The sequence below is a fragment of the Pristiophorus japonicus genome, chromosome 12 (assembly GCF_044704955.1).
Source record: "Pristiophorus japonicus isolate sPriJap1 chromosome 12, sPriJap1.hap1, whole genome shotgun sequence".
Taxonomy (NCBI): Eukaryota; Metazoa; Chordata; class Chondrichthyes; family Pristiophoridae; genus Pristiophorus; species Pristiophorus japonicus.
The window spans coordinates 60,627,779-60,881,896 of record NC_091988.1 but is presented as its reverse complement, the minus strand read 5'-3'; the positions used below and the strand labels follow the sequence as shown (position 1 = coordinate 60,881,896).

The window sequence follows — 254,118 nt, the reverse complement described above, 5'->3', positions numbered from 1 at the left end:
AGTAAAATGGAAGAGAAGATTGCCTCCTTTGTGGTCAAAAGAGTGAATGTAACAAAGAAGTTGGTACGCGATCTCTTGCACGCTGAGTATCCAGGGGACACTGCAGCCCAGTGGACAGAGGGTAAAACTCACAAAAAGGCAGTGGAAAAGGCAATTTGGCTAGTATGTCTGCATAAACAGGTCCAACTCTTAGATTTGACAGTAGAGAAACTAAGGGCTGAACTGAGAGAGGCAGAGGAACAGTCTGGTGGATAAACAGTCATAGGGGAAAGGTTAATGAGAGAGTTACATGAGCACAACGAGGAAAGGCTTTACACAGGGAAGAAGTTCAGGAATCGGTTGGATTATATGCAGTATCAGGTCACCGAGGCTAAGAAAAATGAATTGATACTGCAAGAAGAGAACGCTTGCTTTAATAGACAAATTAAAGAGCAGGAGGAGAGAGTCAAAGACATCCAGGCAGCCTACAGAGTAACCAGCACTAAGGGGTTTGAGTCGGGAGATCACGGCCCCTGCCAGCAGCAAATTGAAAGTTTAAACTGCGCTCTGTCCATGGCAAGAGGCATGGTGTGCCTCATAAGTCCTCATAAGCAGGAGAAAACTGTTCAGTCACCCACTGTGGCACTGGGGAACAACCCGGTTGGGCAGCAGGAGGGAGGGACAATTGCTCAGGCAGGCAGGGAATACGGACCACCACCACCTGTGGCACCAGGGTTTAACTCGGTTTGGCAGCAGGGAGAGAAGAGTGAGCCAGAACTGAAAGGGTCAGAGCCGGGACCAATGTGTCTGGTCCGGCATCAAAAGTTCAACGCGCCTGTGGGTGGAGCACCGGGGTTTCTAGAGCGCCAATTCATGGTTCCCCACAATACCCAACAGTTGAGGCTATGGTAAGCCACCTGAGTAAGTTTACACATAAGGGAGACCCCTCCGTCCACTTCATGGAAGTGGAACAGGCAGCCGAGATTAGCGGATGTGATGAGTCAGAGCAGTTAAAACTGCTCCTTTTCTCCCTGGACAGCAAGCTGTACCAGTCCCTTTCGGCGGAGTGCAGAAAGGGCAGGGGTACATATGATGATGTCTGGGATGAAGTTCTGGAGGCCATGGGTCTAAATGAGGGAAGTCCCTTCTCCCGAGTGGAGAGGACAGTGCAGCTCGTGGGAGAAACCCCTCAGGCTTTCGCTGACAGGCTGTGGCCTGTGTATCAGCGAGCCTGCAGTATGGCTCTCGACTGGGCAAACCTTACATCGGGCGAACGGGCACAATGGCTCCGGAGCATAGTGTCGAACAGCCTGCCCCGGATCAAAGCCAGAGCAGAGATTTGGTTTGACCCGAGGGACCCCCAAGCCACCGAGGAAACAGTGATCAGGCAACTGACCATGGCATATCGGAACTGCAGGGGGGAAGAGCACCCACCCAAGGGAAAAGTACATGAGTTAAAACCCAGTCAGGGAAAGAAAGAGTGGCACCAGGAAGGGGGTAACCCTTCCGAAACCAAGAGTAACTGCTTTGGGTGCGGGAAGAATGGGCATTGGAGGAAAACTATAGGAATCCCTGGAAGGACAGGGTAGGAAAGAATCCCACAGTCCCAGCCCAAAAGACCGAGCCGTCGGTCTCTCCTCAAACATTTGAGACCGTAGTGGCTGCACTCCAAACCGCACTAATGGGTCCGGGGAAGGTAGCCACGGCCACAGTGATACCATCTGCCTATCTCACCCAGATTTATGACTAAAACCAGCGCAGCCTGTCTACCTGTGTCCCCTAGTGTACGATGCCTGGAAGCGGCCGTATGTCGAGATGGAGGTGGAGAGAGTAAAGGGGACATTTTCTGGACACTGGAGCATCATGCACCATAGTCTATGCAGATGACCCCACAGCCTCACCTCTATCAAACGGGACCCCGTACATCCTAATGGGATTCATGGGCAATGAACAGGCTGGCTCATTCTCCATCCCGCTGTCCATTCAATTAGGAACACTGCACACTAAGTGGACATGTGTCCTGATGAAGTGGGAGCAGGAGGGAAAAGGAATCCTGGGAGCCGACTTTATTATAGGTCACCGGATTCTAGTGGATTTAAGAAACCATTGTCTGTGGGGGGCAGCCTGTACCGGTAAAGAAAGTGAGGTTGCAGTCATCCCAGAGAAACAGAGAAAGGGGACCCTGTGTACAATGAAGCCAAAGGAGGGTTACGACCTTGAACTACTGGTCAGTAACACTTCAGTGGAGTACCAGGCTGTTGTGCGAGCACATCTCGCCGCGTTTGCCACTCACAAACATGATTGTGGGAGAATAAATGGGGTCGAGGTCATTGTGAATGGGGACCCCATGACCCGACCACAAAAGCAGGGAAGCAGAGGCAGACATGGAAACGGCCATGAGTTCTTTCGTTAAACAGTGGGTATTGAGATCGATAGCCACCCATGTGAACTCCTCACTGTGGCCGGTTAAGAAACCGGACAATTCCTGGAGAGCCACGGTGGACTACCGGGCACTCAACCGTAACATCCCCACCTGTGCACCCACGGTGGCAGCTGTCGCCGACCTCATTGGAAGTATCCCAGCATCCGCAACCACCTTCACGGTGCTGGATATTTCCAACGGGTTTGGTCCATTCCCTTGCGAAGGGAGGACCAGTACAAGTTCGCTTTTACATTTAAAGGCCAACAGTACACTTGGAACTGCCTGCCCCAGGGTTTTCACAACAACCCCAGCATTTTTCATCAATGCATGGCTAACTGCTTGAAGGGTTTTAGCAGACCCCGGCAGCTGGTCCAGTATGTGGACGACCTGCTCCTATTCACCGATGAGGGTGAGGAGCATGGCCCACTGCTGACCGAGCTGCTGGAGCTACTTAGGAAGGTTTTAAAGTTAACCCCAAGAAGGCACAGATCGGCCAAAAGGAAGTAAAATTCTTGGGACTGACGGTGCGCGCTGGGGAAAGAGCCATTGACCAGAAGAGAGGCAGTACAGGAATTACCAGCCCCCAACACAGTAACGGGAGTGAGATCTTTTCTAGGGCTAACAGGGTACTGCAGAGACTTCATTGAGGATTATGCTGTCACAGCAGCCCCTCTGCTCCGGCTCCTACACAAGGGAATGGAGTGGGATTGGGACGAGGGTTGGAAGGCAGCATTTAAACAACTGAAGAAAAGGCTGCAGACCGCACTGGCCCTAGGAGCGATTGATCAGGGGAGAGAGTTTTTCCTGGAGGTGGTAGCCAGTGGAGACATTCTGAGCGCAGTGCTGTTGCAGGAACGGCACGGCCAGCTGAGACCGGTGGGTTACTCCTCCAGGATACTCACCGATGTGGAAAAGGGGTGAGAGGCACTTACTGGCCACTCACTGGGCTGTGAAGAGAACTTTAATCTTCACAGGAGGGTCTCCTATCACACTCCTCACCCACCATATGCCTACCCAAATGCTCCTGGCTGGGAAGATTAAGGATGGGACAGTGAGCAGTGCTCGCATTGCTCGCTGGACCCTACTCCTCTCTCAAATGGACCTAAGGGTAAAAGGCCTCTGCGAGCTAAGGCTCGCAACTAACATGATCTACCCGGGGACAGCCCACTGGTGCTCTGTAGAAGGGGTATGGGAAGTCAATGTAGGTTTTCGGGCTGGCATGCACCCCACGGGCTGCGAAATCTATGTGGACGGTTCGAGCACAGTAACTGCTGGTGAACGACTCACAGGGTGCGGAGTCTATGACCCAGAGGTGAACATTGCCCTGGCTATTAAACTCCCCAGCACCATGAGCGCCCAGCATGCCGAATTGTCCGCGGTGCTATATGAGGTCACACACCCCGAGAAATTCCCTACCCCGCACACGATTTGCTCGGACAGTATGTTTACATGCAACTCGTGTACGGAGTACCCGGCCATCTGGTCCCGTCGGGGGTATATCTCAGCCGACGGGAGACCTTTGGCAATCAAGCCCCTGCTGGAAAAGATCATGATGGCCATAGGGGAGGAAAGGGAGATTTACATTCACAAGGTGAAAGCCCACTCGACCGCTGAACCTCGAAGTCAGGGAAACCAGCAGGCAGACGTGCTGGCTAAGGAGGGTGCTCGCACAGGGAAGTTTTGGGATCCATATGCCCTAGACCCCATAGCGGAAGTTAGGGGCAGGGTAGGAACGGCAGGCAGGGCAGGGGTAGTATTAGCCCCGGACCTGAAAACAGTTCATAACCAGGATCCAGTCCTAAGAACTTTTTTAAACGCGCTAACCAAGGGAGAAAAGGTAGAAGGACCATACGGCGCAGCAGCCATGACCATTAAAGAAGGCATGCTGTTCAGGGGAGAGCAATGAGTGGTGCCACAGCAACACAGGAGGGAATTCCTCCAATTGGCCCAGGAGCAGGGCACCCCAGACCTGAGACCACCTGGCAACGGGTGGAACAGGCAGGGTGGTGGCCGAGACTCAGGGAGGATGTCCGCGAGTTCTGCGCCGATTGCCTAGTGTGTGCTGCTAACAACCCTGACCCCCAGAAAAGGAAGGTGTCTATGGGACACATCAGGAGGTTAGAGGGATCATGGCAGTCGATTCAGATTGGCTACATCGGGCCCCTACCCACCACCCAGGAAGGCTAAAAGTACTGCCTAGTCCTAGTGGATGTGTTCTCCAAATGGGTTGAAGCCTTCCCATGCTGAACAGCCACTGCTTTAGGAACGGCTAGGATCCTTGTGAAAGAGGTATTCTCTTGGTGGGGACTACCACAGTATGTAGAGTCTGACCAGGGGAGCCACTTCACAGGTCAGGTAATGCAGGCAACCCTTAATGTGCTCGGCATTCAAGGGAAATGGCATGTTGCCCACAATCCACAGTCATCAGGTATTGTGGAGCATTTAAACTGTACCATTAAAGAAAGGCTGCGGAAGGAGACGGGAGACTCACCCCAAAAATGGGTAGAGGTCTTACCTCTGGTCCTAATGGGGATCTGGGGTAGCCAGTCAAAGAGCACGGGGTATTCCCCACACGAGCTCATGACTGGTAGGGCCATGCGAACTCCCACCTATGTCCTAGCCCCGGTGCTCACGGAAGGTCAGCTCAGAGAGGTGAACCGGGATAGCTTTGTCAAGAATCTGTTTGAACACCTCAAGCAGATTCACTGGCAAGCTGCTGATAACATGGGGAACCAGCATCGGAGCAACTGACTGCTGCAAGAACCCCGCAAGCACCATGAGTGGGAGATAGGGGACCAGGTTATGGTGAGAAACTACGCTAGAGTAGGTGTCTTTGAGGCACTGTACATGGGACTGTACCATATTGTCGACAAGGCAAGCCCCATGGTGTATGCCATAAAATTGCCCTCCCGAGCAAAGTGGTTCCACATAAATCAGTGCAAACTTTTCAACCCAGGGGCAGCTAAACGTAAGGGACAGCCAAAACCTGTAAACCGCACTAAAGACAGGGACCCCCAGCCAACAGCCCCCGACTGTGGAAATCCCACAGGGGACATGGCAGACCCACAGAGTGTACCTAGAGGGGCGGTGGACAGTGTTACCAGAGGAGCTGTTCCCCCCAATCATTTGGGACTCGGATGCACCTCCAGCAGCCAGAGCCTTAAGAAGGTCTCCCCGCACACCACGGCCAAAGACACCGTGGTCACCAGCGCCCCAATTTGAATGGTTCAGCCCCGGGAGAGGGACCAGCTGCAAAAGGGCACCTAAGGTCAGAGACCAGCCCGCGAGCAGGGACACCCAGCCGGTAGCCTCGGGCAACAAGGGACCCCAGAAGAGATAGCGGTGGACCAGCCACCAAGTGAGAGTCCCCAGCCCATCGCTCTCAACCAGGCAGAACCCCCAGGGGAAGAAACGAACCAGGCAGCCACCCACAAAGGAGCGGTGTGCTCCGGAGGGGACGTTCCCCCGATAGTGTGGGACTCAAACCCACGTCCGGTCAGGGTACTTGGGGTTAGACGGTGCAGACCGACCTATCACCTAACTCGCTTGACACCCAGCGGGAGAAGAAGAAAGAGAGAAGGCAGGAATTAACCTGGCCACCTGGAGACGGGTGGCAGATGTACATATATAGCGATGTGAATTTAAGGATGTTTAACAATATGAATTAAAGTATGTTTAGTGAATAAGTTTAGAATAGTGTAAGATTTATCTGTGTAATGATAAGTATATATGTATTAGTTAACTGGGGTAAGGAAAAGTATCTACCTATACAGCTGTTAAAAGAAGCACAGGCCGGGTAATCCCTGGGAGTAAGAGGAATCTACCGGTATGACTATTAAGGAAGATAACAAGCAGAACGATTGTGAGATAAAGTTAAAAGCAATCAGTCCACAAGGAACTGAGTAAGACAGCCAGTCAATTAAAGACTATGAGCCCAACTTGGAACTCAGTCACCTTTGTCAAGCCAGAGAACTTTCTCAGGGCTAGACAATCTGTTTTATGTGCCCCTACAGGAAAGAGGACAGCATGAGAAGGATCCTGTTCCTGCTCGCCCTGATAAGGATGAGCAGCGGTGACCGAGGAGACGTGGAAGAATCCCTCATTTACGGGTGTTCAGGAGGGAGAGCACTGATTGTAACTGCCGGGGGTGGTCCCCGAGACGTGGAAGAACTCGCCGTTTATGCCCACGAGGGAAGATGGTCAGAGTGGCTGGGACCTAATTCTACCCGCTACTCCAGCCAGGAAGGTTTTACCTACGGGGAGGCCTCAGTTCCATGCCCCCGGATATGGATCATCGCTGCCCGAGTCAGTGTTACAGAGGGAAAATGTGTATGTTTGACTAGCAAAGGGAACATTCCCCTGGGAAGATGGTGGTGGCTCAGAAAATTCAGCAAGGACGCATGGGACCAAGAATCGGACTGGGAAAGACTCGGTAATGATACGTACCGCACCATCTCGGGGACACGGGAGGAGTAAAAGTGTATTGGGACAAATGGTGGGAATCTGAACAAGGAATTTATGTTTGCATGTGGGGGTCAGAGAGTATTTGTCCCGCAGGCATATCGATCACCTTCGCCAGGCAATGGCAAGATGAAGGGGAAAGAATGGGGTGGGACTCTAGCCTATGTGGAAATATATTTTTTATCTAAGCTGTATCACACTGTATTTTGTACCCTTTTTGATATAAAACAAAATGGAGTCCTGGTCCTTCCAGAAATTTTTGCAACGGACAGTCTGTTTGCATAAACAGCTAAACCAGGCATGAAACAGCTGATAACTAATCAATAGCCACCAGACAGCTTGGAGACAAGTCCTGCTGAGACAAGTACCACCCATGGTGCTCTCCTATTGTCCATACAACACCAGTTCCACTCCGCACCCCCGTTTTTTGTGATATTCAAACCACCAGCCAGTATCTCTTGTACAGACCTCATCCATTTCATGCAAAAAGATAACTGACCAGGAAACTGGACAATCCTGACACAATGCCATGCCGGTAATAGCTCATTACCACACTCTCATCGAGTAATGGCTGACTGGCCAACTAATAACCCTGACAAAGGAAACATTTGGAAACCATGTCAGGACAAGGATGTAGTAATTAACTCTTTATCTGTATTCACTGACTGCAAGACAGAGCCAATACACAGGAAGAGGCCATAACTTGGGTTTTTACTGTATAAATATCTCGTGAAATTGTACCATTTCAGAGGTCTCCACTTAGCCTTTGACTAGGTGAGATTTTTCCCTTGCTGCAAGTAAAATTAAAGAAACTTCTGCCGGAGCTGAAGGTGTCTGAGTCGTATATTGTGAGTCGAGATTTTGACAGTTACTTCTTGGAGGTTCCACTGAGATCGCTTACTCTCTACCCTGTGAGTAAAATGAATGCGGGCATAGTGCCCCTTCAGTGAAGGGCTTCACTGGCCAGAATAAGGTGAGCCTTTTGCTCAAAAGAGGTTTTTTCACTGTTGAATCGAATATGTAATCTGTTGTCCACAGGGGAGGTACTGCAATCTACGAGACTCGACATTTGAAAGCTAAAGTTATGTTTGTGATCATTTCTTTCTCAGCTGGCAGGCAGAAAGGATCTGATCCTAGAAATATCTTGAAACAGCCCAGGGAAATTTTCATTAGGGAAGGAAAGAAAAAAAAAAGAGCGCTATTAGGAAAACGGTTCTTATGTGATAAGATTAGGGGGGAAAAAAGCACTAATCGATCGACAGTTCTTATGTGATAAGAGTTAAGGTAATGGAACCATAAGTTTTATAAGTTTTATTAGGATAAGTTAAGGACTCGGTCTGTAGTGGCGTACAATGCAGACTGAGAATTGATTATTTGTTTAGATAGAAATTTAGGTTATGATTTGTATACTCGCATGAATATTGTTTGTCCTAGTTGTCCTTGTTATACTGTTGTGTTCAATACCTTTATGCGACATTGCAATTAAGGAAACGGGATGAGTCACTAGGGAAAATTGTGATTCGGGAAAACAAGAATTGATTGAGAAAAGAAACAGTAACTGATTGATCAACTACGGTTGATTCATGCCAACATCTCTCACACACCCAGACCGAACCCGAATTAAGAGCCTTTTCAGGCCACGTGACGGCCAGGAGAAGTGGGCATAGAGAACTCAGTTGGCTGAAAGGATTGTGAGATCAGAAACTTTGGAAAATCTTAATCATCCAAAATGGGTGCCGGAGCAAGTAAAACACCACCAAAGGGCATATCAGCCTATTTTATGCTCCAGAATTGTGGTCAGTCTTCAATTGACCACCCAAAGAAAAATGGGCAAAGTGGACGAAGGGTGAAATCAGGCCATTTCCACCTGATGGTTCATTTAATTTAGAGAGAACAACATGTCTAGAGGAGTGTCTTATAAACAGAGACCCAGGTAGAAGAAGGTTAAAAAAAATAATAGAAAAGGCCTGGGTTCCGATTCTTCAAGCCCACGTAAAATTAACAGAGGAAGTAAATCAATATGTAAGAAAAAAAAAAGAACCTGATAGTGACGTGTGGATCCAAATATAGAGCTGGCCAAACAATAAGCTTTGTTGAATGAAGAGAGACTTTTTGAATGTCTGTCTTTGAATGAGGGCACTTGTGTGTTTTTTTTTTGACTGCGGAATTTTTCATGTGTCTGAAAGCCTGTTTGGAAAGGTGGTGGAACTGTCTGTTTGTTTTAGCTCCACCCACTTTTTCAACCAGAGTGAAGGTTTTTTAACCCTTCGTAGTGTTGTCCTGTATGTGGGAAGTTTAAGACATTTTAAGTTAGAAACGCAGGTGTGGGTTTATTCGGATGAGAAGTTACGGAGCTAGGAAATGCACAAAGGATAGGTTTGTTGAGACATGGTCACTTACTTGTCAAAAGAAGACCCGCAATCATTGATTAAATTGGGTTGAAAGACATAAATTTAGTCTAGGAGTGAGATAAAGAACGGGGAAGGGAAGTTGTAATGCCCTTTAAAAAAAAAAGAAGCCTGCGTGAGTCTCTCGAGGCTGCAGGCTGGGGGAATATACTCCCATTGTCCTTTGTGTAAAACCTTGATGCGAAAGCTTCTAGCTCAGTAAGAAGATTTCTAAATAAAAGATTGGCAGTACAATATTTGAATTGGGATTTTGAGATATTTCAGGCGATTCTCCTTGATAAACATTTTGGGTGTATTGGAAAAATCTTGGGTTTGGAAGCCTTTTAATAAAATTATAAAACAAGTACTTTGCATTCTGTGATCTGTGAATCACTATAAGCATAAATGAGAAGTCCGTGTAACGCACCGACTTTTCCGGTTCAGAAGCCCAATAGTGACAAATGGAGGTTTGTCCAAGACCTACGAACTGTGAATGAATTTACTATATTCTCACAATGCTTAAAGAAGGATTTGGAATGAAGTATCCCAGAATGCTTTCCAGAATCTTAAGCAGTCCCTCACTTCAGCACCAACCTTGGAATTACCAGATTACACTAAAACATTCAACTTATTTGTTCATCACAAGTCGGGTTTTGCACAATCTGTTTTGAATCAGTTACATGGGGACAGGCAGCGATCGGTAGCATATTTCAGTGCCCAACTAGACCCAGTGGCACGCAGACTACCAGGATGTCTTCCTTCGTTGGCAGCAGCTTATTACGCTATACAACAGGCTCAGACAATAACTCTAAATCATCAAACCATTCTATACATCCCACACTCTGTCGAGATTTTACTTACTAAATGTGCCACCCAACACCTAACTTCTGCAAGAACCGCTAAATATGAAGTTGAACTGTTATCAAATCCGAATCTTATCATTAAAAGATGTACTACCTTAAATCCAGCCATTCTACTCCCCACGGAAGAAGACGGTGAACCCCAATGGTAACCGAATTGGTGACTAAACCACGTATTAATTTAACAGATGTACCAATGTGTGTAACCCTGGTCTAGTGTACTATGTTGACGGATCAGCCTTACGAATTGATAGGGGCCAACCTAGAGCGGCTTATGAAATTGTGACCCAGTTTAGTGTTGTTGAAACAGCCTCTCTTCCAAACTCCTTTTCAGCCCAACAAGCCGAATTGTTTGCGTTAACTCGAGCCTGTATTCTGGCTGAAGGACAAACAGTTAAGATCTACACCTACTCCAGGTATGCTTTTGGGGTATCACATGACTATGGACAAATTTGGAAACTTCGCGGGTACCTGACTTCTTCAGGAACCACTATCAAAAATGTATAACAAGTGGAAAATATCCTGCGAGCCATTCAATGCCTCTTGAAACTTGCCAATATCAAATGCCAAGCACATACAGGCCAGTTGAATGAGGTGGCACTTGGGAACGCCAGAGCTGATAATGCAGCTAAGTCAGCAGCTCTGTCAAAAGGGGGAATGCAGGTGTCATTGTTCCCACTAAGGCAGACCCGCCACCCACTATTAATGATGTGCTGGCCTTTCAGACACAGGCCAGTACGGAGGAGGTGTTGACCTGGACGAAGGATCAATGTTATAAAAATCCAGAAGGAATATGGGTTCACCATGACGGCCGCGTGGTGGTGCCCAAATCTTTACTTCCATGGATTGTCCGATGAGTTCATACATTCACACATGCGGGCAAAGGGGGGATGGCAGATTATATTTTGGCAGATTATATTTTGGCAACTTGGTATGCACCAGGTATTTTGGCAATTGCAAAACAAATCTGGGAAAATTGTGTTTTACTGTCAGACAATGAATCCGGGTAAGACGGAAAAAGTAGAATCTGCCTCCCACCCAAATCCAATGGGGCCTTTTGTACATTTACAAATGAATTTTATTGAATTACCTATGTGTATGGGATTCAAGTATGTATTAGTTATTGTAGATGTGTTCTCTAGATGGATTGAAGCCTTTCCATGTAAAAAGGCCGATGCCATTACTGTTGCTAAATGTTTGTGAAAGGAAATCGTACCGCGCTTCAGAATCCCTGCTAAGCTTTCTAGTGATAACGGGTCACATTTCACGGGAACTGTTATAAGAGAAATGTGTAAAACTTTACAGATTAACCAACATTTTCATTGCAGTTATCATCCACAATCAGCTGGACTTGTTGAAAGATATAATGGAATGCTTAAAAATAAGCTGGCAAAATTATGTAATGACACTGGACTGAAATGGATAGAACTGCTGCCCTTAGCCTTGATGGTAATGCGATCTGCAACCAACAGAATAACAGGTCTGTCACCGCATGAGATATTTATGGGACGTCCCCAATGACTACCATTTACTGCACCATTTACTGCAAAACAAATGGACATCCACAAAATATATTTCCAGCTTTCATTCGCAGGTAAAAGAAGCTCAAGTCAAGCCAACGGAAGGGAAGTGTCATAACCTGGAGCCCGGGGAATTCATTTACATCAAAATCTTCAAAAGAAAAAGCAGTCTACAACCAAGATTTGAAGGACCATACCAGGTCTTGCTGGCGACTAATACTGCAATCAAGGTAAAGGAAAGACCAACATGGATCCATGCATCTCATTGCAAAAGGGCACCCGACCAGGAGGAAGGGAAGAAGGAACCAGAGGAACAGAAAAAGGAAGACTGAATAAGGAACTGTACGGACTATGGGGACTGATGGTGCTGGGCTTGACAGGGTTTTACTTTGCATTATTGATTATACCAGGGGTACAGACACGCAAACGAAGGGAACTGCAGGTAAATGTATTTATGGCACTGAGTCATAAGTATGCTCAAGAAAGAAACTTGTCTAGTTGTTGGATTTGTTCCCATGTACCTGTCCACTCCGAAGGGAGTATTCCCCTAAGATCTGTCCCCTTTAACGAATCAGAAATGGTAGAATGGTTGATAGTGCAAAATAGGACAAACCTAACCACGATGTCAGAAACGGAGGATCTAACAGAATGGAGGTCAGCAGGGTATAAAATTACAACCTTCCAGGGATGGTACCAGCCAAATTATAATAATAACTGTCAGCCACCCTTCCTAAGTATTACTCCTGGAATAGAAAATCCTGAAGGTATATTGGGCCCAAGTTTCGAGCCGCGCCTAGAACGGCGCAGTCCCGACCTGGACGCCCGTTTTTCGCGCCACAAAGTGCGCCTAAAAAAAACTTCCAGATTCTCCACCTCCCTGCAGGTCCTCTGGCCCTTGGCGCAGCGCAGCAGGAGCTGTAGGGGGCGGAGGCAGGTCCCTGCGCCGAAAACAGTGCCGGGACCTCTGCACATGCGCGCTGCAGTGGGCACGCAAGTGCAGTAGCTCCAGGCGCCCGAAACAGTGTGGGAGGGGCCCGAAGCACGCAGCCCCTAGCCCTGGCCGAATGGCCTCACTGGGGCTGCGTGAATAAGGCTCCTCCCACGGCCAGCTCCTGCTTCCTCCCGACCCAACTCGACTCCTGCTTCCCGCCTCCGGACCGGACCCGACACCCGCTTCCCACCCCCCCCGCCCCCTGCCCCCGGACCGGACCCGACACCCGCCGCCCCCCCCCGGACCAGACCCGACACCCGCTCCCCCCACCCCCCCGCCCCCGGACCAGACCTGACACCCGCTCCCCCTCCCCCCTGCCTCCAGACTGGATCCGACCTGACCTCCCTCCCCCTGACCTGACCTCCCTCTCCCTCCCTCCCCCCGACCCGAACCGACCTCCCTCCCACCACCCCCCCGACCCGACCCAACGCCACCTACCTGTAAATCTGGTGCTGGGGACGGGCCCTGCCCGAAGTCTCGGGCCCAGCCCGTTCAGCCTCCCTCCCCCTTCTCCTTCCCCCCCACCCCCCAATCTCCTTCCCCCCCAATCTCCTTCCCCCCCAATCTCCTTCCCCCCCAATCTCCTTCTCCCCCAATCTCCTTTCCCCCCCATCTCCTTTCCCCCCATCTCCTTTCTCCCCTTCTCCCCTTTATCCCCTTCTCCTCCCCTCCCCCCTTCTCCCGCCTCCCCACTTCTCCCCCATCCCTCCCCCTTCTCCCCCTCCCCCTTCGCCACCATCCCTCCCCCTTCTCCCCCTTCCCTCCCCCTTCCCTCCCCCCCTCTCTCCCTCTACCTCCCTCCTCCCCCTCCCCTCGCTGTCAGAAACACAGACACTGACAGACAGAGAATAAGAGACACACAGACAGACAGTGAGATAGAGACACTGACAGAGACACACTGAGGGGGGGCATCCCAGCACGCTGTTGGAGGGCTCCCGGTGCTGCAGTCGTTAAGTAGAAAATGTTTTATTTATTGATTTAAAAAAAAAATTATTTCTTATTAATTTTTTTTGATTGATTTATTGGTTGATTTATTGATGTATTTATCATTTATTATTGATGATGGCTCTTTATTTGTAAAACTGAAGTGTTTAATGTTTGTAAACTTCCCTTTAAACATCCCCCCCCACCATTCCCTACGCCTGATTTGTAACCTACGCCTGATTTTCTAAAGTGTAGACAAGGTTTTTTCGAGCATACAAAAATCTTCAGTTACTCCATTCTAAGTTAGTTTGGAGTAAGTTTTCACTCACGAAACTTTGAAAACAGGCGTAAGTGGCCGGACACGCCCCCTTTTGAAAAGAAAATTCTGTTCCAAAGTGAAACTGTTCTAACTGACTAGAACTGGAGCAAACTAAATGACGAGAATTCCGATTTCTAAGATACTCCGTTCTACACCAGTTGCTCCTAAAAATCAGGAGCAAATCATGTGGAAACTTGGGGCCAATATGCCTAGTGAGTAATGAGACTAAAGGACCAGAAATGGGACGCAGCAAGTGTTCCCAAATGACTAAATGGCAAGCCACAGCAAATCCCACTGATGGGAGAAAGATAGCAACCGTTAGCTGGACAATGGTCCATAACAAAGCCTCAGGTGAGACCACTCGAGTATGGATGGCACAAAAGGACCAGGAGTTGACGTCCTATAATTGCACCTACTTTATTTGTGGCCATAAAGCCTACCCATGGTTACCAGCCAACTGGACAGGATCCTGTTACTTAGGATATGTGGTACCCTTTATTAGATCAACAAAGACCCTAAGGGATGCCTATGGAAGTCATAGAGTTAAACGGGATTTGACATGGCTAAATGGAAATGAAATGGTAGCTATTTGAACAGTGACTCTCCAAAATCGTATGGCCTTAGATTATCTCCGAGCCAAAGAAAGAGGGACATGCGCATTAATAAGTGGAGAATGCTGTACATATATCCCGATAAGTCAGAAGAAATCGGCAGTCTAGCTGAATACATTAGGAAAAAGGTAATAGCGTATAAACAGACAGTTGGCCAGGACGGTACCACCTTGTGGGATTGGGCATCGGGATGGTTGGGACCCTTAGGGAGATCTGTGGTACAGGGTTTGATCATATTCCTGCTGATAGTCTTCGCCCTATATCTTTTATTTGTCTTGGTTAAGTGTTGCTGTGCCAGGTTGGGAAAAAAAGTGTTACCGACCGAGACCACTGCTAGAGTTATGGTAGCGACAACTACTGAAGGCTCTTGTGTGGAAATGGAAATAGAGAAACTGTGCAAGATCAGAATGGATTAGATTGTCCTTGTGAAGGACAAAAGGGGGGAATGTGGAAATGTATTTTTTATCTAAGCTGTATCACACTGTATTTTGTACCCTTTTTGATATAAAACAAAATGGAGTCCTGGTCCTTCCAGAAATTTCTGCAACAGACAGTCTGTTTGCAGAAACAGCTAAACCGGGCATGAAACAGCTGATAACTAATCAATAGCCACCAGACAGCTTGGAGACAAGTCCTGCTGAGACAAGTACCACCCATGGTGCTCTCCTATTGTCCAAACAACACCAGTTCCGCTCCGCGCCCCCCCCTTTTTTGTGATACTCAAACCACCAGCCAGTATCTCTTGTACAGACCTCATCCATTTCATGCAAAAAGATAACTGACCAGGAAACTGGACAATCCTGACACAATGCAATACCGGTAATAGCTCATTACCACACTCTCATCGAGTAATGGCTGACTGGCCAACTAATAACTCTGACAAAGGGAAATATTTGGAAACCATGTCAGGACAAGGATGTAGTAATTAACTCTTTATCTGTATTCACTGACTGCAAGACAGAGTCAATACACAGGAAGAGGCCATAACAAGGGTTTTTACTGTATAAATATCTCATGAAATTGTACCATTTCGGAGGTCTCCACTTAGCCTTTGACTAGGTGAGATTTTTCCCTTGCTGCAAGTAAAATTAAAGAAACTTCTGCCGGAGCTGAAGGTGTCTGAGTCGTATATTGTGAGTCGAGATTTCGACACCTACACAGGTGCGCGGTCCCACACTCCCCACTCCCAATTAACGCCACCGAACTAATAGCACACATTAATAAATCCCTACCCACAACCCCGCCAATACGCACAGTAATAGAAAGGTGTCCTACCGCCACCAAGGGACCTGGGAACGGATTAGTTCTAGTACCGACCGAAAAGATACTCTACCAGGGGATACACTATGCAGTAGCCTCAGTTATCTTAAACCTTACCGAGTACACTTACCTGCATGGTACCCCAAAGAAACGGAACAACTATACCAGGCACTACTTAAAGAAATGTTTAGAAAATGTTACGAGTTTGACTTAGGCAATGTAGACAAAACAGAATTATACAATTTAGACACCAGAAACATTATGGATACCGGGAGACAAAAGAGGGGAACCTGGAACAATGTCTTTGAAATCTGTGGAAATATCGCAAAAACATTTCTACACTCTAGAACAAAAGACAATTAAGATCGGGAGTGAGATCTTGGTTATCATAGTTCCACTCTGGTGGGACATTTTTGAAAATATAGAAGTCCCTTCTTGGATCAGGATAGTCGTTTGGTGGTATGTCAGCTCGGGATAGTGTTGTATCTATGGTGTGCCAAGTGCAAAGGGAAAAACCGAAGGCACCAATCCCGATATTACAAACCTTAGGAACCCTATTAGCAATTTAAGTTTGTAATTTTGTGTGATGTATTTGAAATATGTATTATTTCTTGTGAAGTGAAGTGTAGCGTGCCGATATGCCTGTAAAGGGAAGTGGATGTAACTCAATGCTGTATCATGTAAAGGGGAATGTATGCTATGGGTGTTTAGTTTAGGTAATTTGCGGGAATGTTGGCTCTTGGGAGTCGGGAATTTTTGCTCACCTGTAAAGTGACACTATGGCTGGATAGTGTCATGGGGGGACTGAAGGGTTCCCAAAAATTCCTATGAGTCCCTCTCTCTGAAAATTAAAGAAAAGCTCCTCTTGGACTGTTAAAAATGAGCTTTGGATTTTTCAAGTGGTGATCTAAGTTTTAAAAGGAAAAAGGCAAAAGGGGGCCAACCTCATGGAACCCCCCCCCCCCAGTGTTTGAACTTTTTGAAAAGAGAATTCAAAATAGACCTAAATTACAGAAGCCTGAGATCCCCTAAACATCTATGGGAAGGAGCATATCAATTTTAAGATTCTACAACATTTTGGCTGCGAAAAAGAGTTACCGAATACAGGAGGTGGGGCTAATCTCTGTGAAGCAAATTCATGTATTAAGGATCCCAGACTGTCTGGGGGAACTATGCCGCACCAATTCACCCCCAAAGAGATAATCAAATTACCAGCCATTATCTAAACTACAGACCTCATCCAAAATATGCAAGAAGCCAATTACCCAATCAACCACTATGGAAATCATGGGCCCAACTAGATGGCCAGAAAACTGGACAATCCTAAGACATTGCAAAACCAGTGACAGCACATTATCACACCCTAATTGAGTTACTGCTGACTAGCCCACCAAAAACACTGACAAAGGAGACATTTGAAAATCAATGGACAGAACAGTTTAAACAAAGCCCAAGAACTGATTTGGCGCGAAGGTAAGGAAGCCTGTTTTAGTATAATTGAAGGCCTGTTCTGGCAGTTAGGGGTGCTTCTAGAGACACTATTAAGGTAGCAGTCTCGTTGCATAAGTTGAAACCAGCCTCGAAAAGTGGGACCCCGAAACATCGGCGAAAGGAATCTCTAAAACCCAGAAGGACAGCATCACGACAGCAAACAGGCTTTCAAAACGACTATCGGAAAGTTTCGGACCATTGTGACCAATCAAACAGTCAACCAGAACCAACCCGACAAAACCGAAGAAAAACCGAAGATTTTTCCACTCTACAAGCCTGTCCTACACTACCAAGGGGTAAAACATTACCTAACAGAACTTTTAAGACTACCCTGACCAAGGAAAAGTGAATACTCACCCCCACAAGTCCAATACGCACCTTACCGCATCAGCGGACTCAGCCCAACTGAAGAAGTGATGCAGGGTGAATTCCCCAATGAGATCCGGGGTACAGACTACAGAACCTGGACAACTAAGGCAAACCCCAGAGTTTGGAACAGGACCAGGACAACTAAGGCGAACCCAGGAGTTGAAACTGTCAAAAGGGAATTGGTGAGCATGGTCCCTGAAACCCCAGAGTTCTAACCTAGCTAGATAGTGGGTCTGGGAGGTTGAGTTTTTCTTACTGTTCCTACCTGTTGATGTTCTTGTGTGTTTTCCCTTTCCAGGTTTAATGCATAAGTATTTTGGGAGGTGGGAGGACTGTGTTCTTTTGATCTGTTATATGTGTTATGTGTTCTTCCCAAATATAGAGCATTTGAGTTGCCATTTCTCCTTATTTGTACCTGATTACTGTGATTATTAAAAACGTGCCCTTTCACTCTGTTTGAACACAATAAAACCAGTTTTGCATCCTACCCAACTGACTCTGTCTCAGTTTCTCACAACACCCAAATCAGTCCACAGTCTCGAATCCAGGGTGTGGGGCGCCTCGAAAATGCCAAGGAGTCAGAGAAACCTGACCAAAACACCACCCCCTACAGTCTAGCGGGATCGTGTAAGTTCGGGGCTGTGTTGGCAGACATGCTGCGGGAATTCTTTGTAATCGGCATCAACCATGAGGTGATCCTGCGTAAACTACTAGCGGTGGAGACGTTGGACTTGAACAGGGCCATCACGATCACTCAGTCATGCATGACGACGGATAGAAGTCTGAAGCAGATATCAGTGAAAAATCAAAACTCAGCAAGTACTGTAAATATGATTGATTCGGCGTTTGGCAGAGCAGCACATGGCAGGGCCTACCCGACAGCGTACGTGAAACCTATTGCTGCCCAAAGTCCGCCAGCGGGAATGCATCCGATTTCTCTGTGTTGGCGTTGTGGGGGAAATCACCGGCACCAGCAGTGCTGATTTAAGCAATATAGTTGCAAAGGCTGTCTGAGAGAGGGGCATCTCCAGCGCAAATTTCCGCAGATGAGCAAGCATGCTGCGACACACCACGTGGAGGATGATGGTCAGACTAGCGCGGATCCGGATAAGCTATCGAGATACCAGAAGAGGCAGTGTATGGACTGTACTCGTTTCTAACTAAGAGCAAACCGATAATGATCAACGTGACATTTAATGGGGTGCCGGTTTTGATGGAATGGGACACGGGGGCGAGTCAATCGATAATGAGCCAGAGGGCATTTGACAAGCTGTGGGATACTAAGGCTGTGAGGTCCAGGCTGTATCCAGTCAATGCCAAGTTGGGCACGTACACCAAAGAACTCATAACGGTGATTGGCAGTGCCACAATTAAATGTCGTATGATGGTGCGGTTAGCGAGTTACCGCTATGGATTATCCCAGGCAATGACCCAACGCTGTTCGGCAGGAACTGGCTTGAAAAAAATCAGATACGATTGGAACAACATCAAGGCGTTGTTGTCGGAGAAAGATACATGTGTCCAAGTACTGAGCAAGTTCCCTTAGCTGTTCGAACCAGGCATCGGCAGCTTTACGGAAGCCAAGGTGCAGATCCACATGGACTCGGATGCAAGACCTGTCCATCATAAATCTCGGGCAGTTCTGTATATGATGAGGGAGAAGGTCAAAATTGAACTGGACAGACTCCAGTGTGAAGGGATCATATCACCGGTTGAATTTAATGAATGGGCCAGCCCCATTGTTCCTGTGCTGAAAAGTGATGGCACAGTCAGAATTTGTGGAGACTACAAGGCTACAATCAACAGGGTTTCGAAACAGGATCAGTACCCATTACCGAAGGCTGATGACTTGTTTGCAATGCTAGCCGGGAGGGGGGAAGTTGTTCACCAAACTGGACGTGACGTCAGCCTACATGACACAGGAGCTGGTCGAGACGTCAAAGAGACTTACGTGCATTAACACGCATAAAGGACTGTTTATTTATCACAGGTGCCCTTTTGGAATTCGCTCGGCTGCAGCAATATTTCAGAGGAACATGGAGAATCTACTGAAGTCCGTTCCCAGAACCGTCATGTTCCAAGATGACATCCTGATCACAAGTCGTGACTTCGAGGAACATCTGAACAACCTGGAAGAGATTCTACATCGTCTGGACAAAGTGGGACTCAGACTGAAATGCTCGAAGTGTGTCTTCATGGCACCAGAGGTCGAATTCCTGGGGAGGAAAATTGCTACTGACGGCATCAGGCCTATGGACGTGAAAATCAAGGCCATCACGAATGCACCCAGAATGTGAAGGAGCTGCGTTCGTTCCTGGGTCTACTCAACTACTTCGGTAACTTCCTACCTAAATTAAGCACCTTATTAGAACCATTGCACATGCTGCTAAGAAAAGGCGACAACTGGGTGTGGGGTGCATCTCAAGACAGAGCTTTTGAGAAAGCCACTAATCTGCTTTGCTCTAACAAGCTGCTGGTACATTATGACCCATGTAAACGTTTAGTATTGGCCTGTGATGCTTCGTCATATGGAATTAGTTGCGTACTCCAACAAGCTGATGAGTTGGGTAAACTGTCATATATGTAAACCTGTAAATATCTTGTTTAACTACCAGAGAGGTCATCCCCTGGAGTCCCAAGGGTTCCCACATTCTCTTGGGAGCACCTGTACTTAAGGAGGCCTCACAGGCTGGCGAGGTACTCTGGAGACCTGCAATGAAAGACTAAGGTCACATTTTACTTTGAGCTTACAATATATGGTCAGACTCTTTATTCATACACTACAACTGGTGACGAGATACAGATGATGAACCCCACTGCAACGATGCAGAGAACAGTGGGCATCCTGGAGAAATTTTCGAGGGAGATGATTGGGAAACCTTCGTGTAGTGACTCGACCAATACTTTCTGGCCAATGAGCTGGAAGGCGAAGCGAACGCTGCCAAATGAAGGACGAATCTCCTCACCGTTTGCGGGGCACCAACATGTGGCCTCATGAAAAATCTGCTTGCTCCAGCGCAGCGAAACCCACAGAGAAATCGTATGATGATTTGTGCACATGGTCCGGGAGCATCTTAATCCGAAGGAAAGTGTTCTGATGGAGAGGTACCGGTTCTACACCTACAAAAGGTCTGAAGGCCAGGAAGTGGCGAGCTATGTCGCCGAGCTAAGATGCCTTGCAGGACATTGCGAATTTGAAGGACATTTGGAGCACATGCTCAGGGTCTTCTTTGTACTTGGCATTGGCCATGAAGTAATACTTCGCAAACTTTTGACTGTAGAGATCCCATGATTGAAAAAGAAGCGTTAGTGTGTGTTTATGGGGTAAAGAAAACGCATCAATATCTGTTTGGGCTCAAATTTGAATTGGAAACTGACCATAAGCCACTGATATCCCTCTTTTCTGAAAGTAAGGGAATGAATGCGAATGCATCGGCCCGCATCCAGAGATGGGTGCTCACGTTGTCCGCATACAACTACGCCATCCGCCACAGGCCAGGCACAGAAAATTGTGCCGATGCTCTCAGTAGGCTGCCATTGCCCTACTCGGGGGTGGAAATGGCACAGCCCGCAGATTTAGTTATGGTAATGGAAGCATTCGAGAGTCAGCAATCACCTGTTACCGCCCGACAGATTAGAACCTGGACGAGCCAGGACCCCTTACTGTCCTGAGTAAAAAACTGTGTGCTTCACGGGAGCTGGTCCAGTGTCCCATTAGAAATCCAGGAAGAAATAAAGCCGTACCAGCGGCGCAAAGATGAAATGCCTGTACAGGCAGACTGCCTTCTGTGGGGTAATTGGGTAGTGGTACCAAAAAAGGGCAGGGACACTTTCATCAGTGATCTCCACAGTACCCACCCAGGCATCGTAATGATGAAAGCGATAGCCAGATCCCACGTGTGGTGGCCCGGTATCGATGCGGACTTAGAGTCCTGCTTGCACAAATGTAACACATGTTCACAGTTAAGCAATACACCCAGGGAGGCGCCACTAAGTTTATGGTCTTGGCCCTCCAAACCGTGGTCTAGGGTCCATGTCGACTATGCAGGCCCGTTCTTGGGAAAAATGTTCCTAGTGGTTGTAGATGCGTACTCCAAATGGATTGAATGTGAGATAATGTCGGCAAGCACGTCCGCTGCCACCACTGAAAGCCCGCGGGCCATGTTTGCCACGCACGGCCTGCCCGATATCTTGTGAGTGACAACGGGCCGTGTTTCACCAGTGCCGAGTTCAGAGTTTATGACCCGCAATGGGATCAAACATGTCACATCTGCCCCATTCAAACCAGCATCCAATCGTCAGGCAGAGAGAGCAGTGCAAACAATCAAGCAGAGCTTGAAGAGGTTAACTGAAGGCTCACTGCAGACTCGCCTGTCCCGAGCCCTGCTTAGTTATCGCACGAGACCCCACTCGCTCACTGAGATTCCACCTGCTGAACTGCTCATGAAAAGGACACTTAAGACAAGGCTCTCAGTAGTCCACCCTGATCTACACGGGCAGACGGCTTCAACAAAGTACATAGCATGATAGCGCACATGTGTCACGTGAAATTGAGATTAATGATCCTGTATTTGAGCTGAACTATGGACAAGGTCCCACTGGCTTCCTGGCACTGTCGTGGCCAAAGAGGAGAGTAGGGTGTTTCAGGTCAAACTTTCAATTGGACTCATCTACAGGAAGCACTTGGACCAAACCAAACTCAGATTCACGGACTATCCAGAGCAACCCACATTAGACCCTACCTTTTTTGACCCCCCAACACACACACCAGTGGCAACCGACACAGCGGTTGACCACGAAGCGGAACTCATCACCCGCAGCAGCCCAGCAGGACTCACCACACCAGGCAGCCCAGCAAGGCTAACTGCACACAAGCCCAGCGAGGGCCCAACAAACGACTCACCAAAACCAGCATTTGCACCGAGACGATCAACCAGGGAAAGAAAGGCCCCAGATCGACTCACCTTGTAAATAATTACACTATTTTGACTTTGGGGGGGAGGGGCAGGGGGAAGTGTTGTTATATATGTAAACCTGTAAATAACTTGTTTAACCACCAGAAGGCTCATCCCCTGGAATCCCAAGGGGTCCCACAGTCCCTTGGGAGCACCTGTACTTAAGGAGGCCTCACAGGCTGGAGAGGCACTCTGGAGAGCTGCAATAAAAGACTAAGGTCACACTTTACTTTGAGCTCACAATATCTGGACAGACTCTTTATTCATACACTACATAAACTTCAACCAGTCGTGTCTGCTTCAATAAGCTTGTCTAAAGTGGAAAGAGCCTACAGCATGGTAGAGAAAGAAGCACTAGCCTGTGTGTATGGGGTTAAAAAGATGCATCAGTACCTGTTTGGTCTTCGGTTTGCACTGGAGACAGATCACAAGCCACTCAGTTCACTGTTCTCTGAAAACAAAAGGTATCAATACCAGTGCTTCATCCCGCATCAGAGGTGGGCGCTGACATTATCCGCCTAATGATTATGTCATTCGCCATAGACCTGGCACCGAGAATTGTGCCGATGCTTTGAGCTGTCTGCCGTTGCCCACACTGGAGGTGGAAACATCACAACCGGCAGACCTATTGTTAGTTATGGATGCTTTTGAGAGTGAAGGAACCCCTGTCACGGCTCAACAAGTTAAGACCTGGACCAGCCAGGACCCAATTTTATCGATGGTGAAGAGTTGCACCCTCAAAGATGATTGGTCTGCCATGCCCAAGCAAATGAGTGAGTAGACCAAACCTTACAAAGATGAACTGTCTATTCAGTCGGATTGTATACTGTAGGGCAATCGTGTTGTTATGCCCAAGAAAGGGAGAGAGAAATTTATACGTGAGCTACATAGCACACATCCCGACATTGTAATGATGAAAGCCATCGCCAGGTCTCATGTATGGTGGCCGGGAATTGAATCTGAGTTGGAATCATGTGTGAATCAGTGCAACACTTGCATGCAGCTCAGCAAAGCACCAGCAGAATCGATGCTGAGTCTGTGGTCGTGGCCGTCCAAATCATGGTCCAGGATCCATATAGACTTTGCAGGTCCCTTCCTGGGGAAGATGTTTTTAGTTGTGGTGGATGCATATTCGAAGTGGATAGCGTGTATAATCATGGCATCCAGCAGATCCACAGCTACCATTGAGAATCTCAGTGTCATGTTCGCAACACATGGTGTGCCTGACATCGTTGTTAGCGACAACGGATCGTGCTTCACCAGTCAGGAGTTTCAAGAGTTCATGAAACTCAATGGTATCAAACAAGTAAGGTTAGCACTATTCAAACCTGCATCCAATGGGCAAGCAGAACGTGCTGTCCAAATCATAAAGCAGAGTATGAAGCGAGTAACCCAACGGTCACTGCAGACCCACCTGTCATGCATACTGCTGAGTTACAGGACAAGACCACACACACACTTACCGGGGTCTCGTCTGCTGAACTAATGATGGAGAGGTCTTAAGACCAAGCTATCTCTTGTACACCCTGACTTGAATAATCATGTCAAATATAGAAGACAAAGTCAGCAAGGGTATCACGATCGTGCAGCAATGTCCCGCGATATTTCTGTAAATGATCCTGTATATGTTCTGAATTATGGTCAGGGTCCCAAGTGGATCGCTGGTACTGTCATGGCCAAGGAGGGCAACAGAGTATTTATTGTCAAGCTCAAAAATGGGCAAACATGTACGAAACATGTAGGAAACAAAGCTGCGTCACACAGACGAACTGGAACAGTCGGAGGAAGAGATAATCGACGACCAACCAACCTACCCCCAGTCATCAGAGGACTCAGTGGTCAACAGTGAATCGGGACTTTCAATCACTGACATGTTCAATGAAAATAGACTTTCAATGCCTGACATGGCCATTGCCACTCCCACCAGGTCAGCCACCCAGACACCAGTCACAACAAACACTCACCCAAGGCTGGAGTTGAACTGAGACGGTCAACCTAGGAGCGTAAAACACCGGACCGTCTCAATTTGTAAAAGACGGTTAATATCTCAGAGGGAGGTATTGTCATGTATGCACTTTTGGGATCACTAGCCACTAGATGGCGTCACTGTTGGTGACTATTTGACTGCATGCACATGTGTGCAGCCCAAGTATAAAAGGCCAGCCATTTCGTATATTAGTCACTTTGGGCCTTAATAAAGCAGAGCCAAGGTCATACCTCTTGGAGTTAAACAGTACTCAGTCTAACAGTTATCGCATACACAACACTAACCTTTTGTGTTTCATGCACAATTACCCCCAGGTACTGCAGCACTTTGCAATCTTTCAACATTTAAATAATAACTTGCTCTTTGATTTTGTCTGCCAAAGTGCATGACCTCACAGTTTCCAACATTATACTCCATCTGCCAAATCTTTGCCCAATATTTAGCCTGTCTATGTCCTTTTACAGATTTTGTGTGTCCTCCTCACACATTGCTTTTCCTCCCATCTTTGTATCATCGGCAAACTTGGCTACATTACACTCAGTTTCTTCCTCCAAGTCGTTAATATAGATTGTAAATAGTTGGTGTCCCAGCACTGATCCCTGCGGCACCCCACTGGTTACTGATTGCCAATCCGAGAATGAACCATTTATCCCTACTCTGTTTGCTGTTCGTTAGCCAATCCTCTATTCATGCTAATATATTACCCCCAACCCCGCGATCTCTTATCTTGTGCAGTAACCTTTTAAGTGGCACCTTGTTAAGTGCCTTCTGGAAGTCCAAATATCCACTGGTTCCCCTTTATCCACCCTGTTCGTTACATCCTCAAAGAATTCTAGCAATTTTGTCAAACATGACTTCCCCTTCATAAATCCATGCTGACACTGTCTTTTCCAAATGTCCTGCTACTGTAAGACTTTCTTTAACTCTGGCCGAAAGTTGACTAGTTGAGCTGGAGGGTGATTTTGGTGTGCAGTTAGGCATTTGTGTTGGTCCAATCAAGAACCAGATTCCTTCCATTTCGCCCTATGCTGATGTCACTAGGTGTTGGAACAGAATGAAGCAGCTAGCTCTAAATTATGGACATTCTTGCCACTGCCCATTCCCATTTCCTGTGATTGGACACCTACCTTAACTTCATCATGGGCTTTGTTCCAAAGAGAAATCAAAGGAGGCAAAATTCTGTCATTTGTGTGATCTCCTCAAATCTGCTTGAAACAAAGATATTTAAAAAAACTCCCTTTTTAAATGGATGCTACCCTCTTGGAGGTTTCCCTCCCAGCCCTGTGCCATCCTTTATTCCTTGGCTGAGAGTAGCAGCTAGTCTTCTCCCAGGACTCTTTATCAATGGCACTTTTAAGACACATTTGAGGTGGTTGTAACACTGTTGGTGGATGTTTGTTACGCTTCATATCTGTGCCCAATAGTGAATCAAAATCGCTACCGGGTTTATTCTGCACCAGTGGTCATTAGCAGAGCCGCCTGTTGTCGGTGAGTAAATAAATCAAATTCTTGCTGGGAATTTCATCGGGTCTTCTCCCGCTCTAATGCTGCATCATTGGCGAAAACCCTCTTTACTTGCGGAAACGGGATTTCTGCTGACGTTAAGGTGGCAGACCCTGAGAAGCCCCGAGTAACATAACTACACCCCATTTTTATTCAGAGTATTGTGGGATTCGTACAGGATTTTGGGGACCACATCATGTGATTCTGTCCATTTTACCCGTATAGCCACAATCCGGTGGTCTTGGCATGGCCTGTAGGAGACATAATGGAGTGAGTGCAGCAGGTTGAAAGCCTGACCCCATGTTACATTAATGCCTCTCCCCATACAGGCTGCTCTTCCTTTCACATTCATGCTCTCTCTGCAAGGCTCCTCCTCCTTTTACATTCATACCCCTCCGCGCCCCATATAGCTTCCTCCCCCTTTCACAATCATAGCCCTGCCTCTGTATGGGCTCCTCCTCCTTTTACATTCATGGCCCCACCCCTGTGCAGGCTCCACCTTCTTTTACATTCATGGCCCCTCCCCTGTACAGGCTCTACCTTCTTTCACATTCATAGATTGATCTATATAAAAATGCAAAGTATGAAAACCAGTAATGTCTTTAGCAGCACAGAAGATGATAATGAGAGCACCCTACAATATGGTGAAACAGCAGGACTTCCTTCGCTGCAGTAGATGTTTGAAAATCTTGCTGTAGCAGTTATCTTTCCCTTTCCTGTTTCTGTGGGATTCTCACCTGGTGATACATACTGAAGGCCGATAAAACACTTCACATGCGAGGATCCCAGAAGGAGGCCTGTGACCTTTTTGCAATTTTTGTTGTTAAATGCAGAGACCTTCAATTCCCTACACACTGGCTTTCAGGCCTCCGACTGATACTAATAGTGCGACTGTACCACCAAATGCAATCTCCCCAGCAGAACAGTGTTCCAGTTTTCTCTCCGGGTGTGCTGTTATTTTAGGGTTCTCAACGGTAAATGAAAAGAAAAACCAATTATTAGGATTGAGAGCAACTTTACACACAATCATAGGCAGTCCCTCGGAATCGGGGAAGACTTGCTTCCACTCTTAAAATGAGTCCTTAGGTGGCTGAACTGTCCAATATGAGAACCACAGTCTCTGTCACAGGTGGGACAGATAGTCGTTGAGGGAAAGGGAGGGTGGGACAGGTTTGCCGCATCCTCTTTCCACTGCCTGCGCTTGATTTCTGCATGCTCTCGCCGATGAGACTCGAGGTGCTCAGTGCCCTCCCGGAAGCACTTCCTCCACTTAGGGCACAAGTAGCACTCTTCAGCTCACTTACCACCTCCACTTTGTAAACGAACTTACTTCAGTCTAGATTCTTACTGTTTGCTTAATTGCAACATTGATACGGTACCTCCGGGTGTTAAGGACACATCTCTAAATTCTCACACTCAAATTTATGGGCGATTAAATGACTCAAGAGTCTTGTTACTGTAAACTGCGTCAGGTATAAACCTGATCCATCTTTATTCGCGCCCAAAGTACCCGGGTGACATAGTACCCGCACTTATTTACAGCCGTGACCGCGCACACGCACATACAGCCCGATGACCTCTGACAGTAGCCCCCTCTGTGTTTGGTGACCCCAGGCATCAATGCATAACAACATCCCCCTTTCAAGATCTTAATATCAGTCTTTTTACAAATTAAGACGGTCTGAGACTTTCTGCTCACGAGTTGATCGTCTCAGTTCAACTTTAGTTCTAGGCGAACATTCTGAGTCAGTTGTGACTGAAGGCTGAGTAACAGATCTGGTGGGAGTGGTAATGACCACATCAGAGACTGAAGGTCCAGGTTCAGGAATGACAGCAGAGTCTTCTGATGAGTTGGTTGATCACTGACTGCATCTTCCTCAAACGGTTCCAGTTCATCCGTGTGCTGCAGTTTTACCTGGTCAACATGTTTCCTGCATGTTTGCCCTTTCTTGAGCATGACAATAAACACTCTGTTACCCTCCTTGGCTGTAACAGTACCGGCGATCCACTTTGGACCTTGACCACAGTTCAGTACATAAACTGGATTATTAACAGAAATATCACGTGACACAGCAGCACGATCATGATACCATTGCTGACTTTGATGTCTGTTTTCAACACGATCAATCAAATCAGGATGAACAAGAGAAAGCTTGGTCTTGAGATTTCTCTTCATCAGTAGTTCAGCAGGGGAAACCCCAGTAAGCATATGAGGTCGTGTTCTGTAACTGAGCAATATACATGACAAACGAGTCTGCAGTGAACCCTGAGTTACACGTTTCATACTCTGTTTGATCGTTTGAACAGCACGCTCTGCTTGACCATTAGAAGCAGGTTTGAATGGAGCTGACCTCACATGTCTAATACCATTGAGCTTCATGAACTCCTGAAACTCAAGACTTGTGAAACAAGATCCGTTGTCGCTCACAACAATGACAGGTAAGCCACGAGTAGCAAACATGACACAAAGGCTCTCAATAGTGGCTGTAGATGTACTGGATGACATAATGATACACTCTATCCACCTTGAATATGCATCCACCACAACAAAAAACATTTTTCCCAGGAAACGACCCGCAAAATCAACGTAGATCTTTGGCCATGGTTTGGATGGCCACGACCAAAGACTCAGTGGAGATTCCGCTGATACTTTACTTAGCTGCATGCAAGTATTGTACTGATGCACGCATGATTCCAGATCAGAGTCAATTCCAGGCCACCATACATGAGACCTAGCAATGGCTTTCATCATGACAATATCGGTATGAGTGCTATGTAGTTCACGTACAAATTTTTCTCTACCTTTCTTTGGCATGATGACATGATTACCCCACAGTAAACAATCTGACTGAATGGACAACTCATCTTTGCAATGGTTTTAGGTTTGAGAAAGCTAAGAATCTGCTCTGTCCAAACAAGTTGCTTGTTCATTATGATCCGTGTAAGCACCTTGTATTGGCCTGTGATGCTTCATCATATGGGGTTGGCTGTGTACTCCAACAAACAAATGAGACGGGTAAACTACAACCTGTTACATCTCCATAGATATTGCAGACCAATCACCACTGAGAATTCAATGTTTCACAACCGATAAGATAGGGTCATGGCTGGTCCAGATCCTAACTTGTTCAGCAGTGACAGGAGTTACTCACTCTCAAAAGCATCCATTACTAACAGTAGATCTACAGGTTGAGGCGTCTTCATATCAGGTGTGGGCAAAGGCAGACGACTCAGTGCATCGGCACAATTTTCAGTGCCCGGTCTATGACGAATAACATAATCATAGGCAGACAATGTCAATGCCCACCTCTGAATATGGGACGATGCATTGGTTTTCAGAAAACAATGACAGGAGTGGCTTGTGATCTGTTTTGAGTTCAAAATGAAGACCAAACGGGTACTGATGCATCTTTTTCACCCCATACGCACAGGCCAAAGCTTCTTTTTCTACCACGCTGTAAGCTCTTTCCGCTTTTGATAAACTTCTAGAAGCATATGCAACAGGTTGTAGCTTACCCAACTCATTTGCTTGTTGGAGTACACAGCCAACCCCATATGCTGAAGCATCACAGACCAATACAAGATGCTTACATGGATCATAATGAACAAGCAACTTGTTTAGATAGAGCAGATTTTTAGCTTTCTCAGAGGCTCTATCTTGAGACCCAGTTGTCACCTTTTCTGAGTAGCATGTGCAGTGGCTCTAATAAAGTGCTCAATATAGGTAAGAAATTACCAAACTAGTTGAGTAGCCCAAGGAACGAATGCAGCTCTGTCACATTCTGAGGCCGAGGTGCATTTTTGATGGCCTTGGTTTTCGAATCAGTGGGCCTGATGCCATCAGCAGAAATCTTTCTCTACAGGAATTCAACTTCAGGTGCCATGAAGACACACTTCAAACTTTTCAGCCTAAGTTCCACTTTGTTCAAACGATGTAAGACTTCTAAGATTGTTCAGATGTTCAGCAGTGTCGTGACCTGTGACCAAAATGTCATCTTGAAACACGACAGTTCTAGGAACGGACTTCAGTAGACTCTCCATATCCTCTGAAATATGGCTGCAGCCGAACGAATTCCAAAAGGACACCTGTTGTAGACAAACAGTCCTTAATGGGTGTTGATGCAGGCGAGTTTCTACGAAGTGCCGACAAGCTCCTGTGTCATATAGGCCAACATCAAATCTAGTTTAGTGAATGACTTTCCACCAGCTAGCATGGCGAACAGGTCATCAGCGTTAGGTAACAGATACTGATCCGTTTCGAAAATTGGTTAATCGTAACCTTGTAGTCTCCACAAATCCTGACAGTGCTATCACTCTTCAACACAGGAACAATAGGACTGGCCCACTCGTTAAACGCGACCGTTGATATGACCCCTTCACGTTGGAGTCTGTCAAGCTCAATTTCAACCTTCTCCTTCATTATTTGAGGAAAAGACTGAACTTTATGATAGGCAGGCCTTGCATCCAAATCCAGGTGAATCTGCACCTTGGCTCCAGTAAATTTATCAATGCCCAGTTCAAACAAAGAAGGAAACTTCTTCAACACTTGAGCATACGAAAGTGTCATCCACCGAGGACAATGCTTTGACATCACTCCAGTTCAGCTTTATTTTTTTCGAGCCAATTTCTGCTGAATAGCATTGGACCATTACCAGGGATGATCCTTAATGGTAGATCTTGAATCACACCATCATATGGCACCTTGACTACTGCACTGCCAATCACCGGTATGAGTTCCTTAGTGTAAGTATGCAACTTGGCATTGACTGGACTCAACTTAGGCTTTACAGCCTCAGTGTTCCACAGCTTGTCAAATGTCCTTTGGCTCATTATCGACTGACTCGCACCTGTGTCCAGCTTCATTGGTACAGGTATGCCATTCAACCTCACATTAACAATTATCAGGTGGCTCTTTGCCAAGAACGAATACCGACCATACACTTCCTCCTTGGGTTGTATATCTGGGCCAGCACTGGACTGGTCATCATCAACAATGTGATAAGCAGCAGCACACTTGCTCAGTTGTGGGCACATTCTCTGAAGATGCCCCATTTTCGAACAGCCATTACAGGAGTATCGTTTAAATTGACACTGATGAGGCTGATGATTGCCCCCACAACACCAACAGGGTGAAATCAGGTTCATACCAGTTGGCAGACTCTGAGCAGCTACAGGTTTCACATAAACAGTCGAGTAGGTCCTGCCATAAGCAGCTCTGTCAGGAGACGTCACAATCTTGTTTACCAGACCCGACGTGGAGCTCCGACTCTTCGATGATATCTGCCTCAGTCGTCATGCATGCCTGGGCAGTCGCGATGGGCTTTTTCAAATCCAGTTTCTCTTCGGCCAATAACTTCCGAAGAATTACATTGTGGTTGATGCCTATTACGAAGAAATTTCTCAACATGTCTTCCAACGTGTTCCCGAACTTACACGGCTCAGCAAGACGAATCCTGACACATCCTGGCCCTCAGCACAAACATGCGTATAGAAGCGATAGCGTGAGATGATGATCCCCTCTTTTGGCTTAAGGTGGTCACACACCAAAACACACAAATCCTCGTACTCTTTGTCCATTGGATGTAAAGGCGAGAGAAGGTTCTTCATGAGGCCGTAAACTTTCTGACCACAAACGGTTAGGAAAACCGCCTTGCGCTGAACTGCGTCAGTCTCTTCCTCCATTTTGTTGGCCACAAAATATTGATCCTGGCTGTCAACAAAATCCGCCCAATCCTCGCCATCCACAAATTCATGAAGAATTCCAATAGTGCCCATTGTACATGCGAAGGTTCTTAATTTACCTCATTGCCAAATGTAATGACTCAAGAGTCTTGTTACTGTAAACTGCGTCAGGGGTAAACCTGATTCATCTTTATTCGCGCCCAAAGTGCCCGCGTGACATAGTACCTGTGCTTATATATACCCGTGACCGCGTACACGCACATACAGCCCAATGACCTCCGACAGTAGCGCCCTCTGGTGTCTGGTGACCCCAGGCATCAATACATAACATAAACTAAAGTCACCATTTATGAATATGGATATATTGAACAGACTTGGGCTGGATGTTTCTTTCCCACTTGCATTCTGATTTGTATTGTGGTGTCAGCAGTGGCTCAGTTGGCAGCACTCTCACCTCTGAGCCAGACGGTTGTGGGTGTAACAGATCCAATGGCACTATTGTGAAGAAGATCAGGGGAGTTTTTGCTCCATCATTGGCGACCGTGATCTTCTGCTGCCTAGACTCTGAAATTCCCTCTCTACCTCTCCTTAAATCGTCTTTGGTCACCAGTCTGCATATCTCCTTATGTGGCTTGATGACAAAGTTTGTTTGATAATGCTCCTGTTGAGCACTTTGAGATGTTTTACTGCATTAAAGTTGTTATAGGGGGAGCATCCGAAATCACTGCATTACCTGCTGAATCTTTGGAATTCTCTGCCCCAGAGGGCTGTGGATACTGAGTCGTTGAGTATATTCAAGGCTGAGATAGGCAGATGTTTGGACTCTAGAGGAATCAAGGGATATGGATATAGTGCGGGAAAGTGGAATTGATGTAGAAGTTAATTGAATGGCGGAGCAGGCTTGACAGGCCATATGTCCTACTCCTGCTCCTATTTCTTTTGCTCTTAAGTCTTCTAATTTTCCTGAAGCAGCAGGTAATGCAGTGATGGACATATCGGGGCTGAAATTCAGCTCCCAAAAAGGTCACTTACTGCCAGAAAGTGGCGGCCAGACAGCGGAGTCGAGCGGCCGCCGACTTCCAGTCCAATAGCCCCCAACAGCCTCGGGGATTTTTCTGGCGGTTCCCCGTCCCATTGCTGCCGACCGTCCTAAGTGCGTCATCAAAGGGTGCACCGCCGATCTCCAGCATCTCCATCACACCTCCTGCAAAATTTAGGTCCAAAAATCTATAAGCCCCTGACAGCTTTTTCTGTCGGTGCACCTTGCTTTCACTCTGTGAGCCACAGCCGTGTGGCAGCCCTTCAAGGGGAGGACACACTGTCGCGGCCGGCAAGTTTTTTTTGTCCCCGCACAATTATGTCCCCGGGTTCAGCCGGGCCATCACCAGGCAGCCTGTCACCACCTCTTGGGTGCCAGGCGGCTGGCCCGGCCGAAACCCTCCTTGGTGACCCAGTGGACCAAAGTTTCTGAATGCCGAAGGCTCGCCTCCTTAAGGGGAGGGCGTGGTGACGCACACGTGTCGTGACGTCATCTCCGCTCTGCTACTGACTGACAGTGACGGAGACTCCGTCCCGCCTCCACTTCCGCCCCTCTACAGTACTTACCGCCCCACCTCTGCCCCCATTATGACTGACTTCCGGTCTGCTGAAAAAAAACCCGACAAAGAGCTGAATTTACCTCAAGAGTCGACCTCAACCCACCCGGCAGAAAAAACACTTCTGGAGCGGAAGATGCGACCTGTTTCGGGCGAAGGTAAATTTCGGCCCCGAAAAATGTTACGAGGGTGGAACAGAGCCATACGGACTAGGCAGCTCCCAGATTCATTCCCTGGTCTGTTTTGAGTTAGCTAATCTTAGTCAGAATGGCATTAAAAGTGCGACTGTCAGCACCCTGAGCTAGAGAAGAATGGAAAAAAATTAGCCAGGGTTCCCACCGATGATCACTGTCCAGCAAAGTGCGAGTGCAGAGAGCAGATGAGGACAATATTGGGTTCCACTTTCATAACATCCATGGCTAAATAATCTGCTGACCCTCACTGCCTGCATCACACGTGAAGAATGGCCACTTGGGCAAGGTACAAGAGGGTAGCCAGCTCCTACGGAATTGCATCACGCCCATGAGTCAGGACCAATGTTCCTTGTAAGCTGCACTTTGTTCTGCGTGGCTTGCCTCTTTTCATTTGCGGTCCCTTTAAACTTCTGCACAAGTGTGGTCATTTACAATGTAAAAGCCGGTGAGTGGCCTGGGGTGGGGGGGAGCTGCGGAGATGGGGACCTTGCAGATTACTGTGCGGCTGTGCACACGCACCTTAGTGGGGACATTGGTCAGTACCTTCAGAAGAGGAAACAGAAACATTGAGGGGATGTAAGAAATCATGAATTGGAAGAAATAACTTGAGACCTAAAAGTCTTTTCAGACTGGTGCTGGAATTGAAGGTCATTCCATGGTACAATAGCGAAAGCAACTTGAACAGCTTGAACATTAATAACTGATAACAGATAGCTCCAAACATCTGAAGGCCATGAATGGCCTGTCTGACTCCAACCTTGGGAGGATGTGAAGGGGAGGGTTTCATCCAAGAGTTGAGACAAAAAACCCGACATATCATAGGTTAAATGGTTCTGCCAAAATCCTACACCAGGCTCACCCCTAAAAGGATAATAAAAGAAAGACCTAGAAGTCGTTTCAGCGCAGACGGTGAAGATAAAAACTGTTCGTGGCACCAGCCGTCTGTCCAATTGCGACTAATACCAGCTACTTGTCACGGATGTATGTCTACTGTGTCTATTCTGATTGTGTGTTGTGTTTGACTATATTTGAACTACCGCTCCCTTATTAAAATGCCTTATAACTCCTAAGACCCTTTGGGTATCTGTGCGTGACCTGTGATCCGAATCCTAATAGGCTGCACATAAGATTGTAAGTGGGGGACAATAGGTTACAAGAAACAATGCATAAAGTGACATTATTTCACATTTTGCGATGTTTTCTGGACATGCCATCTCCAAAGGTAGTTGTACTCTCTCGCCTATTAAACATCTGCACAGAAGCTGAAGATGATAACAGTGATTTTATTTTTGCATCTCAGGTTCTATGCAACCCTGCAGAGACGTAAAATTATTTTGTAGCAACATTTCAAAGGGAGGGGGAGGAGGGTCAAGTTAGCCTGATTGTAATTGTGAAAGTTGTTCTACCTGGGACCCAGTTTGCACTTTCCCTGGCCTCTTGTGTTCCCTGTTGAGAACGAGCATCAATCTCACACATGTCATTCTGAACAGGGCCTTTGGGCTCTGGGTACATGGAGGCAGCGAGTGCAGAAGAAAGTATGGAGGACGGAGCAGGGAAGGAGAGGGAGAGAGAAAGAAAGAATATTCTGAGATTGTGACACGGGGTCATAATCTCAGAATAAGGGGTCGGCCATTTAGGACTGAGATGAAGAGAAATTTCTTCACTCAGAGGGTTGTGAATCTTTGGAATTCTCTACCTCAGTGGGCTGAGGATACTCAGTCTCCGAGATTTTTGGGAACTAAGAAAATGAAGGAATATGGGGAAGGCGAAGTTGAGGTAGAAGATCAGCCATGATCTTGTTGAATGGCGGAGCAGGCTCAAAGGGCCAAATGGCCTACTCCAGCTCTTATTTCTTATGTTCTTAATAGATGTGTGAATATAAGAACATAAGAAATAGGAGCAAGAGTAGGACATTTGGCCCCTCAAGCCTGCTCTGCCATTCAATAAGATCATGGCTGATCTGATCCTGGCCTCAACTCAACTTCCCTGCCCGCTCCCCGTAACCCTCGACTCCCTTGAGTGAATGGAATCCAACATGTGTAGAAGGGGAATAAAAGACACACTTAAAAATTTTATTTTTTTATTTTCTTAAGCGCCAAAATACCTTTTCTTCAAACTGTAGTTGCACAAATTACAGGCCTAAAGTTCTTCAACCATCTTTTTAAATTGACTTGAATTATTTTACATGTTACAGCACAATAGATTACACCATGTTAACCCCACCGTGTTAGTCTGACAAAATATAAGCGTGAAAACTACAAGCATGCAACTACATGTACATGTTACAAGTCTCCCACATGCAACAGCCTTGCTCTGTGCGCCTCATGTTCTTCACAGCACAGAGGACTCCGCACATTTCCGCCACTGATATGTTAATCTCTTAACGAATATATTTCCAAATGCATACACTTCGTTACAAATCTAGCTTTTTTTAAAACTATTTAAATGTTTTTTTTGTTGTTGTTGGAAAGTTTCCGCAGTTTGTCAGCTGTCTATATATATATATATATATATCTATCTATATATAACTCCAAAAGCCTTCCAGTCTGCTTGTATGTGATCAATCTGTGCCAGAGCACCGACAGACCGGCAGTTTTAAAAACCCGCCCAAACAAGCTGTCTAGAAATTTTTACACAAAAGAAACGATTTGCTTCAAAATACCATTACCAGCCTATAACGTTAACACTATGAAGCACTGAATGCCCTTTCCGTGCCACCACCCCCCACCCCCCCACCCCAACGCTTTCAAAATACATACATTTTCTATCATAGAACATCTGCCAAAAAATATTTTCTGTAAAATCTGTAATGCAGGACACCTGGGACCATAGAACGCTTAACTTGCAGTATTCACTGTATTCATATAAGATTAAATTACATTTGTGTTACACTACAACCTCCATTATGAGCCATATCAAGAAAACTGACAGATAATCGAGGATCCCCAAAATTTTGGTCTTAAGCGCTTGGCACAGCAATACGTTAGGCACAAAAATGAAGTATAGTACAATTAACAAAAAAAACCTTGCAGTTTCATTCATTGGGAAAGGAGATGAATTGCAAATAAGAAAATAAACTCTGCAATGCAGCAATGCCTTGTGGAAGGCTGTGTGCTGAGAGAATTTTGCTCGATAAGCGCAATGGCAGATAGTGGTGTATATTGTAACGAGCAGTTTAATTTTCAGAGGCTCTTCAGAGTGGTGAGACTGGAGGGCGCCTGAAATTCCGCTCTCCGTTAATTGAACAGAGGCATTAAGCCGTTTGTTTTGGGTTCAGGCCCTTTTGCCGAGGGATCTTCACACGGACATACCCTACAGCGTAGCTTCCGAGCTGTAAAGGTTATAGAGGGTCGGGGTTCCGTGGTCGTGATGTTGGCCGGTGTGTGGACTGAAAAATACACCGGCAGGGCACGCCGGCGATTTCCTCGCGCGTGCGGTCGAGGGCAAGGTTCCCGGCCAGAAGCACGAGCTCAGAAACGTGGCTCTCGGATGCGAAAAGATGTCGATCTATTCCGATAAGGCCCAACCGTAGAGCGGGATTCAAGGCATTACAAAATAAAGACATGCAGCGTGTGGTTTTAAAGAGTTTTTTCCCTCACAAAACGATTGAAAAGAAATAATAGTCCATGTGTGTACTGTGTTGGCACATTGAGGGCAAACAAGATGACTGGCAGACCCACATTGTGGCCGCAGCTCTCCCTCCCAGTTGCCCAATCTAAATTCACTTTAGTAAACAGTATCCACACATGCCAATTATTGCTTCAAAATTTCAAAATTTTTTTAACACATGCCTTGCTGGATCTAACTCCGGCAATTATCATATCTGAATAACACTTCAATTTGTTTAATTTTTTGTTAATGTATATGATCAGTTTGACCATGCCTGCTATTTTTAAAAATGTTAAACTTCTGTTTATTTTGTACAATAAGTTCCCTGCGTGAGCAGTTGCCGCTCAGCCATTTTGTTCCTCCCATGCTTCGGCGGCGGGCTTGTGCGGGCTGGCCGCTTCTCCGTTACACCTGGGCGAGGGCTCGGCCGTCACGCCGACTTTGGCAGAGTTGTCCGTCTGGCTGGGCGGCGGCGGCGGAGTGCCGCTCGCCACCTTGTCGTCGGGCTCGCCCCCCGGGGCAGCGGGCGCCGCGGCCGGGGGCTGCTTGGCCGTCTCGCTCTGTTCAGGCGCCCGCAGGCGTTTCATGATCGTCGTCACTCTCACCGCTTTCTGCATGACAGAAGTGCAAAAAGGGAAACCGAGATTACTCTGTGGCTACGATAGGGATGAATTGGTGGTGGGGGGGGTCGGCGATGGATTAGGACCGTCGACTGGAGCACAAATTCACCACAAACCCGCTCCCCCCTCCTCGTCCCCTTTCACATATTTTACCCACGTGATGCCATTCTGATCGCAGTCGGTGCCATCGTTGGGTACGAATTGGACATTGAGCATTTCTTCAATGGGAGAGTCTGAAACATCTGGGGGGGGCAAAATTGCCCTTTTTTATAGCCCCGTTAGCGCCTCTAGGGAGGTGCAACGAGGTTATCACCGGGGGGGGGGGGGGAAGGGGGAGGGGGGAGGGGTCGATAGTGCCTCTGGGGAAATTGCCCCGTAGGTTTGGGAGGCGCTGTGTCATTTGCGCCATGCCCCGGGCCAGTGCACGCACACGCCAATGATGTCATCAGCGTGCGCGCTGACCTCTTTGGGAAATTGCCCCACGGGCAGCCAGGACATCCGCCGCCTGGGGAGGCCATTTGCGCCATGGGCCGCCATATTTTTCTGTCAGACGACTCTTCTGACTGCCCGACAATGGCGGTCCATGGCTTGACCGGGCCGCCATCCTGCAGCTCTGCACTCCGTTATGGGTGCCGAGCTGTTGGCCAGATCGAGGGGGTCCCTGGTTGCTCATTGGCAGGCGCCAAAGGGACTGCAGAGTGCGCAGCGGCCCTCCCCTTGGTGTTCTGCCGCATCAGCACTACACAGAGCATCTGTGCTGATGTTGCTGGCGGGGCGCTGGCCTCCGGAGCACGGCCCCGGGAACACCCCTCCACGGACGCGGAACACCTCTGATAACACTCCACCTCCGTTGAGGGGTAGAAGGGCCGAATTCGGCACCTGGGATGGAACTTCTGGGCCGGGCAATAAATGTCCTGGCCCCGGACGGGGGGCGGGCAATTTCATCCCCCTGGTCTCTTTTGAGTATTTCCTGGTGGCTAATTGTAGGGAATTATTGACAAGTGGCTGGAAGGGGAATTTCCTATTAGCCATGAAATGTAAAGAGGGGAGAAAATGTAACTATTACTAAAAGGAGAGCAGGGTAATAATTGAACAGATTGACAGGAATGGATACCTGGCTGATAGATGGTTGGTCCATTAGTTTACACATCAATCTAACTAACCTCACATTGGTCATATACATACACACCACAGAAACGCTGCAGCCCTTTCGATCTCAGACTCCCAGCTGACATGCAATAGATAGAAATGTATGTTTGAATGAACTTTTTCACTTGATGAGAAATAGAACATTTTCACTTTAGCTCAGTTGGTAACATTCTGACTTCTGAATCAGAAGATTGGGGCTCCAAATCGATGTAATCCAGGCTGATATTCCAGTGCAGTACTAGAGGAGTGTTCCATTGTTGGGATGACAGACTTTAGAATCAGATGTGATCAAATTCCAGGGCCTTATTTCAAAATGAGTAGCCATTTTTTGCTAACATCGTCCCAAAGGAGCAGGGAGATGAATGACCAGTTAATGTGGTTTTCTTGTGGTACTGGTTTGGGGAGAATGTTGGCTGGGTGGCCAGGAGAGCTCCCAGCTCTTCATGGGATTTTTAACGTCCATTGGAACCTGCCTAATAGACTAAAGAAGCCACTGTTTAATGTCTCACCCAAAGGGTGGTAAATCTTTTAATGTAGGACTTCCTCAATACTGCATTACATTATGAGATCAAACCATTATGGGGTTAGTACCCATCATATTATACACACACACACATATAAATATATAATACAGTAAACCACTTGTACTGTGGCAGTCCATTATCATTGCTCAATTCAAGTTTCTGGTATTGTTGGAGTCACTAACTTGCTTTTCTACTCCTGTCGGATCAGAAAGTGATGGACAAGTCAAGCTGATTGAATGAATAAAATGAGAAATGGCCGACTCCAAACACAGACACCTGTCACCATGATAGGATCATGTAAAAATGATTAAAGGCAGTAAAAATTGTATTTACTTCAAGTACCTTCCATTTTGCTTTGGCAAAGTTTTTCTCAATCTGAGCACAGACGCCATCCTTGATGTTCTTGTCTGAAGCAGCATTTCCTGAAATCCTGGATGGGAAAAATAAATCAGAGTTCTTGAAAGCAAATTAGGTTATTTTGAAAGGCCTTGGTTATCCAGTCTCATCTCCCGCTTACCACTCATGGTTAATGGCTTCCTGAGCTGTTATCCTTGTGTCCTGGTCAACTTCCATCAAGCGACTCACCAGATCTTTTGCTAGTAAGAAATAAAACATCATCTTTATTAAAAAGACCACACGGAGCACTGCATACAGTTCTGTTTGAGTATTATAAAAAGAATATAGAGGCACTGGACAGGGTGCAAGAACATTTACAAGGATGATACCAGAAATGCAAGGGCATACATATGAGGAAAGGATGAACAGGCTGGGTCTCTTTTTTCTTGAAAAAAGAAGGCTGAGGGTTGACCTAATAGAGGTCTTTAAAATTATGAAAGATTTTGATAGCGTGGATACAGAATGTTTCCACTTGTGAGGAAGAGCATAACTAGAGGCCATCAATATAAGACAGTCACCAAGAAATCCAATAGGGAATTCAGAAGAAAATTCTTTACCCAAAGAGTGGTGAGAATGTGTAACTCGCTACCACAGGGTTGAAGTGAATAGTATAGATGCATTTATGGGGAGGCTAGACAAGCATATGAGGGAGAAGGGAATAGAGGGTTACGCTGATAGATTTAGATGAGGAAAGATGGGAGGAGGCTCGGGTGGAGCATTGACGGCGGCATGGATTGGTTGGGCCTGTTTCTGTGTTGTATATCCTATATAATCCTCTGTAAATTATGTAAAAATCTTACATCTGTGCACACTTCCTGTCTGCAAAACCTTACTTCCTGTTGACACATTTTTGAGACATGTTTATCCCCATTGTAAATGCCATATTTATTATGAAATCTGCTGTTATGTATTTGCTTCATGGGTTCTTTGCTTAAGAATTCATAGCAACACATTGGTATTAAGAACTAGTTGGTTTATTAACAAAGGGTTAACAATCAAACTACACATTACCATTTCATCCACTGGCTCACAACTGCATACCTCATCATGGATGACGTAGACTCAACTGGCTGCGGTTTTATGGAGTCGTGTGAACATCGCATGATTGGCTAAGCTACTCACAATGCAACAGCTCGACAAACCTGTGAGCATACTCACAGGTGCGTACATTACAGGTGCCTATATAAAGCTGTCTAAGATACCCTAGATGTGTATACATATATAAGTAGGATTAGTATTTCATTTAACCTCATACGATTAAAGTTTTTGGTTTCTTTTAACTGAATGAGCTGACACTCTTGAGTTTAATTGTTTGCTGAAACACAGGATGTGTAAGATTTGCCTTGTTTTCATTGCCACCGAAGGAAACAGTTAGCCGAGGGATTTTTGAGATAAGAAATGGAACAATGGAAGACAGGATAAAAACAAATTGGCATTTCTAGGGGGTCTTGTTCACAATAACACTTGTCGTGCCATAATCAATTATCAATGACGGTGTTCCGTGAGAAACAGACTATAAGTTCTCAAGCTTTTCTGATGACTTTGCAGAGAACAACAGAATTGGAAAGAACAACAATGATGTATCTACCCGGGGAAAGAAAACATGATAGTATTGTTTATTTTTCTGTATGTCTACTGTTTAAAGATATGGACTTGGTCTCATACAATAAACGGAGAGTAATTGCAAACCATAATCTAGTGGTGGGAATTGAACTGGTTAGTTGTCACCCTTTAATTACACCCTCCCACCAGTGGTGGAACTATAGCAATTCTAAAGAGTCTCCAAACGCCTAAGCTTGTACTGCAGAGAAACTCCTGTGCTCCAACCAACTATACTTTCCTAAGTTTTCTGATTGAACTATAAATAATAATACAACACTCAAAGTAATCTATAAAAATAAGAACAGAATGTACTGTTGTAAATTGGGGACTGAATGACATCTGTGCACCCTAGTCCAATTATCCGCTAACCTTTAACCCTACTTCACTTGAAGACAACACCTTCGTCTTGTCTTCCCGTAAGTAGTGCCACTGGAGATTAGTATAAATGAAACAGCTCCTAGTTAATTCTATTAATGTGGAGTTTATTGACAATTTGATTATGTAGAATTAATGAATCTCGGATGAATAATACGAAGAATGCCAGTTGTGTTTTGAAGAAAGTTACACCCCTAAAGAAAAATGTGTCCAAGATTACCACAAGGTGGTTGGCCTTCCTCCTTTCGATGAGGAAACATGGGTCAGGAATTTCTTTGGATCTGCTCCCACTCCGGCGCTGTAGCTTTGCTGGAAGTGCGCGTTTACGCATGTAACTGGGGTTTCTGATCGATTCCATGTGAAGTTACAGCATTAAAGTGGGTGCAGTGCCAAGGAAATTCATGCTTGTGCCATGGCCTTCCATTAGAAAACGAATGGTCGAAGCATCCCTTCAGTGTTGAGAGCTTCCAATCAAGGGGGGGGGGCGCGGGTGGAAGCCAAGATTTGGTGATTGAAAGCCTTTGTCTTGTACTGTGACTTGAAATTACTCTAAAGATAGCAACCCTTATTAGGGGCCCAGAACCAAGATGCTGATTTATGAAAAAGATTATTTATTTATTTATTTAAGAAAAAGTACGATGATGTAGTTCATGGGCAAATATTAGAGGATTGAGGTGTTGTACCGCTGTATCCTGGATGATTCTTTTAATCAGATTTTAAGCCGACTCGCTCAGCAGAACCCTGGCGGCTGGGCAATTAAAATCGTCCTGGCTCTTACCTGTCCAAAAGCTGCCATTATCTGCAATTTTAACCTGCACACCCGGAGCAAGCAGCAAGTACGTCTGCCCAGAGCCAACAGGCGATTCTTCTTTACATATGCATGTTGCAGCCCAATAACATCATTGAGACCCGACTCTAATTTTAACTCAGGCCCAAGCAGGGAATCCGCCTGGAGTTACAATCGGGGCCATATGGGTTGGAAATAAGCCACATCCCCAAGTATCCACTGGTTCCTTGTGCAACTGAGTGGGTAGGTGAACTGTTCTACAATATTCACTAAGTAAGTCATTCAGCCTTCCTGCAGCCACCTCCTGCAATGGCATTCTGTGGCATTGTATGTTGACTCTCTGCTCACTGACATTCTTTTCTTTGGTGTGAAGGGATTATAAACTCAGAAAAAAAACACACATACGAGTTATGAAGGCCTTTTCAACAAGAATAAATCCTTAAATGTCACTCACCATCATAACTCATTACAGTAATTCTCAGCCAAAACAACCAAAATCAGATTAACTGAACATTTACTGGTTGTGGGACCTTGCTGTATGTGAACTGGCTTCCATATTTTTTTTATTCGTTCCTGGGATGTGGATATCGCTGGCCTTGAGAAGGTGGCGGTGAGCCGCCACCTTAAACCGCTGCAGTTGGTGTGGTGAAGGCGCTCCCACAGTACTGTTAGGGAGGGAGTTCCAAGATTTTGACCCAACAACGATGAAGGAACGGCGATATATTTCCAAGTCAGGGTGGTGTGACTTGGAGGGGAACTTGAAGGTGATGGTGTTCCCATACACCTGCTGCCCTTGTTCTTTTAGGTGGTAGAGATCGCGGGTTTGGGAGGTGCTGTCAAAGAAGCCTTGGAAAGTTGCTGCAGTGCATCCTGTACACAGTGCGCCAGTGATGGAGGGAGTGAATGTTGAAGGTGGTGGATGTGTTGCCAATCAAGTGGACTGCTTTGTCCTGGATGGTATCGAGCTTCTTGAGTGTTGTTGGAGCTACACTCATCCAGGTAAGTGGAGAGTGTTCCATCACACTCCTGACTTGTGCCTTGTAGATGGTGGAAAGGCTTTGGGGAATCAGGAGGTGAGACACTCGCCACAGAATACCCAGCCTCTGACCTGCTCTTGTAGCCACAGTATTTATATGGCTGGCCCAGTTAAGTTTCCAGTTAAGATTTACCCACATCATAGTTACTACACTTGGAGAAGGTAATTCATTGGCTGTGGACGACTTTGGTATCTTTGAGGTGTGAAAGACACTATAAAAACTGCAAGCTCTTTCTTTCTTCACAGCACTTAAAACCGCTGAATTCAGACAAATTCAACACATTTGACACTGTCATCATTGATTGAAACCTGAAAACAAGAAGCCTTTTTTTTTCGTTTGATAATTTCAATTCTGGGACCAATTTCTTAATTAAAGATTGATGGAGAGGATCTAGTTCATCTGAGAGGTTTGAAAAGCTTTGTTGCTGAGCCACCAACATTAAACACATAAAGGGTCGTCCAAATCTGAAATTCTGTCCATCAAAAGAATATGTATGCTGGGGAACAATTAGAGCTTTCAAGACTGAGATCGCTCAGATTTCTGTTAGGTAAAGGTATCAATGGATATGGAGTTGATGTACAGATCAGCCGTGATCTATTTGAATGGCAGAGCAAGCTCGAGGGGCTGAATGGCCTACTCCTGCTCCTTTGTTCTTAAGCACAGATTTAATGCTTACCGGCATCTGAAATGTCATCCCAGTATGGGGAATCAAACTCATAGTCCCCAGCCAGGATTTTTCGGAATAAATTCTTGTCATGGTTTTCATAATCTTCATCATCATTTTCATCATAGAATGGTGGGTTTCCTGATAACCTGAGGAAAAACGGAGGCGCAAAATCGAGGATTACAAGAGCAGTCTTTATTCCATAAAATGCATCAGCTGTATTCAGATAGAATTAAGTGACACAAGACAAGTCCCACTCCAGCAGTTGTGCACGTAGTCTAGGCTGACACTTCAGTGTAGTAGGATGAGACATTAAGTCCCTGTCTGCCCACTCAGGTGGACATGCGTTGTTGGAGGTGCTGTCTTTCAGACGTGATGCTAACTGACTCTGCTTGTTCAGGTTGATGTAAAAGATTCTATGGCACTCTTCAAAGAAGAGCAGGGAAGTTCTCCCAGTGTTCTGACCAACATTTATCGCTCAACCAACAACTAAAAAACGGATTAACTGGTCACTTATCTATTTGTGGGAGGTTGCTTGCATAAATTGGCTGCCGTGTTTCCCACATTACAACAGTGACTACACTTCAAAAAGTGATTAATTAGTTGTGAAGCGCTTTGGGGCGTCCCAAGGACGTGAAAGGCACTATCTAAATGCAAATTCTTTGTCACTTTGACTAGAACATTGTTACGCATCTGGAATTTGATAATCGGGAAAACTCTGACATGACAACCCCTGGGATCTGTTCTATCGAACTCCGGCAGTGTAACTGGATTCGATTTGATGAATCCATTTTGTGTATTTATTGCATTATAACTGAAACTCAGGAGTGAAACTTAAAGCAAAGAGCCCCCCTCACATCGACACACAAACCTGCCTCTCCAACCACAGCTTTTAGATTCCTTGCAGTTTTCTTTTGCGTTCATGGGTGGTAGTGGTGGTGGTGGCGGCGGGGGGTTAATGTTCATGTCAGAAAATGCTTAATTTTACCGTTTTGTCACTTTGTCAGCAGTCTTGGTTCAGGTAACATACACCGGGAAGCGGAGAATCCTTCCACTACACTACAATGAACAATGAATCCTAACTCCAACATCTCACTTGGATAGAACTTCCCTTCTGTGATAATTTTGTTCCCCACTTGAGCCAACCCTTCTGACCTGTCTTGAGTGAGATGCTCAATTTAGTCCTGCTTGTCATGTGGTGTCTTCCCCACTAGGAAACTGGGTGGGGAATGCACAGACTTTAGTTCACTTCAGACCCTCACAATTGACAGAGAGAGAGAGAAGAGAGAGGACCTTCACCTCTTCAGTCTCTGTTGCACTCAATCTAGATGTCAAACGGAATGGTCTATGTTCTAATCTGACCGCAATGCCCGTTCTAGCCCTGCTGTAAATCTTATACCCTTACAGTTTTGGCACCATATTCTCGTGAATCGAGAAGTTTGGTTACATGACATCACTGTGCTACATGCGAATTGCAGGACAGGTTGAACTATCGGGGTCTGCTGCAAACCTTACAGTCCCTCCCAGCATAACCTGGAGGTGGACGTAAAAGATCCCATGGCACTCATGAAAGATCTGAAAAGTAGCGTGTTGAATAAATGCTGCAGGAACAGCAGCTCAACTCTCGATGGCTGAGTGGAGAATAAGCATATTTGAAGGGTAAGTTCTTCACACTTCGAGCTGTTAACTGCCACCTGGGGCAGTGAACAGCAAACTCGTTGGAGTCGGCTGCCATCTCAAGCTAGCACACGGATTGCAAACTCATTTGGAACAGACTGCCACCTAACACAGTTAATGTCATCTCTGGAATAAACTGTCACCTAGTGCTGGTTGAAGCATGCAGAAATGAATTGACAAAAAAGTGTGGCTGATCTGTTAATAAGAGATTGTCTGATTTGAATTTTCTAAACAAGCTGCTTCCTTAATTGCAACAACGGTAAGCATGTTTTAATAGATGCCATTTTTCTTTCCTGCTTGAAAACTTCTCTTTGCCTGTCTCCAATTTTCTATGCTCCTCTTGTGAAGGAGTTAACTCCTTACTCGGCTACGGTTCCATGGGCGCTGACATCTTATGCATGTGGCTATTCTTGTGTGTGCCTGCACAATATCTGTGAACAACCTTTCTGACTGTAGGGCATCACATTTCCAAAATGTATTACTTCATATTTTTCTGCATTGGAACTGCATTTGCCACCTATCTGCAGTCTTTCACAATCCTCATCACAATTTGCCATCGCACCAAATTTTGTGTTCTGTGGTCTCTGAACTATGCTAGGAAATGTGGGAACCATTTGTCAAGGATGCTATTTTTTCCTGAATACCTCCTCTCTCTGCCTTTCCTGTGTGTCAGCCATAGCTCAGTGGGTAGCACTCTTGCCTCTGAGTTAAAAGGTTGTGGGTCTAAGTCCCACTTCAGAAGCCTGAGCACAAAAATCTAGGCTGACACTCCCAGTGCAGTGCTGAGGGAGTGTTGCATTGTCGGAGGTGCTGTCTTTTGGATGAGATGTTAAACCAAGGCCCCGTCTGCTCTCTTAGGGAACGTAAAAGATCCCATGGCATTATTTCGAAGAAGAGCAAGGAAGTTATCCCTGGTGTCTTGGCCAGAATTTATCCCGCAATCCATATCACTAAAAAGGATTATCCAGTCATTATCACATTTCTGTTTGTGGGAGTTTGCTGTGCGCAAATTGGCTGCGATGAGTCCTGCATTACAACAGTGACTACACTTCAAAAAGTACTTCATTGGCTGTAAAACATTTGGGACGTCCTGAGGTTATGAAAGGCGCTATATAAATCCAAGCCTTTCTTTCGAAAATAAAGTCGAAGTATGTGTCTAATGTCTTTCTATAAATAAATGTGCTGCTGTGTGTGTTCTCACAAGTACAATCTAGCAACCCCCTTGTTCTGTATGACCATTCCATCTGCACCACTCTCAATTTATCCTTTCTGGATTAACATTTTGAAAGTTTTCTTAATTAAATTGTTTTGATTCATTAAATGGTCAAACTCCGATGGATCTATTTGCTTACGGCAATTATCTAGGGCCCTGGTTAGACCGCACCTGGAGCATTGTTTATAGTTTTGGTCTCCTTACTTAAGGAAGGATATATCTTGCCATTGAGGGAGTGCAAAAAAGGCTTATCTGTCTGATTCCTGGGATGGGGGGATTGTCCTATGAGGAGAGACTGAGTAGACTAGGCTTATATTCTCTAGAGTTTAGAAGAATGAGAGGTGACCCATACACAATTCTTACAGGGCTTACAGAGTAGATACAGGGAGGATGTTTCCCTGGCTGGGGAGTCTAGAACCAGGGGTCACAGTCTCAGAATAAGGGGTCGGACATTTAGGACTAAGTTGAGGAGAAATTTCTTCATTCAGAGGGTGGTGAACCTTTGGAATTCTCTACCCCAGAAGGCTATGGAGGCTCAGTCGTTGAGTATATTCAAGACAGAAATCGTCTGTAGGAAAGTGGGGTTGAGGTAGAAGATCAGCCATGATCTCATTTAATGGCAGAACAGGCTTGAGGGGCCGAATGGCCTACTCCTGCTCCTATTTCTTGTGTTCTTATTAAGATGGAGATGATTAGGAGACAACATTAAATTGGTGAAATTGGCATTTTAAAAGTTAATTTGTGGGGTGTAATGATTTACAGGCAGTTTTTACATATCTGAATGATCTAAAAAGCATAATATTAAAAAAGGCGTCCAATCCATCCAGTAATCCCAAGCACAAATGAAGTGGTACATACAGTATGTACATGATCACTCCGATGGCCCAGCAGTCAACTGGTCGTCCATATTTCTGTCTTCCAACAACCTCTGGAGCTGGAAATAGACATGAAACAGACAATCATAAAACACAGCGAAATTTTAGGAAAGTCTCCACTCTCTAGTGCCTAAGGATCCAGGATCCTTCACTTAACAGGGACTTTACTGCATTCTTAAGGTAATGCAACCTTTAACGCAGAGCACTGTTAAAACAACTTACACATCAAAATCATGAATGGTTTTGATAAGAGTAAATAAGGAGAAACTGTTTCCAGTGGCAGAGGACACAGATTTGAGATGATTGGCAAAAGCACCAGAGGGGAGATGAGGAAATAAATTTTTACATGGTGAGTTATGGTCTGGAATGCACTGCCTGAAAGAGCGATGGAAGCAGATTCAATGGTAACATTCAAAAGGGAATTGGATAAATACTTGGAAGTGGAAACATTTACAGGGCTATGGGGAAAGAGCAGGGGAGTGGGATTAATTGGATAGCTCTACCAAAGAGATGGCACAGGCACAATGGGCCGAATGGCCTCCTTCGGTGCTATATTAATTCTATGTTTAACCTTATTCCATTTTACTGAAAGTCGATTAAGAGATTATGAGCAGAAGATAGGAATGTGCGAGGTACTGATCTCATGTGTCAGATTCCTGTTGACTGGGCAAGAGTTAGAAATCTGGCGTGTACAGAAGGTCATTCACATTACACAAAGGCCCCGATTTTTTAAGGGGAGGGAGCAGGAGGCAAGTTTGAGCAGCTGGGAAACCCAGCAATACAGGGAACACAGAGATTCTGCCAAATTTGACGGAAGGACCTCAGTTAAATTTTTGTCTCCGTTTCCTGCCCGACAGCCAGTCAGATGGAGAGGCTGGCTGGCTGTCGGGCAGGTAGGCCCGCGTTAGAAGGCCGCAGCCGGAGACACCCAAGAGGAGGGAGGGAGGGAGAGATTGTGGCGGGGAGGGGAAGAGATCACGGAGTGGGAGGGGGAGATGATGGGGGTGGAAATCACGGTGGGGGGGCGGTGGGGGGGGGGGTTGGGGGGGATAGGAGGGATCGGGGTTGGCCTGGAGATCACAGGATGGGGGTTCTGCAGAGCACGGGAGGGGCGCCGATCACGGCAGGTTAGCTCGGTGTGCCGGGACACACACACACACACACACAGACATGCCTGCTCTTCCCGACCAACAAGCAGAGCTGGAAAAGCACTTACCTGCTGGATCCGGCAGTTCCTAATAACTGCCGGATATCCCGAGCTCTGGGAAACCCGGCCCGCTGCCGTAAATTCCAAATGGTGCTAAATTCTGAGGCACGCGGCCTCCTTAACATATTTAAAATTACTGACCTGCCTGTAATGTATTTGCTTCATGGGTTCTTTGCTTAAGAATTCATAGCAACACATTGCTCGTAAGAACTTGTTGGTTTATTCACAAAGGTTTAACAATCACACTACACATTACCAGTTCATCCACTCGGCTCACAACTGCATACCTCATCGTGGATGACCTGAATCCAACTGGCTGGGGTTTTATTGAGTCTTGTGAACATGTTGTGACTGGCTAAGCCACTCACAATGCAACAGCTCTGCAATTATTTTAAATTAAACAATAAAGCCGAGTGCGCCCTTAGTAAAGGGGTACTAAAAACCCACAAATTAACAATAAAACTTTAAGCTTAGCAGATCAAATTAAAATTTGGTTGCCGGGGGTGATCCTGCACTCCAGTCCCTCCGGTGCCCACCTCAAGCGGAAGGCCGCGAGCATACCGATGGACACCACGTGCTCCATCTCCAGGGACACCCTGGTGCGAATGTAGCCGGGGAAGCGAGGCAGGCAGTCGGGTTGAATGACCCCCTTGACCGTCTGCTGCCTGGATCTATTAATTGCCACCTTGGCCAGGCCCAGGAACAGACAACAGCTCTACAAACCTGTGAGCATACTCATAGGTGCATACAGTACACTGCCTCACAAGAGCAAGTTATCCCCCTCCCCCCATAAACCCACCTTGGTTAAACCAGGAATAGGTGCGTTCGCGGCAGGTTGGGATCGGATTTCAGATGTATAAGAATTTAACCCTTCCCCTACTCCTCTCCCACATGTAATGGCAGGGGGAGGGATTAAAATTCCCTCCATATTATGCAGGCTGTGCTGATAAACAAACATATTAAATGTTTAAATGAAGGCAGAAGAGGGAAGAGAAACTAAGGTTCCTGGGACACTGGCGAATCCACTGACAGGATTATGAGTCTACAGGTATATTAAGAGGAAATAATTGTAACTCGGCTGCAAAATTAATACGCTTTTTAATCCTAATTTTCGATCCCTGCATGTCATCATGTAATTGTAGGTGACAATTAAAGTTCCACTGTAGGGTATGTAAACCCTGTGATATCTCAGTCAATGCACCAAATTGTGAATTTTGCTGTAATCTACTCTGGAAAAAAAATGGTTGTGCAACACGCTTTAATATGTCTTTTGTCCTATGTCGTACGATCCTGTTTAAAAAAAATCAATTAATAGAAACCTCACAGCAAGCAGACAGCAGCGATGTTAAAAATATGTGTTTTCAATGCAATTTACCATCTGCTACTCATAAATTATACTGTGGGTGTAACAATCCAATTCCAATGGTTTGATGGTGATTGTTCATATTTCCGCTACTCTTTAAATTCCAGGATTGGATGACTGTCATTGATATAATGGATAGGGTGATAAGAATTTGAGACGCAACTGTTAAGATTCTCCCATTTACGATAATCTCTATCATTTCAATTATGTGTTCTTCGGATACGGGCGTTGCTGGCATTTATTTCCCATCCTCAGTTGCCCTGAGGGCATTCGGACCCATAGGATCATAGATCATTACACTACAGAAGGAGGCTATTTAGCCCATTGAATCTGCGCCGGCTCTTTTCAAAGAGCAATCCAGTTAGTCTCACGCCCCCGCTCTTTCCCCATTACACTGCAATTGTTTCTCCTTCAAGTATTTATCCAATTCCCTTCTGAAGGTTACTTACATTGGATATACAGCACAGAAACAGGCCATTCAGCCCAACTAGTCCATGCCGGCGTTTATGCTCCACTCGAGCCTCCTCCAGTCTTTCCTCATCTAACTCTATCAGCATAAACCTCTATTCCCTTCTCCCTCATATGCTTATCTAGCCTCCCTTTAAATACATCTATACTATCCTATTCAACCACTCTCTGTGGTAGCGAGTTCCAATTTCTCACCACTCTCTGGGTGACATCCTCACCACTCTCTGGTACTCTTGAATCTGTTTCCACCACCCTATCAGGCAGTGCATTCCAAATCCTAACCACTCGTTGCGTAAAGAAGTGTTTCCTTATGACGCCTCTGGTTCTTTTGCCAATCACCTTAAATCTGCGGTCTCTCGTTATTGACCTTTCAGCCATTGGAAACAGTTTCCCTTTATTTACTATATCTAACAACAACACATATTGCGGCATCACATGTAGGTCAGACCAGGTGGTTGTGGCAGCTTCCCTTTCCTGAATGACATTTGTGAACAATAAGAGTTGTTAAAAACTATTCAGTAGCTTAAATGGTGTCAATCCACCAATGACTAGATTCTCGGTTTCCACGGTGAGACTTGAACTCACAACTTCCGGTTTGCCAGCACCCATTGGATAACATTTTTATCTCTCTTCGAGGCCTTCTGTCTGGATCCTTCTTGCACTGACAATTACTTTAAAAGTAAGGGAGAGACGGAGGGACAGGTGGAAAAGAAGCAAGATTCTGCACATTACAACTTGTGAGCAGCAGCCATTAGGATTTTGGAATCAGAGAGTTCCCATTTTTACAGCATGCACCTATGCTTAATGGGTGTACTGGATCCATTTGAAGTGGATTAAAATTCTGATTGGTAGTTTTGCTTAAGCTGTAGTTTTATATTGGAAAGGACTGAATACTGATTTGAAGGTCAACATAACAACATAAGAATTCGGACCAGGAGTAGGATATACGGCCCATTGAGCCTGCTCTGCCATTCAATAAGATCACGCTAATCTTTGATCTCTATTCCCCATCCGATCCCCACATCCATTGATTCCCCTGTGGTCAAAAAATCTATCTATCCCAGCCTTGAATATACTCAACGACTCAGTATCCACTGCTTTTTGGGGCAGAGAATTCCAAAGATTCACAACACTTTGAGTGAAGAAATTCCTCCTCATCTCAGTCTTAAATGGCCGACTCCTTATCCTGAGACTATGCTCCCTAGTTCTTGACTCTCCAAGCAGGGGAAACAATCTCTCAGAATCTATCGTGTCATTCCACCTCAGAATCTTATATGTTTCAATGAGATCACCTCTCATTCTTCTAAACTCCAAAGAGTATAGGCCCAATCTACTCAATCTCTCCTCATAGGACAACACTCTCATCCAACTGATCAATCTTGTGAACCTCCATTGCACTGTCTCTAGGAAAGTATATCCTTCCTTAGATAAGGAGAGCAAAACTGTGCACAGTACTCCAGGTGTGGTCTCGCCAAAACTCTGTACAACTATAGCAAGACTTCCTTACTCTTTTACTTGTTGCAATAAAGGCCAACATGCCATTTGCCTTCCTAATTGTCCGCTATACCTGCATGCTAACTCTCTGTCAATTTTAGAGCTTGACATACTGGGAGTGCCTATCCGAAACTCAGGATCAGCGGTCAGTGCACCCTGCGGGGGACTTAAATAATGGAAAATGCTGTGGGGCCTGTTGAAGGCCACATCTGCATTCCTGATATAAACTCCCAATGCACAGAGCTCTGTGCTGGGAGTGTGAATTTGGAGAAGGTTCCGATCCAACGTCATACAATGAAAAGTCAGGAGGAAAAAAAGATTTCGAGGTAATGAATTTAAACATCTGGAATACTTTTCGTGTACCCCAGAGCAGTAAAGACGAAATATGAAGAGATTCTTTATAAAATACATTGATCCCACAGAGCCACAAAAAGTCCTCACGGAGATTAAGAGAAGGGAGTAAAATTCGACTTCAGTGGCAGCGCAGAGCGTTATGAGCGTTAACTTCCACTGAAGTCAATGGAAAAGAAAATCGGGCGAGGTGCAAAACGATTCGTTATTGCCCATTTTGAAGTCAAATTTAACCCCCTGCCCCAAGATCCTTTGTAGATACAAGGCCGAACTAACAACAGCCCTTGTAAATAAAGGTAGTCTAACTAGAAAATGAAGCTACGCTCATGGAGTTAGAGATCCCTCGTAAGAAATGCAATAAGAATCAGACGGTTGCTGGAATATGCCACTGGAGATCTATTCACACCTGCATTCATAGGACCATACCTAGATACTCTGGTGTTCCACAAGGCTCCTTGATCAGCCCGTTCTCTAACTTAGCCAGGTGAAAATCGCTGATGACAATCTTGGAGTTCTTTAGACGATTGAAGTAAACTAAGTTTTCCAGCTGACAGAAGCAGTGAAAAGAAAAAAAAACACAGATTAAGAAACGACAGAGAGAAAGAACACAATTATTATTAGCATTCGCAGATTGTCAGGCACGTCAGCAGCCTCCCTTCAGCAAGAGCCGACAGCCATGGCATAATGAATGATGCCCGATTCAAAGAAAAAAAAACCTACAGAAATAAAAGAAATGGATAGAAGAATCATAGAAATTTACAGCACATAATGAGGCCATTCAGCCCATCGTGTCCGTGCCGGCCAACAAAGAACTATCCAGCCTAATCTCACTTTCCAGCTCTTGGTCTGTAGCCCTGTAGGTTATGGCACTTCAAGCGCATATCCAAGTACTTTTTAAATGAGGTGAGGCTTTCTGCCTCACCACCCTTTCAGGCAGTGAGTTCCAGACCACCACCGCCCACTGGGTGAAATTTTTTTCCCTCAAATCCCCTCTATACCTCCTACCAATTACTTTAAATCAATGCCCCCTTGTTGTTGACTCCCTCTGCTGAGGGAAATAGGTCCTTCCTATCCACCCTATCCAGGCCCCTCATAATTTTATACACCCTAATAAGCTCTCCCCTCAGCCTCCTCTGTTCCAAAGAAAACAAACCCAGCCTATCCAATCTTTCCTCATAGGTAAAACACAGGCAACACCCTCGTAAATCTCCTTTGTATCAATCACAAGTTTCCTGTAATATCTATTTGAATGAAATACCAAGGAGGCGCCAATCACAGTGGGCCAGAATTTGCTGGGAAAGTATCGTTGAGTTAAAGGCAGCCGCCTTTATTGGTGTGTAAACAACCCGGCAATTTGAGGCGAGGAGAAGATACGCAGCGAGTTGCGAGTCACCACAAACTGATGGACAATTTGTGCCATTAGCCTCATGAAAATGGCAGCTCACCGTCAACCACCCCCAAAAGTGTCAAAAAATTATTGCACCTGCGCTGTTAAAACAAATTAAAGTTTGGGCTGGTACTTAACGATGTAAGGACCCTTACGTGAATAGACTGGAGAAGCTGGGGTTGATCTCCATAGAGCAGAGAAGGTTGAGAGGAGATTTGATAGAGGTGTTGAAAATCATGAATGGTCTGGACAGAGTAGATAGAGAGAAACTGTTCCCATTGGCGGCAAGGTCGAGAACCAGAGGACACAGATTTAAGGTGATTGGCAAAAGAAGCAAAGGTGACATGAGGAAAACCATTTTTTACTCAGCGAGTGGTTAGGATCTGGAATACACTGTCTGAGAGGGTGGTGGGGGCAGACTCAATCGTGGCTTTCAAAAGGGAATTGGATAAGTACCTGAAGGAAAAAAAATTGCAGGGCTGGGGGAAAGGGCAGGGAAGTTGTTCCCTGCCGCGGAGAGTTGTTGATGCCAGTTCATTGGATGTGTTCGGGAGGGAGTTGGATGTAGTCCTTGCGGCTGGGGGGGGTTGGGGGGTGTGGAGAGGGCGTGGGGGGGAGGCGCTGGGGTGGATGATCAGCCATGATCTTGTTGAATGGCGGTGCAGGCTCGAAGGGCCGAATGGCCTACTCCTGCACCTATTTTCTATGTTTCTATGTTTCTAAGTGGGACTAGCTGAAGTGCTCCTGCAGAGAGCTGGATCGGCTTGATGGGCCGAATGGCCCGCTTCTGTGCTATAATCATTCTATGATTCTATGAGATTTATGTTCCTGCAATGTCACTCAAACTCTCTGGCCCAGAAATGGAACAATTAAAACCATGGAGTCTCACTCCAGCAGGTAGCAAATTGTTCCTTGGGGTTTTGGAAATGTAAAATATTTTATTATTTATTCTTACTTTTCTGTTCTAGTTTGTTTTCTTCTCCCTCTTAATTCAATCTTTCTGTCCCACTCATTGGGCTAGATTTTCCCCAACCCCTTTTTTCGGCACACTCAGCCGAGATGCGGCAACTTTGTGCGCTCAAAACGGCGCCAAAAAACTTACTGAGTATCCTGGTTCCTCTGCCGAGTGTCCCGGGTCCTGGCACAGCGCCCATGGTGAAATGGGGGCGGAGCTACAGCCCTGCGCTGAAAACACTGCCGGACAGCTGTCCGCATGCGCAGTGGAGTCTGCGTGCATATTCCTCGCCCTCCCAGCGTAGTCCTGCAAGCTGTCAGCAGGGCCCGATACATGTCACCCCTATCCTTGGCCGAAGGGACATCCCGATGTTCGCCTCCCCTATCCTTGGCCGAATGGTCTCCCGCACAGGCTCGTGAGCAACTTGTTTATGGCAAGTTGAGCCCCTGAAAGGAGTTGATCCCAAGTTTCTGAGGAACATGTGGTTTGCCAAGAAGCACAACAAGAAAGGAAAGGGGAAGGTTGAAGGCAAAAAATAAAAAGGACCAACCATCTTGATGAGCTAACATCCTTGAGAATGGCAGCCCTGTAATATATTGTATTCCAAATTGTTTATTTTGAATAAAACCCAAGTGGTTGGAACATTAAAAAAAAACTTGTTTCTGGCATAAAGGTAGGACTTCTATTTTTTATTTGATATTTATTGATTGCTTATTACTTTTTGTGGTTTGTTTAGTGCTTTGTAAGTCTGGGTACAGGTCCACAGCTTCCTTCTATTTTTTATTAGTTATTGAATGCTTATTTTTGTGCTTTGTTTAGTGCTTTGTAAGTCTTGTCGCTTTAAATGTACTAACCTGTGCCGATTTCTTAACTGCCCGCAAGGTTTTTCAGAGCTGGCCACACACGCTGACCTAAGTCGATTTGGAGTAAGTTTTAGCTGGCCAAAGTGGCATAAATGGTCAAAACTGGCGTAAGTGGCTGGGAAAAAAAAACTCAACTAAAAAAAATCATACCTGAGTTACTCTGGAGCAAGTTGATTGGGGAAAGTGGCGTTTTTTAAACTTACGCCAGATAAACCAACTTACTCCAAAAAAATTGGAGCAAGTCATGGCCAAAATTGAGCCCTTTATTTCTGACCCCAAATTAGATTTCTATCTAATTTGACTCTAATTCACCCAATTTCCTTCTCTGTCATTCCTCTGCTTCGTGCTCTGTCATTAAATCTCATTGATGAAGCTGATAGACCATTGCCCCCAGTTGCTCACTGAAGAAAAGAAAGACTTACATTTATATAGTGCCTTTCACGATCACCAGATGTCTCAAAGCGCTTGACAGCCAATGAAGTACTTTTGGAGTGTAGTCACTGTTGTAATGAGGGAAACACGGCAGCCAATTTGCACACAAGCAAGCTCCCACAAACGGCAATGTAATAATGACCAAATTATCTGTTTTTGTTATGTTGATTGAGGGATACATATTGGCCAGGTCACCAAGGATAACTCCCCTGCTCTTCTTCGAAATAGTGCCATGGGATTTTTTATGTCCACCTGAGAGAGCAGACGGGACCTCAGTTTAGCGTCTCATCGGAAAGACGACAGTACAGCACTCCCTCAGCACTGCACTGGAGCGTCAGCCTTGATTTTTGTGCTCAAGTCTCTGTAGCGGTACCTGAACCCATAACCTTCTGACTCAGAGGCAAGAGTGCTACCCACAGTCACAGCTGACACTAAGGTCCCAGTAGCCCATCATCACCATCATCATAGGCAGTCCCTTGGAATCGAGGAAGACTTGATTCTGATTCCACTCTTAACATGAGTTCTTAGGTGGCTGTACAGTCCAATACGAGAACCGCAGTCTCTGTCACAGGTGGGACAGATAGTCATTGAGGGAAGGGGTGGGTGGGACTGGTTTGCCGCACGCTTTTTCCGCGGCCTGCGCTTGATTTCTGCATGCTTACGGCGACGAGACTCGAGGTGCTCAGCACCCTCCCGGATGCACTTTCTCCACTTAGGGCGATCTTTGGCCAGGGACTCCCAGGTGTTAGTGGGGATGTTGCACTTTATCAGGAAGGCTTTGTGGGTGTCCTTGTAACGTTTCCACTGCCCACCTTTGGCTCGTTTGCCGTGAAGGAGTTCCGAGTAGAGCGCTTGCTTTGGGAGTCTCGTGTCTGGCATGCGAACTATGTGGCCTGCCCAGCGGAGCTGATCAAGTGCGGTCAGTGCTTCAATGCTGGCGATGTTGGCCTGGTCGAGGACGCTAACGTTGGTGCATCTGTCCTCGCAGGGGATTTTGTAGGATCTTGCCCACACCGTTATCAGCTCACACTTGCAGCAATTTGCGACGCAAGAATTTTTTGAGCTAAAGGATGAGGTTTAAAAAAAAAAATCGGACAAACGGGGCACGCCACGCGATGCCCTGCTCCACCAAATTCAGGGCCACGCTGTTTGTTGTGCAACTGCTCATTCAGCAAGGTAAGGGTTAAGGCACTAGTCACTGTCACTGTGCAAAACATATGGAGCCTCCTGTTTATGCAGCAGGGTGAGGATTAAAGAGCGAGTCATAGCACTTGTTGTGCAGCCATATGGAGCTCCGGTGTGTGGAGCAGGGTATATTTTGAATGCTTTTATTTAAATTATGAATGCTGGTGACGTGATCAGCAGATTAGTTTGGAAAAGCTATAAGCAGCAGTGGAGCTGAGGGGCTGAGGTAAAGCAGAAAAAAATGGCTGAAATGACATTTGCTAAGATTTTCTGGGTTTAACATCTTCGCTGATGTCATTAAAGCACCGCGTAACAGCAAGTTTGGTTTCGGGGTCAGTCTCTTGCTGTCATCAACGCCTACCGTTTAAATTAAAATATTTGAACAAAAATCTAAAGACAGAAAGCTGATGGTAACATTCGTCATAAAGGGGTATGCATGTCGAGACTCTCCTTAAAGAGGTACTCACTCTGAGACACTCCTTAAAGAGGTACTCATGTTGCTTCTTGTATTAGTTGTGGCTCAGTGGGTAACACTCTCGCCACTGAGTCAGAAGGTTGTGGGTTGAAGCCCTACTCCAGGGACTTGAGCACATAAATCTAGGCTGACACTCTCAATGCAGTACTGAGGGAGTTGCACCATCGGAGGTGCCGTCTTTCGGATGAGACGTTAAAGCGAGGCCCCGTTTACTCTCTCAAATGGATATAAAAGATCCCATGGCACTATTTTGAAGAAGAGCAAGGGAGTTCTCCCGGTGTCCTGACCAATATTTATCCCTCAACCAACATCACTAAAAACAGATTATCTGGTTATTATCACATGGCTGTTTGTGGGAGCTTTCTGTGCGCAAATTGGCTGCTGCGTTTCCTACATTACAACAGTGACTACACTCCAAAAGTACTTCATTGGCTGTAAAGATGCTTTGGGACCCCCGGCAGTCATGAAAGGTGCCATATAAATGCAAGTCTTTCTTTCTTGAAGGGGTACTCATGTTGAGTGTCTATGATCCTTTGCTGAAGGACACGGAACTGACTTTTTTGCCAAATTCATTCTTGTAAAGGACTGCATGAGGCAACACTTAATGTAAGCATCTGTTACCTTCAGATTTCTGTGGACGATCTTGAGGGAATGCAGATAGGCCACAGCCTCCAGTACTTGTCTGATCACATTGCTGGTGTCCCGCTCGGAATAGTAACCTTGGTCCAGGATCCAGTCAAACACCTCCCGACCTGTAGCACTAAAATAAAGAATGAGAATTAATAACGGATTTTAACCAAGAATTTGAGAATGGCATTTGCTTAAAAGGGCTGGGATATATTTTGGGGGTCTCAATTCTTTCTACAACATTCCACTCTGAAAACCCAATTGTATAGAGCCTCGGTCGCACCTCATCTGGAGGACTGTGTTCGGTTTTGGGCACTGCATATTGGCCTTGGAGGCAGTGCAGCGCAGGTTCACCAGAATGATACCAGGGCTTAGAGGGTTAAAGTATCAGGATAAAAACCTGGGTAGTATTCCCTTGAGTATAGGAGATCAGAGGGTAATCTGATCGAGGTGTTTAAAATGTTAAAAGGATTCGATTGGGTAGATACAGAGAAACTATTTCCTCTGCTGAGAGAATCAAGAACAAGCGGACATAATTTCAAACTCATGAGGAGTCTTTCAAAATCATGAGGAGTCCAGAGTAGATAGAGAGAAACTGTTCCCATTGGCGGAAGGGTCGAGAACCAGAGGACAAAGACTTAAGGTGATTGGCAGAAGAACCAAAAGCGACATGAGGAAAAACTTAATTACGCAGCGAGAGGTTAGGATCTGGAATGCACTGCCTGAAAGGGTGGTAGAGGCAGATTCAATCATGGCTTTCAAAAAGGAATTGGATAAGTACCTGAAGGAAAAAGCTTTGCAGGGCTACAGGGAAAGGGCGGGCAGAGTGGGACTAGCTGAAGTGCTCTTACAGAGAGCCGACACGGGCTCGATGGTCTGAATGGCCTCCTTCTGTGCTGTAACCATTCTATGATTCTAATTTTAAAATTAAAGCTAGGCTATTGTTAGCTTATTATTGTTAGGTAAGGGTATCAAGGGATATGAAGTAAAGGCAAGTATTACAAAATATTACAGAGTATTTACAACACAGAACCATGCTATTCGGCTCAACAGATTTATGCCAGTGTTTATGCTCCACACGAGCCTCCTCCCACCCCACTTCATCTAACCCCATCAACATATCCTTATATTCCTTTCTCCCTTATGTGTTTATCTAGCTTTCCCTTGAATGCATCTACGCTATTCGCCTCAACTACTCCCTGTTACTAGTACGGTATCCTGGGGTTATGTTACTGGACTAGTAAGCTAGAGTGCTTGCACTAATGATCCAGATAGCCAAGTTAAAATCCTACCACGGGAGCTGGGGAATTTAAATCTGGAATAAAAAGCTGGTATCAGCAATGGTGACCATGAAACTACTGGATTGTCGTAAAATTTCATCTGGTTCACTAATGTCCTTTAGGGAAGGTAATCTGCCGTTCTTACCTAAATGTGAGTCAAGACCCACAGCAATGTGGTTGAATCTTAACTGCCCTCTGAAATGGCCACTCAGTTGTACCAAACTGCTACAAAGAACAGTGGTTCAAGAAGACGGCTCACCACCACCTTCTCAAGGGCAATTCGGGATGGGCAATAAACGCTGGCCATCCCGTAAATGAATTAAAAAAAACATGATGTAATGATGTAATTGAATGGCTAAGCAGGCCCGAGGGGCTGAATGTCCTAAACCTGTTCTTATGTTCTGTTGCTAGTAGAAGCAGTCAAATTTTTCAAAAGGGATTTTTTGTGGCATTTATATTAGTCATTAAAAAAAATTAAAACGCTAAAAATATTTAATCTGTCACACCAGTTGTGACAGGTGACATGACTCACTGCCTCAGTCAACGTGTCATTCCTTCGAACGCACCATAAAGTGTCACGTAGACATTGCTGCCATAGCAACATCTGCTCTTTAAAATCCCCAGTGTCATTAATAGTAGTTCTATATCGAACAGCAGAGCGTTGTTCAAATGAAGACATGGTTGTGGGCCGCTCTCCTGATTATGCTCTCCGGTGTCGCCAATCCCAGAATCAAATCTTCCCAGTAAGAAGTAGAAATCTGACGGCAATTTATGGGTCGCACAAAATGTCACCAGACCTCTGGAGATCAGCAGCTTTATATTTGTGAGTTGTTGACGGGACATATATTAGTCCATTGTTGGCGCTATTGCTTAAATACAATGGGCCGGATTTTGTGATAGGACTAATCAGAAGTTGCTGTCAGAGATACCCTGTTCCTCCACAGGGTGCGCTGTAACAGTCCCCACCGATAGACTCGGCACTGAAATAAATGCAATGGTGTGAAGTTGAGGTACTTACCCACTAGCTCCCCACTAAATATGGCAGAAACATGTTAGGGCCGGTTCATGCAGGAGTAAGTGAATTTTTAACGCACAAGTGATAATTACTGCCAAACAACCTCTCTGGCCATGATAATTTAATTTAATTTTACAAGTGTGGAGTCTCATTCCTTTAGATTGTTGGAGATTTAAAAAAAAACAATTACAAAAAAAACTTTTGCTGCCTGTCTCTTTTATCTCCCTCTCTTAATCCTATCTTTCTTTCCCAATCTCTATTTCACTTTCTGTACATGATTGAAATCTAATTTATATTTCCTGATTTAGACTCTGAGGGTCTCAGTGAGGATTCTTCAATCTGATTGATTGAAGAGCCACGTTGTTGCTTTCTCCTGCTCACAGATGCCCTGTAGAGGGCTTCATCCTGGATCAGACACCGATGACAGCAAGTCTCCGTTCAAAAGCCCATGAAAACTCTGCGGGCAGCTGTCAGCGAGGTGAGTGGCGAGCGCTGTTCCTTTACCGCTGACCACCACCTTTGGTTTGATTTCTTATTTATGGGGTAGGTATCTAAAAGACACATCGCCCCACATGCAGCCCAAGGATAATTGCCGGTCTACCTGCGCACGATAGATAATTCTTGGGCTTTGGACATTTTTTTCCAATTTCATTTCCTGCTGAAGGAACAGGTTGAGTTCCCATCCGCTCTTTTCTTAGCTCAGTGTTTGATCACAGACCCAGAATCATTCCTATTGCTGTTTGCCAACATTCCCTATGATGATGGTCACATTCCTTTGAGGTGATATTCCGCCACGTCTAATATCATATTCATTTAAAGTTGCTGCTTTAATTTAAAAGTATTCTTACAAATATTCTTTCTATATTCAGCATCTGTTAAAAGGCTATTTACGAGCACTGCATATGCTCCACACGCCCATGGATTGTTACCAACTGTTCCAAGCACTCCTTAACCAGTCTTCTTGGCACAGACTGCACACATAATTTATAAAGAACTTAATTGTGAGATATTGACTCCAACATCTAAATAGGATCAAGGGACTATTATCTGAACAATATACATTATAGTCACAGTGCAAATGGACATTTTGAACTTAACTCTAGCCATTTATCACAATTCTATTCATCAAATGTAATCAATTTGAAAGGTCACTGTGGCACATAAATTCAATGTTCACTTAGATACAGCTGGTTGGATGTACATCCTGCTGGGACTAGTATCTGTCCAGAAGGAAACCATTTAGTTCAGTCAGCAGTTATGGAATGTATCAATAACATTGCACTGGTAGTAATAGCATGCTACGAGCTGTTGCACAAGAGTGAATGGTCCTCCATTCATCAGTGATTATTGACAGATCTTTTACTCAAAGCAACTGAACTGTGGCTCAATGGGTAGCACTCTCGCCTTGGACCTAGAAGGTTGTGGGTTCAAGTCCCACTCCATGGGACTTGAGCTCATAAATCTAGGCTGACACTCTAGTGCAGTGCTGAGGGAGGTGCTGTCTTCCGAATGAGACGTCAAACCAAGGTCCTGCCTGCTCTCTTAGGTGGATGTAAATGATCCCATGGCACTATTTTGAAGTAGAGCAGGGGAGTTATCCCTGTTGTCTTGGCCAATATTTATCCCTCAATCAACATAACAAAAACACAGATTATCTGGTCATTATCCCATTGCTGTTTGTGGAAGCTTGTGTGCATAAATCAGCTGCTGTGTTTCTCACATTACAACAGTGACTACACTCCAAAAGTACTTCATTGGATGTAAAGTGCTTTGAGGCATCTGGTGGTTGTGAAAGGCGCTGTATAAATCTAAGTCTTTCTTTCTTCTAGCATGCTGTCAGTGGTACACTCTTGGAGTTATTCAAAATGCATCTCTTCTTCAATGGGTTCATAGGTAGAAGCACTTCCCAGCTTTGTACAGACGAGGTTGATTCTCGGTTCAATCACCAGTCCCTGCTGAGTTAGCTGATCATAGCCAGGGTAGGATTAGGGGTGTACACAATTGTACGTGGAACGGGAAATATCAGTCAGGATCCCACTGCTGGTAATTTTTTGGTGCCCAATGCTGGAAAATTTGAGTGCTTGGGTTTGCAATCCCAGGTTTTGGGCTTCATTTCGGTATATCCCATGAGAAGAAATGGGAGCCTCTTTATCAGAACATAGGAATCGATAGACAAAAGAAGACCAAAGCCAATCTACTTCGCCTTCTACCATCCTGATAGTCACATGATACAATGATGATGGAGTTGATTAATCATAGCAATCAATCAATATCAATGAGTGTACAACAGACCCAGACATGGAGGAAACCCCAGTGGTGGAGTGCTTTGGGAACCATAGGTTCAAAGTCACCTATTCCTCCCAAGCACGCTATACTCACCACATGTCATGGTCTCAAATTACTCATATACTTCAGAATAAGGAACCCGGCCCAAGACTCAATAAAGATTGGGTGAAAAACACAATAAATAGCATTCTTTAAGATGCATCAAAATGCATTCATCCTCATACTCAAAATAACATTGGGCATGAAATTCCTGGACTGGGGAGGGCATAACTTATTTTTTTACTTTCCCGCTGTTGGGTTTTCGCCACCCATTTGCCCAAGGAAGGAGGGTGCCTCTTATGCCTCTCCCCTCCGAATGGCCTCCTTCTGTGCTGTAAAAATGAACATATCACTTGTGGCTCAGTGGTTAGCACACTTGTCTTTGAGTCAGAAGGTTGTGGGTTCAAGCCCCACTCCAGAGATTTGAGCACATAAATCTAGGGTGACACTCCAGTGCAATACTGAGGGAGTGCTGCACTGTCGGAGGTATCTCGGGTGATATAAAAGACCGCGTAACTCTATTCATAGAAGAGCTCCCCTGGAGTCGTACCCAACTTTTATCCCTCAAGCCACACCTAAAACAGATTACCTTGTCATTTATTTCATTATACAGAGCATTGGTGAGGCCACACCTAGAGTATTGTGCACAGTTCTGGTCTCCTCAGCTAAGGAATGGCATACTTACCTTAGAGGGAGTGCAATGAAGGTTCACTGGACTGGTTCCTGGGATGAGGGGATTGCCCTATGAAGAGAGATTGAGTAGACTAGGTCTATATTCCCTAGAGTTTAGAAGAATGAGCGGTGATCTAATTGAAACATCGAGAATTCTTAAGGGTCTTGCTTGACAGGGTTAATGCTGAGATGATGTTTCCCCTGGCTGGGGAATCGAGAACACGGGGTCACAGTCTCAGAATCAGGGGTCAGCCATTTAGGACTGAGATGAGGAGAAATTTCTTCACTCAAAGGGTTGCGCATCTTTGGAATTCTCTACCCCAGAGACCTGTGGATGCTCAGTCATTGAGTGTATTCAAGACAGAGGTCAATAAATGTTTGGGAACTAAGGATATTAAAGGAATTGGGGACAGTGCGGGAAGGTGGAGTTGACGTAGAAGATCAGCCATAATCTTACTGAATGGCAGAGCAAGCTCGAGGGGCCAAATGGCCAACTCCTGCTCCCATTTCTTATTGTTTGTGGGAGCTTGCTGTGTGCAAATTGCGTGTTCCGCTTCCTACATTACAATAGTGACTACATTAAATGGTGAGAGATTGGGACATGTTGGTGTTCAGAGGGACCTGGGTGTCTGTTATGTCTTTAGATGCTCTGATAATGATTCCATGAGGCAATGTATTGTACTTGAACTGTAATGACCTTAGTCCATTTAATGTAACCCCAGAGTGAGGATCACACATGGTGGCCTGCCTTTTATACTAGGCCTCGCCCACCTGCACAGGTAACCTACAAGTCTCCCACTGCAGTGCCCTCTGGTGGCACACCTTAGTGACCATACAGCTGGTGTACAAGTTTCCCATAATAGTGCCCTCTGGTGGCACATCATATGTAAAAGTACAGGCAGTAACATGTCGAGATACATGACATCATTCTTCCCCAAGTCCTTAGTGCAAATCGCCTTCATGCATTGACTATGCTCTGGGCTTAGCTCTGTCTGGTTGACCCTTGGGAGGGTCATTTCCATCTTGGGTGAGTAGGTGGTATTTCATTGGCAGTAGAGGTGCTGGAGGTTTCTGTTTGTGAGTCCATGACCACTCCATTCTCTCCCCCCCACATATGGATTATGCCGGTGGCTAGTTACATTCATATACATTTGTGGTACAGTTATGAGGCAAGTACATTTGACTGGTAAGGTGCATTCTTGATACATACTTGGACTCAGTGCTGGTGCCAGCACCGGTGTGAAGACAAACTAGTTCCAGAACTGCTGGGTGGTGTCCAGGTAGTCTGGTGGCGGTGCGGTGCCCAGTGCTGGCAGTGGGAACCTGGTTGGCTCAAGTTACCTGCTCTCGGGGCCTTTGCCGTTGCTCCTTGCGTCGGCCAGGTGCCTGTGACCTCCCTGTCCTTTCCTTGCTGCTCCCTGAGGGGCAGTCGTCTGGCAGTGCGCAGGGAACTGTTGACTTGCTTGCCTGGACGTTCTTTGGGTTGGGATCCTGGCTGGTCCCGGTCCCATTTGGGAGGACCGTTGCGGGTGACCCTTCGTTCCCAGGTGTAGCCTTAGGGGCGATAGGGTCTGGGGGCTGTGCCTTAGCGCGGTTTGCTCTTTCAGGCTCGTGGCGCTTGGTGCCATCGGGTGCCTGAGAGGTGGAGCCGATCAGAGGCAGGGTATCGATACCGGTGCCATTGCCCTCCTGAGATCGCTTGCTCTGCAGCTTGTCTACTTTAGCTGCTTGTGGCCACACTTCCGTGGTGCATCACTTTGGTCCCAGGGACGCAGGCTACAGCATTGGGTAGCTCGCTGGACCTGTCTGCTTCTGATGTGTGTTTGCATGATCAGAATACAGTTGAAATCCTACATCGCACAACGTTTCATAACTCATTGTAGATAAACTGTATCTCCAATCGCAATCGCACGACTTTTCTTTGCTTATTACGTATATAAAACTCTGATCATCAATTACAAGCTTTATATTTAACTCACAGTTGCTATTACATTGATTGAGGATGTGGAACTGTCCCTTTAAGTGTGGTGGGTTGCTGGCCTCCTTTAAGAGGGCCTTGCTATCTTTACCTCAATCCTCTTCTTCGCTTGGTGCCACGTGTTGCTCCATCACCGCTGCACCTCATGGTCTGGCCGCCGCCATCTTTTTCTTCAGCGCTTCACCTTGTGGTCTGGGCACCATCTTTCTCCCATCCATGATGTCGACTGCTGTGATCCTCTTCTCCCCGGGTTCTGCCACCGAAGCTGGGAAGCCGCCTCTGGATCCGATTTTCTTCCTCCGGAATCCTGCCACTGGAGCCTGGAAGGTGCGTTCGGGTCGTCCTAGCTGGATCATCTCCACACAGTCATGTTGAGTGGTCTGTACCTCGGGTGCTGTGCTGGTCTGCTCTCTGGTGCCGGATCCAACCTCAGGTGAGGGCTTGCTTTGCCTCTGAGCGCGGGGGACGTCGATCGCTGGAGGGATGAAATCTTCCCAGCTCCAATGGATCTTCATCCACCTTCTTCCGAGTAGCGTTGGTCCATCACCTGCAACAATCCACAGAGGTAATTTGTGCACCATGCCATCATGGAGTATCTTTACATCCGCACTACCAACGACTGGGATAAGTTCATTGGTGTAGGTGCGCAGCTTTGCTGAACCGGGACAAACTTGGGTCGTTCAGCTTGATTGTCCCATAGCCTCTCAAAGGCTTCTTGATTCATTACTGACTGGCTCGCCCCCGTGTCCACTTCCATGAAGACTGGAATGCCATTTTCTCGACTTCCATCCTCAACGAGGAACATTCTGTGGTGCAGGTAAACATGCCGTACACCTCATCGTGGGGCTGAACTGCCTCTCTGACTATCGCTTCATAATCCGTGCTGGATTCAGGGCCATCTGCAGACTCTTCATCAACACAGTGAGTCGTATTTCTTTTACACATTCGCTGGAGGTGGCCCTTTGTGCTGCAGCCTTTACACACGTAGTCCTTAAAATGGCACTGGTGAGCCCTGTGATTCCCTCCTCAACGCGCTCGGCGGACTCTGTGTTAAAGGACTCGGGGGGCTTATTCTCTCTCCCCTGAGGAGATTCACGTTCTATAGTCTAGCCTCTAAAAGGAGCCATTCTGTGAACAGGACTTGCCGGGTTTGAGTCCTGAGGATGAGTCATCTGCCTAGAGCCGCAGGTTGAGGTCATGAATGCCTGGCTCATGGTGATGGCCTTCTGCAGTGTGACTGTGGTATCTGCAGATAGTAGCCTGTGAAGAAGGCCCTCGTGGCTGATTCTGATGACAAAGATATCCCGCAGCGCTTGGGTGAGGTGGTCACCAAAATCACACGGTGCCACCAGCCTCCTGAGGTCTGCAACATTTTTTGCGATTTCCTGGCCTTCGGGCCATTGATGGGTTCAGGGCAACCAATTGACTGACTGTAAAGTTCATAGCACCATGAGCCCTGTGGAGGTTGGCATCTCTTTGGCATGAAACCTCAACAGTCAATTAGAATAGCTGAAATGCAGCCACTGTTACTGGGATCTGATTAATCTCTTCAGAGGTTCAGAACACCGGGCTAATTTCCCAACTTTGTGCTTCTGACGGACAGCTCTGCTATCCAGAACCACATGTCGCAAACCTGGGTGCGCGCGGTGCTTGAGCTCACATTATCTGCCTGAGTGTCTGATATGCGCTTCCAACGGGTAAGTGTCCCCATCAGCAATGTGAAGTCAAGAAATTAGCCTTTGTGTCCAATATGTGTTTCAAATCAATAATGCTCTTCTGAATGGAGATCTATGGATCTAGTATGCTTTGAAGCATAGAGGGGAGGCCCTTCTACCATACCCTACAATTTCAGACCATAACCTCTGACCTCATTTTTTCCAGATGGCAGCTGTTGCTGGTGATTCTGCTATTCCCAATTACACCTCTTCTAGACTCATCTTTTGGTTTCTTTACTTGTTCCATTTCCATCTCCTTTTGCTTTGTACAATCATACATTTTGTCATTTAATCTCTCCTGCCTTCTACCCTATCACAGACCTTCCCTTTTGTTCTTTCCTCCCCTTCCCCGCTCCTGCACTTGGTTAAAATTTGCTGTATCTCTAACTTTTTCCAGTTCTGATGAAAAGTCATTGACCTGAAACATGACCTCTGTTTCTCTCTCCACAGATGCTGTCTGAGCTGCTGGGTATATCCAACATTTTCTGTTTTCAATACAGGAATACTCTGCATCCTTGTCCACATTCCCCTCACATATCTCTGAAGCATTTGCATTCACATGAGACTTGTGAAACAGGGTGATAACTTTCACCTTTTTAGATTGAGGCTGGATATCGCCTTGTGCCAGTACACTAATCCCTGAAGTTGACACATGAATATCTCTGAGCCTTCCTCATCATCACTGGTGTCCTTCTACCCATCACATTTGCTCTAGTCGTTGTCGCATGTGGCTGTCGCATTCAGTTTTAGCTCCTTCCTTGGAGTTGGACTTATTGCGGGACCTATGAATGGGATGGGGAACAGGTCCAGGCTTCTTGTTGTTGTATAAAATATATGGCACTGCAGGTAGGATTGCAAGCAGACTTGAGTTCCTGTTTAGCATTTCTAGTTCTACACCATACTGTGACCATCAATTGTAATCCACACAGTTATTCAACCAAGAGGACCATAGTTTACATATTATTGTTGCCAATATTAACAGAAAAACAGGGATAAGGAATGTTCTTCAAATGCATTAAGTGTTTGTCTATGAATTATTATCCATAGTAATCTTTAAGCTCATATGATTTGAGCTTCACCTCTTAGAAGCTAGATATAGCTTCCCGCTTGCATTGGACCGTGAGCTCGAATCAACCCTAAACTTTTCACTCATTCCATGGACACTTTGGGGTCAAAATTCGGTTTGTAACGCCACCCGTTAGTGCCGGAGAGGGGCGGTTAATGAGTGACTAAGGACTTACCGACGCAGCGAAGTGGTTTCCTCGCCTCCCGAAAAATGTTGTTGGGCGGTGGGGGCGGCGCGAAGAGGTACCGCTGCACACTCTACCGCCACCCACATGGTGACACTATCGATCGTGCAATGCCCCCCTTGCCGCCTTTGCTGCGATATTAGGTTGGATCGGTGGCTTTACCAGCAGGCACTTTTACCGACTGGAAAAGCTGTCGTACATCGGGGATCCCCGGGGCGGTACTGTCCAGAGAGTAAGGTAGTTGTTAAGTTTAATTTTTTTCAGCATATATTTATTAATGGCACCAGTGGAGAAGTGTGGGTGTGGGTCAAAGACATTTTTGCATACTTTTTTTCCCATTTTTAGGCGCTAGGATGCCGGCAGCCTACCGCCGGAAAATTGGGTAGGCCTCCTGAGCTACCGTTCCATTGGTGCAGAGTGTGCAATGCCTATTTTAGCGCTGTACTCTCACCTTTGGGGAAAAAAACCCTAAATTTGGCAATTTGAGGTGGTGAGTACCACCTGGTGTCAACGCCTCTAAAACAGCGGTACCGAACTTCGACCCCCAACGCTGTGTATGTTGTCTGTTTCAAGTTGAAATCCATTGATCCAAACTCAGGCTGATCTAATTACCTTTCCTCCTGTGAGCTAGTATATCGCTCATCGTCAACGATCCTTCTGTCTGGCAATGATCAATCACGATTTTCTTTATACTGTTTATTAACTTCTGCTTGAAATGTCTGGTAAGGAACAGAACATTCTGAATGGCAAAACATCCCTGCTAGTCGTGTGCAGCAAGTCGTGCTCGAGGATTATTTGCATCACTGCCAAACAAATCATTTGCATATTTCATTTTGCGGTCACCGCAACAGGTGGGGACAGTGGGGTCTCCAGTCACTGATGTCAACTTAGCACAGGTGTTCTGCCTTAAGATCTGTGAGGAAAAATTCAGTAGAACTGCTGCTCGATATGTTGGCTCATTTTTACATTGCACAACGCTAGCTCTCTGTTCTTTTCTCTTATAAAGAACAGCCATATTCCTTCTGACAATGTTGACACTATTTGCACTATTTACACCTTTACTACTTCCATTAGTTCAACTTTAATCCATGCAACTCTGGATTAGCCATTGCCACAATTACTCACTGCCTGTGTATCATGGCACCTTTTTTATGAATAATGGAGAAGAGCATCAGATGGGGCACCTCGCATACCTCGTGCTGCACCACATCTTAACTACTCGCTGGAGTTTTTGGGAAACCTCAGGTGATACACTGGAAAGTTGTCTGAAATGAATGCTGTCAGCAATTAGCATTGCTGCAATTTTAGCATTTGAGAAAATCTAACTTTTCAAATTTGCATTTTGTCCTCACTAAGGTGATGGATGTCGGTTGTGAGGAGCAGAGCACATTTTCTGGTATCTTTGGCAACTCAATGCCAACATTAAACATACTTCATACAGAGTCAGGTTCCTTCTGCACTTCACTAACAAAATGTTTTAACCCCAGCATAGAATGGTTACAGCGCAGCAGGAGGCTGTATGACCTGAACCCTAACCCGTGTCGGCTCTCTGCAGGAGCACCTCAGCTAGTCCCACTTCTCCCACTCTTTCCCCGCAGCCAACTGCAACTTTTTTCCCTTCAGGTTCTTCTCCAATTCCCTTTTTAAAGCCATGATTGAATCTGCCTCCAACAGCCAGTGTATTCCAGATCATAACCACTCGCTGCGTAAAAAAGTTTTTCCTCATGTCGCTTTTGGTTCTTCTGCCAATCACCTTAAATCTGTGTCCTCTGGTTCTCGACCCTTCCACCAATGGGAACAGCTTCTCTATCTACTCTGTCTGGACCCCTCATTATTTTGAATTTCTCTATCAAATCTCCTCTCAAAGTTCTCTGCTCTAAGGAGAACAACCCCAGCTTCTCCGGTCTATCCATGTAACTGAAGTCCCTCATCTCTGGAATAATTCTCTTAAATCTTTCCTGCACCCTCTCTAAGGCCTTCACATCCTGCCTAAAATGCAATGCCCAGAATTGGACACAATACTTTAGTGTTTTACACAGGTTCATCATAACTTCATAGCATCAGAAGAACAATATGTCTGCACCATTGTACTATGTCTATCTCACATGACAACAGTCCTTATTGCCCCCGGAGTGAGACTGGCAATTTATTCTGAGCTGTGGGCAGTCTGGCATACACCTGAATCCAGTGCCAAAATGATATGGTTGACTCTTATGCCTCCTGAAGGTGGCTAAAAAACCACTCAGCCATACAAACAATCACTTCTTAAAGAAGGATGTCCACCAACACCTTCTCAGGGCCACTCGGGATGGGCAATAAATACCAGCCTGACCCATGTCACCCACATCCTGAGAACTAATTTGAACAAATCCTGGGGACTTCTCAAAGAAAATAGGCCCATCACTTCAGTATATCCTCTTTGCCTGATGTGAGATCCTATAAGATAAGGTGCTAAGCATTGCACTACAGGGCACCATGACCTTTGAGCTCAATCAAATGCCAGAAGCTCGAGTATATTGATTGGGCTGGTGTGGCTGATGCTGCAGGAGAATTAAAAAAAAATATTTTTTTTTTAATTAAAAGAGACTTTCAACAGAGCTCGGCTCTTAATGTCATGATTTCTTCTTTCGCTGTTGATTAATCTTCAGAAGACTTATTACTTGACAATATGCCAGTTCATGTTTAAACCCAAGGAGTCTCCTGCAACTGTAAATGGAGCTCCATGTTAAGGACACTGGAGAATCATCATCATCATAGGCAGTCCCTCGAAATGAGGATGACTTGCTTCCATCCCGAAAAGGGATGAGTTCACAGGTGTTTCAATGAAGGACCTAATATTCCAGATCCTGAACTACATCTTGAAGGGTGGAAGATGCCCTTGCATGGATTTTTTTTAATGTGTGGTGGCCGTTGCACACCAGCCACCACACGGGCTTGACAGAGCTAGGTCTTGGTCCAGTGGCAAGAATCAACCAAGACGACTGGAGACCAGCTCTGCTGCACGGACCTAGTGTGCACACATATCGCAGTGTGGGCTGGCCCGTGCTGCCCCTGGGCCCCGAACTCACGCCTCTCCTGGGCCCTGATAATATTCCTCTATGAACTCTTGCTGCTCCTTCGCCCTGACCTTGTCAGCTGTCGCCCTCCTGCAGCAGCACCGCGCTGCACCCTGCAGTGGTATGCCGCTGCACGCAGCTCCCTCTAATGGCCCCGGCCTGCAGAACAGCGGAGGTTACGGTCCTCCACCAGTAGGAGCACCGAGCACAAAACAACACCTTTCACCGCAGACAAATTAAAAGGAGGCCTGTGACAGAGTACAAAACCTCCCTGCCCCTTGTAAAAGTTTGACTATTTCTTCCATTCCCACTAGGGTTACCAATCCTGCAGGATTATGCTCGAGTCTCCAGGAATTGAAGATTGGTCTCCAGGGTGCTCCTGCGAGCAAACCCAGGTGAAAAATCAGCTGGAGATTTTTTTAAAAAGGGTGTGTCTTTTTTTTAAATGTTCTTTTGAACGCTTCTGCTTATTATTTCTGAAATTAAAAAATTGGAGATGGAAGTCGAGAATCATCCGGTCGGGTAATGAAGAGTCTGTTCGCTTCTCAGCTGGCTCAGGAAGGCAGTGTGTCGCGAGGATGGACATGTTGGGCGACCACTGGTGGAGGCGGGGCAGTGAGAGATGGGAGGTCGTGATGAAATCTCCAGGAATATGTCCAAACAGAATTGGTAACCCTGGCCCCCAATCCTTAACATAATCCTCGCAGAACCGATCACTTCCTACACATGAACAGATTTCTTCGACTTCAGACAACGCGGGAACTGGTGGCTGAGTTTTCAATTGGCTATCTGTTGGATAATGCCCACTTTCTTCTTCTTAGGTGCTCCCTCGAATCGAGGATGACTTGCTTCCACGCCAAAAGGGATGAGTTCAATGAGTTCACAGGTGTTTCAATGAAGGACCTAATATTCCAGGTCCCGAACTACATGTTGAAGGGTGGAAGATGCCTGTGTGTGGATTTTTTTAACGTGTGGTGGCCGTTGCACACCAGCCACCACATGAGTTTGACAGAGCTAGGTCTTGGTCCAGTGGCAAGGATTACCCAAGACGACTGGAGATCAGCTCTGCTGCACGGACCATCGCAGTGGGCTGGCCCGTGCTGTCCCTGGGCCCACTCCTCTTCTGGGCCCCGAACTCACGCCTCTCCTGGGTTCATATCACATCACTCTGCAATCTCTCGCTGCTCCTTTGCCTCAGCCTCGCTGTTCCTGCTGTACCTGCCCACGCTCCAATCACCGACCTCGGTCCAATCCAGTCGCCCACTTCACACACCAACCTTTTCCTTGAATACCTGTAGAGATACTGGGTGGATAATATATTTGAGGAGTGGTAACACCTAGATTCACCCAGGCGATACTTAAAGAAAATTGAATAACTAAACAACCTTTCACCTGAAGCAGACTCTTTCTACTGAGTAGAAATCAGGCACGGGCTTTTCCTGATCCTGGCCATCATTTTGCCTCTCCCCTACACCAGGGACACTGAGGCAAACACTATCTGCTCCACTGCTGCTCTCGTTTGCAACAATTCAGAACTTATTAGTCTTGAACGTTTGTTGTTATTAACAGAGAATATAAGCTTAAAAATGGGCACGGTAGCATAGTGGTTATGCTACTGGACGAGTAATCCGGAGGCCTGAACTAATGATCCAGAGACATGTTTAAAACCACCACGGCAACTACGGAATTTAAATTCAGTTAATTAAATAAATCTGGGATAAAAAGTTAGTATCAGTAATGGAGACCATGAAATTACCAGATTGTTGTAAAAACCCATCTGGTTCACTAATGTCCTTTTGGGAAGGAAATCTGCCATCCTTACCCGATCTGGCCGATATGTGACTCCAGATCCACAGTAAATGGTTGACTCTTAACTGCCCTCTGAAATGGCCTAGCAAGCCACACAGAAGTATCACCACATGGACTGCAGCGGTTCAAGGCAGCGGCTCACCACCACCTTCTCAAGGGCAATTAGGGATGGGCAATAAATGCCGGCCTTGCCAGCGATGCACACATCCCAGGAATGAATAAAACAAAGCTAGGAATTAAAAATAAGAAGGAATGTCAATTAAGACAAAGGGGCAGTGGGAGACAGGAGGTCATGTGATGAAAGGATAATAGACTTGGTGAATAGGTTACCAGGGAAGGCATTGAAGTGAATAGTATAACTAGATTAATGAAGTAGCTACTGTAGACGTGCTCCTGGAGAAAGGATTTAGGGATGCGCTGAGAAGGCAGGTAGGTGGGTACAGTTGACAAGGATCAGACTTATCAATTGCAGATTTTAAAATAGCAAACTAATATCCCATATTATCAAAACACTATGATGTACCTTTATTTTAGATGGAGTAAATAAAGAGTAACTCTTTCCAATAGCTGAAGGGTTGATAACCAGAGGGCACAGATTTAAGGTGATTGGCAAAAGAGCCAGAGGCAAAATGACTTCTTTTGGCAACAAGTGGTTAGGATTCGGAATGCACTGCCTGATAGGGTGGTGGATACAGAGTCAATAGTAGCCTTCAAAAGAGAATTGGATAAATACTTGAAAGAGAAAAAATTGCAGGGGTATGGGGAAAGATTGCACAGCTCTCTGGGGTAGAGGATTCCAAAGATTCACAACTCTTCTCATCTCTGTCCGAAATGGCCGACCCCTTATTCTGGGACTGGGATCCCTAGTTCTAGATTTCCCAGCCTGGGGAAACATCCTCCCAGCACCTACCCTGTCAAGCCCTGTAAGAATTTTATGTTTCTATGAGATCACCTCTCTTTCTTCTAAATTCTAGGGAACGAACTGTGGGACTAACTGGATTGCTCTTCGAAAGAGCCGCACAGACGATGGGCTGAATAGCCTCCTTCTGTGATATACTGTTCTATGATTGCATGATTCAACTCAGCCAATTATTGCACAGTGCTGCTTTAAGAGTTGCCGCCCTGCAGTGAGGAGTGCGAAGTAACATTAGTGGCAATGGTGAATCCTGCTGGGAGGCACGGGCTGCTTTATACTGAATGGTCTCCTCTCACACTCAGCTACAAGCTTGGATCTCAGCCCATGACCTTGCAATTAGCTTGTCGCAGCAGGGGAGCTCGGATCTCTGCTTCAGGACAACTCTGCCATCACAAGTAATATTGCTCCCAGTGGGCCCTCTTGCCGAGTCAGGGACTGCAAGATAAGCACCGAAATTAACTTCTGCTCGCATTGCTGCAGTTATTTTTATTCTTACAACACTTGAGTAGCAAAACACCAGTGAGGGAAATGTCAGCCTTTCCATCAGGTGGTATCACATTGTCAAAGTAATACCACAGAACAGCTGCTTAGATTAGGAGATATAGGGGTGGTGCAGCGAGCATCCCTGTGGTAGTGGGGCATAAGAACATCAGAATCAGGAGCCGAAGACCATTTGGCCCTGCGCTCCGCCATTCAATAAGATGATCTTCCACCTCAACTCCATCTTTCCGCACTGTCCCCATATCCCTTGATTCCCTTAATATGGCCGCCGCTCGCAAAATTCTCCCTGGCGGTTTTTCCGGCGGTCCCCACTTCCGCTGCTGCCGAACCCTCCTAATTGCGTCATCAAGGTGCGCACCGCCGATTTCCTGCCCCAAAGCAGAATTTACCTGGAAAAATCTTGCGGCATGTCACTCGGTGCCTACGACAGTTTTTTCTGTCGGTGCACCGTGTTTGCAGTGTCTGCAAAATGGCGGTGCGGCCGCCATTAAAGGGGAGGGCGCAGTGTCGCAGCTGCCATTTTTTTTTTGTCAGCCGACTGCCTGGTCGGCCCAACAATTAAGCCTTCGGGTTCGGCGGGGCTGCCAATGGGTGCTCTTGGGTGCCAGGCCACTGGCCCGGCTGAAACCCTCCCCAGTGGCCCAGTGGACCTCACTAAACTAATCACAGAGCTTGCAGCGGCCCTCCCCTTTAAGTGAAGGGGAGAGATGTGGTGATGCGCCAGCGTGATGATGTCATCAGCGCTCCGCTGATGAGTGACAGCGACGGACACTGCGCCCGCCGCCACTTCCACTCCCAATTTGATGGACACTCCGCCCCACCTCCACTTCTGCCCCCCTTATGACCGACTTCCACCCCGCTGGGAAAAAAAAGACAAAGAGCTGAATTTCGCGCATGGTGAAACATAGAAAATAGGTGCAGGAGTAGGCCATTCGGCCCTTCGAGCCTGCACCACCATTCCATATGATCATGGCTGATCATGCAAATTCAGTATCCCATTCCTGCTTTCTCTCCATAACCCCTTGATCCCTTTAGCTGAAAGGGCCACATCTAACTCCCTTTTGAATATATCTAACGAACTGGCCTCAACAACGTTCTGTGGTAGAGAATTCCACAGGTTCACAACTCTCCGAGTGAAGAATTTTCTCCTCATCTCAGTCCTAAATGGCTTACCCTTATCCTTAGACTATGTCCCCTGGTTCTGGACTTTCCCAACATCGTTAACATCCTTCCTGCATCTAACCTGTCCAATCCCATCAGAATTTGATATGTTTCCATGAGATCCCCTCTCATTCTTCTAAGTTTCAGTGAATATAAGCCTAGTCGATCCAGTCTTTCTTCATATGTCAGTCCTGCCATCCCGGGAATCAGTTTGGTGAACCTTCGCTGCACTCCCTCAATAGCAAGAATGTCCTTCCTCAGATTAGGAGATCAAAACTATACACAATATTCAAGGCGTGGCCTCACCAAGGCCCTATACAACTGCAGTAAGACCTCCCTGCTCCTATACTCAAATCCTCTCGCTATGAATGCCAACATGCCATTTGCCTTCTTCACCACCTGCTGTATCTGTATGCCAACTTTCAATGACTGATGTACCATGACATCCAGGTCTCGTTGCACCTCCCCTTTTCCTAATCTGTCACCATTCAGATAATATCCTGCCTTCGTGTTTTTGCCACCAAAGTGGATAACCTCACATTTATCCACATTATACTGCATCTGCCATGCATTTGCCCATCTCCTAACCTGTCCAAGTCACCCTGCAGCCTCTTAGCATCCTCCTCACAGCTCACACTGCCACCCAGCTTAGTGTCATCTGCAAACTTGGAGATATTACATTCAATTCCTTCGTCTAAATCATTAATGTATATTGTAAATAGCTGGGTCCCAGCACTGAACCTTGCGATACCCCACTAGTCACTGCCAGCCATTCTGAAAAGGACCAGTTTATTCCTACTCTTTGCTTCCTGTCTGCCAACCAGTTCTCTATCCACATCAATACATTACCCCCAATACCATGTGCTTTAATTTTGTGGGACCTTGCCAAAAGCCTTTTGAAAGTTCAAACACACCATATCCACTGGTTCTCCCTTGTCCACTGTACTAATTACATCTTCAAAAAATTCTAGATTTGGCAAGCATGATTTCCCTTTCATAAATCCATGCTGACTTGGACCGATCCTGTCACTGCTTTCCAAATGCGCTGCTATTACATGTTTAATAATTGATTCCAACATTTTCCCCACTACCGATGTCAGGCTAACTGATCGAAAATTCACTGTTTTCTCTCTCCCTCCTTTTTTAAAAAGTGGTGTTACATTAGCTACCCTCCAATCCATAGGAACTGATCCAGAGTCGATAGAATGTTGGAAAATGACTGCCAATGCATCCACTATTTCTAGGGCCACTTCCTTAAGTACTCTGGGATGCAGACTATCAGGCCCTGGGGATTTATCGGCCTTCAATCCCATCAATTTCTCTAACACCATTTCCTGACTAATTAGAATTTCCTTCAGTTCCTCCTTTTCGCTAGACCCTCGGTCCCCTAGCATTTCCGGAAGGTTATTTGTGTCTTCCTTCGTGAAGACAGAACCAAAGTATTGTTCAATTGATCTGCCATTTCTTTGTTCCTCATTATAAATTCACCTGATTCTGACTGCAAGGGACCTATGTTTGTCTTCACTAATCTTTTTCTCTTCACATATCTATAGAAGCTTTTACAGTCAGTTTTTGTGTTCCCTGCAAGCTTCCTCTCATATTCTATTTTCCTCCTCCTAATTAAACCCTTTGTCCTCTTCTGCTGAATTCTAAATTTCTCCTAGTCCTTAGGCTTGCTGCTTTTTATGGCCAATTTATATGCCTCTTCCTTGGATTTAACACTATCCCTAATTTCCCTTGTTAGCCACAGTTGAGCCACCTTCCCCGTTTTATTTTTATACCAGACAGGGGTGTACAATTGTTGAAGTTCATTCATGTGATCTTTAAATGTCTGCCATTGCCTATCCACCGTCAACCCTTTAAGTATCATTCGCCAGTCTATCCTAGCCAATTTACGTTTCATACCATCGAAGTTACCTTTCTTTAAGTTCAGGACCCTAGTCTCTGAATTAACTGTGTCACTCTCCATCTTGATGAAGAATTCTATCATACTATGGTCACTCTTCCCCAAGGGGCCTCGCACAACAAGATTGCTAATTAATCCTCTCTCATTACACAACACCCAGTCTAAGATGGCCAGCTCTCGAGTTGATTCCTCGACATATTGGTACAGAAAACCATCCCTAATACATTCTCCTCCACCGTATTGCTACCAGTTTAGTTAGCCCAATCTATATGTAGATTAAGTCACCCATGATAACTGCTGTACCTTTATTGTATGCGTCCCTAATTTCCAGTTTGATGCCAAAACAGCTGAAACACTGTAAGTGCATCCCATTTCTGGTGGGAGTGAATTTCGGCCCCATAGTCTACTCAATCGCTCCTCATATGACAATTCCCCCCCCATACCAGGAATAAGTCTGGTGAACCTTCATTGCATTCCATCTATGGGGAAAGTATATCCTTCCTTAGATAAGGAGACGAATACTGTGCACAGTACTCAGGTAGATCTCCCCTTAACCTTCTCTGTGACAGACTCTTGATGTATGATTCATTGTCGGTTCAAATTGCTTTTGATCCAACATTTTCTGTCTGTTTCCTTTCCTCTTAAAAAAGAAAACCTTGCTTTTAAGAAAACTGTGAATGTCATTTCCAAATTGGGAAATGCAATTATGTTTTCTTTCCAAATTTCATTCTATGACACCAGCAGTCACTGTAAAAATGAGTTCTGAATTTTTGCCCCCATCTCCCCCAATTCCTGCTGAGAATTTAAGCCCCAAGCTGTTCAACTGCTTGTTTCTTAACCTTAGTAACATCTCTCCACATAACTGAAGACCCTCATCCCTGGTAGCATTCTGGTAAACCTCTGCTGCATCCTCACAGCTCTCGACTGAACTGAATTGATATGGGACTGTCAGGAGCAGCTAACCACTTCGAGGTAGGTTTATGCTGCTGATTTATTTGTAGATAGCTCAGGTCTGGTCCTATTCGTAGAGAAAATGGCTACGAAATCCCAACTGAGAGAGCAGGGGCAGTGTTTTGGACCATGCAATTGCACAAGGGTCCGAGCTGGTCAGGGGGACCCGAGCGAATCCAGTGAAAGGGCACCCACGCCATGTTTACAGCTGATCCATGATCATTTTGCCAACTATTTTTATGTTACCTATTTCAAACCTGCCTTTTGTCAATCGTACCTGTAATGTATGCACTTGTGAGGATGCTCACAGGTTTGTAGAGCTGTTGAAAACCTCCCTCGGGAGCCGGCGCCTCACAACTTGAGCCACCTCTGGGAAATTCCCTCCTTCCCTTTCAGTTCTGCGTAGAGGGGATTCCTGTACGGGCTGCTCTTGCACACTCTCCACGTTGCCATCCTCGTCTGCCGTCTGAACACGCCATGGCGTACCATCTTGCCATCCGGAGGAAGCGGGGTCTCCAATCGTGTGCACTCTACACGGGAGTCCTCCCTCTATTTATTGGGGGCATGGCCTGGAGGATGGTATACGGAGCAGTCCCGTGCAATAAGTTTTTAAGGCGGCTCATGGGCTCCCAGGCCGCCTGCAATTTCGGTGGTCTGGAGGAGTCCGTGTTCCATGTTTTTGTTGAATGTGCGAGGTTGTAGCCCCTCTTCCAATATTTGAAGGGGCTGCTCCTCAAATTCTGGTTGCACTTCAGTCCCACACTCCTGATCTTTGGGCACCCTGTGTGGAGAGGAACGGGTAGGTCCGAGGGCCTCCTCGTAGGACTGCTCCTGGGCACGGCCAAGGGATCCATCAGCAGTCGAGGGAGTCGTTCAGCCCAACTGCCTGCTTCTCTTCCGCGCTTACATCTGAGCCAGGGTGTTCCTGGAGATGGAGCACGCGGTGTCCACTGGTACGCTCGTGGCCTTCTGCAAGAGGTGGGCGCCGGAGGGACTGGAGTGCATCATCACCCCCTGCAACCAAATTTTAATTTGATGTTATATGTTTTAAAGTTCTATTTGTTTTATTGCCGGGTTTTTAGTGTCCCCCGAGTCAGGGGGCACTTTTATAATTTGCCATCGGTGCCCTAATAAAAAACACAAATTAAAAAAAAACAAAAACACAAAAAAAACAAAAAAGGGCACTTGAAAAATGTTTGGAGTGCCCCCCCCTTTAATAAGGAGGCACTTGGATTAATTGTTTCTTGTTTTTTGCAACAAAAGAGTTGTAGAGCTGTTGAAAACCTCCCTTGGGAGCTGGCGCCTCACAACTTGAGCCACCTCTGAGAAATCTCCTCCGTGCCTTTCAGTTCTGCGTAGAGGGGATTCCTGTACGGGCTGCTCTTGCACACTCTCCACGTTGCCATCCTCGTCTGCCGTCTGAACACGCCATGGCGTACCATCTTGCCGTCCGGAGGAATCGGGGTCTCCAATGGAGTACACGCTACATGGGAGTCCTCCCTCTATTTATTGGGGACATGGCCTGGAGGGTGGTGCATGGAATAGTCCCGTGCAATAAGTTTTTAAGGCGCTTCACGGACTCCCAGGTATCCTGTAATTTCTGCAGTATTGGAGGAGTCCATGTTCCATGTTTTTACGGAATGTGCGAGGTTGCAGCCCCTCTTCCAATATTTGAAGGGGCTGCTCCTCAAATTCTGGTTGCATTTCAGTCCCGGACTCCTGATCTTTTGGCACCCTGTGTGGAGGGGAGCGGGTAGGTCGGAAGGGCTCCTCGTAGGACTGCTCCTGGGCATGGACAAGGGGGCCATCAGCTGGTCCAGGCAGCGGGCGGTCAAAGGGGTTGTTCAGCCCGACTGCCTGCCTCTCATCCGTGGTTACATCCAAGCTAGGGTGTCCCTGGAGATGGAGCACTCGGTGTCCACCGGTACGCTCGCGGCCTTCCGCGAAAGGTGGACGCCGGAGGTATTGGAGTGCATCATCACCCCCGGCAACCAAATTTTAATTTGAACCACTTGTCTAAAGGTTAATTTGTTTAAGTTTGTCGGTTTTAAGTGCCCCCCCCACCTTTTGGGGGGGGGCACTTGTATAATTTGTGTTTTGGTACCCTCAAAAAACCCCCCCAAAAACCCAAAAAAAACCAAGGGGGCACTTGAAAAGGTTTTGGAGTGTGAACCGGCCCCCCCCCCCGCTTTAATCAGGGAGCACTTGATTAAAGTATACAACAAAATAGTTGTAGAGCTGTTGAAAACCTCCCTTGGGTGCCGACGCCTCAGAACTTGAGCCTCCTCTGGGAAATCCCTTCCGTGCCTTTCAGTTCTGTGCAGAGGGGATTCCTGTACGGGCTCCTCTTGCACACTCTCCACGTTGCCATCCTTGTCTGCCGTAAGGACACGCCATGACGCACCATCTTGCCGTCCGGAAGAGGCGGGTTCTCCAATAGAGTGCTCTCTATGTGGGAGTCCTCCCTCTATTTATTGGGGACTTGGCCTGGAGGGTGGCGCACGGAGCAGTCCCAAGCAATAAGTTTTTAAGGTGGTTCACGGGCTCCCAGGCCACCTGCAATTTCTGCAGTCTGGAAGAGTCCGTGTTCCACATGTTTATCGAATGTGCGAGGTTGCAGCCCCTCTTCCAATATTTGAAGGGGCTGCTCCTCAAATTCTGGTTGCACTTCAGTCCCACACTCCTGATCTTTGGGCACCCTGTGCGGAGGGGAGCGGGCAGGTCAGAAGGCCTCCTCGTGGGACTGCTCCTGGGCATGGCCAAGGTGGCCATCAACCGGTCCAGGCAGCGGGCAGTCGAGGGGGTCGTTCAGCCCGACTGCCTGCCTCTCCTCCGCGGTTATATCCGAAACAGGGTGTTCCTGGAGATGGAGCACACGGTGTTCACCTGTATGCTCGCGGCCTTCCCCGAGAGGTGGACTCCGGAGGGACTGGAGGGCATCATCACCCCAGGCAACCAAATTTTGATTTGAATTAAGTTTACTGCCTAAAGATAATTTGATTAGTGTGTCGGTTTTAGTGCCCCCCCCTTTAATCAGCGGGCACTTGTATTAAAGTTTGCCATCTAATTTACTCCTTTAATAAGGGGGCATTTGATTTATAGGTGCAGCTAAAATAGTTGTAGAGCTGTTGAGTTGTGAGTGGCTTAGCCAGTCACGTGATGTTCACAAGACTCAATAGAACCCCAGCCAGTTGGGTTCGGAGGATCCATGATGAGGCAGATGGTTGTGAGCCTGGTGGATGAACCGGTGCGCTCGCAGCCTTCCGCGAGAGGTGGGCGCCAGAGGGACTGGAGTGCATCATCACCCCCGGCAACCAAATTTTAATTTGATAATTTAAGTTTAAAGTTTAATTTTTTAATTTGCCGGTTTTAGTGCCCCCCCACCCCCCACCCCCTTTTAGCCAGGGGGCACTTGTATAATTTATACTATACAAAAAAAAAGAACACTGGAAAAAAATGTATTTTGGAGTGTGACCCTCCCTTGCAGGGGGCATTTGTTTAAAGTGCACAACTAAAATAGTTGAACTGGTAGTGTGAAGTGTGATTGTTAAACCTTTGCTAATAAACCTTGATAGTTCTTGATAGCAATGTGTTGCCATGAATTCTTAAGCAAAGAATCCATGAAGCAAATACATTACAGTACTTGTGCGAATCTGACACCAATCTAAGTAGGTAGTATTTGATATCATTGTCCAATGATGCATGATATAGTCAAACCTCCAGGAATATGTCCACTCATAATTGGAAATGCTATTGCACCATTTTACAACTGTAAAACAGCTGCAATGATAACCAATTTAGCGTTGCAGAGGTCCGCGCTCGATCTGAAAGGTTGTTCGGGCCACATTGGTTGGGGGACCTTTTTTTTTATAAAGCGGAATGAGCGCAGGCATCATTCCAATATGGAAATGAAGCTCCTGTGTCCATTTCACACCCGGACTCCGACAGTCGTTTAGACTAGTCTTCAGCTGCCTTAGCAGTGATCTGCAGGGACCGCTGGAGACGGCTCCCAAAAAAAAGCCTCAAAACTTCCGAAATATTGCTTTATTTGTGGAGCCGGAAGGAGCAGGAATGAAGTGATCCTCCAGGCGCCAGAAAGCAACTGTGGGCTGCTACCAGACCATCCTTACCCCTATGTTTCCATGTCCCCTTACCCACCCCCCCTCCCCCCCGACCAAAGATTTACCGGGAGACTCGGTGCCGGTTGAAATTGGTGAGGCCCAAGCAGTGCGAGCTGTATCGGGACACCTGATTGGCACCTGTAACTCGTCTGAATTATGACGATGATTTAGATTGTTCGGCGCTGTGTGCCGCCGGACTGATGAATTTAGGTCCCAGTGTCTCATCCAAAAAGGCTGCACCTCTGACGGTGCTGCACTCCCTCAGCACTGCAATGACGTGTCAGCCAAGATCTTCTGCTCAAGTCTCTGGAGTGGGGCTCGGACCCACAACCTTCGGAAAATGGAGTGCTCAGTTGCGGGGAAATATAAGGTTGGAGAAGGCTACAGAGACCATAGAGGGATTATTTAAAGACGAGGATGAAGATTTTAAATTGAACGCATTATTGAGTGAAAGTGCCAGTGTAGGTCAACTTGGGCCGGTTTGATGGGTGAGCGGAATTTAATTTGTGACAGAATGTGTGTGGGAAAAACCTTCGAAGAAATCTTAAGCAACACTGATTCCAGCAAACCTCATGATTCTGAAATGTATTTTCGAACGCAAACATTCCTAGAAAGAATATTAATAAGGATAAGAAAAATGCATTTAAACAGATTGGGGCTTAAATTCAGCTGTGGCTCAGTGAGTAGCACTCTCGCCTCCGAGTCAGAAGGTTGTGGGGTCAATCGTACTCCAGGGACTTTAGCACAAAAAAATCTAAGCTGACACTCCAGTGCTGAGGGAGTGCTGCACTGTCAGAGGTGCCGTCTTTCGGATGAGACGTTAAACCGAGGCCCCGCCTGCTCTTTCAAGTGGACGTAAAAGATCCTATGGCACTATTTTGAAGAAGAGCAGGGGAGTTATCCCCGGTGTCCTGGCCAATATTTATCCCTCAATAACAAAAAGACAGAATATCTGGTCATTATCACATTGCTGTTTGTGGGAGCTTGCTTGTGCGCAAATTGGCTGCCGCATTTCCTACATACTGGTTATGTTACCGGACAAGTAATCCAGAGGCTGGGACTAATGATCGGGTAGACGCAAGTTCAAATCCCACCACGGCAGCTGGGGAATTTAAATTCAATTAAATATATCAGGAATTAAAAAACTAATATCAGTAATGGTGACCATGAAACTACCAGATTGTTATAAAAACTCAACAGATTCACTAATGTCCTTTAGGGAGGGAAATCTGCTGTCCTTACCCGGTCTGGTCTATATGTGACTCTAGACTTTAATGTTAATAGACAGATTTTTGAACGATAATGGAGTCAAGGGTAGGGAAGTGGAGTTGAGGCCAAGATCAGATCAGCCATGACCTTATTGAATGGTGGAGCAGGCTCGAGGGGCCAAATGGCCTGCTCCAACTCCTATTTCTTATTACATTACAACAGTGACTGCACTCCAAAAGTACTTCATTGGCTGTAAAGCGCTTTGAGACGTACGGTGGTCGTGAAAGGCACTATATAAATCCAAGTCTTTCTTTCTTTAAATTCGCAGCAGAAATTGAGGGGGGGGGGGGCAACAATTTTGAACTCATTACATTAGCTGTTGGGTTATAGAATGAAATTTGGAAAGAAAACAATATGGCCGCCCCAAATTTGGAAATGATATTCAGTTTGTCAAAAGCAAGGATTTTTTTTGTTGAAAAAAGTAAGAGGAAAGGAAACAGCAGAACAGAAGATGCTGGATCTGAAGCACTTTGAACCTGCGATGAATCAGACATCAAGAGTCTGTCACAGCGAAGCTACCTCCAGATTCCTGCAGTAAATATGCTACTTCAAAAGCCTCCCACATTCCTTTGTGGTCATTGATCCCACTGTGGGGTTGACACAGTGGGACTTCATTTTCACCAATGTGTGTCTGTGTACAGCTACACAACAAACCCAGGCTACGGGTCACAGCAGATTTCGCTCCCATCCCCAGGTAAATCTTTGAGGGAGAGGGGGGTGGGGGAACGTGCCAACTTACACTCGAGATGTTAAACTGAGGCACCGTCTGCCTCCACTGTGAATGTGAAAGATCCCACGATACTATTCGAAGAAGAGCAGAGAAATTTTCCCCGGAATCTTGGGAAATATTTAAGCCCCAAACAATAATTTTTTTAAATTGCTCTTTGTGGGAGCTTGCTTTGTGCAAATTAGCTGCAGCGTTTCCTACCTTACAACGGTGACTACATTTTAAAGCACTTTGGGATGTCCAGAGGTCATGAAAGATGCTATATAAATAGAATCATTGAATGGTTACAGCATGGGAAAAGGCCATTTGGCCTGTTGAGCCTGTGCCGGTTCCCTGCAAGAACACCTCAGCTAGTCCCACTCCCCCGCCCTTTCCCCGTAGCCCTGCAAATTTTTTTCTTTCAAGTACTTATCCAATTTCCTTTTGAAAGCCGTGACTGAGCCTGCCTCCACCACCCTTTCAGGTAATGCATTCCAGATCCTAACCGCTCGCTGCGTAAAAATGTTTTTCCTCATGTCGCCTTTTGTTTTTCTGCCAATCACCTTAAATCTGTGTCCTCTGATTCCCGACCCTTCCGCCAATGGGAACTGTTTCTCTCTATCTACTCTCTCTATCTACTCTATCCAGACTCCTCATAATTTTGAACACCTCTATCAAATCTCCTCTCAAACTTCTCTGCTCTAAGGAGAACAACCCCAGCTTCTCCATTCTCTCCACGTAACTGAAGTCCCTCATCCCTGGAACCATTCTCTTTCTTTCCTTTTTTAGAACTGAAGGGCCCAGTGTTGCTTTAAGCTTTGGATATGAGCTTATCATCTGACCTAGACCAACGGGATCAAAGTCTCCTTCAATGTGGATGCAGGAACTCTGCCATTTTGGTGCCACGTGCATACCCTCATTGAACTGAGCTGACCTCACGGCATACTGTAAAGGCAGCTCACTTAACCATTAGAACAGTGCTGTCAGTGCATTGGGCACTGGAGCACACAAGGTGCAGGGAGCAGCATATTTGGCGCTAGCAACTCTTGCTGGCTGCTCTTAAAGGTCTCAAACTATCAACCAAATTAGAAGCGAGTTGTAGAGTCGGACGGGGTCCAGCTTTAAGAAACTGTCTGTAAGTTAAACAGAGCAGTGTAGCATATTAACAGCTAAACAAGTGAAAAGAAAGAAAGAATGACTTGGATTTATATAGCACCATTCACGACCACCAGACATCTCAAAGCGCTTTACAGCCAAGGAAGTACTTTTGAAGTGTAGTCACTGTTGTAATGTAGGAAACATGGCAGCCAATTTGTGCACAGCAAACTCCCATAAACAGCAGTGTGACAATGACCAGTTAATCTGTTCAGTGATGTTGATTGAGGGATGAATATTGACCAGGATAATTCTCCTGCTCCTCTTCGAGATAGTGTCATGGGATCTTTTACATCCACTTGAGAGAGCAGATGGGGCCTCGGTTTAACATCTCATCCGAAAGATGAAAGAATGCCAAAAATAGCCGCAAGTAAACACAGCAACTACCGACAGCGACTTGCTCCCCTTAAAGCTAAAGGAGCCAACATTTGGGAAGGGGCTTCCAAGGTGGTGCCCATAACACATGATTGCTGATCGTCTGAAGCATTGTTCACTGTAAGTTGTGAGGAGGATGCAGAGAGATTTCAAGAGGATATAGACAGGCTAAGTGAGTGGGCAAAAACATGCCAAATGGAATATAATGTGGAGAAATGTGAAGTTATCCACTTTGGTAGGAAAAATAGAAAAGATGAGTATTTTTTAAATGGTGAGAGATTGAGAAATGTTGGTGTTCAGAGGGACCTGGGTGTCCTTGTACACGGAGCACTGAAAGTTAACATGCAGGTACAGCAAGCGATTAAGAAAGCAAATAATATGTTGGCCTTGATTACAAGAGGATTTGAGTATAAGAGTAAAGACGTCTTACTGCAATTATCTAGGGCCCTGGTGAGACCGCACCTGGAATATTGTGTACAGTTTTGGTCTCCTTACCTAAGGAAGGATATACTTGCCATTGAGGGAGTGCAACGAAGGTACACCAGACTGATTCCTGGGATGGTGGAGATTGCCCTATGAGGAGAGATTGAGTAGACTAGGCCTACATTCTCTGGAGTTTAGAAGAATGAGAGATGATCTCATTGAAACATACAAAATTCTTACAGGGCTTGACAGGGTAAATGCAGGGAGGATGTTTCCCCTGGATGGGGAGTCTAGAACCAGGGATCACAGTCTCAGAATAAGGGGTTGGACATTTAGGACTAAGATGAGGAGAAACTTCTTCACTCGGAGGGTGGTGAATCTTTGGAATTCTCTACCCCAGAGGGCTATGGAGGCTCAGTCTTTGAGTGTATTCAAGACGGAGATCGATAGATTTTTGGATATTAAGGGAATCAAGGGATCTGGAGATAGTGCAGGAAAGTAGAGTTGAGGTCGAAGATCAGCCATGATCTCATTGAATGGCAGAGCAGGCATGAGGGGCCGAATGGCCTGCTCCTGCTCCTAATTCTTATTTTATTATGTTCTTATGTTCAGTGGTTGTTGGCGCATGATCGGTTCCAATGTAGGTATGTTGCTGTCATATACCCTGTCAGCACCCTGCTCCGGCAAGTCAAGGCAAAGCTGCAACCAGCAAGCCAAGTCATTCAGATCCTGGCCAGTTGGGATTCTGAAGTGATCTCAGCGATTTCAACCGAGATCAAAAAACCCTGGATAATGGCCAATCCCTGCTTCAGCTAAATATTGACGGTCTATCAGCTGTTAAAGGCTCCATTCTCCAGTCCAAACAGAACATGCACCATGCCTGCTGGAGGCTCCCAGTCTTCCAGATGCCTCAACATAAAAGGCTATGGGTTATTTTCCATGAAGCAAATCCGTGCTAGCTATGTTCGAGCAGATCTTGCTGACATGGAACCACTCTCATCTAATTCGGATCTCTGCAATATTGCAGGAGTTGATCACCAGAGTGGCGAATGTGTAAAAGCCTCTTTGCCAACCCTGACCTCCACCAAATATTCTTCCGACACTCCAAAACCCTGCCCTCTACATTGGCGATTTTAACACCAGCCATCACCACCAGGGAGGGAGGGTACAGAGAGACAGATCAAAATGGAGTTGATCTTTTGGATGGGACCTGGCTCCATGACCTTCACCTCAACTACAGGTTACTTTCATTCTGCCAGGAGGGGCCCCAAGACTCCTCTCCTGACCTCGCCAGCACAAGCATCATGAACTTAAAGTTATAAGCAGTGTATTGAAAAACTTACTACATGGTCAACATTGTCCATGCTTACCAACATCGGAGTAACCGGACCTATTGTGAGCACCAATAAAAACCCTCACGAGCTTTTGGAAAGGAAATTGAGCCCAGCTTTACACAATTCGCCAACTGCTACAGCATTGTACCCAGTAACATTTGGGTCCATATTAAGTTCAAGTCCATAGTAGAAGGAAAGAACTGCTTTTATATAGCACCTTTTACAGCCTCAGGATGGCCCAAAGCACTTTACAGCCAGTGAAGTGCCTTTGAAGCATACTGTTATAGAGTTGGCAAACTGGCAGCCAATTTGCATACAGTAAGGTCTCACAAACAGGAATGAGATAAATAGCCAGATCATCTGTTTTTTTCTGAGTGATGTTGTTTACGTGATAAATATTGGCCAGGAAAACAGGAGAACTTCCCTGCTCCTCTTTGAATAAAGTCACATAATGTTTTATGTCCACCCGAGAGGGCGGACAGGATTTCACTCCATAACTGAAAGTTCGCACCTCCGACAATACAGCACTCCTTCAGTATTCCAGTGAAGTGTCAAATGGGCCACTCAACAGTTAAAGCATATATGATGTCTACCTAAGCACCTTGACACTTTGGAATTAAAATAAAAATAGTTTATCTTCCTACTTTATAGTTTGAATTTTTATTTTTTTCAATTTTGTATTGTACTACTTCCTCATTTGCAAATAATATGGAAGTGTCATGTGCTTAATTGCGTGGCACAGATCGCCATTCGACCCGAGATTGCAGCGGGCCAAGGCGTTCGGGCCTCTGGCGGCATCCAGACCTCTTCCCGGCGGCGTCCAGACCTCTCCCCTGCAGTGTCCAGGCGTTCGGGCCCCCTTTGGAGACGACTGGGCCTCTACATCCCCGCAGTGCTCCAGGTGTGGTCGAGCCAGGGCTTTGTACATCGTGGGAGTACATTCAGCACTCCAGGTCCCTTCGGCCAACCATACGGCCCAACGACACACTCTGGGTCCCTTCAGCCAGCCGGCCTGACCCAGCCTCGCACTCCAGGTCCCTTCGGCTAGAGGGCCCAGCCCAGCCTTGCACTGCGGGTCACCTCAACCAGCCGGCCCGGCCCAACGACGGGCTGTACCTGCCCTAGGTCGCTAGCGGTGAACACTAACTTTTAAACAACTTGATTTACATTTTAGACTTTCTACATCTTTGACTTTTTAACAACCTTTAGAAACTTTATAAATAAATTTCGAATTTTTATCAACTCTTAGTCAACTCTTAATCTTTTTAAACAATTTGGAAATACTTTTAAACTTCTAAAATACACCTTAGACTTTTTAACAACTCTTAGAAACTTTTGAAAACAAATTGGGAATTTTTATCAACTTTTAACTCTTAAAATAACTTTGGAAGTGACCTTCCTAATGCCTGCCCCCCAAACAAGACTCGGGCCATCTACTACCAATGGCGCTACTCAGCGCCGAGCTTGCGGCCAATACCTCGCTGTAGGCAAGTAGGCTTATACAGCAGTGCCAGGTCTCCAGTTGTCTTGGACCCCCTTGTCACTGGACCAAGACCTTGTTCAGCTAAGCCCGTGTGGTTGCCGGTGTGCAGCGGCCACCCCACGTTAAAAGAACTCACGCACAGGCATCTTCCACTTTGTCAGTATAAAGTTCGGGACCTGGAACGTCAGGACCTTCATGGGCAATTCCAATAGCAACAGGCCGGAACGCCGCACTGCCATAGTTGCCTGGGAACTCAGACGTTTTGACATTGACATCGCCGCCCTAAGCGAGACCCAGCAGGCAGGGGAAGGCCAGTTGAAGGAACATGGTGGAGGTTATACCTTTTTCTGGAAAGGAAAACCAGAGGAAGAGCACCGCCTTCATGGAGTCGGCATTGCCGTCAAGAATGAGCTGGTTGACGGCCTCAAAGACTCCCCCTGTGCGGTTAATGAATGCCTCATGACTCTTCGTCTCACCCTATCCCAGAACCAATGCGCCACAGTCCTCAGTGCGTACGCCCCTAGATTCGATGCAATGGATGAGGCTAAAGAGGGTTTTTATTCCAACCTCGAGACATCCTTGTCCCACGTCTCCACGGATGACAAATTGATCCTCCTGGGCGACTTTAATGCCAGGGTCGGCAAAGACACAGCCCTCTGGGGAGGCGTGATTGGCAGAGAGGGGGTAGGGAAAGTCAACTCCAGTGGTACCCTACTCCTGACAAAATGTCCAGAACATGAACTTACCACCAACAGCCTGTTCCGCCAGAGGGACAAATACAAGGCATCGTGGCAACACCCTCGCTCCAAACACTGGCATGTGCTTGACTATGTCATCGTCCGAGCCAGGGATTGCAAGGATGCGCATCACCTGCGCCATGACAGGAGCTTATGACCGCTGAACGGGCCACCGTCTAATCCGATCCATCATCAACATTAACATAGCCCCAAAGCAGAGGGGTCAGCAGAAGCAGTGCTGCAAAAAAGTTAATGCCGGAGCACTGAGAGACCCCGCTAAGAGAGCCCTATACAGCCAGCACCTCACAGCCAATCTGGCCTGCCTTGATGACTCTGAGATGCTGAATGCCCACAGCGCTTGGTCTGCCCTCCAGGCCTCTATATAACTAGTGCCTGTGATGAGACACTTGGTCACTCAACCAGAAAACATCAGGACTGGTTTAATGAAAATGATCAGGAGATCGAAGAACTAATAGATCGCAAGCGTAAAGTATTTCCAAGCCTCAAGCAACAACCCAACTCTGGAGCTGCAAAACAACATTAGAGACAGCTCAAGGCTTAGGCCCAACAAAAAACCCGGGACCTAAAGAACAGGTGGTGGATGGAGAAAGCATAGGAGATACAACAACTGGCCGACAGCCATGATATGCGAGGATTCTTCATCGCAGTCAAGGCCACCTACGGTCCAAACTCCCAAGGCCCCAACCCAAGAACGGGGAAACACTCATCAAGGATACAGAGGCTGTCAGGGCCCGCTGGAAGGATCACTTTGAAGATCTCCTCAATTGAGACTGTCTTTGACTCGATTGTTCTCGACTCCATCCCGCAGCATGCAACCCGCCACCAACTCAGTGAAATTCCAATGTTGCATGAGGGAGGCACAGCCATAAAACACTCAAGAACAAAAAGGAATCACTGCTGAAGCACTAAAGTATGATGGAGAGGCGCTGTTGGCAAGGATACATGACCTCATCGCTCTCATCTGGAGGGAGGAGAGCATGCCGGGAGATCTCAGCGATGCAGTGATTGTGAACATTTTTTAAAAAGGGGACAAGTCCGACTGCGGCAACTACAGGGGAATCTCCCTGTTATCAGCCACAGGGAAGGTTGTCGCTTGAGTTCTCCTTAATCGTCTTCTCCCTGTGGCCGAGGAGCTCCTCCTGGAATCACAGTGCAGATTTCGTCCCCTGCGGGGCACAACAGACATGATATTTGCAGCGCGACAGTTGCAGGAAAATTGCAGGGAGCAGCGCCAGCCCTTATACATGGCCTGCTTTTATCTTACAAAGGCCATTGACACTCAACCGTGAGGGTCTATGGAGCGTCCTCCTCCGTTTCGGATGCCCCCAAAAGTTTGTCAGCATCCTTCGCCTGCTTCACGATGACATGCAGGCCGTGATGCTTACCAACGGATCCATGACAGACCAATTCACGTCGGACTGGGGTCAAACAGGGCTGCGTCATCGCTCCAATCCTCTTCCAATCTTCCTCACCACCATGCTCCACCTCACAATCAACAAGCTCCCCGCTGGAATGGAACTAAACTACAGAACCAGTGGGAAGCTGTTTAACCTAAGCTGCCTCCAGGCCAAGTCCAAGATCACCCCAACCTCTGTCGTTGAGCTGCAGTATGCGGACGACACCTGCGTCTGCGCACATTCAGAGGCTGAACTCCAGGATATAGTCAATGTATTCACTGAGGCATTGAAAGCATAGGCCTTACGCTTAACATCCGAAAGGCAAAGTTCCTCCACCAGCCTGTCACCACCGCACAGCACTGCCCTCCAATCATCAAGATCCACGGCGCAGCCCTTGACAACGTGGACCATTTCCTGTTGTGTATCTGTAAAGCATACATTTCCATGTTCCGCCACCAGGGATCTCATCCCCTGAAGTCCCAAGGGAGCACTGTATGTAAACCGGCCCCTAAGGCCTGTTCCTCACTCTGGAGTGTTTTATTAAAGACTGAGGTCACTGTTACTTTAACCACCCTGTGTGCAGCCTCATCTGTGTTCGGAACACAATAACTGGCGACGAGAATATGAATCCAACGCAAAGATGCAGCAAACTGTGGACATCCTGGAGAAGTTCTCGGAGGGTGAGGACTGGGAAGCCTATGTCGAACGGCTAGACCAGTACTTTGTAGCCAACGAGCTGGACGGAGAAGGAAGCGCTGCAAAAAGGAGAGCAGTCCTCCTCACTGTCTGCAGGGCACTGACCTACAGCCTCATGAAGAATTTTCTGGCTCCGGTGAAACCCACAGATAAGTCGTATAAGGAGCTGTGTACACTGGTTTGGGAGCATCGTAACTCGAGGGAGAGCGTGCTGATGGCGAGGTATCGGTTCTACACGTGCCAGCGATCTAAAGGTCAGGAAGTGGCGAGCTACGTCGCCGAGCTAAGGCGACTTGCAGGACAATGTGAGTTTGATGGCTACCTGGAGCAAATGCTCAGAGACTTTTTTGCACTGGGCATTGGCCACGAGACCATCCTACGAAAACTTTTGACTGTAGAGACACCGACCCTCAGTAAGGCCATTGCGATAGCACAAGTGTTTATGTCCACCAGTGATAACACCAAACAAATCTCTCAGCATACAAGTGCTAGCAATGTTCATAAATTAACTGGAACTGTGTTTGCGAGCAGAAATGTACAGGGCAGAACCCACGAGTCTGCAACTGCCAGCAGGCCTCAGGTGACCCAGATGACTCAGAGTCCCCAACAAAGGATGAATGCAAGGCAATTCACACCTTGTTGGTGTTGTGGAGGCTTCCATTCAACCTATTCATGCCGCTTCAAAGGGTATGTTTGCAAGAGCTGTGGAACAATGGGGCACCTCCAACGAGCTGCAAGTTTTGCAAAACCTGCTAACCACCACATGGCAGGGGAAGATCGGTCCATGGTGGATCAAAGCAATTTCGAGCCTCAGAGAGAGGAGGCAGATGCCGAAGTACACGGGGTGCACACATTTTTGTCAAAATGTCCACCTATAATGCTAAGCGTAAAATTGAATGGCTTACTCATAACCATGGAACTGGACACTGGCACTAGCCAATCCATCATGAGTAAAAAGATGTTTGAGAGACTGTGGTGCAACAAGGCATTCAGACCAGCCCTGAGCCCCATCCACACGAAACTGAGAACGTACAACAAAGAGTTTATCACTGTCCTGGGCAGCACCATGGTCAAAGTCACCTACGAGGGCACGGTGCACGAACTGCCACTCTGGATTGTCCCGGGCGATGGCCCCACACAGCTTGGAAGGAGCTGGCTGAGCAAAATCCGCTGGAACTGGGATGACATCCGAGTGCTATCACATGTCGATGAGGCCTCATGTACCCAGGTTCTTAACAAATTTCCTTCCCTTTTTGAGCCAGGCATTGGAAACTTTTCCGGGGCGAAGGTACCACTTGGTCCCAGAGGCACGACCCATTCACAACAAGGCGCGAGTGGTACCTCACATGATGAGGGAGAGAGTGGAAATCGAGCTGGACAGGCTGCAACGCGAGGGCATCATCTCCCCAGTGGAATTCAGCGAGTGGGCCAGCCCGATTGTTCTTGTACACAAAAGTGATGGCACGGTCAGGATTTGCGGCGATTATAAAGTAACTATTAATCGTTTCTCGCTACAGGATCAATACCCGCTACCTAAGGCAGACGACCTATTTGCGACGCTGGCAGGAGGCAAGACGTTCATCAAGCTCGACCTGACTTCGGCCTACATGACGCAGGAGCTGGAGGAGTCTTCAAGGGGCCTCACCTGCATCAACACGCACAAGGGACTGTTCATCGACAACAGATGCCCGTTTGGAATTCGATCAGCTGCAGCGATCTTCCAGAGAAACATGGAGAGCCTACTGAAGTTGGTACCACACATGGTTGTCTTTCAGGACGACATATTGGTCACGGGTCGGGACACCGCCGAGCACCTACAAAACCCGGAGGAGGTCCTCCAGCGACTGGATCGCGTAGGGCTGCGGCTGAAGAGGTCGAAATGCGTCTTCATGGCAACAGAAGTGGAGTTTATGGGTAGAAAGATCGCGGCGGATGGCATTCGGCCCACAATCACCAAGACAGAGGCTATCAGGAACGCGCCCAGGCCACAGAACGTCACGGAGCTGCAGTCGTCCCTGGGACTCCTCAACTATTTTGGTAACTTCCTACCGGGGTTAAGCACCCTTTTAGAGCCCCTACATGTGTTATTGCATAAAGGTGAGAACTGGGTATGGGGAAAAAAACAAGTAATTGCTTTTGAGAAAGCCAGAAACATTTTATGCTGCAACAAGCTGCTTGTATTGTATAACCCATATAAAAGACTTGTGCTAACATGTGATGCATCGTCGTATGGAGTCGGGTGTGTATTACAACAAGCTAACGTTGCGGGAAAGTTGCAACCTGTCGCCTATGCTTCCAGAAGCTTGTCTAAGGCTGACAGAGCCTACGGCATGATTGAGAAAGAGACATTAGCGAGTGTGTTCGGGGTAAAGAAAATGCATCAGTACCTGTTTGGCCTCAAATTTGAGCTGGAAACCGATCACAAGCCCCTCACATCCCTGTTCGCTGAAAACAAGGGGATAAATACTAATGCCTCAGCCCGCATACAAAGGTGGGCACTCGTGCTATCAGCGTATAACTATACCATCCCCCACAGGCCAGGCACCGAGAACTGTGCGGATGCTCTCAGTTGGCTACCATTGCCCACCACGGGGGTGGAAATGGCGCAGCCTGAAAACTTGTTGATGGTGGCGCAGCCCACAGACTTGTTGATGGTCATGGAAGCGTTTGAAAATGATAAATCACCTTTCACGGCCCGCCAGTTTAAGACTTGGACCAGCCAAGATTCTCTGCTGTCCCTAGTAAAAAACTGTGTACTGCAAGGGAGCTGGGCCAGCATCCCTGTTGAAATGCAAGAGCCAATCAAGCCGTTCCAGCGGCGAAAGGACGAGCTGTCCATTCAGGCAGACTGCCTGTTGTGGGGTAACCACGTACTGCTACCAAAAAAGGGCAGAGAGACGTTCATCTCGGATCTCCACAGCACACACCCGGGTACAGTAATGATGAAAGCGATAGCCAGATCCCATGTGTGGTGGCCCGGTATCGACTCCGACTTAGAGTCCTGTGTACGGCAATGCAGCATGTGTGCTCAGTGGAGTAACACGCCCAGAGAGGCACCACTAAGTTTGTGGTCCTGGCCCTCCAGACCATGGTCGAGGATCCATGTCGACAATGCAGGCCCGTTTCTCGGTAAAATGTTCCTGGTGGTGGTGGATGCTTTTTCAAAATGGATTAAATGTGAAATAATGTCGGGAAGCACCGCCACCGCCACCATTGAAAGCCTGAGAGCCATGTTTGCTATCCATGGCCTGCCTGACATACTGGTCAGTGACAACCATGTTTCACCAGTGCCGAATTTAAAGAATTCATGACCCGCAATGGGATCAAACATGTCACTTTGGCCCTGTTTAAACCAGCCTCCAATGGGCAGGCAGAGTGGGCAGTACAAACCATCAAACAGAGCCTTAAACGAGTCACAGAAGGCTCACTCCAAACCCGCCTGTCCCGAATACTGCTCAGCTACCGCACGAGACCCCACTTGCTCACAGGAGTGCCTCCGGCTGAGCTATTCATGAAAAGGACACTTAAAACCAGACTCTCGCTGGTTCACCCCAACCTGCATGATCAGGTAGAGAGCAGGCGGCAGCAACAAAATGTAAACGATGGTCTCGCCAGTGTGTCATGGGAAATTGATCTGAATGACCCTGTTTATGTGCTAAACTATGGACATAGTCCCAAGTGGATTGCGGGCACGGTGATAGCTAAAGAAGGGAGTAGGGTGTTTGTAGTCAAACTAGACAATGGACAAATTTGCAGAAAGCACCTGGACCAAACGAGGCTGCGGTTCACAGACTGCCCTGAACAACCCACAGCAGACACCACCTTTTTCGAGCCCACAACACACACCCAAAGGATCAATGACACCACGCCGGACCAGGAAATCGAACCCATCATGCCCAACAGCCCAGCAAGGCCAGGCTCACCCAGCAGCCCTGCAGGGCCAACAACACGCCAGCCCAGCGAGGGCACAGCCAACACAGCAGAACAAACATTTGTACCGAGGCGGTCCACCAGGGAAAGAAAGGCTCCCGACCACCTCACCTTGTAAATAGTTTTCACTTTGACTTTGGGGGGGGTAGTGATGTTGTGTATCTGTAAAGCATGCACTCCCATGTTCCACCACCAGGGAGCTCATCCCCTGAAGTCCCAAGGGATCCCAGCATCCCTTGGGAGCACTGTATATAAGCCAGCCCCTATGGCCTGTTCCTCACTCTGGAGTGTCTTATTAAAGACTGAGGTCACTGTTACTTTAACCTCCCTGTGTGCAACCTCTCGGGAGCCTCTTATCAACAAAGGCAGACATCGATGTGGAGATCAACATCGCCTCCAGTGCGCTAGTACAGCCTTCGGCCATCTGAGTAAAAGAGTGTTTAAAGACCAGGCCCTCAAATCTACCACCAAACTCATGGTCTCCAGGGCTGTAGTAATACCCGCCCTTCTGTATGGATCTGAGGCATGGACGATGTATAGAAGGCACCTCAAGTCGCTGGAGATATATCACCAACGATGTCTCCGCAAGATCCTGCAAATCCCCTGTCCTTGTTCAGACTAACATCCCCAGTATTGAAGCACTGACCACACTCGATCAGCTTCGCTGGGCAGGCCACATAGTTTGCATGCCAGATATGAGACTCCCTAAGCAAATGCTTTATGCGGAGCTCCTTCATGGTAAACAAGCCAAAGGTGGGCAGCAGAAGCGTTACAAGGACACCCTCAAAGCCTCCCTGGTAAAGTACGACATCACCACTGACACCTGGGAGACCCTGGCCAAAAAACGCCCGAGGTAGGGAAAGTGCATCTGGGAGGGCGTTGAGTTCTTCGAGTCTCAACGCAAAGAGCGTGAAGAGGTCAGGCGCAGACAACGGAAGGAGCATGCGGCAAACCAGCCCCACCCACCCCTTCCCTCGACAAATGTCTGTCCCACCTGAGTCTGTGGTTCTCGTATTGGACTGTTCAGCCACCAGAGAACTCACTTTGGGAGTGGAAGCAAGTCTTCCTCGATTCCGAGGGACTGCCTATGATGATTAATTGCCTGGAGTGGCCTTGAACCCACAACCTTCTGACTCAATGGAAAGTTCTCCAGTCAGCCAAGAGTCAGAAGGTTGTGGGTTCAAATCCCACTCCAGGGACTTGAGCACATAAATCTAGGCTGACACTCCAGTGCAGTGCTGAGGGAGTGCTGCCCTGTCGGAGGTGCTGTCTTTTGGATCAGACGTTAAACCGAGGCCCCGTCTGCTCTCTCACGTGGAGATAAAAGATCCCATGGCACTATATCGAAGAAAAGCAGTGGAGTTATCCCCAGTATCCTGGCCAATATTTATTCCTCAATCAACACAACAAAACAGATGATTTGGTTATTATCACATTGCTGTTTTTGGGAGCTTGCTGTGAGCAAATTGGCCGTTTTATTTCCTACATTACAACAGTGGCTACACTTGAAAGGTACTTCATTGGTTGTAAAGCACTGTGAGATGTCCGGTGGTTGTGAAAGGTGCTATATAAATGCAAGTCTTTCTTGTTCTTTTAAGATCACAGACTAAGTATTCAGCGGCAGCTTGTTTGAGGACCAGAGTGTGCTCTCAAAAGCACAAATAATCTTTGCAGTCCAGGTTTTTGCACCGGAAATATCCAGTTATTTTGGTAAAACAGACACCAGCTTAACCCACCCCTCACCCCCCGCACCCCCTTCTCCCACCCTAGCCGTCACATTCTCATGTGTAGCATGTTAACTTACAGTTCCAGGAAGATGAAATATTCCTTGCGCGTTTCAAAGACATCCACCAGCTGTAATATGTTCGAATGCTTCACCCTGGGAGAGAACATAAAGCATTTCAGCATTGACTGCAGAAGCAAGAAGGTTATTCTCCCTAAAGACAGAAAGAGGGGGAGCAGAAATCAATAATGGCGAGAATTACAAATCGCTGAGAAACTGGCCCGGGTTTTACAAAATTTAACTGAGCTTAAATTAACCTCTTGATTTTGGAAACACATTTGTCTACCAGTGCTTTTATTTAAAGTTTACCGGCGGAAGATGGTATCGAAGGGGTGATTTGCTGAATATGTGTCCATGCCTTCGATGTTTGGATACAGGCTGGTGGCTATAATATATGCGACTATGAGTATGCTCACAGGTTTGTAGAGCTGTTGACGAGGTTGACGGGACTGGCTCCGCAAGGGCCGGGCGTGGAAGTCGTCACCTCGGCTTACGCCGATGACATGCTCCTCATGATCGAGGATCCCGTTGACCTGCGGAGGATGCGTGATTGCCAGGAGATTTACTCAGCCGCATCCTCCATCAGGATCAACTGGGAGAAATATTCCGGACCCCTGGTGGGTCAGTGGCAGATGGACTCCCTGCCGGAGGAGCTCAGGCCTTTTGCCTGGAGCACGACCCATCTCCTCTATCTGGGAGTCTACCTTAGCCCAGACGAGGAAGCCTGGCCGGCAAACTGGCAAGAGTTGGAGGCCAAGGTCGCTGCCCGCCTAGGGCGCTGGACAGGACTGCTCCGAGTGCTGTCCTACAGGGATTGAGTGCCGGTCATAAACCAGCTGGTGGCCGCTATGCTGTGGTACCGGCTGGTCACTTTGACCCCTCCCCCTGCGTTTGTCGCCAAGATACAGAAGAAGCTGGTGGACTTCTTCTGGAATAACAGGAAGCACTGGGTCTCTTCTGCAGTCTTGAGTCTCCCGCTTATGAAGGGCAGTCAGGCGTTGGTGTGCGTCAGCACCCAGCTAGCGACTTTCCGTCTTCAGACCCTGCAGAGATACCTTTACGTCGAGCCCCCCCCTAGGTGGCGTGCGCTGGCGACATATTTCTTCCGCCAACAGCAGACCCTCAATTATGACACGCAGCTCCTGTTTGTGAGCCTGGGGGGCATCAGGACCGCCGTCCAGGGGCTGCCTGTATTTTACCAGGAACTCACCAGGGTCTGGAACAGAGTCACTGCCAAGCGCAGCTCTTCACCGTCTGGAGTGGCGGCTGTCCTGCAGGAGCTGCTGCTCAGGAATCCGTACCTCCACGACCGAGGTTTTAGGTGGCAGTCGGACGAGAGGGCTGTGGCTGGCGAGGTGACCAGGGTGAGGGACCTGCTCGATGGCGGAGGAGCGGGCTGGCACGGTGCCTAAACTGGGCCAACGACCGCTGCGCGGCCAATGCCATCGAGTCGCTAAAAACAGCTCTGGGCCCTGACTCCGTTAGGTGTGTCGAGGAGGCTCAACCACGTGGGGATATCCCGTCCGAACTTACCCCCGTCCGGACGGAATTCGTCATCGGTGCGAAGCCCCGAAACTTCCCTCGGGAGCCGGCGCCTCACAACTTGAGCTACCTCGGGGAAATCCCCTCCGTGCCTTTCAGTTCTGCGCGGAGGGGTTTCCTGTACGGGCTGCTCCTGCACACTCTCAACCTTGCCATCCTCGTCTGCCATCCGGACACGCCATGGTGCACCATCTTGCCATCCGGAGAAGGCAGGGGTCCCCGATGGAGTGCACTCTACGTGGGAGTCCTCCCACTGTTTATTGGGGACTTGGCCTGGAGGGTGGCGCACAGAGCAGTCTCGTGCAATAAATTTTTAAGTCGGTTCACGGGCTCCCAGGCCGCCTGCAATTTCTGCGGTCTGGAGGAATCCGTGTTCCATGTTTTTACGGAATGTGCGAGGTTGCAGCCCCATTCCATTATTTAAAGGGGCTGCTCCTCAAATTCTGGTTGCACTTCAGTCCCACACTCCTGATCTTTGGGCACCCTGTGCGGAGGGAAGCGGGTAGGTCCGAAGGCCTCCTCGTAGGACTGCTCCTGGGCATGGCCAAGGGGGCCATCAGCCGGTCCAGGCAGCGGGCGGTCGAGGGGGTCATTCAACCCAACTGCCTGTCTCTCTTCCACGCTTACATCTGAGGCAGGGTGTCCCTGGAGATGGAGCACGCGGTGTCCACCGGTACGCTCGCGGCCTTCCGCGAGGGGTGGGCGCCGGTGGGACTGGAGTGCATCATCACCCCCCCAGCAACCAAATTTTAATTTGATTTTATATGTTTTAAAGTTTAATTTGTTTTATTGCTGGGTTTTAGTGTCCCCCCCCAGTTAGGGGGCACTTGTGTAATTTGCCTCTCAGTGCCCAAAAAAAAACCCCAAAAAAAAGGACACTTGAGAAGTGTTTGTAGTGTCCCCTTCCTTTACTCAGGGGGCACTTGAACTAACTGTTTATTTTTGTTCATAGTGAAAAGAGTTGTAGCGCTGTTGACGAGGTTGATGGGACTCGCTCTGCAAGGGCCGGGTGTGGAAGTCGTCACCTCGGCTTACGCCGATGATGTGCTCCTCATGGTCGAGGATCCCTTTGACCTGCGGAGGATGCGTGAGTGCCAGTAGATATATTCGGCCGTATCCTCCACCAGGATCAACTGGAAGAAATGTTCCGGACTCCTGGTGGGTCAGTGGTGGGTGGACTCCCTGCCGGAAGAGCTCAGGCCTTTTGCCTGGAGCACGACCCATCTCCTCTATCTGGGAGTCTACCTTAGCCCAGACGAGGAAGCCTGGCCGGCGAACTGGCAAGAGCTAGAGGCCAAGGTCACCGCTTGTCTAGGGCGCTGGACAGGACTGCTCCGAGTGCTGTCCTACAGGGATTGAGCGCTAGTCATAAACCAGCTGGTGGCCGCTATGCTGTGGTACCGGCTGGTCACTTTGACCCCTCCCCCTGCCAAGATACAGAAGAAGGTGGTGGACTTCTTCTGGAACAACAGGAAGCACTGGGTCTCTGCCACGGTCTTGAGTCTCCCGCTTAGGGAGGGCAGTCAGGCGTTGATGTGCGTCAGCTCCCAGATTGTGACTTTCCGTCTTCAGACCCGGCAGGGATACCTTTACTTCGAGCCCCATCCTAGGTGGCGTGTGCTGGCGACGTATTTCTTCCGCCAGCAGCACGGCCTCAATTACGACACTCAGCTCCTGTTTGTGAGTCTGGGGGGCGTCAGGACCGCCGTCCAGGGGCTGCCTGTCTTTTACCAGGAACTCATCGGGGTCTGGAACAGAGTCGCCACTAAGCGCAGCTCTCCACCGTCTGAAGTGGCGGCTGTCCTGCAGGAGCCGCTGCTCAGGAATCCATACCTCCACGACCGCGGTTTTAGGTGGCAGGCGGACAAGTGGGCTGTGGCTGGTGAGGTGACCAGGGTCAGGGAGCTGCTCGATGGCAGAGGAGAGGGCTGGATGGTGGCAGATGTGCTGGCACGGCGCCTAAACTGGGCCGATGTCTGACACGGGGCCAATGCCATTGAGTCGCTAAAAACAGCGCTGGGCCCTGACTCCATTAGGTGTGTCGAGGAGGCTCAAGCAAGCGGGGAGATCCCGCCCGAACTGACCGGACGGAATTCGTCATCAGCGCCAAGCCCCGAAACTTCCCTCGGGAGCCGGCGCTTCACAACTTGAGCCGCCTTGGGGAAATCCACTCCGTGCCTTTCAGTTCTGTACGGAGGCGTTTCCCGTACAGGCTGCTCCTGCACACTCTCCACCTTTCCATCCTCGTCTGCCGTCCGTACACACCATGGTGCACCATCTTGCCATCCGGAGGAGGCGGGGGTCCCCGATGGAGTGCACTCTACGCGGGAGTCCTCCCACTATTTATTGGGGACTTGGCCTGGAGGGTGGTGCATGGAGCAGTCCCGTGCAACAAATTTTTAAGTCAGTTCATGGGCTCCCAGGCCGCCTGCAATTTCTGCGGTCTGGAGGAGTCTGTGTTCCATGTTTTTACTGAGTGTGCGAGGTTGCAGCCCCTATTCCACTATTTGATGGGGCTGCTCCTCAAATTCTGGTCCCACACTCCTGATCTTTGGGCACCCTGTACGGAGAGGAGCGGGTAGGTCCGAGGGCCTCCTCGTAAGACTGCTCCTGGACCGGCTAAGGGTGCCATCAGCCGGTCCAGGCAGTGGGCGGTCGAGGGGGTCGTTCAGCCTGACTGCCTGTCTCTCTTCGCGCCTACATCCGGGCCAGGGTATCCCTGGAGATGGAGCATGTGGTGTCCACCGAATCTCTCGCGGCCTTCCGCAAGAGGTGGGCGCCGGAGAGACCTGGAATGCATCATCACCCCCGGCAACCAAATTTTAATTTGATTTTATATGTTTTAAAGTTTAATTGATTGATTGTGCCGGATTTTAGTGTCCCCTTCCTTTTAGCCAGTGGCCACTTGTATAATTTGTGGTTTTAATTCCCAAAAAACCCCACAAAAACCCCCAAAAAACAAACAAAAAAAAAAGGGCACTTGAAAACTGTTTGGAGTGTTCCCCCCCCGCTCCCTTTTAATCAGGGGGCACTTGATTAAATTGTTTATTTTGTCTTCAACAAAAAGAGTTGTAGAGCTGTTGAGTTGGGAGTGGCTTAGCCAGTCATGTGATATTCATAATACTCAATAAAACCCCAGCCAGTTGGTTTCATGGGATCCATGATGAGACAGGTGGTTGTGAGCCTGGGAGATGAACTGGTATTGTGTACTGTGATTGTTAAACCTTTTGCTAATAACCAACTAGTTCTTAATAGCAATGTGTTGCTATGAATTCTTAAGCAAAGAACCCATGAAGCAAATACATTACAGTGGCAGACAAGCTTCAACACTGCCCCCAGCAATGCTACTTGATGCTATCCGGACACGCCATGGCGCACCATCTTGCCGTCCGGAGGAGGCGGGGGTCCCCAATGAAGTGCACTCTATGCGGGAGTCCTCCCACTATTTATTGGGGACTTGGACTGGAGGGTGGTGCACGGAGCAGTCCCATGCAATAAATTTTTAAGTCGGTTCACGGGCTCCCAGGCCGCCTGCGATTTCTGCTGTCTGGAAGAGTCCGTGTTCCATGTTTTTATGGAATGTGCGAGGTTGCAGCCCCTGTTCCATTACTTGAAGGGGCTGCTCCTCAAATTCTGGTTGCACTTCAGTCCCACACTCCTGATCTTTGGGCACCCTGTGTGGAGGGGAACGGGTAGGTCCGAAGGCCTCTTCGTAGGACTGCTCCTGGGCACGGTCAAGGGTGCCATCAGCCAGTCCAGGCAGCGGTCGGTCGAGGGGGTCGTTCAGCCCGACTGCCTGCCTCTCTTCCGCGGTTACATCCGAGCCAGGGTGTCCCTGGAGATGGAGCACGCAGTGTCTAGCGGTACGCTCGCGGCCTTCCGTGAGAGGTGGGCACCGGAGGGACTGGAGTGCACCATCAACCCCGGCAACCAAATTTTAATTTGATTTTATATGTTTAAAGTTTCATTTGTTTAATTGCCGGTTTTAGTGCCCCCCACCCCCCACCACCACCTCTTTAGCCAGGGGGCACTTGTATAATTTGTGTTTATACTGCCCTAAACCCCCCATCCCCGCTAAAACAAAACAAAACAAAAGGGCACTTGAAAACTGTTTGGAGTGTCCTCCCCTTTTAATCAGGGGGCACTTGAATTCATGTTTGTTTTGTTTACAACCAAAAAGAGTTGTAGAGCTGTTGAGTTGGGAGTGGCTTAGCCAGTCACGTGATGTTCACAAGACTCAATAAAACCCCAGCCAGTTGGTTTTGGGGGATCCACGATGAGGCAGGTGGTTGTACTGATAATATGTAGTGTGATTGTTAAACCTTTTGCTAATAACCAACTAGTTCTCAATAGCAATGTGTTGCTATGAATTCTTCAGCAAAGAACCCATGAAGCAAATACATTACAGTGACAGACAAGCTTCAACACTGCCCCCAGCAATGCTACTTGAAAAATTATCCCCCTTTATATTTAAATATCCAATCCCTTAGTGGCTGTTCACATCTCGAGTCCTATGAACCCAACATAAGCTACCTCTTACCAGCTTTAGTTGATTTGTATGGAAGGGGAGAAGTGTTTGGCACAAGTTCAGTAAAAAGTGTTGATTCTGGACCTGAAAGTGTCTGTGGTCCATGACATGCATTTCAATCAATTTACAATAATCGCATTGTTGGGTAGTGGCGGGACAAGATGCGGCCATAGTAAAGTGGGTGGAAGGAAGCGGTGTCACCTGCAGATTCCTTTTGTTGTTAGTGCCAATAATCTGTATTTTTTTTAAATAAAAGGGGTGTTTCTGCCTAAATATGGAGATTTTGGGCTAAGTTTGGAAAAGTCACCTGCTGCATCACTACATTAACAACCCTGAGCCCCAGTGCCAATCTACAACGTGCTTTCAATACTTAGGTCTTTGTGTCACTGGAGCCTGCAGTGAGATCACTTGCTGCTTCCCAGAGCTACTTTGGTTATGTCAATGAATAAAGTCTGGAGTCAAACCAGCTAAGTATTTACTCATTAAATTATTTATAACATTTGTTTTTTTTTCAGTTATGGGTGTTGCTGGCAAGGCCAGCATTTATTGCCCATCCCTAATTGCCTTTGAGAAGGTGGTGGTGAGCCGTCTATTTGAACCGCTGCAATCCATGTGGTGAAGGTACTCCCACAGTGTTGTTGGGGAGGGAGTTCCAGGATTTTGACTCAGCAACAATGAAGGAACAGTGATATATTTCCAAGTCAAAATGCTGTGCGTGACTTGGAGGGGAACATGGAGGTGGTGGTGTGCCTATGCGCCTGCTGCCCTTGTCTTTCTAGGTGGTAGAGGTTGTGGGTTTGGGAGTTGCTGCCGTGCATCTTGTAGACGGTACACACTGCAGCCATGGTGTGCCGGTGCGATGGAGGGAGTGAATGTTGAAGGTGGTGGATGGGATGCCAATCAAGCAGATTACTAGATGGTGTTGAGCATCTTGAGTGTTGTTGTCGCGTTTATTCATGTTGGTCTGGTGGGACATGAATTTCTGATTCTATTTTAGATATATGGACATTCTGCTGCGCTGGTGAGCGGTGCTCAAGTGAGTTGAGGATTTTGTTACAGCCAGTGTGCTTTGAGGCCTTGTACACTAATTGCTATTAGGAGCAGCATTCGGTTTTGAGAATATGAAATATTCAGGCCTTCAAAGCACAGGAGAAAAAGAAATCAACTAACCTGGGAGAATGAAATGAAATGAGCTGAAGTGTTTCTGAAAATATTTTGCGATTTGTTTTCTTGATTTTTTGACATCAAATTCTTTGTTGAAAATCCTCAAATTCAAGAAGCTCACAATATCAAGAGACACTCAGACAACTGACCCAGACTTTATATCAGCTGCTTTTACCATGCCGTGATTTTACGGAGAGCACATGCAACAAAGTTTAGTGTCTTTGCCTGCAATGTTGACCGGATGATACTGGCCTGGATTACAGAGACTCGTTTTGTGTGCCTGCATATAGTTCTTTGACATCATTATGGGCCTCTGTTTCAATCCACACATTTTTGACGCTACTATTGTCATGATACCAGTTGCACTAAACTGGCTCTGAACTTCTAGTGGAAAGCGCGTCAGTGCTGCCAGCAGAATAGGTCGGGTCTTTTATAGTTGCAAGGCCAGCTAACAGTAGGAGGGCTGCACTTTTGTCCTTGGCTGCACTGTCGTAACATAAAAGTAGCGACAGATCTTTCCTAGAGGGCTCAGGTCCCTGTAACATTGGCGGAGAGCAAGCTAATTACTTGTGGGTCCTGTTGTTTTGTAATTGTGAAGAACTTAAAAATTGTCAGGTGTGGAGTGTTCGATCAGAGAAGTTAAGATATCATCTGGTTGGTAGCAAATTGGAGATAAAGAGAAACCACTGGTGGGAGAGTTCTTAGACAAGGGGACACTCCCTTAAAACCAGAGCTAGGCCATTCCTGCGAGAATTGGGAAACACTTCTACATGCCCAAAGGGTGGTGGTAGAAGTACGGAACTCTCTCCCACATATATGGAGGTCACAGATCAGCCATGATCTCATTGAATGGTGGAACAGGCTCGAGGAGTTGAATGTCCTACTCCTGTTCTTATGTTGCCATGTAAATTAACCGCTCTCTAGTACCATCATGTAAATAGGACCAATGGGACCAAAAGCAGATGATAAAGTGATTTGACAAAGCACAAAGACTAAGGCATTTTTCAGAAAGGACTGATCAGGTAGCAATGACTCTGGTATAAACTATGGGACAAAACTTGGAAGTATAGTGAACAGTGAGGAGGAGAGTGATAGACTTCAGGAAAACATAGACAGGCCGGTGAAATGAATGAACATATTGCAAATGAAGTTTAACGCAGAAAAGTGATGCATTTTTGTAGAAAGAATGAGGAGAGGCCATATGAACTAAATGGTACAATCCTAAAGGGAGTGCACGAACAGAGAGACCTGAGGTATGTGTGTGTCATGTATGTAACCTTTATGTAACAACACTGCAATACTGTATATACGTAGGAAATGCACACCTTGACCACAGGGGCTGAACTTGTAGGAGACACTCCTCACCTGGTCATCCAGGTATATAAAGGGAGATCCCACGCAGGGTCATCACTTCTTGGTCCTGTGAATAAAGGTTCAGGTCATGGAGTGACCTTGTCCATAGAATGTGCCTCGTGTGGATTTGTGGTATTGTGTAAGGACTTTACATTGGCGACGAGAAACGGGAATCAACGACCCACGAGAATGGCCATCGGCAGCACAGATGAACGGTACTGTGTTGGTGAGGACTGGGACGATTTCATTGAGAGGCTCCAGCAGAGTTTTGTCACGAAGGACTGGCTGGGAGATGCAGCAGCCAACAAGCGAAGGGCTCATCTGCTGACCAGCTGTGGACCTAAGACTTACGCACTCATGAAAGACCTGCTAGCACCCGAGAAGCCGGCGGACAAAACCTTTGAAGAGCTCAGCAAACTAATCGGTGGGCACCTCATACCGGCGAGCAGCGTACACATGGCCCGACACAGATTCTATACACAACGACGTCAGGAAGGACAGAGCATACCGGATTTCGTTGCAGACCTCCGGCGCTTGGCCAGCCTCTGTAAGTTCACAGACGCCTGCAGGGGGGAGATGCTAAGAGATTTCTTTATTGAGGGCATCGGTCATGCTGGGATTTTCAGAAAGCTAATTAAGACCAAGGACTTGACCTTGGAAGCGGCGGCGTTGATGTTTCAGACTTTTATGGCGGGGGAGGAGGAAACCAAGATAATGTATGCGCGCAATTCTGCCTCCAACTTGGCGATGGATCAGGGAATCAATATCATAAACGTGACACAGAGCCCTGCAGGCAGGCAAAGGCAGTTCTACACACTCTTGGGTCTATTGCTACCTGGGGTAAGTCTCCAACAGAGACAATGGCAGGCTGAACGGACATTTACGCCCCCCCAGTGGACAATGCAGCCCGGGATTGGGCCATTGACACCCACTAACAGGGTGCTCAAGAGCAGTCAAAGGGACAATCAGTGAGGAATGTCGTGTAACAGCTCTTTTGTTCACAGCAATGGGAATCTCAGTTCATGCTGGAGGTGTGGGGGCAGACATGCTGCCAGCACTTCCAGGTTTCAACAGTTCATCTGCAGAAAGTGTAACCTCAGTGGCCATTTAGCCAGAATGTGCAGAAAGCCTGTAACCAGGCTAATATACGAGGTGGATGAACCAGATGAGAGGTCTGCGAGGCAGGATGACACTTGGGGAAAATCAATGGACGCTGAAGTTCAGCGGGTTCATGTGGCAAATATTCACAGCTCATATACCAAAACGCCACCTATGATGATGAAAGTCCTATTAAACGGCATCTCTGTACGCATAAGCTGGACACGGGGGCCAGCTAGTCTCTCATGAGTGTTCAACAATTCGAAAAGCTGTGGCCACTCAAAGCCAGCAGACCCAAACTAGAACGCATTGTGATGCAATTATGGACGTACACCAAAAAATCATTCCAGTGCTAGGCAGTGCAATGTTGGCGGTCACACACAATGGATCGGTGAACTGACTGCCGCTCTGGATTGTCCCGGGCAATGGTCCTGCACTGTTGGGGAGGAGCTGGTTAGCTGAGATGAACTGCAAATGGAGGGGGGGGGGGATGTGCACGCCATGTCATCTGTGGAGCGAAGTTCATGCTCACAGGTCCTACAGCAATTTGAGTCACTATTTCAACCTGGCATCGGGACGTTCAAAGGTACCTAAGTAGTGATATGCATCACCCCGGATGCCAGACCAGTGCACCACAAAGCCAGAGCTGTGCCGTATGTGATGCGGGAGAAAATTGAGAGCGAGTTGGACCAGTTGCTGAGAGAAGGCATCATCTCGCCTGTTGAATTCAGCGACTGGGCGAGCCCCATTGTTCCCGTCCTAAAAGCGGATGCCTCGGTCAGGATCTATGGCGACTACAAGGCCACTATCAACCGAGTGTCCCTACAAGACCAATACCTGCTCCCGAGAGCAGAGGACCTTTTTGCCATGGTGGCAGGTGGCAAGCTGTTCACCAAGTTGGACCTTACTTCAGCCTACATGACCCAAGAACTGACCGATGAATCTAAACTACTGACCACCATCACCACGCACAAGGGACTGTTTGTTTACAACAGGTGTTCATTTGGCATTCGATCAGTGGTCGCGATTTTTCAAAGAAACATAGAAAGCCTGCTCAAATCCATTCCCGGAACGATCGTATTTCAGGATGACATCCTCATCACGGGTTGAGACACCGAGGAACATCTCCACAACCCAGAGGAGGTGCTACGCCGACTGGACCGGGTCTAAGTGTGTGTTTCTGGCTCCTGAGGTTGAGTTTCTGGGCAGAAGGGTTGCTGCAGACGGGATTCGGCCCACCGAATCCAAAACAGAGGCGATTTGACGAGCGCCCAGGCCCTGCAACACATCGGAGTTGTGTTCATTTCTGGGACTCTTGAACTATTTCGGGAACTTTCTGCTGCACTTAAGCACATTGTTGGAGCCGCAACATGTGCTCCTGCGTAAGGGTTCTGATTGATTTTGGGGGGATTGTCAGGAACGGGATTTCAATCGGGCGCGGAACCTACTTTGTTCAAATAAGTTGTTGACCCTGTACGACCCCCGTAAGAAATTGGTTCTGACATGTGATGCATCGTCCTATGGAGTTGGGTGCGTGTTGCAGCAGGATAACGCTGAGGGCCAACTACAACCTATGGCTTATGCTTCCAGGTTGCTCTCTCAAGCTGAACGGGGGTAATGGGATAGTTGAGAAGGAAGCACTCGCATGTGTCTATGGGGTGAAAAAGATGCATCAGTACCTTTTTGGCAGGAGGTTCAAATTAGAAACGGACCACAAGCCGTTAACATCCCTGTTGTCAGACAGCAAGGCTGTCAATGCCAATGCTTCAGCTCGCATACAGGGATGGGTTCTCACGCTTGCTGCATATGACTACACCATCCGGCACCGAAAACTGCGCTGATGCGCTCAGCATGCTTCCACTGGCCACCACTGAGGGGACAGCGGAGCAAAGCGCTGAGATGGTCATGGCTGTCGATGCCTTTGACAGCGCAGGTCCTCCATCACGGCCCGCCAGATCAAAATCTGGACCAACAGAGATCCCCTCCCTATCCTTGATTAAGAAATGTGTCCTGACTGGGGATTGGGCACCCGCACATGGAGCATGCCCTGAGGAGGTCAGACCGTTTTACAGACGGATGGATGAGCTCTCCATCCAAGCAGACTGCCTACTATGGGGCAGCCGGGTAGTCATGCCCCAGAGTGGCAGGGAAGCATTCATCAGGGAAGTCCTCAGCGAGCACCCAGGCATCGTGTTGATGAAGGCCATTACCTGGTCACGTGTGGGGTGGCCGGGAATTGATTCAGACCTGGAACACTGTGCTCGCAGGTGCACGACGTGTGCCCAGCTCGGTAATGCCCCCAGGAAGGCCCCGCTCAGCCCGTGGCCCTGGCCCACCAGGCCATGGTCACGTAGACTACGTGGGCCCATTCATGGGAAAAATGTTTCTCATTGTAGTTGATGCGTACTCGAAATGGATCGAGTGCATCATTTTGAATTCGTGCACGACATCCACCACCGTGGAGAGTCTGCGCGCGGTCTTCGCGATCCATGGCTTGCCGGACATCCTTGCTAGCGATAATGACCCATGTTTCACAAGCTACAAATTCCGGGAGTTCATATCGGGTAATGGCATTAACCATGTCAGGACAGCACCGTTCAAGCCGGCCTCCAATGGCCAGGCGGAACGTGCAGTCCAAATCATAAAACAAGGCATGCTCCAGATTCAAGGACCCTCCCTTCAATGCCGTCTATCGCGTCTCCTACTGGCCTATAGGTCCTGACCGCACTCGCTCACGGGGGTCCCGCCCGCGGGGCTACTCTTGAAACGAACACTCAAAATTCGGCTGTCCCTCATTCATCCAGTCCTGTCCGACATTGTTGAGGGCAAGCGCCAGTCCCAAAGCGAGTACCATGACCGAAATTCAAGGGGGAGATGTATAGAAATTGATGACCCCGTATTTGTTCTCAATCACGCTTTGGGGCCCAAATGGCTTGAGGGTACTGTAATAGACAAAGAGGGGAATAGGGTCATAGTGGTTAAACTTAACAATGGGCAGATATGCCACAAGCATCTGGACCAAGTAAAAAAAAGGTTCAGCATTGACTCTGAGGAACCTGAGGAAGATCATGAGATGGTATTCACACCACCGCCAGTGAACGAGCAGCAAGAACATTCAGCAGCATGCACAGTCCCTGCGGTCAGCCCGGACAGGCCGGAATCACCACAGGTGACAGACACGCATACCAAGGCTCAACAACCAGAGCCCCAACTGCAGCGCTCCACGAGAGAGCGCAGACCACCTGAGAGACTTAACCTATGATCCCAATAAGATGTTGAGGGGGAGCTGATGTCATGTATGTAAACCTTTATGTAACAACACTGCAATACTGTATATATGTAAGAAATGCACACCTTGACCACAGGGGGTGAACTTGTGGGAGATACTCCTTACCTGGTCATCCAGGTATATAAAGGGAGGTCCCACGCAGGGTCATCACTTCTTGGTCCTGTGAATAAAGGTTCAGGTCATGGAGTGACCTTGTCCATAGAATATGCCTCGTGTGGATTTGTGGTATTGTATAAGGACTTTACAGTGTGCATAAATAATTGAAGGTGGCAGGGCAGGTTGAGAAAGCAGTTAAGGTGGCTTACGGGTACGTGGGCTTCATAAATAGAGGAATAGAGTACAAAAGTGTGGGAATTATGATGAACCTGTACAAAACACTGGTTCGGCCCCAACTCGAGTATTGTGTCCAATTATGGGCACCACATTTTAGGAAGGATGTAAAGGTCTTTGAGATGGTGCAGAAAAGATTTATGAGAATGATTCCAGGAATGAGGAACTTCAGTTACATTGATAGACTGGAGAAGCTGGGGTTGTTCTCCTTGGAGCAGAGAAGATTGAGAGGAGATTTGATAGAGTTGTGCAATATCATGAGGGGTCTGGACAAGGTAGATAGAGAGAAACTGCTCCCACTGGCAGAAGGGTTGAGAACCAGGGGACACAGATTTAAGGTGATTGGCAAAAGAACCAAAGGCGACGCAAGAAAAAACTTTTTTTTTTTTACGCAGAGTGGTTAGGATCTGGAATGCACTGCCTGAGAGGGTGATGGAGGCAGACTCAATTTTATCTTTCAAAAAGAAGTTGGATAAATATTCGAAGGAAAGTAATTGCAGGGGTGTGGGGAAAGGGCAGGGGAGTGGGACTAGCTGAGAGTCGGCATGGGCTCGACGGGCCAAATGGCCGCCTGCTCTGCTGTAACCATTCTATGATTCTATTCTATGAAACCTGTAAACTATCTATACGCCAAGAGTAGAAAAACACCACCACCCAAATTACATCGACAGGCAATCTGAAAGGTCACCTCACATTGGATTTTTTTTTGAATTATTGGTTTCACAGATCAAGTAGATATTTTCCATTTAATGTGGAGACACAAGTTTTTTTGTTTAGAGAACTACGAAAGCATCACAGAATAATTATTCTGCTTTTATAGAAACATATTTATTGAAGATAAGTTCCCTCTGGGCCCTGCTTTGCAAACATGACCAATGATCTTAGAGAGAGCTGTAAACTACAGATAAGGAGAAGGCCTGGGAATTCAGAGATTATCCCACTGATTGGGATATTCAGGGGTGAGATTGCAATGCCAAGTGTGGTCTGTCTTTCAAGCTGGCCTCGAGCTCACTAAACTCTACAGAGCTGAGTAACGTGAGGCACGATTAGAACAGAGGCAGGTTGGTGCACCAAAGTACTACACCATAACTTGGATGTGGCCATGTATTTTTTTTTAGGCAGTTCCTTGGAGTTGAGGATGATTTGCTTCCACACCAATATGAGTTCTCAGGTGACTGATGAGTCCGATACGGGATCTACAGTCTCTGTCACAGGTGCGGCAGACGGTGGTTGAAGGGACAGGCAAGTGAGGTGCTTGGGTTGTCGTGCGCTCCTTCCGCTGTTTGTACTTGACTTCCGCATGCTCCCAGCAAAGAGACTCGAGATTTTCGGCACCTTCCTGGATGCTTCTCCTCCATTTTGAAGTCTTGGGCCAGGGATTCCCAGATGTCGGTGGGGATGTTGCAGTTTTTCAAGGAGGCTTTGAGGGTGTCCTTGAAATGTTTCCTCTGCCCACCTGGGACCATATATGCCTGCACAAATACACACACATGCACAAGACAATCTAATTTATCTAAAATCATTTTGTTTTTGTAGACTTAAGTTACATTGACACGGGAGTCTCCAAGGACTGCGCAGAGTTTTGGTCTCCTTATTTAAAAGGAGAGATATACTTGCTTTGGAGGCAGTTCAGAGAGGGTTCACGAGGTTAATTCCTGAGATGAAGGGGTAGTCTTCTGAAGAAAGGCTGAGCAGATTGGGCCTATACTTATTGGAGTTTAGAAGAATGAGAGGTGAGCGTATTGAAAAGTACCAAGATTCTGAGGGGGCTAACCAGAGTAGATGCAGAGAGGATGTTTCCCTTCGTGGGGGAATCTAGAACTAGGGGGCATGGTTTCAGAATAAGGCGCCACACATTTAAAACGGAGATAGAGGAGGAATTTCTTCTCTCAGCAAGTCATGAATCTTTGGAATTCTTTACCCCAGCAAGCTATGGAGCTGGGTCATTGAATATATTTAAGGTAGAGATATACAGATTTTTGAACTATAAGGCAGTCAAGGGTTATGGGGAGCGAGCAGGAAAGTGGAATTGAGGCCAAGACCAGATCAGCCATGACCTTATTGAATGGCGGAGCAGACTCGAGGGGCCAAATGGCCTACTCCTGCTCCTATGTCTTATGTTCTTATGACAATTTTCACTCAGGAATTTCATTGTATAAATTGAAATCATATTTTGGAACCAATCTGCTCTTACAAATGGCAAAGTCCAAATCCAGAGTGGCAAGCGAGGGGAGTGCAAAAGCAAAATACTGCGGATGCTGGAAATCTGAAATAAAAACAGAAAATGCTGGAAATACTCAGCGGGTCAGGCAGCATCTGTGGAGAGAGAAACAGAGTTAACATTTCAGGTCAATGATCCTTTGTCAGAGAGGGGAGTAGTTTGGCCATAATGGATTTCTGTTTATTACCAATGTTCACTGCAGCAGAAAATCCATAATTCTGGAGGAATAATGTATAAAGTACTCAAGTTACTTTTGGAACAGATACTTTTTAAACTGTTTTCAACTAAAGCAGTACAGAGTATTTGAGAAATCGCGAACACTTTTGTTACAGAAACCCTAACCTAAGATAGCTTCAAACAATTATTTGCAAACACAGACAGCTGAATTACTCTTGAAAGTAGTAAGTGAAGAACATTTCCCACATTACAACAGTAACTACACTCCAAAAGTACTTCATTGGCTTTAAAGCACTTTTAAGACATCCAGTGGCCGTGAAAGGCGCTATATAAATACAAGTCTTTCTTTTCATTACACTAATTTAACCTTATCTTCTCTCAAATAATAAATAATAGAGCAATGCACTGAACAAAATGATACAAAGCAGCGCAATTCAAACACAAATTCAGCCACAAATAGATAAGTTAAACAGTTAGTGAAGGGTTGAGATGGAACAATAGGAAGAGCTTGAGAAGCGAGGTTGGCTGAGTGAGGGCTGAGGATGCACAGCCTCTTCTATGACCAATATCGTCAACACCTGAAGATCAGAGAATGAGAACAGGCCTGGATGGAATGGTTGTACAGATATGGAGGGGGAGGCCAAGGCGAAATTTGAACACGGAGATGAGAATCGCTAATCCAAAAGGTCCGGCAGACATCGTCCACAGTGACCTGGAGCCTTAACCCTGACTCTTGGCCTTTCCACCCACGAGTTGGGTGCTGGGTGTGCACCATGCAGCAATAAGCCTGCCCGAAACGGGTGAACAGCTGCTCAACTCAATTGTTAGCACGTGTGTGCCAGTTTGGCTCAAGTTGGCACTTTTGGCTTTGAGTCCAGTGGTCATGGATTCAAGTCCCACTCCAATAACAACAATTTGTATTTAAATAGCACCTTTAACATAGTGAAACATCCAAAGGCGCTTCACAGAACTGTTATGAGCTATTGGGCTGGAACCTGCACTTTTTTTGCATGCTTAATTCCCATTTAACGCCCATTTTACCGCTGAAATGACGGAAAACACCCAGATATTGCCATTTAGCCACAAAATGGAAACTGACAGGCATTTCTCGGAAACTTATTGCTGAGCGTTACTTTCCCCATGTGTTTAATGCTGGGAACAAATACCGCCCGCCCACTTTTTTTGGGAGGAATCATTAGAATAGACGAAATCAACACCCATAATATCACCCAGATTAATTTCTGCACTAATTTAACGCCGAGATTCAATAATACCACCCGTCCACTTTCTTTTGTCGTAAAAAGCATATTTACCGAAACTAGCCGCCATGAGATTGCCCAGCGTCACTTTCACCACCTCGCACACATATCACCCACAATATCGCTCGCCCAAAAGAAACGCCCAGAAAAAGTGGAACTAATTACAGCGTTATGGATACCATGTTCTACATCACGTCACATCCTTTAAAAGGCTGCTGTGCTTCAACCTCGGGGGAGTTCGGATTACTCGGGAGGTCGTTGGAGTTGATGTGAACATCTCTACAAACATCTTGACCAGACTGTGACCGATGGAATTGAATAGGTGCCTTCGTCAGGACATTCATTGTTTGTGACCAATCGGTAGAAAACAGAGAGCTACTGCAATGGAGCCTGTCCTTTCTCACCCTGTCTTGGCAATCAATTACATGCAGCAGGTGCAAGATCGCCGAAGGTATGCTCCACAGCATTATGTGCCCAATGTAAGACATGCCAGACTGATGAGGAGGACCAGACGTTACACCCCGCCGCAAGTACAGAGAGAAGCATTCTTACCTCGACTTGCCAGACATCACCTGCCTCTGGAGACTGCGCTTTAACAAAGAGGTTATCACTGAGGTATGCCAGCTGATAAGAGGAGATCTGCAGCCTGCCAGCACCATTAGTACTGCACTGTCCGTCGAGGTCAAAGTCACCGTGGCACTATCATTCTATGCCTCGGGTTCTTTTCAGGCCACAGCTGGCGACATTTGCGGACTTTCTCAGCATGCCATACATTGCTGCATTAGACAGGTCACTGAAGCCCTGTATGCATGCAGGAGGGACTTGATCAGCTTCCCTATGACCAGGGAGGCACAGAGTGAGAGGGGTCTAGGATTCTCCAGAATTGCAAACTTTCCCAAGATGCAGGGAGCAATAGACCTTTTCAGGATGCTGAGGTTTTCAGGAACCGCAAGAGATTCCACTCCCTGAATGTCCAACTGGTCGTCGACCACCAGCAAATTATACTGGCAGTGAATGCTCAATTTCCGGGCAGCATCCATGATGCTCACATCCCGCGTGAGAGCACTGTATCTGACTTGTTTAACAATCAGCCACAAGGTCAATGCTGGATGGTTGGTGACAAAGGATATGGCCTCACCAACTGGCTGGTGACCCTCCTGCGTGACACCCACACCGAAGCCAAGAGGCGATACAACGAGAGCCACAGAGCAACTCGCAATATCGTGGAGAAAACCACTGGAGTGGTGGTGTGCTCCATGCTGCACAACTTGGCTATCAGAAGGGGACAAGAATTGCCTGATGAGTCTGACAGTCCACCTCAGCAGAGAGAGGAAGAGGAGGACGAGGAGGCAGATGCTGACATTGGCCCAGACAATAGGCTGACACTGAAGCCATGCTCCCACACCCCTGTAGACCGCATGAAAGGGCCCATGGTAGCATGATAGCTGCAAGAGCCTTACATCAGGAGCTCATCAATAATCGCTTTGTCTGAAAGAACATCGATGGTATTTACAAGGCTGACACACTGCTGGGTGTGCAGGTGATACATCAATGGTGGGCATCACCTTGGTGATAGTTAAAGTTTAAAATGATTGAAGTTAAGTGTCATTATACCCTTTGATGTTAAAGAATCACCAGCGTGTTATGGTGCAGTTATCTGAGCCAATACTCAACAAGGTTTTGTTAAATAAAAAACATTTAAACCGAACATTTGTCTGAAATCATTAGTATTTCTGTAAAAACCAACCCTCCCCCCACCCACCTCCTGCTTCTCCTCCCCACCTCTACCCCTTCCCCTTGCCCTACTGACTCCAAGCCACCTGGCCGAGGAGTTCCTCAGGCACTGCTTCATTGGGGAGGTTGGTGGGGGGTGGGGTGGATAACGGCAAGATGTTGCTGCTGGCTCTCGTGTGGTTGGCAATGGGGATGCGGCACCTTGGGATGCAGTGCCACGCTCCGGGACCACTGACAGCCCTCTGCCAGCAGTGATCCTGGCTCCCAGCTCCAGGGCCTCCACCATCCCTTCCATGTTATATCTTATTTGTTGGACAAAAACTCGGTGCCAACTATGTTCTTGGTGTTTAGTAGGCTTTTTGCTGCTGGTGAATCTCCCTGGTGCCTCCCATAACAGCATACCACAGTCACACGCGCCTTCAGTCCCTCTCAGCTCCCTCTCTCTCTCTCTCCTCTTCTGCGCATGTCATGATGACCTCCTGAATCGCAGGAATCGAGCGTTGCCATGCCGTTGCTAAGGACGGCAGCACTTTACGGCAGGAGTTCAGCGAGATTTAATGCTACTGCCCATTTCATATCACTCGCTGTAACGCCCGTTGTCAAAAATGCACACTAGATGCTTTGAGAATGGGCAAGAAGCCGGCGATCTGAAAATCCTTTTTTACTGCCCATGCCGGAAATAATGCCCATTTTTGGGCAATAAGCACAAAAGTGGAAAATCTAGCCTGTTAAATTTGACACTGAGCTGCATAAGTAGAAATTAGGGTAGGTGACCAAAAGCTTGGTCAAAGAGGTATGTTTTAAGGAACCTCTTGAAGGAGGAAAAAGAGGTAGAGAGGCGGAGAGGTTTAGGCAGGGAGTTCCAGAGCTTGGGGCCTAGGCAACAGAAGGCACGGCCAAGAATGGTTGAGCGATTATAATCAAGGATGCTCAAGAGGGCAGAATTAAAGGAGTGCAGACATCTCGGGGGGTTGTGGGGCTGGAGGAGATTATAGAGATAGGGAGGGACAAGGTCATGGAGGGATTTGAATATAAGGATGAGAATTTTGAAATCGAGGCATTGCTTAACCAGACTTGAACACACTCCAGTACCGTACTAAGGAAGGCTAAATTATCACAAGTGCTGTCCTTTCAATGGAGATATTAAACCAAGACAGCATCTAGTTGTTCATGTGGTTCAGATAGATGTTAAGGATCTCATAGCACTGTTCAAAAAAAAAAAAGAGGACTCCCCTGAAGTCGTGGTCAACATTCCTCCATCAGCCAACACCACCAAGAACAGAGATCAAGTGGTCATTCATCCAATTGCTGTTAGTCAGATCTTGCTGTGTGCAAACCTGTGCTACTCTATACGCCACTACTGTAGGTGATCTCCTGCTGATTCCCACTGCTCTGTGTGAGATTAGAATAGTGTGCTTCTAAGATGTTGTGGGAGTCCTTCTCCCATGGCTCCTTTTTTGAAGATGAAGGCAGCTGTCCCTGGAAAGCAGAACGATTAGCATAACAGCAAATGATCTTTGCGGAGAATGAATCTTCAGTCATTAGCCTTTAAAATGATGCAGCCACACTGCACTTCAATGCACTGACAGCGAGTTATTACCGAGGTCTTTTCTTGAATAATTAGTGACCCACTAAAATGGTGCTGGATGCTGAATTTGCCTCGGTGATCATTCTATGCTTATACAGAGTTGCCTTCATAACCCTTCAACCTGCAGGCTTCAAAATCCTGAGCCATCAGCATCTTCTTCATACTCCGTATTTTGAACAAAAGTAAGCATATTATTATTTTAAAGTGCATTGTAGACATTGAAAGAACTGAATACAAGTGTACAGAGGTTGACTGGCACAGTCATCACAAAAACAACTTACATTTATATAGTGCCTTAAACATAATAAAAATAGCCCAAGTTGCTTTACAGGAGTGTTATCAGACAAAATTTGACACCTAGTCACATAAAGGAGATTTTAGGACAGGTGACTGAGGTGGGTTTTAAGGATCGACTTAAAGGAGGAGAGAGAGGTGGAGAGGTTTAGGGAGGGAATTTCAGAACTTGGGGCCCAGAAGGCTGAAGGCACGGCCACTGATGGCGAGGCAGAGGAAGTTGGGGATATGCAAGAGGCCACAATTTGAGGACTGCAGATATCTCGGAGGGTTGTAAAGCTGGAGGAAGCTACAGAGATTGGGAGGGGCGAGGCCACGGGGAGATTTGAACACAAGGATGAGAATCCAGAAGTCTAGTAGATTTAATTTCTTCACTATGTTCTGTTGAAAAATAAGCTGTATTTTTGATTATTATTATGGTCAAAGTAAAGAATGCTGTGAGCGGAATCGAAAAGGGAATGGGCTTGCTGGCCTTGATAGTATTTTCTTGTTCCTAAGCTTAGTGATTCTCTTGCAGGTAGTTGCATCCTAGGGTAAGTAGTGTTGACCTTACGCAGAGATCCAGCAGACTGGGAATTGAACTGGCTGGGAAGAAATGCATCAGAACACAGCTACATTTTTGATCCTCCACACATTTAACTTCATGTCTAGACTGCGAATAAAACTTTGTTCTTTAATGTTTTCAATATTCACTCCATCAATATTAATAAGAGAAATACTTTCTTTAAATTGACAGCTGCCTACAGCAACTGCATGGAAAAGAATGAAATGGTGTCAATTCTTCTGCTAGGGTTCAGCTTTGAGTCAACAAGGGATTTAACAGACGAGGCGTATATAGTGCTCATGAGAGACACTCATTAACCTCTAACTAGATGTGGCGACAGAATTGCAGGGACTTACATGTTTAAAATCATGATTTCGTTTTTTGCTGCCTTCCGAACTTTTCTTCCATCTTTCTTTAAAAACTTCTTGCAAGTGTACATTTTCCCGGTAGATTTCTCTTTTGCTCGGAATATTTCACAGAACTCCTCCCTGTTTTTGAAAGATAGTGAGAGAAAGATTATAAGGTAGGGTGCCCATATTTTTGAAACCAAATCCGGGGACACACAGGCAATGTTCCTCCGCAATTTTATTTGCGGGTGCGCGGCCCATTCAAAGTTTCGCACATTGTTAAAGCTGGTCCCGGGTTGTGTGTGACCGGCAGACGACTGCGAGACCTAAGATACACTGAATCACGAATCTTGCGTGTGTTCTGGCAATAGTTCTGTACTCGTCCCCGAATACCCTAAATTTTAATTTCCCAATTTTGAATCCATTCCCAACAGACTGAGATTTTCCATGAAGCATCCTGTGTCTCAGAAGGTTTCAGACAAACCTTTTCCCAGTGGGAGAATTTAGAGCCAATTTTAAAAAAACCCACGATGCACCATACAGGTAAACTGGTAAAGTAAATCAAATCCACTTAACCACCAGCTCCCCCCACTCCCTTGGCTTCTCCCTCATATTTGAGGGTCCCGCCCTCTGGCCAGTCGCCATTGGATGAAACACTGATTAGCTCACTCAATCCTCCACAGTGCACTGCTATCGATAGGGCCTTTTCCCGGCCGCACTGCATTGTGGGAAGGCCGGGTCGCCATTGACGCCTCCATTCAACCCGCTCCAAGAATTCGCTCCTGAACTCAAACGGGCCGAGAATCTCCGAGAAACGGGTCTCTGTGCATGATCATTGACAAAAAAAAAATCAAAGACTCAGTATCGGAGACCAGATTTCTAAACCGGGGACTCTTCTGGGGACATTGTTTGCCTGGGGACACATTTCCAAATCCCGGGACTGTCTCCGGAAAGTGGGGAAGTCTAGTCAGCCTAAAATAAGGAAGATTCGTCAGAATATGATCATTTACTTTCAAAGCAAAATTATATCAGAGAGTGGGCTTTGTGGAAGAAATATGCCTCAATGAGATGATGTAGCCACAGTGTCACTAATAAGCTTTTCTTATTCTACATAAAATGACCTGGATTTGGGTATAAGGAGTACAATTTCAAATTTGCGGATGATACTAAACTTAGCAACATAGTAGATAGTAAGGGGGATAGTAGTAGACTTCAGGAGGACACTGGTGAAATGGGCAGACACATGGCAGATGCAAATAAATGCAGATAAGTGTGAAATGATGCACTTTGGGAGGAACAACATGGATAGACAGTATAATCTAAATGGTACAAAACAAAATACTGCAGATGTGGGAACTCTGAACTAAAAACAGAAAATGCTGGAAATACTCAGGTGGTCAGGCACTGGCAAGAGAAACAGAATTAATGTTTCTGGTTGATGACCTTTCATCAGAACTGAAAAAGTTAGAGATGTAATTTGAATTAAGCATGTGCAGGGGCAGGGAAAGGGGGAAGTGGAGGAAAGAATGAAGGGAAGGTCTATGATAAGGTGGAAGGCAGGAGAGATTACATGACAATAGGGACAATGGTGCAAGGTGAAAGGAGATGTAAAGAAACAAAAGATGGGTCTGTAGGAGAGGGAACAGCAGAATCATTATCAACAGCTGCTGTCCAAAAAAATGTTGGCAGAGCTAATGATCTGTACCATTGTTACATCTCTAATGTTTTCCAGTTCTGATGAAAAGTTATCAACCTGAAACGTTAACATTGTTTCTCTTTCCACAGATGCTACTTGACCTGCTGAGTTCTTCCAGCATTTTCTGTTTTTATTTATAATCTAAATGGTACTAATTTGAGGGGAGTGCAAGAGCAGAGGGACCTGGAAGGGTGCATATTCACAAATCCTTGAAGGTGGTAGAGCAAGTTGATAATTAAGAAAGTCTGTGGGATTCTTGCCTTTGTAAATAGGGGCATTGAATACAAAAACAAGGAAGTCATGCAAAATCTTTACAGAGGTTAGGCCTCTGCTGGAATATTGTGTACAATTCTGGACACCACACTTTAGGAAGGCTGTCATGGCCGTAGAGAGGGTGCAGAGGAGGTTTACCAGGCTGGTGCCAGGGATGAAGGGCTTCAGTTTTGTGGAGAGATTTCAGAAGCTGGGATTGTTCTCCTTAGAGCAGAGAAGGTTAAGGGGTGATCTAATGGAGGTATTCAAAATTATGAAGGTTTTTGATAGAGCAAGTAGGGAGAAACTGTTTCCTCTGGCGAGTGTGTCAGAAATCTGAGGTTACAGATTTAAAATAATTGGCAGAAGAACTAGAGGGGAAATTAGGAGATGTTTTTTCTCACAGAGGGTTGTTAAGGTCTGGAATACACCACCCAAAAGGTGATTGGAACTTTTAAAAGGTAGTTGGACGTGTAGTTGAAGAGGACTAATTTGCAGGGTTATGGGGAAAAGCTTGGGTGTGGGACTCAATTGGACAACTCATTCAAAGAGCCGGCACAGGCTTGATGGGCCACATGGCCCCCTTTCTGCACTGTAAGATTCTTTGATTCTAAGTTGGAATAAGTGATTGTGGAAAGTTATGGTGACAGGAATGAGGAGCAAGGGTGAGAACCCCAGAGAGAAATGGAGGATGTCATGAAAAGGCCAACTTTCTCACTTGGGTTCAATTCCCTTTCAATCCAAATCAATTTGGCTCTGTGGATCTGATCCTTATTTAGTCTGCTGAACCCAATTTAATGCAGGCCGTCTAGAGAATAAGAAAGTGAATGGGGTAGAAGAGCAAAGGGACCCAAGGATACAGGTGAACAAGTCATTAAAAACAGCATCACAGGTCAGGAAAGCAATTAAAAATTATAACACAGCACTGGGATTTATTTCTAGGGGTATAAAATTGAAAAGTAGTGAAGTTATGTTAGACTTGTACTGGATCCTAGTCAGACTACATTTAGAGCGCTTTGCATTTTTCTGGGGGGTGAAATTGCCCCTTTTTTATGCCCCGTTAGCGCCTCTTGGGAAATTGTTCTTCCGCAGTTTTCATCAGGGGAGGGAGAGAGGGGGACGTTACTGCCTCCTGGGAATTTGCCTCGGAGGTTTTGGGAAGCCCTGCACTAGGCCCCCCAGTTAGTGTCCTGGGCCACCACGCAACTGGTAATGACATCATCACCGTGCGCAGCAAACCCTCATCACCCTTACACCGACCCCTTAACACCCCGCGAGGCTGGCACGGGCGGATGTCAATGATGAAACTACCAGATTGTTGAAAAAAAACATCTGGTTCACTCATGTCCTTTAGGAAAGGAAATCTGCCATCCTTACCCGGTCTGGCCTATATGTGACTCCAGACTCTCAGCAATGTGGTTGATTCTTAACTTCCCTCTGCTGTATCAAACAAAACTGCTATAATGGACTGCATTGGTTGAAAAGGGCAATAAGGGATGGGCAGTTAATGTTGGCTTTTCCAGCGGTGCCCAAATCATGTGAATGAATAAAGAAAAAAAGAGGATGGATTGCTTCCTCTCCGGCCTAACTGGAAACCTCCACCCACCTATGATTTGATCTCCCCCACCCGGAGCCACAATGTCCACCCAACTCTTCTGATCTCCCCTGCCTTTCTGATCCCTCCCTCACTCCTCTCACCCTCGGACTGCATTCTGGTTCCAAAGGTCTACCTGCCGACAGCCAACCTCTTAATCTGGCTGGCTGTGGTCAGGAAACTGAGGCAAAAAATATTAATCAAGTCTTTCCGTTAAATTCAGCAGGACCTGACCCGAACGCAAAACAACCCCTCACCCCCACTACTCCTTCCCGCCTCCCCTAAATATCGGGGCAAATGATTCCACTTGTGGGAGAATCCAAGACTCGGGGCCATAAATACAAGATAGTTACTAATAAATCCAATCGGGAAATAAGGATAAATTTCTTTACTCAGAGAGTGGTTAGAATGTGGAGCTCGCTATCACAGGAAGTGGCTTAGGCAAATAGTTTAGATGTTTTCAAAAGGAAACTAGACGAATACATGAGGGAAAAAGGAATAGAAAGATATGCTAAAAGGCTGAGATAAGGTAGATGGAATGAGAGGAGCTTAATCTTGAAAACCTTAATTGGGTCACTTGGAAGCACTTTTCCATAGAAAACAAGTCTTCCTTAACGTTTCTTCATAAATTATGTTCCTAATACCTGGAATCATCCTGTTCATCTCTGTACCCTCTCCAGGGCAATAATATCCTTTCAATGGTGAGGCAACCAGAATTTTAGAAAATACTTCAGACGGGATCTATACACATTTACATCCGATGGCCTGGCCACATCGTCCACATGCCTGATACTAGACTCCCAAAACAAGTGCTCTACTCAGAGCTCTGGCACAGCAAGCGAGTCCCAAGTGGGCAGAGGAAATGCTTCAAGGACACCTTCAAAGCCTTCTTGAAAAAGTGCAACATCCCCATTGACACTTGGGAATCCCTGGCCTAAGACTGCTCAAAGTGGAGGAGAAGCATCTGGGAAGGCGCCGAACACCTCGAGTCTCTTTGTCGGAAACACGCGGAAGCCAAGTGCTAACAGTGGAAGGAACGTACAACAAATCAAGCACCCCACCCATCCGTCCCTCCAACCACTGTCTGCCCCACTTGCGACAGAAACTGAAGGTCCCGCATTGGTTTCATCAGTCACCTGAGAACTCATATTAGTGTGGAAGCAAGTCATCCTCAACTCCGAAGGACTGCCAAAGAAGAAGATATACAGTAACATTTCAACCACTTTTGAATTCAACTCTATCCTTCTCGTGTAATCCAATATCTTACTTGCCTTGTTACTGCTTGGTGAACCAAATGATGCTTTCCTATTACATGCTTTATTCTCTTAACTCCAATAACAGAAGCAGAAACTGGAATTTCCCAAACCTAGGGCCATTACAACTGGCAGAAAGTAGAGACTTTCTCTTCATCGATTGGATTCAACTGCAAGGCCCAGAACTGAAAGGACACGTTCCAAATTCACTATGTCTCTTTCAATTATCAAAGTGGCTCACCTTTAGATTTACCATTCTGCAAAATCACTTTAGTTCTCCAGTACCACGTGTTGTTCACATCCATCTATTTGCGATCTCCACAGACAAGCTTTCTAACCTACACTTCAGTTGCACTGTATTCTGTGCAGAAGTGAAAGGGAGGCCGACTACTGGCAGAAATGATAATCTCTGGAAGCTACCTCCGTAGCTTTGCTGTGTACTTACGTTTTGACTGTTTGTCCCAGATCATATTTGTCCGTTACATCGGAAGGGTTGTTATAATCCTTTTTGTCACCGAGTGTTATGCAGCCAAAAGGCATTGCTGATGTTTGCCTGTGTGGAAAGCAAAACAAAAGCAATAGGTTAGGAAGTGCATTGCATAAGGATGTTTTCTTTATTCATTCAGTTACAGAATGTGGGTGTCGCTGGCAAGGCTGGCATTTATTGCCCATCCCAAATTGCCCTCGAGAATGTGGTGGTGAGCCGCCTTCTTGAATTGCTGCAGTCCGTGTGGTGAAGGTGCTCCCACAGTGCTGACTTTGTTGCAGCGGTTTGGTACAACTGCGTGGCTAGGTCATTTCAGAGGGCAGTTAAGAGTCAACCACATTGCTGTGGGTCTGGAGTCACATATAGGCCAGATTGGGTAATGACGGCAAATTTCCTTCCCTAAAGGACATAAGTGAACTAGTTGGGTTTTTCTGACAATCCGGTAGTTTCTTGGACATCATTATGAGCTTTTTAATTCCAGATTGATTTAATTAACTGAATTTAAATTCCCAAGTTGCCATGTTGGGATTTGAACTCACATCTCTGGATTATTATTCCAGGTATCTGAATTACTAGTTCCATAACATAACCACTATGTTAGCGTATCCCATGGTTGCAGAATGGAAGCATCTTTGCAAGGTCAACGTGGATGCGGGTTGGCAGTTTGAGCCCATTTTATCTCATAGATCTAGAAAATAACCCCAAGGTCATGCCAATCTGACACTGCAGAACCGCTTTCAGTGAGATCGGCCAGTCCATGGCCAGATCATGGCATCCAGTAACATGGACAGCAGTCTCTTCAGTGGGCCTTGCTACTGCCAGAGACAATAGCACAGTTATATTACAGTGTGGCGCTACATCAGTGGTGCATGAAAAATCGTAGCACTATCCTTTCACTTCGTGCTGGAGAATACTGTTGAGCAAACATTTTAAAATATATCTGTTTATTTTTTTGGTATGAGGAGCAGTGCGTGAATGAAATATTTGTGCAACAACACCTAAGGGGACCCAAATTGGCAGTAGTTAAAAACATTGTAGAGTATTCATAGAATCCTAAAACAATACAGCACAGAAGGGGGGCCATTTGGTCCATCTTGTCTATGTACCAGCTCTTTGAAAGAGCTATCTAATTAGTACCACTCCCTTGCTCTTTTCCAATAGCTCTGCAAATTTTTCCTTTTCAAGTATATATCCAATTCCCTTGGTTAGCAGCCCTCCTGCCAGTGGAGACAAGTTCAACCTGTTTATTCTATTAAAATCCCTCATAATTCTGAACACCTCTATTAAATCACCCTTTGTAAATATGTTAAATGATTTTTTTACCCAAGCATTGTTTGAGTGGCCTGCACAGTTGGATTACCAGTCCAACAATGGAGAGATACTTCTAAAATGGGAATGTGTCTCAGTGGGTAGCACCTTCGCCTCTGAGTCAGAAGGTTGAAGAATTCAAGTTCCACTCCAGAGACATGAGCACAAAACTCTAGGTTGACACTCCAGTGCCAGTACTGAGAGAGTGCTGCACTGTTGGAGGTGCCATCTTTTGGATGAGAGGTTAAACCGAGGCCCAACCTGCCCTCTCAGATGGATGTAAAAGATCCCATGGCTCTATTTCGAAGAAGAACAGGGGAGTTATCCCCAGTGTCCTGGGCCAACATTTGTCCCTCAGTCAACATTACTAAAAAACAGATTATCTGGTCATTATCACATTGCTGTTTGTGGGAGCTTGCTGTGCGTAAATTGGCTGTGGCATTTCCTACATTACAACAGTGACTACACTTCAAAAAATACTTCATTGGCTGTAAAGTGCTTTGGGATGTCCGGTGGTTGTGAAAGGCGCTATATAAATGCAAGTCTTTCTTTCAACTAAGCTTTTAACTTGTTGAATAAAAATGTAGCTCAAATAGAAGCAGTTTGCAAAATTTCTGCGTATTCATGATCTGCTGCAGGCTATATTGTTGCACATGATTTTATTTATGATTTTAATGAAACTTAAAATAAAATTGTGACAAAAGATGTGATTGGAAATATCCTGTATGTCGAAATAAATTATTCACTTAACTGCAATTTCACTACCAACCCTTAATTGCCTTCAGCCTCTCTGCTTATGATTATGTGGGAACAATTTACCATCAACAAATCATGGTGTTCTACAGCGAGGTCACTGAACTGATCACCATGTTAGCAAACTTTGACTAACTTGCTATCTTAAATGTAGCACAAGGAAATGTGTCGAACACTTGTATCAATATCTGCGTCCTTAACCCAGTCAGTGAACTTAGTAGACAAGAAACAGTAGTTCATGAAGCACAAAAGGATAGTATGCAGATACAACAAATGATCAGGAAGGCCAATGGTATCTTCGCCTTTATTGCAAAGGAGATGGAGTATAAAAGCAGGGAAGTCTTGCTACAGCTATATAAGGTATTGGTGAGGCCACACCTGGAATACTGCGTGCAGTTTTGGTTTCCATATTTACGAAAGGATATACTTGCTTTGGAGGCAGTTCAGAGAAGGTTCACTAGGTTGATTCTGGGGATTTTGGGGTTGACTTATCGATAAGATCACCTCTACTCATTGGAATTCAGAAGAATGAGAGGTGATCTTATCGAAAAGTATAAGATTATGAGGGGGCTTGACAGGGTGGATGCAGAGAGGATGTTTCCACTGATGGGGAGACTAGAAGTCGAGGGCATGATCTTAGAATAAGGGGCCACCCATTTAAAACAGAGATGAGGAAAAATTTATTCTCTGAGGGTTGCAAATCTGTGGAATTCGCTGCCTCAGAGAGCTGTGGAAGCTGGGACATTGAATAAATTTAAGACAGAAATAGACAGTTTCTTAAACGATAAGGGGATATGGGGAGCAGGCGGGGAAATGGAGCTGAGTCCATGATCAGATCAGCCATGATCTTAATGAATGGCGGAGAGGCTCGAGGGGCCTTATGGCCTACTCCTGTTCCTATTTCTGATGTTCTTATGTTCTTATTAAAAATAGGAAGGCATATCTAGGCTTACTCGCTGTCACCAATGCCGCACCTTCATAGAATCATAGAATGGTTACAGCACAGAAGGTGGCCATTCGGCCCGTCATGCCAATGCCAGCTCTCTTCATGAGCACCTCAGTTAGTCCCACTCCCCTGCCCTTTCCGCATAGGCCTGCAAATTTTATTCCTCCAGTTCCCTTTTGAAAGCCACGATTGAATCTGCCTTTACCACCCTCTCAGGCAGTGCATTCTAGATTATAACCACTTGCTGCGTAAAATCTTTTTTCCTCATGTTGCCTTTGGTTCTTCTGCCAATCACCTTAAATCTGTGTCCTCTGGTTTTTGATCCTTCCGCCAATGGAAACATCTCTCTATCTACTCTGTCTAGACCCCTCATGATTTTAAACACCTCTATCAAATCATCTCGCAGGCTAACATCTGTGGTTGGGAAGATGTTGGAGTCCATGATTAAAAAAGCAGTAGCAGGACATTTGGAAAAGCAAAATTCGGTCAGGCAGAGTCAGCATGGATTTATGAAGGGGAAGTCATGTTTGACAAATTTGCTAGAATTCTTTGAGGATGTAACGAAAAGGTGGATAAAGGGGAACCAGTGGATGTGGTGTATTGGGATTTCCAGAAGACATTTGACAAGGTGCCACATAAATGGTTACTGCACAAGATAAAAGTTCACGAGGTTGGGGGTAATATATTAGCATGGATAGAGAATTGGCTAATGAGCAGAAAACAGAGAATCAGGATAAATGGTTCATTCTCTGGTTATCAATCAGTAACCAGTGGGGTGCCGCAGGGATCAGTGCTGCGGCCCCAACTATTTTCAATCTATATTAACGACTTGGAGGAAGGGACAGAGTTAATGTAGCCAAGTTTGCTGATAATATAAAGATGGGAGGAAAAGCAATGTGTGAGGAGGACACACAAAAAATCTGCAAAAGGACATAGACAGACTAAGTGAGTGGGCAAAAATTTGGCAGATGGAGTATAATGTTGGAAAGTGTGAGGTCATGCACTTTGTCAGAAAAAAAATCAAAGAGCAAGTTATTATTTAAATGGTGAAAGATTGCCAAATGCTGCAGGACAGCGGGACCTGGGGATCTTGTGCATGATACACTAAAGGTTAGTATGCAGGTACAGCAAGTGATCAGAAAGGCCAATGGAATCTTGGCCTTTATTGCAAAGGAGATGGAGTATAAAAGCAGGGAAGTCTTGCTACAGTTGTACAGGGTATTGGTGAGGCCACACCTGGAATACTGTGTGCAGTTTTGGTTTCCATATTTACGAAAGGATATACTTGCTTTGGAGGCAGTTCAGAGAAGGTTTACAAGGTTGATTCCAGAGATGAGAGGGTTGACTTATGAGGAAAGGTTGAGTAGGTTGGGCCTCTACTCATTGGAATTCAGAAGAATGAGAGGTGATCTTATCGAAACATATAAGATTATGAGGGGGCTTGACAAGGTGGATGTAGAGAGGATGTTTCCACTGATAGGGGAGACTCGAACTAGAGGGCATAATCTTAGAATAAGGGGCCGCCCATTTAAAACTGAGATGAGGAGAAATTTCTTCTCTCAGAGGGTTGTGGATCTGTGGAATTCGCTGCCTCAGAGCACGAACATTGAATAAATTTAAGACAGAAATAGACAGTTTCTTAAACGATAAGGGAATAAGGGATTATGAAGAGCGGGTAGGGAAGTGGACCTAAGTCCATAATCGGATCAGCCATGATTGTATTAAATGGCGGAGCAGGCTTGAGGGGCTGTATGGCCTACTCCTGCTCCTATTTCTTATATTCTTTTCTGCTCTAAGAAGAACAACCCCTACTTCTCCAGTCTATCCAGGTAACTGAAGTCCTTGATGTAATGTATGCACCTGTGATATACTTGCTTTGGAGGCAGTTCAGCGAAGATTCACTAGGTTGATTCCGGAGATGAGGGGGTTGACTCATGAGGAAAGGTTGAGTAGGTTGGGCCTCTGCTCATTGGATTTCAGAAGAATGAGAGGTGATCTTATCGAAACATATAAGATTATGAGGGGGCTTGACAAGGTGGATGTAGAGAGTATGCTCACAGGTTTGTAGAGCTGTTGCATTATGAGTGGCATGATGTTCACAAGACTCAACAAAGTCTTGGGTCTAGGTCATCCATGATGAGGCATGCGGTTGTGAGCCTAATGGATGAACTGGTAATGTGTAATGTGATTGTTAAACCTTTGATAATAAACAAACTAGTTCTTAGTAACAATTTGTTGCTATGAATGCTTAAGCAAGGAACCCATGAAACAAATACATTAAATTAATAAAGGAAATATAAATTATGTTTGTGGCAGAAAGCTGTCCATATATTTCTGGTTCCAGGACACGCCAATTTCTTTTTGATACCCTGAAACAAGTCAACTCGAGATTGACTACTTTCAAAACTGGTGCTTGAAAAGTGAGGGATGATAGGGCTGGTGAATGGACCATTTTCCAATTTCAGGCATGCATGTTCAGCATAAAGGTCTTCCAGATCAGGTATAGCATGAGTTGATAAAAGATAAAGCTCACTCTGCACTGCTCCAGTGAGTTAGGTCTGTCCCAGCCTCAGAAAAGCACACCCCTACTGCAATGTGACATTTTCCATGCCCCTATCAGCCAACCCTCTCCCCCCCGGCTTCCTTGAAGGAACTGTCTCCACTGGCAGGAGGGTCGGTAACCAAAGGACACAGATTTAAGATAATTGGCAACAATGCTGGGGCGGGGGGGGGGGGGGGGGCGGGCGGTGGGGAGGTGAGGAGACTTTTTTTAAGCAGCCAGTTGTTATGATCTGGAATGTGCTGGATGAAAAGGTGGTGGAAGCAAATTCAATATTCACTTTGAAAAGGGAATTGGCTCTCCACTTAAGGAAAAATTTACAGGACTATGAGGAAAGTGCAGAGGAGTGGGTCTGCTTGGTAGCTCTTTCAGAGAGCCGACACAGGCACGGTGGGCTGAATGGCCTCCTTCTGTGCTATATGATTCCATGATTCTTTGAGAGAGATGGTCAATTTATTGTTGTGGGTTCACAATCAGTAGGGGCTGGTTTGAGATGGTTATTTCATGTCAGATTCCTATAGCCAACAGACATTCATTCTATCACCCTTGCTGAACATACCGGTATGTCAAAGGTCAAAGGGCAGAGTGTTGATGAACTTCAGCACCCTCTTTCTTCTGCGCACTGATTGGATTAAACCAAGTCACCAAACAGACCACCACAACTGATATTGGGTGATCAATGTCTCCATGGCTCAGTTGATAGTGCCGTTGCACTCTGAGTCACGAAGGTTGTGGGTTCAAGTCCAACTCTAGGCTAGGCTAACGCTCCAGTGCAGTGCTGAGGGAGTGTTGCACTGTCAGAGGTGCTGTCTTTTGAATAAGACGTTAAACCAAAACGTCTTGGATGAGACGTCTGCCTTCTCAGGAGGATATGAAAGATCCCATGGCACTATTTCAAAGAAGAGCAGGGGAGTTGTTATCCCCGGTGACCTGGGCAATATTTATCCCTCAATCAACATCGTTAAAAACAGATCATTTGGTCATTACCACATTGCTGTTTGTGGGAGCTTGCTGTGCGCAAATTGGCTGTCACGTTTCCTACATTACAACAGTGACTACACTTCAAAAAGTACTTCATTGGCTGTAAAGTGCTTTGGAACATCGGTGGTCTTGAGAAATACAGGTCTTTTTTTCAATGTGCTTCTTTATAATTAAAAATGCACTGTAATAAATTTAATGTCAGATTTTGTGCCTAAATATTATTCTGCTACATTGTATAAACAATGTTGGGATTTTGTGTCCAAATATTAGTTTGGTACATTCTGTAACAGCACAAAGATATGCTGAATATCCAGTAGGCAAACAGAGTGGGTGTAAACTGAAAGATTACATTGCCCTTTTTTTAAACTCCTGGATAAATGACATATCCTGGCTGCTCCTCGCTGTGCATCCTCTTTGCATTTTCATGAAGAGCTCTACAACGGGAACTGTGTAACATGATAAATTATACATGATGAATCACAATGTCACAGTTTGTATTACATATTAATAAGTTAAAGCAGACGGATATCTTCATGCTACTGGGTTTTGGACCGTGGATCACGTAGGAGTTTGGCTTGCATCTCACTTTCAAAGTCTCAGTGGATCACTACATTTCCGCCCTCTGCCCCCCACCACCCCTACTCCCCATCCGCCAAGTGCAGTGGGTACTCCTGCATTACTATCATTTAAAAGTAAAATCCACCACTGCGTTACGGAAACAGTCACAAAGAGTGAAAAAATAAAGTAAGACCTTACATTTATATAGCGCCTTTCACAACCTCAGGCTACCCCAAGGCACTTTTTCAAATACTTTTTCAAGTGTACTGACTGTTGTAATGTAGGAAACGTGGCAGCCAAGTTGCGCACAGCAAGCTTCCACAAACAGCAATGAAAGAAATGACCAGCTAATCTGTTATTTCAAGGATTTTGGCCCCCTCCTAGTTCTACATGCTGCCCCTTGGCAACAAGATCTGGAAACACAGCATCGGTTTCCACATGTACGCTAATGACACCCAGCTCTACCTCACCACCATCTCTCTCGACTCCTCCACATTCTCTAAATTGTCAGACTGTTTGTCCGACATCCAGTTCTGTAAGAGCAGAAATTTTCTCCAATTAAATATTTGGAAAACCGAAGCCATTGTTTTCGGTCCCGTCACAAACTTCATTCTTTAGCCACTGACTCCATCACTATCCCCAACTTGTGTCTGGGACTGAACCAGATTGTTCGCAACCTTGGTGTCATATTTGACCCTGAAATGAGCTTTTGACCACATATCCGTTGCATAACATCACCTGTCTCTGCCCTTGCCTCAGCTCATCTGCTGCCGAAACCCTCATCCATGCCTTTGTTGCCTCTAGGCTTGACTATTCCAATACACTCCTGGCTGGCCTTCCACATTGTACCCTATGTAAACTTGAAATGATCCAAAACACGGCTTTCCATGTACTAACTCGCACCAAGTCTTGTTCACCCATCACCTCTGTGACCACTGACCTACATTGGCTCCCGGTTAAGCAACGCCTCAATTTCAAATCCCTCCATGGCCTCGCCCCTCCCTATCTCTGTAATCTCCTTCAGCCCCACAACCCCCAGACATATCTGCACTCCTCTAATCCTGCCCTCTTGAACAGCCCTGATTATAATCACTCAACCATTGATGGCTGTGCCTTCAGCTGCCTCAGCCCCAAGCTCTGGAACTCTCTCCCTCAACTTCTCTGCCTCTCTACCTCGCTTTCATCCTTCAAGACGCTCCTTAAAACTTACTTCTTTGACCAAGCTTTTGGTTACCTGCCCTAATTTCTCCTTCGGTGGCTCGGTGTCAAATTATAATACCCCTCTGAAGCGCCTTGGGACGTTTTACTACGTTAAAAGTGCAATATAGGTACAAGTTGTTGTTGTTGTTGATTGAGGGATATATATTGGCCAGGACACAGAGAGAACTCACCTACTCTTCTTTGGATAGGGCGGTGGGATCTTTTACATCTACCTGAGAAGGCAGATGGGGCATTGGTTTAACATTCGAAAGACCTGCACTTCTGGCAGACCAGCATTGTCTCAGTACTGCGCAGCAGTACCAGCCTAAAAGCACATTATAGGATACTGATGATTATTTTGTTCTAGCCAAGCAGGGGCTCACGATGGCAATCTCTTCTTTTCATGATAACTTCTTTAAAGTTGGTTCACCCAGTTCATATCTGAAGCACTGGCAGAAATCCAGACGGCCTAATTTTCTCGTCAGTCAGTATTCAGCGCAAGCACAGGAAGCACATTCCCGGCTACACTGACAGTGATTTATACCACAGGCCAGGCCATTACTTATCCTGAAGTAAAATAATGATACGGAAATGTCAGAAATTATTTTTTTTGATATTCTAAACTTTAAAAATGTGCCAGGAGAGTGGTCTGTTTCTTGCTGTTCTCCTTAGCGCAGCGAAGGTTGAGAGGAGATTTGATTGAGATGTTCAAAATCATGAGGGGTCTAGATAGAGCAGATGGAGTGAAACTGTTCCCATTGGTGGAAGGGTCGAGAACCAGAGGACACAGATTTAAGGTGATTGGCAAAAGAACCAAAGCCGACATGAGGAAAAACTTTTTTATGCAGCGAATGGTTAGGATCTGGAATGCACTGCCTGAGAGGGTGGAGGAGGCAGACTCGATCGTGGATTTTAAAAGGGAATTGGATAAGTACCCGAAGGAAAAATATTTGCAGGGCTACGGGGATAGGACGGGGGAGTGGGACTGGCTGAAGTGCTCTTGCAGAGAGCCGGCATGGGCTCGACGGGTCGAATGGCCTCCTTCTGTGCTGTAACCATTCTATGATTCACTTGCCTACCTCTACCATTAGTTTTCATACAGTCCTCTCTAAAGTATATGAAATGTCACTGAAATACATGAAATGATGTATTTTTTTAAAGTCTAAACTCCTGTCATTTCTTTCAAAGGCATTTTCTAGATAAATTTACTGGTATCTGGAGGATTGGGGCAATGTAGCAAGTTACTCCTTGCTTGGCTCAGCCGAACGCACCCTTGAACCTATCTATAATCTAGGCCAACACTTTCGTGTACTGAGGACATGCTGCATTTTTGGAGGTGCTGTCTTTCAGGTACGATGTTAAACCAAGGCCTTCATGGCCTAGAAATTTGTTGGTGCTGCATCCGTTATCGGCGCAATCATAGAAAAGAATCATAGGGTGGTTACAGCACAGCAGGAGGCCATTCAGCCCATCGATCCCGTGCCGACTCTCTGTAAGAGCACTTCAGCTAGTCCCAATTCCCTGCCCTTTCTCTGTAGCCTTCGATTTCTTTTCCTTCAGGTACTTATCTAATTCCCTTATCTATCGTACAACGGGCGCCTAAGCCTCCAATATGATGCCACGCGTGCGGAAGTGCGCTGCCTCCCATATTGGATCAGGCTCCTCCGCAGGTGCCCAGGCCACACACCAGATGCACTTTAAACATTCATTAAAATATTTAAATAAGGCACATGCTTATAAAGGTGTTTTACCCTCACTTCACTAGGAATAATGGAAACACTATCACCAAATCCAAACAAAAAACAAGTGTATCCAACAACTCAATCCATCGGTATCTAATGATAAACAGAAATAATTATAAATTATGAATGGCAATCTACGAACATGTGTCCTGCAAATGAAATCTGCAAAGTCCTCGCATGCCTGCCACATTGATATGTCACGCAAGTTTGCAAATGACACTAAGCTGGGTGGGGGGTGTGAGCTGTGAGGAGGATGTCAAGAGACAAGGCTGACTAGGACAGGTTAGGTGAATGGGCAAATGCATGGTAGATGCAGTATACTGTGGATAAATGTGAGGTTATCCATTTTGGTGGCAAAAACAGGAAGGCAAATTATTATCTGAATGGTGACAGATTAGTAAAAGGGGAGGTGCAATGAGACCTGGGTGTCATGGTACATCAGTAACTGAAGGTAGGCTTGCAGGTACAGCACGCAGTAAAGAAAGCAGATGGCATGCTGGCCTTTATAGCGAGAGGATTTGAGTATAGGAGCAGGGAGGGCTTACTGCAGTTGTACAGGGCCGTGGTGAGACCACCTTGAGCATTGTGTAAGTTTTGGTGTCCTAATCTGAGGAAGGACATTCTTGCTATTGAGGGAGTGCAGCGAAGGTTCACCAGACTAAGTCCTGGAATGGCAGGACTGACATATCAAGAAAGACTGGATCGGCTAGGCTTATACTCACTGGAATTTAGAAGAATCAGATGGGATCTCATAGAAACATATAAAATTATGATGGGACTGGACAGGTTAGATGCAGGAAGAATGTTCCCGATGTTGGGGAAGTCCAGAACCAGGGGTCACAGTCTAAGGATAAGGGGTAAGCCATTTAGGACCGAGATGAGGAGAAACATTTTCACCCAGAGAGTGGTGAACCTGTGGAATTCTTATCACAGAAAGTTGTTGAGTCCAGTTCGTTGGATATATTCAAGAGGGAGTTAGATGTGGCCCTTACGGCTAAGGGGATCAGGAGATATGGAGAGAAGGCGGGAACGTGGTACTGAAGTTGCATGATCAGCCATGATCATATTGAATGGCGGTGCATGCTTGAAGAGCCGAATGGCTTGCTCCTGCACCTATTTTCTATGTTTCTATGTTTCTATGTTCCGAGCAGATGTACGTTTAACCTGAGGGAATGCCTCTGCCTCACCAATTAGCTAGTCTATTCCCACCTGTGCTCATTCCAGTGTCTCTTTTGCTGATGGTTCAATTCCATAGTCGAAAATATGCTCTGGAATCTCACCCATTAGATGTATCATTTTGTTTCATAAGCCAACATTCGCTTCCTACCCCTCGCTTCCCACTTGCGTTCATAGTTCTCAGTCCCACACCTATTTCTTATTACAAATGCCAACCTATCAATGGTTCATCTCTCAATGCACGAGATTAGCCAGTCTAAATATTTGACTCTAGGCTCTTTAGCATCATCTTAATATTACAGACAGAAAGCAGAAATACTTTTTTTTTAATATAGCACCTTTCATAACCACTAGATGTCTCAAAGCACTTTATAGCCAATGATGTACTTATTGGAGTGTAGTCACTGTCGTAATGTAGGAAACGCAGCAGCAAATTTGCGCACAGCAATGTGATAATGAACAGAAAATCATTTTTTTTTGTTATGTTGATTGAGGGATAAATATTGGCCAGGACACCGGGAATAACTCCCGTTCTTCTTCAACACAGTAGCCGTGGGATCTTTTACGTCTCATCCGAAAGACGGCACCTCCGACAGTGCAGCACTCCCTCAGCACTGCACTGGAGTGTCAGCCTAGATTTTTTTGTGCTCAGGTTCCTAGAGTGCGACTTGCACCCACAACTTCCTGACTCAGAGGCAAGTGTGCTATCCACTGAGTCATGGCTGACAGCAAGAAGCAGGATTTCTTCAAATAAACTCAGCATTGTACTATAGCATTTTTTAAAATCTTATTTGAAATGGCTCAAATGGTAGAAATTCTGTTACACACTTAACAGGCATGTTCTCAATTGCTGGTATTTCTGCTACCTAGAGAGACATCTAAACCACTATCACACGAACAATGACGGACAAGATAAAGACCCCCTGGTCCATCCAGCCTGTCCCACACAATTGTGACACTTTGTGTATCACAGTATATACACTCCACCCCACCCAAAACCATGTGATCTCCTGGGAGAGGTGAAAAAATATAAAATCCCAGGGCAATTTGGGGAAGAAAATTCTGGGAAATTCCTCTCAAACCCATCGAGACTAGTTCTGAGATCATTCTGGTCCCGAATTCCCGGCCGTATTTACCTTCTATACGATGTGATGTCCACCCCAGCTAGAAACAGGTCCAGCTCTCGCTTGGAGGAATTCAGCGAATCAGCATCCACCGCACTAGATGGCAGCCTGTTCCAGAGGCATTAAATATATAGGTGCAGGAATAAGAGGGACTGGGTGATAACACTGCCGTTTCACTTGTGTATGAATTTAGCCCAAGCTAATGGGGGTGGGGCGGGGAGGGAGGTGGGGGGCATTGTCTTCTGTGTGGTAAACTTTTTGTTTTTTGGTTGAAATTAATGAAAGTAGAAAATAAGGACCGAATGTATGAATCACGTCTACATGCCCTGGTCCAATTATCTAGGTCTGACCATGATCAACTCACATTCCAGGGGGAGCAGCTCCACTGTACAGAACGACCATTACCTTGGCACGAGTTGATGGTCACAGCCAGAGATGGCAACATTAGAGGGAATTGTTTTGTCTTCACTGTGGGCAGAGGTGAAACTGGACCTTTGGTTGAAGTTGATCTTCCTTGCCTAACCTTCCAAGTGTTCAGACGTTCAAATCAGTGGCCTTGGAGAGTTGATCATTTAAAGACATTTAATGCCTGAACTGGTCTTGAGCGTCTGCAGTTTGACATTAGCAAATTTCAAAGGTAGCTCCAATTGTGTACAGGAAATTCTGAATAATCATTTCTCCTGACTGGATAATATCTAGAGAGAAAGGGGAGAAGGGCGGTGGATAATTGGACCAGAGCATGTAGGCATGATTCATACATTTGGTCCTTATTTTATATTTTCATTCCTAAATTTCTATGTCCATATTTATATTGGAAACTGACTATGTCAACTCGTCAGACTGAAATGAAGGCCTCCTGCCAGTGCTGGTTTAACATTATCATCATCATAGGCAGTCCCTCGAAATTGAGGAAGACTTGCTTCTGCTCTAAAAGTGAGTTCTCAGGTGACTGTACAGTCCAATACAGGAATTACACTCTCTGTCACAGGTGGGACAGATATTTGTTGAAAGGGTGGGTGGGGAGTCTGGTTTGCTGCCCGCTCTTTCCACTGTCCGCGCTTGGTTTTTACATGCTCTCAGTGACGAGACTCGAGATGCTCAGCGACCTCCTGGATGCTCTTCCTTCACTTGGCGAGGTCTTGGGCCAGGGATTCCAGGTGCTGGTGGGGATGTTGCATTTTATCAAAGATGCTTTGAGGGTGTCCTTGAAATGTTTCCTCTGCCCACCTGGGGTTGGCCTGCCGTGTAGGAGTTCCGAGTAGAGCGCTTGCTTTGGGAGTCTCGTGTCTGGCATGTGGACGATGTGGCCCGCCCAACGGAGCTGGTCGAGTGTGGTCAGTGCTTCAATGTTGGGGATGTTGGCCAGATCGAGAACAGTACCCCCACTGGGAGAGGGTGCAACTACAGTGTGAGAAGTTTACGTATACAGTGTGAGAAGTTTACGTAACCAGTGTCCATTTTAATTGTGGAGAGAGGAATTTATAATAGAAAATGTTGACAGGAATTGTGTGCAGACATAGATTTCACAGACGGACAGTAGTTAAGATTAAAATGAATGCTGTAAAAGGCTCACATTGTGTTCTATGAATTCCACGTGGAGGGAGGTCCTGTGGGAAGGAGGAAGGGGAAGGAGGACAGTAAGGGTATGTTTGAGTTTGTGTATTGGCACATGCGGCAGAGCCTGGTCTCCAGTCGTCTTGGATCTCCTTGCCACTGGACCAAGACCTTGCTCCATCAAGCCCCTGCGGTGGCTGGAGTGCAACGGCCACACCACATTAAAAGAACTCACGCACAGGCATCTTCCACCGTTTAAAATTAGTTCATCAAATGTGGAAGCAAGTCATCCTGGACCCCGAGGGACTGCCTATGATGATGAAAATGGTGCACCAGAGTTAATCCATCTACAATTGTATAGAATGATTCTTGTCAGCGCGTATAAATTACGATGAAGGCTTGCTTTGATCTGGGATGGAACTGGAGATAAGAATTGCAATGGGTCAAATACTTTGATAATTCTTTGGCAAATTACACCTCAGCACCGTATGCTTTTATTTTTGTATTCCTGCATTTTTGCGGTTGGCGGTCGACCTGCGGAGTAGGCATCTACGGAGTATGCCACTGGCATCCGACTAGTGTGCGCACTTACCTGATAGGGATCCTCATTCGTGAACTTGCTGTCTGACGCTGCGTACTGGAGGGCAGCGTAATGGCCCACAGATGCCAGGAGCGCGGCGTGTGCGGAAGTTTATCTGGGGCCACGTGGGCCGGTGCATCCAATCAGGAAACAGAAGCAACTTGTATTTGGAGAATTGATCTTTGAAGCTTTCTCAGTGAAAGAAATAAAGGAAATAAAAACAGGAAAAGAAAAAAATAAATCCAAGGAAAATAGGAGGCAGATTCCGGTGGTTTAATGGCACTCAGGAGAAACAGGGTGAAATTCAGTTAAAAAGACTTGGATTTATATAGCGCCTTTCATGACCACCAGACTTCTTTACAGCCAATGAAGTACTTTTAGAGTAGTTACTGTTGTAATGTGGAAAACGCGGCATCCAATTTATGCACAGCAAGATCCCACAAACAGCAGTGTGATAACGACCAGATAATGTTTTTTTTGTTATGTTGATTGAGGGATAAATATTGGCCAGGACACTAGGGACAAATCCCCTGCTCGTCTTCAAAATAGTACCATGGGATCTTTTACATATACCTGAGAGAGCAGATGGGGCTTTGGTTTAACATCTCATCTGAAAGACAGCACCTCTGACACTGCAGCGCTCCCACAGCACTACATTGGAGTATCAGCCTAGATTTCTGTGCTCAAGTCCCTGGAGTGGGACCTGAACCCACAACCTTCTGACTCAAAGGCAAGTGGGCTACCTACTGAGCCACAGCTGACACTATAAATGAATATCTGCTACAGTCCCATTTCTTTCAAAGAAACACAAATTTAACAACATCCACTAAGTTATTAGAGTACTCTCAGAGTATGCTGTCACACCCACTGCAAATTCTTGCCCAATGTATTTTAATTTTAAAGAAATAGTAAGAGTCAACGCTTTTGGAATATCTCAAATAGCACTGCTGTTGTGATCTCGATTGATTGACAGTCCTCTCTTTAAAAGGAAGTACGATTTGAAACCTGAAAGTTATTGTGGATAAGGACCATCATAGAAAGATTAAAAGAGAACCCCCAAAGCATTTTTTTTTAAAAAACAAGTTCGGCGCAAAACGTGTTTGGAAAAACTTTCAAATGTTTCTCCTGTAGAAAAAATGGTAGCAGACTGTGACTGTGGGTAGCACACGAACCTCTGATTCAGATGTTTGTGGGTTAAAATCCCACTCTAGGGACATGAGCACATTAGTCTAGGCTGACACTCCAGTGCAGTGCTAAGGGAGTGCTGCACTGTTGGAATTACCATCTTTTGGATGAGACGTTAAACCGAGGCCACGTCTGCTCTCTCAAGTGGACGTAACAAATCCTATGGCACTGTTTCGAAGAGCAGAGAAGTTATCCCGGATGTGCTGGTCAATATCTATCCCTCAATCAATAGAACAAAAATAGTTTATTTGGTCATTGTCACATTGCTGTGTGTGGGAGCTTGCTGTGCACAAATTGGCTGCCACCTTTCCCACATTACAACAGTGACTACACTCTAAAAGCACTTCATTGGTTGTAAAGTGCTTTGAGACGTCAGGTGGTGGTGGAAGTTGCTAAGTCTTTCTTTCTTTGTGTGAAATACTGAAATAAAATCAGCAAATGCTGGACAACACAGCAGCTCGGTTCTGAAATCTTGGATCAGTTATTCTTCATACATCGAAGTGGATTCTACCAGTATGTGAGCTGCAGAATCTTATAACATTAATGCACTGCATCAATATATTACCTACTCATTTATGGATCTGTTCTCTGTCTGTTTGAAGGGAAGTAAGTTACTGTAAAGAAAAAAGGAAGGTTTTTCTTCCCTCCCCTTTTCTGCGGGGTGCTGACACGTGGGCACCAGTTGCCTTGTCCAAAGTGGCCAAATTATTCCCTTCATTTGTAAGATGAACAGCTGGATTTGAGCGACACCAGATTCTTTTACATTATCTCAAATTCAGCAACCTCAGGACCGAGACTGTGCCGATTTTTAGATTTTTCCGGATTTCGGACAAGAACAACATGTATGTACGCTACCAAGACAGACAAAGTACTAATGGTGGCATGGGTTAGGTCGGGTCAGGCCTGGTCGAGGGTCATTCAGCAAGGCTCAGACTAATTGCATGCCATTTAAAACATAGCGCCAAAGCCGATAACTAGTCCGGCCCACCAGTTTTTGAACAATAATTCCAGATTTTATTTTACTGAATATCAAATAGAATTTTCTCAAAAATGTCCAGTTTTCGGACAATTCCAATTTTTGAACAGCTGGATTTGAGACGTTGTACCTGTACATACAAGCCAAACCCGATCTCGTTTTTCCCCCAATCATCCACATGTGCTTCCTTTCCAGCAAAGATTACTGGATAAGAATCAAGACTGGGAACCTTGTGTTCAATCACAGCAACCACTGCAGGATCGAAGATCAGCTAATTGAGCATGGATCAGGAGTTGGATTTGGGACCTTCTGGTCTGCATTGCTCAGATTAACCACTCACTTTACCAACTTAGCCGTACTGAGTGATGGGGATTTTTCATTTTTAAGTTGAAGAACAGGAATAAATTGATAAGCGTATTGAGCCAGCACCAGGAAATCACAAATCTCCGTAAAAGCAATGGGATATGTTTTCCTTCGTTCGCTTATTTTAGCAAAACAGTAAATCCAAGTAGATTGGGTCTTCATTGAAAAGTTTGGGAGATCAAAATTCAGAGTCTCATAGAGACCTGTTAATGCCCGTTTGCAGCGGCTATTCCTAAAAATCGAATGGCCACCGCTTTGGGGTCAACAGGCCAACCCGACCTAAATTTAGGTCGGGGATTTTTTGGCCGGGACCCCATCCTGCCCGAGTGGTTGCACCACCAATTTAAAATGAAATAAATACTTACCTATCCATTTTCAGGTCGATCGGTTGATCCCCCGCCACGTGGTGCTCCCTGCAGGTCTTTCTGCTGGTGCACCATCTCCACACTGAGTGCAGCCCTTAAAGGGGAGGGCCCACTGCCATGGCCACAAACGGAAACATTTTTACCGGCCGACTTGCCAATCAGTTGGCAAAATACTTCCCCTGAGTTCAGCATGGCACCCCCTCTTGGGTGCCAGGCCGTTGGCCCGGCTGAAACCTTTCTTGATGGCCCAGTGTCGAAAGTTAAAAATGATCAAATCTCTGTCCTTTAACGAAGGGGAGAGAGTGTGGTGACAGCGGTAGACGGCTCAAATGACCCATTTTCAGCCAGTCAACCTGGCTTTGAGTCTAAGGCCCACCCCATTATGATCCATTTCCTGTAGGACTTTGAAAAAAATTCGAAGTCCTAAAATTGGCTCTTCTCACCACACCAAGAGTTCCAGCAGTGAGTACCAGTTAAAAACTCATATGTGCCCCACCTTTCTGGTGCATCTGAATTTCAGCCCCATGGCCTATATTGAAAAAATTGGACCTATATTGAATAGATTGGGCCTATACTCTCTGGAGTTTAGAAGACTGAGAGGTGATCTCATTGAAACATATAAGCTTCTGAGGGGAATTGACAAGGTAGATGCTGAGAGACTGTTTCCCTGGGCTGGTGTGTCTGGAACGAGGGGGCACAGACTCAGGATAAGGGAAAGGCCATTTAAGACTGAGATGAGGCAGAATTTCTTCACTCAGAGGGTTGTGAATCTTTAGAATTCTCTATCCCAAAGGGCTGTGGAGGCTCAGTCGTTGAGTATGTTCAAGGCATAGATAGATGGAAGTTTGGACTCTCGGGGAATGAAAGGATATGGAGATCTGGCGGGAAAGTGGAGGTGAGATTGATGATCAGCCATGATCTTATTGAATGGCGAGCAGGCTCGAGGGGCCATATGGCCTCCTCCTCTTAATTTGTATGTTCTTATGATAATACTGGGGGGCTGCCTGGCAGACTAACATTCTCGGAAATGCTATTTAAAGGTATGTTGGCTGCCAGACCAGCTCCCTGCTGTAGCACAATCTGCTATCAAAAGGGAGGCCTATGCAGTAAACGGGAGGGGCTCGGTAAAATGCGCAGCCACAACAAATGTTTCTTTTTGCGCTATGACGATTTTTGAAAAATATACCAGAGCATACTGACTATTGCAGTTCAGAAATGAATACACAGCAGGGTAGCTACGCTGATTCCAACAGAGAGCCATGGCAACGCCAGGGAGGTGCTTAAAAAGAATCATTTTCCCTTGCTATTGTTAATGTGAAAACATTAATCAGGCAAAGTCAGCGCTTCCAATCGCTACACAATCGCTACCTCAATTACTACACAACAGAAGCTCCACCATTGATCAATATTAGTGAAAAGATACACTTGAATACAAAGTAATGCTCCCGGCGTTATACTCGGATCTATGTTTATGCTCAAATAAGCGAACGAAGAAATATAAATCCCATAGCTCCTAAATAGATTTGGATGGGCTTTTTTTTTGGAAGCCTGCTATCAGCCTTGGTTGTGGGACCTGCAAATTGGGAAAGCATGGGTGTGCTGTCCACGATTTTACATCCATTCACCCTAATGGGTGGAAAATCCTGTGCAATACCGCCACGAATTCCTGTGTAAGGTAGATGTAATTACCGATATATGCAGTGCGACTGTGATTTTCCGATGTGTGCAGTGGCTCATGTAATTTCCTGTTATGTGCAGCAGGTAGGCAGGGCTCAGTGCCGGGACTGCACCGGTGGAAAACTGTTGCACTAAAATCACATAAATTTCAACATAGAAGGGGACCGTGACTGCAAGGGCAAGCTGCAAAACAGTGTGGTCTACTCCAATCCTTCCCTGCTCTTTTCCAGTACCCTTTAATATTTTGCTTCTGTGTTTATCTCAATGCTGTAATGCACTTCGCTTCAACAGCCACTTACTGTAATGCATTCCACACAGTAAAGGCTCTTTGCATTAAAAAATTCTTCTAACCTCACATTTTTGCTTTTAGTACTGATCCTAAATTTATGTCACCTAGCTTCCAATTCACTGGCCATAGAAAAATGTTTTCATTGCATATCGGCTCAAACTTACTAGATACCCCTTAGCCTCTGCTTTAGTTAGTATAGGTACAACGCGGCAATCTCGGGACCGAGGCTTTCGGCCGGATTTCGGACAACAAAATCAATACGTTTGAAATCCGGCAAAATTGGGACCGAAACCGTGCCAGATTTCGGACGTCGCTGTTGGTGCTCCTGGCCGCCCGCCAATTCCCTCTGATTTTCAGGCCCCCCAGCGTAGCATTTTTTAACCGTTTTTTTTACCGGTTTCCTCGTCCCTCGTCCCTCGCCGCCCAATGTCGCCATCTTGGCTGCCTCAAAAATGTCCAATTTTCGGACAGCCGGATTTGAGATGTTGTACCTGTACAGTCCTGATTTTTCAAGTCACTCAGTTTAACTATACCCTCATGCACTCATCCAGGCGAATCTATTTCGCACCTTTTCCATGGCTTCTTTATCCTTTTTATAATGGGGTGCCCAAAACTGTGGCATAACCAATCACGTTTCGGCTTTAATATTAAATTCCACATCAGAATTGGTTAGGTCAAGTGCTAACTAATGTTATCACTGATTATGGTCTCTAGCAAGTTTCCCAATACCAAGGTGATGCTAACCGATTTATTTTGTCGGACACTTTAAAAAAAATTTATTTGTTCCTGGGATGTGGGCGTCGCCGGCAAGGCCAGCATTTATTGCCCATCCCTAATTGCCCTTGAGAAGGTAACGGTGAGCTGCCTTGTTGAACCGCTGCAGTCCATGTGGTGAAGGTACTCCCCACAGTGCTGTTAGGGAGGGAGTTCCAGGATTTTGACCCAGCGACGATATATTTCCAAGTCAGGATGGTGTGTAACTTGGAGGGGAACTTGCAGCTGATGGTGTTGCCATGCGTCTGTTGCCCTTGTCCTTCTAGGTGGTAGAGGTCGCGGGTTTGGGAAATGCTGTTGAAGAAGCTTTGGTGAGTTGCTGCAGTGCATCTGTAGATGGTACATACTGCAGACACGGTGCGCCGGTGGTGGAGGGAGTGAATGTTTAAGGTGGTGGATGGGGTGCCGATCAAGCGGGCTGCTTTGCCCTGGATGGTGTTGAGCTTCTTAAGTGTTGTTGGAGCTGCACTCATCCAGACAAGTGGAGAGTGTTCCATCACACTCCTGATTTGTGCCTTGTAGATGGTGGAAAAGCTTTGGGGAATGAGGAGGTGAGACACTCACCGCAGAATACCCAGCCTCTGACCTGCTCTTGTAACCACAGTATTTATGTGGCTGGCCCAGTTATGTTTCTAGTCAATGGTGACCCCTAGGATGTTGGTGGTGGGGAATTCGGTGATGGTAATGTCATGGGGAGATGGTTAGTCTCTCTCTTGTTGGAAATAGTCATTGCCTGGCACTTGTGTGACGCGAATGTTACTTGCCACTTATCAGCCCAAGCCTGAATGTTGCCCAGGTCTTGCTGCAGGCGGGCATGGACTGCTTCATTATCTGAGGCGTTGTGAATGACATTGAACACTGTGCAATCATCAAGGAACAACCCCACTTCTGACCTTATCATGCCACCAATGACGATATTGCATCCTGTTCCTTGTATAAAAGTGATGAACTGAGATGTGCCAGGCGCCATCAAGTAACTCTCTTTTAAAAAGAGAAGGTGCATCTAGAAACTGATCGAAAAAACCTCACACACTGAGCCCTCAGATGTAAGAGCAATAACGATGCATATCAAAGTATGTGTTGTGCTCCGGATAATAATTAAGAGTAAGAAAGCATCTTGCATTAATTCCTGCAAAATCAGAGGAGCAGAGCTACAGAAACACACATCGGCTCAAATCCATGCCTATTGAAAATGTGCTTTGAACTTATTTCGTGGGATACGAGCATATGATTGCTTAAAATGTTTCTCTGAAATTCCTGTCTCCGCTATTCTGGTAGAGCTGTTAACGCATATATTTTAAACACTGAAATAGCAACTTCAAACTGAACATGTTTAAGTACATTAGTATCTGGCTTATATAGTCTGAGGATCATGGAGAATCAGGAAAATGTTAGAGACGTCTTGTCGCAGACTATGGGGTTGATTGTCATCTGGCCGTGTTCGGGAGGCAAGCGCAGCACGCTCATTGCGCCCCTGATCAAAGTGGTCCGAGGCCCTACAAGTTTTTATTATCATTCTGTCGCGCATTTGGAGCATTTCGTCGATTGGAGGGGCCCGAAAATCTGGTGGCTCCATTGCGAAGCCCTAGCATTCCAGGTAAGTTAAGAGGCGGGGGCGATTATTGTGGTGCCACCCTGGTTCCGCAAACATAATTTACAAACCTGTTTTTTTTTAAACTGTTTTTAGAGGGGGCCTGCAATCGCTCCTTTAAGGACCGCTGGTTAGACCTCTCAACGCCAAGTACCAACGCGCACTTGCTCCGTTATTGGTAATTCAAAATTACATTGCGGTCCTATTGCCTTCATGGGACCCTGCTTTTCATGGGCTAATGAGGCTCCGGCCTGTTTACGGTGGGTGCCTTGGCCACCCATTTCAAGACCCCCGACCAAAATTGCGGCGATCTGGATACTGGCGGTAATAGATCGGTAAGTGCGGTGCTGCTATTTTAATCGCATTACTGCTCCTTTCCTGCTTGAAAAAGGGAATGAAATTTGGTTCCTCTGTCTTCATTAAAATATTTAAATCCAACTCTTCGTTAACCTCAATGTCCTGCTTATTGTTTTACTCTCCGGTTTCTGTTGGTTGACATCGTCAATGAGCATAAGCAGAGTGTAATAGAGCTCCTCCTAGTGGACTACTGTGGTAATGCAGCTCCTGATGTAAATGCAATAAAAGGATCATGTGACAGAGTAACATGATGATGGTTTCTGTGTTAAAAGCCACCTTGTAGAGTGTGTTTGTTAGTGAGGTTGTAAGGATATATCACACAGAGCAAGCCTAATCTATGTCATAACCCAGCCTGATTTGGGGTATTTCTTCAGCAGTAGTTCATCTGACACTATGGTAGAACCTGGGGTGGCCTAGGACATTGAGCTGCCGGAGGGAGCTCAGCCGTCACCTCTGGCTCCTGCGATCTGTTGATGCATCACATTGATTGAACCTCAAGGAAGCACTTTGGCTGGTGGGCTAGGCCAGGAAATGTTGTCCAACCGGATGTGCTCTTGGTGCAGAGGAATATCTCTTTTCAGGTGCACGAATCGGGGAGTTGGCAGATAAATCCTTCCGGTTGGTCAATGGCAGCAAAGTTGCAACAGCAAAGCGTCTGGGGGACACAAAATGGGCCCAATAATGGCATGAAGTAAGATGTGGCACAGAAGGATGTTTCAGCCTTGCCAATTAGAACTTTCATGAGGTTAATGTGGAGACCAGTGGCCAGCAACTTCAAGAGTGCAGCGAGAGTGAGAGAACATTTCCATAGTATTGGGGCACATTACCCAAGTATATCTGTGGCCCATGCTGTAGTTCAGAACACATTCTGCACAGGTACAAAAAGGGGACTATTATTTTTTCATTCGGATACAATCTCATTATTCTTCACTAAGGATAGAGATAAGCATCAGCCATGCTTTGTGATGACTCATCATGCTCTACTTTTATATATGTAAAGGATCTCACAAGATACTGATGTCTGGTTGAAGTATTTTTCCCCCCAATTTACTGGTGTATATAAGGATCATATTGAGTGAGTTCAGTCAGAGAATAAATCACCCGAGAAAAAAGTTTATAATCAGAATACAGAAACTTTTAAATTGTCCGATTGCCTCCTGATAGTATTGCAAAGGTACTGATGTAAAATGTATGTTGTACTAGACATGAACGATGTCGAGGAAAACAAGCTCACTTTCTCGTCATCACTTGCTAATCTTCCCCATTGCACATGCACCAAGGGCTGTATAAATAAATTTGGCCCCAGCGCTTAACAAGACAGATCGAACACAGAATGTTGAACTTCAGCCATTAGGTAGGGACAGGCTGTGCTTAGTCCTATTTAAGATCAGTCGTTTCACACCCCTTGCCCATTTTGCATCAAAGGATTATTAATTTTGCTGCCTGAAAATGTAATAATTTTCCAGGACAATTGCTCTTGAGAGAGTGTGCCTGGAAGAGTTTTCTCCGCAGATTGCAACAGCCAGGAACTCACCCCTCCATTCTGTGGGGCCGAAATTCCCTTGTTATCACTGCCCGTTAAAGACAGCGATGGGTGGCAAACGGGTGGCAAAGGCCTACCATTGGCGGTAAGTGGCGTCCACGCTTCCGTCGAAATTGAGTTGGTCTTTGGTGGAGGTGCCAAGAGGTAATGCTGCGCCCTCTAACACCACCCATGTGGTGACGTCTTCCAGCGTGCAACGCCCCCTTGGAGCCGCTGTCGCGATATTGCGTTTCTATAGTGGCCTTACTAGCAGGAGTTCATACAGCCTGCAGAAAAGTGGTGTGAACTTAGCGGATCTCGGGCGGAATCGGCCAGAGATCAAGGTAAGATTTTTTCTTTATTTACTAGTTGTACCCGTGCGGCAGTATGTGTGTGAATCGGAGAAGTTTTAGTTCTTTTTGCTTCCCGTTTTTGTAGCTCGCATACCAGCAGCCTTCCATCGGGAAATTCAGTCGGCCTCCTGAGCTCCCGAGGATGAGTGTGCAATGCCACTTTTAGCGCTGCTCTCTCATCTTTGGGCATAAAAACTGAACTTGGCAGTTTGAGCCTGTACCTAACGCCTGGCACTAAAATCAGCACTCAGGCGGTGACACCGCTTCAAAAACGGCCATAACCAATTATGACCCTGTGCGTCCGAGAAGGTACTCCGGGCTAGAAATGCATTTGGATAGCACCCCTCGCGCATGTTGGAACAGGGGCATTAAAGAGTTTGCAGCTGCGAGCGTCGGTATTCGCGCCGCTCAGCAAATTCAGTGTGCCGGTACCGCGGCGCTGAGGAGGATCACCCGGGAGTGTCGCGCGGTGTGCAACGCCCCCGATATCAGCACGGATACAACATTTGATTTGCACTGAACCCGTAGTGCCCTGTAGTGACACTGCCAGAGAAAGCTGGTGTGCTGAGCTGTGCTGGGGCACTAAGGGAAGGAGTAACTGCATGAGGTAAGTGTGAGCGGTAATTTTTTTTGCGATTTAACTTTATTTGGGGGAATATAGGGGGAATGTTTTTTGTGTTTTTTTGTTCCAATTTTTTTTTTTAAGGAGGCCTCTCTTAGGGCGCTCCGAAGCCAGCTCTTTAGCAACAGGATATTCGGTTGCTCACTCGGCCGAGCGACCCAAGAGAAGTGTGGAACGCCTCCCTTAGCGCTCCACTCCACACTCAGGGTGCAACCACTGAATTTTGTGGCTGCCGTCGCAAACCATTTCCCGGCGCTAAATTTAGTTCCCGCCCAACATCAGCACCTTAAAAAACCTTCAACCGAATTTCCAGCCCTCCATCTCTGCTCCCAGCACCCATTGAAAATCTCTGCCTTGAGGATGGTCTGTTTTTTTGTTCTGTGAGGTGGTATTAGACACACAGATAAAGCCCCCTGCTCTGTCAGCTGATTCCACAGTGCCTTTAGTCTGTTATTACAATGTCACGAGCAAGTTCCTCTTCCTAGCAAATGGAAGATAAAACTACAATACTGTGACAGACAATTCAAGCTTAGACCAAGAAATCAAACACAATCATTAAATCCTTTTTGTCTGTCTTCAATATATACATAAATAACAGTCTTGAGTCCAACGAACATCCGTCACACTTCAAGAGTGTCAAAACAATGTTTAAAAATAAAAACAGGCCTGCTGGTTTTCCGAACTCCATGAACTGGCTTATTGTCAAGTGATGGGATTAACAAGAAGCTTCTGTCAATAATTAGCCTCCTAATGGACTTCACTGGGCCTACTGAGACCACTAACTCAAAGGGAGGACCTCAGCACCGGCTTTAAAAAAGGACAGACAAGGTAAAAGATGGTTGTAATATAGCTGCTGAGCAGTGCAGCCATACCGCAGACACCACCAGCAATTCCACAGGAGATCGGTTTACTTTGTAAATTGCTGGCTTTGTGTACGTTACCAGGTGGCATACAAATTTGAGTAAACATAGAAACATAGAAAATAGGTGCAGGAGTAGGCCATTCGGCCCTTCTAGCCTGCACCGCCATTCAATGAGTTCATGGCTGAACATTCAACTTCAGTACCCCATTCCTGCTTTCTCGCCATACCCCTTGATCCCCCTTAATTGCACCAACCGCTGATGCCATCAATGGGTCCTCACAGCAAATTACTTTTAATCAACAAAATTACAACATGAAAACAGGCCTTCAGGTCAACCAGCCCGCGTTGGCGTTTATCCCCCACACCAGCACTGAGGGGCTGCAGAACATGCTGAGAGTGGAAGGTTAACAGCCAGAGGTCATGGTTCATATGGGTACCAACGCCATAGATAGAAAAAGGGATGAGGTCCTGCAGTCAGATTTTAGGGAGCTAGGAAAGAGATTAAAAAGCAGGACCTCAAAGGTAGTAATCCCTGGATTACTTCCGGTGCTATGTGTGAGTGAGTACAGAAATAGGAGGATAGAGCAGATGAATGCTTGGCTGGAGAGAGGTTGCAGGAGGGAGGGCTTCAGTTTTCTGGGACATTGGGACCAGTTCTGGGGGAGGTGGGACCTGTACAGACTGGACGGGTTGCAACTCAACAGAGCTGGAACCAATGTCCTCACAAGATGTCCCCAATTTACCCTTGCTAGTGCTGTTGGAGAGGGTTTAAACTAATTTGGCAGGGGAATGGGCACCAAGAAGTAGCATTAGAAAGGGGAAACAAAGTGCACAGTGGATGGGGAGAGACAGATAGTACTAGAGTAAGAAACAGACTAAGAGGGAATACAAGAAGGTCAAAGTGCATGTGTGTAAATGCACAAAGTGTGGTAAATGAGGTTGGTGAGCTGCAGGCCCAGATAACCACATGGGAATATGATGTTGTGGTTATAATTGAGACCTGGCTCAAAAAAGGGCAGGATTGGGTTTTAAATATTCCTGGATATAAGGTGTTCAGGAAAGATAGAAGATGGTGTGGCAGTATTGGTTGATGAGAATATTACAGTGCTGGAGAGAGATGATGTCCTGGATGGGCCAAGGAAAGAATTTATTTGGTTAGAGTTAAGAAATAATAGAGGAGCCATTGCACTACGAGACGAATTCTATAGGTCACCAACGAGTGGGAAAGGTATAGAGGAGCAAATTTGCAGGAAAATTACAGAGAGGTGCATGAACAATGAGGGGAAAAAGTCACTGATGGGTGTAGTCTATAGGCCCCCTAACAGTAGCAACTCTGTTGGTCGGAGTATAAACCAGGAAATAGTGGGGGCTTGAAAAAGGGAACAGTAATAATCATGGGTGATTTTAATCTCCATATTGATTGGACAAATCAAATGGTCAGGGTAGCCTTGTGGAGGAGTTCATAGGGACAGGTTCCTTGAACAGTATAGAAACATAGAAAATACGTGCAGGAGTAGGCCATTCAGCCCTTCGAGCCAGCAGCACCATTCAATAAGATCATGGCTGATCATTCCCTCAGTATCCCTTTCCTGCTTTCTCTCCATACCACTTGATCCCTTTAGCCGTAAAGGCCATATCTAACTCCCTCTTGAATATATCCAATGAACTGGCATCAACAACTCTCTTCTGTAGGGAATTCCACAGGTTAACAACTCTCTGAGTGAAGAAGTTTCTCCTCATCAGTCCTAAATGGCCTACCCCTTATCCTAAGACTGTGTCCCCTGGCTCTGGACTTCCACAACATCGGGAACATTCTTCCCGCATCTGACCTGTCCAGTCCCGTCAGAATCTTATATGTTTCTATAAGATCTCCTCTCATCCTTCTAAACTCATGTATGAAGGCCCAGTTGATCCAGTCTCTCCTCATATGTCAGTCCAGCCATCCCGGGAATCAGTCTGGTGAACCTTCGCTGCATTCCCTCAACAGCAAGATTAGGAGACCAAAACTGAACACAATACTCCAGGTGAGGCCTCACCAAGGCTCTGTACAACTGCAGCAAGACCTCCCCGCTCCCACACTCAAATCCCCCAGCCATGAAGGCCAACACACCACCCGCCCCCCTCACCACCTGCTGTAACTGCATGCCAACTTTCTAAGACTGATGAACCATGACATCCAGGTCTCGTTGCGCCTTCCCTTTTCCTAATCTGCCACCATTCAGATAATATTCTGCCTTCGTGTTTTTGCCCCCAAAGTGGATAACCTCACATTTATCCACACCACACTGCATCTGCCATGCATTTGCCCACTCACCTAACCCATCCAAGTCACCCTGCAGCCTCTCAGCATCCTCCTCACAGCTCACATTGCCACCCAGTTTAGTGTCATCTGCAAACTTGGAGACATTACACTCAATTCCCTCATGCAAATCATCAATGTATATTGTAACGAGCTGGGGTCCCAGCACTGAGCCCTGCAGCAACCCACCAGTCACTGCCCGCCACTCTGAAAAGGACCTGTTTATCCCACCTCTCTGCTTCCTGTCTGCCAACCAGTTCTCCATCCACGCCAGTACACTATCCCCAATACCATGTGCTTTGATTTTTCACACCAATCTCTTGTGTGGGACCTTGTCAAAAGCCTTTTGAAAGTCCAAATACATCACTTCCACTGGTTCTCCCCCGTCCACCCTACCAGGCACATCCTCAAAAAACTCCAGAAGACTTGTCAAGCATGATTTCCCCCTCATAAATCCATGCTGACTTGGACCGATCCTGTCACTGCTTTCCAAATGCGCTGCTATTCCATCCTCAATAATTGATTCCAACATTTTCCCCACTATTGACGTCAGGCCAACCGGTCCACAATTCCCCGCTTTCTCTCCCTTTTTTAAATAAAAATGGTGTTACATTAGCTACCCTCCAGTCCATAGGAACTGATCCAGAATCGATAGACTGTTGGAAAATGATCACCAATGCATCCACTATTCCTATGGACACCTCCCTAAGTACTCTGGGATGCAGACCATCAGGTCCCGGGGATTCATTGGCCTTCAATCCCATCAATTTCCCTAACACAATTTCCCGCCTAATAAGGATATCCTTCAGTTCCTCCAGGTTCACGAGGTTGATTCCTAAGATTAAGGGGTTGTCTTATAAAGAAACGTTGAGCAGATTGGGCCTAAAATTATTTAAGTTTAGAAGAATGAGAGGTGATCTTATTGAAATGTATAAGATTCTGAGGAGGCTTGACAGAGTAGATGCAGAGAGGATGCTTTCCCTCATTGGGAAATCTAGAACTAGAGGGCATAGTTTCAGTATAAGGGGGCACCCATTTAAAACAGAATTTCTTCTCAGAGGGTTGTGAATCTTTGGAATTCTCTACCCCAGGGAGCTGTGGAGGCTGGGTCATTAAATATATTTAAGATGGAGATGGACAGATTCTTGAATGTTAAGGGAGTCGAGGGTTATGGGAAGTGGTGTTGCCAAGATCAGATCAGCCACGATCTTATTGAATGACGGAGCAGGCTCGAGGGGCCAAATGGCCTACTCCTGCTTCTATTTCTTATGATCTTATGAGGAGAGATTAAATAGACTAGCCCTCTATTCCCTAGAGTTTAGAAGAATGAGGGGTAGATCTCATTGAAACATTAAAATTCTTACAGGGCAGATGGAGGGATAAAGTTTCCCCTGGGTACGGAGTCTAAAACTAGGGGTTATAGTCTCAGAATAAGGGGTCAGCCATTTAGAATGGAGATGAGGCAAAATTTCTTCACTCAAAGGATTGTGAATCGTTGGAATCAGAGGGCTGTGGATGCTCACTCATTGAGTATATTCAAGACAGAGATCGATAGATTTTTGGATATTAGGAACCAATGAAAGTGTGGGAAGGTGAAGTTGGAGTAGATCAGTCATGATGGTACTGAATGCCGGAGCAGGCTTGAATGGCCTATTCCTGCTCCTGTTTCTTATGTTCATTCTGGGGGCAGCTTGTAAAGGGGCAGTATGTAACGGAACCAACCAGGGGGCAGGCTATCTTAGATCTGGTCCTGTGTAATGAGACAGAATTAATAAACAATCTCCTAGTAAAGGATCCCCTCGGAATATGTGATCATAGCATGATTGAATTTCAAATTCAGATGGAGGGTGAGAAAGTTGGATCTCTAACCAGCGTACCAAGCTTAAATAAAGGAGACTATGAAAGTAAGAGGGCAGAGTTGGGTCAAGTGGACTAGGAAAATAGATTAAAAGGTAGGACGGTTGATGAACAGTGGTGTACATTTAAGGAGATATTTCACAACTCTCAGGAAAAATATATTCAAGTGAGGAGGAAAGGGTGTGAGAAAAGATAGCCATCCGTGGCTAACTAAAGAAATAATGGACGGTATCCAATTAAAAACAAGGGCATACAAAGTGGCCAAAACTAGTGGGAGGACAGAAAACTGGGACGCTTTTAAAAGCCAGCAAAGAATGACTAAAAAAATGATTAAGAAAGGGAAGATAGACTATGAAAGTAAACTAGCGCAAAATATAAAAACAGATAGCAAGAGTTTCTATAGGTATATAAAAAAGAAAAGGGTGGCTAAAGTAAATGTTGGTCCCATAGAGGACGAGACCGGGGAGCTAGTAATGGGGAACATGGAGATGGCAGAAACTCTGAACAAATATTTTGTATCAGTCTTTACGGTAGAGGACACTAACATTATTCTGACAGCGGATAGTCAAGGGGCTATGGGGGGGCGGGGGCGGGGGGGTGCGGAGGAACTTAACACAATCACAATCACAAAGGAGGTGTACTCAGTAAGATAATGGGACTAAAGGCAGATAAATCCCCTGGACCTGATGGCTTGCATCCTCGGGTCTTAAGAGAAGTAGCGGCAGGGATTGTGGATGCATTGGTTGTAATTTACCAAAATTTCCTGGATTCTGGGGAGGTCCCAGCAGATTGGAAAACTGAAAATGTAATGCCCCTATTTAAAAAAGGAGGCAGACAAAAAGCAGGAAACTATAGACCAGTTAGCCTAACATCTGTGGTTGGGAAAATGCTGGAGTCCATTATTAAAGAAGCAGTAGCAGGACATTTGGAAAAACAAAATTCGGTCAGGTAGAGTCAGCATGGATTTATGAAGGGGAAGTCATGTTTGACAAATTTGCTGGAGTTCTTTGAGGATGTAACGAACAGGGTGGATAAAGGGGAACCAGTGGATGTGGTGTATTTGGACTTCCAGAAGGCATTTAACAAGCTGCCACATAAAAGGTACTGCACAAGATAAAATTTCACGGGGTTGGGGGTAATATATTAGAATGGATAGAGGATTGGCTAACTAACAGAGAAAGGAGATTCTGGATAAATGGTTCATTCTCTGGTTGGCAACCAGTAACTAGTGGGGTGCCGCAGGGATCAGTTTTACTATTTACAATCTATATTAATGACTTGGAAGAAGGGACTGAGTGTAACATAGTTAAGTTTGCTGTCAATACAAAGATGGGTGGAAATGCAATGAGTGAGGTGGACACAAAAAATCTGCAAAAGGACATAGACAGGCTAAGTGAGTGGGCAAAAATTTGCCAGATGGTGTATAATGTTGTAAAGTATGAGGTCATGCACTTTGGCAGAAAAAAATAAAAGAGCAAGTTATTATTTAAATGAAGAAAGATTGCAAAGTGCTGCAGTACAGCTGGAGCTGGGGGTACTTGTGCATGAAACACAAAAGGATAGTATGCAGGTACAGCAAGTGATCAGGAAGGCCAATGGAATCTTGGCCTTTATTGCAAAGAGGATGGAGTATAAAAGCAGGGAAGTCTTACTACAGCTATATAAGGTATTGGTGAGGCCACACCTGGAATACTGTGTGCAGTTTTGGTTTCCATATTTACAAAAGGATATACTTGCTTTGGAGGCAGTTCACACGGTTGATTCCGGGGATGAGGGGGTTGACTTATGAGGAAAGGTTGAGTAGGTTGGGCCTCTACTCATTGGAATTCAGAAGAACGAGAGGTGATCTTATCGAGATGTATAAGATTATGAGGGGGCTTGACAGGATGGATGCAGAGAGGATGTTTCCACTGATGGGGAGACTCGAACTAGAGGGCACGATCTTAGAATAAGGGGCTGCCCATTTAAAACAGAGATGAGGAGAAATATCTTCTCTCAGATGGTTGTGAATCTGTGGAATTTGCTGCCTCAGAGAGCTGTGGAAGCTGGGACATTGAATAAATTTAAGACAGAAATAGACGGTTTCTTAATCGATAATGGGATAAAGGGTTATGGGGAGCGGGCAGGGAAGTGAAGCTGAGTCCATGATCAGATCAGCCATGATCTTATTGAATGACGGAGCAGGCTTGAGGGGCTGTATGGCCTATTCCTGTTCCTATTTCTTATGTTCTTATGAACTTTAGAGCAGTTATATTGGGAGACTTCAGCTATCCTAATCTCATGTGCCTGCCCTCTTCCCATATCTCTTCATTCCTTTTCTTTGAACCATCTATCCAATCTATTCTTAAATGTTGACATGGTCAATGTCAGTCAGCATCCTTTGCCATTCTGTGTGCCATTTTTAAAGAGATATTCGAAAAACCTCTATATAATAAAAAAACACCATTCCCAAATACTCAAGCAATTTGCATTGAAATTTGCCTCAAAAACATTACTGAGTCTCTCGCATGTGACATTGTGAGAGTGAAAATGATGTTCTGGTTATTTTGTCTGACGATTCTACCCCTTTAAGATTCAGTACCTGTCAGCTGTTGGTGTGCACTCACTTGGTGCAGGTCGGGGCTATAAATAGAGCTGGAGCGCCTGGCCCTGGAACATCGTGGGCAAAGATGTGGTGAATGAGGATACGGGACCCAGAAGGGTCGAGGGCCCAGAGACAGCACGGGTCAGCCCACACTGTGATATGTGTGCGTACTTGGCCCGGAGAGCAGAGCAGGTCTCCAGTCGTCCTGGTTAACCCTTGCCACTGGATAAAGGCCTTGCTCTGTCGAGCCCGTGTGGTGGCTGATGTGCAATGGTCACCACACGTTAAAACAATCCACGCATAGGTATCTTCTATCATCTCAATTGGAATTCAGGACTGGAACATCGGGTCCTTCATTGAAACATCTGTGAACTCTTGTGGAAGCAAGTCATCCTCGTTTGAGGGACCGCCTATGAAGATGACTTGGTGTTCAATTATAACCTCCTTGATGCCTCCCAATGAATGCCACCATCAAGAGATGGCGGTTGATGGTGACTGTATAAGACGTGCTTGCTGGCTGACCCATCTGATGCTTGAACCACCCATCTTGCACTCTCCATAAACTTCAGCTCATCCAAAACTCTGCTACCTGTATCCTAACTCGCATCAAGTCCCGTTCACCCATCACCCCTGTTCTCACTAACCTACATTGATACCTGGTCCAGCAACGCCTCAATTTTAAAATTCTCACCCGTGCTTCTAAATCCCTCCATGACCTCGCCGCTCCCCATCTCTGTAACCACCACCAACGCTGTGAGATCTCTGTGCTCCTCCAATTCTATTCTCTTGCACAACCTTGATTTCAATCGCTCCACCATTGGTGGCCGTGCCTTCAGCTGCCTAGGCCCTGAGCTCCGGAATTCCCCCCTCTAAACCTCTCTGCCTCGCTAACTCACTCTCCTCCTTTACAACACTCCTTAAAACCTAACTCTTTGACCAAGCTTTTGCTCACCTGTCCTAATATCTCTTTACGGGGTTGAATGTCAAATTTTGTTTGATAACGCTCCTGTGAAGCACCTTGGGATGTTTTGCTATGTTAAAGACGCTATATAAATGCAAGTTATTGTTACTGCTGCTGGGTGCTTTCTTCACTGAGGCCCAGACTGAAAGTATCAGGATTCTGAGACACTGCGAAGAAAGGATACATGATTTTCGTGTTGAATGCACATGGGGTGTGCTTTGGGCATGGCAACTGCTCCACGTGCCTACTGACGTTGGTGAGAGGCCTTGTTTGCATGCAGGCAGCTCGCCATTTGGGCGTGCGGGAAATTCATGGAATGCAGCAGCACCTTAAAGGGGAAAGGTGGTGAAACAGAGCATCATATTTCAGCATCAGTGAAATTTAATGAGTAGCAAGGAGATGATCGTAAGCCTTTCAGGCTCAAAATTCCAATAAGAATGAACAAAATATATGAGTGGCAGACCAGCGTCCATCTCTCCTTTCCTACAGCTAATAATCCCTTTACGTAGCACTGTACATGGTCACCTCCCAGCCTATACCATCCATGGCTTGTGGGCGGGTTATGGAAGTAGCGACGGCAGCGCCAATTGACAATGGAAATTGCAGTGGGGGCCCTGAAAACATGAGTTGACTCCACTTAGCAATATAGAAAGGGTTAAGCGCTGATTTGATTGAGGATTTTCAGATTTTGAAAGGAATTGATAGTGTAGATAGAGAGAAACTTTTTCCGTTGGTGGGTGTGTCTAGGACAAGGGGACATAACCTTAAAATCAGAGCCAGGCCATTCAGGAGAGAACTTCTACATGCAGTGGGTGGTAGAAGTGTAGAACTCCCTCCCGCAAAAAGCAGCAGATGATAGCTCATTTAATCAGTTTAAATCTGTGATCGATAGATTTTTGCTAGCCAAAGGTATGAAAGGATGTGGCACCAAGGTGGGTAGATGGAGTTAAGATACAGATCAGCTGTGATCTCTTTGAATGGCGGAACAGGCTCGAGAGCCCACTCCTGTTCCTATTTTTTTTGAATTAATTCTTGGGATGTGGGCGTCGCTGGCAAGCCCAGCATTTATTACCCATCCCTAATTGCCCTGGAGAAGGTGGTGGTGAGCCGCCTTCTTGAACTGCTGATTGGTCTTGAATGGTGTCGAGCTTCTTGAGTCTTGTTGGAGCTGCACTCATCCAGGCAAGTGGAGAGTATTCCATCACAGTCCTGACTTGTACCTTGTAGATGGTGGAAAGACTTTGGGGAGTCAGGAGGTGAGACACTCGCCGCAGAATACCCAGCCTCTGACCTGCTCTTGTTACCACAGTGTTTATGTGGTTAGTCCAGTTAAATTTCTGGTCAATGGTGACCCCCAGGATGTTGATGGTGGGGGATTCGGAAATGGTAATGCCGTTGAATGCTTTAATCAGGCCCTACCTATTTCTGGTGGGAGCACTGACCACCTAATTCGAGCTTTGTGGGAAAATTTAAATGGGCAGACCATCAGAAGTAAGTCGGTATTTTGTTTCCTCCCAATTTTCATCTCATTGGTGTAAATGTACGAGAGGAAAATTGTCCTCATAGCCTCGTACGTGGTAGGACTGGTTGAAAATCATTTTCTTTTCATAGAATAATAGAAATTTACAGCACGGAAGGAGGTCATTTCAGCTCATCGTGTCCATATCATCCGACAAAGAGCTATCCAGCCTAATCCCACTTTCCAGCTCTTGGTCTGTAGCCCTGTAGGTTACGGCACTTTAAGTGCAAATCCAAGTACTTTTTAAATGTGGTGAGGGTTTCTGCCTCTACCATTCTTTCAGGCAGTGAGTTCCAGACCCCACTGCCCTCCGGGTGAAAATAAATTCTCCTCAAATTCCCTTTAAACCTCCTACCAATTACTTTAAATGTATGCCCTCTAGTTGTTGACCCATCTGTAAGAGAAATACATCCTTCCTATGCATTCTATCTAGGCCCCTCATAATTCTGTACACCTCAATAAGGTCTCCCCTCAGCCACTTCAGTTCCAAAGAAAACAATCCCAGCCTATCTAATAGAAACATAGAAACATAGAAAATAGGTGCAGGAGTAGGCCATTCGGCCCTTCGAGCCTGCACCGCCATTCAATAAGTTCACGGCTGATCATTCCCTCAGTACCCCTTTCCTGCTTTCTCTCCATACCCCTTGATCCCCTTAGCCGTAAGAGCCATATCTAACTCCCTCTTGAATATATCCAATGAACCGGCATCAACAACTCTCTGCGGCAGGGAATTCCACAGGTTAACAACTCTCTCAGTGAAGAAGTTTCTCCTCATCTCAGTCCTAAATGGCCTACCCCTTATCCTAAGACTATGTCCCCTGGTTCTGGACTTCCCCAACATCGGGAACATTCTTCCCGCATCTGACCTGTCTAGTCCCATCAGAATCTTATACGTTTCTATGAGATCCCCTCTCATCTTTCTAAACTCCATTGAATAACGGCCCAGTTGATCCAATCTCTCCTCATATGACAGCCCAGCCATCCCTGGAATCTTCTTTCAATGTTTCTTACATTACCACAGTGACTATGGGCCCGAGTTTGGTTGACTTACCGCCGGCTGCTGCCGAGTTTTCTCAGCAGTCTCGATGTTTTCTGGGTGCTCTCCCCTCCGAGCGAGTTTGGTGAGGCCCTCATGCCGGCGGGGAGAGAAGACCGCACCAGCGTGCAATGCCGACAAAAGGCCTCCCACCCACTGAGTCCCCAGTTTTGTCCGGGCGGTCCTCCGCTCCAGCAGCAGAAGAGATTGCCGCGTGGAGGCAGGTCTTACCTGAATGGTAAGTACCTGCAAGAAAAGATTAGTGCACTTGTTTTCTTTATTTCTTTTGCAGGGATTTTGATAGATGGGGTATTTTGAAGGATTTGTAGTATTTTTAAAAAAATGTTTTGAGAAATGTTTTTTTCCGCGTTCCCCCTCCCTGGGCCTGACTCTTTCCTCGGCGTTACTTTGCCGAGGATCGCATTTGCCGCCCAGAATGTGACTTACCGCTTGCTGCTGCCCAGACGTGTAAGGCGGTTTTTCCCACATTTTTCCACCAAACTTCCGCCCAAAGTACCGTCAGGATCTCAGCGGTCCTTTCGAAGGTACTTGGGCGGAACTTAGGTTTCACCAAACTCGGGCCCTACACTTCAAAAATACTTCATTGGTTGTAAAGTGCGGTGGAATATATTGCAATCGTGAAAGGTGCTATATAACTGGAAGTCTTTCTTTTAGGTGTGGAGTACATTCCTGTCCCTATAGCAACATTCCCTTTTATACCAGTAATTCAGCTCCAGTGCTCAAACCGCTCACGTCATTTACAACCTTCGAACCACTTAAATAAAAACAGAAAATGCTGGAAACACTCAGCAGATCAGGCAGCATCTGTGGAGAGAGAAACAGAGTTAACGTCTCAGGTCAATGACCTCTTGTCAGAACTAGAAAAGGTTAAGAGATGTAACAGGTTTTAAGCAAGTATAGGGGCAGGGAAAGGTGGGAGGGGAGGAAAGAACAAAAGGAAAGATCTGTGATAGGGTGGAAGTCAGGAGCGATTAAATGACAAAAGGTCTGATTGCACAAAGCAAACGGAGGTGGGAATGGGACACGTAAAGAAACAAAAGAATCATCAGCAACAGCTGCCATCTGAGAAAACAGGGGCAGAGGTTGTGGTCTGAAATTGTTGAACTTGATGTTGAGTCCAGAAGGCTGTAAAGTGCCTAATCGAAAGATGAGGTGCTGTTCCTCGAGCTTACGTTGAGCTTCATTAGAACAGTGTAAAAGGCTGAGGACGGAGAGGTCAGAGTGGGAGTGGAGTGAAGAATTAAAGTGACAGGCGACTGAAAGCTTGGGGTCACACTTATGGGCTGAACGGAGTTGTTCCTCAAAGCAGTTACCCAATCTGCGTTTGGTTTCCCCAATGTAGAGGAGACCACATCGTGAGCAGCGAATACAGTATACTCAATTGAAAGACGTACAAGCAAACCGCTGTTTCACCTGGAAGGAGTGTTTGGGGCCCTGGATAGTGGGAAGGGAAGAGGTAAAATGGCAGGTGTTGCATCTCCTGCGCTTGCAAGGGAAGGTGCCGTGGGAAGGGGAGGGGGTGATTGAGGAGGGGACCAGGATGTCGCGGAGGGAGCAGTCTCTTCGCAATGCTGAAAGGGGAGGGGAGGGGGAAGATGTGTTTGGTGGTGGGATCACTCTGGAGGTGACGGAAATGGCGTAGGTTGATCCGTTGAACGTGGAGGCTGGTGGGGTGGAAGGTGGGGACAAGGGGAACCCTATCATGTTTCTGGGAGGGAGGGAAAGAAGTACGAGAGATGGACCGGACACGATTGAGAGCCATGCCAACCATAGTAGAGGGGAATTCTTGGTTGAGGAAAAAGGAAGACCTATCAGAACATTAGTATGTTAGAACCACTTGACTGAGTTACTGCCTTGTAAGTCGCTGCCAACCATAGACTAAACCAAAAGCAATCTTAAAATTATTCTAACATTTCCTGAGGCAGTTGTTACATTAGTCCGGGTTCACCAACTGCTTGTGTGGTCTGTTGCACCATTTTAAAGAAACTGTCCATTTGAGGGCAGGAACACGCGCGAGGCACGAGACTATGCGCCCAGGCGCAGAAGTCTCACCCCGGTAATAAATTTGGTTTACTGCCCCAGAAAGTGGAGCGCTAAATCTCCACATCCTTCCTGGGGCAGAAGTGGGACGCACGGCTCAGCAGCACTCCGCACTAGACCGCGCAGCGCTGCAGCGTCCGAGGGGCTCTTCCCTGAATTAAAGGGAAGGGCTCAAGCTGCATACGAGGAACCCACCTACCTGGCCCACCGGGGGAAGCAGAGGTGCCGTACGATCAGCTGAGCGATCGTGACACCGACCCCGCGACCAAAGCACCACCGAAGTGGAAAGGAAAACGACAGATTTTTTTCAGCAGCAGCCAGCCACTTCCCCATTACATTTTTACCCCGGTAGCGGCCGGCCGCCCAGTACGCACCCAATTTTTCACCCATAGAATGTTACGGCACAGAAGGCAGCCATTCGGTCCATCATGCCTGTGTAGGTTCTATGTAAGAGCTATTCAATCTTTCCCTGAAGCCCTGCAAAATTTTCCTTTTCAGGTATATGTCCAATTCACCTTTTGAAAGTTGCTATCGAATCTGCTTCCACAACCCTTTCAGGCAGTGCATTCCAGATCAAAACTCGCTACGTGAAAAAAAATTCTCATCTCCCCTCTGGTTCTTCCACTCTGGAAATGTTTGTGCCCAGTACTGAGAGTGAGTGGCAAGGTACAGGTTATATTGCACCAATTGATGTTATGAAGATGTGAATAGCGAGTTACGTGCTTAGCAACAGGCAGAATGTTATTTTCAAGTAACCTAACCTCCCATTTAAAGCTAGTAATTCTCCATGTATGAGTGCCAAATGGGGTGGGGTAATGATCATAAGTAATTTTACAATTAAATATGGTGGTAACTGTAATGTATGCACTTGTGGAGATGTTGCATTATGAGTGGTTTAGCCAGTCACGTGATGGTCACAAGACTCAATAAAACCCTAGTCAGTTGTGTCTAGGTCATCCATGATGAGGTAGGCAGTCATGAGCCTAGTGGATGAACTGGTAATGTGTAGTGTGATTGTTAAACCTTTGTTAATAAACCAACTAGTTCTGAATAGCAATGTGTTGCGATGAATTCTTAAGCAAAGAACCCAAGAAGCAAATACATTACAGTAACCATTGCTCCCTGTAATTTCTTTTTCTTCTGTGGTCCCTTTAAATTTGCGACTGCGCATCTTCCAGCGATCCACACAATCTGTCAGTGATCCACACAATCTTCCATCGATCCACACAATCTTCCAGTGATCCACACAATCTTCCAGCGATCCACACAATCTGCCAGTGATCCACACAATCTTCCACCAACACCAGCCTGTACATGGAACTCCCGATTGATGCATCTTAGAGGGAACACTGATGGTAACTGTATCTTTCAAGCCACATTATGTTAAAAGGGTGGAAGTCAGGACTTCTATAGAAACAAACCAGCTTATATTCCTCAGCAACTCTCTCCGGCTCCCACTTATTCCTCCTGGATCCCAACTGATTCTATTATTTCGGATGGCAGCTGTTGCTGATGATTCTGCTATTCTCATTTCCAGCTCCTCTTGACCCATCTTTTGTTTCTTTACTTGTCCCATTAACATCTCCTTTTGCCCTTGCACCATCATCCCTTTTGTCATTTCATCTCTCCTGCCTTCCACTGTCTCACAGACCTTCCCTTATTCTTCCCTTCTCCATTTCCCTGCCTCTGTATTTGTTTAAAACCTGTTATACCTCTAACTTTCTTCAGTTCTGATGAAAGGTCATCGACCTGAAAGGTTAACTCGGTTTCTCCCTCCACAGATGCTGCCTGACCTGCTGAGTATTTCCAGCATTTTTTGTTTGTATTATAGATTATTTTACTAGTTTGAAGTTCTCATGTGGCATGACGCTTTCCCCAGTAACTGTTTAACATTGGGTTGTCATGATTAAAATGGAAATATTGACAGATATACTGGTAACTGCCATGGCTGGAAATTGACACTGACCAAGTTTCTTCTAGATTGCAAATAATACCACTGCGAGTAACCCACTGGATTTCAAACTGGATGTTCAGTATAGACAGACCCACAAGATTAAATGAGCGTCCATCGTGGGGGTGAAATTGGGCTCCTGTGCGCCTGCCGTTCGTGCCTCCAGGGGGTGCAAACAAGATGCAAATGCGTTTTCACGTGGGCGAGGTTACCGGCTCCCGTGAAATTAGCAGAGGTACAAAACCGACAGCATCCCACTCCTGCCAGTAGTACCCCAGACAGCTGCGCCGGCGATGATTATGTCATTGTGGTGTGCAGTGCCCCACCCTGTTTTTGCCCCGCAGAAGAAATTAGGCAGCGCCCTGTGAGGCCGCCATGGGCGATACCCGTGCCAGCCTCGCAGGTCGCTAACCAGCCACACCCCACTCGCGGGGCTAAAATTAAAGGGAAGGTGTGCGGTGCCATCTTTTTCTTGCGGCCGACTTACCGTCCGGCCTTCCATTCTTCATTTTGTGGGGTCCGTGCCATGACGGTGCAGTCTGGCACGCTGCTTCTGTGCCGGGCTGCGACCATGGCACCCCACATCCCCGGCGGCCTAGTGGAGGCCCCTTGCCCCACCGCAGAGCGGGCAGCGTGCCCTCCCCTTTAATGGTAGGGGAGTGCTCTGTGCTCACGTCAGCGCTATGCGGAGAGGCCGTGAAGTGCTGCAACATTCGCAGGCTTACCATTCCAGTACTGCCCCGAAAGGAAGGGGAATGTAATGTCGCGCCCCAATTTTGCTGCCGGGGCGATGGTTATCACCTCCGTTACTGCCTCGGTTACCACCCCCAGATGGCGCGATACTGAATTTCAACCCCGGTAACTCAACACAGTTTAATAACTGGAAACACCTCACAGTCATTGTGCACTGGACAATATACCTTGAGAATAGTTAGCTAGATATAATGTTTAATAAGATGGCTGAGCATTCCAATGTATCCCGAGGAATGCAAAGAAACTTGGATAGCAGGAATTATTATTATTTGCGGTACCTGTCAAGAGAAAAAAAGGCAGGTTATGACATTTCAGTTGTCTACTTTCCTTATCTTATCTGAACTTCAGAATCTGTCTTTTCTTTCCACAGGTGCTAACTAACCTGTTGTGTATTTCCAGCATTTTCTGCTTTCATTTCGGATTTTCTTTGTTATAACAGGTAGCATAAAGGGCCATTGTAATGGAGAGTCTAGGGCAATAACAAGCTATTAATGGGGGGATACCACACATCCTCCAAATAGGATGGAAGGGGTCTTAAGAGATGGGATGCCTGTTAGACGGTGCCAGGGCACCATGAGAATTCCTTTGCTCTTCTTCGCAGAACATTGAGATCTTTTATGTCCACCTGAACAGGCAAACAGAGCCTCGGTTTAATATCTCATCTTGTAAGAAATTGTGAATTGCAAGAAATAACTTGAGACCAAAAAGTCTCTTCAGACTGGTATTAGAATTAAAAGATTCATTCCATGGTACAATAGCTAAAGCGACTTGAACAGCGTGAACATAAATAACTGATAACAGGCAGCTCCAAACATCTGAAGGCCAAGAATGGCCTGTCTGACTCCAACCTTGGGAGGATGGATTTTCAGACAGTATAAACAGGAAAGACATGTGAAGGGGAGTGTTTCACCTCAGAGTGGAGATAAAGAACTCAAAAGGCCATTGGGCATCCCGATCGGTAAGAGCCCTTATAGGTTAAATGGTCCTGTCCATCACGTTCCACCAGACCCACTCCTAAAAATGGAATAAAAGAAAGACCCAGAAGGCATTTCAGGGCAGACGGTGAAGATAAGAACAGTTCGTACCACCAGCCGTCTGTCTGATCGGGACTAGTAACAGCCACTTGCCACGGTCGTATGTCTACTGTGTCTATCCTGATTGTGTGTTGTGTTTGGACTATATTTGGACTATCGCTCCCGCAATAAAAAGCCTTATAACTCCACTTACCATTTGGGTATCTGTGTGTGACCTGTGATCCTAATCTTACAATCTGAAAGAGAGAACATCTGACAGCACTCCCTCTACTGCACTAAAGTGTCAGGCTAGATTATGTGCACAGGTCTTGGAATGGGGCTTGAATCAAAGCCTTCTCACACAGAGGCTCAAGTGTGACCACTGAGCAAAGCTGAGTATCACAATTGTAACTTATTGTAACTAGATTATTGTTTTCTCTGGCTAAAATTTTGTCTGTATCGTATGGTGAATATCAAATTTGAGCCCTTTCACATACATATATATTGCCTAAATCTTTGTTGATCCCTCACAGCTCTTATGTAACTCCCCATACAGTAGCATAGTAGTTATGTTACTGGACGAGTAATCCAGACGCCTGGAATAATGATCCAGGGACTTGAGTTCAAATCCCACCACGGTAGCTGGGGAATTTAAATTCAGTCAATTAAATAAATCTGGAATAAAAAGCTCGCATCAGTAATGGTGACCATGAAACTACTGGATTGTCGTAAAAACCCATTTGGTTCACTAATGTCCTTTGGGGAAGGAAATCTGCCGCTCTTACCTAGTCTGGCCTATATTGTGACTCCAGACCCACAGCAATGTGGTTGACTCTTAACTGCCATCTACGAAGAAGGCGGGTCATCACCACCACCTCAAGGGCGATTAGGGGTGGGCAATAAATGCCGGAGATGCCAGTGACGCCCATATCCGTGAACAAATGTAAAAAAATCAGCCTACAATTTGTCAATTAAATAGTTAAGACAGGGTTTATATTTCAATTTCAGATCCTATTCAGTTCAAAGTCTTGAAGATTAATGGAACAGACTTATTGCTTATCACAATATTACACCACCTGCTGACTTTTTATGAGACTTAATAATGACAGCTTGCTGCAATCGTTTAAAAGAAATAGATCTGTAGTCAATAGGTTCCCCTCAGAGATCTGTCACAGATCTCCAAGAATAATTCATATGCATTATTATCATTCTTGTCTGGTTCCATAGCTGACAGTAAGTCAGTTAAGTACTGATATGACGAGCAACATTACTTCAATAAGAATCTCGATCTACATCAGTGGCACTTGAAAAGGTTAGCGAGCCAATAGTTGGGCGACACTGAGGAAGTACCCAGTGCTGGAAGGTAGGGATAGATATCAGCACTCAGGAAAGAAAACATTTCCCCATATTTTTGCAAATCACAATTGTAACTAATTGTAACCAGATTAGTGTTTTCTTTGGCTAAAGTTTTGTCTGTATCGTATAGTGAATATCAAATTTGAGCCCTTTCACATACATATATATCGCCTAAATCTTTTTTGATCCCTCACAGCTCTTGTGTAAATCCCCGTACAGTAGCATAGTAGTTATGTTACTGGACTAGTAATCCAGGTATAGCATAGTTTAGATGCAAAGTAAAAGTCCATGAACACATCTAATAATGTGCCGAACCTACTACCTCAACAAAGCATCACTTTCTTTCCTTTAATTTTACCGCATCAGATAATTCTACACTTGGTCAGCCAATTTAGTCCTAAATCATAGGCCGCTTTGTGGCTCATGGAAACCAGGTCGAAACTACGTAAAATAATCTCACGTAGAGAGAAGAGAATCCCATCCTCACAATTCAACTGGATTGAAGGATAGATTCAGGACTGAAAGCACTTTATTCAACCAATTGCGTCACCTAGGTCCCTGAACGTTATTTTAAATGATGTAAAGTTGAAATGTTTTTGTGTAAAGGATATACAGATCCAACCAATATTTTCCTATGCAAAAATGATTAAGCATTTAAATGCTTCCTCTAATCAGATCATCAGAGAATGGCAAACCCAATTCGAGTGGCCTATCCCCACTATTTTGCTCCGAGATTTGATTGCAGCATTACTATTTGGACGACATCAGCCTTAGTGCTCCGAGTCTGAAGATTGTGGACTCAAGTCACACTCCATAGACTTGCACACATAATGCAGGCTGACACTCCAGTACAATACTGAGGGAGCACTGCACTGTCGGAGGTATTGTCTTTCGGATGACACGTTAAACCGAGACCCAGTCTGCTCTCTCGGGTGGATGTAAAATATCCTATTGTACTATGGGAAGATGATCAGGGGAGTTCTCTCCGATGTCATGGCCAATATTTAACCCTCAACTAACACCAAAAATGGATTATCTGGTCATTATCACATATTTGTTTGTGGGAGCTTGCTGTGCATAATTGTTTGCCATGTTTCCCTACACTACAAGAGTGACTACACTTTAAAAAGTACTTAATTGGCTGTAAAGCTTCGGGACATCCTGAGGTAGAGAAACGTGCTATAGAAATGCAAGTTTCTTACTTTCTTTATTTTATAGAATGGTTACAGCATGGAAAAGGCCATTCGGCCTGTCAAGCCCATGCTGGCTCTCTGCAAGAGCACTTCAGCTAGTCCCACTCCCACCGCCCTTTCCCCGAAGCCCTGCAATTTTGTTTTCCTTCAGGTACTTATCCAACTCCCTTTATGTGCTAGAAATTTCTCTTTTATGCCACCCAACCTTACTGGTTTCAGATGTGGTCCTGTATCGAGATGCTGTGCGAAATGTGGATACTGTGGATGTGCTTCACTTCAGCAACCCCCAACTTTTTCTGCACCTTGACAGCTGTGGTTCTTGTGCTGCAGGGCAAAAATCTTGATTCTCATCCTCGGGAGTAAAACTAGGAATGACAGAAATGGAGGCTTTGTTTTCACCTGTTTGAAGTGCTGAAGCTCCAGTCCCTCGTGGGACTCTAATAAATATAGAACAGCACTGAAAAAGGTTAAAAGGTCTAACAAGTCTGTAATGGATGATAGGGAAATGCATATCCAGTGTATGTGATCACATAGAATATACAGTATAGAAACAGGCCATTCAACCCAACGCAGTCCTCGTCCTGTAGTGTCTGTGACTAAGTGATCACATTTTTCAGTGATGACAGCACTTGGTGGAACATGTTATATGATTTACTTGTCAGAGCAGTTGTTTGAAACTCAATTATCCGGTACTATTCATCACTGACGACCTTTTCCTCTCACACAAGATAGAGGAAGAAATTCCAATTCCCTTATGGTAAGTAATTAGAAGATGATCTCCTCTGGACTATGTAGCGATGGGAGGAGGTCAGAGGATTAACATTCAGTAAGTAATGCACTGAAATTTGTCTGGTTCATATTTTACAGCAGGGGGATAGACTCTTGCTATAAGCAATGTTCACTGCATTTTTTTTTGGCACGCACAGCCCATTCAAAATATAGCGGGTGCATGGTTTTTGCCGCAAGCCAACCACCTAGTCACAGACAGTACAGGAAGAAGTGGAAAATGTCCAAATGGATCATCATATCGCCGGCATGGACTAGGTTGGGCCAAATTGCCTGTTTCTGTGCTGTATATTCTATGTAATCATATATACTGGATATGACAGCAAGCCGGCTGCCCAGGATCTCTGGAGCGCTGTGCGGTGGGCGGCTTAAGGGAACATTGGCTATAAGCCGCCTTTCAGAAAATAATGTAAGTGTAGCGAGCTTGGGAAGAAAAATATGACTTTGGACCTATGGTTCCCAAGGCTCTCTGCCACTGGGGGTCTACCTCATGGAATTTCTGGCTCTGTTCTAGACTAATTGACAGAGATTGATTGCTGTGATTAATCATCAACTCCATTGTCGTTGTATCATGCGACGACCAGGATGGTAGAACATAAGAGCATGAGCAATAGGAGCAGGAGTAGGCCATTCAGAGCCTGCTCCGCCATTCAATAAGATCATGGCTAATCGTCGACCTCAACTTCACTTTCCTGCCCGATCTCCATATCTCTTAGTTCCCCTAGACTCCAAAAATCTATCTACCTCAGCCTTGAATATACTCAGAAACTCAGCATCCACAGCCCTCTGGGGCAGAGAATTCCAAAGATTCACAAACCTCAGTGAGGAAATTCCTCCTCACCTCTATCTTAAATGGCCGACCCCTTATCCTGCGACTGTGCCCCCTAGTTCTAGACACTCCAGCCAGGGGAAACAACCTCTCAACATCTACCCTGTCAACCCCCTTCAGAATCTTATATATTTCAATAAGATCACCTCTCATTCTTCCAAACTCTCGAGAGTAGAAGGTGAACTAGATGAACTTTGGTCTAGCAATTCATATGTTCCTGGTGAAGAATAGCCCAAAGGATGCCATCATCATTTTGAGCAGCATTGCTTGTTTTCAGGTACAGTGCCCTCGGAGGCAAGACTCTAATGCTCAGGTTGTGCTGCGAGTTGAAACATTGGATTATTTCATCACACAAGCCATTCAGTTCTGCTGCAGGTAGGCTCCAATACTCTCCCCAGTCATTTATGGACCATTTTATACAGCATCAGCATTTAAGATAGAAACTGGAATGGCATCCGTGTTCAAGAGAAAGCACAATCTATTGTGTAACAGCATAAGACATAAGCAAACAGCCAACAAAACACTAAAATGGAATTGCAGTTCATCGCATTGATGGCCCAGTGAAATCAATACTTCTCTTCAAGTGTCTTCATGATACCCATTAATGTTGCAGCATCAGAATAGATCAGCATTCTCGCAGGGACTGTAGGTTAACTTTTAACACAATCTGTGCAATGAAGTTGAAGTCTTCTTTGCATTTTAGCCTTTGATCTGATTGTTAGAACATCACAGCCTATCCCATAGAGGCAGTAAGCTATAAAGAGGTGCGCAGTTTGTAAAATGTGAAGTAAAAAGTAAATGTGATTCAGACTCTCGTAATTCAGCTGGGTTTGACGTGGTACCAGGATATGTTGCTGTCCTAATGCTGTGTACCAAGGAGTGAACACAGGCAGGTTCAAGTGATAACTGGAAGTCCCACTATATGCAGAAGTATTCACTATTGCTATTAAAACGAATGACATGTTTTAAGTTCTGTTTAGGCACTGCATGTTTGACAACTGCAGTTTCACAAGCTGAATATTAGATTGTTATTTTGCTGAAATAAAGGAATAGAAGAACAAGATAACATAATTTGGATACGTTTTCTTCCTTCATAAGTGTAAAACAAGGAAAATAAGAACATAAGAATTAATGCAGGAGTAGGCCATTTGGCCTCTCGAGCCTGCTCCACCATTCAGTAAGATCACGGCTGATCTGATCTTGCCTCAACTCCACTTTCCCGCCTGATCCCTTGATTCCCCTAGAGTCCAAAAATCTATCGCTCTCATTGTATATTGAGGTCAATTTTAACAATAGAGAATGGAGGAATATATACTCTATTTTGTTTAGCACCAGTTCAGCTGTGTGTTTATTGAAAATAATGTACTAACTCTGTCCCACTTTGTAATCTCAATATATCCCAGGTATATATAAAGAAAGACTAACATTTCTACCGTGCCTTTCATGACCTCAAAACGTCCCAAAGCGCTTTACAGCCAATTAAGTACTTCTTGACGTCTAGTCACTGTTGTAATGTAGGAAATGCGGCAGCCAATTTTGTGCACAGAAAGCTCCCACAAACAGCATTGTAATAATGACCAGATAATTTTTTGTGATGTTGACTGAGGGATAAATATTGGCCAGGACATAATATGAAAACAAGATTACAATTTTTAAAGAATACTTCTGACAAAGATCCCTGATTTCACTTCATAATATTACATATGACAGATAGCTCTACAAAACCATTATTCTTGTGTGTTCTGTCCAACATTGTCTCATCAACTAACACCACCAACAGCAGATTCACTCTCACTCATCTCACTGCTGTTTTTGGACTTGTGCTGTTTGCTAAATTGCTGCTACATTATCTTAAATAACGACAATCACCATCCATAAAAGTAGCTCCTTGTATGTGAAGTGCTTTGATTCTGAGATGTGGTAAGGCACTCTGTAACAACAAGTCTTTCTTCTTTCACGAGAGATTTAATATCCACAAGAAAACACCGTTGGCTTCTCATGTAGTAAAGAAAGAAAGACTTATATTTATATGGCACCTTTCACAACCACCAGACATCTCAAAGCGCTTTACAGGCAATGAAGAAGTTTTGGAGTGTAGTCACTGCTGTAATGTGGGAAACGCGGCAGCCAACTTGCGCACAGCAAACTTCCACAAACAGCAATGTGATAATGACCAGATAATCTGTTTTTTGTTATGTTGAATAAGAGATAAATATTGGCCAGGACACTGGGGATAACTCCCCTGCTCTTCTTCGAAATAATGCCATGGGATCTTTAATGTCCACCTGAGTGGGCAGACGGGGCCTCGGTTTAACATCTCATCCGAAAGACGGCACTTCTGACAGTGCAGTACTCCCTCAGTACTGCACTGGAGTGCCAGCCTAGATTTACGTGCTCAAGTCTCTCTGGTGAGACTTGAACCTACAACCTTCTGATTCAGAGGTGAGGGTGTTCCCCTCTGAGCCACAGCTGACACTAATTGAATTTTCCTCTCCTCTTTCCCAAAGGTGCTAGCTCTCGCTGAGCTCAGTTCAAAGGCGTTTCTCCCAAGTGGTCATTCTTCAGGTGTGAACCAAGATAGCGAGTGTTGAGAGCAATGTTCCCTCCAAGCTGCAGTGTGTGCAGCCGTACAGTAATCTACAAAGTCCCACGCAGGCTGCTCACAAGATTTTCCACTGGAAATACCGCACATGCGCAGAAATTTAAAGGGACCATGCACAGTTTAGAGGGAACTTTGGTTGAGAGACTATTCTACCACAGAGGCCAACACCACTGAGCCCAACCATGTCCTCTCCCGATACTCGCAGACAAGCACATTTTCCAACTGGACAGCAATTAGGAGTGGGAAACCTGGCTCACATCCCATCTTAGCCAAAGGGTACTGAAGCCAACTTTAGCAACCATTATTGTGCCCCTTGCTAAGATCAGCTAAATAAGGCTGGACTTCTGACTGAACCTTAAACCTTCTTGGCCTGGAAAGAGTGAAAGGGTTTGACTCTCAAATCAAAGCTTCAACGTCCTCTCACTACCTGAGAAAACAGTTGAGGTTGCCATGGAGATGCCATGACTTTTAACGGGGTTTACATCAACAGCTACATTCTGGTATGCAGCGAAGGGGAGGGAGTGGAGTTCAATGTTTTCTGGATTCGATGTATTTAGAAGTGAAAGACTTAAAAAAAAATAGCAATAAAATCTCATTACATACAATGAAAAAAACTTGCATTTACATAGAAGCTTATCAAAATATTTCAATTTTCACACACAATGAATGACGTTGAAATGTAATGACTTTTGCTACGTCACTAAACATGGCAGCCATATTATGCAGGGTACAGACGCTCTCTGCTACTGGTATCGTGGGTTAAATTTTATTCAACAAACATCCCTCACACTTCTACTCCAAGCAAGAATCCCCAGATGGACAGCGTCTGAAATCCTGACAGAGCAATGGATGCATTTTATGTTCTTTAAAAAATATATTTATCAATTTTGTGCGCATCATGCAAGGGTTGTCAGTACTAGTGACTGGATCGTCAAATAAAAGCTCCCAATGCTAGTCAATGGAACACTTCTCCACCCAGCTTCCAGCACTTGGTGTATAATCTCACAGGCTAGATACAAGAAAAAACTCCCTCTAACTATGTCAAGCACATGCTTTAACACTGGCTTTTGAAGAGCACCTGTATGAAACTTCAATTTCCTGACCAATTGTCACTTGCCTCGGCAAACACAACAATTTACTATTAATCAGTGCTGAATTTTAGACCGTTTTGTGTTAGGGACTTTCATTCACTGAGAACTCCATCGAGACTGCCCATGCTGATTCACGTAGAACCTTTTAAGTGACAAAGAGAGAGGATTTTCATCCCATCAGATTGGTTGGAGTGGAATCTAAGACAGAGATGAAAAAGTAGTGTTCTAACCCATTATATCATTCAGTTAGGAATATAAGGCGCCTCTCGAAAAGTACTTGGATGTGCACTTGAAGTGTTGTAACTTACAGGGCTATGGATCAAGAGCTGGAAAGTGGGATTGGCTGGATTGCTCTTTTTCGGCCGGCGCAGACATGGTGGGCCTAATGAGCTCCTTCTGTGCCGCAAATTTCTACAATTTGATCGTGCTCTGTCATTCAGTTAGATCATGGTTCATCTGCACCTCATCTCCATTTACCCACCTTTGCTCCATATTCCTTGATACCCTTACCTAACAAAAATGTTATCGCTCTCAGTCTTGAAAGCTCCAATTGTCCTAGCATCCACAGCCTTTTGGGGAAAAGTTTTCCAGATTACTGCAACCCTTTGTGTGAAAATGTGCTTCCTGAGTTCCCCATTATAGAAACATAGAAATTATGAAGGTACTTAAATTTTTGTCGGGCTCTACATATTATATTGTATTATATTCAAGAGCAACATTCACCAAAAGGGCTCTGTTTTAAGACCCTTAACATTGGAAGGAATTATGAACAACATACTTTTTATTGCATCATTATTTGCATTTTGGCAGAAAGTTCTGTTGACTGCAACAGGGAACCGGTTAGGAAGACGCACTGAGCCTGACAACAAGAAGGAGGTGGAGTCATTCAGACTTCAGCCATCTTGTAATTTTAACTGTGCATTCATCCAACTCACTCCCATCATTGGGCTCAGTAGCTCTTCCAAGATAGCTTTTGTGATCATTTCATCTGCATCCATTTCAAAATCATGAGGGGTCTAGACAGAGATAAACTGTTCCTATTGGCGGTAGGGTCGCGAACCAGAGGACACAGATTTAAAATGTTTGGCAGAAGAACCAAAGGCGACATGAGGAAAACCTTTTTTAGGCAGCGAGTGGTCAGGATCTGGAATGCACTGCCTGAATGGGTGGTGGTGGCAGATTCAATCATGGCTTTCAAAAGGGAATTGGATTAGTACCTGAAGGGAAAATAATTGCAGCGTGACGGGGAAAGGGCGGGTGAGTGGGACTATCTGAAGTGCTCTTGCAGAGAGCCAGCACAGGCTTGATGGGCCGAATGGCCATCCTCTGATCAGTAACCATTCTATAATTCTATCCATCATTTAAACAAAAATATTTCAAAATAGTAAAACCAATGCACAATAAAATGAATCACAATTCTTTGCAATAGTTTGATTTGTGAAAAATCAGCGGGATGCAGAGAAACCCTATTTCAATTTATTGTGCTAAAAATTACAGCGGAGAATTAGAGAAACCTCCAGATCTACTAGCCCTGTTATTCATTAGCAGTGTCTGCGTGGCTCACTAGGTAGAACTTGTACTCCTGCATCAGAAGATTGTGGATCAAGTCCCACTCCAGGACCTGAGCATATTATCTAGGCTGACAATCCACATTCCTCTTTAGTGTCAACTGTGGCTCAGTGGGTAGCACATTTGCCTCTGAGTCAGAAGATTACAGGTTCAAATCCCACTCCAGGAACTTGAGCACGAAGAAAATTTAGGCTGACACTCCAGTGCACTGCATTGCTGGAGTTGCCGTCCTTCGGATGAGAGGTAAAACCTGAGGCCCCGTCTGCTCTCTCAAATGGACGTAAAAGATCCCATGGCTCTATTTCGAAGAAGAACAGGGGAGTTATCCCCGGTGTCCTGGCCAATATTTATCCCTCAATCAACTTATCAAAAACAGATTAACTGGTCATTATCACATTGCTGTTTGTGGGAGTTTGCTTGTGCACAAATTCGCTGCTATGTGTCCTACATTACAACAGTGACGACACTCCAAAAAGTATTTCATTGACTGTAAAGCACTTTGAGACGTCCAATGGTCATAAAAGGCACTGTATAAATGCAAGTCTTTCAGCAATATCACCAAAAACAGATGAACTAGTCATTCTACTCATTTCAATTTGTGGGAATATACCGCAAAATGACTGCTGTGTTTGCCTACATACGAAAGTCCGTACACTTCAAAGTAATTAATTGTGTATGAAGCATTTTTAAACTTCTGGGCGATATAATAATGTGCTATACAAGTACAAGTCTTTCCTTTTATTAATGTTCTGGTGGAATAAAAATAATACAGCCCTCCTTGAATTTTCCTTTTGATCAGTACAGTGTTGACAATAGAATAAACAGCAAGAAACGGAGTTTGCAGCTTTTCAGCTCTGCACAACATCTGGAAAAACAATTGAATGCACAATTCTAATATTATAAAAAAGTATATAAAATTGCAGGGCTCCTGCACCTATTGTAACACGGTTATTTTTGAATCACAAGAAAGCAATTTCAATTCCTCCTCCAATACATTCTACATTTTCTTTGCTCTCTTTAGTTGTGTGGGGTGGACTAGTTGGGCCGAATGCTCTTTACCTTTCCGCCATTGTTCATAGGTTTATATGTAACCTTCGTGGTTGCTGACCGAGGACTGTGTGGCTGGCGCGGACACGATGGGCCAAAATGGCCTCCTTCTGCGCTGTAGATTTCTATGTTTAGATCTTCTCCTCCATCACCCGATCTCAACTTCGGCAAGTTAACCCATTCGTAGCCCTCTGCAATGATACCGTTTCCCTGGCACTGCCTCTCTGATGTTGCTGCCCTACCGCAGTAAACAGGTCTGGCCAGCTCTTCCCAATAATCGGAAAGGAAATCAGAAATCAGTGTACAGAGCTTTGAGCACAAACTCATTGACGCTCTCGCACCTTGGCACAGGATGTTGGGTCAAAATGCATTCCATAAAATTTGGTTAATAGTTTTCTATTAAAATGTATCACAGAGACAATTATTTATGAGATGGATGTTTGTGCCTTCAGTCACCTACACAGTGAGTTCCAGATTCCAACTGGGTATGATGTTGTGAAAAGTGTTGAAAAGAGGCCAGGCACCTCCCTCAGTGTTGCCCAGTAGGGAGCAGTGGAAAAGGTAGGACTGTTGTCCCAAATCTCTCACATTAACCAAGGTCTGGCATCATTCTTACACAGTTCAATCTGCTGCATGGGGTAGAAGCATCTAAAAAATAGGACGCCCCCACCCAAAAGTCATTGGAATTATTATATTGGATTCCACTTATGGTGCTGTAAACTCCGTTCTAATTTCCAAATTAATTCACAAGCTCCTCGTTGACTTTTCCACTAATAAACCTTCATGTAATACAAAAGCAAAATACTGCGGATGCTGGAATTCGGAATAAAAACACAAAATGCTGGAATCCTCAATGGGTCAGGCAGCATCTGTGGAGAGAAAAACGTTTCGGGTCAATGACCCTTCGTCAGAACTGGAGAGTGTTCGGAAAGAACACTCTTAACAAGCACTGAAAGGGGGAGGGGAAGAAAGAACAAAAAAGAAGGTCTGTGATAGGTTGGAAGACAGGAGAGATTAGAGAGACAAAAGAGATGATGGCCCAAATTCTAATGGTAATACCAGGAGTAAGAAAAACATCACTGAAGATAAGGTGTGAATGGCGGGATAATGACCAACTGCCATTAGAGGCAAGGAGAAGAAAAGAAAGAAACAGGCTCTGGGGAGGGGGTGGGGGGTGGGGGAAGGGAGCCAAAGATTGGCAGTGGCTATGCTCTGAAATTGTTGAATGTGATGTTTAGTCTAGAAGGCTGTAAAGTGCCTAAACAAAATATGAGGTGCTGTTCCTCAAGCTTGCATTGAGCTTCACTGGAACAGTGTGGGAGACCAAGGATGGAGAGGTCAGAGTGGGAGTGGAGCAGGGAATTAAAGTGACAAGCGACCGGAATCACGGGGTCACCCTTACGGACTGAACGGAGGTGCTCCGCAAAGCAATCACCCAATCTACGCTTGGTCTCCCCAGTGTAGAGGGGACCTCATCGTGAGCAGCGAATACAGTATACTAGATTGAAAGAAGTACAAGTAAATCGCTGTTTCATCTGGAAGGAGTATTTGGGGCCCGTGGGAAGGGAGGAGGTAAAAGGGCAGGTGTTGCATCTCCTGCGCTTGCACGGGAAGGTGCCGTGGGAAGGGGAGGATGTGCTGGGAGTGACTGCGGAACGGACCAGGGTGTTCGCAGAGGGAGCTGCCCCTTCGGAATGCTGAGAGGGGAGGGGAGGGGAAGATGTGATGATGGTGGGATGATGCTGGGTATAATGTACAGCCGTAGCTTGGTTGTGGTTCTTAACATAAACACCGAATATTTATCGGCATCATTCATTATTCCTATTCTTAGTGCCACATGCATCTTTCAGCATAATCGGGACCAAGTATGACCAACTCTCTTATCAACATCACTGTCATCGAAAATGTCGTTGAAAATCTCTACACTCCTCTGCAAAGAAATGCCAGCCTTGTTTTTTTCTACACATTGTTCCTCTTAAAACATTTATTTCTCTCCTCTGAGGAAACAAAACACCATTAGATGGGCTGGAAATTCTCACTGCAATTTATTGCTTATTGTTATATTACCACTCCCTTTCTCCTCTCTAGAGCTGGCCATTTGCAGAAGACAACAGGAATGGGCTGCCTGCATACAGAACGATGTTGAATGCAATTTTCCCCAACTAAACCAATATCGTTCAAAATACATTTCTCCATCCCCTTAAAAATCACACACACTTGAGACCCACAATATTTCTTAATTGTGTCCCTGGAAGTTAGGTTAGTGAACGCTTGAAGTACTTTTGAAATACCCAGCTGTTTGTTCGTTTAGAGATACAGGTGGTTTCTCTGCTCATCTTGCTTTAGTGCTGATCCTTGCATCCCTCCCTACTTACCACTGAGTTGAATCGAGGACCTGACCCTTTTTACCCTCATTACCTCGTCCAGCCCTGGAGTTCATTATTATGCAATGCATTCTTTAAAATCAGTCAATTAAGACATGTTTATGGGCTGCAACATTGTTTCAACTGAAGGGTTTAGTGCCACGTAGTGAAGGTTAATTTTCACAAATGTGTCGAGTTGCACTTCATGCCCACAATGCGCACTTAAAGATCAAATTACTGACCTTTTACTTATTTCTGAAATTGCTAATTGTTCAGTTAAATTGGCCACCCAGTCTCAGTAGCCCTGGCTGCTATGTAGGCCATGTGAAATAATGCTCTCCTAACCTGCTACTGCGAATGGAAGCCAACTAAATACACGTAGTACATGTATTGCAGCATTTTTCAAAATTTACATTTTTAAAAATTCATTCACGGGATGTGGATGGCGCCGGCAAGACCAGCATTTATTGCTGATCCTGAATCGCCCTTGAGAAGGTGAGCTCGCTCAGCCATTTCAGAGGGCAGTTAAGAGTCAATCACATTGCTGTGGCTCTAGAGTCACATATAGGCCAGACCGGATGAGGACAACAGATTTCCTTCCCTTAAGGGCTTAGTGAACCAGGTGGGTTTTTATGACAATACGGTAGTTTTATGATCACCATTACTGATACTAGCTTTTTAATTCCAGATTCATTTAACTGGAATTAAATTCCCCAGCTGCTGTGGTGGGATTTCAACTCACGATCATTAATCCAGGTCTATGGATTACTACTCCAGTAACATAACCACAGTGCTACCGTTCCCGGTTTTGAGTGTAAAGACATTGGAGAGAAGATTTGTTGCCTATTCTAACAGTGTGCGGACCCAAACTGAGGTTCTGCTGGATTGTAGCACCTGTCAATACGCTCCTCTTAAATAGTATTGGGAGAAGTCTGGGTCTCGAAAGAGGTCACCAAGAGAAGGAAGAAAGGAACTTACAAAAACACAAATAAAAATACATATTTAAACTTGTACAGTATAGTTGAAGCCTGACAAAGTCTATGTGAGGTAACATGATGAGTAATTATATTTCAGTATGTGTTGTGGTTCACGAATCTTGCTGCCGCTGCCAAACAAGATGAAGAATGAAAGTCACTGCCTGAAGCTTTAAGAAAAATAATTGTTAAAAATAACCAGGGTCAGCTAAATTTCCCGCGATCACACAAGTAGATCACATCAAAGCTGAGGGAACCGCATAGAAGGGTGATCGAGTCCCGAGAGTGAGAGAATGAATTAACATTCACATTCAGATCCAGCACTTCTACTGCTGGTCACTCAGAATAGGACCTTGGCACCGTAGGGGATCACCAGCACCTTCCAGTCAGCACCAGGGCATCTTTCTGCACTCTATTCCATGCCTGAAGCAAAAAAGAGCTGGGCTTTTACACAACTGGCAAGTAGATAAATACTGAAGAATCTTTCGAAGCGATACTTTGCATTGGTTAAAAAAACAAATAAGATGGAAGATCCAGTTTTAAACCTCGAGGTGTGGATTCACATCAGAGTTTTACAAAGCAAGCACAACAGTTCCAGCCACCACTGTAATTAAAACATTTAAGGGCTGCCAGCAAGTGCACTGGAGAGATTTACAATGCCCAAGGGAGATTTATTCCATGATTGATCGTTTATGTGGAGGGGAAATAAAGCTACACAGAGGTCGAGGAAAACGTCCCAATCAAGACCGCGATAAACTTCTCCCCACACAGGCACGGTTCTTGAACGATCTCTGCTAGAGATTTGAGGGAGGGGAGGGGAGGGGGGGGGGAGCACCTGCTCATCCCATAATACGTCTCCTACAAATTGCTTCTCAGACCAGCATAACAGAATAGCCGCAGACAAAATATTTTGACTTCGACTCCGAGGGACTGCCTAAGAAAATAGATTTTAACTTCAGTGTATTTTCTGCACTTATGTCAATACTTATGTTCAATCACTTATGTTGATAAATATTTTTTTTTTGGGGATGGGGGGGAATCAAAACCAAATGGATTTCACGACCGGGATAGAATTTATTATATGAGATGTGAAACATATGTAAAATTAATCTTTTTTTAAAAGTTTTTTTTTAAACAGAAATTCGAAACATTCTCCAAAAACAGTCCCTGTGCGTTTAAGGGTGGATGAAGTTAAACGATTTACCTTTCATTATTTTCTGTGCTCAGTGTGACTTTAATGTGAAATAATCAGCGGTCGAGTTATGTCTCACATTTTGTAATCAATGAGAAGCTACCATCAGTGGGACGTCGAAACGGAAAGGAGATATTTTAAGTATCAAAATTTGACAGAAATCTGTGGCACAAGCGAATCGGTCGGCCGGGCATATGATGGGACAAGGGCATCTTTAATCAGGATGTAATTGTTTTTAAACTAAATACAAAGGGTAATGTGGACTGGAACGGGTCATTCTGAGTGAATGAATACTATATTAAGAGTCTTGTATCTGTAACACTGAGCGTTCATGTCAGTGACAAACTGCCAGCAAAGTCTCGCTGGACATTCAAGTTGTGCAGACGCCGCGGAACCTACACTGTAAATAGATTGCGGTTTATAAAAATGCATGCCCAACAGCAGAAACCCTTTAAGTCGTTGCAAACTCTGCAAAAATATAACAATTATTGACAATACCCTCATCCCCTTTACCCTCGGAACTAACTAAAGGGGCAATAAAAGAGGAATTCACTGTCTCTTGTGTTTTCAGGTCTGCCCAGACTTAGGGAGATGGGGGACGGTTTCTGGCCCCACATCCAGATCTCCGCAGTATTATGCAATAGTGGAAAATAATAAGTTCCGTTCTAACGCGAGCCACATATTGTTTTCTCAAATTAAATGATTGTGGGGAGGGCGGGGTGACGAGAGACCAGATTTTTAAAACAATGTGACAGTGCACTCCAGGGGGAAAAAGCAAAACTGTTTCCCAAAGCCAGCTTCACACACACACACACACAAACTGACCGAACGCTAACGCATTTACACCCCGACGAATAGACACTGTCAGTCGCTGCTTCAGGCAGACGGGGGTGCTGTACAATCAAGTTTCATATCTACATGTGTGGCTGGACCCGTGAAAAGTACAGATTTAAAGCCGAACACGGCTTTCAACAGCACTGTTTCAAAAAAACTGGATTGCCATTAGTATAACCTTCTTCACGTGTCGTGTTATTGTAAAAAGAAAAATCGAATTGACATTTTTTGCCTTATTTCTCAATCCATAAAAAATCCCATAGACAAGCAATAATTTAATCTTGCGATCAGGTCTTCAAGAAACCAAGATTTTTCCGGCCAAGCTTCCTCTGACTCACACACCTTTTCAGAAAAGAATGGCAGTTGCAAATCTTTTTTTTGTTGTAAATCGCAACTTTGCTTTTAACAAAAACAGTCCAAATGAGAATCCAGAATCGAGATTTCCCTAATCCCATACACACCAGAAAAAAGCAGAACCGGAGCACTGGGCTTGGAGCTGGGCAGCATTGCTCGTCAGTTTCACCGAGAGACGGAAACTAACCCCGACCGTCAGCTACAGAAAGAAAAAAACCCAAACGAATTCACCTGAAACTGAGCTGAAACACATCAAATTGCATTTGGCTCCCGCTGGTTTCACTTCAAACAGATCTAAACAAACCTCAATACAGAGATTATTCATCCAACAGTCTCCCCCACTACAAAACAGTGTCACACGGGGAGATTACAATACTTACTCTGTCCTCGTCTGCTGTCGAATTTCGAGCCTATATCCTGCTGCACCTGCCCGATTAAAACCTCACCGGTCCCAGGATTGCGCTTTTGGCAGTAAGAGGTGAAATGGAAATTGATGCCCTTTCAGTGAAAGCACCTTTTGCTTCAGCGGAGTTCGCTGCCTGGTCCTGAAAAGTGACAGGCGCCAAATAAATCGGTTCTGCGCGAAACACCAGCACCAGTTTCGACAGGGACCCACATGTGCTGTCCCACGAACACTGCACTTCGCCCAACTGCTGGATGTATTCAGTGAGCTGTACAGTTTGGGAGGAAGATTCGGGCTGGGCGAACCGGGAGCCGAGGCAAATGCTGCTGCTCAGACACTCCAAGAGCAAGTTAGAGTGATAGAGCGCAGGCAAGCTAGACACTGACTGAAAGCGAGTGAGCTGCAAACACGCAGAGGGAGGATACAACACCCACCCAGCACTGGGGGAGGAAACATCACACACCCAGCACTGGGGGAGGAATCATCACACACCCAGCACTGGGGGAGGAATCATCACACACCCAGCACTGGGACAGGAATCATCACACCCAGCACTGGGAAAGGAATCATCACACACCCAGCACTGGGACAGGAATCATCACACACCCAGCACTGGGGGAGGAATCATCACACACCCAGCACTGGGACAGGAATCATCACACCCAGCACTGGGAAAGGAATCATCACACACCCAGCACTGGGGGAGGAATCATCACACACCCAGCACTGGGACAGGAATCATCACACACCCAGAACTGCGGGAGGAATCATCACACACCCAGCACTGGGGGAGGAATCATCACACACCCAGCACTGGGGGAAGAATCATCACACACCCAGCACTGGGACAGGAATCATCACACACCCAGCACTGGGACAGGAATCATCACACACCCAGCACTGGGACAGGAATCATCACACACCCAGCACTGGGACAGGAAACATCACACACCCAGCTCTGGGACAGGAATCATCACACACCCAGCACTGGGGGAGGAATCATCACACACCCAGCACTGGGACAGGAATCATCACACACCCAGCACTGGGACAGGAATCATCACACACCCAGCACTGGGACAGGAATCATCACACACCCAAAACTGGGACAGGAATCATCACACACCCAGCACTGGGACAGGAATCATCACACACCCAGCACTGGGACAGGAATCATCACACACCCAGCACTGGGACAGGAATCATCACACACCCAGCACTGGGACAGGAATCATCACACACCCAGCACTGGGACAGGAATCATCACAGACCCAGCACTGGGACAGGAATCATCACACACCCAGCACTGGGGGAGGAATCATCACACACCCAGCACTGGGGGAGGAATCATCACACACCCAGCACTGGGACAGGAATCATCACACACCCAGCATTGGGACAGGAATCATCACACACCCAGCACTGGGACAAGAATCATCACACACTCAGCACTGGGACAGGAATCATCACACACCCAGCACTGGGGGAGGAATCATCACACACCCAGCACTGGGACAGGAATCATCACACACCCAACACTGGGGGAGGAATCATTACACACCCAGCACTGGGACAGGAATCATCACACACCTAGCACTGTGACAGGAATCATCACACACCCAGCACTGGGGGAGGAATCATCACACACCCAGCACTCGGACATAAATCATCATACACCCAGCACTGGGACAGGAATCATCACACACCCAGCACTGGGACAGGAATCATCACACACCCAGCACTGGGACAGGAATCATCACACACCCAGCACAGGGACAGGAAACATCACACACCCAGCACTGGGACAGGAATCATCACACACACAGCACTGGGACAGGAATCATCATACACCCAGCACTGGGGGAGGAATCATCACACACCCAGCACTGGGACAGGAATCATCACACACCCAGCACTGGGACAGGAAACATCATACACCCAGCTCTGGGACAGGAATCATCACACACCCAGCACTGGGGGAGGAATCATCACACACCCAGCACTGGGACAGGAATCATCACACACCCAGCACTGGGACAGGAATCATCACACACCCAGCACTGGGGGAGGAATCATCACAACCCCAAAACTGGGACAGGAATCATCACACACCCAGCACTGGGACAGGAATCATCACACACCCAGCACTGGGACAGGAATCATCACACACCCAGCACTGGGGGAGGAATCATCACACACCCAGCACTGGGACAGGAATCATCACACACCCAGCACTGGGACAGGAATCATCACACACCCAGCACTGGGACAGGAATCATCACAGACCCAGCACTGGGACAGGAATCATCACACACCCAGCACTGGGGGAGGAATCATCACACACCCAGCACTGGGGGAGGAATCATCACACACCCAGCACTGGGACAGGAATCATCACACACCCAGCACTGGGACAGGAAACATCACACACCCAGCACTGGGACAAGAATCATCACACACTCAGCACTGGGACAGGAATCATCACACACCCAGCACTGGTGGAGGAATCATCACACACCCAGCACTGGGACAGGAATCATCACACACCCAGCACTGGGGGAGGAATCATTACACACCCAGCACTGGGACAGGAATCATCAAACACCCAGCACTGGGACAGGAATCATCACACACCCAGCACTGGGGGAGGAACCAACACACACCCAGCACTGGGACAGGAATCATCACACACCCGGCACTGGGGGAGGAATCATCATACACACAGCACTGGGACAGGAATCATCACACACCCAGCACAGGGACAGGAACCATCACACACCCAGCACTGGGACAGGAATCATCAAACACCCAGCACTGGGACAGGAATCATCACACACCCAGCACTGGGGGAGGAACCAACACACACCCAGCACTGGGACAGGAATCATCACACACCCGGCACTGGGGGAGGAATCATCACACACCCAGCACTGGGACAGGAATCATCAAACACCCAGCACTGGGGGAGGAATCATTGCACACACAGCACTGGGACAGGAATCATCACACACCCAGCACTGGGACAGGAATCATCACACACCCAGCACTGGCGGAGGAATCATCATACACCCAGCACTGGGACAGAAATCATCACACACCCAGCACTGGGACAGGAATCATCACACACCCAGCACTGGGACAGGAATTATCACACAACCAGCACTGGGGGAGGAATCATTACACAGACAGCACTGGGACAGGAATCAGCACACATCCAGCACTGGGACAGGAATCATCACACACTCAGCTCTGGGACAGAAATCTTCACACACCCAGCACTGGGACAGGAATCATCACACACCCAGCACTGGGACAGGAATCATCAAACACCCAGCACTGGGACAGGAATCATCACACACCCACCACTGGGACAGGAATCATCACACAACCAGCACTGGGGGAGGAATCATTACACACACAGCACGGGGACAGGAATCATCACTCACCCAGCACTGGGACAGGAATCATCACACACCCAGCACTGGGGGAGGAATCATCACACACCCAGCACTGGGGGATGAATCATCACACACCCAGCACTGGGGGAGGAATCATTACACACACAGCATTGGGGAGGAATCATTACAAACCCAGCAATGGGACAGGAATCATCACACACCGAGCACTGGGGGAGGAATCATCACACACCCGGCGCTGGGACAGGAATCATCACACACCCAGCACTGGGACAGGAATCATCACACACCCAGCACTGGGAGAGGAATCATCACACACCCAGCACTGGGACAGGAATCATCACACACCCAGCACTGGGGGAGGAATCATCACACACCCGGCACTGGGAGAGGAATCATCACATACCCAGCACTGGGACAGGAATCATCACACACCCAGCACTGGGGGAGGAATCATCACACACCCAGCACTGGGAGAGGAATCATCACAAACCCAGCACTGGGACAGGAATCATCACACACCCAGCATTGGGACAGGAATCATCACACACCCAGTACTGGGGGAGGAATCATCACACACCCAGCACTGGGGGAGGAATCATTACACACACAGCATTGGGGAGGAATCATTACACACCCAGAACTGGGACAGGAATCATCACACACCCAGCACTGGGACAGGAATCATCACACACTCAGCACTGGGACAGGAATCATCACACACCCAGCACTGGGGGAGGAATCATCACACTCCCGGCACTGGGACAGGAATCATCACACACCCAGCACTGGGACAGGAATCATCACACACCCAGCACTGGGGGAGGAATCTTCACACACCCAGCAGTGGGGGAGGAATCATCACACACCCAGCACTGGGACAGGAATCATCACACACCCAGCACTGGGAGAGGAATCATCACACACCCAGCACTGGGACAGGAATCATCACACACCCAGCACTGGGGGAGGAATCATCACACACCCAGCACTGGGACAGGAATCATCACACACCCAGCACTGGGACAGGAATCATCAGACACCCAGCACTGGGGGAGGAATCATCACACACCCAGCACTGGGGGAGGAATCATCACACACCCAGCACTGGGACAGGAATCATCACACACCCAACACTGGGGGAGGAATCATTACACACCCAGCACTGGGACAGGAATCATCACACACCCAGCACTGTGACAGGAATCATCACACACCCAGCACTGGGGGAGGAATCATCACACACCCAGCACTCGGACATAAATCATCATACACCCAGCACTGGGACAGGAATCATCACACACCCAGCACTGGGACAGGAATCATCACACACCCAGCACTGGGACAGGAATCATCACACACCCAGCACTGGGACAGGAAACATCACACACCCAGCACTGGGACAGGAATCATCACACACACAGCACTGGGACAGGAATCATCATACACCCAGCACTGGGGGAGGAATCATCACACACCCAGCACTGGGACAGGAATCATCACACACCCAGCACTGGGACAGGAAACATCATACACCCAGCTCTGGGAGAAGGAATCATCACACACCCAGCACTGGGGGAGGAATCATCACACACCCAGCACTGGGACAGGAATCATCACACACCCAGCACTGGGACAGGAATCATCACACACCCAGCACTGGGACAGGAATCATCACACACCCAGCACTGGGGGAGGAATCATCACACACCCAGCACTGGGACAGGAATCATCACACACCCAGCACTGGGACAGGAATCATCACACACCCAGCACTGGGACAGGAATCATCACTGACCCAGCACTGGGACAGGAATCATCACACACCCAGCACTGGGGGAGGAATCATCACACACCCAGCACTGGGGGAGGAATCATCACACACCCAGCACTGGGACAGGAATCATCACAGACCCAGCACTGGGACAGGAATCATCACACACCCAGCACTGGGGGAGGAATCATCACACACCCAGCACTGGGGGAGGAATCATCACACACCCAGCACTGGGACAGGAATCATCACACACCCAGCACTGTGACAGGAAACATCACACACCCAGCACTGGGACAAGAATCATCACACACTCAGCACTGGGACAGGAATCATCACACACCCAGCACTGGTGGAGGAATCATCACACACCCAGCACTGGGACAGGAATCATCACACACCCAGCACTGGGGGAGGAATCATTACACACCCAGCACTGGGACAGGAATCATCACACACCCAGCACTGTGACAGGAATCATCACACACCCAGCACTGGGGGAGGAATCATCACACACCCAGCACTCGGACATAAATCATCACACACCCTGCACTGGGGGAGGATTCATCAAACACCCAGCACTGGGACAGGAATCATCACACACCCAGCACTGGGGGAGGAACCAACACACACCCAGCACTGGGACAGGAATCATCACACACCCGGCACTGGGGGAGGAATCATCACACACCCAGCACTGGGACAGGAATCATCAAACACCCAGCACTGGGGGAGGAATCATTGCACACACAGCACTGGGACAGGAATCATCACACACCCAGCACTGGGACAGGAATCATCACACACTCAGCACTGGGACAGAAATCATCACACACACAGCACTGGGGGAGGAATCATCACACACCCAGCACTGGAACAGGAATCATCACACACCCAGCACTGGGACAGGAATCATCACACACCCAGCACTGGGACAGGAATCATCACACACCCAGCACTGGGACAGGAATCATCACACACCCAGCACTGGGACAGGAATCATCACACAACCAGAACTGGGGGAGGAATCATCACACACCCAGCACTGGGACAGGAATCATCACACACCCAGCACTGGGACAGGAATCATCACACACCCAGCACTGGCGGAGGAATCATCATACACCCAGCACTGGGACAGAAATCATCACACACCCAGCACTGGGACAGGAATCATCACACACCCAGCACTGGGACAGGAATTATCACACAACCAGCACTGGGGGAGGAATCATTACACAGACAGCACTGGGACAGGAATCAGCACACATCCAGCACTGGGACAGGAATCATCACACACTCAGCTCTGGGACAGAAATCTTCACACACCCAGCACTGGGACAGGAATCATCACACACCCAGCACTGGGACAGGAATCATCAAACACCCAGCACTGGGACAGGAATCATCACACACCCACCACTGGGACAGGAATCATCACACAACCAGCACTGGGGGAGGAATCATTACACACACAGCACGGGGACAGGAATCATCACTCACCCAGCACTGGGACAGGAATCATCACACACCCAGCACTGGGGGAGGAATCATCACACACCCAGCACTGGGGGATGAATCATCACACACCCAGCACTGGGGGAGGAATCATTACACACACAGCATTGGGGAGGAATCATTACAAACCGAGCAATGGGACAGGAATCATCACACACCGAGCACTGGGGGAGGAATCATCACACACCCGGCGCTGGGACAGGAATCATCACACACCCAGCACTGGGACAGGAATCATCACACACCCAGCACTGGGAGAGGAATCATCACACACCCAGCACTGGGACAGGAATCATCACACACCCAGCACTGGGGGAGGAATCATCACACACCCGGCACTGGGAGAGGAATCATCACATACCCAGCACTGGGACAGGAATCATCACACACCCAGCACTGGGGGAGGAATCATCACACACCCAGCACTGGGAGAGGAATCATCACAAACCCAGCACTGGGACAGGAATCATCACACACCCAGCATTGGGACAGGAATCATCACACACCCAGTACTGGGGGAGGAATCATCACACACCCAGCACTGGGGGAGGAATCATTACACACACAGCATTGGGGAGGAATCATTACACACCCAGCACTGGGACAGGAATCATCACACACCCAGCACTGGGACAGGAATCATCACACACTCAGCACTGGGACAGGAATCATCACACACCCAGCACTGGGGGAGGAATCATTACACTCCCGGCACTGGGACAGGAATCATCACACACCCAGCACTGGGACAGGAATCATCACACACCCAGCACTGGGCGAGGAATCTTCACACACCCAGCAGTGGGGGAGGAATCATCACACACCCAGCACTGGGACAGGAATCATCACACACCCAGCACTGGGAGAGGAATCATCACACACCCAGCACTGGGACAGGAATCATCACACACCCAGCACTGGGGGAGGAATCATCACACACCCAGCACTGGGACAGGAATCATCACACACCCAGCACTGGGACAGGAATCATCAGACACCCAGCACTGGGGGAGGAATCATCACACACCCAGCACTGGGGGAGGAATCATCACACACCCAGCACTGGGACAGGAATCATCACACACCCAACACTGGGGGAGGAATCATTACACACCCAGCACTGGGACAGGAATCATCACACACCCAGCACTGTGACAGGAATCATCACACACCCAGCACTGGGGGAGGAATCATCACACACCCAGCACTCGGACATAAATCATCATACACCCAGCACTGGGACAGGAATCATCACACACCCAGCACTGGGACAGGAATCATCACACACCCAGCACTGGGACAGGAATCATCACACACCCAGCACTGGGACAGGAAACATCACACACCCAGCACTGGGACAGGAATCATCACACACACAGCACTGGGACAGGAATCATCATACACCCAGCACTGGGGGAGGAATCATCACACACCCAGCACTGGGACAGGAATCATCACACACCCAGCACTGGGACAGGAAACATCATACACCCAGCTCTGGGACAGGAATCATCACACACCCAGCACTGGGGGAGGAATCATCACACACCCAGCACTGGGACAGGAATCATCACACACCCAGCACTGGGGGAGGAATCATCACAACCCCAAAACTGGGACAGGAATCATCACACACCCAGCACTGGGACAGGAATCATCACACACCCAGCACTGGGGGAGGAATCATCACACACCCAGCACTGGGACAGGAATCATCACACACCCAGCACTGGGACAGGAATCATCACACACCCAGCACTGGGACAGGAATCATCACAGACCCAGCACTGGGACAGGAATCATCACACACCCAGCACTGGGGGAGGAATCATCACACACCCAGCACTGGGGGAGGAATCATCACACACCCAGCACTGGGACAGGAATCATCACACACCCAGCACTGGGACAGGAAACATCACACACCCAGCACTGGGACAAGAATCATCACACACTCAGCACTGGGACAGGAATCATCACACACCCAGCACTGGTGGAGGAATCATCACACACCCAGCACTGGGACAGGAATCATCACACACCCAGCACTGGGGGTGGAATCATTACACACCCAGCACTGGGACAGGAATCATCACACACCCAGCACTGTGACAGGAATCATCACACACCCAGCACTGGGGGAGGAATCATCACACACCCAGCACTCGGACATAAATCATCACACACCCTGCACTGGGGGAGGATTCATCACACACCCAGCACTGGGACAGGAATCATCACACACCCAGTACTGGGGGAGGAATCATCATACACACAGCACTGGGACAGGAATCATCACACACCCAGCACAGGGACAGGAACCATCACACACCCAGCACTGGGACAGGAATCATCAAACACCCAGCACTGGGACAGGAATCATCACACACCCAGCACTGGGGGAGGAACCAACACACACCCAGTACTGGGACAGGAATCATCACACACCCGGCACTGGGGGAGGAATCAACACACACCCAGCACTGGGACAGGAATCATCAAACACCCAGCACTGGGGGAGGAATCATTGCACACACAGCACTGGGACAGGAATCATCACACACCCAGCACTGGGACAGGAATCATCACACACTCAGCACTGGGACAGAAATCATCACACACACAGCACTGGGGGAGGAATCATCACACACCCAGCACTGGAACAGGAATCATCACACACCCAGCACTGGGACAGGAATCATCACACATCCAGCACTAGGACAGGAATCATCACACACCCAGCACTGGGACAGGAATCATCACACACCCAGCACTGGGACAGGAATCATCACACAACCAGCACTGGGGGAGGAATCATCACACACCCAGCACTGGGACAGGAATCATCACACACCCAGCACTGGGACAGGAATCATCACACACCCAGCACTGGCGGAGGAATCATCATACACCCAGCACTGGGACAGGAATCATCACACACCCAGCACTGGGACAGGAATCATCACACACCCAGCACTGGGACAGGAATTATCTCACAACCAGCACTGGGGGAGGAATCATTACACACACAGCACTGGGACAGGAATCATCACACATGCAGCACTGGGACAGGAATCATCACACACTCAGCTCTGGGACAGAAATCTTCACACACCCAGCACTGGGACAGGAATCATCACACACCCAGCACTGGGACAGGAATCATCAAACACCCAGCACTGGGACAGGAATCATCACACACCCACCACTGGGACAGGAATCATCACACAACCAGCACTGGGGGAGGAATCATTACACACACAGCACGGGGACAGGAATCATCACTCACCCAGCACTGGGACAGGAATCATCACACACCCAGCACTGGGGGAGGAATCATCACACACCCAGCACTGGGGGATGAATCATCACACACCCAGCACTGGGGGAGGAATCATTACACACACAGCATTGGGGAGGAATCATTACAAACCCAGCACTGGGACAGGAATCATCACACACCGAGCACTGGGGGAGGAATCATCACACACCCGGCGCTGGGACAGGAATCATCACACACCCAGCACTGGGACAGGAATCATCACACACCCAGCACTGGGGGAGGAATCATCACACACCCAGCACTGGGACAGGAATCATCACACACCCAGCATTGGGACAGGAATCATCACACACCCAGTACTGGGGGAGGAATCATCACACACCCAGCACTGGGGGAGGAATCATTACACACACAGCATTGGGGAGGAATCATTACACACCCAGCACTGGGACAGGAATCATCACACACCCAGCACTGGGACAGGAATCATCACACACTCAGCACTGGGACAGGAATCATCACACACCCAGCACTGGGGGAGGAATCATCACACTCCCGGCACTGGGACAGGAATCATCACACACCCAGCACTGGGACAGGAATCATCACACACCCAGCACTGGGGGAGGAATCTTCACACACCCAGCAGTGGGGGAGGAATCATCACACACCCAGCACTGGGACAGGAATCATCACACACCCAGCACTGGGAGAGGAATCATCACACACCCAGCACTGGGACAGGAATCATCACACACCCAGCACTGGGGGAGGAATCATCACACACCCAGCACTGGGACAGGAATCATCACACACCCAGCACTGGGACAGGAATCATCAGACACCCAGCACTGGGGGAGGAATCATCACACACCCAGCACTGGGGGAGGAATCATCACACACCCAGCACTGGGACAGGAATCATCACACACCCAACACTGGGGGAGGAATCATTACACACCCAGCACTGGGACAGGAATCATCACACACCCAGCACTGTGACAGGAATCATCACACACCCAGCACTGGGGGAGGAATCATCACACACCCAGCACTCGGACATAAATCATCATACACCCAGCACTGGGACAGGAATCATCACACACCCAGCACTGGGACAGGAATCATCACACACCCAGCACTGGGACAGGAATCATCACACACCCAGCACTGGGACAGGAAACATCACACACCCAGCACTGGGACAGGAATCATCACACACACAGCACTGGGACAGGAATCATCATACACCCAGCACTGGGGGAGGAATCATCACACACCCAGCACTGGGACAGGAATCATCACACACCCAGCACTGGGACAGGAAACATCATACACCCAGCTCTGGGACAGGAATCATCACACACCCAGCACTGGGGGAGGAATCATCACACACCCAGCACTGGGACAGGAATCATCACACACCCAGCACAGGGACAGGAATCATCACACACCCAGCACTGGGGGAGGAATCATCACAACCCCAAAACTGGGACAGGAATCATCACACACCCAGCACTGGGACAGGAATCATCACACACCCAGCACTGGGACAGGAATCATCACACACCCAGCACTGGGGGAGGAATCATCACACACCCAGCACTGGGACAGGAATCATCACACACCCAGCACTGGGACAGGAATCATCACACACCCAGCACTGGGACAGGAATCATCACAGACCCAGCACTGGGACAGGAATCATCACACACCCAGCACTGGGGGAGGAATCATCACACACCCAGCACTGGGGGAGGAATCATCACACACCCAGCACTGGGACAGGAATCATCACACACCCAGCACTGGGACAGGAAACATCACACACCCAGCACTGGGACAAGAATCATCACACACTCAGCACTGGGACAGGAATCATCACACACCCAGCACTGGTGGAGGAATCATCACACACCCAGCACTGGGACAGGAATCATCACACACCCAGCACTGGGGGAGGAATCATTACACACCCAGCACTGGGACAGGAATCATTACACACCCAGCACTGTGACAGGAATCATCACACACCCAGCACTGGGGGAGGAATCATCACACACCCAGCACTCGGACATAAATCATCACACACCCTGCACTGGGGGAGGATTCATCACACACCCAGCACTGGGACAGGAATCATCACACACCCAGTACTGGGGGAGGAATCATCATACACACAGCACTGGGACAGGAATCATCACACACCCAGCACAGGGACAGGAACCATCACACACCCAGCACTGGGACAGGAATCATCAAACACCCAGCACTGGGACAGGAATCATCACACACCCAGCACTGGGGGAGGAACCAACACACACCCAGTACTGGGACAGGAATCATCACACACCCGGCACTGGGGGAGGAATCAACACACACCCAGCACTGGGACAGGAATCATCAAACTCCCAGCACTGGGGGAGGAATCATTGCACACACAGCACTGGGACAGGAATCATCACACACCCAGCACTGGGACAGGAATCATCACACACTCAGCACTGGGACAGAAATCATCACACACACAGCACTGGGGGAGGAATCATCACACACCCAGCACTGGAACAGGAATCATCACACACCCAGCACTGGGACAGGAATCATCACACACCCAGCACTGGGACAGGAATCATCACACACCCAGCACTGGGACAGGAATCATCACACACCCAGCACTGGGACAGGAATCATCACACAACCAGCACTGGGGGAGGAATCATCACACACCCAGCACTGGGACAGGAATCATCACACACCCAGCACTGGGACAGGAATCATCACACACCCAGCACTGGCGGAGGAATCATCATACACCCAGCACTGGGACAGGAATCATCACACACCCAGCACTGGGACAGGAATCATCACACACCCAGCACTGGGACAGGAATTATCTCACAACCAGCACTGGGGGAGGAATCATTACACACACAGCACTGGGACAGGAATCATCACACATGCAGCACTGGGACAGGAATCATCACACACTCAGATCTGGGACAGAAATCTTCACACACCCAGCACTGGGACAGGAATCATCACACACCCAGCACTGGGACAGGAATCATCAAACACCCAGCACTGGGACAGGAATCATCACACACCCACCACTGGGACAGGAATCATCACACAACCAGCACTGGGGGAGGAATCATTACACACACAGCACGGGGACAGGAATCATCACTCACCCAGCACTGGGACAGGAATCATCACACACCCAGCACTGGGGGAGGAATCATCACACACCCAGCACTGGGGGATGAATCATCACAAACCCAGCACTGGGGGAGGAATCATTACACACACAGCATTGGGGAGGAATCATTACAAACCCAGCACTGGGACAGGAATCATCACACACCGAGCACTGGGGGAGGAATCATCACACACCCGGCGCTGGGACAGGAATCATCACACACCCAGCACTGGGACAGGAATCATCACACACCCAGCACTGGGAGAGGAATCATCACACACCCAGCACTGGGACAGGAATCATCACACACCCAGCACTGGGGGAGGAATCATCACACACCCGGCACTGGGAGAGGAATCATCACATACCCAGCACTGAGACAGGAATCATCACACACCCAGCACTGGGGGAGGAATCATCACACACCCAGCACTGGGAGAGGAATCATCACAAACCCAGCACTGGGACAGGAATCATCACACACCCAGCACTGGGACAGGAATCATCACACACCCAGTACTGGGGGAGGAATCATCACACACCCAGCACTGGGGGAGGAATCATTACACACACAGCATTGGGGAGGAATCATTACACACCCAGCACTGGGACAGGAATCATCACACACCCAGCACTGGGACAGGAATCATCACACACTCAGCACTGGGACAGGAATCATCACACACCCAGCACTGGGGGAGGAATCATCATACTCCCGGCACTGGGACAGGAATCATCACACACCCAGCACTGGGACAGGAATCATCACACACCCAGCACTGGGACAGGAATCATCACACACCCAGCACTGGTGGAGGAATCATCACACACCCAGCACTGGGACAGGAATCATCACACACCCAGCACTGGGACAGGAATCATCACACACCCAGCACTGGGAGAGGAATCATCATACACCCAGCACTGGGGGAGGAATCATCACACACCCAGCACGGGGAGAGGAATCATCACACACCCAGCACTGGGACAGGAATCATCACACACCCAGCACTGGGGAAGAATCATCACACACCCAGCACTGGGGGAGGAATCATCACACACCCAGCACTGGGACAGGAATCATCACACACCCAGCACTGGGGGAGGAATCATCACACACCTAGCACTGGGACAGGAATCATCACACACCCAGCACTGGGGGAGGAATCATCACACACCCAGCACTGGGACAGGAATCATCACACACCAAGCACTGGGGGAGGAATCATCACACACCCAGCACTGTGGGAGGAATCATTCCACACATAGCATTGGGGACGAATAATTACACACCCAGCACTGGGGGAGGAATCATCACACACTCAGCACTGGGACAGGACTCATCACACACCCAGCACTGGGACAGGAATCATCACAGACCCAGCACTGGGGGCGGAACCATCACACACCCAGCACTGGGGGAGGAATCATCACACACCCAGCACTGGGACAGGAATCATCACACACCCAGCACTGGGAGAGGAATCATCACACACCCAGCACTGGGACAGGAATCATCACACACCCAGCACTGGGGGAGGAATCATCACACACCCAGCACTGGGACAGGAATCATCACACACCCAGCACTGGGACAGGAATCATCACACACCCGGCACTGGGGGAGGAATCATCACACACTCAACACTATGACAGGAATCATCACACACCCAGCACTGGGGGAGGAATCATTGCACACACAGCACTGGGACAGGAATCATCACACACCCAGCACTGGGACAGGAATCATCACACACACAGCACTGGGGGAGGAATCATCACACACACAGCACTGGGACAGGAATCATCACACACCCAGCACTGGGACAGGAATCATCACACACCCAGCACTGGGACAGGAATCATCACACACCCAGCACTGGGACAGGAATCATCACACACACAGCACTGGGGGAGGAATCATCACACACCCAGCACTGGGACAGGAATCATCACACACCCAGCACTGGGACAGGAATCATCACACACCCAGCACTGGGACAGGAATCATCACACACCCAGCACTGGGGGAGGAATCATCACACACCCAGCACGGGGGGAGGAATCATCACACACCCAGCACTGGGACAGGAATCATCACACACCCAGCTCTGGGCGAGGAATCATCACACACCCAGCACTGGGGGAGGAATCATCACACACCCAGCACTGGGACAGGAATCAGCACACACCCAGCACTGGGGGAGGAATCATCACACACCCAGCACTGGGACAGGAATCATCACACACCCAGCACTGGGACAGGAATCAGCACACACCCAGCACTGGGGGAGGAATCATCACACACCCAGCACTGGGACAGGAATCATCACACACCCAGCACTGGGACAGGAATCATCACACACCCAGCACTGGGAGAGGAATCATCACACACCCAGCACTGGGGGAGGAATCATCACATACCCAGCACGGGGAGAGGAATCATCACACACCCAGCACTGGGACAGGAATCATCACACACCCAGCATTGGGGGAAGAATCATCACACACCCAGCACTGGGGGAGGAATCATCACACACCCAGCACTGGGACAGGAATCATCACACACCCAGCACTGGGGGAGGAATCATCACACACCCGGCACTGGGACAGGAAACATCACACACCCAGCACTGGGACAGGAATAATCACACACCAAGTACTGGGGGAGGAATCATCACAAACCCAGCACAGGGGGAGGAATCATCACACACCCAGCACTGGGACAGGAATCATCACACACCCAGCACTGGACGAGGAATCATCACACACCCAGCACTGGGACAGGAATCATCACACACCCAGCACTGGGACAGGAATCATCACACACCCAGCACTGGGACAGGAATCAGCACACACCCAGCACTGGGGGAGGAATCATCACACACCCAGCACTGGGACAGGAATCATCACACACCCAGCACTGGGACAGGAATCATCACACACCCAGCACTGCGGGAAGAATCATCACACACCCAGCACTGGGGGAGGAATCATCACACACCCAGCACTGGGACAGGAATCATCACACACCCAGCACTGGGGGAGGAATCATTCCACACATAGCATTGGGGAGGAATCATTACACACCCAGCACTGGGGGAGGAATCATCACACACTCAGCACTGGGACAGGACTCATCACACACCCAGCACTGGGACAGGAATCATCACAGACCCAGCACTGGGGGCGGAATCATCAGACACCCAGCACTGGGGGAGGAATCATCACACACCCAGCACTGGGACAGGAATCATCACACACCCAGCACTGGGAGAGGAATCATCACACACCCAGCACTGGGACAGGAATCATCACACACCCAGCACTGGGAGAGGAATCATCACACACCCAGCACTGGGACAGGAATCATCACACACCCAGCACTGGGGGAGGAATCATCACACACCCAGCACTGGGGGAGGAATCATCACACACCCAGCACTGGGACAGGAATCATCACACACCCGGCACTGGGACAGGAATCATCACACACCCAGCACTGGGACAGGAATCATCACACACCCAGCACTGGGACAGGAATCATCACACACCCAGCACTGGGGGAGGAATCATCACACACCCAGCACGGGGGGAGGAATCATCACACACACAGCACTGGGACAGGAATCATCACACACCCAGCACTGGGACAGGAATCATCACACACCCAGCACTGGGACAGGACTCATCACACACCCAGCACTGGGACAGGAATCATCACAGACCCAGCACTGGGGGCGGAATCATCACACACCCAGCACTGGGGGAGGAATCATCACACACCCAGCACTGGGACAGGAATCATCACACACCCAGCACTGGGAGAGGAATCATCACACACCCAGCACTGGGACAGGAATCATCACACACCCAGCACTGGGGGAGGAATCATCACACACCCAGCACTGGGACAGGAATCATCACACACCCAGCACTGGGACAGGAATCATCACACACCCGGCACTGGGGGAGGAATCATCACACACTCAACACTATGACAGGAATCATCACACACCCAGCACTGGGGGAGGAATCATTGCACACACAGCACTGGGACAGGAATCATCACACACCCAGCACTGGGACAGGAATCATCACACACACAGCACTGGGGGAGGAATCATCACACACACAGCACTGGGACAGGAATCATCACACACCCAGCACTGGGACAGGAATCATCACACACCCAGCACTGGGACAGGAATCATCACACACCCAGCACTGGGACCGGAATCATCACACACACAGCACTGGGGGAGGAATCATCACACACCCAGCACTGGGACAGGAATCATCACACACCCAGCACTGGGACAGGAATCATCACACACCCAGCACTGGGACAGGAATCATCACACACCCAGCACTGGGGGAGGAATCATCACACACCCAGTACGGGGGGAGGAATCATCACACACCCAGCACTGGGACAGGAATCATCACACACCCAGCTCTGGGCGAGGAATCATCACACACCCAGCACTGGGACAGGAATCATCACACACCCAGCACTGGGACAGGAATCAGCACACACCCAGCACTGGGGGAGGAATCATCACACACCCAGCACTGGGACAGGAATCATCACACACCCAGCACTGGGACAGGAATCATCACACACCCAGCACTGGGAGAGGAATCATCACACACCCAGCACTGGGGGAGGAATCATCACATACCCAGCACGGGGAGAGGAATCATCACACACCCAGCACTGGGACAGGAATCATCACACACCCAGCACTGGGGGAAGAATCATCACACACCCAGCACTGGGGGAGGAATCATCACACACCCAGCACTGGGACAGGAATCATCACACACCCAGCACTGGGGGAGGAATCATCACACACCCGGCACTGGGACAGGAAACATCACACACCCAGCACTGGGACAGGAATAATCACACACCAAGTACTGGGGGAGGAATCATCACAAACCCAGCACAGGGGGAGGAATCATCACACACCCAGCACTGGGACAGGAATCATCACACACCCAGCACTGGACGAGGAATCATCACACACCCAGCACTGGGACAGGAATCATCACACACCCAGCACTGGGACAGGAATCATCACACACCCAGCACTGGGACAGGAATCAGCACACACCCAGCACTGGGGGAGGAATCATCACACACCCAGCACTGGGACAGGAATCATCACACACCCAGCACTGGGACAGGAATCATCACACACCCAGCACTGCGGGAAGAATCATCACACACCCAGCACTGGGGGAGGAATCATCACACACCCAGCACTGGGACAGGAATCATCACACACCCAGCACTGGGGGAGGAATCATTCCACACATAGCATTGGGGAGGAATCATTACACACCCAGCACTGGGGGAGGAATCATCACACACTCAGCACTGGGACAGGACTCATCACACACCCAGCACTGGGACAGGAATCATCACAGACCCAGCACTGGGGGCGGAATCATCAGACACCCAGCACTGGGGGAGGAATCATCACACACCCAGCACTGGGACAGGAATCATCACACACCCAGCACTGGGAGAGGAATCATCACACACCCAGCACTGGGACAGGAATCATCACACACCCAGCACTGGGAGAGGAATCATCACACACCCAGCACTGGGACAGGAATCATCACACACCCAGCACTGGGGGAGGAATCATCACACACCCAGCACTGGGGGAGGAATCATCACACACCCAGCACTGGGACAGGAATCATCACACACCCGGCACTGGGACAGGAATCATCACACACCCAGCACTGGGACAGGAATCATCACACACCCAGCACTGGGACAGGAATCATCACACACCCAGCACTGGGGGAGGAATCATCACACACCCAGCACGGGGGGAGGAATCATCACACACCCAGCACTGGGACAGGAATCATCACACACCCAGCACTGGGACAGGAATCATCACACACCCAGCACTGGGGGAGGAATCATCACACACCCAGCACTGGGACAGGAATCATCACACACCGAGCACTGGGCGAGGAATCATCACACACCCAGCACTGGGGGAGGAATCATCACACACCCAGCACTGGGACAGGAATCATCACACACCCGGCACTGGGGGAGGAATCATCACACACCCAGCACTGGGACAGGAATCATCACACACCCAGCACTGGGGGAGGAATCATTGCACACACAGCACTGGGACAGGAATCATCACACACCCAGCACTGGGGGAGGAATCATCACACACCCAGCACTGGGACAGGAATCATCACACACACAGCACTGGGACAGGAATCATCACACACCCAGCACTGGGGCAGGAATCATCACACACCCAGCACTGGGACAGGAATCATCACACACCCAGCACTGGGACAGGAATCATCACACACCCAGCACTGGGGGAGGAATCATCACACACCCAGCACTGGGACAGGAATCATCACACACCCAGCACTGGGACAGGAATCATCACACACCCAGCACTGGGACAGGAATCATCACACACCCAGCACTGGGGGAGGAATCATCACACACCCAGCACGGGGGGAGGAATCATCACACACCCAGCACTGGGACAGGAATCATCACACACCCAGCACTGGGACAGGAATCATCACACACCCAGCACTGGGGGAGGAATCATCACACACCCAGCACTGGGACAGGAATCATCACACACCCAGCACAGGGGGAGGAATCATCACACACCCAGCACTGGGACAGGAAACATCACACACCCAGCACTGGGACAGGAATAATCACACACCCAGCACTGGGGGAGGAATCATCACACACCCAGCACAGGGGGAGGAATCATCACACACCCAGCACTGGGACAGGAATCATCACACACCCAGCTCTGGGCGAGGAATCATCACACACCCAGCACTGGGACAGGAATCATCACACACCCAGCACTGGGACAGGAATCATCACACACCCAGCACTGGGGGAGGAATCATTACACACCCAGCACTGGGAGAGGAATCATCACACACCCAGCACTGGGACAGGAATCATCACACACCCAGCACTGGGAGAGGAATCATCACACACCCAGCACTGGGGGAGGAATCATCACACACCCAGCACGGGGAGAGGAATCATCACACACCCAGCACTGGGGGAGGAATCATCACACACCCAGCACTGGAACAGGAATCATCACACACCCAGCACTGGGACAGGAATCATCACACACCCAGCACTGGAACAGGAATCATCACACACCCAGCACTGGGGGAGGAATCATCACACACCCAGCACTGGGACAGGAAACATCACACACCCAGCACTGGGGGAGGAATCATCACACACCCAGCACCGGGGGAGGAATCATCACACACCCAACACAGGGGGAGGAATCATCACACACCCAGCACTGGGACAGGAATCATCACACACCCAGCACTGGGCGAGGAATCATCACACACCCAGCACTGGGACAGGAATCATCACACACCCAGCACTGGGACAGGAATCATCACACACCCAGCACTGGGACAGGAATCAGCACACACCCAGCACTGGGGGAGGAATCATCACACACCCAGCACTGGGACAGGAATCATCACACACCCAGCACTGGGACAGGAATCATCACACACCCAGCACTGGGACAGGAATCATCACACACCGAGCACTGGGGGAGGAATCATCACACACCCAGCACTGGGACAGGAATCATCACACACCAAGCACTGGGGGAGCAATCATCACACACCCAGCACTGGGGGAGGAATCATTCCACACATAGCATTGGGGAGGAATCATCACACACTCAGCACTGGGACAGGACTCATCACACACCCAGCACTGGGACAGGAATCATCACAGACCCAGCACTGGGGGCGGAATCATCACACACCCAGCACTGGGGGAGGAATCGGCACACACCCAGCACTGGGACAGGAATCATCACACACCCAGCACTGGGAGAGGAATCATCACACACCCAGCACTGGGACAGGAATCATCACACACCCAGCACTGGGGGAGGAATCATCACACACCCAGCACTGGGACAGGAATCATCACACACCCAGCACTGGGGGAGGAATCATCACACACCCAGCACTGGGACAGGAATCATCACACACCCAGCACTGGGGGAGGAATCATCACACACCCAGCACGGGGGGAGGAATCATCACACACCCAGCACTGGGACAGGAATCATCACACACCCAGCACTGGGACAGGAATCATCACACACCCAGCATTGGGGAGGAATCATCACACACCCAGCACTGGGACAGGAATCATCACACACCCAGCACAGGGGGAGGAATCATCACACACCCAGCACTGGGACAGGAAACATCACACACCCAGCACTGGGACAGGAATAATCACACACCCAGCACTGGAGGAGGAATCATCACACACCCAGCACAGGGGGAGGAATCATCACACACCCAGCACTGGGACAGGAATCATCACACACCCAGCTCTGGGCGAGGAAACATCACACACCCAGGACTGGGACAGGAATCATCACACACCCAGCACTGGGACAGGAATCATCACACACCCAGCACTGGGACAGGAATCATCACACACCCAGCACTGGGGGAGGAATCATCACACACCCAGCACTGGGACAGGAATCATCACACACCCAGCACTGGGACAGGAAGCATCACACACCCAGCACTGGGACAGGAATCATCACACACCCAGCACTGGGACAGGAATCATCACACACCCAGCACTGGGACAGGAATCATCACACACCAAGCACTGGGGGAGGAATCATCACACACCCAGCACTGGGGGAGGAATCATTCCACACACAGCATTGGGGAGGAATCATTACACACCCAGCACTGGGGGAGGAATCATCACACACTCAGCACTGGGACAGGAATCATCACACACCCAGCACTGGGACAGGAATCATCACAGACCCAGCACTGGGGGAGGAATCATCACACACCCAGCACTGGGGGAGGAATCATCACACACCCAGCACTGGGACAGGAATCATCACACACCCAGCACTGGGGGAGGAATCATCACACACCCAGCACTGGGACAGGAATCATCACACACCCGGCACTGGGGGAGGAATCATCACACACCCAGCACTGGGAAAGGAATCATCACACACCCAGCACTGGGGGAGGAATCATTGCACACACAGCACTGGGACAGGAATCATCACACACCCAGAACTGGGACAGGAATCATCACACACCCAGCACTGGGACAGGAATCATCACACACCCAGCACTGGGACAGGAATCATCACACACCCAGCACTGGGGGAGGAATCATCACACACCCAGCACTGGGACAGGAATCATCACACACCCAGCACTGGGACAGGAATCATCACACACCCAGCACTGGGACAGGAATCATCACACACCCAGCACTGGGGGAGGAATCATCACACACCCAGCACGGGGGGAGGAATCATCATACACCCAGCACTGGGACTGGAATCATCACACACCCAGCACTGGGGGAAGAATCATCACACACCCAGCACTGAGGGAGGAATCGTCACACACCCAGCACTGGGACAGGAATCATCACACACCCAGCACTGGGGGAGGAATCATCACACACCCAGCACTGGGACAGGAAACATCACACACCCAGCACTGGGACAGGAATCATCACACACATCAGCACTGGGACAGGAATCATCACACACCCAGCACTGGGGGAGGAATCATCACACACCCAGCACTGGGACAGGAATCATCACACACCCAGCACTGGGACAGGAATCATCACACACCAAGCACTGGGGGAGGAATCATCACACACCCAGCACTGGGGGAGGAATCATTCCACACACAGCATTGGGGAGGAATCATTACACACCCAGCACTGGGGGAGGAATCATCACACACTCAGCACTGGGACAGGAATCATCACACACCCAGCACTGGGACAGGAATCATCACAGACCCAGCACTGGGGGAGGAATCATCACACACCCAGCACTGGGGGAGGAATCATCACACACCCAGCACTGGGACAGGAATCATCACACACCCAGCACTGGGGGAGGAATCATCACACACCCTGCACTGGGACAGTATTCATCACACACCCGGCACTGGGGGAGGAATCATCACACACCCAGCACTGGGACAGGAATCATCACACACCCAGCACTGGGGGAGGAATCATTGCACACCTAGCACTGGGACAGGAATCATCACACACCCAGCACTGGGACAGTAATCATCACACACCCAGCACTGGGACAGGAATCATCACACACCCAGCACTGGGACAGGAATCATCACACACCCAGCACTGGGGGAGGAATCATCACACACCCAGCACTGGGACAGGAATCATCACACACCCAGCACTGGGGGAGGAATCATCACACACCCAGCACGGGGGGAGGAATCATCATACACCCAGCACTGGGACTGGAATCATCACACACCCAGCACTGGGGGAAGAATCATCACACACCCAGCACTGAGGGAGGAATCATCACACACCCAGCACTGGGACAGGAATCATCACACACCCAGCACTGGGGGAGGAATCATCACACACCCAGCACTGGGACAGGAAACATCACACACCCAGCACTGGGACAGGAATCATCACACACCCAGCACTGGGACAGGAATCATCACACACCCAGCACTGGGGGAGGAATCATCACACACCCAGCACTGGGACAGGAATCATCACACACCCAGCACTGGGACAGGAATCATCACACACCCAGCACTGGGGGAGGAATCATCACACACCCAGCACGGGGAGAGGAATCATCACACACCCAGCACTGGGACAGGAATAATCACACACCCAGCACTGGGGGAGGAATCATCACACACCCAGCACTGGGGGAGGAATCATCACACACCCAGCACGGGGAGAGGAATCATCACACACCCAGCACTGGGACAGGAATAATCACACACCCAGCACTGGGGGAGGAATCATCACACACCCAACACAGGGGGAGGAATCATCACACACCCAGCACTGGGACAGGAATCATCACACACCCAGCACTGGGCGAGGAATCATCACACACCCAGCACTGGGACAGGAATCATCACACACCCAGCACTGGGACAGGAATCATCACACACCCAGCACTGGGACAGGAATCAGCACACACCCAGCACTGGGGGAGGAATCATCACACACCCAGCACTGGGACAGGAATCATCACACACCCAGCACTGGGACAGGAATCATCACACACCCAGCACTGGGACAGGAATCATCACACACCCAGCACTGGGGGAGGAATCATCACACACCCAGCACTGGGACAGGAATCATCACACACCAAGCACTGGGGGAGCAATCATCACACACCCAGCACTGGGGGAGGAATCATTCCACACATAGCATTGGGGAGGAATCATTACACACCCAGCACTGGGGGAGGAATCATCACACACTCAGCACTGGGACAGGACTCATCACACACCCAGCTCTGGGACAGGAATCATCACAGACCCAGCATTGGGGGCGGAATCATCACACACCCAGCACTGGGGGAGGAATCATCACACACCCAGCACTGGGACAGGAATCATCACACACCCAGCACTGGGAGAGGAATCATCACACACCAAGCACTGGGGGAGGGATCATCACACACCCAGCACTGGGGGAGGAATCATCAAACACCCAGCACTGGGAGAGGAATCATCACACACACAGCACTGGGGGAGGAATCATCACACACCCAGCACTGGGGGAGGAATCATCACACACCCAGCACTGGAACAGGAATCATCACACACCCGGCACTGGGGGAGGAATCATCACACTCCCAGCACTGGGACAGGAATCATCACACACCCAGCACTGGGGGAGGAATCATTGCACACACAGCACTGGGACAGGAATCATCACACACCCAGCACTGGGACAGGAATCATCACACACACAGCACTGGGGGAGGAATCATCACACACACAGCACTGGGACAGGAATCATCACACACCCAGCACTGGGACAGGAATCATCACACACCCAGCACTGGGACAGGAATCATCACACACCCAGCACTGGGACAGGAATCATCACACACCCAGCACTGGGGGAGGAATCATCACACACCCAGCACTGGGACAGGAATCATCACACACCCAGCACTGGGACAGGAATCATCACACACCCAGCACTGGGACAGGAATCATCACACACCCAGCACTGGGGGAGGAATCATCACACACCCAGCACGGGGGGAGGAATCATCACACACCCAGCACTGGGACAGGAATCATCACACACCCAGCACTGGGACAGGAATCATCACACACCCAGCACTGGGGGAGGAATCATCACACACCCAGCACTGGGACAGGAATCATCACACACCCAGCACAGGGGGAGGAATCATCACACACCCAGCACTGGGACAGGAAACATCACACACCCAGCACTGGGACAGGAATAATCACACACCCAGCACTGGAGGAGGAATCATCACACACCCAGCACAGGGGGAGGAATCATCACACACCCAGCACTGGGACAGGAATCATCACACACCCAGCTCTGGGCGAGGAAACATCACACACCCAGCACTGGGACAGGAATCATCACACACCCAGCACTGGGACAGGAATCATCACACACCCAGCACTGGGACAGGAATCATCACACACCCAGCACTGGGGGAGGAATCATCACACACCCAGCACTGGGACAGGAATCATTACACACCCAGCACTGGGGGTGGAATCATCACACACTCAGCACTGGGACAGGAATCATCACACACCCAGCACTGGGACAGGAATCATCACAGACCCAACACTGGGGGAGGAATCATCACAAACCCAGCACTGGGGGAGGAATCATCACACACCCAGCACTGGGACAGGAATCATCACACACCCAGCACTGGGGGAGGAATCGTCACACACCCAGCACTGGGACAGGAATCATCACACACCCGGCACTGGGGGAAGAATCATCACACACCCAGCACTGGGACAGGAATCATCACACACCCAGCACTGGGGGAGGAATCATTGCACACACAGCACTGGGACAGGAATCATCACACACCCAGCACTGGGACAGGAATCATCACACACACAGCACTGGGGGAGGAATCATCACACACACAGCACTGGGACAGGAATCATCACACACCCAGCACTGGGACAGGAATCATCACACACCCAGCACTGGGACAGGAATCATCACACACCCAGCACTGGGACTGGAATCATCACACACCCAGCACTGGGGGAGGAATCATCACAAACCCAGCACTGGGACAGGAATCATCACACACCCAGCACTGGGACAGGAATCATCACACACCCAGCACTGGGACAGGAATCATCACACACCCAGCACTGGGGGAGTAATCATCACACACCCAGCACGGGGGGAGGAATCATCATACACCCAGCACTGGGACTGGAATCATCACACACCCAGCACTGGGGGAAGAATCATCACACACCCAGCACTGAGGGAGGAATCATCACACACCCAGCACTGGGACAGGAATCATCACACACCCAGCACTGGGGGAGGAATCATCACACACCCAGCACTGGGACAGGAAACATCACACACCCAGCACTGGGACAGGAATAATCACACACCCAGCACTGGGGGAGGAATCATCACACACCCAGCACAGGGGGAGGAATCATCACACACCCAGCACTGGGACAGGAATCATCACACACCCAGCACTGGGACAGGAATCATCACACACCCAGCACTGGGGGAGGAATCATCACACACCCAGCACTGGGACAGGAAACATCACACACCCAGCACTGGGACAGGAATCATCACACACCCAGCACTGGGACAGGAATCATCACACACCCAGCACTGGGACAGGAATCATCACAGACCCAGCACTGGGGGCGGAATCATCACACACCCAGCATTGGGGAGGAATCATCACACACCCAGCACTGGGACCGGAATCATCACACACCCAGCACTGGGGGAGGAATCATCACACACCCAGCACTGGGACAGGAATCATCACACACCCAGCAGTGGGACAGGAATCATCACACACCCAGCACTGGGGGAGGAAACATCACACACCCAGCACTGGGACAGGAATCATCACACACCCAGCACTGGGACAGGAATCATCACACACTCAGCACTGGGACAGGAATCATCACACACCCAGCACTGGGGGAGGAATGATCACACACTCAGCACTGGGACAGGAATCATCACACACCCAGCACTGGGACAGGAATCATCACACACCCAGCACTGGGACAGGAATCATCACACACCCAGCACTGGGGGAGGAATCATCACACACCCAGCACTGGGACAGGAATCATCACACACCCAGCACTGGGACAGGAATCATCACACACCCAGCACTGGGACAGGAATCATCACACACCCAGCACTGGGGGAGGAATCATCACACACCCAGCACGGGGGGAGGAATCATCATACACCCAGCACTGGGACTGGAATCATCACACACCCAGCACTGGGGGAAGAATCATCACACACCCAGCACTGGGACAGGAAACATCTCACACCCAGCACCGGGACAGGAATAATCACACACCCAGCACTGGGGGAGGAATCATCACACACCCAGCACAGGGGGAGGAATCATCACACACCCAGCACTGGGACAGGAATCATCACACACCCAGCACTGGGACAGGAATCATCACACACCCAGCACTGGGACAGGAATCATCACACACCCAGCACTGGGACAGGAATCATCACAGACCCAGCACTGGGGGCGGAATCATCACACACCCAGCATTGGGGAGGAATCATCACACACCCAGCACTGGGACCGGAATCATCACACACCCAGCACTGGGGGAGGAATCATCACACACCCAGCACTGGGGGAGGAATCATCACACACCCAGCACTGGGACAGGAATCATCACACACCCAGCACTGGGGGAAGAATCATCACACACCCAGCACTGGGGGAGGAATCATCACACACCCAGCACTGGGACAGGAATCATCACACACCCAGCACTGGGGGAAGAATCATCACACACCCAGCACTGGGGGAGGAATCATCACACACCCAGCACTGGGACAGGAATCATCACACACCCAGCACTGGGGGAGGAATCATCACACACCCAGCACTGGGACAGGAATCATCACACACCCAGCACAGGGGGAGGAATCATCACACACCCAGCACTGGGACAGGAAACATCACACACCCAGCACTGGGACAGGAATAATCACACACCCAGCACTGGAGGAGGAATCATCACACACCCAGCACAGGGGGAGGAATCATCACACACCCAGCACTGGGACAGGAATCATCACACACCCAGCTCTGGGCGAGGAAACATCACACACCCAGCACTGGGACAGGAATCATCACACACCCAGCACAGGGGGAGGAATCATTCCACACATCGCATTGGGGACGAATCATCACACACCCAGCACTGGGAGAGGAATCATCACACACCCAGCACTGGGACAGGAATCATCACACAACCAGCACTGGGACAGGAATCATCACACACCCAGCAGTGGGACAGGAATCATCACACACCGAGCACTGGGGGAGGAATCATCACACACCCAGCACTGGGACAGGAATCATCACACACCCGGCACTGGGGGAGGAATCATCACACACCCAGCACTGGGACAGGAATCATCACACACCCAGCACTGGGGGAGGAATCATTGCACACACAGCACTGGGACAGGAATCATCACACACCCAGCACTGGGACAGGAATCATCACACACACAGCACTGAGGGAGGAATCATCACACACACAGCACTGGGACAGGAATCATCACACACCGAGCACTGGGGGAGGAATCATCACACACCCAGCACTGGGGGAGGAATCATCAGACACCCAGCACTGGGACAGGAATCATCACACACCCGGCACTGGGGGAGGAATCATCACACACCCAGCACTGGGGGAGGAATCATCACACACACAGCACTGGGACAGGAATCATCACACACCCAGCACTGGGACAGGAATCATCACACACCCAGCACTGGGACAGGAATCATCACACAACCAGCACTGGGACAGGAATCATCACACACCCAGCACTGGGGGAGGAATCATCACACATCCAGCACTGGGACAGGAATCATCACACACCCAGCACTGGGACAGGAATCATCACACACCCAGCACTGGGACAGGAATCATCACACACCCAGCACTGGGGGAGGAATCATCGCACACCCAGCACGGGGGGAGGAATCATCACACACCCAGCACTGGGACAGGAATCATCACACACCCAGCACTGGGGGAGGAATCATCACACACCCAGCACTGGGGGAGAAATCATCACACACCCAGCACTGGGACAGGAATCATCACACACCCAGCACAGGGGGAGGAATCATCACACACCCAGCACTGGGACAGGAAACATCACACACCCAGCACTGGGACAGGAATAATCACACACCCAGCACTGGAGGAGGAATCATCACACACCCAGCACAGGGGGAGGAATCATCACACACCCAGCACTGGGACAGGAATCATCACACACCCAGCTCTGGGCGAGGAAACATCACACACCCAGCACTGGGACAGGAATCATCACACACCCAGCACTGGGACAGGAATCATCACACACCCAGCACTGGGACAGGAATCATCACACACCCAGCACTGGGGGAGGAATCATCACACACCCAGCACTGGGACAGGAATCATTACACACCCAGCACTGGGGGAGGAATCATCACACACTCAGCACTGGGACAGGAATCATCACACACCCAGCACTGGGACAGGAATCATCACAGACCCAGCACTGGGGGAGGAATCATCACAAACCCAGCACTGGGGGAGGAATCATCACACACCCAGCACTGGGACAGGAATCATCACACACCCAGCACTGGGGGAGGAATCGTCACACACCCAGCACTGGGACAGGAATCATCACACACCCGGCACTGGGGGAGGAATCATCACACACCCAGCACTGGGACAGGAATCATCACACACCCAGCACTGGGGGAGGAATCATTGCACACACAGCACTGGGACAGGAATCATCACACACCCAGCACTGGGACAGGAATCATCACACACACAGCACTGGGGGAGGAATCATCACACACACAGCACTGGGACAGGAATCATCACACACCCAGCACTGGGACAGGAATCATCACACACCCAGCACTGGGACAGGAATCATCACACACCCAGCACTGGGACTGGAATCATCACACACCCAGCACTGGGGGAGGAATCATCACACACCCAGCACTGGGGGAGGAATCATCACACACCCAGCACTGGGACAGGAATCATCACACACCCAGCACTGGGACAGGAATCATCACACACCCAGCACTGGGGGAGGAATCATCACACACCCAGCACGGGGGGAGGAATCATCATACACCCAGCACTGGGACTGGAATCATCACACACCCAGCACTGGGGGAAGAATCATCACACACCCAGCACTGAGGGAGGAATCATCACACACCCAGCACTGGGACAGGAATCATCACACACCCAGCACTGGGGGAGGAATCATCACACACCCAGCACTGGGACAGGAAACATCACACACCCAGCACTGGGACAGGAATAATCACACACCCAGCACTGGGGGAGGAATCATCACACACCCAGCACAGGGGGAGGAATCATCACACACCCAGCACTGGGACAGGAATCATCACACACCCAGCACTGGGACAGGAATCATCACACACCCAGCACTGGGGGAGGAATCATCACACACCCAGCACTGGGACAGGAATCATCACACACCCAGCACTGGGACAGGAATCATCACACACCCAGCACTGGGACAGGAATCATCACACACCCAGCACTGGGACAGGAATCATCACAGACCCAGCACTGGGGGCGGAATCATCACACACCCAGCATTGGGGAGGAATCATCACACACCCAGCACTGGGACCGGAATCATCACACACCCAGCACTGGGACAGGAATCATCACACACCCAGCACTGGGACAGGAATCATCACACACTCAGCACTGGGACAGGAATCATCACACACCCAGCACTGGGGGAGGAATGATCACACACTCAGCACTGGGACAGAAATCATCACACACCCAGCACTGGGACAGGAATCATCACACACCCAGCACTGGGACAGGAATCATCACACACCCAGCACTGGGGGAGGAATCATCACACACCCAGCACTGGGACAGGAATCATCACACACCCAGCACTGGGACAGGAATCATCACACACCCAGCACTGGGACAGGAATCATCACACACCCAGCACTGGGGGAGGAATCATCACACACCCAGCACGGGGGGAGGTATCATCATACACCCAGCACTGGGACTGGAATCATCACACACCCAGCACTGGGGGAAGAATCATCACACACCCAGCACTGGGACAGGAAACATCTCACACCCAGCACCGGGACAGGAATAATCACACACCCAGCACTGGGGGAGGAATCATCACACACCCAGCACAGGGGGAGGAATCATCACACACCCAGCACTGGGACAGGAATCATCACACACCCAGCACTGGGACAGGAATCATCACACACCCAGCACTGGGACAGGAATCATCACACACCCAGCACTGGGACAGGAATCATCACACACCCAGCACTGGGACAGGAATCATCACAGACCCAGCACTGGGGGCGGAATCATCACACACCCAGCATTGGGAGGAATCATCACACACCCAGCACTGGGACCGGAATCATCACACACCCAGCACTGGGGGAGGAATCATCACACAACCAGCACTGGGACAGGAATCATCACACACCCAGCAGTGGGACAGGAATCATCACACACCCAGCACTGGGGGAGGAATCATCACACACCCAGCACTGGGACAGGAATCATCACACACCCGGCACTGGGGGAGGAATCATCACACACCCAGCACTGGGACAGGAATCATCACACACCCAGCACTGGGGGAGGAATCATTGCACACACAGCACTGGGACAGGAATCATCACACACCCAGCACTGGGACAGGAATCATCACACACACAGCACTGAGGGAGGAATCATCACACACACAGCACTGGGACAGGAATCATCACACACCCAGCACTGGGACAGGAATCATCACACACCCAGCACTGGGACAGGAATCATCACACACCCAGCACTGGGGGAGGAATCATCACACACCCAGCACTGGGGGAGGAATCATCACACACCCAGCACTGGGACAGGAATCATCACACACCCAGCACTGGGGGAAGAATCATCACACACCCAGCACTGGGGGAGGAATCATCACACACCCAGCACTGGGACAGGAATCATCACACACCCAGCACTGGGGGAAGAATCATCACACACCCAGCACTGGGGGAGGAATCATCACACACCCAGCACTGGGACAGGAATCATCACACACCCAGCACTGGGGGAGGAATCATCACACACCCAGCACTGGGACAGGAATCATCACACACCCAGCACAGGGGGAGGAATCATCACACACCCAGCACTGGGACAGGAAACATCACACACCCAGCACTGGGACAGGAATAATCACACACCCAGCACTGGAGGAGGAATCATCACACACCCAGCACAGGGGGAGGAATCATCACACACCCAGCACTGGGACAGGAATCATCACACACCCAGCTCTGGGCGAGGAAACATCACACACCCAGCACTGGGACAGGAATCATCACACACCCAGCACAGGGGGAGGAATCATTCCACACATAGCATTGGGGACGAATCATCACACACCCAGCACTGGGAGAGGAATCATCACACACCCAGCACTGGGACAGGAATCATCACACAACCAGCACTGGGACAGGAATCATCACACACCCAGCAGTGGGACAGGAATCATCACACACCGAGCACTGGGGGAGGAATCATCACACACCCAGCACTGGGACAGGAATCATCACACACCCGGCACTGGGGGAGGAATCATCACACACCCAGCACTGGGACAAGAATCATCACACACCCAGCACTGGGGGAGGAATCATTGCACACACAGCACTGGGACAGGAATCATCACACACCCAGCACTGGGACAGGAATCATCACACACACAGCACTGAGGGAGGAATCATCACACACACAGCACTGGGACAGGAATCATCACACACCGAGCACTGGGGGAGGAATCATCACACACCCAGCACTGGGGGAGGAATCATCACACACCCAGCACTGGGACAGGAATCATCACACACCCGGCACTGGGGGAGGAATCATCACACACCCAGCACTGGGACAGGAATCATCACACACCCAGCACTGGGGGAGGAATCATTGCACACACAGCACTGGGACAGGAATCATCACACACCCAGCACTGGGACAGGAACCATCACACACACAGCACTGGGGGAGGAATCATCACACACACAGCACTGGGACAGGAATCATCACACACCCGGCACTGGGGGAGGAATCATCACACACCCAGCACTGGGGGAGGAATCATCACACACACAGCACTGGGACAGGAATCATCACACACCCAGCACTGGGACAGGAATCATCACACACCCAGCACTGGGACAGGAATCATAACACAACCAGCACTGGGACAGGAATCATCACACACCCAGCACTGGGGGAGGAATCATCACACACCCAGCACTGGGACAGGAATCATCACACACCCAGCACTGGGACAGGAATCATCACACACCCAGCACAGGGGGAGGAATCATCACACACCCAGCACTGGGACAGGAAACATCACACACCCAGCACTGGGACAGGAATAATCACACACCCAGCACTGGAGGAGGAATCATCACACACCCAGCACAGGGGGAGGAATCATCACACACCCAGCACTGGGACAGGAATCATCACACACCCAGCTCTGGGCGAGGAAACATCACACACCCAGCACTGGGACAGGAATCATCACACACCCAGCACTGGGACAGGAATCATCACACACCCAGCACTGGGACAGGAATCATCACACACCCAGCACTGGGGGAGGAATCATCACACACCCAGCACTGGGACAGGAATCATTACACACCCAGCACTGGGGGAGGAATCATCACACACTCAGCACTGGGACAGGAATCATCACACACCCAGCACTGGGACAGGAATCATCACAGACCCAGCACTGGGGGAGGAATCATCACAAACCCAGCACTGGGGGAGGAATCATCACACACCCAGCACTGGGACAGGAATCATCACACACCCAGCACTGGGGGAGGAATCGTCACACACCCAGCACTGGGACAGGAATCATCACACACCCGGCACTGGGGGAGGAATCATCACACACCCAGCACTGGGACAGGAATCATCACACACCCAGCACTGGGGGAGGAATCATTGCACACACAGCACTGGGACAGGAATCATCACACACCCAGCACTGGGACAGGAATCATCACACACAGCACTGGGGGAGGAATCATCACACACACAGCACTGGGACAGGAATCATCACACACCCAGCACTGGGACAGGAATCATCACACACCCAGCACTGGGACAGGAATCATCACACACCCAGCACTGGGACTGGAATCATCACACACCCAGCACTGGGGGAGGAATCATCACACACCCAGCACTGGGGGAGGAATCATCACACACCCAGCACTGGGACAGGAATCATCACACACCCAGCACTGGGACAGGAATCATCACACACCCAGCACTGGGGGAGGAATCATCACACACCCAGCACGGGGGGAGGAATCATCATACACCCAGCACTGGGACTGGAATCATCACACACCCAGCACTGGGGGAAGAATCATCACACACCCAGCACTGAGGGAGGAATCATCACACACCCAGCACTGGGACAGGAATCATCACACACCCAGCACTGGGGGAGGAATCATCACACACCCAGCACTGGGACAGGAAACATCACACACCCAGCACTGGGACAGGAATAATCACACACCCAGCACTGGGGGAGGAATCATCACACACCCAGCACAGGGGGAGGAATCATCACACACCCAGCACTGGGACAGGAATCATCACACACCCAGCACTGGGACAGGAATCATCACACACCCAGCACTGGGGGAGGAATCATCACACACCCAGCACTGGGACAGGATTCATCACACACCCAGCACTGGGACAGGAATCATCACACACCCAGCACTGGGACAGGAATCATCACACACCCAGCACTGGGACAGGAATCATCACAGACCCAGCACTGGGGGCGGAATCATCACACACCCAGCATTGGGGAGGAATCATCACACACCCAGCACTGGGACCGGAATCATCACACACCCAGCACTGGGACAGGAATCATCACACACCCAGCACTGGGACAGGAATCATCACACACTCAGCACTGGGACAGGAATCATCACACACCCAGCACTGGGGGAGGAATGATCACACACTCAGCACTGGGACAGGAATCATCACACACCCAGCACTGGGACAGGAATCATCACACACCCAGCACTGGGACAGGAATCATCACACACCCAGCACTGGGGGAGGAATCATCACACACCCAGCACTGGGACAGGAATCATCACACACCCAGCACTGGGACAGGAATCATCACACACCCAGCACTGGGACAGGAATCATCACACACCCAGCACTGGGGGAGGAATCATCACACACCCAGCACGGGGGGAGGTATCATCATACACCCAGCACTGGGACTGGAATCATCACACACCCAGCACTGGGGGAAGAATCATCACACACCCAGCACTGGGACAGGAAACATCTCACACCCAGCACCGGGACAGGAATAATCACACACCCAGCACTGGGGGAGGAATCATCACACACCCAGCACAGGCGGAGGAATCATCACACACCCAGCACTGGGACAGGAATCATCACACACCCAGCACTGGGACAGGAATCATCACACACCCAGCACTGGGACAGGAATCATCACACACCCAGCACTGGGACAGGAATCATCACACACCCAGCACTGGGACAGGAATCATCACAGACCCAGCACTGGGGGCGGAATCATCACACACCCAGCATTGGGAGGAATCATCACACACCCAGCACTGGGACCGGAATCATCACACACCCAGCACTGGGGGAGGAATCATCACACAACCAGCACTGGGACAGGAATCATCACACACCCAGCAGTGGGACAGGAATCATCACACACCCAGCACTGGGGGAGGAATCATCACACACCCAGCACTGGGACAGGAATCATCACACACCCGGCACTGGGGGAGGAATCATCACACACCCAGCACTGGGACAGGAATCATCACACACCCAGCACTGGGGGAGGAATCATTGCACACACAGCACTGGGACAGGAATCATCACACACCCAGCACTGGGACAGGAATCATCACACACACAGCACTGAGGGAGGAATCATCACACACACAGCACTGGGACAGGAATCATCACACACCCAGCACTGGGACAGGAATCATCACACACCCAGCACTGGGACAGGAATCATCACACACCCAGCACTGGGGGAGGAATCATCACACACCCAGCACTGGGGGAGGAATCATCACACACCCAGCACTGGGACAGGAATCATCACACACCCAGCACTGGGGGAAGAATCATCACACACCCAGCACTGGGGGAGGAATCATCACACACCCAGCACTGGGACAGGAATCATCACACACCCAGCACTGGGGGAAGAATCATCACACACCCAGCACTGGGGGAGGAATCATCACACACCCAGCACTGGGACAGGAATCATCACACACCCAGCACTGGGGGAGGAATCATCACACACCCAGCACTGGGACAGGAATCATCACACACCCAGCACAGGGGGAGGAATCATCACACACCCAGCACTGGGACAGGAAACATCACACACCCAGCACTGGGACAGGAATAATCACACACCCAGCACTGGAGGAGGAATCATCACACACCCAGCACAGGGGGAGGAATCATCACACACCCAGCACTGGGACAGGAATCATCACACACCCAGCTCTGGGCGAGGAAACATCACACACCCAGCACTGGGACAGGAATCATCACACACCCAGCACAGGGGGAGGAATCATTCCACACATAGCATTGGGGACGAATCATCACACACCCAGCACTGGGAGAGGAATCATCACACACCCAGCACTGGGACAGGAATCATCACACAACCAGCACTGGGACAGGAATCATCACACACCCAGCAGTGGGACAGGAATCATCACACACCGAGCACTGGGGGAGGAATCATCACACACCCAGCACTGGGACAGGAATCATCACACACCCGGCACTGGGGGAGGAATCATCACACACCCAGCACTGGGACAGGAATCATCACACACCCAGCACTGGGGGAGGAATCATTGCACACACAGCACTGGGACAGGAATCATCACACACCCAGCACTGGGACAGGAATCATCACACACACAGCACTGAGGGAGGAATCATCACACACACAGCACTGGGACAGGAATCATCACACACCGAGCACTGGGGGAGGAATCATCACACACCCAGCACTGGGGGAGGAATCATCACACACCCAGCACTGGGACAGGAATCATCACACACCCGGCACTGGGGGAGGAATCATCACACACCCAGCACTGGGACAGGAATCATCACACACCCAGCACTGGGGGAGGAATCATTGCACACACAGCACTGGGACAGGAATCATCACACACCCAGCACTGGGACAGGAACCATCACACACACAGCACTGGGGGAGGAATCATCACACACACAGCACTGGGACAGGAATCATCACACACCCAGCACTGGGGCAGGAATCATCACACACCCAGCACTGGGACAGGAATCATCACACACCCAGCACTGGGACAGGAATCATCACACACCCAGCACTGGGACAGGAATCATCACACACCCAGCACTGGGACAGGAATCATCACACACCCAGCACTGGGACAGGAATCATCACACACCCAGCACTGGGGGAGGAATCATCACACACCCAGCACGGGGGGAGGAATCATCACACACCCAGCACTGGGACAGGAATCATCACACCACCCAGCACTGGGACAGGAATCATCACACACCCAGCACTGGGGGAGGAATCATCACACACCCAGCACTGGGACAGGAATCATCACACACCCAGCACAGGGGGAGGAATCATCACACACCCAGCACTGGGACAGGAAACATCACACACCCAGCACTGGGACAGGAATAATCACACACCCAGCACTGGGGGAGGAATCATCACACACCCAGCACAGGGGGAGGAATCATCACACACCCAGCACTGGGACAGGAATCATCACACACCCAGCTCTGGGCGAGGAATCATCACACACCCAGCACTGGGACAGGAATCATCACACACCCAGCACTGGGACAGGAATCATCACACACCCAGCACTGGGGGAGGAATCATCACACACCCAGCACTGGGACAGGAATCATCACACACCCAGCACTGGGACAGGAATCATCACACACCCAGCACTGGGAGAGGAATCATCACACACCCAGCACTGGGGGAGGAATCATCACACACCCAGCACGGGGAGAGGAATCATCACACACCCAGCACTGGGACAGGAATCATCACACACCCAGCACTGGGGGAAGAATCATCACACACCCAGCACTGGGGGAGGAATCATCACACACCCAGCAGTGGGACAGGAATCATCACACACCCAGCACTGGGGGAGGAATCATCACACACCCAGCACTGGGACAGGAAACATCACACACCCAGCACTGGGACAGGAATAATCACACACCCAGCACTGGGGGAGGAATCATCACACACCCAACACAGGGGGAGGAATCATCACACATCCAGCACTGGGACAGGAATCATCACACACCCAGCACTGGGCGAGGAATCATCACACACCCAGCACTGGGACCGGAATCATCACACACCCAGCACTGGGACAGGAATCATCACACACCCAGCACTGGGACAGGAATCAGCACACACCCAGCACTGGGGGAGGAATCATCACACACCCAGCACTGGGACAGGAATCATCACACACCCAGCACTGGGACAGGAATCATCACACACCCAGCACTGGGACAGGAATCATCACACACCCAGCACTGGGGGAGGAATCATCACACACCCAGCACTGGGACAGGAATCATCACACACCAAGCACTGGGGGAGCAATCATCACACACCCAGCACTGGGGGAGGAATCATTCCACACATAGCATTGGGGAGGAATCATCACACACTCAGCACTGGGACAGGACTCATCACACACCCAGCACTGGGACAGGAATCATCACAGACCCAGCACTGGGGGCGGAATCATCACACACCCAGCACTGGGGGAGGAATCATCACACACCCAGCACTGGGACAGGAATCATCACACACCCAGCACTGGGGGAGGAATCATCACACACCCAGCACTGGGGGAGGAATCATCACACACCCAGCACTGGGACAGGAATCATCACACACCCGGCACTGGGACAGGAATCATCACACACACAGCACTGGGGGAGGAATCATCACACACACAGCACTGGGACAGGAATCATCACACACCCAGCACTGGGACAGGAATCATCACACACCCAGCACTGGGACAGGAATCATCACACACCCAGCACTGGGACAGGAATCATCACACACCCAGCACTGGGGGAGGAATCATCACACACCCAGCACTGGGACAGGAATCATCACACACCCAGCACAGGGGGAGGAATCATCACACACCCAGCACTGGGACAGGAAACATCACACACCCAGCACTGGGACAGGAATAATCACACACCCAGCACTGGAGGAGGAATCATCACACACCCAGCACAGGGGGAGGAATCATCACACACCCAGCACTGGGACAGGAATCATCACACACCCAGCTCTGGGCGAGGAAACATCACACACCCAGCACTGGGACAGGAATCATCACACACCCAGCACTGGGACAGGAATCATCACACACCCAGCACTGGGACAGGAATCATCACACACCCAGCACTGGGGGAGGAATCATCACACACCCAGCACTGGGACAGGAATCATCACACACCCAGCACTGGGACAGGAAGCATCACACACCCAGCACTGGGACAGGAATCATCACACACCCAGCACTGGGACAGGAATCATCACACACCCAGCACTGGGACAGGAATCATCACACACCAAGCACTGGGGGAGGAATCATCACACACCCAGCACTGGGGGAGGAATCATTCCACACACAGCATTGGGGAGGAATCATTACACACCCAGCACTGGGGGAGGAATCATCACACACTCAGCACTGGGACAGGAATCATCACACACCCAGCACTGGGACAGGAATCATCACAGACCCAGCACTGGGGGAGGAATCATCACACACCCAGCACTGGGGGAGGAATCATCACACACCCAGCACTGGGACAGGAATCATCACACACCCAGCACTGGGGGAGGAATCATCACACACCCAGCACTGGGACAGGAATCATCACACACCCGGCACTGGGGGAGGAATCATCACACACCCAGCACTGGGACAGGAATCATCACACACCCAGCACTGGGGGAGGAATCATTGCACACACAGCACTGGGACAGGAATCATCACACACCCAGCACTGGGACAGGAATCATCACACACACAGCACTGGGGGAGGAATCATCACACACACAGCACTGGGACAGGAATCATCACACACCCAGCACTGGGACAGGAATCATCACACACCCAGCACTGGGAAAGGAATCATCACACACCCAGCACTGGGACAGGAATCATCACACACCCAGCACTGGGGGAGGAATCATCACACACCCAGCACTGGGACAGGAATCATCACACACCCAGCACTGGGGGAGGAATCATCACACACCCAGCACTGGGACAGGAATCATCACACACCCGGCACTGGGGGAGGAATCATCACACACCCAGCACTGGGACAGGAATCATCACACACCCAGCACTGGGGGAGGAATCATTGCACACACAGCACTGGGACAGGAATCATCACACACCCAGCACTGGGACAGGAATCATCACACACACAGCACTGGGGGAGGAATCATCACACACACAGCACTGGGACAGGAATCATCACACACCCAGCACTGGGACAGGAATCATCACACACCCAGCACTGGGAAAGGAATCATCACACACCCAGCACTGGGACAGGAATCATCACACACCCAGCACTGGGGGAGGAATCATCACACACCCAGCACTGGGACAGGAATCATCACACACCCAGCACGGGGGGAGGAATCATCATACACCCAGCACTGGGACTGGAATCATCACACACCCAGCACTGGGGGAAGAATCATCACACACCCAGCACTGAGGGAGGAATCATCACACACCCAGCACTGGGACAGGAATCATCACACACCCAGCACTGGGGGAGGAATCATCACACACCCAGCACGGGGGGAGGAATCATCACACACCCAGCACTGGGACAGGAATCATCACACACCCAGCACTGGGACAGGAATCATCACACACCCAGCACTGGGGGAGGAATCATCACACACCCAGCACTGGGACAGGAATCATCACACACCCAGCACAGGGGGAGGAATCATCACACACCCAGCACTGGGACAGGAAACATCACACACCCAGCACTGGGACAGGAATAATCACACACCCAGCACTGGGGGAGGAATCATCACACACCCAGCACAGGGGGAGGAATCATCACACACCCAGCACTGGGACAGGAATCATCTCACACCCAGCTCTGGGCGAGGAATCATCACACACCCAGCACTGGGACAGGAATCATCACACACCCAGCACTGGGACAGGAATCATCACACACCCAGCACTGGGGGAGGAATCATCACACACCCAGCACTGGGACAGGAATCATCACACACCCAGCACTGGGACAGGAATCATCACACACCCAGCACTGGGACAGGAATCAGCACACACCCAGCACTGGGGGAGGAATCATCACACACCCAGCACTGGGACAGGAATCATCACACACCCAGCACTGGGACAGGAATCATCACACACCCAGCACTGGGACAGGAATCATCACACACCCAGCACTGGGGGAGGAATCATCACACACCCAGCACTGGGACAGGAATCATCACACACCAAGCACTGGGGGAGCAATCATCACACACCCAGCACTGGGGGAGGAATCATTCCACACATAGCATTGGGGAGGAATCATTACACACCCAGCACTGGGGGAGGAATCATCACACACTCAGCACTGGGACAGGACTCATCACACACCCAGCACTGGGACAGGAATCATCACAGACCCAGCACTGGGGGCGGAATCATCACACACCCAGCACTGGGGGAGGAATCATCACACACCCAGCACTGGGACAGGAATCATCACACACCCAGCACTGGGAGAGGAATCATCACACACCCAGCACTGGGACAGGAATCATCACACACCCAGCACTGGGGGAGGAATCATCACACACCCAGCACTGGGACAGGAATCATCACACACCCAGCACTCGGGGAGGAATCATCACACACACAGCACTGGGGGAGGAATCATCACACACCCAGCACTGGGACAGGAATCATCACACACCCGGCACTGGGGGAGGAATCATCACACTCCCAGCACTGGGACAGGAATCATCACACACCCAGCACTGGGGGAGGAATCATTGCACACACAGCACTGGGACAGGAATCATCACACACCCAGCACTGGGACAGGAATCATCACACACACAGCACTGGGGGAGGAATCATCACACACACAGCACTGGGACAGGAATCATCACACACCCAGCACTGGGACAGGAATCATCACACACCCAGCACTGGGACAGGAATCATCACACACCCAGCACTGGGACAGGAATCATCACACACCCAGCACTGGGGGAGGAATCATCACACACCCAGCACTGGGACAGGAATCATCACACACCCAGCACTGGGACAGGAATCATCACACACCCAGCACTGGGACAGGAATCATCACACACCCAGCACTGGGACAGGAATCATCACACACCCAGCACTGGGACAGGAATCATCACACACCAAGCACTGGGGGAGCAATCATCACACACCCAGCACTGGGGGAGGAATCATTCCACACATAGCATTGGGGAGGAATCATTACACACCCAGCACTGGGGGAGGAATCATCACACACTCAGCACTGGGACAGGACTCATCACACACCCAGCACTGGGACAGGAATCATCACAGACCCAGCACTGGGGGCGGAATCATCACACACCCAGCACTGGGGGAGGAATCATCACACACCCAGCACTGGGACAGGAATCATCACACACCCAGCACTGGGAGAGGAATCATCACACACCCAGCACTGGGACAGGAATCATCACACACCCAGCACTGGGGGAGGAATCATCACACACCCAGCACTGGGACAGGAATCATCACACACCCAGCACTGGGGGAGGAATCATCACACACCCAGCACTGGGGGAGGAATCATCACACACCCAGCACTGGGACAGGAATCATCACACACCCGGCACTGGGGGAGGAATCATCACACTCTCAGCACTGGGACAGGAATCATCACACACCCAGCACTGGGGGGGGAATCATCACACACCCAGCACTGGGGGAGGAATCATCACACATCCAGCACTGGGACAGGAATCATCACACACCCAGCACTGGGGGAGGAATCATTCCACACATAGCATTGGGGAGGAATCATTACACACCCAGCACTGGGGGAGGAATCATCACACACTCAGCACTGGGACAGGACTCATCACACACCCAGCACTGGGACAGGAATCATCACAGACCCAGCACTGGGGGCGGAATCATCACACACCCAGCACTGGGGGAGGAATCATCACACACCCAGCACTGGGACAGGAATCATCACACACCCAGCACTGGGAGAGGAATCATCACACACCCAGCACTGGGACAGGAATCATCACACACCCAGCACTGGGGGAGGAATCATCACACACCCAGCACTGGGACAGGAATCATCACACACCCAGCACTGGGGGAGGAATCATCACACACCCAGCACTGGGGGAGGAATCATCACACACCCAGCACTGGGACAGGAATCATCACACACCTGGCACTGGGAGGAATCATCACACTCCCAGCACTGGGACAGGAATCATCACACACCCAGCACTGGGACAGGAATCATCACACACCCAGCACTGGGACAGGAATCATCACACACCCAGCACTGGGACAGGAATCATCACACACCCAGCACTGGGGGAGGAATCATCACACACCCAGCACTGGGACAGGAATCATCACACACCCAGCACTGGGACAGGAATCATCACACACCCAGCACTGGGACAGGAATCATCACACACCCAGCACTGGGGGAGGAATCATCACACACCCAGCACGGGGCGAGGAATCATCACACACCCAGCACTGGGACAGGAATCATCACACACCCAGCACTGGGACAGGAATCATCACACACCCAGCACTGGGGGAGGAATCATCACACACCCAGCACTGGGACAGGAAACATCACACACCCAGCACTGGGACAGGAATAATCACACACCCAGCACTGGGGGAGGAATCATCACACACCCAACACAGGAGGAGGAATCATCACACACCCAGCACTGGGACAGGAATCATCACACACCCAGCACTGGGCGAGGAATCATCACACACCCAGCACTGGGACAGGAATCATCACACACCCGGCACTGGGAGGAATCATCACACTCCCAGCACTGGGCGAGGAATCATCACACACCCAGCACTGGGACAGGAATCATCACACACCCGGCACTGGGGGAGGAATCATCACACTCCCAGCACTGGGACAGGAATCATCACACACCCAGCACTGGGGGAGGAATCATTGCACACACAGCACTGGGACAGGAATCATCACACACCCAGCACTGGGACAGGAATCATCACACACACAGCACTGGGGGAGGAATCATCACACACACAGCACTGGGACAGGAATCATCACACACCCAGCACTGGGACAGGAATCATCACACACCCAGCACTGGGACAGGAATCATCACACACCCAGCACTGGGACAGGAATCATCACACACCCAGCACTGGGACAGGAATCATCACACACCCAGCACTGGGACAGGAATCATCACACACCCAGCACTGGGACAGGAATCATCACACACCCAGCACTGGGGGAGGAATCATCACACACCCAGCACTGGGGGAGGAATCATCACACACCCAGCACGGGGGGAGGAATCATCACACACCCAGCACTGGGACAGGAATCATCACACACCCAGCACTGGGACAGGAATCATCACACACCCAGCACTGGGGGAGGAATCATCACACACCCAGCACTGGGACAGGAATCATCACACACCCAGCACAGGGGGAGGAATCATCACACACCCAGCACTGGGACAGGAAACATCACACACCCAGCACTGGGACAGGAATAATCACACACCCAGCACTGGAGGAGGAATCATCACACACCCAGCACAGGGGGAGGAATCATCACACACCCAGCACTGGGACAGGAATCATCACACACCCAGCTCTGGGCGAGGAAACATCACACACCCAGCACTGGGACAGGAATCATCACACACCCAGCACTGGGACAGGAATCATCACACACCCAGCACTGGGACAGGAATCATCACACACCCAGCACTGGGGGAGGAATCATCACACACCCAGCACTGGGACAGGAATCATTACACACCCAGCACTGGGGGAGGAATCATCACACACTCAGCACTGGGACAGGAATCATCACACACCCAGCACTGGGACAGGAATCATCACAGACCCAGCACTGGGGGAGGAATCATCACACACCCAGCACTGGGGGAGGAATCATCACACACCCAGCACTGGGACAGGAATCATCACACACCCAGCACTGGGGGAGGAATCATCACACACCCAGCACTGGGACAGGAATCATCACACACCCGGCACTGGGGGAGGAATCATCACACACCCAGCACTGGGACAGGAATCATCACACACCCAGCACTGGGGGAGGAATCATTGCACACACAGCACTGGGACAGGAATCATCACACACCCAGCACTGGGACAGGAATCATCACACACACAGCACTGGGGGAGGAATCATCACACACACAGCACTGGGACAGGAATCATCACACACCCAGCACTGGGACAGGAATCATCACACACCCAGCACTGGGACAGGAATCATCACACACCCAGCACTGGGACAGGAATCATCACACACCCAGCACTGGGGGAGGAATCATCACACACCCAGCACTGGGACAGGAATCATCACACACCCAGCACTGGGACAGGAATCATCACACACCCAGCACTGGGACAGGAATCATCACACACCCAGCACTGGGCGAGGAATCATCACACACCCAGCACTGGGACAGGAATCATCACACACCCGGCACTGGGAGGAATCATCACACTCCCAGCACTGGGCGAGGAATCATCACACACCCAGCACTGGGACAGGAATCATCACACACCCGGCACTGGGGGAGGAATCATCACACTCCCAGCACTGGGACAGGAATCATCACACACCCAGCACTGGGGGAGGAATCATTGCACACACAGCACTGGGACAGGAATCATCACACACCCAGCACTGGGACAGGAATCATCACACACACAGCACTGGGGGAGGAATCATCACACACACAGCACTGGGACAGGAATCATCACACACCCAGCACTGGGACAGGAATCATCACACACCCAGCACTGGGACAGGAATCATCACACACCCAGCACTGGGACAGGAATCATCACACACCCAGCACTGGGACAGGAATCATCACACACCCAGCACTGGGACAGGAATCATCACACACCCAGCACTGGGACAGGAATCATCACACACCCAGCACTGGGGGAGGAATCATCACACACCCAGCACTGGGGGAGGAATCATCACACACCCAGCACGGGGGGAGGAATCATCACACACCCAGCACTGGGACAGGAATCATCACACACCCAGCACTGGGACAGGAATCATCACACACCCAGCACTGGGGGAGGAATCATCACACACCCAGCACTGGGACAGGAATCATCACACACCCAGCACAGGGGGAGGAATCATCACACACCCAGCACTGGGACAGGAAACATCACACACCCAGCACTGGGACAGGAATAATCACACACCCAGCACTGGAGGAGGAATCATCACACACCCAGCACAGGGGGAGGAATCATCACACACCCAGCACTGGGACAGGAATCATCACACACCCAGCTCTGGGCGAGGAAACATCACACACCCAGCACTGGGACAGGAATCATCACACACCCAGCACTGGGACAGGAATCATCACACACCCAGCACTGGGACAGGAATCATCACACACCCAGCACTGGGGGAGGAATCATCACACACCCAGCACTGGGACAGGAATCATTACACACCCAGCACTGGGGGAGGAATCATCACACACTCAGCACTGGGACAGGAATCATCACACACCCAGCACTGGGACAGGAATCATCACAGACCCAGCACTGGGGGAGGAATCATCACACACCCAGCACTGGGGGAGGAATCATCACACACCCAGCACTGGGACAGGAATCATCACACACCCAGCACTGGGGGAGGAATCATCACACACCCAGCACTGGGACAGGAATCATCACACACCCGGCACTGGGGGAGGAATCATCACACACCCAGCACTGGGACAGGAATCATCACACACCCAGCACTGGGGGAGGAATCATTGCACACACAGCACTGGGACAGGAATCATCACACACCCAGCACTGGGACAGGAATCATCACACACACAGCACTGGGGGAGGAATCATCACACACACAGCACTGGGACAGGAATCATCACACACCCAGCACTGGGACAGGAATCATCACACACCCAGCACTGGGACAGGAATCATCACACACCCAGCACTGGGACAGGAATCATCACACACCCAGCACTGGGGGAGGAATCATCACACACCCAGCACTGGGACAGGAATCATCACACACCCAGCACTGGGACAGGAATCATCACACACCCAGCACTGGGACAGGAATCATCACACACCCAGCACTGGGGGAGGAATCATCACACACCCAGCACGGGGGGAGGAATCATCATACACCCAGCACTGGGACTGGAATCATCACACACCCAGCACTGGGGGAAGAATCATCACACACCCAGCACTGAGGGAGGAATCATCACACACCCAGCACTGGGACAGGAATCATCACACACCCAGCACTGGGGGAGGAATCATCACACACCCAGCACTGGGACAGGAAACATCATACACCCAGCACTGGGACAGGAATAATCACACACCCAGCACTGGGGGAGGAATCATCACACACCCAGCACAGGGGGAGGAATCATCACACACCCAGCACTGGGACAGGAATCATCACACACCCAGCACTGGGACAGGAATCATCACACATCCAGCACTGGGGGAGGAATCATCACACACCCAGCACTGGGACAGGAATCATCACACACCCAGCACTGGGACAGGAATCATCACACACCCAGCACTGGGACAGGAATCATCACACACCCAGCACTGGGACAGGAATCATCACAGACCCAGCACTGGGGGCGGAATCATCACACACCCAGCATTGGGGAGGAATCATCACACACCCAGCACTGGGACCGGAATCATCACACACCCAGCACTGGGGGAGGAATCATCACACACCCAGCACTGGGATAGGAATCATCACACACCCAGCAGTGGGACAGGAATCATCACACACCCAGCACTGGGGGAGGAATCATCACACACCCAGCACTGGGACAGGAATCATCACACACCCAGCACTGGGACAGGAATCATCACACACTCAGCACTGGGACAGGAATCATCACACACCCAGCACTGGGGGAGGAATGATCACACACTCAGCACTGGGACAGGAATCATCACACACCCAGCACTGGGACAGGAATCATCACACACCCAGCACTGGGACAGGAATCATCACACACCCAGCACTGGGGGAGGAATCATCACACACCCTGCACTGGGACAGGAATCATCACACACCCAGCACTGGGACAGGAATCATCACACACAGAGCACTGGGACAGGAATCATCACACACCCAGCACTGGGGGAGGAATCATCACACACCCAGCACGGGGGGAGGAATCATCATACACCCAGCACTGGGACTGGAATCATCACACACCCAGCACTGGGGGAAGAATCATCACACACCCAGCACTGGGGGAGGAATCATCACACACCCAGCACTGGGACAGGAATCATCACACACCCAGCACTGGGGGAGGAATCATCACACACCCAGCACTGGGACAGGAAATATCTCACACCCAGCACTGGGACAGGAATAATCACACACCCAGCACTGGGGGAGGAATCATCACACACCCAGCACCGGGGGAGGAATCATCAGACACCCAGCACTGGGACAGGAATCATCACACACCCAGCACTGGGACAGGAATCATCACACACCCAGCACTGGGACAGGAATCATCACACACCCAGCACTGGGACAGGAATCATCACACACCCAGCACTGGGAGAGGAATCATCACAGACCTAGCACTGGGGGCGGAATCATCACACACCCAGCATTGGGGAGGAATCATCACACACCCAGCACTGGGACCGGAATCATCACACACCCAGCACTGGGGGAGGAATCATCACACAACCAGCACTGGGACAGTAATCATCACACACCCAGCAGTGGGACAGGAATCATCACACACCCAGCACTGGGGGAGGAATCATCACACACCCAGCACTGGGACAGGAATCATCACACACCCGGCACTGGGGGAGGAATCATCACACACCCAGCACTGGGGGAGGAATCATCACACACCCAGCACTGGGGGAGGAATCATTGCACACACAGCACTGGGACAGGAATCATCACACACCCAGCACTGGGACAGGAATCATCACACACACAGCACTGGGGGAGGAATCATCACACACACAGCACTGGGACAGGAATCATCACACACCCAGCACTGGGACAGGAATCATCACACACCCAGCACTGGGACAGGAATCATCACACACCCAGCACTGGGGGAGGAATCATCACACACCCAGCACTGGGGGAGGAATCATCACACACCCAAACTGGGACAGGAATCATCACACACCCAGCACTGGGGGAAGAATCATCACACACCCAGCACTGGGGGAGGAATCATCACACACCCAGCACTGAGACAGGAATCATCACACACCCAGCACTGGGGGAAGAATCATCACACACCTAGCACTGGGGGAGGAATCATCACACACCCAGCACTGGGACAGGAATCATCACACACCCAGCACTGGGGGAGGAATCATCACACACCCAGCACTGGGACAGGAAACATCACACACCCAGCACTGGGACAGGAATAATCACACACCCAGCACTGGGCGAGGAATCATCACACACCCAGCACTGGGACAGGAATCATCACACACCCAGCACTGGGACAGGAATCATCACACACCCAGCAGAGGGGGAGGAATCATCACACACCCAGCACTGGGACAGGAATCATCACACACCCAGCACTGGGACAGGAATCATCACACACCCAGCAGTGGGACAGGAATCATCACACACCCAGCACTGGGACAGGAATCATCACACACCCAGCACTGGGGGAGGAATCATCACACACCCAGCACAGGGGGAGGAATCATCACACACCCAGCACTGGGACAGGAATCATCACATACCCAGCACTGGGCGAGGAATCATCACACACCCAGCACTGGGACAGGAATCATCACACACCCAGCACTGGGACAGGAATCACCACACACCCAGCACTGGGGTAGGAATCATCACACACCCAGCACTGGGACAGGAATCATCACACACCCAGCACTGGGACAGGAATCATCACACACCCAGCACTGGGACAGGAATCATCACACACCCGGCACTGGGACAGGAATCTTCACACACCCAGCACTGGGACAGGAATCATCACACACCAAGCACTGGGGGAGGAATCATCACACACCCAGCACTGGGGGAGGAATCATTCCACACACAGCATTGGGGAGGAATCATTACACACCCAGCACTGGGGGAGGAATCATCACACACTCAGCACTGGGACAGGAATCATCACACACCCAGCACTGGGACAGGAATCATCACAGACCCAGCACTGGGGGCGGAATCATCACAAACCCAGCACTGGGGGAGGAATCATCACACACCCAGCACTGGGGGCGGAATCATCACACACCCAGCTTTGGGTTAGAATCATCACACACCCAGCACTGGGACCGGAATCATCACACGCCCAGCACTGGGGGAGGAATCATCACACACCCAGCACTGGGACAGGAATCATCACACACCCAGCAGTGGGACAGGAATCATCACACACCCAGCACTGGGGGAGGAATCATCACACACCCAGCACTGGGACAGGAATCATCACACACCCGGCACTGGGGGAGGAATCATCACACACCCAGCACTGGGACAGGAATCATCACACACCCAGCACTGGGGGAGGAAGCATTGCACACACAGCACTGGGACAGGAATCATCACACACCCAGCACTGGGACAGGAATCATCACACACACAGCACTGGGGGAGGAATCATCACACACACAGCACTGGGACAGGAATCATCACACACCCAGCACTGGGACAGGAATCATCACACTCCCAGCACTGGGACAGGAATCATCACACACCCAGCACTGGGACAGGAATCATCACACACCCAGCACTGGGGGAGGAATCATCACACACCCAGCACTGGGGGAAGAATCATCACACACCCAGCACTGGGGGAGGAATCATCACACACCCAGCACTGGGACAGGAATCATCACACACCCAGCACTGGGGGAGGAATCATCACACACCCAGCACTGGGGGAGGAATCATCACACACCCAGCACTGGGACAGGACTCATCACACACCCGGCACTGGGGGAGGAATCATCACACTCCCAGCACTGGGACAGGAATCATCACACACCCAGCGCTGGGGGAGGAATCATTGCACACACAGCACTGGGACAGGAATCATCACACACCCAGCACTGGGACAGGAATCATCACACACACAGCACTGGGGGAGGAATCATCACACACACAGCACTGGGACAGGAATCATCACACACCCAGCACTGGGACAGGAATCATCACACACCCAGCACTGGGACAGGAATCATCACACACCCAGCACTGGGACAGGAATCATCACACACCCAGCACTGGGACAGGAATCATCACACACCCAGCACTGGGACAGGAATCATCACACACCCAGCACTGGGACAGGAATCATCACACACCCAGCACGGGGGGAGGAATCATCACACACCCAGCACGGGGGGAGGAATCATCACACACCCAGCACTGGGACAGGAATCATCACACACCCAGCACTGGGACAGGAATCATCACACACCCAGCACTGGGGGAGGAATCATCACACATCCAGCACTGGGACAGGAATCATCACACACCCAGCACAGGGGGAGGAATCATCACACACCCAGCAATGGGACAGGAAATATCACACACCCAGCACTGGGACAGGAATAATCACACACCCAGCACTGGAGGAGGAATCATCACACACCCAGCACTGGGACAGGAATCATCACACACCCAGCACTGGGACAGGAATCATCACACACCCAGCTCTGGGCGAGGAAACATCACACACCCAGCACTGGGACAGGAATCATCACACACCCAGCACTGGGACAGGAATCATCACACACCCAGCACTGGGACAGGAATCATCACACACCCAGCACTGGGGGAGGAATCATCACACACCCAGCACTTGGACAGGAATCATTACACACCCAGCACTGGGGGAGGAATCATCACACACTCAGCACTGGGACAGAAATCATCACACACCCAGCACTGGGACAGGAATCATCACAGACCCAGCACTGGGGGAGGAATCATCACACACCCAGCACTGGGGGAGGAATCATCACACACCCAGCACTGGGACAGGAATCATCACACACCCAGCACTGGGGGAGGAATCATCACACACCCAGCACTGGGACAGGAATCATCACACACCCGGCACTGGGGGAGGAATCATCACACACCCAGCACTGGGACAGGAATCATCACACACCCAGCACTGGGGGAGGAATCATTGCACACACAGCACTGGGACAGGAATCATCACACACCCAGCACTGGGACAGGAATCATCACACACACAGCACTGGGGGAGGAATCATCACACACACAGCACTGGGACAGGAATCATCACACACCCAGCACTGGGACAGGGATCATCACACACCCAGCACTGGGACAGGAATCATCACACACCCAGCACTGGGACAGGAATCATCACACACCCAGCACTGGGGGAGGAATCATCACACACCCAGCACGGGGGGCGGAATCATCATACACCCAGCACTGTGACTGGAATCATCACACACCCAGCACTGGGGGAAGAATCATCACACACCCAGCACTGAGGAAGGAATCATCACACACCCAGCACTTGGACAGGAATCATCACACACCCAGCACTGGGGGAGGAATCATCACACACCCAGCACTGGGACAGGAAACATCACACACCCAGCACTGGGACAGGAATAATCACACACCCAGCACTGGGGGAGGAATCATCACACACCCAGCACAGGGGGAGGAATCATCACACACCCAGCACTGGGACAGGAATCATCGCACACCCAGCACTGGGGGAGGAATCATCACACACCCAGCACTGGGACAGGAATCATCACACACCCAGCACTGGGACAGGAATCATCACACACCCAGCACTGGGGGAGGAATCATCACACACCCAGCACTTGGACAGGAATCATCACACACCCAGCACAGGGACAGGAATCATCACACACCCAGCACTGGGACAGGAATCATCACACACCCAGCACTGGGACAGGAATCATCACAGACCCAGCACTGGGGGCGGAATCATCACACACCCAGCATTGGGGAGGAATCATCACACACCCAGCACTGGGACCGGAATCATCACACACCCAGCACTGGGGGAGGAATCATCACACACCCAGCACTGGGACAGGATTCATCACACACCCAGCAGTGGGACAGGAATCATCACACACCCAGCACTGGGGGAGGAATCATCACACACCCAGCACTGGGACAGGAATCATCACACACCCAGCACTGGGGTAGGAATCATCACACACCCAGCACTGGGACAGGAATCATCACACACCCAGCACTGGGACAGGAATCATCACACACCCAGCACTGGGACAGGAATCATCACACACCCGGCACTGGGACAGGAATCTTCACACACCCAGCACTGGGACAGGAATCATCACACACCAAGCACTGGGGGAGGAATCATCACACACCCAGCACTGGGGGAGGAATCATTCCACACACAGCATTGGGGAGGAATCATTTCACACCCAGCACTGGGGGAGGAATCATCACACACTCAGCACTGGGACAGGAATCATCACACACCCAGCACTGGGACAGGAATCATCACAGACCCAGCACTGGGGGCGGAATCATCACAAACCCAGCACTGGGGGAGGAATCATCACACACCCAGCACTGGGGGCGGAATCATCACACACCCAGCTTTGGGTTAGAATCATCACACACCCAGCACTGGGACCGGAATCATCACACGCCCAGCACTGGGGGAGGAATCATCACACACCCAGCACTGGGACAGGAATCATCACACACCCAGCAGTGGGACAGGAATCATCACACACCCAGCACTGGGGGAGGAATCATCACACACCCAGCACTGGGACAGGAATCATCACACACCCGGCACTGGGGGAGGAATCATCACACACCCAGCACTGGGACAGGAATCATCACACACCCAGCACTGGGGGAGGAAGCATTGCACACACAGCACTGGGACAGGAATCATCACACACCCAGCACTGGGACAGGAATCATCACACACACAGCACTGGGGGAGGAATCATCACACACACAGCACTGGGACAGGAATCATCACACACCCAGCACTGGGACAGGAATCATCACACTCCCAGCACTGGGACAGGAATCATCACACACCCAGCACTGGGACAGGAATCATCACACACCCAGCACTGGGGGAGGAATCATCACACACCCAGCACTGGGGGAAGAATCATCACACACCCAGCACTGGGGGAGGAATCATCACACACCCAGCACTGGGACAGGAATCATCACACACCCAGCACTGGGGGAGGAATCATCACACACCCAGCACTGGGGGAGGAATCATCACACACCCAGCACTGGGACAGGACTCATCACACACCCGGCACTGGGGGAGGAATCATCACACTCCCAGCACTGGGACAGGAATCATCACACACCCAGCGCTGGGGGAGGAATCATTGCACACACAGCACTGGGACAGGAATCATCACACACCCAGCACTGGGACAGGAATCATCACACACACAGCACTGGGGGAGGAATCATCACACACACAGCACTGGGACAGGAATCATCACACACCCAGCACTGGGACAGGAATCATCACACACCCAGCACTGGGACAGGAATCATCACACACCCAGCACTGGGACAGGAATCATCACACACCCAGCACTGGGACAGGAATCATCACACACCCAGCACTGGGACAGGAATCATCACACACCCAGCACTGGGACAGGAATCATCACACACCCAGCACTGGGGGAGGAATCATCACACACCCAGCACGGGGGGAGGAATCATCACACACCCAGCACTGGGACAGGAATCATCACACACCCAGCACTGGGACAGGAATCATCACACACCCAGCACTGGGGGAGGAATCATCACACATCCAGCACTGGGACAGGAATCATCACACACCCAGCACAGGGGGAGGAATCATCACACACCCAGCAATGGGACAGGAAATATCACACACCCAGCACTGGGACAGGAATAATCACACACCCAGCACTGGAGGAGGAATCATCACACACCCAGCACTGGGACAGGAATCATCACACACCCAGCACTGGGACAGGAATCATCACACACCCAGCTCTGGGCGAGGAAACATCACACACCCAGCACTGGGACAGGAATCATCACACACCCAGCACTGGGACAGGAATCATCACACACCCAGCACTGGGACAGGAATCATCACACACCCAGCACTGGGGGAGGAATCATCACACACCCAGCACTTGGACAGGAATCATTACACACCCAGCACTGGGGGAGGAATCATCACACACTCAGCACTGGGACAGAAATCATCACACACCCAGCACTGGGACAGGAATCATCACAGACCCAGCACTGGGGGAGGAATCATCACACACCCAGCACTGGGGGAGGAATCATCACACACCCAGCACTGGGACAGGAATCATCACACACCCAGCACTGGGGGAGGAATCATCACACACCCAGCACTGGGACAGGAATCATCACACACCCGGCACTGGGGGAGGAATCATCACACACCCAGCACTGGGACAGGAATCATCACACACCCAGCACTGGGGGAGGAATCATTGCACACACAGCACTGGGACAGGAATCATCACACACCCAGCACTGGGACAGGAATCATCACACACACAGCACTGGGGGAGGAATCATCACACACACAGCACTGGGACAGGAATCATCACACACCCAGCACTGGGACAGGGATCATCACACACCCAGCACTGGGACAGGAATCATCACACACCCAGCACTGGGACAGGAATCATCACACACCCAGCACTGGGGGAGGAATCATCACACACCCAGCACGGGGGGCGGAATCATCATACACCCAGCACTGTGACTGGAATCATCACACACCCAGCACTGGGGGAAGAATCATCACACACCCAGCACTGAGGAAGGAATCATCACACACCCAGCACTTGGACAGGAATCATCACACACCCAGCACTGGGGGAGGAATCATCACACACCCAGCACTGGGACAGGAAACATCACACACCCAGCACTGGGACAGGAATAATCACACACCCAGCACTGGGGGAGGAATCATCACACACCCAGCACAGGGGGAGGAATCATCACACACCCAGCACTGGGACAGGAATCATCGCACACCCAGCACTGGGGGAGGAATCATCACACACCCAGCACTGGGACAGGAATCATCACACACCCAGCACTGGGACAGGAATCATCACACACCCAGCACTGGGGGAGGAATCATCACACACCCAGCACTTGGACAGGAATCATCACACACCCAGCACAGGGACAGGAATCATCACACACCCAGCACTGGGACAGGAATCATCACACACCCAGCACTGGGACAGGAATCATCACAGACCCAGCACTGGGGGCGGAATCATCACACACCCAGCATTGGGGAGGAATCATCACACACCCAGCACTGGGACCGGAATCATCACACACCCAGCACTGGGGGAGGAATCATCACACACCCAGCACTGGGACAGGATTCATCACACACCCAGCAGTGGGACAGGAATCATCACACACCCAGCACTGGGGGAGGAATCATCACACACCCAGCACTGGGACAGGAATCATCACACACCCAGCACTGGGACAGGAATCATCACACACTCAGCACTGGGACAGGAATCATCACACACCCAGCACTGGGGGAGGAATGATCACACATTCAGCACTGGGACAGGAATCATCACACACCCAGCACTGGGACAGGAATCATCACACACCCAGCAGTGGGACAGGAATCATCACACACCCAGCACTGGGGGAGGAATCATCACACACCCAGCACTGGGACAGGAATCATCACACACCGAGCACTGGGACAGGAATCATCACACACCCAGCACTGGGACAGGAATCATCACACAACCAGCACTGGGGGAGGAATCATCACACACCCAGAACGGGGGGAGGAATCATCATACACCGAGCACTGGGACTGGAATCATCACACACCCAGCACTGGGGGAAGAATCATCACACACCCAGCACTGGGGGAGGAATCATCACACACCCAGCACTGGGACAGGAATCATCACACACCCAGCACTGGGGGAGGAATCATCACACACCCAGCACTGGGACAGGAAACATCTCACACCCAGCACTGGGGCAGGAATAATCACACACCCAGCACTGGGGGAGGAATCATCACACACCCAGCACAGGGGGAGGAATCATCACACACCCAGCACTGGGACAGGAATCATCACACACCCAGCACTGGGGGAGGAATCATCACATACCCAGCACTGGGACAGGAATCATCACACACCCAGCACTGGGACAGGAATCATCACACACCCAGCACTGGGGGAGGAATCATCACACACCCAGCACTGGGACAGGAATCATCACACACCCAGCACTGGGACAGGAATCATCACACTCCCAGCACTGGGACAGGAATCATCACACACCCAGCACTGGGACAGGAATCATCACAGACCCAGCACTGGGGGCGGAATCATCACACACCCAGCTTTGGGGAGGAATCATCACACACCCAGCACTGGGCCCGGAATCATCACACACCCAGCACTGGGGGAGGAATCATCACACACCCAGCACTGGGACAGGAAACATCACACACCCAGCACTGGGACAGGAATAATCACACACCCAGCACTGGGGGAGGAATCATCACACACCCAGCACAGGGGGAGGAATCATCACACACCCAGCACTGGGACAGGAATCATCACACACCCAGCACTGGGACAGGAATCATCACACATCCAGCACTGGGGGAGGAATCATCACACACCCAGCACTGGGACAGGAATCATCACACACCCAGCACTGGGACAGGAATCATCACACACCCAGCACTGGGACAGGAATCATCACACACCCAGCACTGGGACAGGAATCATCACAGACCCAGCACTGGGGGCGGAATCATCACACACCCAGCATTGGGGAGGAATCATCACACACCCAGCACTGGGACCGGAATCATCACACACCCAGCACTGGGGGAGGAATCATCACACACCCAGCACTGGGATAGGAATCATCACACACCCAGCAGTGGGACAGGAATCATCACACACCCAGCACTGGGGGAGGAATCATCACACACCCAGCACTGGGACAGGAATCAGCACACACCCAGCACTGGGACAGGAATCATCACACACTCAGCACTGGGACAGGAATCATCACACACCCAGCACTGGGGGAGGAATGATCACACACTCAGCACTGGGACAGGAATCATCACACACCCAGCACTGGGACAGGAATCATCACACACCCAGCACTGGGACAGGAATCATCACACACCCAGCACTGGGGGAGGAATCATCACACACCCTGCACTGGGACAGGAATCATCACACACCCAGCACTGGGACAGGAATCATCACACACCCAGCACTGGGACAGGAATCATCACACACCCAGCACTGGGGGAGGAATCATCACACACCCAGCACGGGGGGAGGAATCATCATACACCCAGCACTGGGACTGGAATCATCACACACCCAGCACTGGGGGAAGAATCATCACACACCCAGCACTGGGGGAGGAATCATCACACACCCAGCACTGGGACAGGAATCATCACACACCCAGCACTGGGGGAGGAATCATCACACACCCAGCACTGGGACAGGAAATATCTCACACCCAGCACTGGGACAGGAATAATCACACACCCAGCACTGGGGGAGGAATCATCACACACCCAGCACAGGGGGAGGAATCATCACACACCCAGCACTGGGACAGGAATCATCACACACCCAGCACTGGGACAGGAATCATCACACACCCAGCACTGGGACAGGAATCATCACACACCCAGCACTGGGACAGGAATCATCACACACCCAGCACTGGGACAGGAATCATCACAGACCCAGCACTGGGGGCGGAATCATCACACACCCAGCATTGGGGAGGAATCATCACACACCCAGCACTGGGACCGGAATCATCACACACCCAGCACTGGGGGAGGAATCATCACACAACCAGCACTGGGACAGTAATCATCACACACCCAGCAGTGGGACAGGAATCATCACACACCCAGCACTGGGGGAGGAATCATCACACACCCAGCACTGGGACAGGAATCATCACACACCCGGCACTGGGGGAGGAATCATCACACACCCAGCACTGGGGGAGGAATCATCACACACCCAGCACTGGGGGAGGAATCATTGCACACACAGCACTGGGACAGGAATCATCACACACCCAGCACTGGGACAGGAATCATCACACACACAGCACTGGGACAGGAATCATCACACACCCAGCACTGGGACAGGAATCATCACACACCCAGCACTGGGACAGGAATCATCACACACCCAGCACTGGGGGAGGAATCATCACACACCCAGCACTGGGGGAGGAATCATCACACACCCAAACTGGGACAGGAATCATCACACACCCAGCACTGGGGGAAGAATCATCACACACCCAGCACTGGGGGAGGAATCATCACACACCCAGCACTGGGACAGGAATCATCACACACCCAGCACTGGGGGAAGAATCATCACACACCTAGCACTGGGGGAGGAATCATCACACACCCAGCACTGGGACAGGAATCATCACACACCCAGCACTGGGGGAGGAATCATCACACACCCAGCACTGGGACAGGAAACATCACACACCCAGCACTGGGACAGGAATAATCACACACCCAGCACTGGGCGAGGAATCATCACACACCCAGCACTGGGACAGGAATCATCACACACCCAGCACTGGGACAGGAATCATCACACACCCAGCAGAGGGGGAGGAATCATCACAGACCCAGCACTGGGGGCGGAATCATCACACACCCAGCACTGGGACAGGAATCATCACACACCCAGCACTGGGACAGGAATCATCACACATCCAGCACTGGGGGAGGAATCATCACACACCCAGCACTGGGACAGGAATCATCACACACCCAGCACTGGGACAGGAATCATCACACACCCAGCACTGGGACAGGAATCATCACACACCCAGCACTGGGACAGGAATCATCACAGACCCAGCACTGGGGGCGGAATCATCACACACCCAGCATTGGGGAGGAATCATCACACACCCAGCACTGGGACCGGAATCATCACACACCCAGCACTGGGGGAGGAATCATCACACACCCAGCACTGGGATAGGAATCATCACACACCCAGCAGTGGGACAGGAATCATCACACACCCAGCACTGGGGGAGGAATCATCACACACCCAGCACTGGGACAGGAATCATCACACACCCAGCACTGGGACAGGAATCATCACACACTCAGCACTGGGACAGGAATCATCACACACCCAGCACTGGGGGAGGAATGATCACACACTCAGCACTGGGACAGGAATCATCACACACCCAGCACTGGGACAGGAATCATCACACACCCAGCACTGGGACAGGAATCATCACACACCCAGCACTGGGGGAGGAATCATCACACACCCTGCACTGGGACAGGAATCATCACACACCCAGCACTGGGACAGGAATCATCACACACCCAGCACTGGGACAGGAATCATCACACACCCAGCACTGGGGGAGGAATCATCACACACCCAGCACGGGGGGAGGAATCATCATACACCCAGCACTGGGACTGGAATCATCACACACCCAGCACTGGGGGAAGAATCATCACACACCCAGCACTGGGGGAGGAATCATCACACACCCAGCACTGGGACAGGAATCATCACACACCCAGCACTGGGGGAGGAATCATCACACACCCAGCACTGGGACAGGAAATATCTCACACCCAGCACTGGGACAGGAATAATCACACACCCAGCACTGGGGGAGGAATCATCACACACCCAGCACAGGGGGAGGAATCATCACACACCCAGCACTGGGACAGGAATCATCACACACCCAGCACTGGGACAGGAATCATCACACACCCAGCACTGGGACAGGAATCATCACACACCCAGCACTGGGACAGGAATCATCACACACCCAGCACTGGGACAGGAATCATCACAGACCCAGCACTGGGGGCGGAATCATCACACACCCAGCATTGGGGAGGAATCATCACACACCCAGCACTGGGACCGGAATCATCACACACCCAGCACTGGGGGAGGAATCATCACACAACCAGCACTGGGACAGTAATCATCACACACCCAGCAGTGGGACAGGAATCATCACACACCCAGCACTGGGGGAGGAATCATCACACACCCAGCACTGGGACAGGAATCATCACACACCCGGCACTGGGGGAGGAATCATCACACACCCAGCACTGGGGGAGGAATCATCACACACCCAGCACTGGGGGAGGAATCATTGCACACAGAGCACTGGGACAGGAATCATCACACACCCAGCACTGGGACAGGAATCATCACACACACAGCACTGGGACAGGAATCATCACACACCCAGCACTGGGACAGGAATCATCACACACCCAGCACTGGGACAGGAATCATCACACACCCAGCACTGGGGGAGGAATCATCACACACCCAGCACTGGGGGAGGAATCATCACACACCCAAACTGGGACAGGAATCATCACACACCCAGCACTGGGGGAAGAATCATCACACACCCAGCACTGGGGGAGGAATCATCACACACCCAGCACTGGGACAGGAATCATCACACACCCAGCACTGGGGGAAGAATCATCACACACCTAGCACTGGGGGAGGAATCATCACACACCCAGCACTGGGACAGGAATCATCACACACCCAGCACTGGGGGAGGAATCATCACACACCCAGCACTGGGACAGGAAACATCACACACCCAGCACTGGGACAGGAATAATCACACACCCAGCACTGGGCGAGGAATCATCACACACCCAGCACTGGGACAGGAATCATCACACACCCAGCACTGGGACAGGAATCATCACACACCCAGCAGAGGGGGAGGAATCATCACACACCCAGCACTGGGACAGGAATCATCACACACCCAGCACTGGGACAGGAATCATCACACACCCAGCACTGGGGGAGGAATCATCACACACCCAGCACTGGGACAGGAATCATCACACACCCAGCACTGGGGGAGGAATCATCACACACCCAGCACAGGGGGAGGAATCATCACACACCCAGCACTGGGACAGGAATCATCACATACCCAGCACTGGGCGAGGAATCATCACACACCCAGCACTGGGACAGGAATCATCACACACCCAGCACTGGGACAGGAATCACCACACACCCAGCACTGGGGGAGGAATCATCACACACCCAGCACTGGGACAGGAATCATCACACACCCAGCACTGGGACAGGAATCATCACACACCCAGCACTGGGACAGGAATCATCACACACCCGGCACTGGGACAGGAATCTTCACACACCCAGCACTGGGACAGGAATCATCACACACCAAGCACTGGGGGAGGAATCATCACACACCCAGCACTGGGGGAGGAATCATTCCACACACAGCATTGGGGAGGAATCATTACACACCCAGCACTGGGGGAGGAATCATCACACACTCAGCACTGGGACAGGAATCATCACACACCCAGCACTGGGACAGGAATCATCACACACCCAGCACTGGGGGAGGAATCATCACACACCCAGCATTGGGGAGGAATCATCACACACCCAGCACTGGGACCGGAATCATCACACGCCCAGCACTGGGGGAGGAATCATCACACACCCAGCACTGGGACAGGAATCATCACACACCCAGCAGTGGGACAGGAATCATCACACACCCAGCACTGGGGGAGGAATCATCACACACCCAGCACTGGGACAGGAATCATCACACACCCGGCACTGGGGGAGGAATCATCACACACCCAGCACTGGGACAGGAATCATCACACACCCAGCACTGGGGGAGGAAGCATTGCACACACAGCACTGGGACAGGAATCATCACACACCCAGCACTGGGACAGGAATCATCACACACACAGCACTGGGGGAGGAATCATCACACACACAGCACTGGGACAGGAATCATCACACACCCAGCACTGGGACAGGAATCATCACACTCCCAGCACTGGGACAGGAATCATCACACACCCAGCACTGGGACAGGAATCATCACACACCCAGCACTGGGGGAGGAATCATCACACACCCAGCACTGGGGGAAGAATCATCACACACCCAGCACTGGGGGACGAATCATCACACACCCAGCACTGGGACAGGAATCATCACACACCCAGCACTGGGGGAGGAATCATCACACACCCAGCACTGGGGGAGGAATCATCACACACCCAGCACTGGGACAGGACTCATCACACACCCGGCACTGGGGGAGGAATCATCACACTCCCAGCACTGGGACAGGAATCATCACACACCCAGCGCTGGGGGAGGAATCATTGCACACACAGAACTGGGACAGGAATCATCACACACCCATCACTGGGACAGGAATCATCACACACACAGCACTGGGGGAGGAATCATCACACACACAGCACTGGGACAGGAATCATCACACACCCAGCACTGGGACAGGAATCATCACACACCCAGCACTGGGACAGGAATCATCACACACCCAGAACTGGGACAGGAATCATCACACACCCAGCACTGGGGGAGGAATCATCACACACCCAGCACTGGGACAGGAATCATCACACACCCAGCACTGGGACAGGAATCATCACACACCCAGCACTGGGACAGGAATCATCACACATCCAGCACTGGGGGAGGAATCATCACACACCCAGCACGGGGGGAGGAATCATCACACACCCAGCACTGGGACAGGAATCATCACACACCCAGCACTGGGACAGGAATCATCACACACCCAGCACTGGGGGAGGAATCATCACACATCCAGCACTGGGACAGGAATCATCACACACCCAGCACAGGGGCAGGAATCATCACACACCCAGCACTGGGACAGGAAACATCACACACCCAGCACTGGGACAGGAATAATCACACACCCAGCACTGGAGGAGGAATCATCACACACCCAGCACAGGGGGAGGAATCATCACACACCCAGCACTGGGACAGGAATCATCACACACCCAGCTCTGGGCGAGGAAACATCACACACCCAGCACTGGGACAGGAATCATCACACACCCAGCACTGGGACAGGAATCATCACACACCCAGCACTGGGGAAGAATCATCACACACCCAGCACTTGGACAGGAATCATTACACACCCAGCACTGGGGGAGGAATCATCACACACTCAGCACTGGGACAGAAATCATCACACACCCAGCACTGGGACAGGAATAATCACAGACCCAGCACTGGGGGAGGAATCATCACACATCCAGCACTGGGGGAGGAATCATCACACACCCAGCACTGGGACAGGAATCATCACACACACAGCACTGGGGGAGGAATCATCACACACCCAGCATTGGGACAGGAATCATCACACACCCGGCACTGGGGGAGGAATCATCACACACCCAGCACTGGGACAGGAATCATCACACACCCAGCACTGGGGGAGGAATCATTGCACACACAGCACTGGGACAGGAATCATCACACACCCAGCACTGGGACAGGAATCATCACACACACAGCACTGGGGGAGGAATCATCACACACACAGCACTGGGACAGGAATCATCACACACCCAGCACTGGGACAGGAATCATCACACACCCAGCACTGGGACAGGAATCATCACACACCCAGCACTGGGACAGGAATCATCACACACCCAGCACTGGGGGAGGAATCATCACACACCCAGCACTGGGACAGGAATCATCACACACCCAGCACTGGGACAGGAATCATCACACACCCAGCACTGGGACAGGAATCATCACACACCCAGCACTGGGACAGGAATCATCACACACCCAGCACAGGGGGAGGAATCATCATACACCCAGCACTGGGACTGGAATCATCACACACCCAGCACTGGGGGAAGAATCATCACACACCCAGCACTGAGGGAGGAATCATCACACACCCAGCACTTGGACAGGAATCATCACACACCCAGCACTGGGGGAGGAATCATCACACACCCAGCACTGGGACAGGAAACATCACACACCCAGCACTGGGACAGGAATAATCACACACCCAGCACTGGGGGAGGAATCATCACACACCCAGCACAGGGGGAGGAATCATCACACACCCAGCACTGGGACAGGAATCATCACACACCCAGCACTGGGGGAGGAATCATCACACACCCAGCACTGGGACAGGAATCATCACACACCCAGCACTGGGGGAGGAATCATCACAGACCCAGCACTGGGACAGGAATCATCACACACCCAGCACTGGGACAGGAATCATCACACACTCAGCACTGCGACAGGAATCATCACACACCCAGCACTGGGGGAGGAATGATCACACATTCAGCACTGGGACAGGAATCATCACACACCCAGCACTGGGACAGGAATCATCACACACCCAGCACTGGGACAGGAATCATCACACACCCAGCACTGGGACAGGAATCATCACACACCGAGCACTGGGACAGGAATCATCACACACCCAGCACCGGGATAGGAATCATCACACACCCAGCACTGGGGGAGGAATCATCACACACCCAGAACGGGGGGAGGAATCATCATACACCGAGCACTGGGACTCGAATCATCACACACCCAGCACTGGGGGAAGAATCATCACACACCCAGCACTGGGGGAGGAATCATCACACACCCAGCACTGGGACAGGAATCATCACACACCCAGCACTGGGGGAGGAATCATCACATACCCAGCACTGGGACAGGAATCATCACACACCCAGCACTGGGACAGGAATCATCACACACCCAGCACTGGGGGAGGAATCATCACACACCCAGCACTGGGACAGGAATCATCACACACCCAGCACTGGGACAGGAATCATCACACTCCCAGCACTGGGACAGGAATCATCACACACCCAGCACTGGGACAGGAATCATCACATACCCAGCACTGGGGGCGGAATCATCACACACCCAGCATTGGGGAGGAATCATCACACACCCAGCACTGGGACCGGAATCATCACACACCCAGCACTGGGGGAGGAATCATCACACAACCAGCACTGGGACAGGAATCATCACACACCCAGCACTGGGGGACAGGAATCATCACACACCCAGCACTGGGGGAGGAATCATCACACACCCAGCACTGGGACAGGAATCATCACACACCCGGCACTGGGGGAGGAATCATCACACACCCAGCACTGGGACAGGAATCATCACACACCCAGCACTGGGACAGGAATCATCACACACCCAGCACTGGGGGAAGAATCATCACACACCCAGCACTGGGGGAGGAATCATCACACACCCAGCACTGGGACAGGAATCATCACACACCCAGCACTGGGGGAGGAATCATCACACACCCAGCACTGGGACAGGAAACATCACACACCCAGCACTGGGACAGGAATAATCACACACCCAGCACTGGGCGAGGAATCATCACACACCCAGCACTGGGACAGGAATCGTCACACACCCAGCACTGGGACAGGAATCATCACACACCCAGCAGAGGGGGAGGAATCATCACACACCCAGCACTGGGACAGGAATCATCACACACCCAGCACTGGGACAGGAATCATCACACACCCAGCACTGGGGGTGGAATCATCACACACCCAGCACTGGGACAGGAAACATCACACACCCAGCACTGGGACAGGAATAATCACACACCCAGCACTGGGCGAGGAATCATCACACACCCAGCACTGGGACAGGAATCATCACACACCCAGCACTGGGGGAGGAATCATCACACACCCAGCACAGGGGGAGGAATCATCACACACCCAGCACTGGGACAGGAATCATCACACACCCAGCACTGGGCGAGGAATCATCACACACCCAGCACTGGGACAGGAATCATCACACACCCAGCACTGGGACAGGAATCACCACACACCCAGCACTGGGGGAGGAATCATCACACACCCAGCACTGGTACAGGAATCATCACACACCCAGCACTGGGACAGGAATCATCACACACCCAGCACTGGGACAGGAATCATCACACACCCAGCACTGGGACAGGAATCATCACACACCCAGCACTGGGACAGGAATCATCACACACCCGGCACTGGGACAGGAATCATCACAAACCCAGCACTGGGACAGGAATCATCACACACCAAGCACTGGGGGAGGAATCATCACACACCCAGCACTGGGGGAGGAATCATTCCACACACAGCATTGGGGAGGAATCATTACACACCCAGCACTGGGGGAGGAATCATCACACACTCAGCACTGGGACAGGAATCATCACACACCCAGCACTGGGACAGGAATCATCACAGACCCAGCACTGGGGGCGGAATCATCACACACCCAGCACTGGGGGAGGAATCATCACACACCCAGCACTGGGGGCGGAATCATCACACACCCAGCATTGGGGAGGAATCATCACACACCCAGCACTGGGACCGGAATCATCACACACCCAGCACTGGGGGAGGAATCATCACACACCCAGCACTGGGACAGGAATCATCACACACCCAGCAGTGGGACAGGAATCATCACACACCCAGCACTGGGGGAGGAATCATCACACACCCAGCACTGGGACAGGAATCATCACACACCCGGCACTGGGGGAGGAATCATCACACACCCAGCACTGGGACAGGAATCATCACACACCCAGCACTGGGGGAGGAATCATTGCACACACAGCACTGGGACAGGAATCATCACACACCCAGCACTGGGACAGGAATCATCACACACACAGCACTGGGGGAGGAATCATCACACACACAGCACTGGGACAGGAATCATCACACACCCAGCACTGGGACAGGAATCATCACACACCCAGCACTGGGACAGGAATCATCACACACCCAGCACTGGGACAGGAATCATCACACACCCAGCACTGGGGGAGGAATCATCACACACCCAGCACTGGGGGAAGAATCATCACACACCCAGCACTGGGGGAGGAATCATCACACACCCAGCACTGGGACAGGAATCATCACACCCCCAGCACAGGGGGAAGAATCATCACACACCCAGCACTGGGGGAGGAATCATCACACACCCAGCACTGGGACAGGAATCATCACACACCCAGCACTGGGGGAGGAATCATCACACACCCAGCACTGGGACAGGAAACATCACACACCCAGCACTGGGACAGGAATAATCACACACCCAGCACTGGGGGAGGAATCATCAGACACCCAGCACAGGGGGAGGAATCATCACACACCCAGCACTGGGACAGGAATCATCACACACCCAGCACTGGGCGAGGAATCATCACACACCCAGCACTGGGACAGGAATCATCACACACCCAGCACTGGGACAGGAATCATCACACACCCAGCACTGGGACAGGAATCATCACACACCCAGCACTGGGGGAGGAATCATCACACACCCAGCACTGGGGGAGGAATCATCACACACCCAGCACTGGGACAGGAATCATCACACACCCAGCACTGGGGGAGGAATCATCACACACCCAGCTCTGGGGGAGGAATCATCACACACCCAGCACTGGGACAGGAATCATCACACACCCAGCACTGGGACAGGAATCATCACACACCCAGCACTGGGACAGGAATCATCACACACCCAGCACTGGGACAGGAATCATCACACACCCAGCACTGGGACAGGAATCATCACACACCAAGCACTGGGGGAGGAATCATCACACACCCAGCACTGGGGGAGGAATCATTACACACACAGCATTGGGGAGGAATCATTACACACCCAGCACTGGGGGAGGAATCATCACACACTCAGCACTGGGACAGGAATCATCACACACTCAGCACTGGGACAGGAATCATCACAGACCCAGCACTGGGGGCGGAATCATCACACACCCAGCACTGGGGGAGGAATCATCACACACCCAGCACTGGGACAGGAATCATCACACACCCAGCACTGGGGGAGGAATCATCACACACCCAGCACTGGGACAGGAATCATCACACACCCAGCACTGGGGGAGGAATCATCACACACCCAGCACTGGGACAGGAATCATCACACACCCGGCACTGGGGGAGGAATCATCACACACCCAGCACTGGGACAGGAATCATCGCACACCCGGCACTGGGGGAGGAATCATTGCACACACAGCATTGGGACAGGAATCATCACACACCCAGCACTGGGACAGGAATCATCACACACACAGCACTGGGGGAGAAATCATCACACACACAGCACTGGGACAGGAATCATCACACACCCAGCACCGGGACAGGAATCATCACACACCCAGCACTGGGACAGGAATCATCACACACCCAGCACTGGGACAGGAATCATCACACACGCATCACTGGGGGAGGAATCATCACACACCCAGCACGGGGGGAGGAATCATCACACACCCAGCACTGGGACAGGAATCATCACACACCCAGCACTGGGACAGGAATC

At 48.7% G+C, this 254,118-nt stretch overlaps 1 protein-coding gene across 1 annotated transcript; it reads right to left on the bottom strand.

The window, feature by feature from the left end:
- Window positions 1-36,254: 36,254 nt before the first annotated feature.
- camkva (CaM kinase-like vesicle-associated a) lies at window positions 36,255-183,976 on the bottom strand. Its single transcript, XM_070894922.1, has 11 exons — window positions 183,583-183,976; window positions 125,519-125,626; window positions 120,288-120,419; window positions 98,832-98,906; window positions 58,840-58,978; window positions 53,348-53,468; window positions 48,022-48,097; window positions 44,286-44,422; window positions 39,930-40,008; window positions 39,755-39,842; window positions 36,255-37,730 (listed from the first exon to the last, which is right to left on the bottom strand). The coding sequence occupies exons 2-11, from the start codon at window positions 125,611-125,613 to the stop codon at window positions 37,464-37,466; spliced, it is 1,209 nt and encodes a 402-aa protein (XP_070751023.1). The 5' UTR covers window positions 125,614-125,626; window positions 183,583-183,976; the 3' UTR covers window positions 36,255-37,463.
- Between the last annotated feature and the right edge of the window lie 70,142 nt (window positions 183,977-254,118).

Bases quoted from the DNA above. Each gene is read 5' to 3' on its own strand.
- camkva (XM_070894922.1), bottom strand. From the start codon at position 125,613: ATGCCTTTTGGCTGCATAACACTCGGTGACAAAAAGGATTATAACAAC. The intron at 58,979-98,831 runs GTAAGTTAACAT...TCTTTATTTTAG, and splicing joins TATTTCATCTTCCTGGAACT to TGCTACAGGTCGGGAGGTGT. The intron at 39,843-39,929 runs GTAAGCGGGAGA...TTTCCCATCCAG, and splicing joins GAAGCCATTAACCATGAGTG to GATTTCAGGAAATGCTGCTT.